This window comes from Danio aesculapii, chromosome 5, assembly GCF_903798145.1.
Source record: "Danio aesculapii chromosome 5, fDanAes4.1, whole genome shotgun sequence".
Classification (NCBI taxonomy): Eukaryota; Metazoa; Chordata; class Actinopteri; order Cypriniformes; family Danionidae; genus Danio; species Danio aesculapii.
In genome coordinates, this window is record NC_079439.1 from 36,141,146 (window position 1) to 36,429,503 (window position 288,358).

The 288,358-nt window shown below is 35.9% G+C and overlaps 4 protein-coding genes across 5 annotated transcripts; 2 read left to right on the plus strand and 2 right to left on the minus strand.

Annotated features, from left to right (window-relative positions):
* Nucleotides 1-50,435: 50,435 nt before the first annotated feature.
* On the minus strand, nt 50,436-174,916 carry arhgef28a (Rho guanine nucleotide exchange factor (GEF) 28a). Its single transcript, XM_056458065.1, has 36 exons — nt 174,724-174,916; nt 165,516-165,562; nt 138,656-138,806; nt 135,469-135,954; nt 128,343-128,526; nt 128,049-128,238; nt 123,388-123,448; nt 120,515-120,561; nt 120,226-120,292; nt 109,862-109,962; nt 107,564-107,853; nt 106,232-106,448; nt 104,785-104,899; nt 101,475-101,561; nt 100,574-100,616; nt 99,320-99,421; nt 96,990-97,113; nt 94,860-94,995; nt 94,604-94,659; nt 94,334-94,394; nt 94,080-94,212; nt 92,675-92,793; nt 90,698-90,838; nt 90,352-90,602; nt 88,314-88,439; nt 88,083-88,200; nt 87,747-87,998; nt 87,528-87,604; nt 85,636-85,814; nt 85,459-85,550; nt 82,403-82,585; nt 80,137-80,369; nt 76,504-76,551; nt 72,296-72,808; nt 58,924-59,206; nt 50,436-51,985 (listed from the first exon to the last, which is right to left on the minus strand). The coding sequence occupies exons 2-36, from the start codon at nt 165,546-165,548 to the stop codon at nt 51,828-51,830; spliced, it is 5,457 nt and encodes a 1,818-aa protein (XP_056314040.1). The 5' UTR covers nt 165,549-165,562; nt 174,724-174,916; the 3' UTR covers nt 50,436-51,827.
* Nucleotides 174,917-189,668: 14,752 nt separating this feature from the next.
* On the plus strand, nt 189,669-197,229 carry ankra2 (ankyrin repeat, family A (RFXANK-like), 2). Its single transcript, XM_056458066.1, has 9 exons — nt 189,669-189,745; nt 190,368-190,732; nt 190,821-190,979; nt 191,073-191,138; nt 192,619-192,716; nt 193,395-193,520; nt 195,917-195,983; nt 196,084-196,164; nt 196,635-197,229. Exons 2-9 carry the CDS (start codon nt 190,480-190,482, stop codon nt 196,688-196,690), a joined length of 906 nt encoding a protein of 301 aa, XP_056314041.1. The 5' UTR covers nt 189,669-189,745; nt 190,368-190,479; the 3' UTR covers nt 196,691-197,229.
* Nucleotides 197,230-197,381: 152 nt separating this feature from the next.
* btf3 (basic transcription factor 3) lies at nt 197,382-203,282 on the minus strand. 2 transcript variants are annotated; one of them, XM_056458068.1, is made up of 6 exons: nt 203,189-203,282; nt 201,280-201,348; nt 201,088-201,201; nt 200,800-201,001; nt 198,838-198,894; nt 197,382-197,765 (listed from the first exon to the last, which is right to left on the minus strand). In XM_056458068.1, exons 2-6 carry the CDS (start codon nt 201,346-201,348, stop codon nt 197,719-197,721), a joined length of 489 nt encoding a protein of 162 aa, XP_056314043.1. In that variant the 5' UTR covers nt 203,189-203,282; the 3' UTR covers nt 197,382-197,718. The 2 variants fall into 2 exon arrangements, with proteins under 2 accessions (XP_056314043.1, XP_056314042.1); XM_056458067.1 differs by having other exon boundaries at nt 203,126-203,215.
* Nucleotides 203,283-207,666: 4,384 nt separating this feature from the next.
* foxd1 (forkhead box D1) lies at nt 207,667-209,439 on the plus strand. The gene has a single exon (XM_056456958.1). The coding sequence runs from the start codon at nt 207,920-207,922 to the stop codon at nt 208,952-208,954; it is 1,035 nt and encodes a 344-aa protein (XP_056312933.1). The 5' UTR covers nt 207,667-207,919; the 3' UTR covers nt 208,955-209,439.
* Nucleotides 209,440-288,358: the final 78,919 nt, after the last annotated feature.

Genomic DNA, 288,358 nt, shown 5'->3' on the forward strand with positions numbered 1-288,358 from the left:
CGCTTCAATCTATCTCATAGGATCATTTCTCTTTCACCATCCAAAATAAATAAAGTAGTCCTACAAGTGCACCCAATAGCTCTACCCCTTCCGCTACTGTTGAGTGTGTGAAGTGTCCATCATTACACACTTCATTTTACCAGCTAAATGAGTGCATCATCCAGGTAATTAAAGTGCACTTATTCTTTTTAGAGTTTTCAGTGTGAACGCACTCTTTATACTACAAAATGGTGTAGAATAGTACATAAGTATGCGATTTGGGATGCACCTTAAGCATGTGGTTATGTGGTTTTATTGGTGAGGATGTTAACTAGCTTAAATGTATATACCGCCACCTACCGTGATGGAGGCGCACAGTAACTCACCAGAGAGAGTCGTTCATATGAAGAGCTTAAATATCATTGAATAAGCATGTTCTCGTCTAATTTATTTGATTATTTTTTCATTTAGTTCAAGCAACTAGAATGAATCATTTAATAACAGAACTAAACTCGTTTCATTCTTTTCCATAAGACATATTTGTATTTTGCAAATCGGGCAAGTGGCTTGTTGACTTTTTTGAGTGTGTAAGACAAACAGACTTTTTTATTAATTTTTTAAAACTGATTTTATATAATTTTTATTGAAGTTACTGTTTCTAAAGTGTAAAAATTGACTGATTAAAACACATGGGCTCAATCCTAATCTATAATGAAACACATGGAGAACGACCTCATGGCTATTTTTCTTTCTCTGTCTCGATGAAGTCATGTCTCCTTGACTACCAAAATAAAACACGGGTGACCTTTGTGACTTGGCTGAAATCACTGCTTTCAGAAAATGCTTGACTGCAGGTCAAAATGACACTTCTTGAACTCCTCCCTTCTTTTCATGGAAATTTTAGGACCCCGTCTGCCATGTCCTGTCATATGTTAACATACACTTAGTTGATATTGGAATTGACACTATTTGGTGTACCATCACAGCAACTGTGGCAGTCATCTGATTTGCCTGTGTGTGTATGCTTGTGTGTGTTTACACCTGCTTTTTTCCTTTAAGCTTCTTCTTTTGTCCCCTATATAAAAGCAGACATCTGACAGTGACAGCGTCAAATCCATGGCAGGTTGTAATAATAGAAGACTCACTTCAGCAAATGTGTTTTTTATTAAATAAAACTGTCATCAACTTGTTTTGACTGGCTTTAAGCCAAAAAAAGTGCTGAAGATCAAGCTAGACATAAAATATTTACAAGGCCGCTGACAGCTCATGTATGACAGAAAGCTGTTGATCTCAGCCGAATCCTCTTTACCTGTGGACTAGGTATTAAGATTTGAGCTAATCCTCTATTCTGCTGTCATGTTACATTATTCGCAGTGTTCTGACTCAGTATGAAAGGAATGTTTTTTTTTCAATATGCTATCAAACAATCATTATATCTGTCTCCTGGAGGTTAGTACATAATGCATAGAGGAAAGAATAGACTATAACTGTCTCCCACAGGCATCTTCTGTGTTTGTTTATTCTGTGTTATCTATGGAAAAAGAAATAAAAATGAAGGAAGGTGTTGTGCTGCACTGCTTTTTCAGCTTGATCACAAAGCACTGTGTTTTTTACATGCAGTGTCTAACAGTAGTTAACCCTTTAAAGTTTAATATGTCATTTAACATGCTCTCTAAATAATTAAGATAATACAAACTTTTTTTTACACAATCTATGCCTGTGCTTGCCTTCTGTCAATTGTTTAAGATTGTATCTTTTAAAAAGTAAAGTCATTTAAATGTAATTTTTAAAATGTTAGCCTTATAGGTTATGGTGCTTTTTTTCCAATTTCATGAAATAAGCATTAAAATAAATGTTGTTTTAGTAGTAATATTTCAAGATGAACTTTATTGTAAACAACTTGATTTTCTAAATGATTCTGAGTGATCATTTTTTTAGAGAAAATAATATAATACATTCCTCAGTCATTGTTGCATTGTATTTGTATTGCTTTATTTGGTAGAAAATGTCATGTTTCTAAGCTATATCACTGTGCTGTACAGGATGTACTGGCTACAAGGATATCCCCATGTATTTTATGAAAACTGCTCTATCACTGATTTGCAGTAGAAGCTATCAGGATTTCACCTATATAAATATCTGCAACTGCATCAAATTGCAGCTCTTTTTTATTTCGACCTATGTGAAGCTGCAAAATATAATGATTAAATTGGAAGTTAGATGATTGTGTGGATAAATCTGGCATCATATCAGAGCACTTCTGTCATTGTACATCAACATATTAAAATTGAATAATGTTACTCATATTTAGAGCTAACAATTGCTGAGTCAGATCATACCACAGCAGAAAACAGAAGCAATTTACCTTGATGACCAAAACAATGAATCAAGCATATATGATACATATTTGAGTTGTGCAATAAATGCACTAATGTAAACGTCAACCTAATAAGCCAACAAAAAAGTCTATCAAAAGTCATGCTGATTTTTGTTCTCACTTTAGCAGAGACTGACCCTTCTCTATAGGACTGCAGGTTACCCTGCAATTGTGGCCTATAGGATTTTCAAATTTTATAGAGGTCATATGATGTTGCTAAAAGGATATTATTTGGTGTATTAGATTTAATACAATGTCTTTACAAAGTAAATTTTTATTATTATTATGTCCACCATTGGAGAACAGCCAAGAGGACAATTTACAGAGCTCTTTAACATTATTATACTTCAAAAGCATACACTAGACGACTTTTCTAGACTGCGAGACCACACATTCCTACATTGATTTCACAGTGGCAGTTCTGTAGATACAGAAACTCATGTGATCAAACCTGACTTGATCGTGAAGATAAAATATGACTTTATTATGAAGATAATGAAGGATGACATATGTTGTTAACTGGCCATACTGTGAACATTCTTGCACTGAACATTATAAAGGTACTGTTGACATAGTCATTTATCATTGTCACTTTTGTTATCCACATTAGTTTTCACTTAATAGTGGAGACAGCCATTTAAAAGTAATGCATCTGGCTTTCTCTGCAATCCACTCCCACTTTTCCAGCTATGAAAAACATATTAGTTTTTGATGATGTTTGATATTTGTGATTTGGAACTGAAGAGGCTCCAACAACAGTAAAAAAAAATCGAAATGATAATGGCAGCAGTGTTTGCTGACAGAAAAAGAATAAGCTGCAAACCATCTCAGCACCATTGCATGGTATTCAAGCCAAGTCTATTTCTTCTGTTCAAAAAAAAATGACAAGTCCAGAGATGAATAGTGTTAAATTGATATTCTTCTTGATCTAATTCATTCATTTTCCGTCAGCCTAGTCCCTTATTTATCAGGGGTTGCCACAGCAGAATGAACCACCAATTATTCCAGCATATGTTTTAAGCAGTGGATGCCCTTCCAGCCACAACCCAGTACTGGGAAACACCCATACACTCTCACATTTACACACACACATACACTACAGCCAATTTTGTTTACTCAATTCACCTATAGCGCATGTCGTTAGACTGTGGGGGAAACCGGAGGACCCGGAGGAAACCAACGCGAATACTAGGAGAACATGCAAACTCCACACAGAAATGCCAACTGGCCCAGCCAGGACTCAAACCATTGACTTTCTTGCTGTGAGGTGCAGTCCTAACCACTGAGCCACCATGCTGCCCACCTCATAATGAAAAATAAGAAATTATAACTTTAAGCTTACCATTGTAAAACAGGTTAATGTAATGAGACAGTTTTGATGCTGATTTCTTGCTCAATAAATAATTTTTGATCATATTATCCAGTATTATTATATGGCCCATAAAACCCAGAGGGAAAGTCAATTTCCTCATGGAAAATACTGTTCCGTTAAAAAAGAAAAAAGGGAAAGGTTTACAGGATAACAAATGTGATAAAATACCCCGAATTCATTTACATTCTTTTGTGTTTATCTCATGTTTTAAGTCTTAAATGGTATTCTGTGTGACACAGCAGAAAGTCTGTAAGTGTGAAAGCCTGCTGTTGCCAATACTGCTTTGCTTACTGCTTACACAAGTACATTTGCACCGTACTATCTTAAGATAGCAGGAGAAGCATAATGGACATACCGCTGCACTCTCTGCTTTCTCTCTTCTTGGATGCCGTTTGCACGCAGTAGTGATAAAAGTTACAGTGTGATTTCCCCAAACCCATTACAGTCCTGCGCTGGCCATTTTCGGCAGCTTTTATGACTGTTGGTGAGAAATCAAATTTACAAGACAAGGCAAACAAACATACACCTGCAGTCAGCCTCATATCAGTCCTCCCATTGAAAAAAGAAAGTCTGAATCCCTGCGAAGACAAGCTTTTCTATTTCAGGTATCATGTGTTTCCTGTCATGTGTTGCTATAGCAACTTGGAACCTGGCAACATAAAATTGCTCCGCTTATGAAGCAGTTGACATTGAACAGCAGATGACAAAATGTGCCTGAAATCACACGATGGTAATACATGCCTATAATAGAGAAAGACATGATGAGAATGCTAGTCCGAGTATGAGCGTGAATCATTGCATGTGCTGTGCTGAATACAACAGCAACATTACTGAACAAACTGGTGGCGTTTTCAGAAAGCCTGAGACAGAGATCCAAGACTTGTTATTAAAATGCAGACATTTTTTAAGTACTGCATTAATAATTTGCATAAGAAAAAAACAAACGAACAAAAAAGAAACACCCTGTACGTGTGTGTGTGTGTGTGTGTGTGTGTGTGTGTGTGTGCGTGTGCGTGTGCGTGTGCGTGTGTGTGTGTGTGTGTGTGTGCGTGTGTGTGTGTGTGTGTGCGTGCGTGCTTGTGTGTGTGTGTGTGTGTGTGTGTGTGTGTGTGTGCGTGCTTGTGTGTGTGTGTGTGTGTAAAGTGTTCATTAATATTTCATATGAAGCCCATGTGCATGTACCTCTCGTAGAATAATGCATCAGACATTCACATCTCGTTTCCCTGAGCTGAACTCCCACACACGCACTGCATTGTTCTAACTTTGTTTAAAAGAGTGCGTTTGCGCGTGGGTGGTTTGATATGAGGCCGATCTCATTTGAATATACAGCACTGAGTGGGGACCTTTCGTCTTTTTAACATTCAGCAGCGTGGCTATTACAGACAAACAGTATAAACAGAGACTGAGGATAGGAAACCATGGCAACAGCAGCTGGCTGCAGTTTGACCCGTGTGTTTCACTAAACGCCATTAATGAAATCGTTCTGTAAAACTCAGATTGCGCATTGGTCAAAATTGGTCAGGCTTTACAGTGATTATGCTTTTGGTAAAGTCCTCAAGAAATCAAAACTAATCATATGAGTTTGTTAGCTCACATTGCTAGTTTTGTGGCGAACAATTCATTTGTGCCCTTTTAATCTTTAATTCAAATCTGAAAATTCACTTCCTGTTTTTTTTATTATTGTTTTTCAGTTAAATTGTCAGATTACGTATATCTTAGCAAATGGGGGTGGCTAACATATTTAATCCATAGACTGTAAAAGATATAGATGTAGTATCCGTGACGTCCCCCATAGGTTTCTATGCGCAAATGAAGCTACAAGTAGGCGTGGCCAATCGCCGCCATTTTGTTTGCGCGTCATCGCACCGACTGGGCGTGACCAAACAAACAATCAGTGGAGCTACAGAAGCCTGCTAGCATTTTGCTTAGATGGGCTTTTCTTTGGGAAAAACGCTTAATACTTCATTACCTGCGACTCATTTGTGTTCTGACCACATGTGCTTGGCTGTGAATCAATAAAGTGTTTAGTCTTTTAAAAACACTGTTGTAATACATTGAGCCGCTAAGCATTGTTCTTATGATGTTTTTCTACAGGAGGAAAACACAAATTACTTCCAAACACTTAAAATATAGTCTGTGTTAGTAAATGCAAGGCTATTTATGAAATCCAGGCATAACACTGTATGACATGTTGTTCTACAGCCTACAGCTAATCAATCTCTTAGATTCTGGTGTGCATTCAAGTTATAAAGAAAATTATAAATGATAAATTATCACCCCTAAAAAAACAAATACATTTATAGATATGGTATATAAGTGTGTAAGAATTGCACTCACCTGGGAAATAGAGGCAACTTGAATTGTTTGTGAGCACAATTATGCCCTATTATCTGATAATTGTAGGAAATAATTCCAAAAGGCAATTGACAGTGTAAAGCCACATAAAACAAAACAAAAAATACGATGTATATGCTGTTTATGTATATGCTAACGTTTTCATGTTAGTTGAGTAGCAGTATATAATCAAAGTAAGATATATGATATATAAGTTACATTGCATCTATATATAAGATATATAATGTAATATAATGTAATTTTCTACAGATGAAGCATGAGCACACATTGCTTTGCATCTTATAAACACAACCAAGCCTTAAAAATGCACTCTGGACTAGCCCTTTAATAAATTCTGTAAATGTATTGTTCATTGTTAGATAATGCATTGACTAATAGCACGTAGAATCTTATCGTTACAAAAAATTATCATTGAAAAAAATTAAATGTGGTAACACTTTATTTTGATGGTCCGTTTGAGTATTAGTAGACTGTCTGCTTAATATCTGTTGGTACTGCTCCTTCAACAGACATTTAACTGACTGTAAGAAACTTAGCAAGTACATGTCAACTTACACTAACCCTGACCACAGCCTCACAGTCTACTTATAATCTAATGAGAATTAGTTGGCATGTAGATGCAATGTAACTTAAATTCAACAAACGGACCATCAAAATAAAGTGTGACCTTAAATGTACCTCAATTTGAGAAAACAAATCAGAATAAAAATGAAATGATGCCGTTTTTTAGTTTACTTTTTTGTACTTTCAAAAGTACTTACAAAAAAAAGTCAAAATTTATGTGAGATAACACTATTTCCTAATTAACAAGAATGAGGAACTTTCAGTGTGGTTGCTTGTTTTCATGATGCAAGTGAAAGATATGCCAGTATGTCAGTTTGATTTTGTTTGTTTTTTATGGGAAAGTGAAAAAGGGCACTGTCTCTTTCAACTGTGGTGACAGGGTTTCTCATCCTGTCAGTAAATGATTGTAAAAATTATCATTATCAGACCTGTTATCAAAACTAAAATAGTGCAAATAGTAACCTGCATAGCACTTAGCATTCTTTAAAGTCTATCTAATGCTGGTCTACTAATGACTTCATAGCATGCATATTTGTATTTTGATTTTTTTGTCACAAACAAGGATGACTCTAGAGCGATTTAGTTACAGCTTGCTAGTGCATTCCGTCCCTGATAGCCTAAAGGCCACATACTTCATCTGTTAGCTAACCCTCGCCATGCTGGTGCTAACAGGTTTAATAATACAAGGCCATGCGATGAGGATTGAACCAGAACACTAATAATGTGTTTTCTTTTGTGCTCTCTGCTTTTTTTTTCACCCACAAAGGTGTAGTTTTGATTTCAAAGCAAGATATAAGCCTCCCCACAATTCCACAAAAGCTCAGTATTGTCAACTCATTATTTTCTGCTTGAGGTAAAAGAGAAAAACAAGCAGGGCCAGGAGCTATGAAGAGACGTTTTCATCACCTCTGGCTTCTAAACTTCAGATGTGTATAAAGCTCATGATTCAGAACAGGTCATTACATTTAGGAAAGTCTAGAATGTTTTTACTGCACCACAAGGGCACCATAGAAGAGCCCGAGACATTAAAGTTGTTGAGTGTGTATGTGTGTTTTATGAGGCCATTTTGGATCTTATTAGAGCCTTGGTTTTGTGTTTCTTCCCATGAGAACAAGGTCTTTCCCTTAAACGCTAATATGTTGCTGTGTAAACTGTGTCGTTGTCAGTTTGGATGAATGCCTAGCGTTCTAAACATGCTAATTGCTTGAATTTGAGATAAGTCACTGAAATATTTGTTAATAATCTGGCTATCAGCATATATACACATCCTTTCTTGACATTTACTCTAATTTGGCCTCTCACCCTTCCGTTTATTGAAGAAAACCAGGCTTACATATTAAAGCTGTGAGTGTGCGAGCTGTTGGAAATGGTGAAGATCAAGAGCAGATTTAATGTGTGTTTGTTAGCTGGTGCATGCCATTATCTTGACCTTCGACTTCTTTTTTGCTTTGTGTACCTGGTAATTAGCTTTTATACAAGAACACTGATTAAAACACACAACAAAACGCTAATGAGATGACACACTCATACCCCAGGTACACTCTGTATGTGTATGTGTGTGTGGCAGCTTAGATTGGTTGTAGGGAAACAAACTTGTTTGCTGTTGATTTGAGTTTGATAAAGCCTAGCATGCAAATGAAACTGCATATTCTTATAGGTGGAACACAATACATAATTGCACACTGTTAAAAAAAACTGGTTGTTTTAACATAAATTTGGGTTAAAGCTTATATGTTTGTCCATATGTAGCAGAGGTCAGCTAGCCTCCTTGTTAGAGCAACCGACTCCTATACAGAAGGTTGCCAGTTTCGAAGCCAGCTCAGAGTGGGTTGAGTGCAGTAGGACAGTTGGGTTACACATGGGGGCTCGTCTGGGATGGGAGTGAGGTTTAGGGGGGGGTAAGTGTAATGTAGGCTAGCTAGTAAGTGCTGTGCAGGTAAGCCTCACTCCTCTGACCTCTAAAAGGTGATCTAGTGACAGACGCTATAGACCATGGTCTTTAGCCTCCTTGTTAGAGCAACCGACTCCCATGCTGAAAGTCACCGGTTTGATCCCAGCCTACAGCTGCCGGTCCACATTGGTGCGATGACCCGGATGTGAGTGAGGTTTAGGGGGATGATTGTAGCAGAGGCCAGCTAGTGAAGTGTTGTGCTGGTAAGCCTCACTCCTCTTACTTCTAAAAGGTGCTCTACAGCAGACACTAGAGGCTATGGTCTTGTTAGAGCAACCAACTCCCAGGAAGGTTCTATCCCAGCTTGGAGTTGGGTTGGGTGGTGTAGGACCGGCAGGTTTACACATCATTAATCTAAATATGCAGTGCATTAAAGTTAAATACAACTATTTGAGCCTACTTAAGCTAGCTTATAAATCCCAAACATACCTGTGTGTAAAATACAATGTAAAACATTTAAAGGGCCATGAAACACCCCCGGTCTCAGCAGGTTGTTTTCACAGCTCTAGTTTAAAAAAAGTAAGGAAAGTGGGTGTGTCAAGCTTTGTTTAGGTGGGAGTGTCCAGCAGCGAAAGAGGGAAGGGTTTGTATGAAAAGGGGAGTTTCATTACATATACAACAGCTGATTTTCACACTGGCAACACAAACACAGGTGCAGGGGAGATAGACAGTGATTTGTAGAGCAGCATTTACAGCAAATCGGAGAGCTGTGTGGAAGTGGGGGATTTCTCTCCACCAGATTCCCCTCAGTCTCTTTATCTGGTTAATGACAGTGCAGGTCCTCTGCCTTATCAATTGATAATCTTTCAACACAAACATGCCTGTGAATGAAGGGGAAAGTGAAGATGCTCCTGACATGGCGAATATTGAAGTCTTGCAATGGCAGTTATTATTCCCAACTGTATCTGTTGAATTAAACAAATAACTAATAAATACACAATTTGGAAAGAGTATTGTTGACGATACAATCTAACTTTGCTATCTGAATATTGTTGTGATATTACTGTAAACTTAGTAACCGAATTCATTTTGACTAAGTATGTCTTCAAAAACTAAAAGAGGACTGTTGACGATACTTACTAACTTTGCCATCTGGAGAAACACGAACTAGAACCACTTTTTTTTTTTCAAGAAGATGAGGCAAATCCGGATTTCACCATTTCCAGATTTGAAAAGCTCTTGAGTAAAATCAAACATATTTTTGTTGAGTGTTAGCTCAACAAGTGCTTGGTCCACATGCCAGCTGCGCTTTCATCGCGGGGAAATGGAAACAAAACTTTTGTTGCGGCACTTTTGTTCCACTTCTTTTAATTGTGGTTGGCAACACAACGTGGCCTCTCTCGGAATACTGTATCAGGTAAAAGGAGTCTTTGAAGCTATATCATGCATATTAATGAAGTTGCATCTCATTCACAATAGATCACACTGATTGGTTCGAACCAAGTGTCCTAATAGTGTTTTTAGCAAAGTGGGACATACACTATATATGACTGTCAACATCTCAAAAATGTGTTTTGGTGTTTCGTGACCCTTTCAAACTAAATGGTTTGGTTTGTACATATTTGACCCAAATCTTAGTTACAGCAACCCAATATTTTTATAGTGTCACTAGTAAGATGAGATTGTTCTGGTTTATTAATAAATAGCACATTTAATAATGTTAGGCAGTCATTTAAAACATTATTTAATACAAAAAAAGCATAACAAAAAAATCTATGATGCAATTGCGTTAACATTCAAGCTACATATATAGAGGGGTGACTTGACATTTTAATTTGAGGTTATTACTCCTGTAATAATATCAGCAATGACAGATATGTGTATGGGCCTGTCAGTCATTATTATTATTAATAGAAAGTGTGCTGACAGGACGGTCTCTGCAGTAACCACTGCATTTGCAGGTGTTTTCATAAAGGCCAGGGCACTGACCTCAAGTAAAAGAATATTTAAATATTTAAAATAATCGGAAATTGAAAAATGTTTAATTTTTCAAAACACTTTTATTTATTTGGGTAGTTGTGGTCACAATGTAATCAACATGTTATTGACTGTAGACACTGTTTTTGATTCAATCATTTGATTTTATCTATTGTTGAAAGCAAGAGAGTAGTGGATTCTGTGCTGTAAACATGAAGCTTCTTTGTTTTCCTGGAAGGGAAAATAAGCTTTACTTATCTGATTTGCTCTTCGCAGATCAATCACAAGGTGTTTATTACGGGAAGAGTACATTTTGCTTGTGTGTGACCTTTCACTGAGACTAATACACTGCAGTGATTCTAGGTGAATAATGAAGAACAGAGCAAAACCACAGGGATATGTGCTGGGTTTTACAGAATGTAACATGAATCATGGTGTGATTTACAATCTAAATGAACTTATATAATGTAATTAACATAGAGCAAGCAAAACATGCAAATTCATTTATTTTGTCATGATGTTTAGAACCAGTGTTGACACTAATTTGTTTATACTCATGTTCATTTTTTTGCAGTGATATTTAAAGGGGAATTAACATACAGTTTTTTGATGTACATGTTTTATTTAGAGTTGCAAATAACTTTTTACACATGATTCGTAATTAAAATGAACAAATGTGGCTTATCATGAACACCAGTGCAACTTTTTTATAAAGAATAGTGGCGCAAGGATTCACTTAACTAGATAGCAAGATCTTAAAGTAGAACAAAAAAACAGAAGTGGCGATAAGCTTCACAATAAGACACACAAACACATGTAGCTGCTGGATGTCAAGGTTGACTAAGGACAGAAAAGCAGAATGCTATCTGATTTTACATTGATGTGTCTCGTCTTTTGATGTGCTTCCTCTGAAATGTGTGCAAATGCGAGCAACTGGAGAGGTGCGATAAAGTTGAAATGAAAATCAGAAATGGGTCCAGCAAATAAAACAGATTTATCTTGAAATCAGATGCATCACATCGCTCAAGTCCTCTCTCTATCTCTCTCACACACTCTTGAAGAATACTAAATGTCCTCAAATGCAGACAGGTAAAAGTGATTATGCTCTCGTTTAAAGAGTTTTAAATGCAGAGTGAGGGAGCAGTGGTGGAAAGAGTACTGAAAATCTCTTCTTTAGTACAAGTATTGCTAAGAATGAATTCACTTGAGTACAAGTAGAAGTACTGAAAAAAACATGACTCAAATAAGAGTAAATAGGTATTCTGTTGAAAAAAGTTCCTTATTTTTAAATAACTCAAGTACAATTCAATTCAATTTATCATTATTTCTATAGTGCTTTTACTGTGTAGACTGTGTCGAAGCAGCTTAGCATAGGAGATTGAAACAGTAGTAAATTGAAACAGCGTCAGTTCAGTTTTCAGAGTTGAAGTTCAGTTCAGTGTGGTTTAATTTTCACTGCTGGAAGTCCAAACAGTGAAGAGCAAATCTATCCATTCGCAGCTCCACAAGCCCCAAACCATGCAAGCCAGTTGCTACAAGTACCCTAATTTAAATATATATATATATAAATTTTTTTTTTAATTACTGTAACAAAAGGATTTGTATCTAGTTTCTTTCCAACACTGCTGGGCAGTAACAGATTATATGTTATCAGTAATCTACGAAATCAGGTTCCAAAAACCAAGTACTTCAAGAGTTCCCACTTAGTTATGCTTAGCGTTTATAGCAGGTTTGCCATGCTGTCCCGGGAGAGAACCCTGAGCTCGGAGATATTTGAGTCCAAGGCCCCCACCCGGTCAATAAGCATATAGGGAGATCCGAGATCAGGTAGGTCTCGAGAGCTCCCCCTTTGAAAAGGGAGGAAAAAGGAGGAGATGGGGTGGAAGGGGGATTCTTCCAAAACTAGGATAGAGCAATAGGAAGAAAACAATCCATTTATTGTAAACTAGGATCACTCTGATTGGATTATTACTGATTACAGATGACCAGCCAGTCGTGCTCAATCATATCACGTGCTCCTCTCGAAATTAGTTTATGAAAGTTCACTTATTAGGCATGTATCGATTCACCTGGCTCACAATTCGATATGATTCATGATACTAATTTCACGATTTATGATTTATTCAGGTTTTTTTAAACAAAATTATTTGAGACAAATTTATGGTGAACAAGAGCCCTTTCATTTTTCTCAAATGTTATTTGAATATATATTTTTTGCAATAACTAAATTGGAATTTTAAAACAAAATGCAAATAAAAGTGAATAATACAAACCAAATAAGACTATTTAATGTAAACAAACTAAAAATTTGACTGTGGAGCTACGTAAAAAATTTAAAACAAATTCCTAATCAAAAATGAACAATACAAATGAAAGAAGGCTCTTTAATACAAATACTTAAAACTGTGCTGGGATTTTACATTTTTTAAAAAGAAATATCAGTATAGAAATTTTTCTGGCATGAGCTCAGATTTTGCACATTTACAATGTTCCCATACAATGTTGCATACAGTTTGTGTTTGTTTGGCGCACCTCACTGCTGTCATTTTAGTCTGTAACCCTACCTCTTGCTCGCCGCTGATCTGCAGGTAAAGTGAGTTTGTGCATGTAAACACAGCTCCCCTTTTTTCAAAACATTTATCACGATTCATTCAACATTTCTACCTGTTTAAATCGTCATATATTTGAATGGATTTTCAACTGGCTCATGGTGAATCATTACATCCCTAGTAATTATAGTAAACTACTTTTTTAAAATACTCACAATCCGACTACATTTACATTTTTATGGATTACATTATTATATATTATTTACTTAACTGGTGATTTTTTTATAGTAAATATTTGATTGAACACTTATATTGCTGTGAATTTCATGTTTTTCCAATATTGGTTATTGTAATTTTGCTGTTTTATAAATGTACTTGGTTTTAATTGAATGTTTTATATCATAAGATGTGATTTGATTTATTCAGCGCTACTCTTAGCAAACACTAACATTAAGGTATATTGGGGTTAGTATCAGTAATCTGAAGTATTAACTGTCTGTATATAAATATTTTGTATCTGTTAATATAGTACAATACAATATAGTAGTACAATATAGTAGTAAAAAGTACTTCAATAACATCAAATAAGGGTTAGAACAAAAGTAATCTAAATGTAATCCAAAAATAGTCAATTACATTACCCTAAATGTTTAACTTAGGACATTATATTACTGACTATATTATCATGGAATTTGTAATCAATAACTGATTACAATTCACAAGTAATCTATGCCCAGCTCTGCTGATATGTACACAACAGAACAGTGATAAAGTATGAGATGGAGAGCAGCTGTGGAAATGTGATCTCATAAAGAGTGAATTTATGATTTTATCTATCTGGCCAGACAAGGCTAAAGGGGTGAGCTCACAGCAGCTTGGCTAGATTGAGATGATATTTGGAGCACCTATTTATGTTATGTTTTGTCTAATGTTTATGTTGTTGCACGTTTGATGATTGGTCATAATCATATATACATTTGTCTCCCTCTCAAAGTAGCTTATTCTCATGCATGGCATAATATCATTCTCCCTGCTGCAGCCATGGTACAACAGCAGAGTTTCTAGACTATTATGTTAGAATGAGAATATAGTTCCTAGTATTATTGACCTAGAAAATAATATATTTCATTTTCCATCAGTTTTATTACTCAAAGTAACTTCAGTACAGAAGACTGTATATATTTTTTAAACAAAATATTCATAGTCAAATCTGATTCAATTCATCATGCTAAGTTAAGATAAAAAAAAAATTACCCTGACAGAACAAGAAATCAGCTGAATAGATTAAAATTGATTAAAGTCAACTGTTTAATTCTAGGTGACTTGTAAAATGTACTGTCATACAGGGATTCCAATTATTAAGTAAAAGCATATATTACATAAATATGAGCAATATCACACGAGTAACAGTGCAATATGGCTGTTTATTGGCACTGATGAGAGGTGTGTGTGCGTCAGTGTCCCACCAGTGATGATATACAGCGATATCGCACTGCTACGAGCATGATATTGCGTTTATACAACAGTTTGACACCATAATCGTGTAACAAAATCAAACACAGAGAGTCTAAAAACCCTTTTGTATGAGGAACTACTTTCTTTTGCCATTCATTCACATCTGTAGCTGACATCCGAACAGCTCAAACAGTTGTTACTTCACAAACGTCACTTTAGAGCTAGTATTTGAATGATTCTCTAATGGAATGTCTAAAGTGATGACAAAACAGGTGATTTTACTCACATTTTAAGATTACAAGGCTGAACAGCATGAAATGTCATCAGTCTAGAGACATTTCCTAGTATTTCTCTGTTGCAGTCAGGATATCATGATTATTAACCCCCAAAAAAGCCAAAGCAAACACTACCAGAAACACCAGATTACCAGATTACTATGTTATAAATATAGCACTTCAACATGCAAAAGAAAGAGATCAACTTAGAATGTAACTTACTTGTTTAATAATGATTTCATCAGCTGTAGTTTAAAATTATGCCAAGTTTTTCTCCTCAAAGGGCTTATGGGGTCTCTGTCGCCATCTTGTGGCAAGGCGTCAACCATCTTTGCTCTGTTCAGGATGGCCGGCTGATTGATGCCAATGTGCTGTCTCTCAGAAATTATAAATATTTAAAATAGGCACTATCCTTATAAATAAACTGCGTAGTTGCAATTTTAACAACTACATGCACGCCTAAAAAGAACCTCAAAAGTATATAATGTTGTCCAACAGCTGCAATTTTTGTCAAGCAGTAGTATTTTTTGATCTGCTGTCACTCTATGTGGGCGGAGTAATACAGAATGGTGAGGAGGCTTTACGAGTGCTGGTATTACAGAATATCGCACAACTATATAGGGAGGTTTGCTGGACTGGCCCTCTTCTTTATTTATTCTCTGTGTTCTTTATGACTGCAGGCAAAACTTCAGAGAAATATACTGTTTGAAATTGTATTTGAGTTCAAATACAAAAGGAGGTGAGGAAACCTCAGAGGAAGAGAGAGAAAACGCCCTGCTTGAGTAATGGAACAGTCACTGGAGCATGAAGGTAAAGGCAGAGCGCATATTGTTGAAGACTGATAGAATTATCCTGCCACAACAAAACACAACGTGAGAACAAACTCATGAATTGGAGATTGTCATGAAAAAAACATGAAAGGAGGGGGAGATGGACAGAGTTTAAAAAAAAAGGAGAGGGTCATGATTTGCTTGAGCAGGAATGAGACAGATTATAGTTCTAGAGACATCTCAAACTATGTGTGAGTGTTGTTTCACAGGGTCATGAACAGATATTTCTGTAAAGATATACTTTTGCAGATGTCTTTTTTGACATATAAATCAAAAAAGGACAAGAATGAGTGATTGGTTGAAAGAGCTCAAAATTGCATGACTTTTTTTTTTTTTGCTGGCATCATACACAGTAAACCTTCATGTTGAAATACTATCAGAGAATAAAATGCACTTAGACCTCATAGTCCTCATAGATAGTGAAGCATTTGGGACTGTTGTTGTCATTCCATCATCCAGTGTGTCTAAAGCTAATAAAATTAAAATCCTTTATTTCTGGTTATTTCTAAGCCAGCATGTCATATTTTTTATAGCCTAACCTCCTTGTGCTATAAAAAATTTAAACCCGCTGAAATTGAAAACTTTATGTTAATTGCTGCCCTAAATTTTGAAGTAAAATGCACATTATATCCTGCAGTGAAAATTCATTGCAGTTTTATGACCACTTTGAATTTAATTACTGATTCATAAAATCCTGCTGAAACTTTCAAAACGGTTTTATTTTTTGACACATTAAATTGTCTTAGACTGTAATGGACAGGACAACAGATTATATATATATATATATATATATATATATATATATATATAGATATATAGATAGATAGATAGATAGATAGATAGATAGATAGATAGATAGATAGATAGATAGATAGATAGATAGATAGATAGATAGATAGACAGATAGACAGACAGACAGACAGACAGACAGACAGACAGACAGGTAGACAGACAGACAGACAGACAGACAGACAGACAGACAGACAGACAGACAGACAGACAGACAGACAGACAGACAGATAGATAGATAGATAGATAGATAGATAGATAGATAGATAGATAGATAGATAGATAGATAGATAGATAGATAGATAGATAGATAGATAGATAGATAGATAGATAGATAGATAGATATAGATACTGTATGTGTGTGTGTGTATTCACTGTATATATCTGTGTTCACAGTATACTCTATGAACTATGTAGGCCTATACAGTAAATATACACATGGTTTGTACTTGGTAAAAGCACTTTTTGATGTTCTTGGCCCCAGTATTGTATCTGCAATAAATAATAATCTCTTAATAACAGTTGTCCCAAATTATTTTATTTGGTAAGACTTTAGTTTGATGGTCCCTATTGCACATTCTGTTGACCAAAAGTTGCAACGACATGCCAATTACTTCTCATTTGAGTATTAGTAGACTGTCTGCTTAATATCTGTTGATACTGCTCAACAGACATTTAATTGACTACAAGGAACTTAACAAGTACATGTCAACTTCTACTAACCCTAACCCTAAAACCAACCTAACAGTCTACTTATAATCTAATGAGAATTAGTTGGCATGTATATGCAATGTAACATAAATTCAACAAAATGCATTAAAGGGACCATCAAAATAAAGTCATACCTTTTATTTTAAATGTACTTGCTGTCCTCTTTTGGGTGGGAAAAAAACCCTAACACATTTACATTGCTGTTGTATCACATTATTGGCTTTAAACTTTAAAGTTAGAGATGGTGGCTTTGAATCAAATACTTTGGTGGCTTTGATCTTTCTGCTTCAAAATTGAATTTCTGTCATTTTTTTCAGTCAGGTTTCCACAGATTACCACAGTACTTGGCTGGATTGATGAGGATTTTAAATGATTTATTGACAGCAGTCATCTCGGGGTCCTCAGCAGTTTTGTTTGTAGTTGAGCAAATCATTCATTACCATCGATCATGACATCTCACTCTTGTGACTTAAAAAAGTGGATGGTATAGTGCCTGCATGGTTTGTTCATTTATTCATTCCTTTTTCCTTCGACTTAGTCTCTTATTTATCAGGGGTTGCCACAGTGGAATGGACCGCCAATTATTCAGGCATATTTTTACTCAGCCGATGTCCTTCCAGCTGCAACTCAGTTCTGGGAATCACCCACACACTCTTTTTCACACACACACTCATACACTACGGCCAATTTAATTCTCCTACACTGCATTTCTTTGAACTGTGGGGAAAGCCGGAGCACCTGGAGGAAACCCACGCAAATATGGTGAGAACATACAAATTCCACACAAAAATGCCAACTGACCCAGCCGGGACTCAAACCAGCGACCTTCTTGCTGTGAGGCGACAGTGCTAACCACTGAGCCACCGAGCTGCCCATGGTTTATGTTGTTTCAAAAAGAAACATTTAAATTAATGTTGGTCAAGATTGTTCACAGTATTGGTCAAGATTGTGTCTCCTTTAATTTGTATATTTTCCATATTTTATACCTGTTTATCAACCTTCCCTCCACAAAACCATCAGTTATTCCATCCAAAAATATTCCACAACAGTGGTATCTGATGCAGTACAGTACTAGTTGTCACTCCTATTGAATTCAGGCTGTGTAGAATCTTGCTACACACATTGTGAATACTGCATACTGATCTCAGGTATGGATTATCATAATCTTCACCCACCATCCATTACCACTTACAGCCAGAGTGTCCAGCTAAATTCAACCTTCAGAGTCCTCACTTTGTGCAAGGCCTCGTAATTGTCCCCATCCCGTTTGTGTGCACATGTGTGTCTGATTGACAGTCCTCTGACAAAACGGCCCCGTGCCACCGTGTGCTCCTGAGGGCTGAGATTCGCTCATTAAGCGCGTGTGTGTGACAGGCTGCCGGTGATCTACCGCTCTGAGCTGCCTGGCCCACAGCGCCCAGTGATTTATAGAGTCATAAAAGGACTCTCAGCCCCCCTGCAAAATACCTGAGGAGAGAAACGGAGGAGACGCAGAGAGAAATGGGCTATGCCAATGACAAGAACTTCTAGCAAGGAAGTCAAGGAAATCTTCAAAAGTAACAAGTCTGGGCTTAAAATGTATAGTTAATGTTGGAGTTTGTGTGACATATCAGGATGACAGAAGTGAACTCAAAATGCCCTCAGGAAACAATACAGACGAGCACGACTTCATTAGAGATGTTGTGTGTGTGTTTGTGCACTGGTGTAGCTGACCGTAAGGCCACTCTAATTGCAGAGGACACTTTCTCCTTCTCTCTGTCTCTCTCGCTCTCGTGGTGTCTTTTCTTCATGAAAGCAAAGGTCTGAGATAGACAGACAGGTGTGATGGTGCATGCGGTGATTGATGGAGGAAGGAACATTGTTATAGTAGGAGAGAAGGAGAAGTGATCACACGCAAACCCGTCATGCTCTCTGCATCCGTGACTCATGATGACGAAACTTCAAAACAAAGGATGTAAGAAAGACAGTAGTGATTTTAATGCTACACTGGGTTTCGCCTGAGAACGATTAGTCAAATAGTTTTTATGCTCGCTCATCCATGGAATAATATCTTTGACGTTTAAAGGGTAAAAAGCTGTTTATACACATTTTGTTCATCTTGGAATACTGTATTGCATTACACACTAGTATATAAATGTGAACATATGCAGTTTGGGCAGCACGGTGGCTCAGGGGTTAGCACAATCGCCTCACAGCAAAAAGGTCGCTGGTTTGAGTCCAGACTGGGTCAGTTGGCATTTCTGTGTGGAGTTTGCATGTTCTCCCCATGTTTACGTGGGTTTCCTCCGGGAGCTTCGTTTTCCCCCACAGTCCAAAAACATGCACTAAAGGTGAATTGGGCAAAAACAAAATTGACGTAGTGTATGTGTGTGAATGTTAGTGTGGATGGGTGTTTTCTAGTACTGGGTTGCGGTTGGAAGGGCATTCGCTGACTGAAACATATGCTGGAATAGTTGGTGGTTCATTCCGCGGTGGCAACCCCTGATAAATAAGGGATTAGGCTGAATGAATAAACATATGCATATTATTGTAACATAACTAGTCTCAAAGCATCTTGTTTACTTGGTTTTAAATAAAATGTTCAAGATAAATAGTATCATATCTTATAAATCATATAATGAATTAGTATTTTATAAACATTCTGTTTAATAATCTTGTTTTTTTCTGATTTTGTTTCTCTCTCTGTTGGCATCTTGCCAACACTTTCCTATTCAGACAAAGGCCAAAAGGGCAAAATAATGAACATTTAATTATTTAGCAGCATAATTTATTTAATTAAAATAGCTGCATCACCATTTCAGTTTCTTTTTATTTAATGTATCCAGAGTTTCTTTTTTAATTAAAAAATGTAAAACATGCTGATTATAAAAATGTCACTGTATGCATAAATTGTAACATCTTTATGAATAAGCCAGTAGATTCATAATAAGAGGAATTTAGATGAAGCAATATAACAGCTGCTGCTTTTGGTTGTATTATTTACATGATTTTAATTTTAATTGAGCCTTAAATAATTAAGAGAAATAAATATTAATTGTACAATTAACAATTAAATAGGCGTCTCTAAACCTTATCTATGTCAGGACACTTATTATAGAGCCTATAAGACTATATCTGTAACCGATAAAGTGTAATCACACATTGTCAAATGTGATCAAACACATTTTTTTGTAGTTAGCAATGAAAAATTAGTTGGTTCATGAAAATAGTCTACTGAAAACTGTTATTAAAAAATTGTGAGCATGCAGAATTCAGTCTTTTTGAACTAACACTCAAAGCTAGCATTTTCAAAGGTGATTAATTTAACAACCTTGATTGGCTACTGCACTGATAAGCTCAACATAAATATCTGTGATTGGTTGTAATGCTCACTGCTGCACAGAAATGCACTAAATTAAATTTATGTCAATTTAAATCAGCATGCGCTGATCTAAATGTCTGCACATTTTCGCATTCATTACCTTCCATTTGGTTTCAGTCGTGGCATTAGTGACACTGTAGCTTGGTTTAAATGTGAAAAGTCATATATTTGGTCCCCCTTTTGTTGTTATGGGGCATTTTTATTCAGTTTGGTGACATTACCTCAAGCCTTGCTAATTTCTAAATATTAGTTCTTATGTTTTCGTTATCAAATTTAGTGACTACTGATTCAGTCATAGAATGTGGTCAGCCAATTGATCAGATCACCCTTAATTAAATATATATTAATTATTAAAATCAATCTCTGCATAAAAAGATGTGTTGTATTAAGTGTATTGCTGCTCTTTCACTCCAGAAAAATAACAATATGAGCTGAGTGATATGACACCATGCATAAATGTTAATTAAACACTTATATTCAGCAGTTTACATGTTTATTGCCTCATTACAAACTGCAACTGTGCAACACTGCAATTGTCACTATACTATAGCTACACCTTAAACTAACATTTAAACAAACCTCATGCCTACTTGAGTTGGTTTTGAATAAATGTAAAATCCGTATATCCTGCATTTTGTATATCCTGCATTCTGTAAACAGATGAGACTACATGGCTTCACGCTCACCTTAAAGCCTCTCCTGTTTAATAAATAAGAGTTATACATGCAAAGTAAATATAATACAAGCTTAGATGAACTTCAGTGAAAAATCATTGTTGAAATCTCCCTAGAAACACTGTGACCAATCAAATGCTGCATGGGGCTTTCATATTAAAAATCCCCTGAGGATTGTCACAGTCAGTGTTTTGTTCAGATTGTTCTGTTTTTCACCGGAAATTTGCACTTACTGGATTTACATGAGAACGAGTGAAAAAAAATATTTGAGGCTCACGGTAGATCCTTTGAATGTCTTGAACTTTTATATTCAGGTATACCTAGGTATATTCAGATTTATATACTAATCGCACCATCAAACAAAAAACAAGTTTAAGGTGAGGACATTTATTACTGGCAAACAGACATTTATTATTTTGATCTACACACTCATGCTCCTTAAGTCATGAAAGAATTATCAGTTTAAAAATCCAACCTTGCTGACCAACAAGCCAAAAACAAACTATTGATCACAGCAGCATTTCTCATTAGCATTTGAATCTGAATTGCAAACAGACTCTCAATAAGCGCACCATTTAAATCCCCAAGTTGAATGCTACGCATGGCTTATCGTGATGTAAAAACAACTCAGCGTTCATTGTCAGCATTTCCTACTAGAATTTTAATGATCTGTAACACCAGACGTATTGCCAAACGATTCGGCACCACGCTGGTGGAAAACTCCCTGCTAGCCAAATGTGTAGGAAACCCTCAAGAAACAAGGATAAAAAGTGTGTACACAGCAGATAAAAGTGTGTAGAGTCAGTGTTTTCCAAAGTTTCCCTCTTAAAGTGTTTTTTTTTTTTTTGCTTAACAAGCAATGACTAACGCAATAAAGAAATGTTATTGAGCTTCCAACACCTCTGAGCTCTTTCCACAGTAAAACACACACACATACATGACAGATGGCAGGCACTTGACAAAGGCTCCTGTTTTGTGGCCACTTGCTTTAATTAATACTTGCACTAGACTCTGAGTGTTGGCATTAGGCTTCAGAATTTGACACTCAGCATCACTGGTTCAGACAAGAAGAGAAGGGGGCAACAGCTAACAAAGTTCACGTTGACATTGCTTTTCTTTGTCCTCTGAAGGAGGTTGATAATAACTTTTTCTACAGATGAAATTCATTTTCTGTTCTCTCCCATTTTGATTTAAGTGGCTATGATCTGTCTTAGAATTATGCCTGAGAAGTCCCGTCCTGTGCTCCCTAGAGAGCCCACCATCACAAAGCCCACATATATATATTTCTAATTAAAAATAACATCTGTGAAAGTAATAACTGTACTTTACTGCATGCCAAGTCAGAGACAAATAAACATTTGGCTTGGTTGAGACTATATAAAGCTTTCATTTGACACTTTTACTTGACTGCGTATTTTCGCGAGTGTTAAAAGGCTTATCACGTAACTTCATATGAAACACACTTGAATTGTTCATTAATGATATTCATACATTCAGGGATAGGTCTTTGTTTATTTAAAGTTTGCACGGCTGACATTTACCAGAAGCTGTATTTGGATCTCTGTTACTATAACTTGTGTACAGTAATATAAAGTTTTGTTCTGACATGATTGCATGTAGGTAGCCGCAAGTGTTGAAACAATTTAATTCTTCATTAATGAACATGCTGGTATTAAAGTAGGCAATAATGTTATACATTATAGACAAACATTTGGTTATTTGAAGTTGGCACTACTAACATTGACCAGACACTGTTTTTGTATCAGCTTCAGGCCCGTAACCAGCCAGGTGAAAGGGGTGGTTCTTTTTTTATCTCAAAAAGTGGACATTTTTGCAGATATTCACCTCATTTTCTTTTCGATTGAGGTTTAAATACCGCATTTAGTGACATTTTAAGCACTATTTATTTTCCGTATTTGCTTGTTGGGTGGTTATCATAACCACAATTTGAATTTACCAAAAACATTTCCTAAAGATCTAGAATAAAGAAATATATTTATAAAATACTTATTTATACTTATTATTTTCAGAATACAAATCCATCACATATATCATTAGAAAAAAACAATCTGTTAAAGTTTTTAAAAATAAAAACTGTGGCCTGCTGTCATTTATTAGGCAAAAAACAAACTGGCCAGCACATTTAACTTTCTTAAGTGTAATTTTGGCCATTTTAATAATAAAAATGAACCCAAATAATAATAATAACATAGAGCTTCCCGATTTTTCTAGTCTTTCTTGTAAAATAGCACATTTGAAAATTCATATATAGCAACAATAGCTTAATTAGTATTAAAATGAACTTTAACATGCTTCAGAATTACCTTTTTATTAGTCAATATTCATTCAAGAATAAGGAAGATTTAAAATAAAAGTTTCTTGTAAACTTTAATCAGTAGTGAAAGTTGACTTTACTTAAGTCAGATTCCTCTTGGTCTTAAAGCCTTCGATTAGTTTTTTTCACAATTTATGATAGCATAGCAGTCAATATAGAACAAATGAGCTCACGTATGGGACAAATTCTGGACTTTTGTTGGTAGGGGGTGGGTCTATCTAACCAGCCAGGCCACGGGCCTGAACATGGCAGACTATTGTTGCATCCCAGATGACATACGCTACTTATACTCTCAATTGTGTAGTATATGAGTTCAGTGTCATCCCAAATGGAACACTAACTTTTAACTGAAGGAAAATTCAAACCATTTCCCAAGCGACATTTAACGTTTGCCAAATTCATTCATTCATTCATTTTCTTTTCGGCTTAGTCCATTTATTAATCAGGGGTTGCCACTTGGCAAAAGTAACTTGCACTTTTGTGATGGCACCATTAATGCTGACAAGTAAGTAGAGATTTTAGAGCACAGTGCGCTGCCTTTTTCAGGGATGCCCTTGCATATATCAACAAGACAATGTAAAACCACATTCTGCACACATTACAAAGTCCTGCCTGCGAAGGAATAGGATAGAGGTACTTGACTGGCCTGCCTGCAGTACTGAACTGTTTCCGATAGAGAATGTGGGGCAACAAAGACCCTGTACTGTTGCCCACCTTGAGACTTGTTTGCAGGAAGAATAGGACAAAATTACACCTGAAACACTTCACTTGGTGTCTTCAGTACCTAAACATCTTTTAAGTGTTGTGAAAAGGAATGGCAACATTAGAAAGTGGTAAATGCTTCACTGTTCCAACTTTTTTTGAAATGTGTTGCAAGAACCAAAATTGGAATAAGTGTTTATTTTGAAAAAAAAAATCATAAAGAACACATTAAATAATATGCTGTTGTATTGTCTTCAAAGAAATAATAGTCAGAGTAAATTTTGAAATTGCTGCTTTCTTTTTTTATTAGCATTTTACACAGTCATAGTTTTCTGATTTGGTGTAGAACAGTGCAAGTAGAAAATTTAGTTTGCGGTTTAGAAAAAGTGATGTGTTGCTTAATGTATGCACTATCAAATTAAAAAAAACATGTTATGGGCCAGATTAAATGTCCCTTATGCCATAAAAAAACTATTTATTGTACTCAAGATTTACTGAAGACAAGTCATTTTTTGTGGCTGACCTTTCTGAATATGTCTTTCAGAAGCTAAAGTATGGGAGAAAAGTATTTTAAATAAATCATGCATTCTGATTTATTAATAAATGCAGTTGTCAGTTTACTGGTAATTTGTGCTGCTATTTAATCCCAAAAAAAAGCATGTCTGACCCATTTTGCACTCAACATTCTGTGATAGTTGCTGTTGGGAAGAGAATTTTCTGAACTAGTGCTTATCTAGCTGTAATGTCAGAAAATATGTTATGCCAACAAATTGATTACTAAGCCTAATTATTTTTTTTGCCACTACTCTCAGTAGATTGTGTTTTTGTCAGTAGACATTAAAGTACAATATTTATATATTCAAGGAAAGACCTTTGTTTATTTAAAGTTTGCACTTCTAACATTGACCAGATGCTGTATTTGGATCGCTGTGTTTATTTTCAGTTGGTGCTGCACTAGTTCCGTCTATCATTCCTTAGGTGTTGTGCTCTCTGGCTGTTTGTGATCACTCTGTGTGACTCCTCGGGGATTTTTCAGAAGTTACTCACTTATCTCAGCAGTTTACCCAAATGTACAACTTCAGAATGCTACCGGGGAAGCCTGAGGCTAGTCTGCTCGATGTTCTCACTCTGTAGCGTAATGACGGCAAAAACCATGTATAACATTCAAAGCATCTCTCGATTTCTTGCACTCTTATTATGTTCTATAAATATACCAAACTTAAAACAACACACTGAGGTCAAAAGTCCAGTGAAACTAAGAAACTTAAGACATAAAACAATTGAGAAGCTACAACATTTCTAGGTCACAATTCTTTTTTTTAAACCACACTGTAAAAAATATCCGTAAATTAGCAGTTTTCCGTATTTTTTCTATTTTTCTCTGTTTATTTCTGCTTTTGAATTGCACTATGGGACCTTGATTTTTCTTCCCACAACTAGTAACCTTAAAAAGTTGGAAAAAGTGACTTTTATTAACATTTTTAATAGTTTAAAGTGATATATTGTCTAGGTTGGTGTATATTACGGTACTAAAACCTTGTAAAAACTGGCAGTACATTTTCTGTTGTTTTACTGATTTATTTCTCTGTATATTATTTCTTATACATTATATTATTATAAACTACTAAAATGTCAATAAAAGTCACTTTGTTGTACTATAGAATTGAATTCTCGATCGTGAGCAGATGCTGTAGTGGTCATGGAGGAGTGGAAAGCATGAGACTGATTATTAAAAGACACCAGTCTTTGCACAGATCCCGTAGGCCAACCTGAACACTCGCCAGTGACCTACTCACACCTGCAGCTTCTCCATAATGGACATCCAGCGTTCTCCAGCCTCCGGCACCTAGACTACACCTCTGCCCAGGAAGTTTGACCAGAGGAGAAATGGTCATGCCCAATTGAGCCTCGTTCGCTCAAGATGTTTTTCCTTCACTTTCATCAATTGGTGAAGTTTGCTCCTCACCACTGTCACCACTGGCTTGCTTGGTTTGGGACTTTCAGCAGTGAAAATTAAACCACACTGAACTGAACTAAACTGAACTTCAACTCTAAAAACTGGACTGAGAGTTTTAATCTACTACAAGTTCTGTGTTAAGCTGCTTTGACACAATCTACATTGTAAAAGCGCTATAGAATTAATTGAATAGAATTGAATTTCAACATCGAAAGTCAACAGGGCAGAGATAAAGCACCCATAATGCAATTAAATGCAACTGTAAATAAATGTTAAAAACTTAAAAAAATACAGGAATGGTCAATAAACTCGGCCCTTACCTATCATGGCCTCCCGATCATCCCCATCCTCCGAATTGGCTCCATCACTGTCTCTCCACTCCACCTATAGCTGGTGTGTGGTGCGCGCACTGGCACCGTTGTTCTGTGGCTGCCGTCGCATCATCCAAGTAGATGCTGCATACTGGTAATGGTGTGAAGAGATCCCCCCTCATGATTGTGAAGCGCTTTAAGTGTATGGCCATTCATGATAAAATACGCTATATAAATACACATTGCATCACATTACATACTACTTCCTTGTTAACAGATGGTTGTGTTGCTTAGTTATGAGCCCTGTCAATCATCCACATTTCTCTCATATTTATTTTCCTACCTTATTGGAGACGCAGCAGGTGAATCTCTCATTCACAAGTCTTTCACGCAGAGAAATCTTCTCAGGTCTTTGGATAATTCTGCATTCAGAAGTTAATGTCCAAACACGTCTTTAGATAAGTTCAGTATTGTTGTTGCAGATGAAAAATAACACAGAAAACGGGATTTAAATTTTACAGTGGGCTAGATATTGATTGACAGTCATACAAACATCTTTACAGAAGACTCTCTACTTTACAGTTGATCTCGCCTGTGCATCATGTTTGTAGTTTGTTTACACTTTTCAACCACGTTTGTAGTTCTAATCAAATTCACATCCAACGCACAATGTATTGTGGGCAATATCAGCGGTTAGAGTATGGACGGTTCTACACTTAAATTTTTTTTACCGGAAATAGTAAACCATCCGGGAACCTTTGGCATACTCTTTTTAACATACTACGTTTTGGGACACAGTTATTCTATTTTCAAATACTATTTAGGACAGATCGTTTGCGAATTGGGACGCAGCAGAAGTGTCTGCATAATACAGTTTTATGATTAAAAAAAATGACCAAAACCTAGGTTTCTAACAAATTAGTAAGTAGTTGTAGTTGAGGCCTGAAAAGTTTGGTTAAGGTTGTTGACATGAGGAAATATTTCTTCTCTGCGAAATGCAATTGTCCCTTGCGTACATTTCCTAAGGATGACGGTTCAAGCTGGAATTGTAGTAAAATCTACACTAAGCTTCTGGAGCTGAAATTCAGATATGGTTATGGACATTTAGTTTCTGACAGCGTTCAGAGAGAGACCAGATCCTTGAATAGATGCTGGGGGGAAAGGAGTGACGCTTCACTGCATGTTATAAGAAAATGAAGTGTTTTTTTGACCTTGAATAGGTCTACAAATATTGTTGGAGACCTTTGGAAAAAATATTATTTAAAAAAATGCACAATGGCTTTCTTTAATATATAAGCTACATTCATTGGTGCTTTCAGACAGAGCTAGGGAGTAATGAGTTACATTCCTGAATGACATTTCTCTCATTTTAATGCAATGTATGTTATGAACTGCATTCATTCCAAGTGCGCTGTTTTGTTTTTTTCTGAGGCATGAGCAATCATTCACTGAATGCAAAAGATTCTTTGAATGTCAAAGGTTCTTCATTGAACCATCACAGTCCAGTGGTTTGAAAACAGCTTCTGCAGAAAATTTTTTATTTTATATGTGAAGGCTGCAGATGTCCTTTGAGGTCACTGAGTTTAGTTTGTTTTATGTCAGTGCTTCTTTTCCTTTTACATTCATTTGAATGCAGAACTCTGCAGGTAATGTTTTCTAATAAGCAGGATGCAATTGCAGCTTGTGTCTTATGTATTTGATATGTACTGTAGGTATTTTAGTATCTAATAATGATAATAATATAATTGAATACCATGTTTATATTGCTACTTGAGATTTTCGTTTGGTAACACTTTATTTTAACGTCCTTGTTACACAAGTCCCATGCACTTACACTTTAAAAAAAATCACTCTGCCTTAAGTCATTTACTTACATCAATTAAAGTGACAACACATCAAGTAAAAATGTGCATAACTTTAAAAATAAAATTTAAACCTTAGTAATTTTAAAGTTAATAAGTAAATAAATAAATTACATAATAAGTAACATAAAAACTGAATAAAAATGACTAATGTTTCGAAGTTCACTAAAGTAGGTACAATTAGTTATGCATAATTACTGTACATGCAACTAACCCTACCCATATAAAAAGTAACAAGGACATCCTTTATTAAAGGTTGGTTTGCTGCCAAATGTGACGTGGCTGGGATGAAAATCAGCACCTCCAAGGCCAAGGCCATGGTGCTCCACCTGTAAAAGCTGGTTTGCCATCTCCAGGTTGGAGGAAAGTCCTTACCCCAGGTGGAGGAGTTCAAGTACATTGGGGTTTTGTTCACGAGTGAGGAAGGATGGAATGTGAGATTGACGTGCGGATTGGTGCAGCGGCAGCAGTAATGCCGTCGATGTACCCACTGGCGGTTCTAGCTTAAATGGCACCCTGGACAAACCACCGCATATATGTCCAACTTTGTGTAAAATATGGACAAAACCAGAATTGGGCTCATTAAAAAAAAAAAAAAAAAAAGTGTATATATATATATATATATATATATATATATATATATATATATATATATATATATATATATATATATATATATATATATATATATATATATATAAATTGTTGTTATAAATAAAATTATTATTCACGTTATTATTAGTATACAATTATTATTCTAAATAAATTACAGAAATCAATCCTAAATGTAACTGCAAATAAATTTAATTTGCTGAGGTTATTTTGCTTGTATACTAAGTATTTCTATAAAATATAGAATTATCTGTTCATCTTAGACCCGACTCAAGGCTGAGAATTAATATTATTAAGTCTTACCTCCCTGACTCATTATCTCTCCTTTCTGCTTCATAGGAAAAAGATCATCGTCATGTCATATTATATAAACTTCAGTTTTGTCAACTTGCAAAACTCGCTGTGTTTCGACACCTCGTGTCATAAAAGTAACATAAAAGGCTATTGCTCTTGTTTTACAGCGCATGAGTGGCGCGTATTTCATTGACAAATATATATAATTGAAATAATTTATTGACATGATTCACGCGGCATGTGGGTTGTTGCTAGATCAGATACGGTTGCGGCCTGAAGTTAATGATAATTATTTGTATTAATTATAAAATTTCCCATTTATTGTATTTTATTAAAGTCTACCCCCACTCCAACCCTAAACCCAACCGCCACTGTACTGTAAAAATATTAATTACTGTTATACAGTGTCATAAAAAAATTGCTGCTATATTGATGTGCGCAAGGCACGCTGGCAAGGTTTTTTGCGGTCATGCGTCAGTTTGCTTTTTACCAGTGTTGTTTCGCTTGCACATAGAGAATAACAAACTTGTTCATGCAAAAGATGCTGTGGAAATATAAATTTATATTATCTAATTTCAAATAAACCATAATCAAATGAACCATAATCTACGTTCCTACTCACATCTATAGTCATGAACTTTGGGTTATGACTAGAAGGACAAGATCTCGGATACAAGTGCCCAAAATGAGTTTCCTTCACAGGGTGGCAGGACTCACCCTTATAGATAGGGTGAGGAGCTCTGTCATCCAAGAGGAGCTCGGAGTAGAGCCGCTGCTCCTCCACATCGAGAGACGTCAGCTGAGGTGGCTCTGGCATCTGTTTCGGACGCCTCCTGGACACCCACCTATGGAGGTGTTACAGGCATGTCCCACCGGGAGGAAACCTCTGGGAAGACCCAGGACATGCTGGAGGGATTATGTCTCTCGGCTGGCCAGATAACATCTCGGGATCCCTCCAGAGGAGCTGGAGGAAGTGTCTGGGGAAAGGGAAATCCGGGGTTCCCCCAATTAGACTTCTGCCCCCAGCCCAGGAAAAGCAGATGAAAATAAATGAATAAATATGTACTATTAATTACAACTTTTGTATAGTCTACCCATCTCTGCTCTCAGCTCTTGGTATATACAGTATTTTTCAAGTTAATAAAGCAGCTGATGGCATTTTATTTTCATTGTTATTATGAAGAGACAAAACCAGCAGTGTTTACAAAAGCACTAGGGGGACAAAAACGTATTTTTAACTTGTGTGTCACTGGACTCATCTCTTGCTTGCACCTACCTGTGTGTAGGAGAAACAGGTAGAAGAAAAAAAAGACACAGTTCAGTATTGAGTACAGTAACTGCAGGAATACAAATGTACCATCATTCGCCGTGCCAATACATCATGCTGAACGTGTAAATAAGAGGAAGAGAAATGAATGTATTATAACATATTGATCTGCATAGCTGATTAATGGTACCTCATGGGTTGTTCATTAGTCAAGGCCTGATGTGAATTAATGTGAATTATGTTACATGCCCTTCATGCATCGATTTGGTATTAATCTATTAGCCTCAGAATACAGATCATGCCACACTGTTTGTGAGTGCGGATGTGCGAGCATCTATGTGCGAGACATTTTACAATTGAAATTTATACGTGAAGGCTGTTACTGGCTGCAAAACATTCAGATAGATGCTTCAGCATGCAAATCATTTTGTATGCATGTAATCTTAGATCACAGTGCTTTTGTATGTGTTCGGTGTCTTGCAAGGAGGCTTAATTTACCGCTTTCCATTAAGAAGCCTCCAGACTTGCTGTGCTCAGCATGATGTTGAATCGAGCCTGGCCTGCATATCTGATCATGTTGAGTTACTTATCTAAAGTACACTTCCCTTGTGGTGGTTTGTCTATGATTCTACCAGCCTTGACAAACGGTGGGCTTGAATTTAGTGCACAGAAAAATGTTTGAGTTGGCATGCACAACACCAGAAATTGTCCAATTTGAACAGATTCTGCTATGCCTTCATAGCCGCCAAAGGAGTAACAAAGGGTCTGTTTTTGTTTTATGCATATATTTTGCAGAGTGAAGGACTATTCGTAAAGCTTTGGAACAAAAATATGCATTAAAGGAAAATGAAAAAGGAATCTCTGAAAATCTCACACCCTTAATTTTTCAGATGCCAGGAAAAAAGGAATAATTTTATTAACTAAGTGTTGTTATATATTATTAAGCTTTTATTGTTAATATTTATTAGAGTACTGTTTGCATGTAAAAGTCCAAAAATGTAGACATAATTAGTTAAATATTTAAGAGATAGCAATTGACTGTAAATGGTGGAGTAAATGGTAAGTACTTTATTTTTGTGTGTGTAAATTATTCTTTTACTATCCTGTTTTCATAGACTATCCCATCAATATCACACAAGCAAGATGTTCATTCATTCATTCATTTTCTTTTCGGCTTAGTCCATTTATTAATCTAGGGTCGCCACAGCGGAAAGAACCGCCAATTTATCCAGCATATGTTTTACGCAGCGGATGCCCTTCCAGCTGCAACCCATCACTGGGAAACACCCATACACACCCATTCACACACATACACTACAGACAATTTAGCTCACCCAATTCACCTATACCGCATGTCTTTGTACTTGTGGGGGAAACCTGAGCACCTGGAGGAAACCTACGCAAACACTGGGAGAACGTTCAAACTCCACACAGAAATGCCAACTGACCCAGCTGAGGCTCAAACCAGCGATCTTCTTGCTGTGAGGCGATTGTGCTACCCACTGCACCACCGTGACACCTAAGCAAGATGTTGTTATATAAGATTAGACCAATCATTGATGTAAGATTTGTCAAATTATTGGATAAATGCAATATTTCAATATATAAGAAGCCCAAGCCATGTTTTCTGACGAATAGAACAAAAAAAAAGTGACAGGCCAAGGCTTAGGTTTCTTGTCTGGCACGATCAGTGTTAAAATAAGAAAAAAATGTTGAGTAATTTGCATTGCTGATTATTACCACACTCTAATGACTGGAACAGCATATATTGAACGACTTTAGGCTGTCCCAGACAAAAGACAACCAGCATTAAAGGTGTCACATTATGAGCGTATGGATATACTGTACCTAGGCATAGCTGAAAAAAATAAGAGCTCAGTAGCCTGCATGAAAATGAAATACCATAAGCCTCAAACACCAGTGTTTCCTCATTGTCATGTAAATTCCATGTTTGCAAAATCCCAGTGAAAAACAGACCTGTCTAAAAAAAAAAAAAAAAAAAAAAAAAAACCTGTGACATTTGTTGAAATGCAAATTATCAGATGCATTTGTTTATATGGCAAAACATGTCTTTTTCACCAAGAAGCTCCATACAGATTCCAAAGGCAGATACAGTAGTGACAAGATCAGGGGCTGGTTAAGATCTGTGTGGACTTTGAGAGTTTTATGATGCGGTCACATGTTGATTAGTCAGTTTGTATGTCTTAATATTTGGGTTTTGGTGGTTGAGAAAAATACAAAATAAGTGAACTTTGCTCTGTCTCTTTTTCTGCTCTGCTCCTCTTCTGCTCTGGTGTCTATCTTCTCTGACTCTACTGCTATCAGTTTCTTTTCGGGGCCTACTCTTTTTGTCTCTCTCTCAGGTAACTTATTTTACATTTAAACGGTACAACTGTTTACAGTTAATTTGTGACTAATTCAGTTGTAGCTGTAGCAAATTCATTCATTCATTCATGTTCTGCTTAGTCCCTTTATTAAAAATTATTGTCATTAAATCTTTTCATTTTCAGGTATTTGTGGATTCCTCTTGATTTAACGTCAACACTTAATTGCTCCATATTGAAATACAATACAATACAATCAAATAGCAGAAAGATGGGTACAGATTTTCACCATCATACAGATTACTTTGATTACTTTTTAGTCAATCGGCAAAACTACAGTTCGAACTGCTGTAGTTAAATTCTAACATATTGCATATGGGATCATTACTATACATGCCCCAGCCAGTGTTTAATTGGCCAAAATGTTTGATAGTGAGATTACAATTTTATAGACCAATTACCAACCTACGTCACACGAGTCCCCGGTTGCAAAAAAAAGATGTGTTGCGGTAGGATGCCAAATTCGAGTACAAAAATAGAAAACTTAACTTTTACCATACACCACACTGCTTTAATGCCAACTGCAGATGTCTTTGGCTAAAAGGGAGCTGAATGAAGTGACAACCTTATTAGAAATGCTGGACTCAGTTCTCATGTTATATCAGGCAAGCTCACGCTATGCTGAATCATACACATTACTCGTTTTTGATTGCAGCAATGATTTCAGCATAAACAGTTGAACATGGTTAATTAAACTGCGGACACTGAATGCTAAGAATCAAATGTGAAAGTGTAAGTTATTAAGGTTAAGTTGGTTTTATATTCACACATTCATTCAGTGACAACTTGTGACACACTCCCTATATTGTTTATCACGTCACTTTGAATATTCGATCTGAAATAACCTGCAAGTGTGACTTGAAAACAACATTGACCCTGTTTATTTGACTGTGAACAATGTTGTACTTTGATAGTCATTGGCTGCTAATATGATTTCGCTATTTAGAGTTTGCAAATAATACTTTTATGAAGTTATATTATTAAGGAGAAAGCCTGAATGTGCGAATATAAAACCAACTTTACCTTTATGTGTAAATTCACACACCCTGCCGTACAGGTGCAGTTCTCTGTCAGAATGCAGTCGTTTTGCGTGTTGGTGATTAATTACTCAGGCATTGTATAACGTTAACTCCGTCTTCTTTCCTTGTCTTTGGCTAGGCAGAACCTCGGTTTTTAGCTCTACATAGTGTTGAATCTGGTCATCCTGGAGCATTATTTATTGCACATGACCACACAGAACAACATTGTTGGCATCCAAAGACTTGTAGATCTTTAACTTCTCTCTTGTAAAATCACTTGGAGCTTCAATGAGATTGTATATTTGGGGCTGGATGCTTGGTCATTTCGTCTTATCCAATATACATTGGGTGCGTGCTATAGCAAGTGGACATGTCAGACGAACGCCGCTCACTTTAACGTTAATTTTGCAGAATCACTGTGCTTATCACTGGGTGACAAGCTGTTATAATATGCTGAAAGCATTATGTAAATAATATATATAATGTGTAATCAATATATCTTAATTCTAAGACAACAACAAACTCCAACAAACGCATCGGATGTCATTCCCTCGCTGTAAATGCTAGCGCTCCCAGTTTCTTTCTGCCACCTCCCTGCGTGCGCATCCTGAATGTTTACAAACATAGTAATTAGTCTATGGGTTCCACTTATTTTATAAGTTTAAAACAGCTTACTTTATTTTCTAGCAATGTAAGACTATCAGTTTGAAAATTGTGCAGGCTTTAAGGAACAGTAGCAGGCAGCAATGCATGGCTGGTTACAGCTTATAAGAACATAAAATTCAGGAAAGTCATATTACATGTTTAAACAGCATCCCCGGGAAGAGGCGTAAGGTCTGTTTAAATTAATCTTTTTTAAATTGTGAAATTTGCTTTGTACATTTGTAATGAGGCAAGAGGCGTGTATGTTCGTAATGAGGCAATAAACATGTACACTGCTGAATATAATTGATGCATGTTTTTGCTGTCCTCGACCAGGTTTGATTTCTGTTTTGAGTTTCCTTCTGTGTCCTGCTATCAGCTGTTAGTCCTTGCGATCAGCGCTCGTGCTGATTGCAGGACACCGATTATAGTTTTACTTTATTGATGTCCCTTTATCTCCCTCCCTTTTCCAGTCCTTTCTTGTCAGCTTATTGTTGTATGTTCCTTGATGCTAAGACATATTGCTCTGCTTCGACTCACCTTTTGGTCTTGTCCTGTCTCTTCCTGTATACCATGAGGAGTTTGATGTTTCTTTGTGAAGTGTTTCACCTATGCTCTGGCCAGACTGCCTGCTCTCAGAACTCTGGGGCTCTCCAAGGAACCCAAGCACCAGCCTGGTTTGCCACGGTGGTTTAATCCTCCAGTTACCAGCCCTCCCTTTCTATCTGGGCCAAGCAAAGACTGTATTGTTGCAGAAATGTCCAGTTCTGCATTCACCTTTTCTGTTTCATCCATATGAAAGGCATACTGCCTCATTTTGACTTAAAAAAAATAGAATAAACATTGTTTACCCACTACTTTTGTTGTCCCGCAATTCTATCTTGACATATGCATCCTGTCATATCACTCAGCTCTTACTGTGATTTTTCTGGAGCAAAAAGACAGTAATAGATTTTGCCCATATTTTATTCATAACACATATCTCTGGAGTAATGGAGCAACAGACTTAGTTGACTACAGATTTTCCTAACACAAACTTCTCTTCAGATGAAACAATTGTCATTTGACATAGGATTTTTTCAGTTTGCAGAGCTTAGATCAAGCTCAAAAAATTACACCCCACAGTACCCGAGCCTGTGCACCTTGTTTTTGAGCCTGACCTGGTCCGACACATAATAACTGTAATTATGAGTCCGGTTTAAACCCGACTATTTTTTAATATGGGGCAGTTATAACAGACATTCTCAACTACAATTCTGAGTTGTTTAAACTACAGAAAGTAGTTCAGATTTATCTTGCCTCGCTCTGAGGGGTATGCTTAAAGAAGTGACAAAAGAGGACATTGAAGACTGACGATCACCTTTCTGCATACCTGTCAATCCTCTGTTTTTGCTGGGATTCTCTTGTTTTTTACCACTCTATCCCGCTATCATCCTGTTTTAGCATTTTCCTGTATCTTTCTATAAAAACTGAAAGTAGCATCAAAAAGCGGATCTTAAATGTGATATAGTCTAATTGCAAGAGCTGTTCAAGAGCATTATGCTTTCGCTTTATTTTGGTTTGAAACCATGTTGAAATTAATATAAAAGCAGCCGCATTCACTCTGCAATCTCTGAATCAGTCAATTCATGTAATGGCTGTTTCACACCGCATGCGCAGGAAGATGTAGATAAAAAGTAAAAAGAATAGAAAGAACTAAATAGAATAGAGATAGATCGATTTGTACAGCAGCCTTCAATCATCTGCGCGCCGCTGCATGTACAACCGGTATAAAAGGCAAACGCCTGCGCACTGCTTCTGCTCTCCATTTGTTCTGCACACAGGTGGCTGATGGACGCGCTCTGTATAAAGACAATTTTCTCAGATCAGCTTCTGTACACACAATTTGAAGTAGAGCAAAAGGGACGCTTTGGGATTTGGGTGTGTTTTTAAACAGACAAATACACTTAATAATATGTAAACATGTCCATCCTGGCATCTTTTATTTTAAACACAATTAATTATGTCATAAATGAGCACAACAGTACGAAAGTAATTGAATGCTTTCATTATAGATTTGTGTATAGCTCTCCACGCAAATAGGCTAATTAAGTAATAAAAAAACACACAAATGCTTGCGGTCCTGCCCAAAAATGACAAAATATGGGCAGAAAAGGTGGCAGGAAATATCTGCAAATCTGGACTCGGGCTCAGGCAGAGAATCTGAATATGATGGTTTTTTTTAGATATTTTTGGCAAATCAAGTTTGATTCACATGTATTCCAGAATGCATTATGCTGTGTGAGCAGAAAGCAGCATGACTGCAGACCACATTATTCATGACCCTTCCAAATAAGGTCAAAACTGAGCTTTCATTCTAGGGCTAATTTCTAGGTTCTAAATAGGCTTGTAAAACCATTTTCTGGAGATTTTTCTCTTTGCACTTACCTACAGTATGTAACGTGCCTTCTATGTAGATATCAGAAAACAATTTAAACATACATGAGCGCATTCTATGGCACTACAGCAAGTTAGTATGTGCTGTATGAGATGTTGGAAGACAAGTGTGTTTTTCACACTCTCGTGACCAAAAATAGCCTGGAAATATGGAGAGAGATTAGACTCAATAATAATTCACGCAAAAGACACGATGTACACATGCGTAGCCAAATTCACGTACGTAAAATATTTATTTATACTTACAAAAACAATTCACATGCACAAAATAAAAATACATTTTCATAAAATACGTTTCACAAATGCAAAACACCATTTGCAAATATATGAGTGTACAAGAAGTTTTGAATGTTTAAAATTCACGAGTTCATCCTGAATGAGAATGTGCAAATCCTCTCTCACGTACGACTCACCCTGAATACAAGTGTGTGCACTTTTGAGACTTTCCTGTCAGCACACACCTCCCACGTGAGTCACTCGTGCCCTGTAGCCAATAAGATGCGAGCTTACTGTTCAACCAATCACAACTCCCTGAGAACTCCCGGGAATGAAGGAAGCGCTTCACTGTAAGCACCATTTGAGCAGTCTGACTGAATTAACGGAGATGATCCTCTAAGAAGAAGAATACTCCTCTATTTAGCATGGCAGGTGAAGAGCGGGATGCGCTCTAGCACAAGCACTTTTCTATTGAGTTACTGAAAATACACTCAGATTCTACTATAAAAAGCGTATACACAAACTAGTAGGAAACAGTATTGACTTACAGGAGTATCCGCCATGTTGGTTAGAGGAACAGACTGCGCAAAAGGAGCGCAGAGTGGTTGACATCGAGTACAGCTCTCATCTGATTGGCTGAGAGGTACGAGTTGCCTGTTTCTGGCAGGAAAGTCTCAAAAATGCACACACTCGTATTCAGGGTGAGTCGTACGTGAGAGAGGATTTGCACATTCTCATTCAGGATGAACTCGTGAATTTTAAACATTCAAAACTTTTTGTACACTCTTATATATTTGCAAATGGTGTTTTGCATTTGTGAAACGTATTTTATGAAAATGTATTTTTATTTTGTGCATGTGAATTGTTTTTGTAAGTATAAATAAATATTTTACGTACGTGAATTTGGCTACGCATGTGTACATCGTGTCTTTTGCGTGAACTATTATTGAGTCTAATCTCTCTCCATATGGAAACAGTAACAGTGTCAAATTTAGAAGAGCTTTCTCACAGTGTGCTTGGCTGTACAATCTACCATAATTAAAATGCAACATTATCTGATGTATTAATCAAAAATACACTCACTTTTCCCAAGCTATGACCAGGTTTATCTTTTCTTCCTCGACCTCACTACACATTAAAACCCAAGTTCATTGGCATGATTCATCTAGCTGTGTTTATTTACTGCTGATGATGGTTTTATCTGTCTATATTAACTTGTTTTATGGCTTATGATTCCATGTGTCACACATGTAAAGTATGTCGCATACAGTATGTAGAGTCTGTAAAAATGTAATAACTTTTCCAGACAGTATACACTATAACCCATTCACCACTATATGGATAGTTTGATTACTATTAGGATGAATCTGTTTTAGTGATTCAATCAGTCAGTATTAGTACAGTATATACATTATATAAAACATTTTAAATGCCAGTATCAGGAACAATTACAGCGTCACCATTAAGCATTCTCATCATCTAGTGAATTTATTAGCATCCATCTGCAGTTCCTGGATTACACACTGCTGTGATGTGGTGTGCGGGTTCGCTGAGGAGCTGTAATGTTTTATTACAGCTGCAATCTTTGTGGATCGCTGAGTTCATGAGATATTAAGCATTTGCTTGGAGGTCACACACAGCGGGGTGTTAATGACTGATGCTTAGTTTAAAAGCTGCTACTGTAGTCCCTGTGATTTATGATAATAATGATAAAATGTGTGTGTTCTAAAGCAACATGATGAGTTGGTTTAGCAAAACTCTAAAGGTTTAAAGGTGCCATTAGAATGTGTTGATACATTGTTTACACTGTTTTCTGATATCGACACAGAAGGTATGTGGCTAAGGTAAGAGCTAAAAATATATAAAACTTATTTAAAAAGCCCATTTACAACCCAGGGAACCCTAGCCTTAAAGGGAACCCTGGGTATCAAAACTATCCATGGGCACTGCCATTTTTTTGATTACATAATCTGGTTGTTCACCCTACTGGTCCTATTGTAAACGCAGCACAACTGAAGATACAAAATGCTGCTTTTGATTGTAATTTTCAGATGAACATTCAGATGAACAGTTTATTCAATTCACTTATAGCGCATGTCTTTGGACTGTAGGGAAAACACCCAGAGCAAACACAGGGAGAACATGCAAACTCCACACAGAAATGCCAACTGACCCAGCTGGGACCGAATCAGCGACCTTTTTGCTGTGAGGCAACAGTGCTAACCACTGAGCCACGCCAATGTGGATTTTGGATAAAGTAAAAATGTTGTTTTGTTTTTTCTTTATATTTCACAAAGAGGCATCATTTACATAATATTAAGCCATACAAGTCTTGATACTCAGGGTTCCCTTTAAGGAAACACATGCAAATACAAAGTCAGAAAAAATCCTCATTAATTTGACAACACACGCGCATGCAAATTCTCACAACATGCAAATAAAGAAATGTGCTGCAAACAGCACAGACCACAACACAATATGTTGGGGGACCCCCAAAAAACCTACCTGCTTCTTTTTTAGAGCCAGTGTTGTTGTCTGAGATCTGAGAGGTGGATTTTCGGTTTATTTGAATTTCCTGGTCGTACAGTTCTTTGTTGTTTCTATGTTTTTACTATATAATACAAAACTTTATTATCAGACTTGCATCTGAAATTTTACTTGCATAAAAGCACATTACAAAGAGAGAAAGACTAATACAAAAATAAAATCATCTTTTTTTCCACTGACATTATTCAGCTCCAAGACAGCCTAAAGTGCAAATGACTTTTTAAATTTCACGTTACTAAAACCTGGCACACTAAACCGACGGTTAGACTTCGTGATTCAACACATGACTAGAATTCAAAATGATGTTCCTTGCCAACCTTGTAAGGTTCTTGTAATACGAACGATCATGTAATTTCTCAAGAGGCTTTCCTACTATCTTTGAACAGATTTTAATCTGGTTCATCAACTTTGTTTTTAGACTCATAGATAGATTCATATACCATACAGAGTTACAATACTACAGAACACTCATAAGAACAAACATAATTTTAGCCATGACGTTTTGGATTTTTCAGTAGCTTTAGTTTTTATTTCGTTTTGACTTGTTTTCAAATTCAGTCAGTTTTAATTAGTTTTTATAGTTTAGTTTTTATAATTTAGTTTTTCAGATTTTCTTGTTTTTATTAGTTTCTATAATTTGAAATAGCTTAGTTTTAGTTTAGTTTTTATTAGTTTCAGTGCTAGCTTTAGTTTTTTTTTTTTTCTAAATAAGGATATTTGTTTGGTGCAAGATTGAAAATCATCCGATTAAATATTGTATAATAAAAACTCAACCAAAGATACATTTTTTGAAACATGTATTTAAAGGACACATGACAACTATCATCTACCCATCCTCATATTCAAATACAAAAGCCCACAAGATAGCAGCCCTAAGTACAATATGTGTGCAAGACTGCTTCTGAGGCTAGATACACAGTAGTGATGGTGATCTTTAATGCAAACCAGATCTTTCGTGACAATCCTCCCATGTTAGGACTCAAAATACCAAAAATATGTAGTCAGCAATCAGAATTTCAGTCAGTTAAAACATCACCAAGTTTTTTACAATTACATTTTACAACCCAACTGAAGCATGATTTACTTAATTAAATTCCATAACGATTTTCGGTGATGAAATAAACACCAGATCATCTCATTAATGCCCTCGGTTTACCCGGCTGCAGTTGTTTAAGTTTGGTTCAGTCACAGCAGGCTGTCATGTACTGTTTGTGTTCGGTTCACCTGCTGAATCGATGCTGCTAATCATTACTCCCCCTAATACCCTAAACCCCACAACCCCCCCTCCTCCAGCGCTAACTGCCTGGAGGAGAACAGGCTTGATCTGGCCAGTGGCATCTCTAACTCTGGAGTGCCGTATGGGTCAAATACCTGGCAGTGCAAGGTCAATTGATTTACTTCTAAAAGCCATCCAGTAGGCTTATTTACATTTAGAAAAACGAAAACGAAGGACATTTTTGCTATAATTTCAGTGAGTTTGAGTTAGTTTTGCTTGTACACAATATAGTTTCAGTTAGTTTTCTAAAAACAAATCTTTTTATTTTTATTTCAGTTGATGAAAATGATTTAAATTGTAATTTTAGGGTTTTTTTTGTTCAATTTCGTTAATTATAACCTTGGATTGAACTGACTTTAAAAAGGAAGCAGCTGGGTGTGCCACTTTTTGGGGTCCCTTGGTAACATTTCAGTTGTTTTCTGTGCTATTTGCTTTACTTTTTAGAGTATAAAGTGGAAATATTTTCATTGTGTAATACTGATTACCCTTGAGTACTTTTAAAAGAGTTACATTTTACTCTACATGCACTACATTTTTTGGGGGGCAGGTAATGGTATTTTTTTATTTGAGTATTCTTTTCAGTACTCTTTCCAGCACTGACAGTGTCACATTAATCTACTGCATGTACAAGAACACTATAGTGCAAACAGTGCAGAGCAAGGACACCGTGGTAAAGCATCATTACTTCTCTGGATGTATGAGGATCTCTTTATGAGGACACGGGGCCGAGAGGGCTGCTGGTCCTAATGAAGACAGATGGAGGTTTGCACTTTGTAATAATCTGGGATGGGTCCTGATGACAGGCCAATCAGGATAGCTATTAGCTGCTGCCCTTGTGACTGCCTGAACAAAATTAGAACCTTTCATTATGAGACAAAGCCCAAGTCACATGCACGTCCTTACAACACACTCGTCCACAATAGGCGTGATATAGGATGGGTGTCAACGCACAGACACACACAAACATACGCAGCGGGGTAATTTGAGGGAACAAAGCCACCTCCAGAAGCTCACCGCTGAGAGAGCAGGTGGGTCGACTGGGATGGTAATAACTGTAGTCAGCTGAACTGCAGAATGAAGCTTCATCTTCTATCATGCAGACTTCATAATGCTGCCCTGCTGCTCCCCACACACACACACACACACACAAGTTATTAAAACATCTTTTCAACACGGCTGTTTCAACCGCACACACATTCTGGAAAGGACCCCTACCCACACAGACACTCAATGTGCACGACTTTCCTGAGGTCACACTGCTTCTGTACATGAACACACACACACACACACACAGCCAATAACACTGCTCTGTGCTTTTTATCTCCCTGGGGAACAGCTGAGTCGAGCTGTAGTGAGTCATTGAAAAAGCATCATTATAACAAACACACACTCATTGACGACAGGTGTGTGTGTGTATGTGTGTGTGTTTGTTATTGTCCGCGGTGGTGACATGTTGAAAGGTTGAATATGTGTGAGTGGATTCACCCACACAAGCCGCAAAGGCCAAATGCTATCAATTACAGACACTGTGCGCAGCAGGTTTAGTGCAGGGCAGAATTAAACAGCAGAACAACAGCTGCTGTATTTCTGTTATCTATATATTTCTATCGCTCCGTCTATCTATTCAATCTTACAAAAGTGATATATTTCTAAAAAATGCTTTTGAACTTTCTACTTATCAAAAAAACAAACAGACACGTATTACACTTTTTTGGAAATGATAATTTAGCACATTGATTAAGAAGAATTTTTGAGCACCATTTCAGCCTGAATGTGAAACATGTGTAGACGGAAATGATGCTTAAATGTAATCATTGCCCTGACAGGAATATATGAGGTTTCTTTTACTGTTCTTACTGTGATTTTGGTCAAGTTTTTTGATAATACTTAAACTTTACATACATTTTATGTACACCATACACTACCTGACAAAAGTCTTGTTACCTATCTGGGTTTAAAGAACAAAAAATAATAAGTTGACTTCTAGTTGATCATTTGGTATCAGAAGCGGCTTATATGAAAGGCAAAGCCCTCTAGATTTAGCTTATTTTACCAAAATAAAATATGATCATGGCTTTTTAAAAATTATTTCATTAGGACAGTGCGGTCTGACTTTGTTAGACAAAAGTCTTGTCCCTTAACAAAAATAATGTCCAGTAGAGAATATAAAGTCATGGTGCAGTGGAAAAATAATTAATATTGTGTATGACTCTCATGAGCTTGGAGGGCTGGGTCCATACATCTCTGCAATGACTCAAATAACTTATTAATAAAGTCATCTGGAATAGCAAAGAAAGCGTTCTTGCAGGACTTTCAGAATTCATCAAGATTCCTTGGATTCATCTTCAATGCCTCCTCCATCTTACCCCAGACATGCTCAATAATGTTCATGTCTGGTGACTGGGCTGGCCAACCCTGGAGCACCTTGACCTTCTTTGCTTTCATGAACTTTGATGTGGAGGCTGAAGTATGAGAAGGAGAGCTATCCTGCTGAAGAATTTGCCCTCTCCTGTGGTTTGTAATGTAATAGGCAACACAAATGTCTTGATACCTCAGGCTGTTGATGTTGCCATCCACTCTGCAGATCTCTCGCACGCCCCCATACTGAATGTAACCCCAAACCACGATTTTTCCTCCACCAAACTTGACTGATTTCTGTGAAAATATTGGGTTCATGTGGGTTCAGCATTATCTGCATTATTTGTGATGATTGGGATGCAGTTCAACAGATGATTCATCTGAAAAATCTACCTTCTGCCACTTTTTCAAACAATCAACTAGATGTTATTATTTGTTGCTTTTACAACTGGGATCCATGACAAGATATTTCTCAGGTACACTAGTGTAGTTGCTTGCTACTTAGGTAAATCTGGGTTTTAAATAGGGCTGCATAATATTGGAAAAGTCTGACATTGCAATATTTTGTTTTGCTGCTATTTATATTGCTTTATGAATACAATTTCACCAGATAGCTAGTATAGCTCTATTTGGAAAAAAATTGAGATTATTCTGAAAGATTATGGGAATTATTCTGGATTATTGTTGGGAAGATAAAAGTGACATATTTCACATCACAGTATTCAGGCACAATTGAATAATCAGCTGGCAGCTAGCTCTCTGCAACTCTCACATGGTAGCCCACTGAAGCTAAGCAGGGCTGCACCTGGTCAGTTCCTGGATGGGAGACCACATGAGAAACTAGGTCGCTGCTGAAAGTGGTGTTAGTGAGGAGCACTCAACCTGTGGGCTGTGTGGGTCCTAACGCCCAAGTATATTGATGAGGACTCTATACTGCTCAGTGAGTGCCATCTTTTGAATAAGACGTTCAAAGGTCGTTAAAAATCCCAGGATATCCTTCGAAAAAGAGTAGGGGTTCCTCTGTCCATCATGGCCTCCTGCCCATCCCCATATCATAACCATATTTAATATCATAATCATTCTGTCTCCTCTCCACCAATTGGCTGGTGTGCAGTCTGGCGCAATATAGTTGCCGTCGTGTCATCCAGGTGGATGCTGCACACTGGCGATTCCCCCAATGTGTAAAGCACTTTGAGTGTCCAGAAAAGCGCTATATAAATGTAAGGAATTATTATAATCAAATGTAAAATAACACTATATTCTTCATTCATTGTATAAAGAATTAAATAAATACATCTTTATTAAAGTTACGATGTCTTGTGCCTGAACGCTTACATAGTCATTGTCTTTAAAAACACATGCAAATGACAAACTTTCACTCCATTATGATTAAACTCTTGAGGGAATTCTGGTTCTGAACTGTGGCTCTCTGGTAAATACAATGGTGAAAAGAGTACTGAAAATTCATACGAGTAAAAGGACCATTACTTGCCCAAAAATGTAGTGCAAGTAGAGTAAAAGTATGGGTTGTAAATATTACTCAAAGTATGAGTAAAAAGTAGCCCTTTTAAAAGTACTCAAGAGTAGTGAGTAGTGAGTATTACGCTGTAAAAAGTTGATGCATTTACATGCAATTTGTGCATCTGTGTGTGTAAACGTAACATTCTGTAGTGCAGTTAGTGATTGTTTAAGACCATTTCAGTCATCATACAGTAAACATCTGTCATCTCATTACTGACATGCATCTAAACAGTCTCTGGGTCATTGCGTGTAAAGATTTTGCACATCTTCTTGGACACTTTTAATACTTCCAAACAGTTTGCTGTTTTAGTAAATTACCCATGTCTTCAGGTAGGTTGTGTGATGCAATTTTGGATTGGACAGGAATCACAGGACTAATTTTTCTAATCCCCATAGACAGGAAAAAATAAAGTAGCAACTGCAGGTTGAATGGAAATATTGGAGTAAAAGTACAGATACAGCACTAAAAATGTAGTCAAGTGGAAGTAAAAGTACAGATTTTTAAAACTACTTACTGTAGTAAATTACAATTTGTGAGTTAAACTACTCAATCACAGTAATTTAAGTATTTGTAATTTGTTACTTTACACCATTGGTAAAACATAATCCCAACATATAAACTCAACATGATTGCACTTCCTACGATGTGACTATTGCAGATGTACACATTGTGATATCGATCAATTGTGCAGCTCTAGTTTTACATGCTATTTATTGTTCTTCAGTTGTACAGTAAAGGGGGCGACACAGTGGCTGTCGCCTCACAGCAAGAAGGTCGCTAGTTCGAGCCTCGGCTGGGTCCTCCAGGTGCTCCGGTTTCCCCCACAGTCCAAAGACATGCATTACAGGTGAATTGGGTAGGCTAAATTGTCCATAGTGTATGTGTTTCCCAGTGATAGGTTGCAGCTGGAAGGGAATCCGCGGCATAAAACAAATGCTGGATAAGTTGGTGGTTCATTCCGCTGTGGCGACCCCAGATTAATCAAGGGACTTAGCCGAAAAGAAAATGAATGAATGAATGTACAGTAAAGGTTGAGTAGATCTATTAAAGCAGCATTTTTTGGGAGAATCCCTTTGTTAAGCTGGCACAGAAAGGCTGTAATTCAGAGCCGCTTCAAAGTGCTGCACACACCCTTCAACACTAAAGACTCATTTAAAAGTTTTTATCTGACAGCTACACAGCCCCATTTCTCTCTCTAATCTTCTGACATTCCCTGGTTTTTCTATGACTGACACCCCCTCAGAATTATATTAATACAAGGAATGCTTTTGAAGAAAAGCTGTCACACCTCAATGTGTGTGTGTTTGTGCTGACAGCTTCAGAATAGAGGCTTCTCTTTGACCGAAGGCGATGTGTATTTGCGGACTGTCACTGTTACACTTTTGACGGATACAGGTTTTCAAATTGATACAGTGAATAAGTGTCTTGTTGACTCAGAGGCTTTAGGGATTGGCGGATTTAACGCAACTGACACTCTTCAATATACCTACTTCAGCATACCTGAAGTGCTCAGCAGTGACCCATGTGAAACCCACCCCTGAGAGCCTTTATTACTGCTCATAACACAAGACCTAATGACGGCTTTGACATCAGCAACAGAATTGCAGAGGCTCTTTATGGTTCAGGTGGGACAAAAGACTTCAAAATGTTGCTCTATCAGCCACACGCAGACTAAAGATACCGGCCTTCAGTCAAACCTGAATCCTCTAATTATCGTATGTGTGTGTGCACGCTCATGAGGGCTTAAAGAAGGACAAATTGGGAAGTGCTCGTCTTATTCTGTCAGGTGATGAAAGACTGGCGCTCCCTGAGGAAGAGTGGATGGAGAAATGAAGGGATTAGTGCGAAATGAAAGAGTGTGAGAGAACTGAACACTTGATTGTGCGTGATGACTGTGGCTCTCTGATGGCATCAAAGCTTGGTAATGTGTGTATGTAATTACTGTGTGTTTGGTAAACAGGAGCACGGCTTTCCTTTGTAACTGAAGGCAGCGGTGTGTGTACAGGTAGTAGATGTGTGTCAAAGTGTGATTCACCATTACCCACGCAGGTTACCCTAAAGTTACACAACCAAAGAAAATGTATAGTCTGTTTCAGGACTGCAAGTGGTGCATTGTATGTACTTTACTAAAAGGATAGGTTTTTGCTTTAGTTTTGAACTGAGAGAGTGTGTCTGAGCCTCAGATATTATCAGGAAGGTTATTCCAGAGTTTAGGAGCCATAAATGAGAAGGCTCGACCTCCTTTAGTAGACACTACTATTCTGGGTACTACCAAAAGCCCTGAGTTTTGAGATCTTAAAGAGTGGGTTGGATTGTAGCGAGACAGAAGGTTGGTTAGATAAACAGGAGCTAGATTATTTAAAGCTTTATAGGTAAGAAAGCCATATTTTATTATCAATACAAACTTAACAGGCAGCCAGTGCAAGGATGATAAAATTTATATGATATGATTATATTTTCTAGACCTGGTAAGAACTCTGGCAGCTGCATTTTGTACTAGCTGAAGTCTGTTAGTAGAGGATGCTGGGCAACCAGCGAACAGTGCATTACAGTAATCCAGTCTTGAAGTCATAAAAGCATGAACTAGCTTTTCTGCATCTGAGATGGATAGCATACTTTATAATCAGCACTATTTCTCAGATGAAAGAAGGCTGTTTTTGTGACATGGGAGATATGTTTTTTACCATTTAAGTTGCTATCTAATATAACACCCAGATCTTTTACAGTAGAGCTAATGCTAACTTTGTATCCCTCTAATTGCAGGTCGAGTTGTGAGATCTGCTGTGTACAGGATTTAGGCCCAATAAGTAATACTTCTGTTTTGTCTTAATTTTAGAGAATAAAATTGTTGTCATCCAGTCTTCAACATCTTTAACACACTCAGTTAGCTTAGACAGTTCAGATGTTTAGATCTTTTTTTCTATACTGTAGCACTTTTAGAATGCATATTGCACCAAAGCAGCTTAACATAGATAAAGAAAAGAATAAAAAGCCATAATTTTCAAATTGTGGAACATTCGGGCAACATAGGCAGGGAGGAGAGTAGAATGATGGTGTTATTCTAGGTAAATTAAACTGATTCAGTTTGGTTTAGTATAAATGTCACTGTTGAAGTTCAGTTCAATTTAATACAAATGTTACTATTAAAGAATTATCCATTGAAGCTCCGCCAGCCCCAACCAAGTAAGCTAGAGGCAACAGTAGCTATGTTTCCATCCAAAAATGCAAATGAAATTTATGCGCAAAACTGCAATATCACATAAAAGATGAATAAAGCAGCGTTTCCAACCAACAAGTCAAAGAGAACAAAATCGTCACTTCCTGATTAACTGGCACCTAATATCAACAATAAAAACAGAATTAGCTGTGGTAGGAGAAGCTGCGTGAATCTTTTTCTTATTTAATAAATGACTTACAGTACATCTCAGAAGATGATGCTGACACGCAATGAATGCGTGGTGGCATTTGAAGTCGCAGAGCACAGACACTCTTAACAGTTCTGGAGGTAATTAATAATATAATAACACGAATACTGAAATGGTTAAGGCATTTTAGAATGACCAAAACAACATTTGAGATGTTTTACAGTGTGCTCAGCCTGCTGGTTTGTCCATTCATACACATTTCCATTATCACATGATCTTTTATAACAAAATCACATGACCTTTTTTAATGCGCATACTGGAGTTTGTTCGGTAAAAGTGTTTCCGTCGTAGTTTATGCACATCTTTTCTTATTGAACAAAAAGTTAATCCTCCTCAGTTATGCGCAAATGTTTTATGCGCATTTTCAAAATTGATGCACATCTTGGTGTTTCCATCAACCGATTTTTTATATGCGCATGTCCAAAATGCGCATAAAAATAGGTTGATGGAAACATAGCTAAAGGCAAAGAACCAAGACAGAATGGTGACAGAAATAGAGAACAAACCTTAGTAGAAACCAGGGTCAGCTGGGACAACCAGTTCTCCTCTGGTAAAACATCTTTGGCAGAGCTGCGGTCCGGATGTCAGAAGCTTGAGAACGATGAGCGTCCATCATGGAGAAGGTGCAGGTCCAAGTCGGTCACCAGGCAGATACTCATCTGTCACTGGAGTCTTTGCAGGAATCAGTCTTGCACATTTGATTCAGTGATGACCAAGACAACCATCTGCTCTGGATATGGGCTGGATCAACAATTATGTAAACTTCTGAATAAGGAGATACAGACAAACATGAGCATAGATGCCATTCGAATGTGCAGGAGAATAAATAAAATGGCACTAAAGCCTTGTTATGTTGGTTTCTGGTTCTATATCTAGGCCTCCAAATTCCCCATGTAGCCATTTTTTGTTGTTGTTCATTACCTCTTTATCCTCCTGCGTCTCAAGATTAACAGACCCGTCACAGTAATATGTAGAATATGCACGGGAAAGGGGTTCTTCTGTAAAAGTGCTATAGGTGGGACGCTGGTTAATGGCTGTTATTTATTTGCTTGGGTGACAGGTTTACAGTGGAAGTCCTCCTAAAGTCATTACTGTGCCATGGGGAGGTGTTTTGTAAGGTTGGCTACTGTTCCCACCTACAGACACATTACTCAGCCCTGCTGTAGATTGACTTTGTTAGTTGCTAGCTGTGTGTGCAAATAACCTTTAGAGGTCCCTAAATAATAGGCAGGGAAAGAGAGCGGAGAAAACAAAATTGATGTTTTGCTCAAGTCAAAATATAAATAAATCAACCTTAGTCAGAGTATAAGTACAGTATCTACAGTAAAGCCATTTCCCCCCATTTTGTAGAGTCAATTGAATATTGAAATGCCCAAAACACATTTGCAGGACATTTTTTTTCCTCTGCCAAACAGCATGTGTGTCTTAATAATAAATGTTTTACAGGCTACTAAAAGACTGTACTCTGGATTATTAATCAGTTGGTTCTAACATTATGTAAATGTATATTTTTACAATTGTAATTACAGTCTGATATATTCCGTCTGGGTTTATTTTATTTATATGACATTAGCTGTTGCTGTGAAAAGGGAAACGTGACTATAACGATAAGCTCTAGTTAGATTAAGTCAACACAAAATCGGAATTTGTATAATTAAATGTACAGTGCTCAGCATATATAAGTACACCCCTCACAAATCTATCTTTTAAATTCATATTTTTATTATGAAGCTATACAATATTATATTTGTGCATATTCATTAGATTAGTCAGTACTGAAACCAAATCTGAAGCTTATCTAACAAAATAACCAAAAACTAGTTGTCCAATTCATATGTTATATAAAAATATTAAATACAAATTTAAAAGAGGACAAATCATAAGATTTAGTTAAAATTTTGTAGGTTGCAATATTTTTCTTGAATTTAATTGTACTATCTTTCAATTTCTAAATATGTTTGGTGACTAAAATATTATTTTAATAAATATATCTGTTTAATAAATTTGTTTTGTTTAAATGCACCAAAATACATGGCCTATATTCACTGAGAAATGGATACTTAATAATTAATTTTCAAAATGGGGTGCTCAATTGTGCTGAGCACTGTACTTCCAACAAGGAGAAAAACACAATAGCTGATGTATGAACATTTACTACATTTATAACATCTGATACACAGGTCTACATACAATTATACAAAACATGCTCTATGTACATACAAATTATTCCTTAAAAATATCAACAATAAATAAGGTCTATGCATAAGAAGAGACAAAACACACAATATGAGAAGCCATTACAAAAGAATGGAAACACGCATTAAATTCTTGTCAATTTAACTCAAGTAACATATTAACTCCTCGTACTGGTCCTTAGTCTTTTTTTATAACAATCATGGCTTGAATGTTCTTTAAAGTGTGACTGAAATGACAGCAGGCCTTAACTTATGCTTTTTTGCAACTGTATGTAAGAGCAAAGATTATAATGATGTTGATCTACATTTAACAAACGATGCATAATGCATAAAGACTTCAAGCTGATATGCCAACATACTGACCTGAAGTATCAAGATGTCAAGAATGACGAATTTAAAGGGATGGTTCACCCAAAACTGAAAATGTACTCGCTATTTACTCTCCTTCAAGTGAATTCCAAACCTTTAAATGAACACAAAATAGGATATTAAAGAAAAATGCTGAAAACATGTAACCATTTACTTCCATAGTAGGAAAAACAAACACAATGGAAGTCAATGGTTTCAGGTTTCCAGCATTCTTCAAAATACCTTCTTTTGTGTTAATCAGAAAAACAAAAGACAAACAGGTTTGGAAAAAGAGTGAGTAAATGATAATGTTTTAGTTTTAGGTGAACTGTCCCTTTAATTTGACCTTATAGACAAAAGCTCAAGTGCACCAAAGAACAAGGAACACTCTCAAAAGAGCAAGGCAGGACTCATTTTCCACATTCATTTCCTTACAGACATTTGAAAGCGGTTTTTAAATGTGAGAAACTGACTTTGAAAAAGGTGAAAATGTGCCTCGTTATACTAACACGCACATACACACATGCATACATAACCCTGACTCACACAGTAGGCGGCGAATGCTTCTTTAAACCAAGCCGTCGATTAGCTCCTGTAAGAAAGGGTCAGTAGTTTTATGTCCTGATGTAAAATGACATGAACAGTTGGAGGAAAATACACTCTGCGGAAATGTGGGTGGGGGATTTTTATTTTGTGTGCGTGTATGTGACTAAACGTGAGCTGAAACTGCCTGAACTGATTCGGTCACTGGAGGCTCCGGGCTATAAAACAAAACTCAAGCCCCATCTCAAACACGTACCAAAGAAAGTGCTATGTTGAAGTCTGGAGAATGTCACAGAAGGCCAAAAGTATGCTCGGATTGAAGACAAAAATCCAATGAAAAAAAAAAGTGGGATCAGATCCTCAAACTGCAGATCAAAGAGCTTTTGTTTGAACAGCGATGAAGCTTGTTTGTTGATTTCAAAGATACACGATGGTCTCCTCTCCATCAGTATCTCTGTTTTCTGTCTCCATGCTTAGGAAGGGCTGGCTGACGAGCAGGACGTCGGTTTGATGGAGGCCCGCTCCTGTTACACCTGCCGACCAAGACTCTTCAACATGGCTGATCTGACCCACATCTGTCAGGACAAGACAGTATGTTAGAATTCACAATGTCATCAATAGTCATTGTTTGTTCATGCTGCTCCAGGCTAATGGTATTTTTGGAGATCTGATGCAGAATGGTAGCATGAAACTAGATTTGGGATGGTGGAATTCATAATCAGGGACTAAATTTATTACTCGGCAAGTGGCAAATGTGAGGAAAATGGGTGAATATACATGTATTATTTGCTAACTGGCAGATAACAAGTGTAATGCTTGAGAATGGGTTATGGTTTAACATAATTATCATATTGTTTTATCAACAAGTGTAGCTATGTTAGTTCTAGGCTGTTTATTAAACACCACAAGCACAAAAAGTACCATCACATTCTCACAGAAGTAGCTTCATGTGCTAAATTCATCAAATCAAATTGTTATGATTCAACATTTGGAAATGCTTAGTGATCAAAATTAAAGGCTCAAACATGCATGAAAACAAATGCAATTAAAGAGATAGTTCCCCCTAAGATTAAAACGTACTCTTTATTTACTCACCCTCAAGTGCTCACAAATTTCATACGTTTCTTTAAAATAAGATAATTTTTAATAAAGTAGTCCATAGTAGGAAAAGGAAACACTATGGAAGTCAGTAGTTACAGGTTTCCAGCTTTCTTTAAAATATCTTTCTTTATGTTCAATATAATAAAGAATCTCAAACAGGTTTGAAAGCAGAAAAGCGTGAGTAAATGATGACAGAATTTTAAGTTTGGGGTTAACTATCCTTTTAACAAAAATAAATAAATCATCAAGTACAATTAGATATTAAGTATAATCTGTGCTATGTTGTTAACATCTAGTGCTTATTTTGTTTGATTTTAGTTATACAAATGTGCCAAACTGGTAAAAACCATATAAACACTGGTAATTTCATAGAGATAACCTTCCCCCTAGTGGTAAAATATAAACATTTTATATTTCAAAACTGAAAGATTTCAAACTGAAATCTTGTTACATTGTTTGATGCTTAAAATCACTCAACTAAAACAAAATAACTGGCAAAAATTTATAAACAGAAGAAAAAAAAAAAGTGGTGAGAGATGAACTGCCATGTCCACGTGTGATGTGGTGTAGTGAATGTAACTGATGTATGCCTCTCACATTTGATTACCTGCTTCTCAATATGACCAAGTTTCATTACCTTCATTCAGACTGAAGGCATATGCTTGTATATGTACGGTAATGTTGTTACCTGAGCACTGTTTAACCCTTAAAGACCTAGAGCTATTTGGTGGGCACCTAATGGGGCTATATCATTATTTTTAAAACAGCAGTTTTATTTTTATTTTATCAGTCAGACTTAAGTGTCATATATGATTTAAAACGGGAGAACCTGAAGCTTCAATCTGTATTGCTGGTTCAAGCCTCAGCTTGGGACAGTTGGCATTTCTGTGTGGAGTTTGCATGTTCTTCCCGTGTTGGCGTGGGTTTCCTCTGGGTGCTCCAGTTTCCCACACAGTCCAAAGACATGCGCTATAGGTGAATTGGGTAAGCTTAATTGTCCATAGTGTGTGTGTGTGTGTGTGTGAGAGAATGAGAGTGTATGGGTGTTTCCCAGTGATGGGTTGCAGCTGGAAGGGCATTCGCTGCAAAAAAACATATGCTGGATAAGTTGGCGGTTCATTCTGCTGTGGCGACCCCAGATTTACAAAGGGACTAACCCGAAAAGAAAATGAATGAATGTTTATTTAAATCGTCAGTGTCACATGACCCTTAAACAAATATTCTAATAAACTGCTATGGAACTCAGGAAACGTTTATTATTTTCACTCGTGCAAATAAATATGTTTCAGAAAACCCACTGAATAAATACACCAAATAAATAGTTACATTAAACTGACTTCATCCGTTCAATTAGAATCTTGTATAACTTAGTGTAAATTAAGTTTTATTTAAATCTTTAAATGAGGTCAATTTACATAAAGGCGACGCAGTGGCACAGTAGGTAGTGCTGTCACCTCACAGCAAGAAGGTCGCTGGTTCGAGCCTCGGCTGGGTCAGTTGGCGTTTCTGTGTGAAGTTTGCATGTTCTCCCTGCGTTCGCGTGGGTTTCCTCCGGGTGCTCCGGTTTCCCCCACAGTCCAAAGACATGCGGTACAGGTGAATTGGGTAAGCTAGATTGTCCGTAGTGTATGAGCGTGATTGAGAGTGTATGTATGTTTCCCAGAGATGGGCTGTAGCTGGAAGGGCATCCGCAGCGTAAAACGTGCTGGATAAGTTGGCGGTTCATTCCGCTGTGGCGACCCCGGATCAATAAAGGGACAAAGCCGAAAAGAAAATGAATGAATGAATGAAAATTTACATAAAAACTGATTTTGCCATGGCTTATTGATATTTTTACAGCACATTTTAGGATTCCTAAATGAAGAGAAAGTTTCAAACTTCCGATTGTATTAAAGATATTTCATGACATTACTTGCAAGCTTATCGAAGTTGATATTTAGCTGCACCATGTTAGTGTTTTGTAACATCTAGTTTTTATGAGGTGGGTCGTAAGCCCAATGCTCAACCCCTAACCTGGATGACCCGGACATACACACATACACACTACGGGCAATTTGACTCACCCAATTCCCCTATAGCGCATATCTTTGGACTGTGGGGGAAACCGGAGCACTCAGAGGAAACCCACGCCAACACGGGGAGAACATGCAAACTCTACACAGAAATGCCAACTGACCCAGCCGGGACTCGAACCAGCAACCTTTTTGCTGTGAGGCGTCAGTGCTAACCACTGTCATTTCATGACATTACACTCACTTTTAATCAATTTAATGTGAGTTTAACAGAAGAATATGTTACACAGTTGTGCATGTTGCTAGTATGTCCATAAATGGGGGAAAAACAGATAAAATGAGCCATGCTAACCAGCATAACCTTAAGTACAACATTCAACAAATAGCTGTAATATGCAATAGTAAAGAGTTTTCTGTTGGATTTTGAGTGGTAACATCCTGTTAAATAAGACCCTATGATAAGACTAGGAAGTGAATTTGTATTCTACACTGCAAAAAAATGCTTTTCCTACTTACACATTTTTGTCTTTTGACAAAAGATTATTTTGCTAACCCCACTGGCAGATAATTTTACCTATTCAAAGGAAAAACTCACTTAATTTTGAGATATTATTTCTTAAACCAATAATTTCTCAATTTCTTACATTTATATAGTGCTTTCTGAATGCTCAAAGGGCATTACACATTTTTTGGGGGGGAATCTTCTCATCCACCACCAGTGTGTAGCACCCACTTGGATGATGCAACGGCAGCCATATTGCGCCAGATTGCACACCACACACCAGCTGATTGGTGGAGAGGAGACCGTGATGAAGCCAATTATGATATGTGGATGGTTAGGAGGCCATGATGGACAGAGGCCAGAGGGCAAATTTGGCCACGATGCCGAGGTTAAATCCCTACGTTTTTTTCGAAGGACATCGTGGGATTTTTAATGACCACAGAGAGTCGGAACCATGGTTTAATGTCTCATACGAAAAATGACGCTCACTGAGTCCTCATCAATATACTGGGGCGTTAGGACTCACGCAGGTTGAGTGCCCCCTGCTGGTCTCACTAACACCACTTCCGGCAGCATCCTAGCTTTTCCAATGTGGTCTCCTATCCAGGTACTGACCGGGCACAGCCCTGCTTGGCTTCAGTGAGCGACCATGTGAGAGATGCAGAGAGCTAGCTGCCGATACCAAAACATATGTTTCGCTTGTCCAGAAAATGCTTTTGGATTTAAGAATTTTTAGATTTTGGACTTGAAACAAGACAAAAATAGATGTAAGAAAATCATTTTTGCAGTGTAGCTAAAAATGCACATTCTGTCAATAAGGAGAGATGGTTAATAAAGCCATCAATATACTGTACACAGAGGCCAAAACCTTTAAAGCAAGCAAATAATGTGCCATTTACTGTAAAATCCACCTTTAAAAACCTGCATTTCATCTTAGCATTCAACAAGTACCTCTGGACCATCTAGAGATGAAGTGTGTGTGTGAAATTGAGACGATTCATAATGTTACACAGACAACTGAGACAGCTCATGTGTAAAAATCAGATGAGTACGTTTCTGTCCCGCTCGCCCCTCTCTCTTGTAAGATGACGGGTCACTCTGTAATGAGTTGGCTAAAGATTTTTGAGATCAATGCTCAATCAGTCTGGCGTAGCTGCATGGCGGCCCTTGATTCACAGGCCGCTGTCAGCCTGCAGTGAATAGACAGAGGTGTCATTGATCGGCAGGACAGATGTGTATCTGTGTGTGATAGAGTGAGGACCAATCTCTTATTAAACACAGATTAACAACACAAAGAGAGCAGATCGACCTTCAATGCTGTCGCACAAGCTTTAATCACATTTCGCAAGCGGGTGTGGGTGTGATCATCAAATCAAATCTTTTGCTTCTACGGTTTAGTTAAAAAGGGCAAACTTGTTTTTCGTGGAAAGAGCTTGCTTGATTATAATGACTGATTTCGTGTTGATGGTGCTGTCATGCGTCTGGGTCTAGGGATGATGTTTTCTAGTTTGTTTGTGATTGCCAAGTAATTCTGCAACAGGTATTTCACATTTATAAAAAATAATAGGAATAATTGAGGACAAAAGAATAATTAGCTGATGAATTATTAGACGATTAATGCACATCTAAGTTATTGATGGAGATACAACGTGAACCAGTTACACTTGATTTGATACAGTTTGAATTATCAAATTATAAAGACTGTTGTCATCTTTACAATTTTTGATCGGTTGCTCTGTGTGCTTCAGTGAAATCATTTGAAACAGCATCATCCCAAACTAAAAAATGAGAATGGTCTATATCTGCTGTTAATAAAGGCATTCAAATTTCAGGATTTTTCCCTATAATTTTACACCAAAATTAATGTTTAAAGAAAAACAACAAACCGTAAAAGTTTTTTTTTTGTATTATTGTATTGGAGTTAGATCAACTAAGAATCATTATTATTATTATTATTAATATACTGCCTGTCCAAAAAAAGTCACCACCTGGATTTAACTAAGGAAATATTTAAGATATTTACTACCATCAGATAATATTGCATGGATTGTTATGTTCCAGCAGGTAACAAGTTATTTAACCCTAACTGATACAGGGAGTAGCTTTTCATTTCTTAAAGAAGCATGTCAGAAGATAAATCCTGTGGTCGTGTAAAATGATTCTGCTTCAGAATAGTCGAATTATTGGCATGTATCAAGCAAATAAAACATGTGTGCTGAAACTATTAAAATTGGATTAAGAACTGTCCCAACAAATTATTAAAAACTGAAATGATAGTGTCATCCACTGCGTAAAACATATGCCAGAATAGTTGGTGGTTCATTCCGCTGTAGCGACCCCTGATAAATAACAAACCAAACCAAATGAAGGAAAGAAATTATAGTGTGGGAACCATAATTTGAGTAAATAACTTTTTAAAACTGAAGAAAGGACATCGAGGATCGTTTATTAAATGCCTGATGAAATCAAATGGTAAAAAAAAGGATGAAGGAGACTGGCGATCATTTATCTTTATTTATATATATATATATATATATATATATATATATATATATATATATATATATATATATATATATTTTTTTTTTTTTTTTTTTCCCCAATTAGCCTCAGCGATAAGTGGTTTTCTTAAGGTTACACAGTTGTTTAGTCCGAATCCCCCAAGTTCTCTCCACATGCACAATGTAAAGGGAACTCAATGGACTTGGACTAAACACCTGTGTAGCCTTAAGAAAACCACTTTTCACTGAGACTAATTGGGGGGAAACTAAGCTAGGGAACATAAAGGTTTGAACATTTGCTAGGGAACATAAAGGTTTGACTCTTGAGCAAGGTCACATGGTCTGATGAGTTCAGATTTATCCTGTTCCAGAGTGATGGGGTCATCGGGGTAAGAAAAGAGGCAGATGAAGTAATGCACCCATCATGTTTAGTGCTTACCATACACGCCTGTGGGCACAGTGTTGTGATCTGGGGATGCTGCAGGTCTTGGTTCAGCAATGTATTGTGCCCAAAGAATAGTCAGCTGAATATATTGAATGACCAGGTTATTAAATGGCCTCAAACTGTGAAAGAGTGGCTCAGGAAGCACAAGACATGGATTGGTCACCACAAAGTCCAGACCTTAACCCTTTTAAGAGTCTTTCATAATGTTTCAACTATCCCATTACCAATACAAGGTCTTGGCAAAAAATGTATGGACTCTTAACGGGAATGAATATTGCGACAACGCTTAAGCATACTGAAACAATGATGCAGAAAATGCATGCCCTACCCAAAGCTAAAGGCAGTCCAAAAAATTTAGAAAATTAGACTCTGTGACATTTTTCTGGACATGCAGTGTATTACCATTATACTTATTATGCAAATAAAAATATTATTAAATACTTTACAGTTCAGTATAATTTTTATATAAATTTTTTAATGATTAATAATAATAGCATTTACATTATTTTAAGCTGTTATTATTAATATTGTTAGCTGTTTTTTCTAAGCATTTACGTTTAAACTATATAACCTTTAAAATATATTAGGTTTTGCCCCAAAAAAAAAAAATCAGAGCAATATAACACAAATAGCAGATGTGTCATGTGAACCGGATTAGCACATTTCTAATTTCTGAAGAATCATGTGACAGTCAAACCTGGAGTAAAGACTGCTGAAAATTGAGGAATTTAACAAAAAGAATGTAATTTATTTGAGAATTTTCAGCAGTCATCACCCCATGTTTAAATAATAATACAAAATGAAAACAGTTAAAATAGTACTGGTTTTAGTGTATATTATATAAATACAGATATTTTAGGGGTTGGAGAATGTCAGAAATCAGAAATAGTTTCTACAATTTCACACAGTTTGACATTAAGACTCATCATGTTTTCCTGCAGTCATTACTCACTGTTGTTTGCGCGCTCTGTCAGACTCCTCAGAGAGGTCCAGCTGTGGTCGGATGCTCCAGCAGAGCTGGGTCTGTGGTTGGATAGGGCAAGCAGTGAATTAAGACTGTTCTGAGCGCTGGGAGAATCTGAGTATCCTATAGATCCTGAGTGCACATGGACAGTCTGATGATGATGCTGTGGATGATGCTGAAGGTGGAGGTGCCTGTTATTTACAGAGGAAGATATGAACGCTGCCTCATTCACAAAAATAGAGCCATGCTCGTCCTGAATGCCCAGGTGATCCTGAAATGCAGAGATATACAACATTCACATATCATTAAACGATCTCAAATGTCCCTATGATATTAAAGCATTTTTCATTATTACATTATTATTATTATTATTTACATTAATAATGGATTATTTTCATCTAAATGATACATTTGTTGTGTGTCATCCATTTTTTTTTAATGCTAAAAATATACCCACAATTATATACATACAGTTCAAGTCAGAATTATTAGCCCCCCTGTTTAACGGAGAGAAGATTTTTTTTCAGCACATTTCTAAACATAATAGTTTAAATAACTCATTTCTAATAACTGATTTATTTTATCTTTGCCATGATGACAGTAAATAATATTTGACTAGATATTTTTCAAGACACTTCTATACAGCTTAAAGAGATATTTAAAGGCTTAACTAGGTTAATTAGGTTAACTAGGCAGGTTAGGGTAATTAGGCAAGTTATTGTATAACGATGGTTTTTTCTGTAGACTATCGAAAAAAAAATATATATATATATAGCTTAAAGGGGCTAAATATTCTGACCTTAAAATGTTTTTTTTTTTAATTAAATGCTTTTATTTTAGCCGAAATGAAACAAATAAGACTTTCTCCAGAAGACAAAATATCATTAGGCATACTGTGAAAATTTCCTTGTTTTGTTAAACATATTTTGGGAATTATTTAAAAAAGAAAAAAAATTCAAAGGGGGGGCTAATAATTCTGACTTCAACTGTACATGCATGTATACAGAAAACTCTCCAGCTCATTAAATGACATGATAAAACTAATGGTCAGATATAGAAGACTTCTGGCAATGTGTCTAGCACTTTCAGATTTTCAGATGTTTTGCAGGTTCAAATCACATGTAATGACACTCAGCTTCACTACATCTTTTTAAAACATACCATACAGCATAAACATACAAACAATCATAAACAGTTCAGTCCAACGAGTCAAATAATATAAGATAGATGATGAATTACATAGTTATGTCTAATATCCGGGTAAGTGTACTTTTTGGGGTCTTTATAAGTCGGTTCAGCAACAGTACAGAATAGACCTCTTAATTTAATTATGTTTTAATTATAACATAATAAGGGAAAATTAGTTTTGAGGGGTCAAAATATTGAGTTTTACTTTCCAACTTAACTCTGTTAGAATCAACAGTGTTATTTTTTTAATACTTCCACGTGACATCATCTGGTCATTCAAAGGACTTTTTCCAGCAGCTAGTTTCAATTGCCAACTGATTAAAATGGAAAGAATTGCTGTTCCAGAAAGTGCTCTTTGGGACAAAAACAGTAAAACAGTTCTCCTCCAAAAAAAGGAGGTCGCTGGTGATTCTCATGGCGTGTAAGATACAGCAACCACAAATCTGTATTTCTGTATATGAAATTTATGTTCTTGTAGCTGAATTTCTGTTGTTGTTACTGATACAGGAATCAGCAGCGGGCCAGATTGAATGTGGAGATGATTCAATAAGAACAGGATCTGTCAGCAGGTAAACGTTTAACCAAAATTATCACATATTAAGGAAGCAGGGCATTGGATCTCATTCACTAATCATGTGTACACTGTTTGTGAATTTCTAAATATTCCTAAATCAAGAAGCATTTTCTAGACAAGAAAAATGTATTGTCTCTATTTAAGAAATAATGTCAAAACTAAGCAGGTTTTTTCTTTAAACAAGCAAAATAATCTGCCAATGAGGTAAGCTAAATAACCTTATTTTAAATCGAAAACAAGATAATTTTTCTTACCCCATTCAGATCTTACCCCAATCAAATTGTTTTGCTTGTTTTAACAGGGTATATGCAGGAATCCTGAAGGTAATTTCAAAGACTTTTCAAAAACTTTCTCAGAATATTTTAAGACCTTACCGCAACTTCAAGTTCTAATCAGTATCAAACGGTTGTTAATAAACAGTTGTACTTAAATAAATCAATGGAGCACAACCATGCAACAGAACTCAGATAAGCTTGGAAAAAACAAAGCTTGAAGAAATAAACTATGTGGTTGTTTTCAGCGACAGGCTTCAGCCAATGTTTAAACTCGTCTTTCTCTAACCAGGAGTACAGTACGCAAATTTACATTTTCCCATTTTGCCATCTGTTTAGCTCTATGGTTTCACTACATGTGTAGCCAATATCACATCACCTTCACGCGTTTATCGCAAATTACGTGACATCGCCCGGACAGAGAAGCTTGGGCGTACGCGGAAAAGAAATAAATTCATGCTTTTTTGCAGTCATTTGGACACTTTCAAACACTTTGGACAACGCTTGAACGAAATTAAAGACCTCGTAAAAACGCAATAAAGACTCATAATTGATTTATCAACTTTTAATACTTTTCAAGATCCCGCGGACACACTGTTTGAGGAAAAACTCACACAAATTTTGACACATTATTTCTCAAAACAAGAAAATATATTTTACTTATCTAGAAAATGCTCCTTGATTTAAGAATTTGTAGATATTTGGACTAGTAACAAAACCTCTAGGTAAGAAAAGCATTTTTTGAAATGCATTTACAAATTAGCATGAAATAGACTCGCCGATTATGTGATACTGCTTAATTCCATCAAATGATACAAATATGGCACAAAAATTGTGATTATTGAAATATTGACCCAATATCTTGAATTTTAGGGCCCCTTAACTACATCATATACACAGGCTTCATCACACAGAGACTCTTATCTGAATCTTGTTTCAACTTTATTATGAAATATAAGATGATTTCAATTTTAGCATGTATTTTTTCTCCATAACTAATTAAATCAACAAAAAAATAAAAATAACAAATAAATAAAAATGTATAAGCTTCTTCTCAGTCATTGAGCTGGTTACATGTATGCATTAAAGGCCAGACTGAATCAGCCACCCACAAGCTAAAAATCATTGTTGTGTGGTAATCAGCCCCCACAACACAAATGCCACAGATAAAGCTGTCCTGAGGCCTGAAGCAGATGCATTGAGTGCGGTTCATGTGTGTGGGAGAGTCTTAAAGGCAGACAGAAAAACATATTCTACAAAAAGGTCAAAGCTTACATGGTGGATACACACGGATAAGCTATTTAAAGCAAGTCAAGATTTCATGAATGCCATTCTGAGGGAAATCCAGACAATTGTTATAACAATAAGAGCACTTGAGAAAGGATTTTACCTCTCAGATTGTGCCTGTATCTATGTGATATCTATAGAAGCACAGGTATTTATACAGCCTGACTCCAAACAGCACTGTTATCTGATAACATGAAGTTTAACTGAAAATTATTTAGAGGCTACTGGTTTCTCACATGTGATAAAAGGTTTGAGATTTAGTTTTATCTTTTCTTCTCACCAAGCTAACATTTACTGGAGTAAAAATATGGTAAAATTTTAATACACTGTAAAAAAATGCTGGGTTCAACACAATCGATTTGTAGAATTGGACATTCTACCAGAAACGTACATTATCTGGTCCTGAAATAAAAACATAAATACAGTACATAAAAAGTATTTCATCCCAAAAATTTGATTGATTTTGTGAGTTGTTCTGTAAAGGAGATGATTGATTTCTGTGAGTTGATTGATTCTGAGGATTGATTTCTGTGAGTTGTTCTGTAGAGTATGTCATTCATTTGGTTCTCAGATTTTTGTTCTTTATTAAAAACACTTTACAAATGAAGAGTTTAGATGGAAAAACCTTCAAATGCCAAATGCTGAAATTTTTATCTAAAATGAGCATTTTTCTCAGAGTGTTGTGTGTAGTTTCAGTCATTTTACTCTTCGTGCAAAGAATAGGTTATTGTCATTGCATTTAAAGTGAAATAACTGAACATAAACATAGGAGGCTGAGAAAAACGCAAATTGTAGAGTAAAATTTTAGATGGCACTTGCATCTAAACTGTTCAAATGTACAAACCCTGTCATTGTCCTTGTCAGCCCAATTGAACCTACAGCTTTAATAGTTTTGTTATGCTAAAAACTTCAGAAAAAAAAACTTCAGAAATAGCAAGTTTAAGTTATCATTCACATCAATTGATTAAAACAAGAAATAATGGATACATTCTACAAATAAATACTAAAAATATTTAATACAAATAAATGTACAATTGTCCCTATGTTTCTGTCAGTCCTCTCACATTTGCATTAAATTTAACATAAAATGTGTGCAATACACACTTAAGACTCAATGGAAGTGACTTCATTTGATTAAGAAGCTGACAGTGATCAAGGATGCGTTCTATCATTGAATTGTATGATTTGTTTCTGCTTGTTTTTGTATGAATTTTTGAGGATGACAAGCTTAAAGGCCAGGCCCTGTCACATTTTTTAAAAGTGAAAAAGAATGTTTCTGGTGGAATGTCCCTTATAGGTTTTTACAGATTTAAATGGATTAAACATAAATTAATTTGTCCCCCAAAAAGCTCAAGAGTTGTGTTGATTCAGCTCATTTTAAACAATAATAAGTAAAAAGTAAGTACAAATAAGTAAGCATGCATCCTTTTTTGGGAGTATTTGGGAGTAAACTCTCAATTTAAACACCAATTTCCTATCGTTTTAATATAATATAATTCCCATGAAGGCAAAGCTTATGTTTTACTCTATTTGTACTTACTAACCAAAGAAATTACTTGGCTATTTATGATAACTGCATTGGTTAAGGTGTAGTGACCACATATTAATGACCATGATGATTAAATATTGCATACAGTAAATAAGAAACGATTATAAAAGAAGTTATCTTTTTTGTTCTTTTAATAACAGTGCTGGTATATTTTAAATGTTTTTTTTAATCCTTAGCTTTTTTATTTTCACTTTTTATTCTTAAATTAATTTATTTGGATTATTTTACCCTTTACAGTATATGTCAAGTGTTTTCAATGATACAATAGTCTATATTAGGCATGGGACGATAACTGGTTTCAAGGTTTACTGCGGTTTGGAAAAGTCGAAAAAAAGTTTTAAAACCAGCAATGTTTTCTGTTATACTGTTCCTAAGGTATATGTAGGTTTTGTTTGATTGTTTTTACATATTTTTCACAACTATTTTATTTAATTTTTTAGGGTAACAGTATCTCCAATAGAAAAGGAAGCTCTACATCAAAAGCTACTGGTCCAAAATATTTTAAATGCATCTTAAAATAAAATAGATTTTGTTAAATAGGGGAAAAGTTGTTGTTTTTTACCCAGACATTAAAAAGAACTTATTTTTAAGCAGTAATCCCTTCATACCTTGAAACCGTGATATTTTTATCCAAGGTTATCATACCATCAGAATCTTATGCCGGCCCATGTCTATGCTATATAAATAAATTTGTCTTCTGTTGTGCGACACAGCTGCAGGTCTTGATGAAACTTTTCAAAACTACAGTGCTTTTACAATCTTTGAAGTCTTGTGTGTCTTTAATGAACAATGTACCCAAGTGGTGAAGATGCTACAAAGCTGTTAGCCATTGACCACCCTTTGCCCTTCTTTCACCCCTGCACTCTTGCACTTCCCGATCATTTTTAAACCACAAGCGCGAATGAAACATCGCTTCTCTGACCTGCAGAATTAAGTACACAGAGTTGTTTTTAATTATTTTGGCTTGGTTGGGGCTTTTCAATTATCATTAATCATTAGCTTGTTTATTAGCACAGAGTCGTGGCTGAAGTGGACACCGCCTCACACGACCTAAGACTGATGAGCCATGAATTGCTCTCATTATACCAGGTAATGAATCAGAGGGCGAGCTGTGTGAGGGAAACAGACGCTTGACCGTGACTGCTTCCTCCTTGTGTGCAAGAGGTCAAGGAGAGTAAGAGAGAGAGAGATGTTTTCCTCCTCAGTGGCCTGACACACCTGATTTGACTCTGCCTGGAAAAGCAACATTGGCTTTAGACCTTGTGCACTCCTCTGCATGTGTTTAGGTTTCTGCTGTAGTCTTATTTATTTGTCAAGGCGTGTTTAGGAGGACTAGAAAATGGCTTTAATCCAATCATGCAAAGTACAGTTAACTTCAAAGACAAGAAGAGAAGAATAGAGAGAAATATACACAAGATACAGACTATAAGAGCATTCTGTAAGAAACAGTAATGGGCATTGCTGTCAGTTTTAATTCAAAACCAGCCACCATGGATATCAATATTACCAATATTAATATCAATTTTGAAGCCTATGTTACATTCAGAGGATAAAAGCAATGATTATATGAATAGGAAACATTACGCTGTAAACACAAACATCACTGCTGAAATTTGAGTTAATTTGAAAAACGTTGTACTTTTATGAAGCAAACATGTTTTGCTGTTTCTTTTGTTTGATTGAAAGATCAAGCAAAGGAAATGTTACAAATGTTTCTAATGTTACAAAAATACAGGCATGGACAAAATTGTTGTTCAAATAACTTGAAACTGAAAAAAGTATAATGATTGATCAAAAGTTACAAAATAAACTAGAAAATAAACCAAAAATATAAGATATTGCTTTCGAAATTGTGGTCCAATCGAAGCATTAAAAAAAGTCAAACTAATAAAACAGGCCTGGAAAAAGTTTGTGTGTGTATAGAAGATATACAGTTTTACACGTTTAAACAGTTAGATATATACAGTGTTCAGCATAATTGAGTACACCCCATTTTGAAAATGAATAGTTTTACCCATTTCTCAGTGAATATAGGCAATGTATTTTGGTGCAAAACTGATTTATTAAAGATATATTTATTAAAAAAATATTTTTGTCACCAAATATATTTAGAAATTGACAGGTAATAGAACTAAATTCAAGCAGAATATTGCAAAAACAAATTAAAACCTACAAAATCTTAACTACATTTTTCAGTTTTTTGCTTCTCTTGATTTTTCCTCTTTTTAAATTTGTATTTAATATTTTTCTGTAACATATATTTGGGTTTAGGGTTTTTTTGGACTGTTATCGTTAGTTATTTTGTTAGATAAGCTCCAGATTTGGCTTCACTGCTGACTATTCTGATGTATATGAACCAATATAATATTGTATAGCTTCCTATTAAAAATATGAATTTAAAAGATAGATTTGTGAGAGGTGTTCTCTCAATAGAGAGATCAGGGACCTTTACAATAGTGCAGACATAATAAGTGAAAACAAGTGTAGAAGGATCTGATGGGCTGGACATGTACTGAGGAGAGGAGAAGAATGTCGATTGAAGAAGGTGATGAAATCTAATCCGGAAGGAAGACAACCCTGTGAAAGACCGAAAGAAAGATGGTGGAATGAAGTAAAGGTTGACATGGAGAGGATTGGGGCTACTGAAGAAGATGCGGAAAACCGATGGGACTGGAAGGGATTTGTTGGTGCGGCTAAATATCAACTTCAATATAAATGGCCCTGGGAGTAAGAGTAAGTATATTTTGTCCCTCATTTCTGTTTAATGGAAAGAAGAGGGTTTTTTTTTTTTCAAAACATTTCTAAATGTAATAGTTTTAATAACTAATTTCTTATAACTGATTAATTTAATCTTTGTCATGATGACAGTAAATAATATTTTACAAGATACTAGTATTCAGCTTAAAGTGCAAGTTAAAGGCTTAACTACTGTCGGTTAATTAGGCAAATCATTGTATAACACAGACAATTGAAACAAATATTGCTTAAGAGCTAATATTATTGACCTTAAATGGTTTAAAAAAAAAATCAAAACTGCTTGTATAGTAGCCAAAATAAAACATATAAAACTTTCTTCAGAAGAAAAAATATATAGAAATTACTGTGAAAATTTCCTTGTTTTGTTAATCATCGTTTGGGAAATATTTTAAAAATAAAAAAATTCACAGCAGGGCTAAATATTGTATATAATATATGCATTTTCATAAAAACATTAAGTTGTGCCTGCACAACTGTTTATAACAAAGATAATAGTAATATTTCTTTCTTAAACACAAAATCAGAATATAACTTTTGTATTTACAGACACTAGAGTACATTAAGATTTACTCGGCAAATCCCCAGTAAGATGTTCAGAACAGTAAAATTATAACGAGGGAAGAATGCAAAACATCTGAAAAACAAGGAACAGAAATAAAGAGAGCAAAATGAGACAGAAGGGGATTACAAGACAAAAATGAAAGCAAATGGGATCAAGAAAAACTGAAAATATATAGCGTCGCTGCTTTGAATTCGTAACTGACAGTTTTGTTCCATCTTCAAAGTCAGATGAGAGCAGAGTTTGGGAGAGCTTTCCTCTGACATCACTACCTGGCTGTTTTGGCAACAGAGTAAAGGAGGGATGAGGACGGAGCAGAGGAGCAAAGAAATATTTCAGCGTTCAGAAGACAGCTGTGTTTCCAGACTCACGCTGTGCACCAAGCCTTTTATGACATATACACAGCTCACAGCTACAGCTTTTGGGAATATTTCAAACATACACAAACAGATATGGAGAGCATGCATATACACGCATAGGAACAGGCAGAAACTACAAAGACCCCAGAGCTAAACAAAAGCACCCTTGGTGGTAAGTTATTCAAAATAAACAAACCAAAACTACTTTTAATCAGCCTCTAACTAACACGTACAACTCAAATCATTGCATGAAATCCAGAGAAAGGTGACAGCCAAAAATCTTCTAATGTTATTTTGGTAAAGTTTAATATAAACATGCAATGACTGCACATTTTTTTCTAAAAGACGTGGCTGAGAAGACAAAAGAAACATCAGAATTTAAAAGAGTTTAAAACATAAATGAATAATAACTATAAAAAAAAAAGCTGGAAGCAGCGATTAAATGGACCTCGCACCTGGGCTCACCACCACCCGGTGGCCTTAGGAACACAGAGAACAGTGGACAATAATACTTTGAGCTGATATAGATTAAAACACCTGAGAAAAATCACAGATTTATGCCAAACTTCCTTCTGTCAGCAGGTGGCGCTATGACTGTAATTTTCAGGCAGATCGGACATTGTTTGGCTGAGTTATAAGTACTTCCTCCTCCATGGCAAAGCACTGAACTTTGTCAATCTGCTACGGACATGCCCTTTGGCGAAATTTCTATATCTACACAATTTAACATTAGAAAGGTCTTTGGATTATTCTGGCAAAACTTGCATGCGATCTGATAAGATTTGTAAGAGGAGTTTGTTACACTGTAAAACATGTCACTTCCTGTTGCCAGCAGGTGGCGCTATAACTGTATTTGAATATTGGCAAGTAAACATGTTCAGGTCAGAACGGTTATCAAACATTTGGATTTAGAAGCAGATCAGACAATGTATGGCAGAGTTCTAACAACTTCCTGTTTTGTGGCCAAGCATCAAAGTTTGTGAGGCCGCCACGGACACGCCCTTTGACAAAAACTCTAGATCTTTGCAATTTAATGTCACCAAGGCCTTTAGATCACAATACCAATTTTGGTGTTGATTTGATAAAATCCCTAGGAGGAGTTTGTTAAAATACAACGCCTAGAAATGGCACAGGAAGTTAAACATATCTGACTTCCTGTTGGGTTTGAGATTTCGCTCCAAGAGACTTTTCTGTAGGTTTTGGCATGTTTGATGTCTGTGCCAATTTTTGTATGTGTGCATGAAACATAGCTTGGGGGCCACTCCATCAAATGTGTATGGGTGGCTCTGTCGAGCCATCCACTTCCCACTTCCGAAACCTTTAACATACATACATTTTCGCCACTTCTAGGGGGTGTGCAAAGTTTTGTTCATTTTTGGGCCTGTTTAAACCCTAAAAATCATGTTTCATTCTAGAAAAGAAGAATAATAAGAAACGAAGCAATTCCAATAGGTCCCTAATTATTGAATACAGTTTCCTAAACAAAACTAATGGCAATGCAAGGTCTGTTCCTATTAAGTGTATTTTGACTGTGATAATTGCTACAATGACACTATAAAAATACATTTCTGTATGTTAGAAATGAACAAAATACTTTTATTCAGCCAACAGACTGAAAAAGCTGTTCAAAAACATGTTGCCCTACCCTGAGTGACTACAGCATACAAAAATGACTGATATTCAGAGCTGTTGGTTTCAGGTAATGGGAAATCTCAAGTTTCTGTCAATCCACCTAGCATTTTTATAGGTGAACATCAAACAGTAAGATTAATTTGCTCAGAAGCTGTTTCAAAGCAGAGCTGATGTAAAAACGTTCTTCGGCATGAACATTTGGAACATGCAATTTTAGATTTTAACCGCAGGCTGACCATCTATGGAGGGGAAGATTTATTAACGGAAAAATAAACCTAGTACTTCATTGTCCCCATGGAAGGTGAGCAGGTTTGAGCCAAATTCAAGGGTGTATTTTTGTTGTTTACTTTTTGCTGCAATTGTTTCATATGAGTGAGAGTTAGCTGAAAAGAAATCACTGAAACTTATCATACATTTCACACGATGTCATTCCCTTACAGCCAGTGGTCGAATTGTAAAAAAAAAAATACTCAAGGGGGATGGTGCGGGGGGTGGGGGGTGTTGGGTGGCTACACACACACACAATGATAACAAAATAGGTCTAAATACATTTTTAATTTGAGAAAATGCTTTTTTAAATAACCACCAACCATCAACAATCTTAAGCATGCCATTTTTAAGAAAACCATGAATTAAAAGGGACAATTAATTAACTGACAATGTAACTCTTTGACTATTAGCAACTGTTTGATTGACTTAATAAAAATGTACCTTTTTATTTGCAATATCTGGAAGAAGCATACAGCATACATATATAATTTTAAACAACTAAATATCATACCTTATGTTATCTTCTTTTTAAATAATGCAAAAAGTTGTGTCTGAACTGCTCTCTTAGACATTTTAAAAATTGTACAGCACTGCCTACTGTACCTGGAGGGCCAGAAAAAAAAAATAATAATAAAAAAGAAAAAGAAACTTTCCTTCATTGATCATTATTCATTTTGATTGTGAAGTGTGTACCAAAAACCAATATCACAAAGCCAGTGATATTAAAAGACCAAATTCAGTATACACACACAACTGATGGTGTGAACTACTGTACAGAGACAAACAGATTCATCAAGAATATAATCAAAACATGCTAAACTGCATTTCGAGCATTTTCTATCAAAAACCAATATAAAGGAAATGCTTCACATGGCTTAATGCATTAAATATTACTAGGAGCTCATCTGCTTACCAGAATATGCATAAATAATACTATATATTGGATTATTACTTATAATATCAATGATGTAATAATAAGGGTAAAACATTTTAAAATATTCAGAGTCAGTGATTGAAAACTGCAACAAGAGCTGCATATAAATCACCATTGCCATTTTTTAACATATGTTTGTATACCTTTTCTTTTTTTTCTTTCAGAGGCAATCTATATATTCCTTGCTTGAAACAAATGGAAACTTAACAGCTCTGTACTGCAGTTCTATTGATGTTTTGACCTCCAGGTCTCCGCAAGAATCACTTAACTGAAATCTATGTTTACATATCATCAAAAAAGATATAATGTTGCACAGGGCATGAGTAAGATTATGAGGGCACTTTTACTTTTTTTTTTTAAACTTGCAGTCTGTAAGTTGTGTCTCTGAAATATAAATGGATCTGCAGGTTTCAAACAGAGATTATGACAGACACTTTTGTTCTGACAATCTAAACAAAATAATAACGTTACAATCGTGCTACCAATGGTGATTAAATCTAATGATTGCTTGACTCATGTCCCATCAAACCGTTATATGCTTTTCAGATTGTTGTCTTCAAACATCACCATTGTGACTACTATTATAAGTGTTACATGTACACTACCAGTCAAAAGTTTGAGGTCAGTTTTTTTTTTTTTTTTTCCTTTTTTTCCCTTTTTTTAAAGAAAATTATTTTGTTCATCAAGGCGGCATTTATAAAATGAAAAAAAAAATTGTTAAATTGTTAAATATTTATTACAGTTTTAAATAAATGCTTTCTTGTTGTATGTAGTTTCAAATGAAGGTCATTATTGCTTAGTTTACTATTACCATTAATAGTAATAATAGTAACAATCATAATAATAACATTAATAATAATAATAATAATAATTAATGTTAGAGAGATTTCTGAAGGATCATGTGACTCTGAAAAATCATCATTAAATCATTGGAATAAATGATTAACTTAAATAATAAACTACTTTTGAACAGTTCTTTTATAGTGCAATAACATTTCACAATTTTACAATTTGTAGTGTATTTTTGATGAAATAAATGCAGCCTTGGTGAGCAGGAGAAGCTTATTTTAAAACATTTAAAAATCCCACTGACCCCAAACTAATGTAGACGTACTGACCCCAAACAATAGTGTAGATTTTAATTTCTGTAAATTGTAATACTTAACTTTATTGCTATTCAGATTTCAGGTAAACTAAAATAAACACTACTACAATTAATTATTGCAGCCTTTTTTTTATGTATACAGATGGTGACCCAAGGGTGCAAAGACTGAAAAGCTTGGATTTCCAAAAAAAAAAACTACTAGTAGTAATAATAATAACAACAAAAAATAAAGCATTAAGCATTAGCATTAAAGTACAAAGCTATATTACAGGCTTACTATTTGTGAATCAGACTAAGGTAAGGAGATTAGTTTTGAACACTGGCTGGATATTTAATAACTAAATAAAGTTAGGTACAGCTGCTTTAAAGTCGCTACGAAATCATAATCTACTCTTCCTATTTGTAAATGTATGTAGTAGTTCTTGTTATAAACAATGTATCTGAGCACTTCATTATTTTGTAAAAGTTCATTTGCCCTCATCAACTTTAATCAAATAACATAACCTTCGCTCCCCCTTTGAAACGACTTTTCTTCACTTCCTGGTTACACAGAATTGCTTTAGGGCAGGCATACCAGTAGGTGTCTCGTTTCTGCTCTGAATTCATCCATTCATCAATCATCCTTCATTTTTGTTAGCAAGGCCTGTCTTTCAACAATACAATCGGTACCCAAAGAACGAAAATCACACACCACCCTACATTTTTTTCTATCATTTCATTTCAAGTGGATGTACATCACAATAGTGGAAAAAAGGTCAATCTTAACGTCTGTTTCACGCCAACTTTAAATAACAATTACCATAGATTAATCATTGGTAGTAAACCATATCTTAACATAAACATCAGACCAGACTCAGTCCCACTTATCACTCACCTGTGTCTGCTGTCCGTCCAGTGGTATGACCATAGCTGGCAGGTTCTGCTGGCACCCATGCTTCAAGCCCTCCAGCAGGATCTTCTGAGTCTCCAGTTTCTCCTTCTCCTTTTCCACGTTCCTCTGGCCTTCTCTGAGTCTCTCCAGACTCTGTTGGTACTCCTGTAACTGTTCTTGGAGCTCCTGCCGCTCGCTCTGCAGCCTCCGCTCCTCTAGGTGGCACAAAAGCTCCCTCTGCTCGAGTGTGGTCTCCAGTTCTGAGTGCTGAAGTTGCCGCGCCTGGCACTCCCTCTCCCACTGCTGGCGCTCTCGTACCAGGGTTCCCCGCAGACGGGCCACATCCGCTAGCTCCTCCCGACGGCGCTCGGCCTCCCGCTGGCGCTCCTGCTCCTGCAGAGCCTGCCCGCTGCGGGTGATGGACAGTGGGCGGGACTGTGGGTGAGGGGTGGGGCTTGACAACAGGAGGAGGAGCCTCTGCACTTCATAGCAACTGTCTTGGATGGTAACTGCAGCCTATTCACAAAAGCAAGGATGTAAGTCAAAGTCATTAAAAAGTGAGATGGGTTTAGTGGTTCTTATTCTCTAGAACAGGCGTCACCAAACTTGTTCCTGGAGGGCCGGTGTCCTGCAGATTTTAGCTCCAACCCTAATCAAACACACCTGAATGAGCTAATCAAGGTCTTACTAGGTATACTTGAAACACCCAGCCAGGTGTGTTAAGGCAAGTTGGAGCTAAACCCTGCAGGGACACCGGCCCTTGAGGATCGAGATTGGTGACCCCTGCTTTAGAACTAGCTAATGCTAGTGTCCCATTAAATTATTATAGGTCTAGCTCATTGTTTTCTTAATGCAAAAAGGGAAAAGGACAATTAACTCAATTAGGGCTAGGCGATATGGCAAAAATCTAATAAATAATAATAAAAGTTTAAAATATGATCAGGGATGTACTCATTCATACAGTATGTGATCATATTTCTCACTTTATTTAAAACTTCAGGGCAAATGTTTGATTAAAAATTAAAAAATATAAAATAATAAATATTGATAAAATATGATTTCCCAAAAACAAATGATTTTCACGTCTAACATAAAAATGAAAATTATAGCAAAATAAAATGGAAAATGTAAACATTTTCGAGATTGGAACTTTTGTTTGTGATATTAAACAGTTCTATTGATCTGATTCTTTAATGAGAAGGTGCGCTAATTTTTCGATTGTTTTAGAACTTCCGATTCAGTTGCCTATGGGAGAAATAACTAGGAATAATAAACGGCAGAAAACGGTCAAACTACTTGCTTTACAAACAAGTGTTTCCATGACTATGAGGAAAAGGCAGAATAATATAATCAGAAAAATATCAATTTGCAACATCAAGCAGCGTAATGAGCTGTTTTTAACGTCTAAAAATAAATGGAAGTGAATGAGACCGGAAGTCTCGAGCCAAAGAGATATAAATGGCTGTGCCTGCTCGTACGCAAACAATAAAATCAATACTCAATGTACCTCTCTCAAGCGTTTCTAAATCTTTATGAGTTCCTTTTTTCTGTTGAGCACAAAATAAGTTATTCTGAAAAAGGCTGGAAACCAGAAGGCATTGACAGTCTTTGTATGAAAAAATAAATAAAAGTGTACGCCAACAGGTTTCAATCATTGTTCATATCTTTTATGCTCAACAGAAGACATGAACTCACACAGTTTTGTAACAAGTTGAGTGTGAGCAAATGATGAATGATTTTCTAGGTAAACTATCACTTTAAGCAGCAAGTACATGCTTAAAACTTTAGGGTTAGTATGATTTGTTTTGGTATTATTCAGCTCATACATTTATTTGGCATAGATGAATTAAATTGATCAACTGAACTCAAATAAACTTTTTATTTGAACTAGTAGTCAAAAATATTGAAAAACGTATCCCACCTTCTTAAAATATATATATATATAAGCAGCACAACGATTTTCAAAATTGATAATAAAAACTAATCTCAATCATCAAATTAGAATGATTTCTGAAGGATCATTTGATACTGAACCATACTCCCTGGCCACTTTATTAGGTACATCTATCCAACTGCTCGTTAACACAAATTTCTAATCAGCCAATCACATGGCAGTAATTTAATGCATTTAGGCATGTAGACATGATCAAAACAATCAGCTGCAGTTCAAACTGAGCACCAGAATGGGGAAGAAAGGTGATTTAAGTGACTTTGAACGTGGCATGGTTGTTGGTGCCAGGTCTGAATATTTCAGAAACTGCTGATCTACTGGGATTTTCACACACAACAATCTCTAGGATTTACAGAAAATGGTCCAAAAAGAGTAAAATATCCATTGAGTGGCAGTCCTGAAGGCAAAAGAGGGTCCAACCTGGTACTAGTAAGGCACACCTAATAAAGTGGCGGTAAGTGTATATCACTGAAAAACAGCTTTTTCACAGAAAAAATAAATATTTAAAATGTACTAATATTTTTAATATCACTGTTACTGTATTTTTTTTTTAAATTACAGCCTTGGTGAGCTTTCTTTTAAAAAATATATGTCTTGACAACATTGGACCTATGAATGAGTGCACATTTCTCAACGCATACAAGCTATATACAAAAACTGCATCTGAGATGTGCGTTTCTGAGTGCTTCTCTAGTGCTGTCTCTAGTGACTTGTTAAACAGAGCTGTTTTTAGTCTTTAAAACATGAGAAACAATTTGCATTTTTGAAACACATCCTCCCTCTGGTATAGTTTCAGGGTTTTTAGCTCAGCAGTTTTCGATTCCTGAGTAAAATCAAGTCTCTGGTTAATGTTACTTGTAGACACTGAAAAATTCCTTTCACTTTCTTGTGCAACACATATTACTGTCATTACACAAGCGCATCTTTTTTTTTTAAATAAATATTTATTATAAATAAAAGTATTCTTGTTATTATACAATTATTATTCTAAATAATCTTAAATGTAACTGAAAAACAGTGTTTAGACACAACTGGAGTGATATGCTAAGATAATTTAAGAAATCTTTTGCAAAAATATTAATTTAATTTGAATGAAATTCTATAGAGACTTCAATAAAATACAAAAAAAGATGTTTTATAGAATTATCTGTTGTCTTAGACTTGACACATGGCAGAGGTTTATTAAGTCTTTACCTCCCTGACTCCTCATCCCTCCTTTTTGCTTCATAAAAAAAAATCTATCAGGAGGCATGCTTAGTAAGATCACCATCATATTGTTTAAACTTTAGTTTTGTCGACTAGCTAAACAAAAAAGTCTGTTATGCCGGTTTCACAACGCATGAGCGGCGCGTGACAAGCAAGTAGCCTACTTTTTTGGCGCGCATGTTAATTACCGGGACTCGCAACGGCAGAAGAGCTGCGTATGCTTCAGTTTGCTTTTTGATTAAACGCATTGCTTTCGCCAGCGTTGGTGCGGTTGCACATAGTGAATAACGTCTTTATTTCGGAATTACTACTCTTAATAAATACGGCACATGCCCCAGTAAATTGGGTCTAGCGACGCCCCTGTTCTGACCCGTGCTTCATTTGTAAAGAGGAACATTTGGCTGATTTGTCAAACATATACATTATAAACAAATTGTATACTACTGTTGGATTCAAAAGTTTTTAAAAGAAGTTTCTCATTCCCATCAGGGCAGTATTTATATGAATTCAGTTACATTGTGAAATAATAAAGATGTTTTAAATTGTTCTTTTTAAACTATTTACATATGTAACTTATTCCTGTGGCAAAGATTTGAGCTCAATTAACATTCAATATTAATACGGAAAACAATTGTGCAGCGCAATATTTTTGTGGAGAAACGATTATCAGAGTTATTTGACGAAAAATATGTATTACATGTCTCAATAAATAAACATATTAATACACAAAAGGGAAAACACCAATTTATTTTTTATAGAGTAATTCAAAAAGTTGTAAAGTAGAAAAAAGTAATCTCTTCTAAGTTATTCACAGGTGTGTGACTTAAATCTATAGTCTCCACATCAACTGCATTACAGCACCTTCTATTATACATCCAAACTACAGTGTGTTATAGAAGAGATAAAGTCACAGAAACACGTTTAGGCACTGAAATATAAGACAGACAGAGCTATTACAAGTGAGTCATGTTGCGTGTTTATGTGTGCCTGGTGCAAGGCTAGTCCACTATAATTATTTCTTGAGCTGGTATGTGGTTGTGTGACACTGGCTCACCTGTAGACTGTACAGCAGCTGAGTCAAGCTCTGCACACTCTGACTCACCTGCAAACAAACAAAAACACTGAGTGACAGATAGCAATGAAACACTGAACCAAAACTAAACAAAGCCTTGTTTTTGTTTTGTCAGATTAAATAAGAATCTACTCTGGTGACTGAAGAGTCATATGGTAACATTTGATGGTTAACTTAAGTACTGGTTCTGATGATAAGTAATTCTGTAACTAGCAGTCATTAGTTTGAGTATTAGTAGACCGTCTGATTAATCATCTTAAATGGTCCCTCAACAAATACTTTTGCAAGCACGTCAGCTTGTTTTTCAAACCTCAAAAATAACAGTCTATTAATACTCTAATGAAAGTTGGTTAACATGTCATTGCAAAGTTACCTGTCAACAAAATGTCAGAAGGTGATCTTTAAAATAAAGTGTAACCTTATGTTTGTGCTGTGCACCAATATGTTCCATTCTATTGCAAACAAAAGTGCAGTGTGTCATTTATATATATATTTTGGTAGGCATCTGCTTCATGTAGCACATTTTATGAAAGGTTGTGTTTACTTCAGCAGGTTCCTGAGGATGATTCAAAAACTTCAGCATCTGTTGCTTGAAACACCGTTTGGTTCTTTATCTATAGAGTCAACAGACGGCATAGGAAACAGACTGTGGTGACCTGGGTTCAAGAAAACAGCCTCACTGCCAAGTAGGTTTATAAAAGAACAAGGCAAAGCCTTCACTCAAGGATGCATGAGTAATGCAGGGGGATCGGTATAGATTATAGATTATCTCCCAAAAATGTCTGATAAGGGTTGTTTTGCTAGTTCAACTAATCTCAAGTATAGAGATAATATATAGAATAGAATATATATATATACTATATGACTAGGAATAATAAACTGCAGAAAATGGTCAAACTACTTGCTCTACAAACAAGTGTGTTCATGACTATACAGACAAAGCAGAAATAATATAATACGAAAATGTCAGTTTGCAACATCAAGCAGCGTAACCATCTGTTTATAACGTCTAAAACTGAAAGAAAGTCAATGAGACCGGAAGTCTTGAGCCAAAAAGATTCAATTGGCTGTACCCGCTCAGACACGAAGAATAAGGTGAATACAACAGTTCTATCTGGTTCTTAAATCTAATTGGCTTATAACGGCGCGACATTCTGCAAATAACAGCACTACTATAGTACTTCCCCTTTGTGTATTACTCCACTCAATTCAATTCAATTCACCTTTATTTGTATAGCGCTTATACAATGTAGATTGTGTCAAAGCAGCTTCACATAAAAGGTCATAGTAAATAGGAACAGTGTAGTTAAGTTTGTAGTGTTGAAGTTCAGTTCAGTTTAGCTCAGTTCAGTGTGGTTTAATATTCACTACTGAGAGTCCAAATACTGAAGAGCAAATCCAACGATGCGCAGCTCTACAGATCCCGAACCATGCAAGTCAGTGGCGACAGCGGAGAGGGAAAAAAACTTTACTAAAGGTGGAAGTGAAGAAAAAAAACCTTGAGAGAAACCAGGCTCAGTTTGTGCATGACCATTTTAATTTCTCCACTGGCCAAACGTCTTGTGCAGAGCTGCAGTCTCAGTGGCGGAGGCTGGAAGCTGGCCTCAGCGAAGACTCGTCTGTCTCTGGAGCGTCACAGGAATCAGTCTCATGTTCTCCACTCTTCCATGACCATCACAGATAGAGCGACAAGCAGAGGACACCCTGCAGTTTGACTAATATTGCTGCTGTTGGACAACATAACGTACTTTTGAGGCTTTTTAGGCAAGAATGTAGTTGCTTTGATTGCAACTATGCAGTTTTCTCCACGTTTCTCAATGTACGTTTTAAACTACAGCTGAACAAATCATTATAAATCAGGTAAGTGACATTCTAAGTCAATCTCTCTGTCTTGTATTTTGTAGGGCTGTATTAATACCACAGAAACTGGTAGTGTTTGCTTTGGCTTTTTCATGGTTAATTTTTGTGTTATTCTGATTGCAACAAATAATTACTGGGAAATCTCTGTAGACTGATGGCATTTTATGCCGTTCAGCCTTATAATCTTAAAATGTGAGCAAAAATCACCTGTTTTGTGATCACTTTAGACATTATGCAGGAGAATCATTCAAATACTAGCTCTAAAGTGATGTTTGTGAAGTAGCAACGGTTTCTGCTGTACTGACGTCAGCTGCAGATGTGAATGAATGGCGGAAAAAAGTAATTCCTCGTACAAAAGGGTTTTTGAGACTCTCTGTGTTTGAGTTTCTTTTTTATATAAACGATTATGCTGTCGAACTGTTGTATAAATGCAATATCACACTCATAGTATAAAGCCTGCAATAAAGCCTGTGGCCTCGAGCCAAAGCACGCCTTCCACCATTGATGAGGTCATAGGTTTTTGAAACGGAGATTTACACATCATCTGAAAGCTGAATAAATAAGCTTACCACTGATGTATGCTTTGTTCGAATACCATATTTTGCCGAGATATGGGTATTGAAAATTTGAAATCTGATGCAAAAAATCTAAATATTGAGAAAATTGCCTTTAAATATGTCTAAATTAAGAGATAAGCAATTACTTATCAAAAAATAAGTTTTGATATATTTACAGTAAGAAATATGTATTGATGGAACATGACCTTTACTTAATATTATTTTGCCATTAATGAAAAATCATTTTCACCTATTCATGTTTTTTTTTTTTTTTTTGCTATATACCCAAACAATATACCAAAAATATACCCAGACAATGTAAACGCCATATATGCATACAAAGAGAACCATTTTATCTCAAGATGTCAGTTGACTTTACTGTGGAAACATTAAAGGCAGGAGTAGTGCTTTAAGTCTCCTCTTTTGTTTTGAAACAAACACAAAACAAGTCTGCCCTAGGATTTAAGCCATCCTTATATATCAATAACAAGTTTATAGCACCACCTGGTGGACGCACCAGTATTTTTAATGAATTATCTTTCAATGAATTAATTTTATGCACCATAACAGCTTTTACCAAAAATCTAATAACTAAACTGAATATAAATTGTATGTTAATGCTTAAAATTAAATTGAAAAATGTCAAATAAAAATAAATAAACAAATAATATACAAAAAATCGAGTAAAAACCTTTTTTAACAATGTAATACCTTTTAAATTTTTAGAATCTGCTTTTATGAGCCTGTGCCCATGTCAGCAGCACAAAAGCCTTATCAGCGTGACATACTGTGCAGTGCACCACAAGACGGCAACGGCAGCAGAAAAGAGATCCAAGAAAATGAAAGCCTAATTCTTCGCTTTTATTTTTAATGAAACGGGGCCCTTGAGGCAGTGAAATGGACTCCTCTTATTTCAAGCTCATTAATACTTAGTACCATAAAGAATGAGATGTGATAGTGAAAGAAGAATGTAAATTATTAATGTGAGGAGACTGTACCTCTCGTGCTGAACACGGCCTTTTGGGTAAGACTGCCGTTTAAATCACTAATACTGGAAGATATTAAATACTGCTTACCCATAATAGTATATTTCTATTAGTAATCATTGTGTGACCTTATATTACCACAATTCATCTTCGAGTAGTCAAATAATGGCTATTTAAGTGCTGTTTATGGGCAGGATTTATAGCACATTTACCTTCAGCTGTAGGTTGTGGTCAGAGTCCGAGTTGTGATTAAAGGTCTGTGTTTCCGAGCCTTCCTCAGTTCTCCACTCCTCCTCCTCACTCGGGATGGGGTCTGTCAGTGGATTTTCAGGAGGCAGAGGGGATGGAGGAGTGCAGGGTTCAGGTTTGCTCAGATCTTCTGGACCAGACGGGACGGGAGGAGTGGAAGCACAATGAGAGGAGAGAGCAGCTCTTAGGCTCTCCGCTAACAGAGAGAGAGAGAGCAGGACGTTAATATACAGATATATGGTATGCATGTAGTTATGTGGATTGTGGTTCATTAACATGATAAAATGTGGTCTTCGAAAAAAAAAAACTCTTGAAGCATTTTGTATTAATAACTATGTGGTTATTTAATCCTCCTCAAGAATTTATTTGAAGAAATATTGTAAAACAAAGCAATATTTTGAAATATGCTCATTTAAAATATTAGTTTTTTAACATATTGTTTCTACACAATTATATGTATAGCATATTTATAATCCATTGATTATTTGTTAAGCACATTTTCATAGACCTGAAAATGAAAGTTCCAACTTATACTGTTTGGAATTTTCATCAAGTATAAACTTGGCAGGTGATTGCTGAAGTAGAAAGTGGTTTTAAAAACGTTATTAAACAAATTAATATACAAACAAACAAACAAACAAAAAATTGTCAAACTAAAACAAGTTCTGGAAATAAGTTTATTTTTATGAAAAAAGGACAAAATCTACTCCAAAACAGAAAGGAAATTAAAATCTATAATTCCAAGTTGTTTCAAATTTGAGGTTGATAAAAATAAAGTATTTTATCTATACATGTCTCATACAGTTGAAGTCAGAATCATTAGCCCCCCTTTTAATTTTTCTTCTTTTTTTAATATTTCCCAAATGATGTTTAACAGAGCAAGGACATTCACAGTATTTTCTATAAAATATTTTCACAGTATTTTCATTTGTTTTATTTTGTCTAGAATAAAAGCAGTTTTTAATTTTTTATAAACCATTTTAAGGTCAAAATTATTAGCCCCTTTAAGCTCATTTTTTCCCGATTGTCTGCAGAACAAACCATCGTTATACAATAACTTGCCTAATTACCCTAACCTGCCTAGTTAACCTAATTACCCCAGTTAAGCTTTTAAATGTCACTTTAAGCTGTATAGAAGTGTCTTGAAAATATATTTAGTAAAATATTATTTACTGTCATCATGGCAAAGATAAAATAAATCAGTTATTAGAAATGAGTTATTAAAACTATTATGTTTAGAAATGTGTTGAAAAAATCTTTTTTCTGTTAAACAGAAATTGGGGAAAAAATAAACACGGGAGCTAATACTTTTGACCAACTGTATATTATATTATATTATATTATATTATATTATATTATATTATATTATATTATATTATATTATATTATATTATATTATATTATATTATTACTAGTTTTCCATTTATTTTCAGTGCATTTATGACAATAAACAACACAAGTGTGATCACCTCACCATGACCATTTACCCTTTTCAAATCATGTCCATGATATACAATTAAAGTCAAAATTATTAGCCCCTCTTTGATTTTTTTTTTCTTTTTTAAATATTTCCCAAATGATGCTTAACAGAGCAAGGACATTTTCACATTATGTCTGATAATATTTTTTTCTTCTAGAGAAAGTCTTGTTTTATTTCTGCTAGAATAAAAGCAGTTTTTAATTCTTTTAAACACAATTTTAAGGTCAAAATTATTAGCCCCTTAAAGCAATTTTTTTTTCAATAGTCTACGGAACAAACCATCGTTATACAATAACTTGCCTAATTACCCTAACCTGCCTAGTTTACCTAATTAACCTAGTTTAGCCTTTAAATGTCACTGTAAGCTGTATGTATGCTGTCATCATGGCAAAGATCAAATAAATCAGTTATTAGAAATTAGTTATTAAAACTATTATGTTTAGAAATGTGTTGAAAATATCTTCTCTCCATTAAACAAGATGGAGAAAAAATAAATAAACAGGGGGGCTAATAATTCAGGGGGCTAATAATTCTGACTTCAACTGTTTATTATTTCCACAATGCCAAAGTGTCAAAAGCAATGTTTTGCATCACTCTGATCAAATAACAATATTCTAAAATGTTATTTTTTTCAGTCAAAAATAGACAACATCAGAAAATTAAAACAGTATAGTTTTGTAGCATTACAAATGTTTTACTGTTATGTTTGATCCATTATTGTACACCTGATGAAAAATGAGCAAACTCACCCTCTCTGAGTGCGGCGCTGAGCAGTACTCCAGCCTGGGGAACGTCTTCAGTGCTGGGTCGTACCAGCAGCCTGGGCTCTGGTCCTGCCTCTCGCTGGCCTGCCATCACTGACAGCTCGGCATAGATGTGCAGCTTCTCCTCCAGATTGGAACAGATGAGGTGATCATGGCCACATAGTGTCTCTATGAAAGAAAAATGATGGATGTCATGTTCAACTTGTTAAAAAATCTAAACAAAACAGAAGTAACTCTATTAGCTGTGTTTCTATCTAAAGAACAAAATTCAAATATCACATAAATCATTTATAAATAAAGCACAGTCCCATCTGTTTAGGAAAATATACGAATTAGGGCTGAACAATATAGCATTTGAGCACTGGTATCTCAATGTGTGTATCAGCAACAGTAACATAGCAGAATTATTAAAAGATTATTTATTAAAAATGTTATTAAAAAGGTGATGCCGTGGCGCAGTAGGTAGAGCTGTCGCCTCACAGCAAGAAGGTCACTGGTTCGAGCCTCATCTAGGTCAATTGGTGTTTCTGTGTGGAGTTTGCATGTTCTCCCCGCGTTTGCGTGGGTTTCCTCCAGGTGCTCCAGTTTCCCACACAGTCCAAAGACATGCAGTACAGGTGAATTGGGTAGGCTAAATTGTCCGTAGTGTATGAGTGTGTATGGATGTTTCCCAGAGATAGGTTGCAACTGGAAAGGCATCCGCTGCGTAAAACATATGCTTGTTAAGTTGGCGATTCATTCCGCTGTGGCGACCCCAGATTAATAAAGGGACTAAGCTGAAAATAAAATGAATGAATGAATGATTTTATTCAAGATTAAAAGATAAAGATGTTATTAAATGTCATTTTTTAACATTTTTATACAAAGATGACCATGTTATTTTACATTTGATTTTTGTACTTGAATACTGTTTGACTTTCCAGAAACCATAAAGCACTATTTATTCATTTTTATTTGCTTGTAATTTATCAGAATTTATGCAGATGCACATCATTGAAAAATACTTGACTATCTCAGTCAATCTAAATTATTGGAATCCTTACCAATAGAGCAATTTAACTCATCTGCTGAAATGATATTAAAATCATGAAAATAATAAATAATAAAAATGCACAAAGAGTGCTCGGGATAATTGAATACATCGCATTTTGAAAATTAACATTTGTCTCCATTTCTCAGTGAATATAGGCAATGTATTTTGGTGCATTTAAGCAAAACTGATTTATTAAACAGATATATTTATTTAAATATTATTTAAGTCACCAAACATATTTAAAATTGAAAGATAATACAATTAAATTCAAATATTGGAAAAAAAAATTAAAACCTACAAAATTTGAAAAAAAAAAAAAGAAATTTTTTTGCTCCTCTTGACTTTTCCTCTTTTTTTAAATTTGTATTTAATATTTTTCTATAACATATAAATTTGGGTGTAGTAGTTTTTGGACTGTTATTGTAAGTTATTTTGTTAGATTAGCTCCAGATTTGGCTTCAGTACTGACTAATCTAATGTATATGCACAAATATAATATTGTATAGCTTCCTATTAAAAATATTAATTTAAAAGTTAGATTTGTGAGGGGTGTACTTATATATGCTGAGCACTGTATTTATGCAAGTGGGAAACCCACTTCAGCTCCTTTTTCCCCCATAGCACTGTAAATAAGTTGTGCCTCAGTGCAGTAGAGAGCACAATAAACAGTGACTCATGTTATTTTGTATTTTTTGCTTGATGCTTGAGAAAAATGATTGTGTAAGAGTTCAAGGAAGTAACTACTGTATATAAAATCATTTTAATGGTCGGCTTTCATTAGGATGTTTGCAGAATTATTAAAACAGCATTTGAGATCAGTCCACTGGTTAGTAAAGTAATCCAAACAGATCTGTCTACGCTCTGCCTCAGGTCCTACGCTGTTTCAGCCTCATTGTAAACTCAGCACCACAGGAGGTAAGGCACTCTCTTACCGTGCACCCAAACTTTGAAATGCTCTTCCCACAAACATTAGGAATGCTGGTTCCGTTTTTCGGATGAGACTTTAAACCGAGGTCCTGACATTCTGTGGTCATTACAAATCCCTTGGCACTTCTCGTAAAAAGAGTAGGGGTGTAACCCCTGTGTCCTGGCCAAATTCCCTCCATTGGCCCTTACCGATCATGGCCTCCCAATCATCCCCATCCACCGAATCAGCTGTATCACTGTCTCACCACTCTACCAATAGCTGTTGTGGTGAGCGCACTGGCGCCATTGACCTGTGGCTGCCGTCGCACCATCCAAGTGGATGCTGCACACTGGTGGTGGTGTGGACAGACCCCCTCATGATTGTAAAGTGCTTTGGGTGTGTGACTATACACAATAAATGCGCTATATAAATACACATTAATTACTTACTTACTTACTTCCTTCCTTGGACAGATTTAAGAAGCTACCTAAAACTCATCTTTTTAGGACTGTTTTTAATTTGTGATATCTTTTCTATTCTTACTGTGTTTTTACTGTATTCTTTATTGTTTTATTGTGCTTTGTTGTTTTTTTTAATGTCTTGTAAGCACTTTGGCTTTTAGAAAAGTAAAAAAAGAAATAAAATGTATCATTATTATTATTATTAAATCATATCTTGAGACAAAAATCACAGACACAAGGATCATCAAGACATTTACTTATTAGCTAAAGTTAGTGTTTCCATCATAGTTTATGCACATTTTCTTTTCCATATCTATTTACTGGATAAATTATTAAAATGTTTTACCAGTAATAAATTATTTTAATAGCATGAAGTGGACTTATAAATGTATGAACCAACACTTTAAAGCAGTAGTATAGGGACTGTGTACATTCTTTATTAGCCAATCAGCTTTTGTCAGAACTTAATTTTCCTGCAAATCCAAAGTTTTGGCCTGTACTAGCTAAGTAATTTAACATAAACTGAGATTAATGGCAATGTTAATGTACCGATACCATAATAAGTTATGATAAGTTATACATTTCATCCATTATGAACCTCCCTGAATTCATCAGCACAGCTGGTAGGCTTTTTTTTTACCTTGCAGCCGGTGGATCTTTTGGACCTTTGCTTCTGTGACTCTCCTTTCCTCTTCTGACTCACTTGTAGTTTCATCCTCCTCTTCAGGGCAACTTCACGAAACAAACAGAGTTTAAAATTAGAACACACTTGGCTCTTCTCAGCTTCTGTGCAACAACATGCCTCATCATTACACACTTCTCCACGGCCTCTCTGATGAGTCTCATCCAGGCGTTGCGTTCATCTTTAGAGGCTGCGTGCACCTCGTACATCTCAGGCCCGGCTGAAGATGCGCTGATCAGAAACATGCCTCTCTCTTCATTGGCCACCTCACGCACAATTAGTTTCTGCAGAGAGATCACTGGAGGCTTCTGGTCCTGACAAATACAGCAAGACGAAAAATGTAATTCTGAACAAATGCATACAAATATTTACACTTTATATAGTTTCACAATATTTCGGGTCAAATGTTTTTGAGAAAATTAATCCTTTGATTCAGCATTAATGCATTAAATTGATCAAAAGTGACATGCTCTACACCATAATGTTACTTGATTTTTATCATTAAATGTTTATAAATGCTGGTCCTGAACATTTATCAAGAAAAACTGAAAACGTGTCTCATGGATAAAACTAAAGTATTTAGGCAGCACAACTGTGTTCTACATTTATAATAAGAAGAAATGTTTCTTGGGCATGAAATTATCATATTTGAATTATTTCTGATAGATCACATGACCCTGAAAACATGAGAAATTATGCTGAAAATGTTACTTAAATATAAACATTTGAAAATACTACTGTTTTTATTATATACTTGGTTAAGGTTAAGGCATGGTGAAAACAGAAAATTCAATTTGAATCCAACTTCTTAACATATCTTTTTTTACTGCATGTTTGATTAACAGGGTTTCTGCAGGTCTCACCAAGTTAAATGTAAGACTTTAAGCCATTTTTATTTTTAAAAAAAAATTTAAAAAATGATTATAATCGAATATATTTAATAATACATTAATAATAATTCAATAATAAGAAATATATAGGTCAGGTCAGTATCTTCAGCAGTAAATAAATAGAGAACTTTGAGCCAAATGTTACTGTAAGGAAAGTAACTAAATGCTGTTTGTAAATAAAAAGTTAAGTTTTATTGAGATGGATTGTTGGTGATTGTATGGGTGTTAATGGCCAGATTTGGGTAGCTATACATGAACAAAGGAACATTAAGACCCATCAAAAAAAAAAAAAAAAAGATTTAAGACCTACAACACAATATTTTTTGTAGAATTAAGACATTGTAAGGTCTGAAGGCATTGTAAGGCATTTTAAGACGAGCCATTACCCAGGTCCCTATGATGTTCTGATGTAGAGATATTGCTGTTTTTAAATGGTTGCTAGGTTAGCCAGTTTTAATGCTATGGGGACAATTGACAGCTTAATGATGATACATCAAAGCCTCTTGCCAATATTAGTGATATAAATCAACCCTGATGTCTTTATGACAGTCAAAAACTGGACTTGGAAATTATGTAAAATGTCTCGCCACATTTTATTGAAAATATAATGCTTAATAAGTGATACATGCAAAAATGGCTTGCCTTATCAGTAAAAAAATATGGAGTTTAAATCATGGAGTTTTATGGCTTACCATATTTTGAGAAAAATAATGCTTAACAACTATTTATTGGAAAACTATAAGTCTGATAAACCTGAAAAGATATAGCAATAAAATCTAATGCAGAACACAGCTTTTGGCCAAATTTTGGGCTTATAGAATTTTTTGATATGCCCGGATCATTAAAATGTAATATTTGTAATAAAATGTAATGTAATATAAATGTAATTTAACTTTTTTTATTCAAAAACGATAAATCTGAGATATAGCAGCAATCTTGAATGCAGAAGGCACATTTTGACCAAATTTGGGCCTTGCAGCATGAAAGGTCTAGGAGGAGATACATTTGTATTCAAGGACAGAGTAGTATTACAGTATGTTGGCTTTCTCAAGTCAACATAAATATCTTACAGACCCAAACATTTGAACTCTTATGTATGATTACATTGATAAAAACATAGTAAATCCAGAAACCAACCACAGTAGCAAAAATGTATTTCTGATCTTTCTCCTGAAGGAACACCAGTGAATCAGAGAGCAAAAACGCCAGAACATCTGTGGAAGATCAGAAATCATATAATGCAGTCAGATCTATCTCATTTGCTAGATCATTAATGGTGATCTATCCACAATAACTTTCATGTTAAATATTGTATTAAGTGTTGTGCATATTTCATCGGTCAATGAACTGTCTGACCTTTCAGCCTTCCTGTGGCCGTCTTCCAGAGCAGCGGGCCCTGGTGCAGCAGAGCCCTGCCGCTGGTGATGTCCTGCTTGCGGAAAGTGCAGCCGGTCTTCAGTTTGGTGGAGCATTTGTTCTCCATGCGGCCCAAGACTTCACTCAGCTTCTGGTTCTGCTCATACTGACTCACGTACTGGTCCACAGCGGAAATCAGCTCTCGAATCAGGACTAGAGCTCGAGAGAGGTCCGAGTGCTCTTCTGTGCCATCTGAAGAAAAGAAACTGTCTAATCTAATGTGTCCAGCATAGTTGTGATTTTATGTGTATGTATTGTACATTAAGGAAAAATTACCCTCGGTGTACTGCAGTATTCTCTCTAGGAGGACGGGGTATTTTGTAATTCGCTGCGTCACTAACAAAATACATGCTGGGATCTCTCGCCTCTTCACCAGCGAGTTGCTACTCTGTTGCTGTAAAGCCGAAAAGATGCGATTGGTTAAATGAATTTCAGTGCTGCCAAAAACATCTATTATACTGTACTTTAATCTTGGACTGATTAAGTAATGGTTGATCGGTCTCTCACTTTGATGAAGAGCTGAAATCTCTTGTTCTGCTGCTGAAGCTCTTTGAAGTAACTGACCGCTTCTGTGTGATGACTGCAAAACTCTCCATACACCTGCTTCATCTTCTCTGCATTCTCCTGGGAGAACTGAAATCAACACGAACACACATTGGAGATGTTTTTAACATCACATTGGTGATTTATTAGCATGGACAAACAAGCTAACAGGCAGATCTGTTACTGAACACAGTATAATTACATATAGAATCTTTTGTTTTTTACTTAGTCTCCATATAAGCCTTAAGGGTCGAAAATGAATGTGAAATGTAGAGCATGCCAATAACAAGTACACACAATACAAGCTATAGTGTTACCAGTTGGCAGGTATCTTGTTTTATTCTGAAAGTACCTCTGAACACAATATGGTTTATCGTGATGATCAAAAGGTACAGTAATGGCATTGTTATTATGCAAATTTGTAATCTGATGTGCATGTTTCACTGTGACCTTTCAAATCAGCAGCTTATGATAATAGGGCTATGTACCTGTAATAGGGTCATGATAACATTTTATTATTTTAGAGAGGCTCAGTTCACCACTATTGGTGAACTATTATAATCACCAACGCTCACTACAAGTGCTGCAAGCCACAATTAATATGCATTTGAAACTGCACGTTCACATGCTAAAAATGGTTTATAATAATTATTCATTCTTATCTAGACTTATTATTATTAAAAAAATAAAACTTTACTAAATTAAAAATGTTAATACACTGATGATAATAATAATAATTCATTCTTGTTCTTTTCGGCATTGTCTCTTTATTAATCAGGGGTCACCACAGCAGAATGAACCACCAACTTATCCAGCATATGTTACCCTTCCAGCCACAACCCATCACTGGGCAACACTCATACACTCTCATTCACACACGTACACTACGGACAATTTAGCCTGCCCAATTCACCTGTGCCCCATGTCTTTGGACTTCTGGGGAAAATCGGAGCACCCGGAGGAAACCCATGCGAACGCGGGGAGAACATGCAAACTTCACACAGAAATGCCAACTGACCCAGCCGAGGCTCGAACCAGCGACCTTCTTGCTGTGAGGCGACAGCACTACTTACTGCGCCACCGCGTCGCCCAATAATAATATTATTATTAAGTAGGTCGCTGGTTCGAGTCTCGGCTGGGTTAGTTGGCATTTCTATGTGTAGTTTGCATGTTCTTAATAAAGGGGCTAAGCCAAAAAGAAAATGAATGAATGAATGAATAAATGATAATAATAATAATAGGGCATCACAGTGGTGCAGTGGGTAACACAATCGCCTCACAGCAAGTAGGTCGCTGGTTCGAGTCTTGGCTGGGTTAGTTGGCACATGGGTTAGATGTGGAGGCTGAAGTATGAGAAGGAGTGCTATCCTGCTGAAGAACTTGCCCTCTACTGTGGTTTGTAATGTAATGTAATGGGCAGCACAAATGTCTTGATGTTGCCATGTCACCATCCCTGCAGATCTCTCGCACGCCCCCATACTGAATGTAACCCCAAACCATGATTTTTCCTTCAACAAACTTGACAGATTTCTGTGAGAATCTTGGGTCCATACAGGTTCCAATAGGTCTACTACAGTATTTGTGATGATTGGGATGCAGTTCAACAGATGATTCATCTGAAAAATCTACCTTCTGCCACTTTTCCAAATTATCTTCTCATAATTGGGATCGACAACAATAATTTTGTAATGTAGTGTATTTATGAATAGTATTTTTTGGCAACCAACAATAAAAATCTTAACCTTTGTTAATTTGATTATTTACTAACACATATGCATCTGTTAGAGTAATTATATTTAATAGACCTGAACAGAGAATGAACTGTTGAAATTTTTGTTAACCAACTTTACAATAATTTTAAAATACTGTAACGTGTGTATTATGCATTGTTGGTAAATGCTATTTAATACATTAACCAGTGTTAACTAATGAGATCCTGATATGATTGAATCTGAATCATGTACTCACACAGAAATATTTACAATTACTTAAACTGATGTACCTGTTGCAGAAAAATATCACCCACACGGTGGATGAGGAAGTTTTTGCTGCTGTTGTTCTGGACGCAGCTTTGCCGTCGTTCCCTCATCGCTGACAGGAAATCACGATGGAGGAGAAGCAGCTCATCTAAGCAAGGAAAAATCCGGCCAATGGTCTCTGCATCCAGACCCACTTCATCCCGCATTCCCCTCCTGAAGACCTCTGCCATCACCATGAGTGTCTGCACATGATGGAGCTCGGTCTGCATGAACTCTGCAGGAGCACAAAAGCACCGTCAGAAAAATGATGAAGACCAGCTATGAACAGGATGCAATTGCACAGAATGTTTTTTAATGAGAAACACTGACCGTAAATCACATCCTGTCTCTTGATGATGCGTTTTTCTTGCATCCTACAGAACTGGGCCTCCACAGCTAAACTCCATGACTCGGCCTCCAAATCAACAGCATTCATCAGCAGCTCAATCTGTAGAGGGGAATCCACCGAGTCTGTAGAGAAGGAACACGGACAAAAGTAAATAAAAATGTTTACCTTTGGCTATTGAGGCTAAATGCATATGTATTTTTCATAGGTATACAACTGTACAGATAACAAACCTATTTGAAAGTAATTTTGAAATGTTGTTAATCCAAATGAGCAAAACCCAACTAATTACAGCACATACATTGCAATGGAATTAAATTAGAGTAGAATAATATATAAATCTCAAAGACATTTTTTTTTAATTGTTGATTGTGAAATGTTCATATTTCGGTTTTTGGAGTCCCCAACAATAGTTGACATATGTGTTAATAAATTACTATATGCAACCATAATGTAGCTAGTGGATTAAAGAAGGCTTCAAAGGCTTGTTGGCATCTATTGTATTGTTCAGATGTCTTACATAATACCAGCAGAAGAATTAACAAACTTAAACCAGCAAAAGATAACAACCCACTAAAAAAAATCTGTGAAATACAATGTAGAAAATTGTGTATTGAACATTGTTATTATTTATTTATTTTTAATTATGTATTATTATTTTTGTCATTTGTTAATGTATTTATTTTCACATTTTATTAAATTATTTGTTTTATTCTTGATGTTTCAATATTTCAGTATTAGTTAGTAGTTAGTATTAGTATTTTCTCTATATTTTGTTCTGAACAAAACCCAATAAAATATTTTGGGGGAAAAAGTATAATATGCGTTTATTTTGACCTTATTAGCTCAATGAGTCGCTGAATAAAACATTGACCAAACCCCTCCTCTGCATGCCAGAAACTGAACACACATCACCATTACGGGATTATGGCTGATCAAGTTATGTAGATTTGATACAGCGTATGAACAGACACCATGGCTTTCTTTAATTTTACCTTATAAAGTCAAAATAGAAAGCATCCATGGTTGCTGATTAACCTTCCTCCAATAACAACCGGCCCTGACAGGAACACGGCACAAGGTTGGGGCTATAGTGTGGTATTGTTGTGAAAATGAACTTTAACCTTTAATTCATCGCAGCCTTGTCTTTTGGTGGTAATATTAATTAGTATTTTCCCCTCACAGTAGGGCTGCAAGATTAAGTAAAATAAAAATTGTGTCTGCGATTCAGGAAAAACTGCGATTGTCAAATGAAATGTAAACTGGAAACAAAAAGATGAGATGTTTTGTTTTCAGAGAAAATCACTAAAATTTAAATGTAAGGTTAAAACAAACACAAATATGTGCCAAGACAGTCAGATAAATCAACCTAATTCAGCTCAAAAACACATCATCATACCCCAACAGACAACTGTATCTCAGGTAAATACATCTTGATTTAAGAATGTGTAAATGTTTGTAACAAAAACACTAAGAAAGATTTTTATAACTGTAGATGGACTGTTTTAAAAGACCTTCAGAAACCTTGTTTATGTTCTGATAAGCTTTCACCAGTTCATTCATTCGTTCGTTTTCATTTCGGCATAGTCTCTTTGTTAATCTGGGGTCGCCACAGTGGAAAGAATCGCCAACTTATCCTGCATATGTTTTACGCAGCAGATATCCTTCCTGCTGCAACCCATCATTTGGAAACACCCATACACTCCCATTCACACACATACACCACAGTCAATTTAGCTTACCCAATTCACCTATAGCGCATGTCTTTGGACTTGTGGGGGAATCCGGAGCACCTGGAGGAAACCAACGCCAACACGGGGAGAACATGCAAACTCCACACAGAAATGCCAACTGACCCAACCCAGGCTGGAACCAGTGACCTTCTTGCTGTGAGGCGACAGCGCTACCCACTGCGGTACCCACTTTCACCAGTTATTACATCAAATATCCAGCTGTTTTACCTTCAATGATGGACGAGTCTGTGGATGTTGAGGACTCCATGGTTTGGAGGATCTCCTCTGATTGGATGTGGTTCCTCCAAAGAGGAGAATCACTATCAGCTTCTGGGCTCTCGCTAAGCCTAATAGAGAAGTATCAAGATTATTTATTAAAACATGACGGTACCTTTATGTCTTTTTTCAATAAGATCACAGGCAGACAAATGAAATGTATGTCCATTTACACCAGCTCTTTTAATTCACTTCTTTTGTCTACTTTCTTGATATTAAGTTGCTTGTGTGTGTTTTCTATGTGTTTTAATGTTGCTTTAATATTGCCAAATTAGCTTTTTTAGCACATATGAATGTGAAAGTGGACAACAACAAAAAAACAATAAGAGCAGAAGAACTGATTAGAGAAAATCTTTTTTTCTGCAGTTTGTTGACTTAAAAATCAACCTCACAAGTTCAAATCTCATCTGGCTATCTTATTTTTACATTTTACAATGTTTAGGAACAAAATGTCTAAAAATGAGGTCAAGAGGTGGACCATAGCTGCAAATGATCTAAAGCAAGAGTGCCCAAACTTTTTTCTTATAAAGGGCCAAAAACCAAACTTGATTGAGGGATGTGGGCCAAATATATACCAAACCGAACGTATAACATCGTACAACATTGAATTTGACATTGGTTATTTCCTAATTTATTCAATAATATTTAAAATTTTTAATTTAATTTTAATTTATTTAATTTAATGAATTTAAATTGTAATGTATTAACTAATGCAGTCATATTTAACATTTTATAATAAACTTATTATTACAGTAAAAACATAATCTCATTTATACCGCAATGGAGTTCTGCTAAAAACACTAGTCGACCTGCACCTACCTTTGTCTTGATTTTTTCTCTCTGATGTTCTTGTGCATCGTTTTTTGTCAAGTGATATTTCTTACATTTTAAGGTCTGCTTCATTTACAACATTTAATTGAAACATTTCATTTCAGTTGGCTTTTTTGCAACTCAGCAATAAAACAAAGAAACAAAGGGTTACATTCATATATAAATAACAATCTCTGTCAAAGGCATTCGCCCCAACCACATCCCTCTCTATTTAGATGGGATGGTGGGCCAAATCAAAGGTTACCATAGGCCAACTTTGGCCCGCAGACCATACTTTGGGCATCTGTGGTCTAAAGTGTACAAGTTCAAACCATTCAATCATTTACGCCTGCATTAGGTGTTGTCCACATGTGATCCAATCAGCAAAAACAAATCTAAAAATTCTGTGTGTATACAAAGTCTAATATGCAGATTTGCTTAGTAGTATATTTGAGATTGAGAACATCACAGCATTTGGATGATTAATGTGTATGATTCATGCATCTTTATTCTGGTTAAATGTTACCATGAAGTAAGCATTTCGGACCTTTCCGTGGTTATGGGCACACTTCTGGACAGAGGACAAGAAAGAGGAGCCGAGTCTCGTGATGTCATCACAGGAAGAGAAGCAGAGGTAGAGATCTGAGAGGACGATGAGGAATTCTCACGCACTGTAAAATCTAAATACAGCATGAAAAAAGACCAAAACAAAGAGATGAGTTTACATGTAAACAACCTTGGGAGGTAAAAAAAAACTGACTGATTACCTTCTATATATTATTTTATACATGAAATACTCACTTTGAGGGAGGGAGGCTGTCTTGCTTTTAACTGTCATCACAGAATATTTGTCTTGAGGTTTCTGCAAAGGAAAGTGTTGTTAATATACTGTTAATAGTTTATTAGACCGATTGCCAGCATTGTATATTGTAAAAATAGGGCTCATCTTAGATACTCTGCTCTTTGTGTCTGACCAAACATGGGCAAACGTGTATTTAGCAGTGTTTAAATATTAAACCCAGGCAATCTATCAGGCTTTAATGTTGTTTCAGAGGGAGAAAAAAAGTCTACCTTCAGGCATGGCGTAGATGAGTCCTTACAGCCCTTATGGACACTCACCGCACAGTCTAGGATGAAAGAAAAAAATAAACAAATTTCAAAAAAACAATATGAATAAAACATTTAAATTAATTAAACACATTCATATCTACCACTTTCAAAAAGGTTTTCAAAGTTTTACCACAAAATTTTAATAAATGAGTCCGCAAGACGGCCATAAACACATTACACCTTTTACAATTTTTTCAGAATTTTGTTGGTAACTTACACATGCAATGGAGAACCTCTTTCCCTGAAGCTGGCTTGGTGCAGATCTCACAGAGTGTTGACCCCAGGACAGATCCCGCTGTGAACTGGTGTCCGTTGACCTGCTTGTCTTTGGTCTCTCTCTCTTTTCCTTTCCCCTTGAAAAACCAGGGGAAAGCCATCAGATCACTGACAGTCCTCAACACCATCTGCCACGACTCCATGCTAAACCCCACATTTTCATCAATAATTTCTGCTTGTGACGTTAGTCTACAGTCGGCATGTTTGTGTAGCAAAAAAAAAGCCACGGGAGAGCTTTCTGTTAGTAAAAGAGTTACATCCGAAAGAAGGTTTAATGATTAATAGACTCCTCTGGCTGTTTTTGGTCTTTACCATTTCTTTTTCATCCTTCCTATTAAAGGAGGCATTGTGTGTGAAAAAAACTAAATTATTTTACAAAAATATTTTAAAAAATCTTTGGCTCTGCTGAGAATTTAAATTTTTTTTATTTGCAAGTGACATTTAACAAAGCAAGGACATTTTTGACAGTATTTACTTTTTTCTGGAGACTTTTATAGAAAAGATTAAACCGTTTTATTTATTTTAGGTTTGCTGGAATGAAAGTAGTTTAATTTAAATATATATATGACTTTAAGGTCAATATTAGTTTTTTTTTCATAATTAATCTAACTTGCCTAGGTATCCATATTAAACTAATTAAGCCTTTAAACTGCACTTTTAGTTGATTATTAGTATCTTCCAAAAAAAAAAAAAAAAAAAAGTTATGTACTGTCATTATGGCAAAAACAAAAGAAATTGGAAAAGAAATTCTAATTGTTATTAGAAATTAATTATTAAAAATATTACGTCTAAGCATGTGTTAAAAAAAGCTAAAAAAAAAAAAAGCTGAAAGTCGATGAAAAGCTTCACTTATTGATGATTGATTTGTCTTTCAAGGCAACAATATTTATATTGCTTACATTTACTTATTACAATGTCTTTAAACATTTTTAAACTGTGAATATTGTTAAAAGTAAGTACATAGGAATTAAATACAGTTAAAGTCAGAATTATTAGCCCCTTGTTTATTTTTTCCCCTATTTTCTGTTTAACGGAGAGAAGATTTTTAACACATTTCTAAACATAATAGCTTTATTAAATCATTTCTAATAACTGATTTATTTTATCTTTGCCATGGTGACAGTAAATAATATTGGACTAGATATTTTTCAAGACACTTCTATACAGCTTAAAGTGACATTTAAAGTAAAAATTGTAAAGATTAAAATGTGGCTGCTTTTTTCCTTTTTACAATTTTTACTTATATTTTTAGATTATATTTTATGTGTAATTGTATTTATTGTAATTTCTTTTTAAAACTCTACTTTTGTATTAGTATGTTAGGCACCTAAGGACTGAGAGTAACGCAATTTCAATTCTCTGTATGTCCTGTACATGTGGTTGAATTGACAATAAAGCTGACTTTGATGATGAAAACAGTTTAAAAATAAAACAGAAAACGTTTATACCATTAAAAACATTACTATAACATCCTTACATCTTAGACTACTCTAGACTACTCTCTGGCACCCACACGTATGAGTCGGTAACTCCAATCTTAGCTGCACTTCACTGGTTACCCATTAAATACAGAATTGAGTTTAAAATCTTATTCGTTTACAAAGCCGTCAATAATCTTGCTCCTCAGTACCTTACTGACTTGCTTTGTCCATATACCCCATCTCGATCATTGAGATCTTATGATCTCAAGTTACTTACCGTGCCCAGAACACGCCTTAAAAAACGAGGTGATCGAGCGTTTGCTGTTGCTGGTCCTAAACTCTGGAACACTCTACCAATTCATATTAGACTTTCCCCCTCCATTTCTGTGTTTAAGTCTGTTTCAAAGACCTATTTATTTCCTCTTGCTTTTAATACTCCTTGATCTCTGTTTTATTGCTTTTATTTGTTAAATGTTTCGTTTATAGTCTACTTCTCTGTCTTTAGCTCTCCTATGTACAGCACTTTGGTCAACCTTGGTTGTTTTTAAATGTGTTTTATAAATAAATATTGTATTGTATTGTACATCTTCTTCTATAATACTCATATTATATATATAATATATTACTCATGAACTGTATGCAATATTTACCTTGTTTTTGTTGCGAGTGCTATACATTCGGCTCTTTATGAAGCTGAACGTGCGGCTGACTTTGTACTTCTCTGACTCTGTTTTGGAAGGGATGATATATTTATCCCATTCCTCTTCCTCAATCCTGGAACACACAAGCCCACATCTAATAAATCACACTGTGCTCATCATCACCGCAAACACATGCCTGTCCAGTGAGTGTTAATGAAAACACAGCTTTCACTCAGACCACGATTCAGCGCCTGGGTGGTTTCATTAATGCATTTGTTTTAAGCCAAGTCATGCATTCTTTTCCAGGCTACAAGAAAATTAATAATTAGTCATCACCCTCTGTGCCACAACTAGGACATTCCACCTGATCGGTGCGGGCATTTTCTGCATTACACACATTCCTGATTGGACATTTCAGCTTGGTGGGGGGTGAGTTGTGAAAGACAAAAAGGTTATTACAAATTTTAGTGTCGAGAACTAGGGATGGGCGATACCTTGCAGTTGTGAAATACCAGTAAACATTCTTCCATTGATGATAACAATAAAAAAAAATATTCTGTATACACCAACTGTCATGGTTTCATATCACAAAATGAGAAAAAAAACATACTATTTGATAGTACTATACAGTGATAAAAGCTACGTTGATTAGCAATGCATATAGCTAATCAATAAATATACTTTAGCAATAAAAATATATACTTTATTCTTATAAAAAATACCCGGGACGACTGGAAGAGCACAGATAAACTATATATTCTAAAAAGCATGTGTTTTTGTGTCCATGTTTGATCAGTTTAATCTTTTCTATTATCTTTTCACTACAATGATAACTGGACGTCTTTACTTCTGTGATGCATATGTGGATAAGCAGATATTACATGTGTGTTGGCTTAAAACACTGAGGTTTTTTTTGTTGTTGTTGTTTGTTATTGTTTTTTTTGTTATTGTCGTCTCTCAATGAATATACAAAGCTCCCACTCTAAGCCCAATGTGACATTACCTGACCTTCACTAACTAAAAAGCTGAACTTCCATAATAAATAGTTAAACAAGATACTTTTGTGCCTTAACATGTGAAAAAATTTAATTTCTCATGAATTTAATAGCCATTATGAGAGCAACATTAGATAATTTACATCAGGTTTTGAAGAAATTCATTGAAACAAGAGCGTTCATTCTAAAACCCAGTCTCTGAAATGGTCATTTTGTAGCCGAAGCGCTTGACATTTTGTAGCATGTTTTCTTAGATAAAAGGTACAGCTTGGTGGGCGCATTTGACTTACATGGCTGCCAGTTGACGAGTAAAAAAAGAATAAAATGGCACTGAAATAAACAGCCAAACCATAAAATAAGAAAAGTGAGTGAAACTTAAATGGAACATAAGTTAACATGAATATATATATATATATAAATTAATAGGCACCTAACAAATATCACCAATATTGCTTGCTTTTGAATACTGAAGTCCCTAACTTTAAATTTCTGGAATAGATCTCTTTAAATTCAATAATATTTTAGAAATTCTATGACCATCCATCATATATAGAGTTGAAGTCAGAATTATTAGCTCCCCTGAATTATTAGCCCCCTTGTTTATTTTTTTCCCCAATTTCTGTTTAACGGAGAGAAGATTTCCTTAACACATTTCTAAACATAATAGTTTTAATAACTCATCTCTAATAACTGATTTATTTTATCTTTGACCATGATGACAGTAAATAATATTTGACTAGATATTTTGCAAGACACTTCTATACAGCTTAAAGTGACATTTAAAGGCTTAACTAGGTTAATTAGGTTAGCTAGGCAGATTAGGGTAATGTTATTGTATAATGATGGTTTGTTCTGAAGACTATCGAAAAAAATAGCTTAAAGGGGCTAATAATTTTGACCTTAAAATTGTGTTTAAAAAATTAAAAACTGCTTTTATTCTAGCCTAAATAAAACAAATAAGAGTTTCTCCAGAAGAAAAAATATTATCAGACATACTGTGAAAATTTCTATGCTCTGATAAACATCATTTGGGAAATATCAAAAAAAAGAAAAGAAAAAAAAGAAAAAAATCAAAGGGGGCCTAATAATTCTGACTTCAACTGTATATATAAATGACCATCACTGATTATAAAATTATCACAGTAAACATCACGCATAACATAGTTTTAAGTCTATATCGCCCATCCCTACAACAGTCACAGCATCATTGCGCAAACTTCATGAAGCATTAGATGTGATTTCATGCTAGAGGGTGACAGTGCGTTCTGGTTAGGTTATTAAGAGAGTCATGCCAAGGGTGCAGTGGGATGTTTTTGGGGTCTAGGGGTCTCTGCATTGACATACTCTTTGAGGAACTCGGAGAGCGTGAGATGTTGGAGCGAGTCGGCCAGCTCTGCACTGCTCTCATCATCAGCCGACTGAGCTCGCCTGCGAAACCTTATCTCCCTACAGAGGGACAGCACAACACTCTTCATGTAGTAGATACATGCATTTTCATGAAATGACACACATACACGGTCCCTGCTGGGGGCGCTATTGAGCTATGCTGTGCTGTAAACTGAATAGTGAGAACACAATCTGGGATAAAACAAAACACAACTGAAAATAAGAAGACAGATGAATAAGATAATATATAAGATATAAATGGGTTAAATACAAGGAATTATATATTGTCTGATTCAAAATAAATGTAGAAAAGTTATTTTATATATAAAACATAATACATTCGAGTCTACTTCCATGTTCAAGTATTTTCTGAACAAAAATATCAAAATATGGGTGATAATCAGAATAATATATATAAAATTTGTAATTATTTATAAAACATACAAAATATAAAAGTATAATATTTAAGTAAAAATGAAACCACATACATTTTCTATACATAGTTTTAAAATATATGTCAATTACATTTTCTTCTAATTTATTTGTATTTGCTAATAAAATAATTATGTTAAGTTACTACAAATGTGTTGCTTTAAACCAGGTTTAAATGATAGGAGTAAAGTACAAACATTAAAATTAGTATTCTTGGCTGAACTGTGCCCCTTAAATAGAGTTACTGTATTTAATATGTAAAATATGTTTAATATGTATAAAATTATTCTAAATATGACTGTAATTCAATGTAATGTGTATTTAAGTAGCACATTTATTGTGTATATTAACCATACACGCAAAGCGCTTCACAATCATGAAGGAGGACTCTCCACACGACCACCAGTGTGCAGCATCCACTTAGACTGACATGATTTTCGATATATAAACTATTGTTGTCATGAATGGTGCTTTGGTGGGTGCAGTCTATAAATCATGGTAAAAAAGCATTGTAATATTTATTTTTGCTTAATAAAAATGTAAAAGGCAGAATTTGTAAAATGGGGGTGTCTGTACTGGGGGCCAATTCATCAAACACCTGAAAAGGTGCCGTATTCTTTGATATAATACAATAAACTGTCAGTTAGCAACCTTGTTTTCAGAGACACTGGAGAGCTCAACTTCTCAGAGACACTGGAGAGCTAAAAAATATTTTATTCTGTAAAATAAAATCTAATGGAGAGATCAAAGCTGATGACAGATTGTTAAAAGTCTTCTTACCTTTTCTCTTGAGGCTGCTCTGATGTGCTGGAAGAGCGATGCTCTGTGGAAAAGAGATTATGGATGTTAATTTAGGGACTTTATATGTAGTTTTATTTTTACTCCTTCTGAAAGGCCCACATATTGATGGCTTTAAAAAAAGAAAGAAGAAAGCAAGAAAAGAACAGTAATTTAGAAAAATGGTTCCTCATTGACTCTAGAAAAACATTCATCTACTGATGACACCATCCTTCCTTTCCAGCAACATCTTATCAAATAATGATGAAACCACCCCAAGGGCAAAGGCAGATGCAATGCAATTAGGCTTCCACAACCAGCAAGCAAAGCCAAGGCATAGAGATCAGCAACCACATGCATACTGTACACACACCCATTAAGGTACAGTATGTAACAACAATTACTTATTTACTAAAATTATAAAACAATTTGGTCATTGAAACAAAATAAAATAAATACAAAAAATAAAATAAAATAAAACTAAATATTAGATATTAAAATGCAAATTAGAAAAGAAATTAAAGCATTAATAAATCAAACATTAAAAAATAAATATTAAATACTAAACAAAAATGACTGAAACTGAAGTTAAAAGTTTTAAAAAGTTCTGCTAAAGTGCTAAAATTACTGAAACAAAATGAAAGCAGCACAGAAATAAATAAAATTTAAGTACGTTAGTAGTACTAAAATAAAAAGTGAATAAATGCTCATTTAAAATATGAATAAATTAGGGTTAACAAAATATTTTACTAACACACAAGCTCATTCTTTTTCTAGTAACTCACTATCACCCACATAAACACAGAGACAACTTTCAGCAGCAGAAGTGTAATGCTGATGTATGTGGTTAGTGGTGTGCGGCGCAACAGGCGGGCAACGGGCATACATGCGTGAATTTACTTACTAACAGGGTTGAGCAGAGACAGAGATTTAGACAGAGACAGGGCGTGTAGAAGAGACCTGCTGCTACTGCTGCTGGAGAGAACGCCATCTACAGGACACAGCGGACATCACACTCACTACAGCCAGCACTAATCTACACATTCACACTGAGCTGCTTCTCAGTGGAACAACTTGCAGAAATTATCAAGTGTTATAGCTAAACAGACAAAAACAGGTGATCTGATCCTTTACCAGGGTTTTTAAATGTTTCATCAAGACAAATTAAAGACTTTTTAAGACTTTTTTAGACCATTATGAATGAAATTTCAAACTTACACAAGGCTAAACGCTAAGGATTTTTTTTCTAATGGCCCAGTTAAAAAATTACATTTTAAAAAAACATTAAAAACAAACATTATTTTAAGGAAGATAATTAAACCATATGTTTATAAATAGAAATATAAATAGAGTTGGTAAATAAAGTTAATAAATAAACTTTTGTCAAAACTCTTTTTGAGATGGAATATTAGTGATTTGATGGGTGTAGACCCCATTGGTTAGATTTAGATGGACATAGGAAAATTAAGACCTATATAAAATGATTTAAGACCTACAACACAATATTTCAGTCAATTTAAGACTTTAAGGCCTAAAATTTAGATTTTGAAATGTAAGCCATTTTAAGACCCCGAGGATACCATATTTACACTCTTAAAAGTCAAGACTCCAAAAGGGTTTTTTCGTAGTGATGCCAATGAAGAACAATTGTTAAAAAGATAACCATATGGGTTACCATTAGTTTCTTACGTGAAGAAAATAACGTATTTTCTTTAAGTATTTTCTTTTAATCATCTAAAAAATTATTTGTGCAAAAAAAAATAATAATAATAACATTTCAAGCAATGGAAAGTTTTGAAAATTGGATTTGGAAATTTTTCAATGAATGTTAAATGTTCTTCATGGAACCATCAACTCAAATAGAGAGTCTTTTACGATCCTTATTAGGTTCTTCGAATGATAGGTAAGACACTTCAAAAATGCCATTGATCAGATCACTTGGTTTTGAATATTTTTGTTAGTGTTGTGTTTCTATCATTACATATCTGTTAGTGAATATTAAACATGCTTCAAGCAATTAAATTGCAAACCTTGTTTTACATCATCTAGAACCAGAAGGGAATGGTTGCTTACAGAAACTTCCTAATGAACATTAATAATCTACTAAACTGGCTTAGATTAACAGAATAAAGGAGGCTTGACAATGCTTCCAAATGAAATTCAGGACATTAACTGCCACAGAAACTGGTCATTATTGTAAAATCTCTGATTCAGTGGATGATAATAAATCCAGATCATCTGAGGGCATTTATTCTGTAATTTGCACTGTACTGTACTGTAATTTGCATTTATTCTGTAAATTCTGTACTTGCAGCATTTGAAACGTTAAACAATTGACCCAAATTTATTGCAAGCTAAATATTGTTTATTTTAACCGAATTCCCATTATACCCAATATAAAAGTAGGCCTGTTTCACATCCCATATGTAAACAGTGCATAAGTGAAGCAGATGCATGATGAACAACACTGCATTGTGCTTTTACAGCATTTTTGCAGCATAACATTAGCCCACTAATGAAGTCCACTGAAAGGAATAAATTGAAATGAATGAATTCAAGAAGGGATGCTGTTTTGTTTTTGCTTTGTTGATTGATAAATTCCTCAGACAGATTAGATTTTCAACTTCTTGGTCAGACCCTGTGATATTTAAGTATTTTTAAGTATTAGGTATTATTAAGTATTTTAAATGTCAATTTAATAAGTTAATAATAACGTAGAAACATGTACACTTGTTATTGTGGGATTGACTACAATGGACACTACTACAAATGTCTGCTCCCTTGAATAGTGCACTAATTAAGGGTATAGGGGACGGTTTTTGATACAGCCTTACATTGTTGATTCAGTTTAATTAGCAATACCAAAGTCTAAGGAGGGGAAGCTTAAAAACTTAAGCCAAAAAAAGCATATTGGCTAACAATCCACTTTTTAGCATATGATTATGTTGAAAAGAGGCCTGTTTATGTCAATGAAATCTTCACCATTCAGATTAAGCTGCTTTGTCTGAAACAACTTATTTTAGGAATCAACTGTGTACTGGCTAATCTTAAACCTGATAATTTTGGATTGATATACTTTTAGAAAGTACAACAGAAATAAGTCATGTTTTATCAGAGATTTTACAGATGATTCTGCAACAGGATACAGTGTATCCTGTCCTTGAGTGGCCCGGCCAGAGCCCAGACCTAAATGCTATTGAACATTTCTGGAGAGATCTGAAAATGGCTGTACACTGTCGCTTCCCATCCAATCTGAGAGAGCTTAAGAGGTACTGCAAAGAGGAATGGGCAAAAATTCCCAAAGAAAAGTGTGCCAAGCTTGTGGCATCATATTCAAAAACACTTGAGGCTATAATTGCTGCCAAAGGTGCATCAAGTATGGAGCAAAGGCTGTGAATACCTATGTACATTAGATTTTTTTATTTTTAATAAACTTGCAACAATTTCAAAGAATATTTTCCACATTATCATTATGGGGTATTGTGTGCAGAATTAAATAAATGAAATAAATGAATTTAATCCATTTTGGAATAAGGCTGTAACATAAAAAATTTGGGAAAAGGTGAAGCGCTATGAATACTTTGCAGATGCACTGTATAATACTTCTCAATCACTTCTACGGTCTCTACATTTAACAAACCTGGCATTTGCAATGGTATAAAAAAATTAATCATCATGTAGAACAACTTAAAATTTAAATACAAATAATAATCAATCAATAATAATCAGAACTAAAACTATTCAAATAATCTAGGTTTAGATTTACTGCACGCATACTTTAATTTGTGGGCACCGACCTAAAAATATCAGATCTAATATCAGTAAATATTCTTATCATGCTACAAAAATAAACAAAAGAATCAAATAGTATTTTAAATAAGTTACAAATCCTATCCTCCCTTAAAAGCTCATCATGCTTAAGACAGACTAGACAGGAAATACAAAAGATGTTATGCTGTCTAAGCTCAATCATCCTCAGCACTGAGAAGAAACAGGCAACGCTTTCAGACACTTCATATGTGACAGGACTATCTCAGAATAACCAGCCATGTGTTCATGTGATTATTTAGTATTATTATAACCTGTAGGTTAAAATAATGACAATCACCCCAACCATCCTAATAATTCTTATCATATCTGACTTGCACTCCTGTCATTCGGGAACAAATGCGAGTGAAGTGAGAGGTGGAAGGTGAAAAGTTCAAGGATCTGACCCTGGCTGAGGTCGGCGGGTGGAGGATGGGCGTCTCGGCTGAAACGAGGAGGCAGAAGGCTGATTTTGGGGGAGGTGTAGGAATAGGAACGGAGTCGGACACCCTGCTCAACATCCTGGGTAAAGAAAACATGAACATTTTCACATAGTTTAAACTCGTACTGCTCAAAAAATATAGCTATGTTCATGTGTAGCAGCTGCAGTCAGATATATCTGCATAGTCTGTTTTACTGTAGGCAACAATGGAGTTGAGTGAAGCTGCACAATTTTGGATAAACTGAGAATCTTGATTTGTTGTTTGTTTTTTTGTTAAAAATAAAATTCACAGTTCTTCTTCTTCCATGATTCTGAATAGATAACTTAACAAAAAAAAAAAAGAATAGAAAATTGCTAGAGGCTTTGCCAAATTTTTATACGCTGCAACTTGACTATACTCTAAATCAGGGGTGCCCAAACTTTTTCATATGATAGGCTAAAAAACAAATATCATTGAGAGCCGTAAATATATTAAACTGTCCTACATTAAAGTTTCCATGGGTCATTTCCTAATTTTTTACATAATATTTCAAAATAAATAGAAAACATTACTTTAAATTGAGTTTTTAACTTTTTAAATGGTAACTTATTGTAATTAAAACATAAACAATCACATTTATACCACAGTGGAGTTAAATGCTGAATACTCTAGTAAAGCAGAATCTGCCTTAGGTTGATTTGCTCACCAAAGTCTCTGCATTGTTGAGTAACAGTATGTACATTTAAACAAAATCTGATTAATTTACATAATTTCATTGAAACATTTAAATGTTAATTAGCTTTTAACAATAAAACAAACAAAGGGTTCCATTAAATTTGAATTGACAATCTCAAAAACATCCTTATTATTCTCTCTCTTTTCTCAGATGAGATGGCAGGCCAAATTAAAGAATACCATGGGCCAACTTTGGGCTACGGGCCCTAGTTTGGCCATCACTACTCTAAATATTATACTATTATGTGAATTTAAATGTGTATAAATATTTTTTTAACTCTCAGTCTGAAAGAAAGTATCCATAAGTCACTCTTAAAAGACTTGACATTTCTAAATAAATGATTCAAATAAAATGTTGATAGCTTTTTTTTGCCACCTATTGATGTAATCAATTGCTACAACACTCATTTTATTTAAGTGTCAAGCTGCTTTCAAAGGAACACTTTGATTCAGACATCAATGTTTATATCCCAATTTTAAATTAATCCAGCATTTTTGCACAAATTGAATGCATGTAAAAGTTTGAGCTTTTTTAAACAGCTCTCTCAGTTTCAAATGCAGATTTGGAAATTATTTTGTGATCGTCAATGATTTAAAAAATATGCAAATTGCAATAATTATTGAAGGTTAAATTTGCATTGAGTGTTCAAATCCAATTAAATTATTAATTGCACATAGCTGTAGTATGAAAGTGTACCTTTGCAGGGGCGGGGTTACAGGCAGAGGAGGCGGAGTGAGAGCGAGTGCAAATGAGTTCAGGCGCGGGGCTGGACATAACCTGCTCATCTGTGCTGTCTTTGGGATCTGGTTGCAGTTGTGGGAGGGGTTTCTTCATTAAAAGGTCATCATCGTCATCCTCCTCGCTGTCCATTTCCAAGGCCACCAGACTCGGGCTTAGAGAGAGGATTGGACTTCTAAAAATTCTCAACATCCACTTCGAGTAAGATGAGCATCGCTTAAACATTGTAAAACATTCATGCATGCTATTTTAACGTACTGTGGCAAGACGGACTCTTTCAAATAATGGAAATATTTTTAAAAACAATTCTGGGGTAATGCATAACAACTGCATTCCTTTGCCATCACCACTATTGTTTAAAAGGCAATTGCACCAAACAGGGCCAGGTAATTTCATCAGTTTGCCCTGGGTTTGTTTTCCTGTTAGCATGTCTGATTTCACTGTTGGAGGTTTTGTTCCAGGAAGTAAGCGATAGAGCATAAAGCTATTGTAAACAAGTAAACAAAATGTGCTTAAAATGTTTTCCAGACATTGAAATCAATCAGGTTGATGGGTTCAAGTTCTCAGCAGCCAAGAATTCATTGTGCAAAGCCCATGTGGTCAGCACAAACCATTTGTATTCTCTCTGTAAGTAAACCTGCATTTAAAGTAGTCCAAGTTGTTTTCTTCTGTCACGAAACCTGTTCAAGCTGGCATCTGCCTAATAGTTTCTATGACGTATGAAGTGAGGATGAAAACAACTATTCAAGCATTTGGGGTTATTATGTTTTGTTCTTTCAATGTGGAATTTTCAATTAGTTTTTTTACAGCAAGGCATAAAATTTGATCAATATAATGTGTGTACAAAATCTGTTTTAAATAAAGCTCTTAAATATTTTATTTAGCAACAAAAATCTTTAAAAAGATGCATGTTAACACAAAAAAACTTAAGCAGCATAGGAGTTTTCAATATAAACAATAATAATAAATAATAATAAATAATAATAAATTAATAGATGCAATGATTCATCTTCAAAGTTACTTTAGTAATTTTAAGATTAAACTTCACCTTATATAAAAATAATACTTTGATCAAAGTAGAGTAAAACGTGGTGAATAACAAGCCTATACTGTTTGTGATTGTATCTTACCAAATTTCTTATTAGTAAAAAAGAATTACTTGCAAAGAGAACTCAAGAGGTTTGTTTGTTTCATGTAAACATCTTGCTGCGAATAAGCCCTTCCTTTGTTTATTATAAATAATCGCATCATTAGTGCACATGCAAACATAGTCAGTATTAGCATGCCTACCTGAGGTCACATGATTCTGTGGGTGAGCTTGAGCTGTTGTAGGTCAGTTCAGTGGTTCGCGTGGCCCGCATGAACCTATCCAGCATCAGTCCTGCTGGAGAGGTGGGAGAAAAAGACCGAGAAGCGAGATGTCGTCCTCTTTGCCCTTCATCATCTTTAACAGCTGGAGATATATCTATTGTCCCTGGTGACGAGACCCCCGTATCTGACATCCGCCACACGCCACTATCCGTCCCAGAGCTGTCCTCTGTGGCACCTGGAACAGCGTACTTCATATTCAGCTCACTGTCCTACAGGAAGAGAAGACATATGTTCTTGTATGAGAATGATTGAGGAGTGTTTTAAGAGGAGAGATCCCACAAAAATATAAATGAAAAATCTGTCAGTATTTACTCAACCTAATGCCATTGATTTTCAATTATTTGAATTGTGATTTACATGAATTCTATACATTGCTGTGAAATCCAGTGAGAAGTGTTTGAGTTCATTGAAGAGCTCTACGACAGAAATTAAGCAAGCACAAATTAAGCAAGTTTAATGGCAAAATGAACACCGCTGTGATTTTACACAACACAGATGCAGAAAACAGCTGAAATACAGTATTGTGCAACGATGATTTGGTTAAGAGGCTTCTCATTCTACAAATCACCAGCTATTACCATGGTTTTACTGTAGCACCACTAAATAGGGATGTCCAGATCCAATCACGTGATCAGAAATCGAGCCATGTTCATGCGGTTTCAGACGTTTAGAATCAGATGTTACCTTCCAATCAGGACTCGAATATATATATATATATATATATATATATATATATATATATATATATATATATATATATATATATATATATATATATATATATATATATATATATATATATATACAGTTGAAGCCAGAATTATTAGCCCCCCATTTATTTTTTCCCCAAATTTCTGTTAATAGAGAGAAGATTTTTTCAACACATTTCTAAACATAATAGTTTTAATAACTCATCTCTAATAACTGATTTATTTTATCTTTGACCATGATGACAGTAAATAATATTTGACTAGATATTTTCAAGACACTTCTATACAGTTTAAAGTGACATTTAAAGGCTTAACTAGGTTAATTAGGTTAACTAGGCAGGTTGATGGTTTGTTCTGTAGACCATCGAAAAAGTATAAAGCTTAAAGGGTCTAATAATATTGACCTTAAAATGTTTTTTTTTTTATTTAAAACTGCTTTTATTCTAGCCAAAATAAAACAAATAAGACTTTCTCCAGAAGTAAATATATTATCAGACATACTGTGAAAATTTCCTTGCTCTGTTAAACATCATATGGGACCAATTTAAAAAAGAAGAACACATTCAAAGGGGGGCTAATAATTCTGCCTTAAACTATGTATATGCACTCATTATTTTTTTAACACATCTATAGTTATGCGGTGGCACAAAGTTAGACCACTTGCTTGACTTCACACAAAAATCAGCAATGCATGCAGCATGACAACTTTTGTGCAAAGACACTATTGGTTAAATGCCGACAAAGAAGAAAACGGAAGCAGTTTGAAGTAAAAAGTGCGATGTCTGCGGTCTGGAGGTATTATAGAGTTGATGACAACATTGCCATAGCAAACCATGAGATATGTAAACTTGAGATTGCCTGCTGGGTACTGCCAGGATTCCAACTCGGGATGCCTGAAGCACAATGGCGATATACGACGGCAGACTGCCCACGAGGCTGTAGACGCCAACAGTTCATTCTGTTTTTGTTGATGCAAATCAATTTAAATTTAGATCCCATTTTACATTGCTGCTACTATAAACTCATACTTTTAAATGTTCATTTCTAAGAGACAAAACTTTGATATTATTATTACACATGCAGTGCCACCAATTCACCATTTCTGACATTTTTTATTTGCTTCTTTTAGAAGTAAAACCACATACAGGTTTGGAAAGACATAAGGTGATGACAATTTTAATTTTCAATACAGTCAAGCTTAATAAATTTCTTTTGGCACTGTGTCTAAGAGTTAGATACAAAGCCTAACGTCTCATAAACCATAGCGGCACATCTTTTATAATGTCAGACCGAAGACATTTTGTGGCAATAAAAGAGTTCAAACTATAATGTGCAAGATCAAATAAAGACTTTCTCTAAGACTTTCGCAGAGATCAATCAAAAGATAAAGGCACTAAATGAAAGGAGGGGATGGGATTTTGAAGAAAAATGTAACAGCTGAGTGTCTGTAGGTCTGGCACAGTGAGCGAGCTGATTTATAGGAGCTGCGATATGTGTGGCGCCTGACCTTAGTGGAGCCTTTGAGCATGGCAGTGAGCCTGACGGCTGCAGCGGCTGAGGAATGAAGGTGAAACGGAGTGCAGGAGCCCGGAGACGAACACTGCTTCTCTGTCAAAACAAAAGACATGAACAAACTGATGCATTATTGTGTTAATAGTGGGTGGAAATGCACTGACAATGATATTTTAAAGTTAAAGAGTCACATGCTGCGTTTCATTTTGTTCTATTCACTGTAAAAACTGTGCACAAATTTGTGTCTTAACTCATAAATGTTGGGTTGTAGTAACAGATCTCTTAATACCAAGATGGCAGAAGAAACCAATAAACTAGAAAATTGCAGAACAGCATGGTCTCTTTATGGCCGTAAAACTTTTTGTTTCACTTTTATTTAGGAAGGCTTTTGCTTTTCTTTCACACAGTTAACTCTATGCTTCCTTCTGCATTTATATACCTGTCAAATCCCTCCCAAAATGTCCACATTACAGCCCTAAACTACTGTTCAAAAGTTTTTATTTAGCAAATATGCACTTTTCTCATTTCTCATGCACATGTGTATTTACAGGGCAGACACTATTTCCCCCAAAGTGACTTACAACTGAGGAACACAACAAAGAGAGCAGTTATTTAAGCAAATCTATCAATGCTTTTTGCTTAAATAAACAACTGAGAACTCCATTAATGCATCCTAAACCTCTGTATAATAAATTATGTTCTGGGCACACACACACCAAATTTGTGGTCTCAGTGCAGACAATGCGGTGCAGTGTGTGAGGAAAATGGAAGAAACAGACAGAGACACACACACGTACACACTTAATGATCTTTACAGGTATGCACAGAATCCAACTCACACGTGTACTGTATCTATCCATTTACTTGACAAAATCTTCCACCCACATTATGTCAAACATACAAGATTTTAAAGGAAAGTTGTGTCTTGTATGTATATTATGAGTGTGCATGTTTAAAGGGTCATGACGTGAGAAATCCTCTTGATCTTTCTTGATCTTGATCATCTGAATGTAAACATGTTTCAGAACTAAAAGCATTATTATTGACCTAAAAACAACTTGTATTGATTTGGCAAATCAATCTGCCTAAACATCTGATTTTGGAAAGTGCTACTTTATTACGTAATATGATATCTCCGCCTCCACAGCAGATCAAAATTTGCTTCTACATCACTGTCTTCTACATCACTGTCTTCTACATCACTGTCTGTTCTACATCACTGTCTACATCCTCCCACTAATTGTTTTATTGTGCAACTTATTGGACCTAATTATTTAGCAACAACTTGTTAAAATATTGTAAATATGCAAAACTTCTAAATACACAACTAAGGCCCCCTTTACATTAACACGTTTTAGTTTTAAAAGAGCGTTTTACGATCACGTCCACACTGGCGTTTCATCTAGCATTTCTGAAAAGATCTCCGTCTACACTATACTGCTGAAAACGCAGATCACGTGGCCACACACACACACACACACACACACACACACACACACACACACACACACACACACACACACACACACACACACACACACACACACACACACACACACACACACACACACACACACACACACACACACACACACACACACACACTCTGAGCCCCAGACAGTCAGCGGGTGCTTTGAGCACACCTCCCCAGGTGAGAGTAGCACAAGTCGGACAGTTCATCAAGGATCTTCCGCTGGATCTCCTCTCACGATAGTTTAAATGTGATATTTAATTCATCTTATCCCTATCTAACGACTCTTTGGTCCTTTGAATCTATTACTTGTTCTCAGCTAACATGTTTTGGCTAACACAAAGATAAGTTCATATATTAATTTATGTAACCACGTACACTGATTTTGCACATTTGACTGATTGCTTGCCTTTATTTCCTATATTGTATAAACTTATTGTACATTATACTTTTATAATGGGCGTTATTGATTATTAAAACTGACATTCAGCAAAAGAGAGGGCATGTTTCATATTTTTCAATGAAAATGAAAGGAGGCAATTATAGGCTCTATTTTGTTATGAATATACATACAGTGAAGATGACTGTTATATAAATATGTAGCTACACGATACCTCAACATTTTTGGTGTCTGTTAAGTTGTTAATATCAAAATGAAAACAGCCAGTTCCTCATATCATGCTTTCATTTTATTGTTTAGATAGTGAAACAGCGTAGTCAGGGTGATGTGAATGACATTATAAAGTACACTGTTTCCTTTGAAGATTTACCCGACGTGTCCTCTGGAGTTTGTTTTCCATATCAAACTTGCGTAGTCTGAACTTACGAGGAAAGGATGCTATACTGAACGTTGTGTAGGCTACTTAATATCGAAAGAAAAAAACAATCAGAGAGGCGAATGTTTGCAGCTACACCTTAATTTTCAGATGTCTCCGTTTTCCCCATCCACACAAACATGGAGCAGCAGCATTTTAAAATGAAAATGGCATCTTTAGCGTTTCCAAAACAGACAGTTTTCGTGGCTCAAAAACTCTGGGGTAGTGTGGATGGAAGGCGTAGCCATAGCAAAACTTATGCTTTTTAAAACTAAAATGTATTAGTGTAAACGGGGCTTAACAAGTTTCAAAAACTTGTTGAAAGATTGTAAATATGCTAAACTTCTGAGTTGACAACTTAATTTAAATGTGCATTCTAAGGGTCAAAACAGAGCAAGAAAACAGCATATTGTGAAATTTGTCAGTGCATTGGGTTTTTCAAATAGCATTATAAGTGACCAGTAGAAAATTCCCACAGTACAATTTTTACAGGCAATTCGTGACTCTATTAACTAAAAGTGAGATTGCAATAACTTGCAGCAGCACTCGGTCATAAAGGATGCATGTGAAGGCTTTCCAACAACAACGGAAAAACCAGATACTGACGTCAACTCCACTTCTTTCCTCTCTGCACGTACACACAATGACTTTACTCATTCAGAATACTTGGTTAAATCACACATCTGCAGGAAACAGAGTTCATGTGTGCTCGATCTCCATCAACTCAAAACAAGTCTACTGCGTTTGGGATGCTGACACAAAAATAGCTTGAAAAAGCTGAATGGTGCAGTTGTGTTTTTAAGTGAATGCTCAAGACTCACTTAAAGGGATTATTCCCCCAAAAATAAAAAGTCTGTCATCATTTACTCTCCCTTCGCTTGTTCCAAACCTGTCTGTCTTTCTTTCTTTGGTTGAACAGAATAAGTGATACACTTTTTTTAAAAGATGGAAACCTGCAACCACTGACTTCGATTAGGGAAGCAATGATTATAGACATAGGTTGTACGATTATAGTCTGAGGAATAATCATGCTTTCACGGTTATCACTATTATGCATTCATTCATTTCTAAGCACTAGTAGTTTAGTAAATCACATGAAAACTCCTTACCGTTATTTACTTTTTGATGTTCAGTAATTAATACAGCACAAAATAATAATAAAAACAAACAATAGTCCATTTCTCTTTGGACTTAAACATAAGTGAAAAACGTTTGGCATTTAAACATAAGTAATAAATTTACACTGAAAATAAATGACAGAACAATGAAACAATAAATAAATAAAAATAAGAATAAGTAAAAAATGTATTTGTCTAATGTAAAGTATTTCCCTTTTAAAGAGAACAAATTTCGTCAAAGGCTGCTGAACCTCTGTCTGAAAGGCACTTTTTGATCAACTATGTTACAGAATTGGTATTTTCCTTTAGTATTTTTTTCTCTTTGGAGTAGAAATGTGTATATTCCATACAAAGTATGAAGCTGATTGGTCAGTTCTTGTCACGTGACTCATGGTGCACTCGCGGCATTCTTTTTACTGCATAGGTGGGCATGGAAAGTGTTAGCGTGGTGCACGCTGCCAATATGCACACGCAAGCCGCACGCCTCCATTAGAAATAACGAACTTGCGCACGCAAATGACGGGATATGCGAATGGCCCTTAGTTGATAGCCTCACCCATAGTTAAAATCAGCCTTTAATCCAGTGTGCGTGCATATTGTGCACAAGCTCGGAACTTCAAACTAGCGAACAGTTGGCATAACTTAGTTGCAGCAGTTTTGTTCTGTGCAGAAGCACGGTATTGAGAAGACTTTACGATAAATTAACCATGACAAATTAAAGCATGGTTAATAGTGAAATCGGTTAATCGTTTCATCCCTAACTTCAAAGTATTTGTTTTTTCCATTATGGATTTCAATGAGTTTAGGTTTTCAGCTTTCTTCAAGTATCATCTTTTGTGTTACTCAGAAATTCCCAAAAGTACACTCTAAAAATCCTGGTTGCCTTAAATTTTTAAGCTAAACCAACTTTATGAGTCCACTGAACTTATAATATGGTAAACTGACTTAAAACAGCTTGTGCAACTTATAAAATTAAGTTAGAGCATGATTAACTTGGCTTAGTAAATTACAATGACCTAAAACATGTGCTGTCAGGACTAATTGATCAAAGAATGTTTTTACAGTGTAAGTACATTTTAATTTTTGACTAAACTATCTCTTTTTATTTGACCTGTAACAAGAAAGGACATTTTTATTCTCATGTCCAAAAGTACCCCTGACTACACCATTTTTGGTAAAACACATTTTTAAGGAGTGAAATAAAATGCCAAGACCAGGAGAATGAGCACAGTGATGTTCTATTAAAAACATCTTACTGTAAGCCAGGCTCAAAACTCACATTGTTCAACATTAGCAGCTATTTGAGCTCTGACTCATTGCTGAATTAGCTGCACTGCACCGCAGACCAAAAACAATTGAATCTCTCAGACAAAAAAAACAAACTAAAGTCATGCAAAGACTTTCAGGCTCAGTATGTGTGCCTTCATCATACCCGGTGTGTGCATGTGTGTCTTCTGTTGCATGCATCATTCCCACAGACCACTTCTCTCTCTCTCTGTTACCTGCTTTTGATATCCGTCTCCGGATTCTCATCTTTGGAAAGGATGGCCATGAGTAGTTAAACGGAGAGTCTGAGTCAGAGTCCATGTTTTTAATTTTCCTCGACTGTTCCGTTCATGAACCACATAACAGTAAAAATCACCAAGGAGTTCCGCAGGAGTTTGAGAACACTTTTCCAAAAAATGCAGATTCCATAGATAAGCGCTGAGGAGATGAGTCTGCGTGTGTGTGTTTGTGAGTGTGTCAGAGAAGGTGGGCTCAGTCCTGACACTCTATACTCCCACTTTTTTTGTTGCCAGTGGAGTCAGGACTCAAACTGGACCGCGGAGAGCACGACAGAGGGATTTTCAAATGAAAGTGTCTGTAGGAATCTGAAAGGTCAGCCAAGGTTTAGCAATCATTAACCATACACGCTAATAAAACCCCATGAGGTCCTGGGATGACACACACACACCTCCCTCACTCTTTATAAACAAAATAACACAACAAACTGCAAATTCAGTGTGTAGAAAATTAAATAAATCCATAAAAATGACCAATATTGTAATACAACTTCTATCAGACAGGCATGATTCATGTATCGCCTCAAAATCAGTACATGAGCCTTGCAACACACATTCATTCATTTTAATAACAATCTCAAACCAATCCCAGAACAATAAACCACAATATAATCCAGAACATGCTCTTACATTTATGAACAGCTGTCAGAATCAAAGACTTGCTCAATTCTGGGTGTTCACCAGAACATCATCTGACATCTTGCGCTGTAATTTTATCTCAGATTCGCTTGATTTTACTGGAAAATCAGCCTGAATTCAAAACCAACTGATATTACTAACTAAACACTAACTAAAACTGAAAAACTCAACCTTACACAGACTCAAACCAACCTCAAATCCAATAAAACACAACTATATACAGAGACTCCTTTAATATCTGACAGCAGAACTCCAGCAGACACAGACCCAATTCAATTCAAGAAGTCATATCCATTAAAATTCTCAGTAACACATATTAATGCCAAAGTCTACTAGTTAGAAGACTATGTCACCACAAGCCAGGAAAAAAAGCCAGGTGAGTGTGTGTGTAGATTGATTACTCTCTGCATGTGGTGGACATTCAGACTCTGCTAGAAAAGCTCTCAGTGTGTGTGTGTGTGTGAGTGTGTCTGTCCTTCAGCAGGAACATGTGCTCCAGCAATCCAAACACCAGACTCATTCAGTCCACCAAACATCTCAAAAGCAAACCAAGTCTTACAGTTCTAAACAAAACTATGAGTTTGCTGCAGCCCAATAGCCATTCATGTCTGTGAAAAGAAAATAAATAGATGCCAAGAAAATCCTCCTTATGAAGACAAATCTCCTGATAGGTCACAATAATGTGAAATGAAATGTCTTTGTTCTTATATCCATGTTCGTTTCCTTCGCTTATGACATTGGTATTATCCATTCAGTTTAAAAAGAGTGCTTCAAAAGAGTTTGCTTCCAGCCGGCCTGCTCTTTTCTATGGAGTGTGACTCTTTTAGTCTTTCATGAAATCTGGGCTCCAACCCCAACTCTCTCCTCCCTCTGCCTCCAGAGAGTTTAGTGGCTAACCGTCTGCGTGTGAGTGACTGAGGTTGTGTTTAAAACAAGAAATGGGGGAATGATTGTTCAGAGAAAAGATGAGGAGAATAGGTTGCATATGTGAAAGTGAGCGCATTAAGTGATTGAATAATTATTGTTATTATCATGTGTACATCATTAATGTTAAAGAAAAACCAAATAAATGTGACTAAATTAAATTTTTAATCTTAGTTTAATTAATAATTTGTATATTTTCATTCATTCATTTTCTTTTCGGTTTATAGACCCTTTATTAACCTATACTGTAAATAATCTATAAATCCCTCTATAAATCTAGTCACCACAGCAGAATGAACCATCAACCACCAGCAACATATGTTTTACACAGTGGATTCCCTTCCAGCTGCAACCCATCACTGGGAAATTGTATGTTTTTGTCTTTGATATTTAATATTATTTAATTATTTCTAAAAGTAATCATTTTATCTAAGCTCAGAAAGTAGGAATTATCACTCACTGTTTGTTGAGCTTTCTTACAAACCAGCTGACAAGTTTTCCTTCTTTAAAAGAAATATACAGTACACAATAGAGAAGTTTATTTTTCCAAATAATTAACAAATCTGAGCAAAGATGCCCTGAACCTACTAAAGATCCTCTGAGGTACACATTGGTTTGTTTGGGAGAATTCAGTGAGATCATTAGGATGAGGAACACGTTCAGTGGGACGGGCTACACTTTAAAGCATCATCTTAAATGTCAGCTTTTGTGCAAGTTCAAAAATCGAAGCTTGTTAACATTCCTGCTTCCACTTTACAGTTGAAACTGTGAATGTGCGTGTGAGAGAGAGAGCCTGGATGGGTTGAGGGGGCTGGTGTCGTTTCAAAAGAAAAGAGCCCATCTTCTGTCCTCCTTCCTAAGCTATAAATTTCTCTCTTCTTCTCTAAAAGACTAAAAAACTTAACTACCTTTTGGGAACCAAAAACCAAGAACAACAGGAGCATCTGAAATCTAAAAGCACTTTTTTCTTCTTGAGTAACAATGACGAACACAGAGCAGAAGGTTGAAAAATGAGTGAGTTCAGATGACGGTGCCTGTTACTTTGTAATCATACTGTACTTGCATTATACTAAAAATAGCAGTACACTAAAAATACAAGCTGGCTGTTTTGAATGAACATCATTCTGCTTTAACCTCAAAGAATCCTTTCAAATGAAACACTTCCTTGCTCTGTTTTTCTGCCACTTCTTTGGCCAAACTGAATAACCTTAGGACCAATAAGAAAAATATAAAATATTTATATATTCAATATATATTTCTCAATAAAATGCTTCTATCATGCATCGATTTACACACACAAAACAGTAAAGAGAGACAGAGTTACACTAAAAAAAATGTTGGGTTGTTGTAACGAGCCATCAAATCAAATATTCAATAACAAATCCAATATTGGGTAAATTTTTTCAGTTAAAGTTAAATTACATTTTATGACCCAATGATTGGGTTTGTTCATACTTGACCCAATGCTTCTGAATGATGTTAAATTATGAAAAACCTCACATGGTTAAAGAGTATTTTCCTTCTCCAGTACACTATCAGTCAAACGTTTAGGGTCAGTTTCTTTTTTCATGTTTTTTTTTAAGAAACTTATTCTGTTCATCAAGGCAGCACTTAACAAAATGTAAAAAAAAATGTTAAATTGTTAAATACTTATTTATGAAATATTTATTTATTAATTATTGTATGTAGTTTCAAATGAAATGATTACTCCAGTCATTATTGCTTTTATTACCATTAATAATAATAATAATAACAACAACAACAACAACAACAACAACAACAATAATAAAAATATAACAATTAATATTAGAGTGATTTCTGAAGGATCAAGTGACTGAAGACTGGAGTAATGAAGCTGAAAAATCATCATTAAAATCAGTGAAATAAATGATTAACTTAAATGATAAACTACTTTTGAACAGTTATTTTATAGTGCAATAACATTTCACGATTTTATAATTTGTACTGTAGTATTGATGAACTAAATGCAGTCTTGGTGAGCAGGAGAAGCTTATTTTAAAACATTTAAAAATCCCACTGACCCTAAACTTTTGACTGGTAGTGTATTTAAAAATGTATATATTACATAATTTTTTTTTCTCAATAAAAATGCTTCTATCATCATTATTGATAGATTTACATATGCACAAAATACAGCAAAAAGAGGCAGAATCACACAAAAAATGTCAAATACGGACAAATCCAACATTGGGTTAATTTATTCAGTTAAAGTTCATTATATTTTATAACGGTTGAGTTTGTCCATTTTTAACCCAATGTTGGGTTAATACAAGCCAGAATAATAATTATGGGCAATGTCACATGGTTAAAAAACTAAACTAAAAAACAAAAACAAAGAGAATTTTCCTTTCACAGTCCATGACCTTTTCGAACATCATTGCATATCAATACCTAAATTTCAAAACACTTATCTTTTAAATTCCATGTTAAAGATCTAGCGAGCTTCTCACAAATACAAAATGAGGCATACGGCTGTTCCAAACAACCACATAACTGAATTACAATATGCTGCCTGCTATAATACCTTCTTTTAAAAAGCCTTTGGCAGATTTTAATGCACCACATTAGCTCAGAGAGATATCAAACCCAAGATGACACAACAGAACAGAATCACAGAAACTTTGATCAAAATGGAAAATTCAAATAATTATTTTACCTATTTTTAAAATTATTAACAGATCACATCATAAACCTTGCTACATGCTAACATCAAATTCCATAGCAATTAAGCTTTACTGTGAAACAACATTTAAGTACAATACAATCGTACTGTACAATGACTCAAATGCTGCTGTCATTGAAGTCAATCGTTCACTTATAAGGTTCCAAAACTAAATAAATACTATTTTCAGTTCAGCAAAACACTGGGCAACATAAGAACAACACTGTTCAAAAATGATGTTCATCAGAACAAAAATGTAGGTAGCATGATCGCCTCACAGCAAGAAGGTCGCTGGTTCGAGCCCCAACTGGGTCAATTGGCATTTCTGTGTGATGTTTGCATGTTCTCCTCCAGTGTTCCTGTTTCCCCCACAAGTCCAAAGACATGCGCTATAGGTGAATTGGGTAAGCTAAACTGTCCATAGTGTATGTGTGTGGGGGTGTTTCCCAGTGATGGGTTGCAGCTAGAAGAGCATCCACAGCTGGATAAGATGGTGGTTCATTCTGCTGTGGTGACCCCTGATTAAAAGGGACTAAGCCGATAAGAAAATGAATAAATGAATGAATGAATGAATGAATGAATGAATGAATGAATGAATGAATGAATGAATTAGTAGCTCTGTCAGCACCAATAGCCTAGTGGTTAAGTGCGCCAACATATAGCACCGTGGTGCTCACGGCGACCCAAGTTTGTTTCCCAGCTCGAGGTCCTTTGCCAACCCTTCCCCTCTCTCTGCTTCCAATACTTTCCTGCCTGTAACCTCCACTGTCCTATCAAAACTAAAGGTAAAAATCCCCTTAAAAAAATATTGCAATGCTCTACTCTAGTCTATGCTGTCACGCAATCCTTTAGAATTCCTTTTCATTTGTTGATTTCTGCTCATTTCTTACTATATAATTATCAATATTGCAAACAGACGTGCAGCTTGATATCCAAGTGTAAACAAACAGTGATTTTTTTTTTTATCTAGACCAAAATTTCAGCCTTTGACCTTTGAACGCAAAATAAAAGCATTAATATTTCCCCCAAAAAAAGAAATTAATAAATTAAAGGATGAATGCTCGGGAAAATATTAAATGAAAAGCAACCATGGCATAAAACAAACACTCACACCATTTGTAGAAATAAGCACAGCAGTAATGTGTACCTGAATTAAACATGCTTAGATCTTCATCCTCCTCATCCAGACAGAGCACAAGCTGTTCTTCAAAGACCTGAAAAGGCAGGCAACAAAAACATTCACACACCGCAACTGAAACACTTTCAAGAACAAAAACAAACCAAAACAAGGAGCACTGCTTTGAACATCTGTGCACTAGAAAAGAAGGCAAAACAAGAGCAGCAGATATAACAGCTCTGAAAAAAGATTAAGTGATCTATTAGTGTGGCTCTGATTCCAGGAATTGATTTAGACACACACAAATGACTCCACTCACACTATCAACCAATGTCTGGTCCTCGATTTTGAGAGAGTTGTTCAGGTCTAAGGGAGCAAAAACAACAAAAACAACATAAGAATCAATTTCCACTTGAACACAGTTGCAGCTTGAGTAGATCATAAACATTCTCAGCTAGAAAAACAAGCACACACACACGCATGTATGTTGGAAAACTGAGGCAGCAAACGCCACACTGTGGTGACAGGAAGTGTCTGTATCTTAAGGTCAAAGGGTCACAAGACCTGCTGAGTCTCCTTCCATCAACACAACAAGCAATCTTTTTATAGAATTTACATCATGGCATATCTTCTCAATTAGTCTATAACTGTAGGCAGAGTATTTATCTCGTGTTGTCCTCTCTAACCCCTCCCAAATATATAGTGTCTCTGTCTCGGCCCACCCAGGAGGAATGTGTCTCCTCATACTGGACATGTTTGGGAAACCAGCCGGAGGTCCCTCACAAAGACTGCTCTGTGTGTGTGTGTGTGTGTGTGTGTGTGTGTGTGTGTGTGTGTGTGTGTGTGTGTGTGTGTCTGTGTTAGTTTATGTGTACTTCTCATCCCACATTCTACCACAATGTCCTCCTGACTGAGCCAAATTCATCCAATGTACTCTAACAACCCTGCCAGACCTAACTCACAGTGACAGACAGAGAGAGAGACAGAGAAAGAGAGATAGTGAGTCTGAGTTCTTTCGGATCGCTGGGGTCATAAAGAGGGAAAGGATCTAGAGACAAACAGAAAAAGAAAAAGTGGAATAACAGAAGGACTGGGGTTAAGTGAGAGCCGGAGGGGAGGAAAATTGGTCACATCAGCAGGATGAAACGTGATCATATCTTGGCGAGCGCAAAATGTAGAAACAAGTCATAAAATAAACCCAAGACAGGAGTAAAACCAAGTGAAAAATAATAATATCAGCATTATTGCCAAAAGGAATCCTGTGGAGTTTAAATTCCCACCACGCGGCTTATGTCTGATTTCCAGAAATCCACAAATATCGGTTGAAATCTTAGACTGTAGCTGAAAATATTCGCTTAACAGTTGGATGCGGTTCATGACTGCTAACAAGGGCAAAAAATATGCTCTTCAGTGCATCCCAATTCACAGAGAATAAAAGAACCCATAAGGTGATGGTCGGATGTTGGGCAGCATTAGGCTGTCTTTAAATGTCTTTCATGGTAGTTTATTTGTTTCTGTCACCTCTGGTTTGTTGGGAATTTGCCCAATTCAGTATTTAGAATTGCATCAGCCATTAAGCCACAGAGCACTCTGGTTGGGTTTTTAGATATGAATCAGAGCACGAGAACCAAGACCAAACTGATGAAACCAAACAGATGATGCAATTCATGATGGAAAGAAGCCGACTGTCACTTTGTTGTATTTCTTAAATACTTGGTAATTATATGGATTGTCAGATTACGTCAGGATTGTCCGATTATCCATTAAAAGAATTGTTTGCATGAGCAAATGCCTGCCTGGTGAGCAAGAAGTACTGTGAAAATAATATGTAAACACTTCTTTGTTTATAGTATGTGTGCAGCACTAGTTCCAGCTTCCTTTTGTGGAATGACAATACAGATACTGCCACTTGTGGGTATAGAAAGATACATCCGCTCACACGAGTGCAGAAATCATCTGATTAGTGTGTTCAATAGCACAGTCAGTTTTCCTCATTTTTAGTTCTTTAAAGGGGACCTAATTTACCCCTTTTACGAGATGTAAGATAAGCCTTAAGTGTCTCCAGAATGTGTATGTAAAGTTTCAGCTCAAAATACCCATCAGATTATTTATTATAGCCTCCAGAATCTGCCCATTTTGGTGTCCGACTACATTGTAACTGTTTTTGTAGCCTGTGGCTTTAAATGCAAATGAGCTGCTTCTCCTTACCCACCGCTCCAACGTGTGTGTCTGCTTCTCAGCGTGCGTTACGTCAGATAAACAGCACAGTGACAGAGACGGACTCGGATGAAGCTGAAATTCAGTTCATTTGTCAAAAATACCAAGTAAGTTTATTTGATGTATTTGTGGTGGAGTTTATTCAAGCCTTTCTGAAATGATGAGTCTCACACAAATGCTGTTTGCAGTACACACACATGCACGTTTACTGACACCATGTCAGGAGGCTGTGGTGATTATAGCGGTTAAGAATTACATAATGATTTAACTGTCTTTGTTATCAACATGCTCTGCTTTAGAAATGTTTTGAACTTATAAAACTTATGAAAAAAGCTCAGAGAGTTGTAACAAATATTTTATTAAAAGTTTATTTGCAAAAGAATCAATTCGGTGGGGGGGGGGGTGAAACCACACTCCTACGTTACGTTGCGGTGGGCCTCAAATTTACTGGGATTTGAGTCCTATTTTAACATCAGGTACTTAAAAAAATTTTAATTTGGGGGGGGGGGGGATTTATATCACTCCAATATGACAGAGGGCACACAATACATGCACACAGACCTGTCCAAACAGCTTACAAACTTAAAGTGAAGAACTCCAGAAAACTTTTACACTTGTGTTTTCTGATAAAAGTACTGATGAAAAAAGTTAAAATACCCGGCCAAAAGGTTTAGTTTTATTTGGTCATGCTCATGATTACATCAAAACATTGTGCACGATCTTATGTGTTGGTCTTCTTTGCGAAATCTTATCTTGACACCTGCTGTCTGGATCCAAGCCCCATACAATCACAATTTTGCATAATTTTTTCCAAGCTCAAGTTCACCAAAGCTAATTTACTGACTACTGTATGGTTTGTTTAATAGCAATGAAAAACACAGAACGCCTGTATTACGACTAGTCAGACTACCTGTCAGTGCAAACTCCTGGCAAAGTGTCAATTGGTGTATAAATCAGTGAATGAGCTCTGCTTACCGGCATCACATTCATCAGATCTGTGCACGCTGCCCTCAGACAGCTCACTCAGTCGCCGCACCTGTAACACGTGTCAGACTGTCAGGACTGATACAGAATTACATTTGTGTTTGGCACTGGAGAGATGAAGATTTGAGCTGTGAACAATTTACAAAATGGTAAAGCAATCGCTGTAATACTTGTGTCATACATCGAGTCAGATGTCAGCCGAGAAGTTGGTGTTGCATTTGTGGTCAGTGATTTGAGTTTATACAAATGTGAAATATTTTTGTTACAAAAACACCTCAATAAACTTTACAAGACAACCATGGTGGTGTATGGGTTAGTTTTACGATGGATTTATGCGCTTTTGGAAGCATCAAAGAAGGGCCACTGAAAAACACCATTATACAGCAGGGAAGGACCAGGATAAAATAAATTTAAAAAAAACTCAGGCTGTGTTTGTCTAAAAGAAGAAAGTTATAAACGTCAAAAAAGGCTTGAGGGTGAGTCAATTATTGGGTAATTTTCATTTTTAGGTTAACCATTCCTGTAAGGTTCAACTATTTATGCTCACTTATCTGCTAATGCGCATAAACATTGGATAACCTGTTTGCAATCATAATTTAACTTCACAGTTAATATGAAAATTAGTGGTCCATAAGATTTTTTGTGAGACATTAAATACTTTACTCAAAAAAGTCATACACAACAGATTATTGAAGAATCTTGAAAAAAAAATAAATAAATAATAATAATAAAAAAAAAATAATAATAAAAGAAAAAAAAAAAAAGAAAAAAAAAAAAAATCACAATTTTCACAAAAATTTACATCAGCACACGGTAGAACTTTAGTTTAGGTCACCATTCATGCTATTACCTACTAGTTTATTACCTGCCTATTATTAAAATATTAACTGTTAGTAGTTATAAAGTACAGTATGTACAGTATCTACATTATTCTACATTATTCTAATCCCACCCAAAACCTAAACCCAACTTCTACCTTATTAACTATTAATAAACAGCTAATTCGTAGTTTATTAAGCTAGTAGTGTTAGTTAATGGTTTGTTAATACTGTTAATTGGGTCCTAAACTAAACTGTTACCCAAAAAAAAACCTGCAAATCAGCATATTATAATGATTCTGAATAAGGCTGTTCAATATTGGAGAAAGCCAACATTGAGATATTCTGTTTTTCTGCGAGATACACTGTTAGAAAATTAAACAACGCCACCAGTTAATAGAAATTAATTTATTAGCTCTATTTGGAAAAAAATCCTTATTTTGGAATTATGCAGGGGATGATTTTATATGTGACTGCATCTGCATAAAAGATAAACAAATTGCCTGTATGTAGAAATACAACTGAACAAAGATACACATAAAATAGATTTATGTTTTTCTGGGGAGTCTATTGCGGATATGCAAAAAAAATTGGTAACACTTTACAATAAGGTTGTATTAGTAAATATTTGTTAATGCATTTACTAACATGAACAAAACATTTGCTACAGTATTAATTCATGCTTGTTAATGTTAGTTTATGTAAATACAGTTGTTCATTGTTAGTTCATGTAAACTCACAGTAACTCATTAACTAATGTTAACAATGAATTAGTAATTTAATAACGCATTAGAAATTGTTGATTAATAACTTTGATTAATAAATGCTGTACAAGTATTGTTTATATTTAATTCATGTTAGTAAATACATTAAGTTACACATGATGAAACGTTGTTGTAAAGTGTGATCAGAAAATGCATATATTGTGGAGGCCTTTTTCTCAATGATCATGTGAATAACTAAGCATTACGAACACTGAAATAAACCGTAATTTTTAAATATATTAAAACAGAAACAGATCATTCAAATGTGTAAAAATTTAACAAAATTAGCATATTTTTTATACCATAATAAATGGTATCGTAAATAAGTGCAGCTTTGGTGAGCGTAAGAGACTTACAAAAACATTTGTAAAAATTCTAACAACTTCCGAATGGTAATAGATATACACTTATAATACTATGTATAATTAGAGCATAAACAGTTTTGAGAAACATCACCGGAGGATGATTTACAGCACTTGTAATCTCTGTGGTGATCTTGCACTGTCTGCCAGCAGTTGTTATATGAGAAATACCAGTCTGCCGCTCAAAGCAATACCAGTAAACGATACTGTTAACTGTAATAAAAGTTTCCAAAGTTATGACTCAAGTCATTTATAGGCTCATAAAACTCTGTTTCACACATCATTCTCCTGTAACTTACTCTTAGGGGGTTTATTTCTAGATGGCTGATGAAAAATGTGTGAGAACTTTTGGGTTTTTTTACCTGAGGGCATAAAATACTTTAAACTATCCAAGGCAAGCACATAAAATAATCATAATGAAAAATAAAAGAAATGTAGATGGAATACACAGCTGATTTTGAACTATTTTTAATAACTGTAAAAGAGAAAGTGGTATTAGTGTAGATAGTGTAGTGACACGAGTCGTTCACGAGTCTATGCTAATCAGGTCTACATCAACTAGGGACCGAGCACCAGTGGTATGTAGGCCCTATTGGAATTGCTCTGTTTTTTGTTTTTTTTATTATTATTATTTTTGTTTATTTATTTATTTTATATTGTTATTATTCTGCCCCTAATCGAGGGAATTTTGAGGGTCTGAACATGCTCGAAAACTCATGAAACTTTGCGCACACACCAGAAGTGGTGAAAATTATTGTTTGATATAGGTTTGAGAAGTGGGTGTGGAAATATGGCTCTACAGCGCCAGCTATAAACATTTGATGAAGTGGCCTTCCGGCTAAGTTTCTTGCACACATGTGAAAATTTGTCTACATATCAACCATTCCAAAACTACAACAAAAAAAAAGTTTCTTGGAGCGAAATCTGAAACCCAACAGGTAGGATATTATTAAGTTTTTGCCATTTCCAGGCATTGTATTTTAACGAACTCCTCCTAGGCATTTTATATTCACTATCTGAATGATGGACAGATTAAGAAAGTTTGAAAAACCAGTTCAAAAACATGAAAAAAAAAGAAAAAAGAAAAAAAAAATGGATTACAAAAACTTGAAAAATGAAATAAAATAAACTAGAAAAGTAAAGTTCGTAGACAAACTTTATGGTGGCTTGAGAAAGCCTAGTCTGAAAGTTTGAAGTAGTTTTGAAGAAGTTGAAACATCCGTACAACAGTTGTAACAGTTGGCTCAGATAGATAACTACATATGTTAGCATGTTTCTAGGATGGATTGGCTAGGGTGTTCTGAGTGGTTGCTAAGGTGTTGCTAGGGAGTTCTGAATGGTTGCTCGGAGGCATTGCTAGGGTGTTTTAAGTAGATGCTAAAGTGTTGCTAGGCAGTTGCAAAGTTGTTCTGAGTGGTTGCTAGGCAGTTGCTAAGGTGTTTTGACTGGCTGTTAAGGTGAATATAGGCGGTTGCTAAGTAGTTAATAGGTGGTTGCTAGGCGGTTGCTAGGGTGCTCCAGGTAGTTGTTAAGGTGTTGCTAGGTGGTTGCTAGTGAATTCTGAGGTTGCTAAGCGGTCACTAAGGCATTGCTATGCGGTTGCTATGGTATTTTGAGTAGTTGCTAAGGCATTGTTAGGATGTTTGATGTGGTTGCTAAGATGCTGCTAGGTGGTTGCTAGGGTGTTCTGAGTAGTTGCTAAGGCGTTGCTAGGTGGTTGCTAGGGTGTTCTATGTGGTTGCTAAGGTGTTGCTAGGGGGTTGCGAAGGTGTTCTAAGTGGGTTTAAACCAGGGGTGTACAAACTTGGTCATGGAGGGTTCTGCATAGTTTAGCTCTAATTCCCATCAACACACCTGCCTGGAAGTTTTTGTATACCTAGAAAGAGCTTGATTAGTGGGTTCAGGTATGTTTAATTGGGGTTGGAATTAAAATATGCAGGACACTGGCCCTCCAGGACTGAGGCACCCCTGGTTTTATCAAAATAAATAACAGATTTCATATAGGGGCCTTATATAAGTGACACTGAAATTATCAGCGTGCTGAAAGTGTGCTATACATAAACACTCCTTTATACACATCTACACACATTCGGCAGCAATATAAATACAGGCACTATGTGCATTTTGCTTGCTAAGCATCAAATGCATTATAAAAGTTGCTTTGGAATATAAACAGTAACAGCCACAATCAGTCTCAAAAAAGAGATTATTTAGGAACATTTTAGAAGGTTTTTTTGGTCTTTTTTACTAAAAAACTAAATCCAAATATTAGTTAAAGATCTAGTTCTCCAAAATTGAAAATTCTGCAATTATTTACTCATCCTCCACTTGTCTCAAACCTGTTTGTTTCCTCTGTTGAACATAAGATATACTGAAGACTTGACTTCCACAGTATATATTTTTGCTCCTACTATGGATGTCAATGGCTGCTATTTTTCAGCATTCATCAGATTACCTTCCTTTGTGTTTAACAGAAGAAAGAAAAGGTTAGAACCTCTTGAGTGAGATTAAATAGTGAGAAATTTTTCATTTTTGACTGAACTATCCCTTTATAACAGTCATTTGTTATTGTCTATTGTTTGTGTCTTTTTCCGCTCTGTTCTTTAACTAATAATAACCACGAGCTTTCAGTGTTCTTTAAATATCTGTAAAGACAGGAAACAAAGAAAGAGTTTCCTTGAAAAATGAGCATGTAAACACAGACTCACCCGTGTGAGTATATCCGGCTCTTTGCTCTTCTCTCTGTATAGCTGGATGCTGTTTTCTACATCTATCAGAGTCTGGTGTCTGACAGTCAGACTAATGGAGTCGGTGACGGGGCAGATTCTGAGCTGCTGAGAGCCGTCAGTCCATATCTGACACATCCACACTGGCCTCAGTGCACTGCCACTGGAGGAGCTGATCATAACACAATCATGAGACTCTGCTCTTACTGTACATCGAATCACTGATTAATGGATCTAATTATAGTGTATTGTGTTAGGCTGGAAGAAATGACTCACTGTGTTAAAGCAGTGATGAGCGTCGGGTCTCCGTGTTTCTCAGCCAGCACTACAGGAGTATGTCCTTCCTCATTGGCAATGGAAATCATCATCTGACCGTCAAACTCTTGGAGAAGGAAGTGAGTGAGGTGGGGGAAGCCCAAACGCATGGCCACATGTAGAGGAGTTTCCATGGGAAGAAGAACTGAAAGAGGCAGAGTAAATGATCAAGACCCAAGTATTGTTTTTCAAATAAGACATGCAGGATTTTTTTACTGATCTGATTTAACTCAAATTCAACTGAAAAGGGAGAGTTTTTGTTAAGTTGCTAAAACAAAATGCTATTTGAGGGCATAAACATCACAGGAGTATTAGTATGTGTCGATACTGCGATTTGTAATGATTGTGTGTCATGTCTTTTAGTGATGCATGACAATTGATGCAAGTTCTCTTTAATTACAGCCAGGAAATTAGTCAACTGTATGTCTTCTCTACTATATACAGTGGTTTGAGGTTCTCCCACTATACACTAATATATAACTATTTTAAAGTACTTTACACTATGCAGAAGACAGAATAATCTCTTATGTAAAAGAATATAAGAAAATAATTGTATTTTATACACATTTTTTGCACATTACATTTCTATTTACCTGTATACATAGAAAAGAGGAACTACTACACAAAGTTTAGTTCTTGTTCTTAAAAAATATTTTCAAGAGAGCCTTTAGCCATTTGCTAAAAATGAAAAATTCCAAGACAGTCCCTAGATTTAGGTCGTCAAATATAATAATACTAATAATTATTATTATTACTTCCTAATTATATTATTTACCTAGTTTGTACATTTATATTAATCATATACGCAATGCTCAGTTGATTGGATAACAAAAAGTTGTTTGTTTGTTTGTTTGTTTGTTTGTTTGTTTGTTTGTTTGTTTGTATGGATGCACTAAATATGGATGGATGGATGTATGCACTGAATATGGATGGATGGATGGATGGATGGACGGATGCACTGAATGTGGATGGATGGATGCACTGAATATGGATGGATGGATGGATGGATGGATGCACTGAATATGGATGGATGGATGTATGTATGCACTGAATTTGGATGGATGGATGGATGCACGCACTGAATATGGATGGATGGATGGATGGATGCACTGAACATGGATGGATGGATGCACTGAATATGGATGGATGGATGTATGCACTGAATATGGATGGATGGATGGATGGATGGATGGATGGATGGATGCACTGAATGTGGATGGATGGATGGATGGATGGATGGATGGATGCACTGAATATGGATGGATGGATGGATGGATGGATGGATGCACTGAATATGGATGGATGGATGTATGTATGCACTGAATTTGGATGGATGGATGGATGGATGGATGGATGCACGCACTGAATATGGATGGATGGATGGATGGATGCACTGAACATGGATGGATGGATGCACTGAATATGGATGGATGGATGGATGGATGGATGCACTGAATATGGATGGATGGATGGATGGATGAATGGATGCACTAAATATGGATGGATGAATACACTGAAGATGGATGGATGGATGGATGGACTGAATATGGATGGATGGATGCACTGAATATGGATGGATGGATGGATGCATGCACTGAATATGGATGGATGGATGAACTGAATATGGATGGATGGATGCATGCACTGAATATGGATGGATGGATGGATGGATGGATGCACTGAATATGGATGGATGAATGCACTGAATATGGATGGATGGATGCACTGAATATGGATAGATGGATGAACTGAATATGGATGGATGGATGCATTGAATATGGATGGATGGATGGCTGGATGCACTGAATATGGATGGATGGAAAGCCTTTAAATAAGCTCATCAAATGACTGAGACGGCCATTCATAAACATGGTAAAGTGACAAGTAAATATGGCATGCATTTTGCACATGGTCTCTGTAACATATAAAAGAAGGAATGAAATACTGAGAGAAAATAATGGGAATCAGCTTGTTGGATGATTTGAGAGAAAGAAAAATAAAAAGGTATTTAATACGAACTGTAATTAAATAACAATAAATGTGGTTGATGGTTTTAATAGTGTTTGTGCAAATGCACATTTGTGGACGTGAAACAAAACCTGCTTTTCTAGTTATCACAATTCTCAAACTCAAACACAAGTTCAAAAGGATCTCCATAAGCAATCAATTCATCTTCGCATGAATGAAGTTCAGGAGGTTCAGGATACAATGAATCTATTGCATAAAGCAGTAGGTGTAGGATTATTTTCTTTGTCTGCTTCAGTGGAACTGAGGACATATTATTTGGTGTTGACAAAAGTAAAGAGGGGACTCCAAAACCTGACTGGTGTGTTTGTGAAACCCAACACACAATACACAACACAACACAAAACAAACTGATTGAACAGATGTCTGTTTTGATTGAAATGTGTAGCGTCAGTGAGATGAAGCAACACTTTCAGAGCAAAATCGCCCTGCTCTTGGTTTACAATTTCTGCAAGTGCATCACTTACATATTTTGCAAGACGACACAGAAACTGGACCAGTTCTTTGTTTTTGAGATAAAGGCCTGCTGTTGCTTGATTTGCTTTTCTTGATTTGTTTTCATAGGAATGCAGTCACTTTAAAGGATTGGATAAACACATTTCTATCCAATATGAGTTGTTTTGATATGCACAGAACAGTAATAATGTTTGTGGGATAAGCTGCTGTTCAATCCCCTTTGAGGAGCACAAATGTTGTTAAAGAGTGTCGTTAATTGAGGCTGACATGCTGCTCCTCAGACAAAGCAATGAAATGAGCACTAATTCAGCTGTGCAATTTACTGCAAACAATCGCTAGTGTTATGTAAGAGGCCCCATGGGCACTAGAGACATTCTTTAAATCTTTTTCCCTTCTCACTGTTCAAGAAATTAGTTAATGTCCCATGATGGAATGGGCACAGTATCCATTCCCATGAGTTAGCACTCCTCACTGTAACTGTTCCTTTAAAAAAAAAAGTATTTGTATAAAACATCAATGTACAATCCAATAATTTATAACTAGAATTTACAAACAAACATGTGTCTAATATGTTTTAAATAGTCTATTCTATCAGCAGTATTTAGGTAATATAATTTAAATGGCTATGTAAAAATGAGCTCTAAAATGGGTCTAACAAGACTAGTAATTTCACTGCTCGGTACATTAGCCTAGATCACTGTTTGTTTATATTGTCTGTCAGTCACATGGAAAGCATACTCCTAATACTCATACTGATTATCTGATCTCATGCAAGAGAGCTTCCTTAAACTGGAAATCCTCAAATCACAAGGAAAAAAAATCTAATGTACTCAGAATGTTGACATTATATTATATTATATTATATTATATTATATTATATTATATTATATTATATTATATTATATTATATTATATTATATTATATTTTATTTAGGGCTTGACATTAGCATTATATTTTATTTTATTTTATTTTATTTTATTTTATTTTATTTTATTTTATTTTATTTTATTTTATTTTATTTTATTTTATTTTATTTTATTTTATTTTATTTAGGGCTTGACATTATATTATATTATATTATATTAAATTATATTAAATTATATTATATTATATTATATTAAATTAAATTAAATTAAATTAAATTAAATTAAATTAAATTAAATTAAATTAAATTAAATTAAATTAAATTAAATTAAATTATATTATATTATATTATATTATATTATATTATATTATATTATATTAAGGGCTTGACATTAGCCTGCTCCCGCTAGCCACTTTGGCTGGTTGAAAATATTTTTTAAATTGTAGTTTTCTTAAAAGCAGGGTTTGTCAATAAGGATGGACCACTTTTCGTGCAAATGTGATCTTAGAATCAAGAAGCAGTACGACTGTCAAAAATTGTGTTTGCGCAAGCAAAATTGAATAATCAAATGTAAAATAATACTGCATAGTCTCTGTTGTATAAATAATTTCAATAAAATTAACCATTATTGATTATAATTATATATATATTATAATTATAATTACGCAATTGGTAGTTTTTAATGCCTGAATGCTTTAGAAATCCTCATGCGGTCACAGGACTCAAAAATGGGTGCAAATGATGAATTATAATTCATCATTTCATTGATATTGCTCACATTGCGATATCGATGCTGAAACGATATATTGTGCAGCTCTACAACTGATGGTGGTACAATTGATTTTTTTTTAGCAAAATTGTGCTAATCCGAGATATATCCAGCTGCAGACCTGTTAGTGGGCAAACCATATATGGTAAATCACGGATCAGTCTTCTTCTATTTTTTCTTGTTTAACGATGACTAACTCCTTAGGAGCATTATCGCCACCTACTGAATTTCACAAATATGGTGATCGAGACCGCCCGTGCTACGATTATCATTCATTAGACTGTGAACAGTTTAGGGTTTCCCATTTCCATCATTATTTCATTATTATGTTGTAATGATCATTTTAACAACTGTGCAGTTTTGGTACTCAAATTAAGTAAATAAAAATAATTGGTTAAAAGACTTATGACTTTATTCACATATCCACATACACAAAGAAAACATAATCGACCATCTAATTGTAGGATTTAGTGTAATAAATTAATTCAGGATCTTAATGTTGTTATACTTAATTAAAATAGTCTTATTAACAGTTAATTTGTTTGTATTACTATATTTGTTGCAACTATAATTACCACAAATTACCAGTACTTCATAGTTTAAAAACAAAACGATATACTGCTTACTATAAATTAGTATAGTATTTAATGTGGGGAAACATGAATGAAAAAGTTATTAGAAAATGAAGCAAATAAATACTATTCAATCGCTGCAGTAAAATATAGTGTTATGCATTTATTAAATGTAAAAAGATTTGTATTACATATAAAGATGTATTATAGCCTATACATATTAACTTGCTATTTCCTTCATTACAATGAATCTGTTATAGAAACTTAAACGTTTACATATCTCTGAAAAACGCTTCAGCAAGGCCAGCAAATAAGTATCTGCTATATTGACTTTGTCATTCATAAATGATTGTGCACTAGTCTTACTTGCCTAAAATGTATGTTAATTAGACTGGTTTTATTTATTATTTTATTTACTTATTTTTTTCTGATCCTAATAATCCGATCCATGATTCAAAATTCATAATTTGACTGAACCACGAGTTTTGTAATCCATTGCATCTATTATATTATATTATATTAAATTATATTATATTATATTATATTATATTATATTATATTATATTATATTATATTATATTATATTATATTATATTATATTATATTATATTATATTATATTATGCACAAATTGAAGGTGGTGTAAATTGACCCAAATGTACTCAAAACCTCTAACCTTGATGAGGCTTATAGGTGAATACAAAACACTATTAGTTAGAGTTACTCAGTTGTAACTAAAGTGCTATGAATTTAACCCTGTGGTTCACTAATGAGCCATAACAAACACTCTGCTGAGCTTCATACATCTAAAACCATCCAAAATTAGAAAGCTGATCGCAAACCCAAATAGATAATGCGTTTAGCTCGTTGCTCATACAGCCCATTCAAACTATATTTTAAATAGCAATGGCATATTAGAAAAGATCAAAAAAAGGTCTAAAAACTTCAGAAAGGTGATCCATGTTTCCAAAACACAGATCACATGAATAAAACAGTTGAAGTCAGAATTATTAGACTTCAGTAATAATTAGCCTGTATATTTTTCCCCTAATTTTGCTTTAACGGAGAGAAGTTAACACATCTCTAAACATAGTAGCTTTAATAACTCATTTCCAATAACTGATTTCTTTTAGACTTCCGAAAGATCCCTTAGGTCCTCTGCTCAGCTCCTGTTCCTAAATCCCACTTGAAAACAAAAGGAGACAGAGCCTTCTCAATCTATGCTCCAAAATGTTGGAACACATTACCTTTAGAAACTAGAGCTTCTACTCTAGATTAAGTGTTTTTAAAAAAATCTGTCAAAACCTACATCTTCTCTCTGGCCTATTAATAGAAATTCATTTTTTAGACTATTTAGACTATTTTTTTTTCTTTTTTTTTTTCTTTTTTTTTATTTTATTGTAGCATTTATTGTCCTGTCTCTTAAATTGATTATTATTGTTGCCCTGTTTGTGAAGCACCTTGGTCAACATTCATGTTATTTTAAGGTGCTATATAAATAAAGTTGACCTTGACCTTATATCTTTACCAAGATCGCAGTACATGACACTTTATTAAATATTTACAAAATACTAGTATTATTCAGCCTTTCTGCAATTTAAAAGCTTAACTAGGTTGATTAAGTTAACTCTAGGTAAGTTAGTGTAATGTTGCATTTGCAGGTATGTGTGCGTCTCTCTCTCTCTCTCTCTCTCTCTCTCTCTCTTTCTTTTCTTCTGCACAGGCCCCGCCCTAATTACGCAGACAACATGCCCTGGGATTGGCTGGAGTGACCAAGGGCGTCTTTAAAAAAGGGAAAACGGGTGTGGGGCGCAAGAGTGAGTTGGTTGGCGTGGTGATTTTGCGTTTGGTGTGATAACAAATTATATAGTTGCTAAGTGTTTTTCCATTTTGATGTGTGTGTAAATTTAGACTTTTGTTTGTCGTTTCTCTATCCGTGTCCAGTGTTCTTTTATGTTACGTCCTTGACCCTAGACCAGGGTCGTAACAGTAATTATCAGTAGACAAATAATTGTATCACGGTGGTTTGTTCTGTAGACAAGGGGGTTTAATAATATTGACCTTAAAACAGTTTTAAAAATTAAAAACTGCTTTTATTCTAGATGAAATAAAACAAATCAGACTTTCTCCAGAAGAAAAAATATTATCAGACATACTGTGAAGAATTCCTTGCTCTGTTAATCATCATTTGGGAAATATTTGAAATTTACAGGAGGGCTAATAATTTTGACTTCAACTGGGGTTGTAGGGCTTTGAATTCCTCTTCTTGCCTGATATTACCCAAGTAGTTTGAAGACTTCTGACTAAATAGACCAAATCTTTTTTGTATATACATATCAGAGTCTTATGTAGACAGGTTAGAAGTAGTTTTATCAGTGTGTAACAGTGTAAATGACTGACCTTGCTTCTCCTGTTCAGCCTGGCTGTCCCATCCCAAAAAGTGCAAGTTAGCCAAGGCCTGTGTGACTTTTTCATCAACAGAACTGTGTTGCTCTGGATTAAACTCCTCCGTTCCTGAAACTTCCCTCTGGCTTAAATTCCCCTGTTCGCAAACATTGAGCCCTTGTTCTGTCTCTGCAAGGCTCTCTAACTGAAGCAATCCCCCTTGCGGATCACAAACACCATCTGTTCCATGCTGGCCAGTCTGTTCTATATGGTTTTTCTCAGAGAAAACCTTTTTCTTTGGGCATAATTTCTTTAGGATGTCCTGATGGCTGCTGGATGTCAAGGCTTCAAAGTTCATCAGCTGCTCCGCCACTTCTTGCACCTCATCCCGAACGTACTGCAAAGAGAGCTTTCCTGAATGGCAGAAAGGGCTGATGGGACTTTTGCTATCCCTTGTGCAGTGGTAGACCTCCACGGATAATTTTTCTGGAAAAATGTGACCTTGATGGAGAAAAAGTGAGCGGTTAGTTAAGACAGCTGTGTGATCTGAATAAACTGCTGATGACATGATCATTTTTTTTCCATTGACAAGCAAATAAAGTTTATATAATTATTATATAAGTTTATATAATTATAATTATATACAGTGCTCAGCATTTATGAGTACAACCTATTTTGAAAAGGAACATTTTTATTCATTTCTCAGTGAATATGGTTAATATATATTGGTGCTTTTGAACAAAACAGGTTTATTAAACAGATATATTTATTAAAATTATATTTTAGTCACAGAACATCTTTAGAAATGAAAAGATAATACATTAAATTCATGCAAAACATTGCCAAAAAAAAATACAAACTAGAACATTTCAACAAAAATGTACATATTTTTTGTTTCTCTTGATTTTTGCTCTTTTTAAAATGTTATTTAATATTTTCCCTAACATATAAACTTGGGCTACTAATTTTTGAACCATTATTGTAAGTTATTTTATTAGATAAGCTTCAGATTTGGCTTCAGTACTGACTAATCTAATGTATATGCTCAAATTTAATATGGTAAAGCTTTCTATAGAAAATATTAATTTAAATTAGAGATTTGTGGGGGGTGTACTCATATATGCTGAGCACTGTACATGTATATATTTTGCCATATATACACAAATATTAGCTACTGTGGCTATACTAAATTTACTAGGTATGTCTGAGTAAAATCTGAATATGGGTTTTATTTTAACTGTCAGAACATTTTCCCCAATTTAAAATGAAAAATAATATATTAAAATAACAATAAATAATCAGTGTTTTTTTCAGTGTAAATTCTTTAAATAATTTGTTGTGACTGAAAATGAACTCAAAAATGAGTTTCAAATATTGCATTCTTACCTCTTTTGTAGATAAAAGAAAATGTTTTGTGTTTTCTAAAAAGGAATAAATACATGTCTAAAAACATGGCATCTCTTTTGATATGTTGACCAATTGTAATGTTATGTTCTAAATGACAACATTTTATTTTACTATAAATAGTAAATTCAGAGAAACTGCATAGTTATGCGAAGTGGTCTAGGCTTCTGCAGGTCTCAAATTTTCTTGTTGCAATTAATTGCATACATTTTTATCACAGCATATGGTATTATCACAATATTGACATAATACTTCAAAATACTCAGTGTATTGCTTTCCAAATGCATTTTAGTAAAGTAAAAAGGATGATAAAGTACAATATGTTACAATAAAGTCTCATTAGTAAATGTTAGTTAATGCATTCAAATCAACAATGAGAAATTTTGAGGCATATAAAAAAAAATTAAAAAAATATGAATTTTATTAGTTTATTAGTAACTGCACCTTAGTGCTAAGCATCTATGCTCTAACCACTAGGCTATTGGCGTCAATAGTTATTTACTCAATTTAATAAAATTACACTTTTGATTTTAATGTGTTCTCAGGCATTAACTAAAAAATTAACATCGCCAGATTATTAAAATGCTTTTATAGTTGTCATTACATTTGCAATGTGGTAGGCCAGGTTAATATGAAAATGATAATGTTTGAAAATAAAGAGCATATTATTCTTCAAGCATTTAGTTCTGAGATAAACAACGACTACTAATACAACAATCTGAATATTCCTAAAATGTTCAAGTTCCTGTATAATAGGAAATACGGCATCACAAGATAAAAGCCATGTTCCTCAAACTATTCTAGGAGATTTTAAATAGCTTTAACCACTGAAGACTAAAGTAATATCTGCACTTTAAAGTACTGTCTTATGTTACAGTCGCGATGCAGGTCAAATGACAAAATACAAAAACAAGATTTTATCAACACTTCAACTTTAAATTAAAGAAAGAATCAGCAACTAAAGTCTCACATATTCACACTGAGACATGCTTTTAAGCCCGTTCACACATGGCAAATTTTGAGAAAAAAATGTATAACTTATCCTACTTTTTTTAACATTCTCTCTAACACACACACACACACAAACAAACAAACACACATAAAATCAAACTTAGGTATAAGCCATAATCAAACTAAATGTGAAAGCACTCTAAACACCATCAGATACATAAACTTATAGCTCTATTTAAGGACTTTATAGCTCTATTTGAGGACTTTTCAAGGCTCAACTGCTTTTTTTAAGATGTCTGTTGTCTAACTATTCATTTCCATAGAAATAAAAACATAAATCCTTACACCTTGTCATATACAAAAAACAGGTCAGTGATATTCAGGCCACATATTATCTTCAAATGACCCCAAATATCCAGTGTTTCCTTGTCATCAGGAAATAAGTTCACACCAAGGATAACTATTATAATAACTATGAAGTTTTAATGATCACACCATAACTCTATATAGTTAATGGCACTGAGAAAAGATATCACTGGAATCTGAAAACATGACTAGCCAATGAATAATACTATCCTGACAGCTAATAAGAATTTTTCTATAAAGTGGAAGATGATAAAACTGTGGCAGACTTTTATAATAAACAAGATGTTATCATGGTGGTTCATTCCGCTGTGGCGACCCCTGATTAATAAATGGACAAAGCTGAAAATTAATGAATGAATGAATATGTTATCATGCATTGGTTTGGAAGCACTAGTTCTGTTAGAGCTATCGTCAAAGTTATCATTTACATATGACCTATATGCATGCACTGGGACACCCTGTGATTTATTCAGTGTCTCACCAGGCACAGTGAACCTAATGGACTTGTGATCCTCAGTCCTGTGAGCTGCGGTAACATGGTGAAGGGTTGAGCCCACAAGCACCACATAGTAGTCCGTTTCCTCCTGAACAAACTCAGACACCGGCAGTTTCACACAGACCTCCACCTGACCCTGAGAGAGAGAGAGACACACACAAACAATTGCAGTCATTAGATTCATTGGAAATTCACTTTAAAATCCTAGACAAATATCTGGAAATGGAGCCCATTATTAAAATGAGCAAAGTTCAGTCAAATGTTATGTTAGTCAAAATGAAACTACGCAGATAGAAACAACAGGGAAAAGGCTGAAAGTGAGCCAGCAGTAAGCCAGAAAACAAAAAGATATTCTTGATGTTTTTAAATGTCTGGAGGTGCAGTGGTGGAGTATACTGTTGATGGAGACTATGTGAGACTCGGATTAGTCAACCTTAGGAGAAAAAGGAGGATTGGAAGTGTTCTCCTTTATCGCCAGCCATTTTCATCTGCATGCTGAACACTGAGCTTCTCATGAGTCGTTTGCATAGAAATTTGGTTATTCCGCAGTCAGCAGCAATTGACATAGCTAAATCATGATGTAAATTTTAGGTGAAACACACACACTTTCAAATCTATCCTAAGTCCTTAAAACTGTCCTGAGTGCAGAAAAGTGATGATTCTTCATCAGCACTACATACTGTACATATATACATCTATAGTAAACTGGGAACGTAAATAAATAAATAAATAAATAAATAAATAAATAAATAAATTGTATTAATTAATTAATAATAATACTAATAAATAAATATATATATACACATAAACATACACACACACACACACACACACACACACATACATACATACATACATAGCCCTTTTAAAAAAATTATAAATAATAATGTAGACTATGCGTTCGTGCTTTTGTAAGCTTTTATCTGTTATTTCGTGATGTCTGGTAGATATCTGTATTGGGGAAATACTATAATAATTTATAATAAACATGTTTTTGAACCACATAATAAAGTGTGTAATGTGTACAACTCTTTGTTAATGAATGCTACAGTATACTGCAGCATAGTAAAATGATAAACTGTAATAAATATTGTAATGTTAGTGTAAACTGTAGTGCGTCGGGATGGTGTTTAATTATAGCATAGAAAACTGAAGCCTATTGAATAATTTGTTAATTACTACAGTTGTGTTGAACTACAGCTGCAATGGACCCATTAAACAAACCTTTTATGACGTGTTTAATGGTCATCAGCATCTTAAATCCTTGAAAGCTTTTAATATATAGATTTTTTTTTGAATATTTGAACATTTATATGTATTTAGGTATGCATTATATCATCTTTGCTTCAATTTACAAAAAGCAAATTACCACTGCGTGAGGTGTTTCTAATGCAGCGTCTATGGCACAGGACAGTAAATCTGACATTATTCTCTTCTCTGGCTGCCACACAATTTTTTCCTTTTTCTGAAAGTCTTTATAACATCTTCGTGAAGTTTTTCTTTTATCATTTGAGAAAATAAAAATGTAAAAAAAAGTTTTTCCAGCTATGACGACTTCAGCTACTGAGCTGATAACCGCAATAACACGCAAATATATTTTAGTTCAGTAGAAAACTCTGCCCTCTTCATGATATAAGGATCATGCCCAATATACAGTTGAAGTCAGAATTATTAGCCCCCCTTTGAATTTCTTTTTCTTTGTTAAATATTTCCCAAATAATGTTTAACAGAGCAAGGAAATTTTCACAGTATGTCTGATAATATTTTTTCTTCTGGAGAAAGTCTCATTTGTTTTATTTCTGCTGGAATAAAAGCAGTTTTTAATTTTTTAAAAACATTTTAAGGTCAAAATTATTAGCACCTTTCAGCTATATATATATATATATATATATATATATATATATATATGTATATATATATATATATATATATATATATATATATATATATTACATTTTCATCATGGCAAAGATAAAATAAATCAGTTATTAGAAATGAGTTATTAAAACTATTATACGTTTATAAATGTGTTAAAAAAAATCTTCTCCCCGTTAAACAGAAATTGGAGAAAAAAAATAAACAGGGGGCTAATAATTCTGACTTCAACTGTACGTGGTTATTTTCCATTTATATCTCCTTTGAAATATGGTATAATATCTCCCATTCAGTTTTTTACTTCCTGTTCTCCATCTGAATTTTGTGCATCACCTGAACCACGTGATTGCAAACAACCTTTTAGGAGACTCAGAAGTGTAGGAGCGAAGACAGGCGGGAGCGGAGACAAGAATTGTAGGATAAAAACAATGAACAAGTGTGCTAAATACATCAGAAATAAAGAGCTACAATGAAAAAGAGTCACATATAATTCAGCCAGAATCACAGAGAGGAATACAGAGCCACTGTGTACATCCACGCAACCACAGTAAAAATAACAAATCCATCCATCATGAAATCAAACACCTACCAACACACGTCCCACAGACATTTCACCATAATCCCACGCTTTGATTTCATTAAACAGACGCTGGATCAAAGAAACACCCCATAAAAGAGGGAGGTGTGTAGTAAATGGAGTCTTGCTGAGGGCGTGTGTGACTCTTTCTCCCTCCATTCAACATAAAGGCTGCGTTTGATTGTTTGCCTTCCTTCACCAGACGTCTCCCTCACTTCCTGTCATTTAAGAGGCCCTGCAGAAAGCCTGATGGAGGGATACAGAGCAGGTCTGCTGTGGGAATGAGGGAAAGGTAAAGTCTCTCCTCTTTTCTCAGGTTCTGCACTTCACATGAGATGAATGATGAGCATGAAATTCTCCCTTCTGTCTTTCTGCTCCTTCTCTCTTTTCTCTCCTCGGTCTGCTTCATTACAGTACCGTTCCTCTCTTTCTCTCCTCCATCAAACTGACTGTCTTTTCATCCCAGTAAAGCTGAAAAATCCTTAATACAACAAGAATCCTTGGGCTGGGCAATTTGGCCTAAAGTCAAAATCTCGATTAATTGAACATTTTAGCTCGATTACGACAAAGACTATAGAATACACAATGTCACTCGTATAGTTTTGAATGGGGAAAAGTGTAACGGTCGATATGGCGAATTAAGCCCTGCCTACTAGTACAGGAGCCAATCATCGATCGCTTTAGACTGACATTTCTCCAGGGGGAAGCTCAGGCCAGTCATGTGCTTTTACGACACTTTATGTGGTCAACACACTGGAATCTCAGCGACTACTTGCTTCACAGACATAAGAAATACTTCCACACAAAGTTTGAAATCTCTACTTTCAAATCAGAGATGCCCAAACTAGGGCCCGCTGGCCAAAGTTGGCCCATAGTTACCTTTGATTTGGCCCGCCAACCAATCAGAGAAGAAATGGACAAATGATGGGGAAGGTTGGCACGAAAGCCTCAAACTGAGATGGTCAATTCTAATTTTACATAACCTTCTGTTAGTTTTTTTAATTGTTGAGCTACAAAAAAAAAGCAAAACTGAAAATAAATGCTTCAATTAAATGTGAATTCTTTATGACGTTGACCGATCTATACATTATTTTTTTTTTGAAGGAGATTGTTTATGGTTTTATAGTATGAAGTACATTATAAAATGTAAAACTGTAAAATATATACAATTATTGATATGATCAAAGTATTTTTTTCAATTTATTTAATATTATTAAATTAACACAGTTTGGTATATTTGGCTTCGGCTCACCTCCCTCAATCAAGTTTGGATTTTAGCCCTTCATGAGAAAAAGTTTGGGCACCCCTGTTTTAAATTAACCAAGTGCACTTGACAGCAAAAGTTTTCTGGTTATGTTATCTGTATGAAACGAACTCGAGGTACAGTCAGTCAAACTTTAAACTTTAACACACCAACTTGTAAACAATAAGTTGCTGTCATTTCTGGAGGAGATTCGCCAAGTTGTGGATTACTTCAGAAGAGCACTGCAATCAGGCAAATCATTATCCAGAGGATGATAGTATGTAGAACTGGCATATATAAGGTTGGTGTCGTGATCTCGTTCTTTTCGAGCATAAGCTTGGGCAACCTGAAAATATGCAGATTTTGTTTGATTTAAACATTTAGAAACAAAACTTATGAGATGGTTGTGGTTTAATTTTATTGGTGATTCCAAATATGTAATGTAATCTAAGCTTGGCTAGCAGTTTTAGAGAATGTTTGCCCATTCAAACAGAATGCCTGAGCATACTCCCACAAGAGGCGTTTCAAAGATGGCCACCGAGTGAAATTACTTTCCTTAAAGGGACTTTCATTATGATTATTGAAAGATTTTATTTATTTATTTCATATTTTTTGCCCTCATAGTTCACTGACAGCTTTTGTACAGTAAATATGCTTAAATATTACAAGTGAAAAATTTTAAATGAAGAGTGCAATACTTGATTTTAAAATAATAGAAGGAAACACACACTGTCTATGATTATCTATTGAACAACTGTAATTAACACACACATTGCCTAAAACCAACAGTCACTTTTTTTTATAAAAGAGTAAAAATAAATAACTTTTGGAAACAAAACAAATTGTTTTCAATGTTTCTCATATTAAAAGTAGAAAATCAGCAGTATCTCTTCTAAACGTAGTGCAAAGTAAGTTCTACTTGACCAGAGATCAGATGTGGCTGCAAAGTGGCCACAGAAGTATAAAACAGCCTCAGCCTTTAACAGTTACGTGACTCCACGCGTGGTAGGGAAAGTAATTGAAAAAAATCGTCCTGTAAAAATTAGATCGATTGTCAATTCTGAATGTCCATTTTGATTACTTTTTAACTCTTTGCCCAGCCCCACAGAATCCCCCCTTTTTTAGCTCTAACTGCAAACATACAGTCTTGGAAACGTGTCCAAAATCTTTCAGCACAAGGAGTTGTTATTTTTAAACAATTATTTCCGCTTTAATCATCATGTGGCAATTCCTTTTTCATATTCTCATGTTTATAGAAAATAAACTGTTCAAAGCAAGAGAAATTATTTATCAGAAATGGAAAAAGGTCTGGCATAAGCACATGAACAGTTGCTTCACATTTCTTATGAACAATCTCTTGGCTGCATTCAGTCGGTTTTCAAATAACAGAAGATAATAATAAAGGAATTACCATGGAATGATGATTAAAACAGAAACCATAAAAAAACACTACTTTCAATAAACAAAACGGGGTCAAATATAAGGGAAAAAAAATCGAATGAATAAAATATTGCTACTAATAATAGATCCATGTGCACAATAATCCATGCATCCATCCATGTATTAATATTACATCTCCGTGTGTGTTTGCTGCAATAAAATGTTTACATTATAGTGGTTTAGTTTTTGTTTTTAAATGGAAACTGAGATGGTAAAAAAGCGAAACTAATGCTCAGTTTACAAAATGATGAACATCAGCAATATTTACTCAACCTGATGATACTTTTTTTAAATACTGTGTGCTACAGATGGACTGCAGGTGCACATTTTGTTCTGTGTTTAGTCTTGTTGTCCTGCTGGTTTATAAATGAGAAGTTGAATGAAATGCAGTTACTCCTTGGACTGATGAGAGGCTGTTATTGTCTCTAGCACTTGTTTACAGACTAGTCCCTGCAGAAAAAAAACACCTCACTAACACTACTGGTCCCCAAGGACGGCATGTGTGTGTGTGTGTTTCCATGTAAATGGCATTACCGCTGTCATCTGAGAAGGGTGTGTGTGGGCTCTCATGTTCAAACAGGACTCATATCCAGTACAGGTTTCGGTGAGCATTGCTAATCTGCAGTGGTTTTCTTTAGAGTTGCGTTCATCTGACATAACAGATCGCACTATTTTGTCTTTCTTTTCTTTTTCATTCTTTTATAACCCGTTTTAACACATTTTAATCTGTTTGGATCTGTTTTTATATTATTTGTTATTATTTTCTTATACGTGTCTCTTTTATTCCTGTTTATGTAAAGAACTTTGAATTGCCACCATGTATGAAACGTGCTATATAAATAAACTTGCCTTGCCTTCATCATCTTGTCTGACTCTTAATACACAAGATTTAAATAAATGATCAATCAGAGAAGATTAAACAGTTTTCAAAAAGTTTTAAAACAATTAAACTAAGATGTTCGCTAAGACGTTCATTAATAAGCATACGATAAATGGCAGAGCAATTTCATTTGAATTATTTCCATTTCAATCCAGCAGAGTCCGTTTCACAACCATGTCCAAACTCTTTAAAACTATAAACATTGACATGCCAAACAATTCTCATTTACTGGCAGTTCAGACAATTACATGACTCATCTAGGGATTGGTGATACTATCAAATAAAATAAACTTGCATTCGTGTCACATATTTTGCCGTAATAAATTTAGCATTTAAGTTCTGAAACCTTATAATAAATATAAAAGCAAAGACATTAATTAATACTTTAATACCATACACAGCAACATTTCCAAATCAGCATTGTCCCTGACATCAGCCCCGACAAGGAACTTCAGCTATTAAATATGAAGTCTGTGCAAAGCATAATCTTCTTAGGGAGCTAAAATAGAATTTCTAGTAATGTCCTCTTTATTAGCGATAATCACCTGCTGAATTTTCTTTGATCATTGTGTTCTTGTCTAAATAAAACAGGGAAAGAATCCCAAGGAATGTGATATCTTAAAATATCTTTGTGGGAGTGAATATGATGAGACACGTCCGAGAATAACGGCTCCAAATATAGGAAAAAATTATTTCACCAATTTAATACTATGAAACTGCATCATCTGATAAGGTAAGCCCAAATAATACTAGGAAAAATATTTCTGATATGCCTTTGTCACGGCTGGATGCAGGCGAGGATCTAATTTGCAATGCGGTACTTATTAAATGAAAACAAACACTCTAGAGCACTTGGAAAGTGCATGAGAAACACAACCCAGCACGTATATGTAGATGAGAGAAGAACTGATCAAGAACTGAACCAAACAAAGATAAACGCACCGCTAACTGAGGGAGAAAACAAAGAACAGTTGGAACTAATCAATAACCAAATGAGTAACTATAGCAACAAACTAGTGGTTTAACAGATCACAAATCTTTGAATCACACTACGGTTTTTGAGTCACGGATTGGACCATTTTTCAATCATTTCATTTATCCATCATATACACCGTTTAAAATCACATCAGAAGTCATCTGAGATTTTTTGCTCACTCTTTTATGAGCACTGCAAATTTAGACATAATAGGGTATATGCAGAGTGTTTCTTCCCATACTGAAAAACTTCCAGTGAACGGTTAATGTGGCTTTTTTCAATTTTATATGGTTCCCTTTACAGCATCGATGCTGTAATGCAATTAAAATACAATTAGTTAAATAGACTTCAGCGTTCAATTAAGTTGGTCAAGTGTAAAACTAGATGAAAAGCCTTTTACATGCACGTGCCCATCAGGATTAGCAGGCTAGCGCAGAAAGCCCATTGAAAATTCATTCATTCATTTTCTTTTCGGTTTAGTCCCTTTATTAATCTGGGGTCACCACAGTGGAATGAACCGCCAACTCATCCAGCATATGTTTTACACAGTGGATGCCCTTTCAGCTCAACTCATCACTGGGAATCATTGACAATACTGAAGTAAAAAAAAAGTTCATATTTTAAAGACATGACGTGAAAAAAAAAAAAAGCTATTTAATGCAGTGCTTCTTGTACATTCGGAGACCCACTTTATATCGTTTATCAATCAGGCAGTGAAGATGGTTGATTTTTAAAGAAAACACATCTTAATCATGCCGATTTTGTAACAGCACACAGTTGACCGGAATCGTTTGACCCAGGTTACTGAAAAACAAAGTCCTTTCACATACTTCTGCATATACCCTATTGTTTTGTCACATACCATTTTTGACCTATAGTGGGCAAGTATGAACTTTGAATACAGCTAAATGACCAGAAAAACACAGATATGAAAATAAGCGATAAAAGGGATACATTTCAGATGTTTTGCTGACTGTTTATGGAGTTTTGGAGTTTTGGAGGCATACAATACTCCAAACTGACTTAGTGGCCCTCACATTAAAATATAAACCTAAATATAGTCAGTACAAAACTTTCAATGAAGACGGCAAGTTTCTATCTGTATCAAGTCATGAATTCTTGGATAATTGCTTAATAGAAGAACTAAGAAATTTGAACAAAGCATTTGCAATCCATAAACGACCCCTACTGCATTATTTAGGTCACTTAAAATATTGCAACCTTTTAAAATGCTGAACATGAAAAACACAATGCGGCTCACTATATTAGGAGGACAGTGACATTGCAAGATGAAATGCAGTATAAACTTACTGATAACACATACTATATGCAAACAAAAATATGAACTCATGTTATTAAATGTACCAATGTCTTAAAGACCTAGTTTAGCCAAAAATTGAAATTTACTCACTATTTATTCACCCTTAACTGGTTCCAAACCAACCTTGAAGTTTATTTTTCTGTTGAATGCTAAAGAAATTAGTTTGAAGAAAGCTGAAAACCTGTAATCACTGATGTCAGAAAACAAATATGAAAGTCAATACACACTTTCAGCTTTCTTCAAGAAGAAGAAGAATTTAATAAACTGAAAAAAGAAACTCCTAAATGCTTGAAGGTGAGTAAATGATGATTAATAATCTTATTTGGGTGAACAATCTCTTTAATATAGTCATTTAAACCACATTGATCTTTGATCTTAGTATAGTTAGTTGGATTCATCCACTGTGCATCATCTGTGAGTATGATGTTTAACCAAGTTGCTGAATTTCACAAACATAGTTGTACCAGTAGGTGAGTGTTTAACCAGCACACACTATCATTTGTCCACTGAGGAAATGCCTTCCAAGCGATTCCAACTGATATCCAAAGCAGTACACAAAAATAGGAAGAACACAGTGAGCAGGAATCTTTCCGAGCTCATATAGTGCCACGTGAGAGGATTGTCCAAATAGTCCCCCAAGGACTCCACGAGTCACAAGATTCCATCTTTCCAAAGACAAGTCCTGCCAGCAGCAAACACAGTCATCATGATCCACAACACGCATTACAGAAATCAAAATTTTCCAGTGCACAGAAATAGTAATATGTATTCATGTTAAACTATGCCACTGAAAGATTTGTTGCTATCAAAGGACAATTCATACAGAATTATAATTTGCTGTTAATTTACTCACCCTGCAAGTCATAGGTAACCTCCATTACCTTTAGTTTACAACCTTTGACATTAAGTCTTGAGTGTTTTTAAGCTTCTGCTCCCATTATGTAAATCAAACATTTGGAATCTGTGAAAAGGCAATCTTCATGATTGAGGAGGTAATCCAACTTTATATCAGCTGCAGTATCAAGCACAAAAACCATTATGATGAACAATTCAACAATTGAGTCTTCTCTCTCTGTAGCAAACACATAATATCAGCTCTTGTGTGAGCTCTGGGTATCATTATGTGACAGGATATTGTAAATGTTTTCCATTCAGGATGCACAATATTGGATTTTTGCAGGCATATATATTTTGCTTATTTCCCAGAAATTTTGGTCAATCTCATACACTTTTTTAAAAATCACTGCAATTATAGTGGTCCTTCGCAGAAGTTACGCTCTAAAAATAACCCACAATATAGGCAAAGTCCGCAAAGTAATTTGTATAGATGTTTAAGACTGTTTAAGAATTTTCACACGTTTCTCTCTTTAAACACTCTCAGTTCAAACCTTCATAGAAAAATAAGTCCAGTATTATAGAATGAAACCAAAGATCAAAAACTGTTTTCAGGCCCAAACATTTGTTTGAGGAGATTTATTTATTCAGTAATGGCACACTACAGCCACGTAACTTCTTCCTTTAGCATGTCCAGAAGTCCAACTTTATGTGCGATGGTTAGCATCTTCCTCTTACACTTCCAGCAGCTGACAAATGTACATTCTTGACAACTTCTTGGCTGAATCGATGACTGATGCATGACGTAAGACACATTTGCAGCAGAAGCTCTATTGAGAGTTAACCAACAAGAAAAACTAAAAGCTTGAAAATAACAACAATAAAAAATTTTGCACAGCCGAATAGGTTTCAACATGAAGTACATCAACATCATCGGCGACATGTGAATACTGAGTCAGGGGGTAAAAGAAAAAAAAATGACTCAGTCGATATTAAGCTGATATATTTTGCCCGACAAGTCGATCACCTTCTCTCACAGACGAACATAACACAGCGTACAAGAAATGAGAAATGTGCCTCAGTAACATATTTAAGATCGTTACAAATAAACAGCCTCTAGTGGATTTGTGAAAACAAAAACTGCACACAGGGTACATATTTCTCAGTTCCCCTTCGGATGGGGAACTCCAATGCTATGTGGAAACTTCCACTATGGGGATTTCGTCAGAATCCAATCATCTGAAAGAGTATAAAAACGGGCCAATGAAATGCCAATGAGTTGGCAGCGTCAGCGTGCACAGCTGGCGTCAATGACAATCAGTCATGCTATAAAGACGCAGCCAGTGCCATGCTCGACATCCTTTCGCTTTCAGAGCCTTTCACGAAGCTTCTGAGAGAGTCTTTGAGGGTATCTCCAACCTGTGTCTACAGAGAGAGATCGAGAAGCAGCTTCTCCCGGTCCAGAGCGCGTATACGCAGTGGCAGATGGTCGAGCTGGGTATTTCTCCCTTGCCTGGCGTCCTTTGGGTCCGGTCCTCCAAGAGCGGTTTGTATATAGGAAAAAAGCTTTCCTAAAAGAGCAACACGGTCGTGCAGCGCGTCTTTTTCAAGACGTCACTCCGACCGTGCGTTTCTGGATGCGGTGGTTTCCTATCCCCGGATGATGGGCACGAGCACAGCGTTTCATGTCTGGGGGTCCAGCATGTTAATGCGGTGCTCGCGGGCAGTGCATGCCATCACTGATGTCATGTCTGTTGCGCAGTTAAGATCGCGGCTCGCTCTTGCAAAAGAGCCACCCACCCCAGTTGTCCCCCGCACTGCGGTTGGCACTCGGGCAGATCTGAGGGTTTCAGTGAGAGTAAATCCGCCGCCCCCGGGCCGTGGACCTCTCGCTCCTCCACGCGCTCCATCCAAGCTTCAGGTGAAGAGAAGCGCTCCGTCCTTGGATGGTCGCTCTCTCACCTGATGACACCGGGGGTCAGATGTCCATCGCTGCATCGGAGGATGGGCTGTCATTGTCTGATGAGGATGCGAGCCCGCTCGCTCCCTCCCTCCGGGGAGGAGAGCGCGGCGTTAGCATCTAAAAAGCAGACGTGATGGCCGTGCTTTCTCGGGCTGCTTCGGCCGTGGGTCTGGTGATGGTTTATCCCCCAGCCCCGCGGCCGGACCGACTAGATGGGTGTATGTGGAGGATATAAGGAGGCAAGACCTTCAAAGCCTCCCGTCCCCTTCTTCCCGGAAGTGCACAGTAAGCTCACGCTGTCCTGAGGGCACTTTTTTCTGCCCGATCTGCGTGCGCTTCCATCCTCACCATCCTTGGAGGTTGGGCTGTCAAGGTCTGACGAGGATTCGAACCCGCTCGCTCCCTCCGGGACTTTGAGCGCGGCGTCGAATCCAGAAGCAGACTTTGCGGCTGTGCTTCCCCAGGCTGCTTCGGCCGTGGCTCTGGAGATGGTTTATCCCCCAGCTCCGCGGCCGGACCGATTAGAGGGGTGTGATGTGGAGGATGAAGGCGAGACCTTCTAAGCCTCCCCATCCCCTTCTTCCTGGATGGGCACAGTAGGCTCACGCAGTGTGCTGCGTGCGCCTTCCCCCTCACCATGCACGCTATGGCCACCTACCAGCGCTACCAAGCGCAGGCGCTGGCCCGGCTGCGCGAGGATGGTTCTGACCCAGGACTGAGCATGCGCTCCGCACCGCAACCGACTATGCTCTTACAAAAAAAAAAAAAAAAAAAGTCGGCTGTGTGTGCCCTGGGAAGGACGATGATCACATCCGTGATCCAGGAATGCCACCTCAGGCTAAACCTGGTGATGTGCGTGACGTTGACAAAGTTCGCTTTCTTAACTCACCCATATCCCAGGCTGGCCTGTTCGGCGACACTGGCGGTGAATTCGCCCAGGAATTCACGCCGGTGATAGAGCAGTCGGAGGCGATGGGCGAGGTCTCTATCGGCGGGATTGTATGACCGCTCCCCCCCGCCGAGCCATCCACATCCACTGCTTTTTCGCCGAGGACGCCCGCCCGCAGCTTTGCTTCGCCGCCCCCGCCTGCGCCTCCGGCCACGCGGCTGCGCCGAGCATCGCGCCGGCAACCAGCGTCCCCCGCCCAGGGCGCCGCTAAGTTCGGTAAAACGGACCGCGAAGCGTCCCTGAGGCGGGCCATCTGGGGAGGAGGGAATTTGCTCTTTCCCCGCTGGAGGGCGGGGCACGTTATTTAAAGGCGTAAAAAAAAAAAAAAAAAAAACGCCATCAAAATCCTCAGTGAAAGAGCACTTTTCCCCTCCTCCGGATGTGACAGCCCGAACACTGCCAGTCTGGGACGCTATGCCTTCCAGCTCGCAGGAGCGGTGCATTTCGCCAATGGCTCATGGAGCACGAGAGAACGGTCTCCTTTCTCTCCACTCCCAGCCCCTCTCCTGGAGTTTGAGTGCGAGACGAGAACATCTCCTCTCCTGCTCTCCTGTGGGACCCCAGCGCTCCCCGGATGAGCCCACTCACTCCACGCTGCCCCGCCGCTGGCACGTCAGCGATCGTGCGGGTGGGACCATTTGCGGGGGCTCTGCCTGCCTGGTTAGCGCGGGCCAGCCCATCGCAATGGCTCATCCATACGACCAGACTCGGCTATGCGATTCAGTTCGCTAAACGGCCTCCCAGGTTTACGGGCGACCAGGGTCAGTCCTGCGTCCGCCCCTGTCTTGCGAGAGGAGATTGCTGTCCTCCTGGCGAAGGATGCAATCGAGCCGGCCCTCCAGCCGAGATGGAGCGCGGGTTTTACAGCCCGCACTTCATCGTGCCCCAAAAAAAAAGAAAAAGCGGTGGGCTATGGCTAATCCTATATCTGCACATTTTGAACCGCTGCCTTCACAGGCTGCGCTTCGGAATGCTTACGCAGATGCGCATCACGCGATGCGTTCGTCCTCAGGATTGGTTTGCAGCAATAGATCTGAAGGACGCGTATTTTCATATCTCCACACTTCCACGCCACCGGCAGTTTCTGCGGTTTGCGTTTGAAGGTCGAGCGTGGCAATACACGGTCCTCCCCTTCGGGCTCTCTCTGTCTCCGCGAGTTTTCACCAAGCTCGCGGGGGGTGCCCTCGCGCCCCTTCGGCTCGCCGGCATCCGCACGCTCAATTATTTCGATGACTGGCTGATTTTTAGCCCACTCTCGGGAGCAATTGATTATGCACAGAGACAAGGTGCTCCGGCACCTCCGCCCGTTGGGGTTTCAGGTCAACCGAGAAAAGAGCAAGCTCGCCCCCGTGCAGAGCATCTCCTTTCTCGGGTTGGAGCTGGACTCGATCACTATGGAGGCGCGCCTCTCACGAGAGCGCGCCGAGGTAATGCTGAACTGTCTGAGAGAGTTCGACAGGAAAAAAAGTGGTCCCCCTGAAATTATTTCAGAGGCTCCTGGGGCATATGGCATCCGTAGCCGCGGCCACGCCGCTCGGATTGCTCCATATGAGACCACTACAGCATTGGCTTCACGATCGGGTCCCCAGACGCGCATGGCACGCGGGCCCACACCGAGTGACTGTCACTGCGCTGTGTCACCGCACCCGCACCCCCTGGAAAGGACCCCTCCTTCCTACGGGCCAGTGTGCCCCTAGGTCAGGCGTCCAGGCAGGCTGTCGTTTCGGCAGATGCCTCCAGTATGGGGTGGGGGGGCCGTGTGTAGCGGGCATGCTGCTGCGGACCTGTGGAGGGGAACCCAGCTGCATTGGCATATCAACTGCCTAGAGCTGTTGGCAGTGTTTCTCGCTCTGCGCCGCTTTTTACCGGTGCTGAGGGGGCAACACGTGCTGGTCAGGACGGACAGCATGGCCGCGGTAGCGTATTCCATCCGGATGGGGGGTATACGCTCCCGCTGCATGTCTCAGCTCGCTCGCCGTCTGCTCCTCTGGAGTCATACGCGGCTGAAGTCGCTGCTTGCTATTCACACCCCGGATGGGCTCAACCGTGCGGCCAACTGGCTCTCACGGCAGCTCCTTCCCCGGGAGAATGGTGACTCCACCCCGAGTCATGCGTAAGTATGCACTCCCCCCAGTGAGCCTACTCGCGCAGTTTCTGTGCAAGGTCAGGGAGGACGAGGGGCAGGTCTTGCTAGTTGCGCCCCTGGCCCAACCGGACCTGGATATCAGAACTCTCCCTCCTCGCGACGCCCCCCCCTGGCGAGTCCCTTTGAGAGAGGACCTACTCTCTCAGGGACAGGGCACCATCTGGCACCCTCGCTTAGTTCTGTGGAACCTCCACGTGGGGTCCATAAGACGCGACGAGGAAGACTTAGGTAACCTACCGGTGGCGGTGGTTAATACCATCACTCAGGCTAGTGCACCCTCTACGAGGCATGCCTACGCCCTGGAGTGGAGTCTATTCACTGAGTGGTGCGCTTCTCGCCGAGAAGACCCCCGATCTTGCCAGATCAGTGTTGTGCTTTCTTTCCTTCAGGACAGGTGGAGCGAAGGCTGTCGCGCTCCACACTGAGGGTTTACGTGGCCACCATCTCCGCTCATCATGATGCGTGGATGGCGGCACCGTGGGGAGGCATAACCTCATCATCCAGTTCCTCAGAGGTGCGAGGCGGATGTTTTCCCCCGCCCCCCTCTCATACCCTCTTGAGATCTCGCGGTAGTGCTACGAGCCTACGTGGGGATCCCTTCGAACCACTCGACTCAGTATCCTTGAGATTTCTGTCCTTGAAGACAGCTCTGCTGGTCGTGTTGGCATCGGTTAAGAGGGTTAGGTACCTGGAGGCATTTTCGGTCAGTGACTCGTGCCTAGAATTCGGGCCGGCCTACTCTCACGTTGTCCTGAGACCCCGGCCCGGCTATGTGCCCAAGGTTCCTACCACGCCGTTTAACAATCAGGTAGTGAGCCTGCAAGCGCTGCCCGCGGAGGAGGCAGACCCAGCCCTTTCATTGTTGTGTCCTGTTCGCGCTTTGCGAATATATGTGGACCACACTCAGAGCCTTAGATCCTCTGACCAGCTCTTTGTCCATTACAGTGGTCGGCAGATGGGAAGTGCCGTATCTAAACAGAGGTTGGCCCACTGGGTAGTGGATGCCATCTCCCTCGCCTTTGGGCCAGGGTGAGCCGTGTCCCCCGGGGGTGAGAGCGCACTCCATTACGGAGCATCGCATCCTCCTGGGCGTTAGCACGCGGCGCCTCTCTGACAGACATTTGTAGAGCTACGGGTTGGGTGACACCCAATACATTTGCAAGGTTACAATCTGCGAGTGGAGCCGGTTTCCTCAAGGGTATTAGGCAACCCTTGGTGATTGAGGAAACGATTCGGTTGAGGTGTCGAAACACGCTTGCTGCGCCACTCTCCCTAACCCGGAGATACGTGCGCTTTTTCAGCTTTGTCAGTTTAGTTCCCCATTTCTTTGGCGAACCCTGCAGAGTTCCTCCGAGGCCCCCAGCACCTGACTCAGCGGAGGAGTCAGGTGTTGGCCCGTTACGTTGTCGGCATGCCCGCTGGTCAGCCCGCGTTCTGGGTATAGGTGCCTGCTATGTGTGATCCCCGCTGGCGATCCCATACGTTCACACAGCCACGGTATAGTCCCCCCTTTTTAGGGCAGGCTCGTGTCTTCCCTCCCCGCTAACCATCCTTATGCTAGGACCCCCCCATCTCTGGGCTGGTCCATAGATTGTCACCAGGTCTCCCCTCTGGGTAGCAGGTGAGCTCCGCAGCGTCCTCCCTATCGGGACTGAACGCTTTCCCAACGTACTGTCGTATCAAAACCTTTTTACAGGGTTATTGCGACTCCCCGAAAAATATAACCGTTTCTGAACAGGTAAGTGAGGGCCAGGGGACACGTTGGAAGACTGTGTCTCGGGGCGTTGTAGGTGCGCTTGCTCTACTGCGTGGCACACCCTTCGCCAGGGGCGCAGTAAGGTTCTTTCGTTGTGGCGTTTTCCATAGATTTCCCCATAGTGGAAGTTTCCACATAGCATTGGAGTTCCCCATCCGAAGGGGAACGCTACGGTTACTAAAGTAACCCTTCGTTCCCCGAGGGGGGGAACGGAAATGCTATGTTCCTTCGCCACAACGATTGTCCCTTAGCTGTTGAGCGTGAAAGTCTCTTCAGCTAGAAAAGGATGTCGAGCATGGCACTGGCTGCGTCTTTATAGCATGACTGATTGTCATTGACGCCAGCTGTGCACGCTGACGCTGCCAACTCATTGGCATTTCATTGGCCCGTTTTTATACTCTTTCAGATGATTGGATTCTGACGAAATCCCCATAGTGGAAGTTTCCACATAGCATTTCCGTTCCCCCCCTCGGGGAACGAAGGGTTACTTTAGTAACCGTAGCGTTCTCAAAACTGTAGCCCAGGGCACATATCTTCAATGACCCTGGACTGGTCTTTTTGCACCTTCATCAGCAAATTATCCAAGTTCACACTACAGGATATTAAGCCTAATTTAAACCTTTTTTGAAAATTAAAGAGCTCGCCAACAGGTTGGGTTGGGGATCTGGGGGATATCAGCAGATGATTGGTGCTTCAGATGATTGCTGAAGTGAAAAACAAACATCTACCACAAAACTGGGCACTAAGCTGCCAGTACTAATGTTGTTATATTATATATGCATTACAGTATATTTTTTACAGTATATATTTATTACGAGTTATTTTCCAACTTTAAAAGTCTCGTAATATCATTCAAAATTTTCAATTAAAAATAAAATAAATAAAAAAAAATAAATAAATAAATATTATATATATATATATATATATATATATATATATATATATATATATATATATATATATATATATATATATATATATATATATATATATTTATATATATATATATATATATATATATATATATATATATATATATATATATATATATTTATTATTATTTTTTTTTTTTTTTAGATTATTTATTTATTTATTTTTAAATCACACAATCTGAGAAAACCTGAGAAGGGTGTTTTGGTAAGGGTCACTTTTGGTTAAAAAAAAATACGACAACTGAACACTACAAAAGAAGGAGTAACTCTGTAGGCCACTCACATTTTCATATTAAAGGCCAAAGTCTCAGAATTCTATGACTTTTTATGTGAAGCTGCTTTGACACAATCTACATTGTATAAGCGCTATACAAATAAAGGTGAATTGAATTGAATTGAATTGAATTGAATTAAACTTTAATTATCATTCAAGAAAAAAAGTTCACTGGCTGATGTGATCTTATTCCTAGCACTCCACATAATCAACACATCAACTTCTCCTAAAAAGCCTATTAGACCATATACTTTTAAAACAATTGATGCAATTCCCTGCATGCCATTAATAGAGTTTTCAGATTCCATGAGCGCCATGTTCATTTAACAAAGTGTGTCCGTTACAAAGTTATCATTAAAAGAATGACGCAAGGAAAACTCCTCCACTAAATACTAATCAACTCAAACTGCCTCTATTTTATCATCCTCTCAGCACTCAGCTTCAGTTTATTCAGTGTTATCAGGCAAAATGCTGACAGAAAAACACAGAGGCCTTTTCCTTCGTGCTGTTTGTTCCAGTCAAACATCAGCACAGCTCTACTCACTTCACAGAAGAAACTGGACACAAAGCCAGATCTCACTATCTCTGTAATGATGTTTGGCAAACAAAACAAGTCAGACACATCTCCATATCACTGCTGTGCGCAGCATGAGCACTTTTATCATTCATTACTAATCAAGAAGACATGTTTACATAACCCCTGCGTTCAGTTTGGCACAACCAAAAGTGTTAGTTGGACAGGATATGGAATTCACTGTTTAAACAAGAGAAGACAAAAAAGCTTTAAATTATTTTAAACGAATTATATTTATTCAAAAGATCTCTGTAGACATTGCAATGAACATTATATTCATGTAGTGCAAGTAAAAAAAAAAGTCCTGATAAAAAAAAAAGTTATCAGGGCTCTAAATAGGTTGTTTAAAGTTCTTAAAGTTCCCCTGTTTGGCATATTTAATATACTCTATGTATGTATTATAAGTACACTGTAAAACCCAAAAGGTTAAGGTATCTCAAACCATTTGAGGAAACCGATTGCAACAAACCATTTAAGTTCAAAAAATAATCCTAATGAGTACTGTGAGCTTAATACATTTAAGTAAAAGAAGCAATTTGAGCACAGTAAAACCAAATAAATGAAAAGAACTCAAACCAACTGAGTACTGTAAAACCCAATAAGTTAAGGCAACTCAAACCATTTGAGGAAACCGATTGCTACAAACCATTTGGGTTAAAAAACTAATCTATGAGTACTGTGAACTAAGTTGAAGTAATGAGGTATTTAATCAACTCCTTACCTTCAACACCGAGTTCAAAACTCTTTTTAAATGAGTAGAATTAACTTTCAGTCAATTTTGAGTTAACTATATTAATTTCATTTGATAAAGTTGGCTGTTGGGTTTTAGGGCTGGCAATATATAAAAATTTTGAAAATAAATGGCAAAATACACATCACAATGGTCTGTGCAATCCACAGCTATGATCAATAGCTCTTTCCAGCATTTTGGACATGCGCATGAAAAAATAAATAAATTAAAAAAAAAGATTGGTTGATGGAAACGCTAAGATGTGCATCAATTTTAAAAATGCACATAAAAAACACATACAATTTTTATTCAATTTGAAAAGATGCACAAAAACTAAGATGGAAAACTTACTGAACAAATTCCAGTATGCACATTAAAAAAAAAGGTCATGTGATTTTGTTATAAGAGATCATGTGATGAAAAAATGTGCATGAATGGATAAACCAGCAGGCTGAGCACATTGTAAAACATCTAAAATGTTATTTTGTCCATTATAATATGTCTTAACCATTTCAGTATTATTGTTATTAGTGACCTTTTTGTTCCCGTTGACTCATTGGATGGAAATGCTGCTTTATTCGCATGTTTTTTTATGCGATATTCCAGTTTTGAGCAAAAATTCAATTCACATCTTTGAATGGAAACATAGCTATTGACTGATTTAATACAATGGATGCTGAAAAGTGACCAAGCATTCAGGATGTTCACCCAAAAATTACAATTTACACTTGAGCGGTCCACAACTTTTATGGATTTCTATTTTCTGTTGAAAACAAAATAACATATTTTGAAAAATGTTGGGGAAAAGTAGCCATTGACATCCGTACAAAAATACTTCCCATCATTCTTCTGTATATTGTGTTCAAAAGAAAAAAGAAGCTTTAACAGGTTTAGAATAAGTAAATAATGGATATTATAAAAGAGTTTTAATTTTGTTACTCCACTCTGTTTTTTTTTTTTTGTTTCTTTTTTTGTTACTTTGTTAAAATTGATTTGGAATTGAATATGAACACTGTTTTATGCAGTAAAACACAGCTGTACAAATTTCAGAAATAGTGGAGTTTTTGTTTCCCCAAAATAATATAAAACATGTTGGTTATTTTTTTATTTATTGGTTATTTTAATATATATTTTAAATATTATATCCAGTATGGAATATGACTGAATTTAGCATGCTAACACAGTCCAAATTTTAATCTCTCTGATTTAATTAAAAAATATTTGCATTTCAAAGATGAACAATAGTTTTGGAATGAGGAAAAGACGACAACATTCTAATTTTTGCATGTACTTACTAACTGTTAATGTATGTTTGTTTAAACAAACAATGAATGTTAGGAACACCATTTCAACTCAAAATCTTAATGAAAAGTTTCTAGGGCTTGTAATATGTTCAGACAAAAATGTTCTGGCATGTTTTCATAGTGACATTAAGGGTTTTGCCAGGTGATTTGTTTGAAACTTGCTCTCCTTTACAGTGACTCATTAAACATTCCTCTCATGTATCCGCACACCAGGTGAGACTCGGGTCTGGCCGACAATATCCAGACACACCCTGGCACACAGGGCCATGCTAACACACACACAGACAGACTCAGTACTGAAGGCACAGGCTTGAACTGAACCCACTCAGAACTGAACCCACTCAGATCTACTGAAGGTACACACAAACATGCATACACACACACACACACACACAGACAAACGATTACTGCGGTTAATAGCGTCCACACCCACTCGCTTAATTTCAAATGCCATGGCAACAGTGCAACAACTGCAACGATCTGGTATGTGTGTCTGTGTTCCCAAGCATAGACTCACATCCTTGCAGTGATGTTAACCACAGATGTTATATCAGAAACCAATTGCTTGAAAATGCATCTTTTCAGGTTGTGTAGGGACATATTTCTTTATGAACATTTACTCGCTGTCAAGTGGTTGTAAATCATTATGGGTTCTCTTGAACACAAAATAAGTCATTTTGAAAAGTTAGAAACCAGTAGGCATGAAATCCACAGCAGAGAAAAATATAATGGAAGTCAATAGCCACAAGCTTGCAATGTTCTTCAAAACAACATTTGTGTTCAACAGAAGAAATGAACTCAAACAAACTTAGAAAGTAGTGCAGGGTGACTAAATAAGGACAGATTTATTTATGTATTCATTAATGGGGAAGGGGTTGCTTTATCCCTTTAAGGACTACATACTTTGACTACAGACATTTTTATTACACGATAAACTATTTAAAAATTAAGCAATATAAATAATCTCAATGTCAATTGGCTCTATCATACCCCTGGTGCAATTAGGGGCAAGACGTGTTTGATGCCATTTGTTGCTATTTTCAGACCAGCACAACCCTTATTTTCACATTTTGCGCCACGTTGTTTAAATAAATCCATTTGCACATCCTATGTGGACTCATGTGTGCGGTGGTCTATAAAGGAGGTGTGTTAAGGCGCAATGTTGGCACATAGCTATTTCGAAGAACTGAAATAGACCACACCATTGACCATCTAAAACCTGCTCTAAAGTCCAGCGCAGAGCACGTTAGTTATGTGCCTATGTAGGTTCAAGCGCTTATACATTGTTTAATACAAACAGGATTTACAGCAATACACAAATATCTTTACATATGAAAAAAAGAAAAGGATTTAAAAAAAAATTAAAATTAAAGGATTAAAATGTTACAAAAAATATTATTTTCTACATAAAAATATAAAAACCACTACCCCCATACCTTCTTCACCTTGGGGGGGCTTTTTCAATTTATTCATGACATTTGCATTTGTATAATGTTATTATTAGTAGTAGTAGTATTTATTATATGCATATTTATATTTGTTTTATTAAAAACAAGCTGTCCGCTTGTCAGGTTTTAAAGTAGTATGCGTCACTATATGGGGCATAGGAATAGGGCGTGTGTTTGGCTATAACTCTATAACTATAAATGGTTTTTTGACCACACTTCGTTATTATTGTTCATTTATTCATTTGCTGGAAATTTTGAAACAAATCTTTGCGCTTAACAAACAAAATTAAATATGTAGGCTAATGGACTTTTCCTGACTCCACCAAAGTAAAGGAGTAAAGAATTAAAGTAAAGAGAAAAAGAAAGTAAAGAGGCCGAATGGAGGACGCTGGTTCTTTATTCTCGTGCTGCAGATGGTCTGTTTAACTGTTTGCTGGCTCGTGAAGCGTTCAGTCTGTCCACTAACAAAGTCAGTCATGTAAATAGCAAATGTGCCATGGTGAGACGCAACTGATGCACATTATTCTCAAAACATACCTGTAACTCATTAAGAGAATAAGCACAACCCTGTTAGACCATGCGTCAGGGCGCAGAGCGTATTTTTCCATCCTTAAAATAGCCAAAGTGGATTTGAACACACCCTTAATGCTTTTGCGCCATGTGCTTTGGACTTTGTGCCTAGATTGTTAAAACAGAGCCCATTGTCTCAAAGTATTAAAATAATAGACCGACGTAATTAAAGCGCACATAAGTTACCCCTCTTTTCATATTTAATAGAAGTCTTTTGAGTCCCCAGAATGTGTCTGTAAAGTTTCAGCTCAAAACACCCATCAGATTATTTATTATAGCTGTTTGAAGTGTCTATATTATAGCTGAAAATAAATTATTGCTGTTTTTTTTGTACTGGCCCTTTAAGGCTAGTCCTCCCCGCCCACCGTTCCCATGTGCCTGTCAGCAAATCGCCGCCCTCGGCTGCCTCAGGAAGCACATCTCACGTAACGTGTGTGAGAAATACTACAGTAAGAACTTTAACAATCAGTATTTGATGCATTTTTTTGTGGAGTTGCAACAATGAGTCACACACAATGTCATTACAAAGTTCACGCACACACACAGCGAGGACACACACACATAGCGCAGACACACACACAGAGATAGAGACTGCGCATTAAGCTTTGCACTTGTTTTGCACGCATTTGTGACATAATACTGATAATCTCCACTGCTGTATGAATATCTGTTATGTTAATGTACAAATTAAACCCGATTTAACGTCCACAAACCGCGATTGAAGCGTCTTCTTTTATAATTGTTCTGACACGCGCCTGTGCTGATTAGGTAAATCTGAAGTGAATCGCTGTAATTCATTACACACATGCTCTGTTTTAAAACATTTTAAACATGTAAAACTCACTCTTGATCACATTTGATGAGGATTGATGATCCTAGCGAACTGAACAGACCTTTTATTCCCGATTGCTTTTCGCTCGTCCTCTCTTGTTGATATGATTATACACGTGACTACCGGACATGTTAATGCGCGCAGCTGTCAATCAATATTGGTGGGCGGGGGGACCGCACTCCTACGTAAAGTTGCGGTCGATCTGAAAACCGCTCCAATTGGTCCACCGTTTTTATGTTGTTAAATTTGGAAAAAAAAAGGACTGGGTGTGTTTATATCACCCCAATATGACGGTCTATACACTATACTTACACACATTTCTGTCCAAACAGCTTGTAAAGTAGATTTTTCACCCTAGGTGCCCTTTAAAGTAATACAACAACATTGCAAAATGTTACACACTACACTTTTCATTTGCAACATTATTACCCTTAATACACATGCTCACCAAACAGCACTCTGTGTGTTAATGACAGTTTGAAACACTTCTGCTTTTATATAAATTTCTTGATTTAGTTTAATTATCAAAAAATTTTTGCACCCTTAAAGAAATCTTTAGTTTTCACAAGGCTTGGTGCAGCTTTTGGTTAAAGGTATTCAGCTACTAATGACAAAGAATAACTAATTTTGATATACAAATGTTTGACCTTTGTTACCATATCAGGATCGAAACTGGGAATAAATAAGCCAAATCTGAATCAATACAATTAAAACAATGAAGCTCAGTCTGTGTCCATGTACACATGCGACAGGAAGCTTGTGTTCTGGACAGTGAATGCACTCGGGATATTTATTGTGTGACCACACACAGCAATCAAAAGATGCATTGAGCAACTACAGGACAGTCAATACATTGAGCAACTTCTCCTTGAAGTCAATCCTGCTCATCTGAAATAAGCTAGAACGAATTTGTCCGCATTGTTGGAACTGTTCAGCTGATCAAGGATCACATCATTGAAAGTGTAAAACCACACTAGATACTACTTACCTACAGGGGGGCCAGGAACACCTGAAAGCATTTAACACACACACACACACATACATTCACAGAACACTAATTGCTTTTAGCTCTGAGTGAATGAGACTGTTTGTCTGCGATGGCGTACTGGGAGTTGAGAGTTGACACTATGCAAGTCTGCTATAAACTCTCAACATATCCTCTTACAATAACACATTATCTGCATCGCAGTCACACACACCTTAAAAAGCTTACACAACTAACACATAGTGGCCCTCTTTCATAATGAGGTCACAGAGAAGGATTGTGCGACTCTCTCGTTCACCCCACACACACACTGTGATTATACAGCTGAGCCAGCAAATGATGAAGAGCTGCAGAACTCACAACGGCCCCCTGTCCCGGGATCAACACCTTTCAAACATCTACTCCTGCAGCCCTGAGGTAAAAGATGTTGGCTGGTAATAATAATAATAAAAAAAAAACGAGGTTGCAAGTTTGATACAGGTTTATCTAGCAATAAGCATAGCTCAAGTCTGTTTGGATAAATGTGTCAGCTAAAATAACTTGTAGATAAGAAACTGAACTGTGGTTTCATGGGTTTGAAAATGGCATGGTTATTAACCCAGATCATGCACAAATTGAGAATGTAGAGCTTGAATGCACTATAAGGGACTGCGTAAAATAGTGTGGCATATGTAAATGTTACTCTAAAAGTACACTGACTGGAAATTCAGGCCGAGGGAGCTGTAAATAATTAAACAAGATGGAAAAAAATACTTGCAGTAGTGTAATGTTTTCTTAGGAATAAACCAAGGAAGTTAATGAAGGGGATAAACCTTAACAGCCAGGTAAGGTGCTATTCCATTACAAATCTTTAAGCTTAGAGTACAGAAAGAGCTTTATTCTTACAATGACTAGAAATGATAACCATAATACTGCACACCCAGAAATTGTAATCAGGGGAAAGCTTGCAACTGGGAGTGTTTACTTATAATGGACAATAGATCCTTTCAAAAAACAGGCTTCCGCATTTAAATGATACATTTTATTCTAATATGTATCCTTTAGGTACAATAGGATACATAGTAACACTTATGTGGATACAATATTAATGTGCACCTTTTGTACATATTAGTCAGACCCCCAAATTTTTCGTGATTTATTATTATTTTTTTCTTGTGATTTTTTTGCCATAAAAATTATTGCTTTTGTGGTGATAATTTCCAGACATTTGCGGACAATTTTGCAATTAAAAAAATTGTTTTACTTCAGCTAGAATAAAAGCAGTTTTAAATTTTTTATTAACCATTTTAAGGTCAAAATTATTAGCCCCTTTATGCAAAACTTTTTTCGACTGTCTACAGAACAAACCATCGTTATACAAGAACTTGCCTAATTACCCTAACCTGCCTAGCTAACCTAATTACCCTAGTTTAGCCTTTAAATGTCACTATAAGCTGTATAGAAGTGTCTTGTAAAATATCTAGTCAAATATTATTTACTATCATCATGGAAAAGATAAAACAATCAGTTATTAGAAAGGAGCGATTAAAACTACTATGTTTCGAAATTTGTTGACTAATAATTCAGGGCGGCTAATAATTTTGACTTCAACTATATATATATATATATATATATATATATATATATATATATATATATATATATATATATATATATATATATATATATATATATATATATATATATATATATATATACACACACATCTTTGTCTTATTTTCCATATAGGTAGCCTACTGTCTTAGATGTGCAATCTGACACAACGACAATGACACAAATCATAAATATAAAGCTTCATCTTTATTTTGGTCTCTTGTCCAGACAAGATCTAAAACGGTAGGGATTTAGCCAAAGGAAGATTGTATAACTCTTATTTTTATCCACGATCTTACTTTTTCTGACATCATGTACCTTACTCTTGACATGCGTTGTGGCTTCCCCTACTGTAATACACCTAAAACACGAACTGCCGTAAAACTTGTCAATGGCATGGAAGAGTTTTCTCTCATTAACTGCAGGAAATGAGTTAAATGAAATCATGTATCGATTTGACGAACATCGTAATATCAGGCTTACACGTAAAGCACAAATAATGTCCTTCAATTTGGTCACGTCCAGTGGCTGTCATCCTTGAACCAATCTTTATCATTGTAAGCTGCTTGCTTTTCTGTTTGTTCCATTGCTCCGTTTATTATATGTTTGCCCCATTTTCTTTTGCAGCCCAACATACAAAATGCCCAATTTGCGCCACAGGATGTCTAATGCCATCTTTGCTTTGACTTCACATGTAAACCCTTCCATGTAATGTCATTTTTCGAGAGACACTCAAATACATCATGTGCACTGCATATGCAACGTCTAGAAACAATTGTCATGTAAAGCAATTCATTGCAAACTGAAATAAATATAATTTTATTATATGGTTTGGAATTGGATCTTTATGAGATTATTTACATTTTTTGCGATTGTTTTGCATTTAATTGAGAATTTTGCAGGATCTCAAAAATGTGCAACTTTTTGTTGATTTTGCGTTGGATTCAGCAATCGCGGAACTGCAAAAAACTAGGGGGTCTGATTAGTACCTAAAGGGTTAATATTTCATCTTAAAAGGTTCAAAGTAGTACCTAAAAGGTACAATAATATACATTTTGAAACACTATAACCTTAGTGACAGCTTTTGAATTTTGATTTGGATCCCACTGATTTTCACTGCAAAAAACAACAGATCAAACACTTATTTTATGTTACACAGAAGAAAATAAAGTCAGGTTTGGAATGATGTGAGTGTGAGAAAATGATTACAGGATAATCCTTTTTTCAGGTGAGCAATTCCTCTAACACACAACAGCTGAACCTATTTCCAGAGAGATCAGAGAATTTCACAAGACTGCAAGATAATGAACAACTGAAAGAACAACTGAAAGTATACAGTTACTAAATCATTTTTACAAGTTATCCTTTTCTAAACTTTCTGTTCCTATTCTTTTTAAAATTATAAACAGAATGCAGTTGAAGCTGGATGACCAAAATAGTTTCTCAGAGTATTACGCACAGCCATAAGCAAAGGTAAAAGTCTTTGATAAATGCATTTTGCCATCTACTCCATAAGTCAGAATAAAAGAACAGAAGAAAAAACAAGCAAACAGGAAATAATGGGGTAGACCTTAAAAAGAGAGATAACATCAGAAAAACAATGATAAGAGAAAAGAGAAAAAAATGTGGAATAAAAGACTCACGTAAAGTGGCACCTCTCCCCTGCTGAGCTCCATTACAGCAGCAGCACCTGAAAGGAGAAAAAAAACACATGTATAATACATGGAAAAAAGACACACGCCCACAAATAAACCAAACACATCTGCAGAAATGAGCAGAACAGACCCTCACATGAACAATATAAAAGGCCAGTTGCAAAACCCTGAGAGAACAAATGCCTATTCACTACAAAATCAAATCATGACATTTAGCTAAACACTGACACAGAGGGAGAAATACAGTACACAAGGAACAGAAAGGCCACCAAAGACAGAGTATTTAACATCGCTGACACCACTGGCTCATAAACAATCAAACAAATATAAAACAGAAGGACAGTCACAATGAAACTGTACTGTCTGTTTGTCCGTCCTTTCATTTTGCTGACTCATGGAGTCACCTGACTTCTCTTTTAATTAGGGCAAATCCTCAGAGAGGGATGGGAACAAAAACCTTGCCTTTAAATTGGGACATGTTCACATGGCTGTGCGGACAACAGAGAGCTTAATCTTTTGATCCTCCAAATGTCAGAACACAGCGGCCATCAAAACGCAGCTCTCTCTCTCTCTCTCTGTCCGAACACAACTGCCTCTCTCACAGTCAACAGGTGGGACAGCCGCCCCGACAGATGATACATGTGAACATTGTTTTACTATAATTGGTGAAACTATGCTTTTATCTCGAGTAAGCTGAACCTGTAAAAGTTTTTCTTAAATGATTAAAACTTTAAAAAATGGGTTTCAAACTAAATAAAATGGGTTTCAAATTATTTTTTAGGGCATTCTTGACGAAAGAGAAAAAAAAGAGTCATGCATGTTTGAAATAACATGAGGATAAATCAACAGTATGGTTTTTTGGAGTGAACTGAATCTCTTTAATTAAAATTTTGAAAGCTGGCAGGACAATCTAATATTATACGCTAGCTTGAAAGCAAAAGTTATCTTATGAACAAACTATACACATACTGTGTAATACACTACTGACCTGATTCTTCACGTACAAGCGGGCGCAACTATTGGAATCTTTTTGGCTCGAGACTTATGGTCTCATTCACTTCAGTTGATTTCTAGACGGTAAAAACAGCTCGTTATGCTGCTTGACGTTGCAAACTGATATTTTCTTATTGTGTTATTCTACTTTTTATGTAGAATCATGAACACACTTGTTTGACCGTTTATCATTCTTAATCATTTCTACATATACGCAAATGAATTGTAAGTTCTAAAACAATCACAAAAACGAGTGCACTTCCACATCGCAAAATAAGGTCAATACACGTTTAATAAAAGAGTTTGAGATTAATTGAGCGTGTGATATTGTCCTGTTGGAAGTAGCCACTACATGATGAGTAAACGGTGTCATAAAGAGATGGTCAAGGTCAATAACAACATCAAGGCATGTTGATCAAATGATTCTCATTTTAAACAACATCAATTGCAATTAAACCTTTGATACCATGAAGGATAAATCCATGCTTGTAATGTAATGCATGTAATTTACATCAAATTCTAGCCCTCCCATCCAAAATATCACACCAGAAATAAAGAATCGTCAGACCAGGCAATGTTTTTCCAATTGTCTATCTTCCAATTTTGGAGTGTCTGTACAAACTGTAGCCTTAGTTCTCTGTTCTTAACTGACAGGAGTGTCACTGATGTGATCTTCTGCAGTGGTAGCTCTACTGTTTCAAGGTTTGACCTGTTGTGCTTTCAGAGATTTTAACTTATTCTGCAGATCTTGATTGCAAAGAGTGGCTGCTTTAGTTACTGTTCCCTTTCTATCAGCCCAAACTAGACTAGTCATTCTCCACTCACCACTTGTATTACCTTTTTTCAGATAATTCATTGTAAACCCTAATGATGGAGGTGTGTGAAAACCTTTGAAATGCTCAGACCAGCTATCTGAAACCAACAACCATACCACAATCATTTGTTTAATTATTGTCATATCGGCAACTTAAGGCCAATTCATAACAAATGAAACACATCTTGCAGTTTTTACATGATGGTTTTTATTATTAAGATATAACGAAATACAAAACTACATAACACTGTGTGAAAAAGTGTATTCCCCCTAAACCCAATAACTGATTGGGGCACCCTCAGCAGCAATAACTGCTATCAAGTGTTTTCAATAATTGCAATGAGTCTGTTTAAGCACTGTGGACGAATTTTGGCCCACTCGTCATTGCAGACTGGTTGTAATTCAGTCACATTAGGGTGTATGTGTGTGACCATGAACCACCTTTTTAAGGTCATACCACAGCATCTCAATTGGATTTAGGTCAGGACTTTGACTAGGCCACTAAGTTCATTTTGTTTTTCTTCAGCCATTTAGAAACTGATTGCTGGTGTGCTTTGGAGTTCAATTCAGTTTGAATTCACACTTTTTCCACACAGGCCTATGTTTTGAATTTTGGTTTCCCTTAATAATAAAACCCTTCATTTCAAAACTGCATGATGTGTTCACTTGTGTTATCTTTGACTAAAACTGAATATGATGATCTGAAACATTCAAGTGTGCCAAACATACAAAATAAAAATCAGTTAGGGGCAAACACTTTTTCACACCACTGTATATAAATAAAATGTAAAACATCTTAACAAACAACATCTATTTCAGCCATTTAATTAAAAAACTAGTTAAATGACTTGGGACAATGGAATCAGAAGCTCAAAAATAAGTTAAAAAAACTAATAACATAAATCTGTAAATCTATTTTAGGTTCTAGATGCGGTCTTCACATATACATTAGGATGTTCGGTCAAGGTCACAACGTTGAGTAAAAAATGTGTTCTTTCTACAGATAAGTTGCATAGGTGTGTGAGTTACAAAGCAAGGTTTAATTTTTGTGCAAGACATCGAAACAATAGTGTCGTTTGTTGTTTTCACACAAATGTTAGCATAGTGGATGACATTTCAAGGGATGATGACGTCTCAGGTAACTCAATACAGCCTCAAGATCCAATAACACAGACACACACACACACGCAAGACAGAAACAATGAATATTACATAATTACACCAACACTGAACATATCCCGATATACATATTGCATATAAATGTATACTCATGCAACAATGAATGAGTAAATAAGGAAATTGTGAACCCAAGAGAGAAACAGAGATGAATTTTCGATGGCTTCGCCTGAAGCTCACAGACTTATCAGCTCTGATCAACCTTTAGATAGAGACTGAGCCCTGTTACACAATCCCAACCAGTCAGGGGTGGGAAGGAACATCTCTCCTCTCTCTATAGCCCAACATAATAATCCAACAGGTGCTTTGGAGCCCAGGATATTAGAATAAACTTTACGAGATCTTCGAGGCTTTCTAGTTATTCATGCATTTCTTATTATTATTAGGAGGAATAATGAGATCACACTTATATTCCTCTCACTCTCACTCACGTGCACATCTGGAAATTGAATCCTACCTGGGATGCATTAAAGGAGGTGTTATAGATTTTATGGTGTGATTAGCAAACCATGGTGTTTCAAAATCTAATAAGAACAACTAAAAAGTGGACTTTATTATACCAGCTGAGCAGCAGTAACAAAGGTCATTAAAATAAACTCATACGCAGTGCGCGCACACACACACACACACACACACACACACACACACACACACACACACACACACACACACACACACAAGATGGAGATTTAGTAAAACTATTGCAAAAACAGAATAAACAAGGCAGAGACAAGAGACAGCAAAAGGACAAAACACAAACAGAGTCAGTGAGCACTGGGGAGAGAGAGAGCAAGTGAGAGGTGCACTGAGTGACCCGTGACTGCTTTAGTTTCTCTGGGTGAAATCAAGCTGACTTCAGCCTGACACGCTCAGATTCCACCTGCAGTCTACTGACACATGCCAGATGTCTTCTGTATCACTCTGCCTAATGAAGAATCACCACAATTATTATTATGTCCAAAAAGGTAGCAAAGAAAAATATTACGATTTTGAAACTGAATGAAATGGTGACTGGGTGAAATAAAGGTTTGGATCCCACAGCACCCAGAGTTAGTTTGTTCATATGACTTCTGAGAGGTAATGGCTAAAATGGTTGTAAAACAGAAGTAAATCTCAGATTATATGCAAATATTAGAGGAATAAAAAACAACAGAAGTTGCTTTAAAAATGACTAAATATTCAAATATTAAATAACAGATTTAACAAAACGCACATCAAAATTAATATAATGTAAAAAGCTAAAGAACACAAATATAAAGAAGTTATCTTAAAAAAAATAACTAGTGTAATGTAAATAATAGTCAAATAACACTGCAGGATAACAATGGCTAAATGGCAGATTCTTAAAGAGCACATATTTTACCCCTTAAACAAGATATAACAAACCTTTGGTGTCTCCAGAATGTGTATGTAAAGTTTAAGGTCAAAAAACACATCAGATTATTTATTATAGCCTCCAGAATCTGCCCATTTTGGTGTCCGACTACATTGTAACTGTTTTTGTAGCCTGTGGCTTTAAATGCAAATGGGCTGCTTTTCCCCACCCACTGCTCCCACATGCGTGTCTGCGTCTCATCATGGTTTACGTCAGATAAACAGCACAGTGACAGAGACAGACTCGGATGAAGCTGAAATTTAGTTCCAAGTATAAAATACCAAGTAAGTTTATTTGATGTATTTGTGGTGGAGTTTATTCAAGCCTTTCTGAAATGATGAGTCTCACACAAATGCCGTTTGCAGTACACACACAGAGAGACATATTAGCGTTTACTGACACCATGCGGCCGTGGTAATTATAGCAAGTAAGAACTAAATATCGATTTTACTGTCTTTATTACAAACATGCTCTGTTTTTAAAACGTTTTAAACTTAATAAACTTTTAAAAATCTCAGAGAGTTGTAACAATTATGTTAATCCCAGTTTATTTCCCAAAAATTTTTTTGTGGACATGTGTGTACATGTTATTATAGAAACATGACGCCTGTCAATCAATTCAGTGGTTGTGGAAAACAGCACCCCTAAGTCACAATGTAGTGGGCCTTAAAATCACTGGGATTTGGGTCCTATTTTAACATCAGGAAAAATTAAAAAAAGAAACTTGTTGTGTTCATATTACTCCAATATGACAGTGGACACACTATACCTACACACAGATCTATCCAAACTGCTTACAAAAGTTGATTTTCCTCATAGGTGCCCTTTAAAATGATTATAAAACAGTAAATGTAATAGTTTGGGTTTGGTTAGTATTTCAAAACTATGGAAATGAATGGTGAATGGGGCCAATAAATAAAACTATTATTGATATCTCAGTAATATAGTCAAATTTGTAGTAATATTTATAATGGCAGGTTTCATATTTCTTAGTTTTTATACACCTCAAATATTGGCACCCCACTAGAACAGTTTTTTTTTAACTCTCACTTGAGCTCAACTTGATCTGAACCTGGAAATTTCATGTAAAACAACATTTTTCCCTGTTAAACAGCATGAATGTGACTAGACTAACATTGGTCTTCTGTGATATTCACTAGCTACCCTGTAGGCCTATGAAGCATTCTTTTGTTGCCTCTGTTTGTTCAGTATTCAACAGAGCAAAGAAGAGAGACAAAGACTGATGAGGAGCGCACTTCAAAGTGCCTTTCATGCCAGACCCTCCTATTTCTCTTTCTCTAAAAGTAAGGGCTGGGACTCTCTCTCAGGCCACGCCATTCATGCAGGATACAACAGGGGAAAGAGGAAGTCAAAAATCGCTCCAGATTACCAGGACACAATGCCATCGCCCCTTCTTCGCTCTACGTCCTCCAGTTTGGCTCTGGAACATCAACTGGCCTCAAGCGTGTATCCAGATTGCTTTAAACATAATCATGGCTGCAACCCCAACATTGTACAATCAAGTGCTTAAAACACTTCCGATGACAGCTCTGCTCGCTATATGAACACAATCAGAAAGATTTAATCAAATGGACTAAAGTGATTTCATTTTGATTAAGCAGGAGAGAGCCTTGCAGGTACATCTACAAGACACACGCTACAAGGTTTTTTTCCTTTGTTTTGTTTTTAGGCTTTGCATACAGAGATGACAATGTTTTGATATGGTCCAATTAACCAATACATCACCTTTGCCAATACATCAGACTTTATTGAAATTATTCTTTAAATATAACCATTAGTAAGCTTATATGAGACTTTCCTTGTGGTCAATGCTTCCATTAAAAAAACAAGCCACACATGTGAATCCAGTACCTGACAGTGAGCAAAATGACCAATTGTGGTTTGTTATTTCTAAACAAGCCATGTTTCCCCTTGGACACAAAAGCTGGTGTACTTTAGAATTAAAGCTAGGTCGACACAAGAGCTCTTTGGCAACCAATAACAATACGTTTGAACTCCTTCATATGTTTATACAGGAATATGCACTGTTTTTGATTGACCATGATTGCTGTAATATAGCATCTAACAAACCTTTTCATGCAGGATGTTCCAGTCATATTTAATGCAATTTTTATGCTAGTAACCAAGCATGTTGTTTTATGCTAACATGCTTATAAGCAATTCCAGCGTTACGGATGTGACATTTGCAGGAAAATCTCAAAGCATCAATTCACAGAAAAAGTATGTTAACATTATATAGTAACATCTGTTTATATATTCCAAAACAACTAACCACAGAGTTACGGGATCAGAAAAATATTAAACTGTACATGCGATTAAACAAGTCTGCGGGTTTACAGTATACAAAATACTTGTAGAAATTCTGTGAATTTAACTGCACAACCCAAAATAAATAATGCTAATCAAAAAGATAAGAGTTGGATCACTACAGAAAAAAAATGGTCGATTTTATTTTATTTGAATTTTTTTTCATTTATGAGGAAAAATCTCCGTTATGGATGTGACATCTGTCTGTTATGGATTTGACAGATGTGAAATTGCCACTTGTGTGATTTTGGTAAATCAAATATAATAGTTTGAAACATTGACAGAAACATTTTTGAGCATTTCTAAAGTATTGTAAAATACTTGCTTACACAAAAAATGTAGAAGCGGTTTCGATATTTTTGCGAAAACTGATTTTTTTATGGCAAGCTTAACATTTGCATGGAATTGCTCTTATATTGTTTTTACAATGAAACCAACAAGCAAAAAAAAAACAACGACATAAATGTTTATTATTAACAAGCAATCCCATCGCATATTTAAAATAACCTGTTGCTCTGTAAACTATATATGTATTGTACTTAAAATAAATGGAATCACACATACTATTTTTTCCACATTATTTTATTAATATTAATTTAATTAATTATGATTGTTGGCAGTTCATTCCGCTGTGGCAACCCCAGATTAAAAAAGGGATTAAGCCAAAATAAAAATGAATGAATTATGATTGTTATTTTTTACCTCAAGCAAGCTCCTTTAAGTCATTGGGATTGAAATATCAAATGAAACACAAAAGTTAACTAAAACGCATGTCATCTTCTGCTTTAATAAATATTTTTGGATAGTAAAATGTTCAAAATTAGTTTGATCAATTTTCTGTATGTCTCTCATTTACTGTACATGCAATATATGAGTCTGATATCAGCAATAGGCAAGACTGATTTCTTAACATCAGCAATGGCAATGGCTATTAAAAAAAACATATGTTTTGGCCCAAACAACCAAAGGCACTGCATTACACATGCCAGACTAAAAGCTTACAATGTCACTTTTTAAAAAAAAAAAAACCATGTGCTTCTTTCATATGTAAACAAACAGTCCTGTGCTTTATCCAAAATCATTTACTGTTCAGTACATACTGCGTTTACCTTTTAAACTTCATGACCATTAAAATGACTTTCTATACTGTACCTGACAAAAGTTGTTGCCTATCCATGTTTTAGAAACAGGAAATAATAACTTGACTTCTAGTTGATCATTTGGTATCAAAAGTGGCTTATATGAAAAGCAAAGGCCTCTAGATTACGCGTTGATTTTTAATTATTTAATTAGGACTGTAACGTCTGACTTTGTTCAGATAGAAGTATTGTCACTTAACAGGAATAATGAACAGTATAGAACATAAACTGAAAGTACAAAGTAACCCAGGTGCATCTCATGTGCAATTTTATTTGAATTTGGACATGAACATCTGTTTGTCTCATCCTGTTCCTCTCCCATATTAGTATGCACGTAGGCTTATTCAGATACATGATTGTGGTCAGCAATTGTTTGCCTTATCACATACTCACTCATGCCTATAGATTAAATCTGTTAAATCCAAGCAGGGGTTTCACATATGTGCATTTCTATGGTTTACACAGAGATGATAAATGCATCATTTTCAAAGTTAGCATTTTCAGGCCACCAAAACACTACAGTAAATGTCGGCTTGATAGCGCATATTTTTATATATGTTTGTAGAAATAGTTGTAAATAAGACATTTTAAATATGACTTTTGACAACAGCTTTTAAAAGTTAGTTAGCGAAGAAAATAGTTTACAGAGGCTCAATGAAATGTGTTCACTGAACCTTTCACAGACATCTTTGTGGACTTGCAGAACAGATAAATGAATGTTCCATTGTTTGTTTACAAGATGCGAAATGAATACAGACAGACATAGACCAGTTATCTAATTCAGATGTCTAAATCAGAATATTGGATAAACGTGGACGTTGCAAGCAAGTGAGTGTGTTTACATGACTCTTCAACATAACAGCAGAATATACTGTACATGTAAACACACGGTCGTGATTATTGCTGCTGCAGTTGTCATTAATTGCTGTGATGTGTCATATGAATACCAAAGACACTGCACTTTAACTACACCATTAAACTACACTGCAAAATTACTCAAATGTGCAAAAGTGGTTAATTTAATATTTTTGCTAGTTGTTAGTTAAAATAGTTGCAAAAATAGTGATAAATTCACCTTCTCACTATTTTGACATTTTAAATGGGCGTAAACTAAGATGCTTTATTGATCAAAACATTTGTACAGTGGGCTTCAGTTCCCATAGCTGCGACTATCAACTGACTACAAACAATGACAGCTTTCACTGGCGCTGTCTTTTCCCATGAACAACTTTACAGAAACTCCAAAACATATGCAACATTGCTCGAAGGCAAACACAAGGAGAACTTCAGAAGCCGCGGGAAAACTACTTTCCAGCACTTTAATACAAGTAAAGTACGCCGCACCTGTACTAGACATATGAGAACACCTACCTCACTCCATAGGAAGGTATTTTCTTCAACTTCTCAATGTAAAGCGTTCAGGTTGTTTGTACAAAGTATCCTGACTGATTGAACGTCCGTACATCCGTGTGCGTGACTTGCACTTGTACAAAGCCGAGTTTTTTGAATGGTCACAGGGGGTTGTGGATGCGCCACCGGAGTTCACTCTCTTCTGCGCCGTGTGCGTGTGATGATGGCCCTGCCCCTAGTGAGCCTATTAACCAATCCTACTACGGCGAGGGCTTGGCTCATTAATATTAAATAGGCTGCTTGACTGGATCCTGTAGAAAGGTAACCAAGCTACGTCACTATGAGCGAATTAATTTTCAGGAGAGAAACCCTTAGTTCATAAGCAGAAATTACTTAAATCTCCTTTGTTTTTTCCCCATTTTCTAACCCTAACTTGCTAAATTTGAATCTCGTTTCCTCTATTAAACGTACTAGAAAACTAGAAAAGATAACACGACAACCTTTTTAAGGACACATAAACACTTGTCGATTAGATATTTTTCTCTATTATGTAATATAATTCATGTAAACCCATTAATGCAAACCCACGTATTTTGGTTAATTTTTCTGTTATTGTTATTAATATTTTTTCTCTTTATGTGAAATTTACAATTAAGAGATATAATTGTCATATTTCCCTGTTATTTACAAGTTTGACAATGAACAAGAGAGAACCCCTCAGCATAGTAGGACTCATTCGTTTCAACAGGAGAGCGAGAGAACTACCTACAACAGCACAGTCACGTGTTTGGGGACCGTACATTGTTTCAGGCTGGTTTTCCTAGAGGGGTTGATAATCCATTCTTATTTTTGTCATGTTCAGACATGTTACAATAATATTTTGTCAAATTGTTCCGCGCTATAACAGGTCTAATGCAACAGGCACATTATGTCATTATTATGCATGATCAGATAAACAGAAATAAGGGTGATAAAAGCAGCAATCTCTTGTAAAACTATGATCCTTTACATGATTACATGATTAAAATGTATATTTTAATGTTCAGTGCTGCTTTTAAACAGTGTTTTGTATTATCTTTTTAAATGTATTAGTATTTGTAATTAGATTGTAGCCTATTACTTTTCAAATGCTCAGAGAACTACAGGGATAATAGGCCATTACAATGTGGTGATACCATTGGCCCATGAACGTTTCCTGCTTGTTATCGAATTATTTAATAAACATTGAAAATGAGAGAATTAAATCATAACTTAACGTTAAAACAGCTATCATGTCATCATTTATCAATATGTGGACATTTTTTAATTCTCTGAAGCTATGGAAATTAAAAAAGAAAAACAGGAAATACTTTAGGAACATTGTTATTGTTTATAATACCTCAAAATTGTCTATATGACTTAAATTATTATTATTATATAGAATTTTTTATGCAATTTTTCATGATTTTTTAAATATTTATATTTATTATATATTAAGGCGCTAAATAAATAAGGGGGCTAATTACATCGTCATTAAAATTGTTTTTAAAAAAATGAAAAACTGTTTTATTCCAGCTGAACTAAAAGAAATAAGACTTAAGAAATAAGATTTCCTTCCTTGGTCTATTAAACATCAATTGGGAAATATTTTTTTAAAAATACAAATTTCATAGGAGGGTTAATCATTTTGACTTCAACTCTACATAGGTACATGCATGTTAAATAAGACACATTCCAGCAATTAAATAATTAAAGCTGTATCACTTTTTTTTATTAATTGTTACATTTATTTATAACATTTTATCAATCCAACTTTAGATAATGAACAAGTCAGAAGTCAGCTTGAGTTAAGTTGAATTCTAGCGATGCTTGTTAAAAATCACTGATGTCATATAATAAGTGGTCATGAATATGAAAACTGAGGTGCAAGCAGCTGAAAGAACTTATGTGATGTGGAGGGGGGGGTGGCCATGTTTTGATCGGTGATATGATTTTGGGGTCACATACAAATGAATGGACCTGGACAGTCTATAGAAAGGAAACAATTAATAGAACATCTGGGAATTTATATAATCCCTGTAGTTCTTATATATAAATCTGTTCTAACTCCTAAAAATTAGCAATCAGAACCTTCATAATCAGGCTCGAACCAGCTACTTTCTTGCTGTAAGGGGATCATGCTAACCACTGCGACACCGCATAACCTCTTTAAAATATTTCCTTTCTTAAAACAAATACTTTATTTTGGGTCTCATCATTAGTTTAAAATATTTACAGTATAGAATAGCTGTGTGAATGTCATGTGTAAACTTATAAGCAAGTTTGTCCGTTATAGAAGCTGTTGATATATTTAAAGAGATAGTTAACCCAAAACTAAAGATTCTGTAATCGTTTACTCACCCTTTACTTGTTCCAAACCTGTTTGACTTTTTTTCTTCTGTTGAACACAAAAGAAAATATTTTTCAGATGGAAGTCTAAAACATCTTCTTTTGTGTTCAACAGAAACAAGAAATTTATAAAGGTTTCGACACACTGGAGAGTTAGTAAATAGTGAGTAAATTTTCTTTTTGGGGTGAACTATATCTCTAAGCAAGTTAGATAAAGGTAATTTAATCAAAATGTCATAATACATTACCCAAACCACAATTTTCCTATGTAATTTGCAATCGTTAACATGAAGTATTCTACCCAGCACTGCAAACATTGTCAGATGTAAAATATTGATTTAAAAACAGAAGGTTCTCTTCTTTTTTAAACTCAAGTCAGCATTGAATACTCAGTTGGAAGAAACCTTTCTGTTTAAGCTTGTCATGATTCGTGCTAAATAACAAAAGTCCTGCTAGCATGCTTGTTAAACAGGATATACAACCAGATCACTCTTAAATCCTAAAACATCCAACACCTACACTGCCTGCTTGGTATAGCTTTAAAAAGCTATGTTAAGCGTCACTCCTATTGTCATAGGATTGGTTTACCCAAATTGCCCCTGGCAATTGAACAGGAAATGGAGGGGGAGTCAATCAGTGTGTCCACCCTTCCTGTCTGTTCTTCAACAGGCTGGACTGATGCCAACCATCACAGACAGAACTTTACCCAAAAACCCACCAGAGTTAAGAGTGTTTTGGGAAAATATAAGGTACAAGCAGAGTGACATCTAGTGGTGGATAAGAGTGAAGCAGTGGCCCTCCAGAAACAGGTCTGGACCAAACCTGGTCTAGAAAATCATGCCAATTTAGCAGTACAAATGTCAAATCAACCATTGTTCTTGTGATTCATGAGAAAGATTATTACACGGAATAAAACTGAAACTGTACAACTGTGGTGCTTCCTAATTTCTGTAATAAAAGGTTTTCAATGTTTATGCATGCCTATACATACATTATTATTATTTATATTATTATTATTATTATTATTATTATTATTATTATTGATGTTGTTGTTGTTGTTGTTATTATTATTATTATTATTATATGCATAAAGCACATCTTTGTTGAGATAACCACTGACTGATCTAAAGAACAGAAAATGAGTTTCAGTAATATGAGTTTACACTGCCATCTTCTGAATATCACCGTACACTGCATCCAGGCCGTGAGAAAAACAGAAGCATTTAGCCCAAAACAGGTTCCAAAAGTGTATAAAATTTTCATACAATTTTATTTACATTTCATTTATAAAAATATATATATAATGATGAAGCAACGAAAATTTCTGTGAAGGGAAATATAAATAGAAGTAACAGGTTGAACTTTTACCCTTAAAGACTTAAAGAGAGAAAGATATTCAATTATTATTTTGGTGCTGTACTGTGATCCTTAAATAACATATTTTAATTAAATGATTTTTAATTGTAATTAAATGATTTAAATGTCTGACAGGATTTTTGGTAGGTTGTAATACTGCCATTTTAGTGGGTATCTTCTGTAAATTGTTGTATAAATGTATGATAATAATTATTATTTTGTGAAGATAAATATAATCATTATTTTAATGATGATTATTTAAAATAAACAATTCATTCATAAATATATACAGACAGTACATACAGTTGGAGTCAAAATGATTAGCCCACCTGTGAAATATTAATTATTTTAAACATATTTCCCAAGTGCTGTTTGACAGAGAGATAATAGTTTTGATAACTAATTTCTAATGACTAATTTATTTTATATTTTCCATAATGACAGTACGTAACATTTTACTAGTTATTTTGCAAGGTACCAATATTTAGCTTAAAGTGCAATTTAAAAACATATTTATTTATTTATTTATTTATTTATTTATTTATTTATTTATTTATTATGTTAACTAGACAAGTCATTAGATAATTAGGCAAGTTATTTGATAACACTGGCTTATTCTTTAGAAGAAAAAAAAGAAAAAAAGGGAAAAAAATTATATATATATATATAAATGGGGCTAATTGTATTGTCGGTAATACTGAAACTGCTTTTATTCCAGCTGAACTAAAAGAAATAAGACTTTCCCAGAAAAATTTTATATTACAGGAACTACTGTGGAAATTTCTTTGACATTATTTGGGAAATATTTAAAAATATACACCAAAGGAGGGCTGATCTTTTTTACTTTATCTCATACTGTTATAACAAGACACATTTCAATGTACAGAAAAATAAGTAAAGCTGTATCACATTATTGTTTTTAATGATTGTTCCATATTAATCCAAGTTTAGATAATGAACAATAGAACTATAGTCAGTCAGAAGTCAGTTCGATTTAAACTGAAGTCCAGAGGTGCTTGTTAAAAATCACTGATGTCTTATAAAAAGTGGTCACGAATGCGAAAGCAGAGGTGAAAGCAGCTGACAGATCTTATGTTTAGACTGCCATACGCAATGGGGGAAAACATGTTCTGGTCGACGATATGATTTTGGGGTCATATAAAAATTAATAGAACTGGACAGTCGCCGCATGAGGTGGAAGAGAGGAAGTCTCCCACCGAGCAAAACCACCATCCTTCCTGTGGACTGAAGCTGGGACGTGACCCAAAAAACTGCCTTTAACCCTCGGATCTCTCATTAGCAAAAGCACAAGCAACACTAACAAACAAACAAAACAGCAACAGCCATTGCCCCCTCCATCCCAATATCCTTCTGTCTGACTCCCTCTCTCCGTGCGAGAGGTGGACTCACGTCATGGTCCACATCCGTGCTGTGAAGAACAGCGGGGGACCAGCCAAAAAGACCGGCCACAAAAGCTCCAGCACGAACTCGAAATAAATCCCATTGACCGGAAGAACATGCAAGGATGTCCAGTCGGGTCTCACGTTATCGGTCTATTCATCAGGCAAACTCTCCCAGTGCTGCCCACTTTGGCTCCTGTGTCACACTAGCAGGCTTGGACGACAGATCTCCAATCCTCCATCAGATCCAGTACTTTCTCACATCTCAGAGCACTCAGAGGCCAGTAAGAGAATAGAGCTTCATCTAAAAGTTGATCAATCAATAGTGCATCAAGTCTCTCTCAGTCTGTCATCTCTCAGACATCACTTACAATTAACAATATGGAATAAACTGAGAACTGAAATATGGGTAGTTCTCAGTGGGTGGTGGTGGTATGGGTGGTGAGATATGGGTGGTTGCGTAGCTAGGGAAGCAGACACACACTCTGTCAGTTTAAAACTAGATTAAAGGCACATCTCTTTGCATTAGCACACACATAAAACACAAATGCTTTTGAAATCCAAATCCTCTAAAGGATTGTTAGTCTGCATTATTTATGGCAACCAGAGCCGGTAACACTTGCCAAAAGACATTATAATTTGAACGGCAGCTTCTCTTATGTTAGTCTGTTTTTATTATTCCTGAGGTTTCCATAATCCTGGACTAGGCCGTATCCTGAGCAGCTGATGTGGTGGTCATAGAGGAGTGGAGTACATGAGACTGATTCCTGAAGACCCCAGTGACAGACGAGTCTTTGCATTGATCCTAAAGGGCCAGCCTGTACACTAGCTGGTGACCTCTCCCACCTGCAGCTTCACCTCGATGGACATCCAGTGTTCTCCATAGGCAAAGGCAAAAGGCTTTCTCTCATTGAACGTGGCAGGATTGTTGAGCTGCATAAACAAGGGTTCTCACAGCACATCATTGCTGCCGAGGTTGGATGCAGTAAGACAGTCGTTTTAAATTTCTTAAAAGATCCTAAGCATTATGGGACAAAAAAAGTCAAGAGGTAGACCCAAAAACATTTCATCTGCATTGAGCTGGAGGATCCGATGGACTGTTCGTAAAGACACAGGCAGATCCTCAACCCAAATTAAGGCTCTTAGTGATGCTGACTGCAGCCCAATAACCACAAGACGACATCTTTGAGAGAAGGGCTTAAAGAATAAAACACATCTTTAAAGGCCACGTTTTCTCCCACACCACAAACTTGCCCATTTGGAATTCACAAGGGAGCACCAAACAAGTGACATCAGGATCTAAAATTGATAAAATTGGTAAAAGTGAGCTTCAGGTTGTGCAGGGCAGTCAAACAGCTGTTGGTTATATGGACATGTTGCAGCGGGCATGCCTCTTGACTGAGGGCCCTCGGATTTTTCAACAGGACAATGCTGCAATTTACAATGCCCCCTGACAAAACACTTCTTCTGGGAGAATAACATTGCTCCTTTGAACCATCCTGTATGTCCCCCTCATTTAAATCCCATTGAGAACATTTGGGGTTGGGTGGCAAGAGATGTTTACAAAAATGCATCTCAGTTCCAGAACGTGAGTGACCTTCAGCCACCACATAGAGCAACTTTACCACCAGCCTCCTGGAAATACTTGTCGCTATCAAGAAGCTATGTAGAAGTGAGTGAGTCTTTGAAGTGATCAACAAGAATGGAGGCACTACTCACTACCGAGTCATTTTTGAACCTTACAGTATTTTCAGTATTTTTGTCGTGGTTTTTTTTTTGTGATTAGCTGATGAACAGCCTGTTTGAGTTTAAATGCTTCTTCAATAAACTACATACTCTCTGTTTTTTGGCTTTAGCATCTGTGTCTTTGGGTATTTTAAAGCAGTACTTACAATTGGATTATGATCTACCAGTGCAGAATGTGAACACCTGTAATGTTTCCCCCAGTCATAAGATTTTGATCAGGAGTGTATATTCAAAACCTGGAAACCAATAAGAATTAGTTTTTATTAATAATGCTGTCTTAATTTTCTTCTAATGCTCTCTTGAAGAATGGATTCTAATTGGATATTGATTATTAATCAGCTTGGATCAAATTGTTTTGCATGTGTTCATCTGCAAATTATCTGTTAGACATCACATTTCTGACATTTAGAATATCTTTCTTTAAGACGTTTAAAATTTAGAATGTTTAATCAGCAGAATTTTTAGTCATTCCTTTGAAAACAGATGGTTTCCAGACTAAACAATCTTTAACATACATAACGCAGACGTATGTGTGCTACCTGGGGGCCTGCTCTCTTATTAATTCACATTTTGAATGATTTTCAGAAGCATATATTTATCATTTTATTATTCATTTTAGTAGTGAACGGGAACCATTTGGTGTTATTTCATTGAAATAAAATGCAACAGGGTCCTCTGTGTATATTTTATATTTCTGCCGTTAACTTGGACACAAAAAGAGCATTTTGTACATTAACATTAACAAGGACTACTAAACACTGACACATTACAAATGTACCTTGCTGCTCAGTGTTCATTAATATGCTTATTGTAATATTGTGCGCAACATTTGTATATGAAAATACACCATTTTGAAGTAGAAAAACTAAATTAGTGTTTCTTTCATAACAATCTGTTTTATTTAAAATAGAAAAAAATTATTTCAGGCCGAACTCACAACGTGCATAACAAAATGCATGAGTGCGTTCCATTATGTGTGCTAAAATAAACGAACAATCTCTGTTGTGGCATGCATTTTTAGATGTTGTAGTTTACTGTAGATATGTATATGATAGTTTTCTGAATGTGTTCAATATCCAAGTTTAGACCTTAGTTCAAATTTGACCCAGGTGTCCATTATTGCAAAAACAGCATGTCTGGGAGCACAAGAGCCCTCTCATTTCATGCAAGCACAATTGCACTCTCAGTGGCCTTCAGGCAGGCATCGATCTCTCACTCCGGCTGGTATGAGGGCTCCACTGGCACAGCAGTGGGCACATTTACAAAACTACACTTCAAAAAACTTTCCTCAAACTTAACAAACACTGAAGTCAGACATCAGTCAACTGATGAGTGATTAAAGAAGAAATCTGTAGATCAGCGATAATAAAAAGGTTATGTTCCATCACGACACTTTATATGTCATATTTGAAGAAATCGGTTCTTTTGCTTGTGGAACACTTTCTCTTTACATGCATTTGAACATGCGTTGTATAATTATTTTTTATGATTATCATATTTTACAGTGATGTCAACATGTGATACATTTTTGTCCTAATAATATAAAACAATTTGCATAGATACATACGGTCAGAATTTCTAAATTTTTACTTATTGAAAAGCCATTTATGCCGCCTTTACCAGTTGTGCACTGTGACATTAATTTCATAATTTCATTGTATATCATTTCAATCTATATATACATTTATTCTTTATACGTGTGTGTGCAACTATAATTTTATAACTATATACAATTTCTTATATACAATTCAAAGTGCTTTACATAGACAGGAATAAAAGAGACATGTATAAGAAAAACAGATAAAAACAGGTTAAAATGTGTTAAAAACTGGTTATAAAAAAATGAAAAGAAAAACATAATAGTGCGATCTGTCGGACATAGCACAGTGCTCTTTCAGGAAAGACACAGCTAAACAGATGTGTTTTCAGTCTTGGTTTAAACGTACCTAATGTTGGAGCACATCTGATCATTTCTGGAAGCTGATTCCAGCAGCGGGGGGCGTAGTAGCTGAAGGCCGATTCACCCTGCTTTGACTGAACTCTTGGAATTTCTAGTTTATATGATCCTTCATTGAGCATATCTGTAATGTATTGAGGTACTGGGCCATTTAGTGATTTATAGACAAGTAATAGTACTTCAAAATCTATTCTGAATGTAACTGGGAGCCAGTGTAAAGACCTGAGGACAGGTGTGATGTGCTCTGATTTTCTGGTTCTGGTTCAGCTGCAACTGTCTGGCTGTGTTTTTGGGAAGGCCAGTGAGGAGGCCATTACAGTAATCCACCCTGCTGCTGATAAAAGCATGAACAAGTTTCTCTAAGTCTTTACTGGGGACAAAGCATCTAATTCTTGCAATGTTTTTTAGATGATAGTATGCTAATTTACTAACTGCGTTGGCATGACTACTGAAACTCAGATCTGACTCCAGAGTCACACCAAGATGCTTGACCTTATTTTTTGTTGTTTGACCCTTTGAGCCAAGGTAATCATTCACCTTGAGAACTTCATCTCTGTTCCCAAACGCAATGACTTCAGTCTATTTATATCACAATCTCAAGTCAATCAAGTCAAGCTTTATTGTCATTTCGCTACATGTGTGGACATACAGAGGAACGAAATGTCATGTCTTGCAGGACAGGGTGCTACATAAATTAATCATAAATACAAACACAACACTTAACACAAGAGCTATTTTAATAAACCTACGCAACTAACATATACAATAAGATACTATACACTTAAGACAAGATATACAAGTTGTTTTACATGAGACTGAACAAAGTTGTGCAGGATATTGGTTTTTTAGGTTTAATATTGTGCAAGAGTTATTTTAGTTTGATGCAAGCGGTGACATGATTGTGGTACATTTATAGGAAACATCGTTTTCATTATTGTGCTCCAGATGAAGTTTAGATAAAGTGTCAGGTGCCTAAGAGAGAAGACTTTCTACAGGTGGTTTGTCTAACTGTTTGTCATAGACATGATACATTATATAATAATATTTGTTCTGATTATTGAGACATTTATTTAAGTTTTTATTGCAATTGCAATCTTGTAAGTCTGAGTTCACTTTCAGTTGCTCGTATATTAGTGTACTGTGATGTTGTAAACAAACACCCAGGTAGCAAAGAATTTTGGCCCAGATTTGGCATAAAGCTGGCACAGCAGGCATTTATTCGGCACTGGCATACAGCATGTGGGCCAAACATGGAAAAGGTTTGGCAGAGGGGGCACACATGATATGGGCCAGATGTCAAATGTATTTGGCCCAGATGTTAAAAATTGATATGTGGGCCACGTAAGTCATTTCCATCTTCCTTTGTGTATTTTATGCCTTCATAATCCAGGAAAATGACAATTTAATCCAGGAAACAATCAAGATTTAATTATTTGAATTAATTAAGCTATTTTTCCTATAGGTTGCAAAAGAACTGAATTTAACCTACAATACATATATTTTATAAACCAAATGATCATTTTACAAATTATACTAACTATACTAATCATTACCATTATTATTGCACCTAAAAGCATAATGCTTTATGGGTTTATCAATTTCACTGCAGTCGTGACACACCAAGTCTGGCTTCCAGACAATGAGCAAATACGGGGTATATCTGGCCCAGTTAAGGGCCAGTTATTGACTTGGCCCAGATATGGTCCATGCTTGGACTTTGTCTGGAAGCCAGATCTGGTCCAGTCATGTACCGTAATTCACTGCGGCATGTGGGCCAAGCAAAATCTGATTGTGTGGGCCAAAGCTGGGCCAGAAAGAATTTGCTATGTGGGCAGTTTTTAAAAATGTCACATGCTGATATTTAGAGTGATTTATTTCTTTAAATAAAATACAAAAATCATCAAAAGCTTAGTCACAGTCAAAAGCTTTTTATATATATTATACAGTAATAAAATCTGAAAAATATTCAAATAAAGTGTCATATTACTACTACTTTTGCTACTTTACTAGAAGAAATAACGTATATAATGGTCTACAACACTAAGCGGCTCAGTGCTTGTATCCTAATTATTAAACTATCAATCTTCTCAAAGGTTCAGAAATTTTTTTACAACAACTACAGTATTATGTGTGTTTGCTTTGGAACAGATTATAAAGGTGTTTTTTTTTATTTGGATTAATCTATTTCTTGAATAAATTACAGTACACAAAGCATGGTCTGATTATTCTTTTAAGTGCTAATCCAAGTTCACCCTTTGTATTTAGGCATGCAAGGTCATTAATACCTAAGATTCTGTAATCCATTGGCTCAGTCAACACAATTATTTTGTTCTCGGTAATTACAGAAACAGGTCAAATGTGTATAATTATGCTCTGCAATCACTTCAAGCGTCTATCAGTATATATCCTCCTTGCCAATATATGGAGAATACATCTCTGGGGTCTCTTAAAAAAACAAGCAATAAAAAATGAATAAAAAATAAAAAGTTGTCAAAATTGTAAGGCAACTTGCTTCAGAGCCTTTTTGTTCATCCCAAGTACTGCAATTAGAAAGCTGCCTGAAGCTGAATACCTTAAAATTTTAAGCTGAGTCAACTTTTTTTTTTACAGTGTATAAGCTCAATGTGATTCAACAGAGTGTTGGGTTCAGTAATTAAAAATGAACTTGCATATCAGTTGGTATCATCACAACTCAATAAATGTTAGCATCGGGAAGAATCAGTTTTGATTGAAGCAGGCAAGAAAAAAAGATTAGTGAAGCAAAACCTGCTAAATCCTAAACAAGAGCTTAACATGCTGCATCATCCAGCAGGTCTCTAATCACAGAGTTAGGAAATCTCTACTTTGGAGCTCTGGAGGCGTGCGCCCGAATTAGTCTCAGTCAACTCAAAACAAACAAAGAGTTAAAGCCATGAAACACAAGGGGTCAGAGTAAAAGAGGCGAGCAGCTGGATTTGATCCCTTTAGATTAGCCTCTCTATAAAAGCTCCGCACATAGTTCAAACCAAGCTGATGAATTGTTTTGCTTGGTTTGTCTATCATGGTGTAAAGGTCACTATGATCTGGGTGTGACCGTGCTATACCGTCGTCTGCCAAAGAGGGGCGCTAATCTTTTAAATGCCATCCCAACTTTTCTGTCCCTGCTTTGACAAAGTACACAGTGATTATTACCAGGTCTGACATAAAAACATTTTTATTTGTTGTATGCACTTCAGGATTTAGATTCGAAGGGTAGTAATACCAGTGTTTCTTAATATTTAGGCAGTTTGCTTTGCTTAAAGGATTACTAGAAAACAAGCGGAGGCACAAAAGAGAACGGACATGGAGTTAATAATATGCCAAAACAATCTGAATTTGAATTGTGTTCATTTGAATTATTGACAATTGTAATTAAAAAATCTGAATTTTTATATACCTTACAATCAATCTAAACGTGTTAAAAGTGTTAACTGTAAAACAGTTAAAACACATAAATATGGTATAAATATATCTATAGAAAAAGCCAGATCCAATTAGTTAAATTCTATGAGATTGGTTTCTTTATATTCAGGGGGAAAAATTGACGCAGCTCCATACTCAGTCGCAACAAATCACATTGGATGTTTTGATATTATTACATAAATCGTGTTCTTATTTGTTTCTTTTATGTTTAACTAACAAATATCAACCACATAAAGTTTATCAGTTTAATTATGTTAGAAAGTAATCCAAATAGGTGGAAGTTTCATATGCAATCAGGATACATAAATCTTATATAAATATTTTTTGAGTGTAACTTTGGAGCAAGATTTAAAGGATGACAGAATTTTCAGTTTTGGGTGAACTATCCCTTTAAAGCCTAAGCAGAACTCTGACAGTTTATATAGAAATATGGAATAAATCTCATGAAATCTGATTAGTGTTGTGCAAGCAGGGGTAAAACCTATTAGCGAAGTTAGTTAGCGAAATGGGAAGCTGCAATTAACCTGAAAAAATGCCATATCTGGATAGTGAGGATAAACACAATGAAGATTCCTGATCCACAATGGTTAAATAAAAATGCTAACTATTAAAAACTAGCATTATAGATGAACAAACTTGCAAACAGTTTTCCAAATAATAATTTGTCTGTTGCAATTTCATTCAAGCAGCAAAAATGTTTTAGTCTGTTCAAACTGAACTCAATCATTTCAGCTGCTTGTGCCCAAGCAGAGAATGGAATGGAAATGTTATTATCTGGGTATTTTTGCAGTGGTTTGCAGTGAGCCAGACTCCAGTCTACTTTGTTTCCTTTGCACTCGATTGTTTGGACCAGATTTCTACATAAATATTTAGGCATTGCTCCACTTAGTTCTGAGAATGGCTTTGATAGAGGATTACAGTGACCACTAATTCCAAAATCACACAAATATTTTGAAATAAACAAATGTCAAGAGCTCACGAGCACAAGTAGGCAACTCAAAAACATCGCCAAAAAAGACATGCAAGACTGGCTCCAGACTCCAAACTCAACACTCATGTTAAAATGAATGATTAGCCTAAATGAATCATCCTATTTTTTTTCTAAAGCTTTTGCAAGTTGTACTCCACCATCTTATATTCTTGCATTGTCTTGTCTTTGGGAAAAAAATGTTAAAGCATGTTAAAACAAAAGCAATTCTTTTCATGTAATTACAAATTTTCATATAAATAATCATCATCAACATGTACAGCTAGTGTTTTTCAGCCACCAATAAAGTTCCTGAGAAAGGTTTATGTGACTGTTGCAAGATAATTAAAGTATAATCAGTTAAATAGACTTTCATTTAGTTGTTCAGGCGTAAAACGAGATGAAAGACAAGCGTCATCAGTAGCAACAGATGAGCATAGAGACTCCATTGAAACTACTGTGGTAAAATAAATGTCCATATTTTAAAGACATTGCGGCGCCCATAGATTAATAAAAGGACTAAGCCGAAAAGAAAATGTGAATGAAGAAAGAGTGAGTGAATGAATGAATGAATAAAGACATTGCATGGAATTTAATTCAGTGCTTCTTGTCTGGTTTAGTGTAGATCACTAATTTTTATAGAAACCAGATCTTAAATGTAGCGATTTTGTAATGGCATGACAGTTTAGGCTACCGGAAGCACTTGAGCTAGCTCACTGACAACTAAAAGTCTGTGCGCGCATACTCCTTTCATAAACCAGTTATTATCATTTAATATTATAAGTATTACTATTGATGTTGATGTTTTTGTTGTTATTATCAACTAAGAAATGTTATATTGGCATTTTTGTTGATATATATTCATTCATTCATTTTCTTTTCGGCTTAGTCCCTATATTATCTGGGGTCGCCACAGCGGAATGAACCACCAACTTATCCAGCATATGTTTTACGCAGCGGATGCCCTTCCAGCTGCAACCCATCACTAGGAAACACCCATACACTCTCAATTGCACTCATACACTATAGACAATTTAGTTTACCCAATTCACCTTTACCGCATGTCTTTGGACTTGTGGGGGAAACCGGAGCACCCAGAGGAAACCCATGCAAAACCAATCCATACAGAAATACCAATTGACCCAGCCGAGGCTCAAACCAGCAACCTTCTTGCTGTGAGGCGATCATGCTACCCACTGCACCACTGTGACGCCCTGTTGTTATTTAGTCATTTAGAAATGGTTTGATGGTATTTTTGTAGCTATTTAGTAATTTAGAAATTGTAGAATTTTATTCATTTTCTAAGAAAGACATGATCTCAGCATGGATTTATTTGACTTTATTTTATGAAGATGGAAACTTATAAAGTTCATCAGTTCACACACAATGTACTATAGGCGTACTATATGTGTGTGTGCATATATATATATATATATATATATATATATATATATATATATATATATATATATATATATATATAAACACACAGAGGGAGAGACATGCGCAAATATATAAAAATTTTACAATCAAAACTATGGTTATCATGAGCGCAATATAATTACAAATTACACCATATATATTGTGTTACAGTTTATGGTGTTTACATAATAATGAGTATAAAAATTCCAAATACTTCTCTGTCTTCCACAATCACATCAGAGCTAATAAAACCTCTTGATTCTGCTCTTTGACCACATGCAGAGAATGAACCCGCTTGACTCCGCCCTCTCAGCGTTCGAAAAAGCTTTATTTACAATCTACTTCAAGAACAACCCGTCGTTTCAAAACAAACGATATTATTAAACGGTAGGTATTTATGATTGCACTATTAATATAGACGACGCTTTACAGTTGAGCTAAATGTTTCACAACATGTACAGTTGTTGATGTTTATGCTGGAGTCATTAGATAGTATCCTTAGCCCTTTAATTCTGCATTAGAAACCAAGCTATGCTGACAAATGAATTAGCCCGGTGTGCTCTCTCGAATTCAGTGTATGGTTTATCTGAAAAGGGCTGGAACTGAGAAATATCACTAGCCTACAGTAAATGTTTCATTTCCAGCGCAATATACCTGTTAGCGCTCGTTAGCTGGTTGGCTAACCAGGCTCGTTTTGGTCATTGACATTAGCGTGTTCAGCTGTGTACTGGTATGTGAGGTTATGTGTATGCTATTCTCCAGGATTAAAGAGCTTATATTTCCAAACGAGCATAGTTAAAAATAAAGTTCTATAATATTATTCAGTATTAAACCATGAGAATAATTGTTATACCATCACTGTATTATTGCTCTTTGTGATTACGTTGTGTTTAAACACCCAACATGTGAAATCACCAATGATGAACTGTTGTAAACTGAGCTACAGTTTTTGTGAAATTAATCTGATTATTCACCATTTTCCACTTTCTAAATTGCTCTAAATACCCAGGAAGAAAAGCTTCATTCTGCATGGGACCAAACATCAAGTTACCATAAGGGGTTTATTATATCTACGGAACCAGCTTAAGAACTGTTAGCTTCATTGAAATACTGCAAATCCTATGGCATCAGAGGAGATGGAGGGTTTGTGCCCTTTACCTGAGGTAACGGGCATCAAGGTGGAGCCATCAGTCAGCATTGGCTCAACAGAGGATGCCAGCTCACAGAACACCATGGGCATAAAGTTTATATTACCCAATCGATTTGACATGAATGTGTGCTCACGCTTTGTGAAGTCGCTGAACGAGGAAGACAGTAAAAACATCCAGGACCAGGTGAACTCTGATCTGGAGGTGGCTTCTGTTTTATTTAAAGGTAAAGCAAATGAATGGAGCCAAATGACCAACATTTACTGTCAGGAGTGTGATTCATATGCCTTGTTTCTGTCTTTTTCTTTCTACAGCGGAGTGTAATATTCAAACCTCTCCGTCACCTGGTATTCAGGTTAGGCATGTGTACACGCCATCGACCACCAAACACTTCTCTCCGATCAAGCAGTCTACCACTCTCACTAACAAACACCGCGGGAATGAAGTCTCATCCACTCCCTTGCTTGTTCACTGTAAGTCATTACATCGTATTCGTTAACCTCCTTTTAAACTAAATTATGAGCATAACTTAATTTAGACCATTGCTTTTTAAAAATCTGTTCTAGCACTGTCGATACATCAGTTGGCAGCACAAGGAGAGATGGTGTTTTTAGCAAGTCGAATAGAACAAGGCAAGTTTATTTTATTGTTGTTTATTTATTTATTTTGTAAAACAGGGTTCCCGAAAATAATAGAATATCATTGAATTTTGAAAGCCAATTTATCCAAGTCATGATGTTTTTCATATGGATTAAATATTAGATTTTCCTTTTATTCGAATGACATTTTTCTATTCTGTGCACTTAAAAATTACTTTTGCTGCTTGTTCAAACTACTTATTTTATATGAGTTGAACCAACACAATTCTTAAGTTATTTGGGGGGGGCAATTTAATTGTTTATGTTCAATCCACTTAAATTTGTAAAAACAATTGAGTTAACCGAATTGCGTTGGGACAACATGAAGGAATTGTGTAGTACCCAACATTTTTTACAGTGTGTTTTTTATCTTGTGTTGTTTTGCCTGTGGCTGTTTGGTTATTTTTCAGTGACAGTTTATTAATTTCCTGCTTGTCAACTAGATGTCACTTAAAGGAATAGTTACCTCAAAAATGAAAACTTCCAACATTTACTTGTTACTCTTTGTCTTCTGTTAAACACAAAAGAAGATATTTTGTACAAAGCCTAAAGATGTATTTGCTTTGCATCTTTTAAACACAACCAAGCCTTAAAAATACACTCTGGACCACCCCTTTAAACAATTATTTCAATTTTCCTAAATTTTTACTGAACTGTACATTAAATACATCTTATAGTGCGACAAAGCAAACAGTTAGATAACTAGTAACAAATAGCGTAAGAGCAATTCATTTATCTCCATTGTTGGACACTTATTTTCAAATGACTCCGCTTTCAACCACTTGACTCGATTTGAGTAAACTCAGAAATGTCCTGAAGTTGGTTGCCTTTTTTTTTTTACAGTGCACTTAAAGGTCAGTAAATTTTCACTTTTGGGTGAACCATCCCTTTAAGGTCTGTTAAAATACTGTACGAGGGTGTTGTTGTTTTTTTTGTCTATTAAGTGCAGCTGTCTGTTTTGGGTTTATTATAGGTCATGGAAATTCAGCTTTTTAGTAAATCTAAATGAGTGGAATAGAGTGGGAACCCTGTTTAAACTGTTGTGACACAATTTCAGTTTGGCCATAAACACACTACTATATAGATGTTTGATCTTATAAGTGTTTTTGAACTAAACCAAGTCTGTTTCTGATTAAAAAGTACAAGATTGTTGTTACTAATGTAATCTAGATTACTTGTTTTTGATAATGTTATCAGATTAGTTTTAGGATACTTTTGACTTAACTGGTTTATAGCACATCTCAAATTGCTGGGGAATTCAAGTAAAAGCCATAGGAGATTAATTGACAAATGGTTGGGAATTCCTGAACTAGCATTAAAAATATTGTCTGAAATATTAATGGAATCCTTTAATTTCATAAGCCTGAACATTACACCGATTATTTACATACTATTGACTTAGCCATGGTAAATGATCAAAGCTCCGACACATACAACAGTATGATTTTGATAATCTTTTCCTTTTGTTATTCAGAGTCTGTGATAAACCTGCAGGATGAGGAGGGATTCACTCCACTCATGTGGGCAGCAGCTCATGGACAGATCGCTGTGGTGGAGTTCCTGTTACAGAGTGTGAGCACAAAATACACATTCACCACATGTGTTTCCCACAAAATGCTATATGCCGAGCTAGTGTTTCTTCCCATACTGATAAACTTCTGATGAACGGTCAATGTGACTTTTTTTTTTTTCCATTTTCCTTTTACAGCATCAATGTTGTAATGTAATTAAAACATAATCAGTTTAACAGACTTCAGCATTCATTTAGATGCTCAAGCGTAACACGAGATGTAAAGCCGTTTACACGCACATGCCCATGAGGATTAGCAGAATTTAGCAGAAGCTCCATTGAATATACTGGGGACATGGTGCAGAGAAATGTAAATGAATGCAATGCTTCTTGTACAATCTGAGATCCACTTTATATCAGATATAACTCGGGCAGTGATGTTTAAAGAAAACAGTCCTTATTTTGACAACGATTTTGTAATGGCATACAGTTCACCGGAAGCGCTTGACCCAGGTTACAGACGAATTAAAAGTCCTTCCGCATACTTCTGCATGTACCCTATACTATTGTTTAACAAGTTTAAATAGTCTAAATATACCTCCATATTTAGCATGTCAGTGGGAAATACATGGTTGATGCGTGCTGTCATCTTTGCTTCATTTCATGCTTTGTACATTTATGCAAATCAAAAAGCCAGCTGGCTAAAATACCCAGATACTCACAGTCATTTGTTTTTTCAGGGCGCAGATCCACATCTCTTGGCCAAGGGGAGAGAGAGTGCACTGTCACTGGCCTGCAGTAAAGGGTACACTGATATTGTCAGAATGCTGATCGACTGTGGAGTTGACGTCAATGAGTATGACTGGGTAAGCAATCAGACACTGTTGATTCCTGAACACATCTGAATATAATGCATGTCCAAATCACAATTAACCTGCTAGTTTAATGCTCTACCAAATGATTGACCATATATTGACTGTTAAAGTGATTTAAAGAGTGACTGTTTTAAATAATTGTTTACACACACAGCTTTGTTGGTTCACAAGAAAAAAAAATCCAACAAACATAATCCTGTTGCACTAATACACTTGATTTTGGTTTAAGAAAACATTAAAATGACAAACTGAAATATTTTATGGCATACTTCAAAAAATAAAGATTTTGTATTCAAAAATGTTTTTTTAAATGATGTTTTTTAATAAATTGGTCCCTTAGTTCATATTTTGAGATTTTTTTTCATCATAGTGTATCTTTCTCTTTCTATATATATATATATATATATATATATATATATATATATATATATATATATATATATATATATATATATATATATATATATATAAATATATATATATATAAATATATATAAATATTAATTCCAGTACTTTTACTTAAACCGACATATCAACCTCTACCAAATGGTTGATATTTTAGAAATTATGGGATGTTAAAAGAATGCATTCAGTGTGTTAACTAGCGACATTAGGAGTTTTTGTTGGTGGGCAGTTAAAGAGTTAATAGCAGAGCAAATGGGTGTGACAAGTTTGAGCAACAGTCGTAGATGAGCACATCATCGAGTTCTAAAATGTCATTCTGTAAGTTAAACGACAGCGGAGATCAGCTTTCTTTCTCAGCTTATAAATGACAGCCAGTCAGAATTCAAATATAAATAGTTCACACAATATAAAGCTACAGACAACATTGTGAAGAAGCTCTGCTTAATGTTAAGTCCTCTTTTCAAAGATTATTTAAAGATAAAGACCAATGGGAAAGAATGATAAAAATACATAGAAGTTGTGCGAGCCAAGCCGGCAAATTAAAGTATGAAACTAAAATTACCTCGATTCTGCGACTTTGTATTTTCTCCTTTGAAACTGCTGAGGAAATTAGTTTGGTGTTTTCATTCCACTACACTGACTTCGGTCGCTAGATTAGTTTGAATAGATTAACACATTTTAAAATAAAGATTCACTGGTCAGGTGTGCTAGTAGCACACTGAGGACATCTGCTGGGGGTAATGCCGAATGAAAAGCATAAACTAAAAATAAACCAATTTTAGCATTGGTTAGTGTGGATGCTAATATAATAATCATTGTATTTATATTTATAGTTGTCATACTTGGTGTAAATTTTCCTTAAGAACAAGAAAAAGAGACTACAATAGACTTGGTCAGCATAACCGGGAAGGTCCACAAAAATGTCACAAGCACTTTTACCATGGGGTTAAACAACCCATTAGAATAATTCTACATTGTTAGGTGCATGAACTTTTAGTTTTTTGGAAAAAACTATTTGGTTTTGCTTGATTTAATATTGAATTGAGTTGAAATGTGGAGCAGGTGTTTTCCTGAACTTAAATTACATGTTAGATAAAGAGATTGTTACAATGCGTTTTAATTGGGTTTTTTGGGAGCCCCAGAAAAAAATATATGATCTGACAGGCTGAATACAAAAGTTTCTCTAGTTAGACACAGTTCCAGGTTGTTTTAGTTTTGGTAAAATCCCACATGTCTCACACAAAATTAGTAACTGTCCCACATTTAGTGTGTGGTGATGATCATGCTAGAAGTCAGTGTACTGCTGAATGTCAAATTATACCTCAACCCATTTGCCAGTATAAGGATTAATAGACAGATTATTGAGTGGGTTCTCATTTTTGTGTTATTTGATGATTAAAAGCAAAAATTTCGAGAGGGGTCTGGATGCAGATCTGGTGCAGTGCAATCTGAGCTGCATCTAATGCTTTTTAATGCACTCACCTAACCCTACCCGTCACAGTGACGTCACTCACTTCATTGAGTGCATTGTGTCTGACATTGCATTGCTGAGTGATGCAATCTCAGCTTTCATCATAAAGGCTGCATCCAGATACTATTAAAAATTTCGCAATACCTCCAGTTTACTGCTATTTCCAATGGAGGGGTGAGAATTTTCCACTCGCCGATGCTGCTCCAGGATTGTGTGCCATGTCACAAAGCATGACATATCTCAAACTACCCTCTTGAACATGACCATGCTCTTTTCTTCAGATTTGTCTAGTAGAGCACCTTTGGGAGATTTGGATCATGGATGTGCAGTTGACAAATCTGTAGCAACTGTGATGCTCTCATGATTCTAACTAAATTCTCTGAGGGATGTTTCCAGTACATTGTATAATCTGTGCCTCAAAGAATTAAGGTAGTTCTGGAGGAAAATGTGGAAAATCCAGAAACCACGTTTGTTTTAGCAGAAAACTGATTAGTGCAATGTGTGTTTCCAGAATGGTGGAGCTCCTCTACTGTACGCGGTGCATGGTAATCATGTTCGCTGTGTGGAAATCCTCTTAGGTAAAGACTTAATTTGACTTCAATTCTTTTTACTGTAAAGTATTTCAGTGTTGGGTTCTTCAGGCTGGTAGTGTGAGGAATTGTACATTTTGCTTTACAGAAAGTGGATCTGACCCAACCATGGAATCTGACTCTGGGTTCAACGCTATGGACATGGCTGTGGCAATGGGTCATAGAAATGGTAACTATAACATGATTCCTATTGGTTTTAAACGAATAATGCTATCAAACTTTGCTTTCTCAGAGCTGATATCATGCAGAGTTTAGCTCCAACTTGCTTTAACACGCCTAATAGGAAGTTTCTAGTATACCTAGAAAGAGCTTGATTAGCTGGTTCAGGAATGTTTAATTGGGGTTGAAGCTAAACTCTGCAGGACATCAGCCCCCAGGGGCAAGTTTGGGCACCCCTGAGCAAGACTATTCCATACAAAATACTTTTTTTTTTTTTTAAATACAATGGTTATCACCAAGACTGGTTTGTTACGACAGTCCTAATTAAAGTGCGAGTTACAATCAATACTGTTATACCACAATGCCTTGACTTAACATTTGACTGTTTAATATAGCAGCGATCATTCATCTTTAAATGTCCCCGTTTCATGTTGGCCTTAAATTTGCATCTAACAGTAATTTCTTCACATCGTTTTCCAGTCCAACAGGTCTTGGAGGCTCATCTTCTGAAGCTGCTGCAAGGCATCAAAGAATAATCATGGCATGTACAGGAATAAAAGTGACTTCTTGAGAGTTTACTGTGTGTCAGTTGATGAAGTGGACTACAGCACTTCATGTGGTCGAAACAGACTTTATATTAACATTTGAGGCCAACATTGAATGGAGAGCCCAACGCACAGATCAACAAACATGGGAATTGCTGACATGAGTGTTTTGAATCTACTGATATATACGTGGTTTTGTTTAGTCCGTGTGATGTTTGTTTAGGTTACTGAACTTTACATAGTTTGAATGTGTACTTGAAAATGTACTTAACTTGCCATTCAAAGCAAAATTAAGCTGCTTCACATTAAACTTGACTGGTATTATGAATGGTCCATCCATAAAACAAGACAGGCACTTTATAAATCAACCAAGTGGAAAAGAACATGCTAAAAAAATACTTCATTCACAACAAGAGATGTCAAAGTACTAACTCAACTGTCACATTTGTTATTACCGTTGCACCAGCAAGAGTTCCTCCTTGGATTCTCTTGTCCTACAACCCTGTAAATAAACCTTTATTTATACTGAAGGATGTGTGATTTTGTCTGACTCTGAAAAACAACTCTGGACTTTACAAAGTGCCTCCACACTGAATCTCTTTTAAATCATTCTACCAACAGGTTTCACGTCAACAGCATGGAGAGCTCATGCCAAACTTAAACAAAAAGACAAAACAGACTATTTAATAAGGTTTTTGTCAATAGCAAATGTTTATTTCCAGATGTTGATTCAGACAGGCTCCAAACAAATGAGCCTCAGTAACAGGGAAGGTGGAGGCAAAGATGCCTCGTGGACCGCACAAGCAAACACACACACTCATTAAACTGTGTATAAACCTGTGTGGTGCAATCAATCTCACACTCTCAGCTTGGACACGAGGACCGCAGCAGTGCACGAAAAAGATATAGGAGATTCAGGGATGCAATATATTTATAAAAGAAATGAAAAAAAAAAAAAAAAGTCCCGCAAGTCTTCACTGAGACCAGAGATTTTCAAACGCCTTTTCCTTCCCATGATGTTAATTTGCCTCATTCTTTGAAGCCTCATCGAAATTCTCCACCAGATCTGCAAAAAGTAGTATTCAGTATTATATACAACAGTATTAGATCTACTGCTAATTTATGTAAAACCGCTGTGAAACTTGACTGTGAAGGATTGAATTTATTCATTTGTAATGCCATGACAGCATCAAGACTCATGGATAACCCATTTCTCCCCACCATCCTCTACAGCTGCTGGAGTTTAGTTATTATTCAAGTCTAAATGTTTATCATGTTTTGAAATGACAATATACATGAATACATGGACAATAAAGGGACATCCAACATCTAATTAATGTAATGAACTAAACATCTTTATGAAACGATCTTGAGGTTTATAGAAACATGATCTGTGTCCACGCGTGTGTAAGTGATTTCCACAGAGAACATAATCGAGCACTGGGGGGACCAGTGAAAAGTCCACAGCTGTAAAAATGAACCACGGAGGATCAAAAGCAGGTTGCCTTTTGAGAGATGAAATCTGATAAATGGAACATCAACTTTTGTGCTGCGGGGCGTCGGAGTGGAAATCACTAACAGAAGGCCAGACTGATTGTTTTCAGAGGGAACAGAAAAGGGTTGAATCTCGGCACAATGGCACAAGCTGTTAACCCTTTTTGTCATAGCACCGGTGAGCTAATTTCAGCGTTGGAGATGTAATCATACTGTACATGTGCAAGACTTGGGTTACTAACTGGAGTTTGCTCAGGGACGAGAACTGGGGAATTGTAATGGCAACCGCATGTGTCTGAGCCCCTCTCTTTAAAAAGAAAAGCAAACCGAGCTTTCAGTGCTCATAAACAATAGAAGAGATTTTAAACACTTGTATATGATGACACGGCAAGAGCCAAGACAACCTGCTGAAACCCTCCTTTTTTGGACATTTGCTCACCACGAGCAAGCGTGCTATGCTTATATTAGCACACGCACAGAAAGCCATATGGTAATAATTGTAGAGCTCAAGCTAGAAGGCATATAAAATACACAAGGAATAATGAAAAATGCGAGCAAATCATCTTATGCTAAATCTGTATTATGAGTTTAGATACAGTTCAGGATGATTAGAGGAAAAACGACCAAAAAAAAAAACAGCTTACCTGGAACTTCGTCATCATCTTCCTCTCCACCAGCTACCGGTGCCTTTCCATCACCAGCTGAAACAAAAGGAGGGAGAAATTTCAGACTTTCACTTAAAAGAATAGGTGATAAGCATTTGCAGTTATCAATAACAACAAAACATCTATAGTAATCAAAAAAAAAAGTACTAAACTACTTTCCATAAATAAAGAGAAACATGTATACACAATTGTGAAATTAACCATAATCCTCAACAGGAGCAAAAGACATACTACTACTACTACCAACAATAACAGGTAGGAGTAAGGCCTCAGATGTAGACTTTCCCACCGATAAAAAATAAAATGAATTTTTCCAAAGTGAATGAAACGCAAATAAGTCCTGATAAAAGAAAAATAAACAAACATAAAAACCCTTACTCTAACCATTGTTATACCTATGGTCACTATCAATTGCAAAACTACATTATTGAAACATTCAACTGAAATCTCTCAAGCCAATTAAAGAAGAGTAATCTAATAATCCTTATGTTTACATTTAAGATTTACTGTTACAAACTGCACTTGCTAAATTTGGTATAGACTAGGCTCACGGACATGGAACTTGATGCTAGACTTAAACAGAAATTCAAATATTCACGATTCTTCTTAAAAATACACAAGTTCAACACGTGCTAGCACTATCACTGACTACTTGTAATCAGGCTTTTTATTACGGAGAAGACATACGCAATAGACTGCATGAATATCCATACACCGCATCTTTTACAGCAGTGGTCCCCAACCTTTTTATCACCACAGACGCATGACAACTTTACCGCTGAACAGGAGTGGGGCTAAGGAAAGCAAACAAACTTTCCGAGACTTCTGTTTCTTACTCATTTTGCTGCTTGTGGGATATATTTGGGCACCCAAGTGACTGAAATGTAGCGGGAGAATACGGTCATTTTCCAAAATAAAAGTTGAGATAATAAATAAAACATAAATAATTAATGATTTCTTGTGTGGCCTGGGACCAATTAATCCATTGACTGGAATCGGATCGCAGCCCGATGGTTGAGAACCACTGTTTTGCAGAAAAGCTGTATGCATACAGAGTCTCTCAGTACTTGGATGTACTTTCTCTCCCATTAGCAAAGGGATTAGCCATGTGCCGGTAAATGATTCTGAGAGTATGATAACTTTGGATAAAAATATCAGGGTTTATTGGTATTGAGATTACTGCTCTAAATTAGATTCTTATTAAATGTCTGGGTAAAAAAAACAACTTTTTCCCCTTTGAACACAATGTTTTATTTTAGAAAGAATATTTTGGAGCAGCTAAATAATTCAAATGGATCATTGACTTCCTCTGTCTTCATTAGTTTCAAAAACAGATTTCTTTACAATCTAAAACAGAATCTTTGGAGATCTATTCAGCTGAAGATACTGTTGACCTAAAAAACTAAATAAACAATTTTGGTGGTTCTAAAACCTTGACTTTTCTAAAACGTGCTATACCTTGAAAATGGTTATCCTCCCATGCCTAAAAGGGAAATTTCACTCAAAACTGTCACCATGTAGGTGTTGAAAACCAGTTTGAGGTTTTTTTGTTGTACTATTGAGCAAAAAAAGACACATTGAGGAATTTTGGAAACCTGAAAAATTGACTGTCATAGTAGTAAAAACAAGCACCATGAAAATCAATGGCTACATGTTTCCAACATTCTTCAATCCTTCAACTTTTTTTTTGATTCAAAAAAATAAAAAATAAAAGGAATTCCTGCTTTGGACTAAACAGCCTAGTAAAATGTCTATTTAAGTTTACCCTCTAAAAACAGACCAACAGCAATGATACACCCCCTCCCCCAAAACAAGCTTCCACCTGTTAGCAACACACCCACACGGCTCTTTTTGTGGCCCACTACATTGCTCTCTCTGTAAAATGAATTGAAACAATGGGAGAGTCGTGCGGTCTGACCCAGTTTGGAGAAGTGAACACACCTTGTTTGGGCAGGGCCTCTGCAAGTCTGCGCAGACTGGTCAGGCTGTCAGCACCCAACTGGTTAAGGATTGAAGGCAGCATCTCTGTCAGCTGCTTGGTCTCGGCGTGGCCTGTGATGGTGAAGGTGTTGGCTGCCAGCGAGGCCTGCACTTTGGGGTTGTTGAAGTGGATCACCGTGCCCTGGTTTGTGAACATGTTCACCTGCAAAGCAACAGTGTGATGGTTGAATGCACAAAAAAAAAGTGTGAAAAAAAAATTGTAGCGTACTCGGCTGAACGGAAGCTCACCTCCTCAATGCCAGAGATGTTATTTACTCCCAATTTCTTGAGGGAGAACTGAAGTTTTTTGTCATCAGCAGTGGCCGTTCTGTGGACCACCTTCTTCTTTCTGCGAGCGGTGCCCTGTGAAAACAGCATGACTGTGAAAAACTACTCTTATTTGACATCACGTATATAAAACGGACATTTGTCAAGTTTTACCTTTCCACCAATGCGGACTTGAGCCTGCAACTTGGCTAATTTCTCCTGGTTCATTATAGTTTCTTTCATCTGTAAAACACAGAAGGATGTCAGTGATAGTGTGGGGTGAATGGTGCTTTATTGAGTTTCAGGGGTGTGGTCTGAATGAGACACACGTATGGCAAGACATCGCAAGCAAAAAAGGTTTCATACATCTGTCAATTTTAACATCAAGTCTAATGTGAAGAAAACATCCACACTACACTGTTGCATTATCAATGCGATCTGTAGATTTTAATTAGTTTTTAATGGTGGTTGAGAAAAAAATAGTTTCTCCTGCACAGAGCAACAAATCGCCACTTTAACAACACTTACAATACACCAAATATCAGTCAACATTTTTTATTTTATTTTTCTTTTACAAGAGAATGCGTTAACAAAAATCATCTGATTGTATACATTTTATTTTACCCCGCTAAAAATCTGACCTTAAGATATTAAGAATTTTGAACCTGGCTTCACCTGATACTTGTGCTAGAAATGTCTAGAAATTACTATTTACCCTTTAAAAAAAGCTATAGAAAATCTATTTCTTTATAGAAAATCTACACAGGTTTAGTATAAATGTGTGTGTGTGTGTGTATATATATATATATATATATATATATATATATATATATATATATATATATATATATATATATATATATATATATATAGTGCTCAGCATAATTGAGTACACCACATTATGAAAGTGAATATTTGTATCCATTTCGCAGTGTATCTAGGCAATGTATTTTGATGCATTTAAACAAAACAGATTTATTAAACAGATATATTTATTTAAACAATATTTTAGTCACTAAACATATTTAGAAATTAAAAGATACAATTAAATGCAAGAAAAATATTGCAAAAAAAATTACAACCTACAAAATTTCAACAATTTTTCCTTTTTGCTTCTCTTGATTTGTCCTCATTTTAAAATTTGTATTTAATATTTTTATATAACATGCATTTGGCTGTACTAGTTTTTGGACTGTTATCGTAAGTTATTTTGTTAGATGAGCTCCAGATTTGGCTTCAGAACTGACTAATCTAATGTATATGCACAAATATTGTATAGCTTCCTATTAAAAATATGAATTTAAAACAGATTTGTGAGGGGTGTACTTATATATGCTGAGCACTGTAAATATATATATTTTTCCCTATACACCTGCAATGTATTGCCTTACGAGACAAACTTCTCTTTAAGCCACACAACACACACATGCACAGCTAACGTACAACACACGTCCAACAAGTTCAGGCGTTTATACACCTCCTGCGTTTTTGAACACTAACGTTACCATTTTGAGAAGTCTCGGCTAGATAGGAGCAGAAGATCGCAGACGGTTGTCAGGCCTGTATAACAAGAGCGACCAAATGATTAAAGTAGCAGTTAAAGTCGTGTAGTTGTTACTCTCTCAGGCTGATACTACTATAACGCCGATTTGTGTTAACTAACGTTTCCGAACTCGAATGATTTTCTTTTCTGTGAATAAACATGGCATGATGGTCCACAAAGCAAACCGCTTATCTAGCGTTAACTTACAAGCTAACTTATCGCTAAAGGACAGCCGCAACATGAGTAAAACCCACTATTGGCGTTTGCTCTATATATACTAGAAATAATCGATAAATCATTCACGTTTTTGAAGATTCGTTGAGTTTGTTTGCAGTTAGCAGCAATGCTAATCTCACGCGCTCTCAGGCCTGAGTCTCTCCCGGCAGGGCCGAGTCTTACTGGACCGATTCAGGCATCTTACCGCAAACCCTTCCTACAAAACAGCAGCCGCTTTTGGTAAATAAGATACTTATTTACCTTGAGCCTCGGAACCAGGAGTGGTTGTGCAGGAAATAGAGTATTTTAGAGCTCCTCACTGACCTGCACGCTAGCAGCAAACACACGCGGAGAGCAAGATGGAAGCGAGAGAGGGGGACGGAAGTGACGACAGGCCTGAAATGAGACGCAGTGGGCTGGATCCAAAAAACCATGCCTACCCACCCTACCCGAACACTGGGCCAAGAATAGACTTCTTCCAGCATCGTAAGCCGTGTTGTAGTAAGAGTACACTTTAAAAGTGAGTTTATGCTACACAGCATTGTCTGTAATGTCGTCTCGATATGTTGACAATGTAAACAATGAACAATTGTTATTGAAATCTTGCCATCCTTTGTGGTTTTACAAGTTTTGTTCACATGTTGACTTTGCAATAGATCTTTATGGGCGAACTGTGTAATCTCAATTCAACACGCACTTTTATAAGCATTAATAGCATTTGTTGGTGGTCTAGTCTATTTTAAATAGGAAGATGTACTGCTTTGTGGCTAGTTATATGTATACACTCATTTGCACATTAATATTAATACAATTGTGCTTCAAATGGCAATAGCGGCCATAACTGCTGAACGCCATTGTTCTTAAAGACTTTTAGAGTATGCTAATATTATCAATTTAGCCCCACAGATTTTATTTCAATAAACGTATGATCTATAGGCAAATACCAAAGTTTTGTAGCCTATGTAGCTTACTAAAAAACGGATAGCAAGTCAAATTAAACTAAATAAACTGTTCTCCAAGATACAAAATCAGATTATTTTATGATAAAGTCTGCATTTGAAAATAGTCTGCCATATAAATCATGAATAGCCTAATTTATGAATATAAAGTCTGGATTTGGAATTTTGAAGTTTGCATTCGAGGTGTAACTTTTTCCATGTGGATGGAAATCAATACATAATTTAAGTTTGTAAATGTAATATCAGAAAATGAATATAAATTCATTTTCCATTGATAAGCTAAACAAACATAGACCTATTTCGTCATACCATTTCAATCCCAGTTGGAGAACGTTTTCTTATAGAACTTTACGAACACACTCATAACTTAGGCTACACATAAACGAGTTTCATGTGGTGCATGTGAAATTAATTTTCGAGCACGTGCGAATGCCTGCAGAGTTTATACATTACGGATTATATTCGTGGGACTTGTCACCCAGAGCAGCCGTAGCAAGGAAGTGTTTTCATGGTGGCACGGAAAGCTCCTGCTTGCCCCTCCGGGACATTAGAAACACTTTAGATGTGGTTTAACCACACATACAAGCCCTGACCCGGCTCTCAAACCCGCATTTCATTCAGTCGCACGCGCAGAATAATTAAGCCATAGTACCATCACTGCCAGTTATTGTGATGCCCTGATCATGACTGTAAATAATGTTCTTCCCAATAAATCCCACGTACAATGCTCCGCCGATGATAAGGGCTTATTTTTGTTGATGAAAAATAGCCATTCCTGGCTAAATCTGGCACATTTTACAGTAATGTTTATTAATGTACGTTGGCCCTGTAAACAAATAAACTACACTAAAATTATCTGATCAGTTTCCTGTATACATGCTGTAGGAATCCGGTTTAAGCTTACTTTGTCACACAGAATGTTTAATAATCTTTTAAAAAAATAGGCTACCGAAAACGAAGCAAAAAAAATACCGAAATATGAAGCAAAGCTGAAACGCCCAAAGCGGTGCTCACAATTAATTACCAATTTACTATTGTCACAAAACAGATTGTTGTATCAGAGAGACCGTCTGTTTTGCACTCTATACTTTCACTAAAAATTTAAGCTGACATGCCTTTTGACATCACACAAAGAAAGTAGCCTATAACATATGCATTTTATGCAATTAATCCTGAAGCACATTTAAAAACAGATTTAGATTAACAATTATAACCGCTTAGTCCCAGTAATTTTACGTTATACAATCTTTTTCCCAAGCACCCCAAACATACTGCAGAAATGGACATCATGCTTATCAAAGAACATGTTATGTTCGAGAAACTCTAGCTAATTATGAAAACAAAATTATGAATATTCATTTCATTATAAACAAACAATTGTTAAAAAAAAACAGATAGGCCTATATTGGTGACTTACGAATTGACAAACATTAAGAATTTTTAAATTAATTACAAACATTAAAAAATAATAGTAATAGCATTTACTTTCATTGAAGCTTTCAGTTTTTTAAAGGTTCTCTGCTGTGCAAAAGGGTTCTTTATTTTTAATAATTCATCTGATTATCTGCATTTTATTGTACGAAAACACATTGAAATATAGCATAAATTTAAAGATAAAACGATTATTTGCAATACTTAACATTTTTTTCTATAAATAAATTTCAATAGAACCATTCCATTTCCAAAAGTTAGATTAAAAAAAATATATATTCCTTACACCAACGACAAATATACGTTTATTTATTTATTATTATATTGTTGATTAGTAAAAGGTCCTACAATGAAGCACGGTTGTTCTTTTGGCATCACTGAATGTCAAAAAAATTAACATATGCCTCTGGAACCTTTATGCAAGATAATGGATTTCTTTAAATTGTAAAATAATTTCGTGAAGTTATAATATATAATATAAAATAAATAAAATAATCACGTGGAAATAAATAAACGTATAGCTAGATAATTTTTTTATGAAAATGGTGATCGGATAAAAGGATTCAGAGCTGCTTCAGCAGGCAGCCCATCTGAACTGCCGCAAGATGGCACTCTCACAGGCTTTAATAACTGCTGGATGAAGTAAATATATGTTAAATACACAAGCCTGACCACATGAGTTACCATAAAACGGCCATCAAACCGGACCAGATGTTTTTGCAATCATACAAAAATACCCCTTATGCCCGCTGCATCCTCCAGAACCAACATAAGACTGCAATAAAGAAGGAAGAGATAATTCATTTTGAGAAGTTTGAAAAGACCTGTATTTTATGTCGGGTGCACGAGTTTCTATGGGTCAGCGTTATGTGTCTTTTGGACAAGTATGTTTTCATCACTCCTACCACAAGTTGTTTTAGTAGCCAACTTTATATGCAATTTCTCTGTGTTTTTGTTTTTCTTTTAATTGGCAGAGCACGCTTTAAGCTATTGTAACAATACTACTCAACAATAGCATACTATTGTTTTTTTTTTTAGTTTAGTTAATGTAGTCTAAAATAATTATTTTTACAATTATAATTAAATGTTGGCTAATAAATAACATAACGTTCATTTTATTTTAATAATATTTTTTTGGTTTTAATAAAACATAACAAGAAATGTCCAAAACAGTAGGCCTAAGCCTTTTAAATATTGCAGTGTTTGTAAGTGCTTTGTTAATCTATCTGTTAATATCACACTTGATAAACCTTATATTTTAATACTCTGTTGTAGATATTATGTTAGCATTCGATTTAGGCTTTTATGCAAAAGGAAATGTAGAAAAAAAATAAAAGAAAAATATTGAAACTCAACCCAAAAGGAATAGAAGAATCTAAATAAGCTCTGCAACTGTTTGTGTAGCTATACAAAAACAACAACAAAGAGATTTTCGATCTTACGCGTGCTAAATTTAATTCCTGCTTATTATAAGAATGTAGGGCCAAGCTTCACTTAGAATTAAGCAGCATTATTCTTTTTAATGAATTGCTCTTTAATTATGTATTGACCTCCTGTTTAATTAAGCCCTATTTGCAAGTTGGATGTATAGCCAATCGTTATAAAAGTGTGTCAGTTCAATCAACGACACACCCAGCCTATTTTTTTTTTAGAATTGAAACATTATTTTTCAGAAGCGTCTAGGCCCTGTGCTTTCTCACAAGTATCGCATTTTTAACCTTTTAAAAAAGGAAAAAAACAAGAAGAACACAAATACCCTTGCCCGACAATTTCTAATATAAATTATGAATCTAACAATGCTGGCCTACTGAAATTGGGCACATGCGCACGTGCCCTGCTTTTTCACGAGCTAGTATGCACTTTCGTGATCCGCGTGACTGATGTGAGTTAACAGCTGACTTTTTTTCCATTACCAATGGCTCGCGGATGATCTAGTGCACTCCCGTGTCACGCAAACTGCGATTCGGTGTATGAGGCAGACGTGGAACCGAGTGCAGGTTTTTGAAGCATTTGTGAAATCATCTACAGTAGCTTATCCAGAATTAACGTGATATTCAGCACCCGAACACACTAGAGCAAAAGCATTTATTATGGATTTCATCTTGTTATGATAAATAACAATAGCAGGGAGTGTCCTACCATAACGGCTTGCTTAGATCGCTGAGCTTCTCACATCTTCGAGTCTGATGAATGACAGTGGCATTTTACGCAGCAGATGAAAAATCCCACCAAACCTGTGGAATAAGCGGTGGTGACCGCTAAAGATAGAGGTGAACCTCACAGTTCTTTAGAATAATTTTAAAGACTGTTATTTTTTATCTATTCAATAACAGTGGTGACGCTTTGTTGTCATGTGATCAGCGAGCTGGTATAAAGCGCAAGGAAAGGTCCGCCCTCTTTGGAATCCTGGTCTGGCCTTTAGGAGGGTCTCCCCAGATAGAATAAGCGTGTGGATGTGGGGATCTGGGCGACCTTTTGATTCCGTGCCGACAGTAATCCATTAAAAACCTATGGCACTGGTGACATACTGGCACGTCCTCTCAGCCTCTCCCGCATCTGCTCGGCGCGTCCTATGAGTTCTTTCGAACCGAGAGCGCAGGTAACACGCAGGCTCAGCACACCCGGCGCTTTTCCACCGTAGTCCATCGGGAAACCCGAGAGAGCCATGACTCTGAGCTCCGAGATGTCGGATGCGTCTGTGCTCTCGGAGGAGACTGACATTGACGTGGTTGGGGAGGGAGATGATGGTGACGGCCACACGCGCTCCTACGTGGACGAGGTGGCTCAGATGCACGACGAGATCCTGCTCAACGGTTCGCCGCCTGGTGTGGATGCCTCCCCCGCACGGGACCCCTACAAGCCAGCGAGTAAAAACACCCTGGTGAAGCCCCCATACTCCTACATCGCACTCATCACCATGGCAATCCTCCAGAGTCCCAAGAAGCGCCTGACGCTCAGCGAGATTTGTGACTTCATCAGTAACAGATTTCCGTACTACCGGGAAAAGTTCCCAGCTTGGCAGAACTCTATCCGGCACAACCTGTCCTTAAATGACTGTTTTGTCAAGATACCACGAGAGCCCGGGAATCCCGGCAAAGGCAACTACTGGACGCTAGACCCAGAGTCCGCCGATATGTTTGATAACGGGAGCTTTCTACGCCGCCGGAAACGCTTTAAGCGCCAGCAAGCGCCTGAACTTCTCCGCGAGCACGGAGGTTTTCTTCCCGCGGCCGCTGCGTACGGCTACGGACCCTACGGTTGTGGATACGGTCTGCAGCTTCAGTCTTATCACGCACATTCCGCGCTCCTCGCCTTCCAGCAGCAGCAACAGCAGCAGCAGCCGCCCCCGTCCCGAAACACCGGAACTCTCATCCCAGCGCCTTCCCTCATGCCAACCACAACGGAGCTCACCCGTTCCCGCTTCTATCCCCCTCTAAGTCCCGGGCTTTCGTCCTCCTTACAGACTGCAGCTAAGTCTCCGGTTCACCGTTCGCCCTTCTCCATAGACAGCATTATCGGGAGCTCTTTAAGCCCTACGCACTCGCATTGTGCCTCACGGACTTCCCCGGTGGTCCCGGTGCTGCCGCCGGCCCTCGCGGCTCAGCACTCCCCAAACCCACTGCTGGGAGTCCTGCACGGACCGACGTCTTTACATGAAACCTACTCAAATCGGATTGTCAGTGGCACTAGCGGCTGCTAATTTTTTAATCTAAACGTCACGTTTTAAAGCGATACACTCCTGTGTTTAAGGTAGGATTATTTTTGTATTGTTTTTTCACGCAGCTGAATGGTGAACATTACCACGTTCGTGCCTATATTCAAGCTGTGAAATATAAGAAAATATATTTATGTTAACATTTTAGTTCAATCTAATTTTCGCCCCCACGAACTTTTCGTTGTCAGTGTGATTGTGGTAATCACTGCATAGGGCGTCTCAGGACAACACATTTTTTAAACAGGCTATAAAATAAATTGTCAGATGTCTACAATGATATATTTTGTGTGAAAACACAGATGGTTTCTAGTTTGGCTAATTGATTTTATTATCTGTACTTTGTAATGAAAATTCACAAGGGTGAAAATCGAGCATTTTTATACAACGTTGTACTTCTCAGTAGCCTAATAAACTGTACATTCTTTGGTATTGTATACTCGGAGTGTGATATTTTTACACGGTCTGTTTTTCATTAAAAATAAATATTGTTTTGCAAAATAAGTTGGAGTGGAAATTACCTCATTGATAGCCTCAATAGCTTGTGCTTAGATAATATCACTCTCATCCTTTCTCTGAAGTGAAGTGTTCACTTAGTATTGTTTCTTTTAAGTAGCCTATCTTGAAAATTAATGCCATTACAGAATTAAATTGCAAAAATGTAGCCACTTCTGAAGGGACAAAAATGTAAATAAAACAAAAATATGTCCTTAATATCAACAAGATAATACTAATAACAATAATGTTTATTGGTTCAAATATTTATTCATGGGTCAATAACTTTAGTTTGTGTTTTGTTTTCTTTTTTGCTATAGTGCAACATTTGATGCCGTCGTGAGGAAAATTTTAAAATAAATAAAAAAGGAGACAGTAGAGTTTGAACCAGTTGAACTATAAAATAAAGGTTATCAAACGAGTCGTTTTGAAATGTCAGGCCGCAACATGAGTGTTTTTTCTCAGCCATATGAAAAGATAAACTTTGTCAGTATAAGAGTTGTACTCAAGATTTCCCGGATGCTTTGTAAAATTTTAGTAACCCACCTTTTCATGGCCGTCCATTCCCACTGAGGCCTCTGACAGGATGGTTTTGGTCACTTTTTATTTTTGAAGAAAAATTGACACATTTCCGTTGTCCTAACTTAAATGCATCGCTACCCCATTTATATGTGGAAATTAAACAACGTTTGTTGCCATCCGAACGCTTTATTTGTGCGTTTTGAAGTTCATGAGGGGAATGTGCTTGATAAAACGATGGCACGTATTCCCTTTTTCTTTAGTGAACGCATAGTAGGCCTATTTTAGAAATCACATTTTCAAGAAAGTAATTAGAAAGCTCTCAAAAGAAACCAAATAGCAGCTCAGCAATACAAACAGTCAGTATGTATAGCCTATGTTCACACAAAACGAAATATTTCATGACGTTCTTTTAAAGTCAAAGTAAATAATTGTAGATTTTCGCCATTGTCATTCAAACCGAGCCTCTTGACAACATGCAAGTCCATTTCTTCCAATATTCATATTAAACAGCTGTATTTGGATTGTCTGGTTCATCAATGCAATATATTCCAAAGCAGGACAATGTATTTTAAAAGCATACTATAGTTTTCCACCTCAATGACAGACAACAGACGCGATGATGTTGGTTCTTCATCAGGGCTTCCATATATGCCGTTTCCCACATTTATCTCGCTAATAGCTACTCAGCGACAGCACAGTGTCACTGGGGTGAGAAACGTGGTGTTTCTCTGCCCTTAGGTCGATGATAATCGGCCTGATCTGATCCAGCTGGCCCTGTCCATGGGAGTACACTGATTTAGCACAATTATTTTTGTCATCTCCTGTCATTTGTAAAGACCAAGATTCACTTTATACTGTAAGATAAAAGATATCGGAGTGTGTGGAAACGCCGAGGCCAAGTTGCTTGAACTTCAGCAAATGCCATATAGTCCTCATAATTAACTCATGTTAGGATGCGTACTACGGGATAATGGTCTATAATTACAGATAAACTTCTTCAAAGGGACGACAATTAAGACCACAATAGAAAAAAATATTTTGAGACTAACCCAGCTGAAAAATATTTTAGGCAATTAAAGAGCACCACAGGACGAACGCGGTTTAAAGCGAGGCATGGGTCATCCCGATGAAAAAAATAAAACCAAATGACTGATTTCTAAAACTGTAGTTCTCTGTGCCTTTTTGTGAGTCTAATTGGAGTAGCCTATCTGGAGAGCGCGTAGAGGAAATAGAGGCATAGTTCAGTAGGCCAATGGAGCAGGAAACGCTCGCGTGCTTACATGCACACAAATAGAGTACTAGTGCCACTATGATGTAACCACGGTTGGAGATAAACGTAATGTGGATTAATATTCTCTTTTCTCCTTTAAAACCCTTGTTTATTTAAATGTGCAAACGTGTGTTATAGCCTAAAATATAGGCCAATTCATTATTTAATCAGAGTTTAGTATTTCATAATAATAACATGACTGCATAAAAAGATACAGTAGTATGAACTAAACCTGTAGCCTATATTCAATTTTATTAGGGTTGCCTTGGAGAGGTCCATTTTGCGCATCCATTTAGCTCGTTGGAAGTAAAGGACTGTTCGCGTGCAAAACCATAGTGTTTAAATCTTGCATGTTTATACATTATTGATTGTTACAAGGGGAGCGTCCTGGTGTGGACAGAATGTCAGCGGACAAGATAAAGAAGTCGCTATTCAGAACGCAATTCAAGCCCGGTAAAAAAAAATAAAATAAAATCCACGCACACCAGTTCAGATTAATTATTTCCATGACTCGGCAGCTACTGTTTTATGTATTTTTATAATCATGCATCTTAAAATCTTAGCAAGGCGCCTTTTGCGCGCGCGCGCGCGCGCACACACACAACCCAGCATTAGAGACAGAGGGCGAGACAGATTCACATCATCTCTTAATTCCACCTGTCCTTATTTCCCCTTGACGATACAAAGAGAGATCACACGCATGCGCATAGCACACAAACAAGTTCACTTAGAAATAAAGATAGGCCGGGGTTTAGGTATGAGTGACCGCATTAAACGACCACTGCACATAAAGTCAGAGGGGTATTATTTAGTCAGAAATATGATCTTTTGTATGATCAAAAGTAGGCCAACTCACGCGCGCGCACGCTTATTCTACATTACCGTGGCCGTGTTCAAATTAAAAGCATAGCCGCCTAACAGTTTTTATAAGCTGCTTTAAAATTAGCCCACAAATCTATATTTATATTGTTGTAACCTTTTGGTTTTGTTAAACCTTTAATATCAACAATTTGCAGGCAGAAGATGATAATGTAGCATACTGTGTAAAGACATGTTTTAAATCAACTCGTGTAACCCTGATAATTAAAATATATATTCGTGCAAAAAGTGTTTGCTGACCTACAGTCAGCAATTTAAAGTGTCACAATAATAGACTAATGATGCATGCACCTCAACCTGGCGTTTCTCCCCCTATTAAATTCAAGTAGGTTAGTATTATTGTCGTAATCTAATAATTGCATTGATTTCAGTATATGCGCCTTTTTGATGGCTCGATCTTCACGAAAAGCACAGCAATTTCCGTGGATTCAAACAAATCATCTGGTTAAAATAAGTATAGAATAGAAGATACATTATCCATTGGCTAAATAGGCTACTAATTACAGTAAAAGAAGAACCACTCGGCCACTATACTGTTGGTAATTTAGGTATAATATAATAATTACAAGAATAATAATGATGATTATTATTATTAGGCTATCAACATATAATAATATTTGTTTGTTCGCTCACAAAATAATGAAAAGCAGTGTGTTTTGCCAGTGTACTCTAAATGAACAGAATCATTGTTTCACTATAAGCAAAACATAAATTCAGGAAAATGCGCGACTTGCCGAGAAGCGGGTCTGGTAAAGTAACGTTTCTCAAGCGAGTAAAAATATTAATAATTTTTATAAACAAAATATGCAAATCATTGTCAAAAAAGATCTGATAGATTTAAATAATTCCACTAGCAACAAACTACAACAAAAGTAGCAGCAGCAGTAGTAACAACAACAATACTACTACTACTAATAATAATAATAATTATTATTATTATTATTATTGTAGAAAAAAAGTATAAAATTGTGAATTCTTTACGAAATTATGTAGCAAAGGAAAGTTTGTATAACTTTCATCAACAAAAACGTTTACTTTTGTCAACAGACAATCTAACAAGGGTAAAAAGGGAGGAAGTTGAAGATTGAGTGGACTACACAGTGAGTGAATGTCTTTGTGGCCAGCATCAGACCAGAGAACAATACACAAACACTGCTCGCCATAATTTATGTTGTTACATCCACAGTTCTAAACCAATTTAAATATAAAGAAGAGAAAATTGGGTGAGCAGGACCAGTAAACCACACCAAGAGGCTGGAGTTCACAAAATCTAAACAAACTGCAGTTTGCAAAAACAGTCTAAGTGCTGTACTTTTTTGTCAAGAATAATAAAAGATTTCTTTAGTTGAAAGAAAGGTTTGAAGGTCATGTATCAGGACCATAACTGAAAGCTATGTCACCAAGAAATACACAGTCTGCAATGATGCTGACACATCTCAATTATAATAATTACAGAATTCATAAATTGTATTATGGAAGCTTTTCAATTGCGTAAACAATCTCAAAACTAATTTAGGACTTAGTAAAATTGTGTACTTATGTACACTATTTCTAACTGATTTGGGCATCAATAATGACTTTTGACATAAAAATGCAGTTATAAAATTGACTTCATGTCTTTTTCTTAAATTTAGATGTTAATACAATGACTTTTGGTTTAAAATGGAGTTTTGTCTTTATCTTTAATTTAATTGTTACTACATAAAGCAGGTTTACAGTTTTTCCCTGGTGATCTGATTTAGTTTAGAATTACTAAGTCATTTAGTAAACGATAAAATTGTTAATTTTCAGAATCAAAGACAACCTTAAAAATATGGTACTATTAAAAATATGAAAATAAATTTAGCAAATGAGATTTACAAGTTTGTTTCTACGTTAAAAGAAACATCCTGTATGTACACTGTAAAATACTATGTTCCACATAATTCTTTTATGTTTCCCTATAGATTAAGTTAACTTAATTGTTTTTACAAATTTAAGTGGATTGAACATAAAACAATTAAGTTGTCTTACAAAACTCCCAACAATTGTGTTGAATTTAAATAAGTAGCAAAAAAAATGTTTTACTGCACACACACACACACACACACATACACACACACTTATGTAGTATTGGTGGTTTACGAGGACTCTGCATAGGCATAATGTATTTTATACTGTAAAAATTATATGTCCTACCCCTATATTACTAAACCCAACCACCACAGGAAACTTTTGAATGCAAAATTAGAATGTCCTAATGGCGTCTTTTGCCATTAAGTATGTTTTTAAAAAACATTTTAAATGACAAGAACACAAGGCATGTCCTAATAAACCACCTCAATGTTGTAATACCTACACTGAAAAAACTATTTATTGGATTTACTAAAAAAAAAAATTTAAGGTAAGTGTTTTTAAACAATATGGGCTGAATTTAAACCAAATTAATATAGTAATGAGGGTAAAATGAATCAATTTAATTTGTTTAAATTCAGCCCATAAAAATTGTTTGCAACCACTTACGTTTTTTTAGTAAACCCAATAAATAGTTTTTTAGTGTCATATCCATGTCATTTATACAAATCTCCGTTCATGTAAACCACCAAAACCAGCACTCACACACACAAAATATTGGGTTCCCATAAAACATGGAAACCCATTGTGTGTGAGAGAGAGTATAATTGTAAAAATCACACTAAATGGCGGGATTTTGTTTACACTGTATAAACAAAACCCCACCATTTAGTGTGAGTTCTACATTTCATCACGAGGATAAACAAATACCACAGTGAGATCAAAAAAGTTGGCTATTACTTTTATTCTGGGGTAATTTTTGTCCCCACAGCGCAATGAATACCTGAACCAAACACACTTTGCTCTCCCCATGTCCCACTCTGATTACATCCTCTACTAATGTAACTTTTCAGAAACCATTTTGTGTGTGTGTGTGAATAAGCAAGAGAGGTATTATGAGGAGAGATGTAATAAGGCAGTGAATGCCCTCCATGGGAGGTGTTGAATCCCGTTCTGATCTATTCACATTGTAGCCCAGCAACACTTATCCTCTGTGGCTGTATAGAGACCAACAGTGTGCTTGTGTGGATGTGTGTGTGTGTTTTACGCTCCATTAGCAAGTTTGAGAACTAAAGGCAGGTCTGAATACAGCTCCAATTAGAGAGAGTTAGAGAGCCCGCGAACACACTAGTCCTCCCTGCCACCCAACTTCAGTCAATTACTTCTCTCTTCCTTTCATGCTTTCTCTTTTCTTCTACTCATTCTTTCTGTCTTTTGTCAATTCTGCTTTATCTTTTTATCCCTTTTCTGCTTTCAGCATTGTCTCCCTTCTCTATTTTGTCTACTTGCTTTAAAAACTTGTCCATTGCGATATTTTCACCATCCCGTCTTCCTATCTGTCCTGCTGCCTGTGGTGTCATTGCATTGAAGGGATTCCTGTGGAGAGGTTATGAAAATAAATCTAGCTTTACTCAACACTGCTTTTATGAGCACATGGTTTTTTTTGAAAGTTATGATGTTTACCAAATATCAAATCTCCACCTTGACCTAAACTCCACACAGGAGCTTTTCATGTGAAATATACATGTCTTATTTCAAGTGTTTATAAACTTGCACAGTCATTCTTACACATACACAATAAAGAAATGCAGCGGTAGCACATGCAGGAAATGGCTGCTTCTGTTGGAGATGGTTTAAAGCGCAATCAATTCCTTTACACCGGCTTGATTAAAAATAAAAACAAAAAACTCAAATGAAACACAAAACGTTGCTTTAAATACTTAAAATAATGTACAAAATAGAGCAGAACTCATCTGCTGGGTTAGTTTTTGTGTTTGTCCATATTTTAGCCAGTATTTTTAGAGCATACATTGCAAAAGCACACCTATTAAGTAATCAGCTCTGGAAGATTATCTTATTAAGATTACCTTATCTTCTTAAACAAATGACAACATTCCAGTATTGTTTGTTAACCTTAATATTTAAATGACACACTTAGTAAATACACATATAGTAGTGGCCAAATAGTTAAGAAAAGAATTTGCAAAGACCTTTGAAAAAGCCCAGAAATGTTTTTTATAATTATAATAATAATAATAATAATAATTATTATTATTATTATTATTAAATGTTTTGTCTATATAGAGGACACACACAAAATTAGGTTTTAAGTACCCTACAATAGCATTAAATCATGAAAATCTTAGGAAAATGTTATATTTCACACTGTAAAAAATGCAGGGTTCAACACAATTCATTCACGTTGTCCCAACAAAAATCAATAAAGTTAACTTAACACTTTTAACAAAGTTATAAGGATTGAAAATTAAAAAATTAAGTTGTCCCAATGAAACCTCAAGAATTGTGTTGTCTCAGCTCCTTTTGAATAAGTAATTTAAATGAGCAATAAAATATCTTTTTTGAGTGCATGAGGAACACGTTCAACTTGATTAGGCTATTTAATTAAGAATTATTCTAAAAATTAAACTTTTTATTTTAATTAGCAAATGCTAGAAAAACAAAAAAGACAACAAATTAAGTAATTAACTATTAGAATTAACTGAATAAGTTATTAACTGATTATTAACTGATAGAGAAATTAACTGATTCTGCAAGTAATTTCTTGATATCTCACTGGTTGTCCCTTGTATTTGATTAGCATCCTTTCTCCTGCACAATAAGCAGCTGTTCTTCTTCTCAATAAGCATATTTCATTGCATTATAACAAGTGAAACAATGAAATCAGTGCACATTTCAAAGTTTTACAGTCGTCAAACACAACTGCACTTACAAAAATGTCCCAAGATAGAGTTTTTGCAGTGATGTCATAGAAGAAGAAAAAAGGCTTTCAGTGAAAAGTTCCAAAAAGAACCATTTGTTTCTATAGTGTGAAGGTCATATAATAATCTAAATAATTTTTTTTAACTGCAATGCAAAAGGTTGTTTGGATGTAAAAAAGTAAAATGGCAGTAAATAAAAGTGTATATATGCCATTTTTTTTTCCAAAAATGAAAATATAATTTTTTTGCAACCAGAGAGAAAAATACTTTTAACAGCTAGTACCTCGTATATATCCAGCATCCCCCACCCCATTATATGCGCATCAGGAAACACAGGATACCTGTATTTTAGACCAAGCAAGTAAATAAGTTACATTAAATTTGACTTTCATATTATCATATGAGGGTTAAGTGTCTAAGATTTCTTTGATGTCACATATATAGATTTTTCACAGAGTCAGAATGTCCAGTTTAGCATGGTTGATCTGTGCTGATGACAGTTTTAGCTACAGTAATTCCAATAGTGAATGCAACCAGTGCTTAACAGAGAGATCATGAGGGAGTTTCCACCCCTGTTCAGTTCGGTAAATTCACCATTTTCTTTGTAGCAGTGGAAACAAATAACCAAATTGCATTTAAGGGAAATTAAGAGTTATCATTCAACAATAACAATACAGGATCTTTGGGGAAACAATTTTTTAAAACTTTAAATAAATTGTCCTGCACAGAATCCTAAAGTTTTTGCACCTCCAGACATTCATACATCATGTGTAAAAAGGTATCTGAACACTCTGGTTCACAGAATTTACAATAAGAATGTTGAGATAAACCTATGATACACTTGAAGTCAGAATTATTAGCCCCCCTTTCAATTTTCTTTTCTTTTTTTTTATATATCCTAAATGATGTTTAACAGCGCAAAGAAATTTTCACAGTATGTCTAATAATATTATTTCTTCTGGAAAAAGTCTTATTTGTTTTATTTCGGCTAGAATAAAAGCAGTTTACATTTTTTTAAAAACCATTTTAAGGTCAAAATTATTAGCCCCTTTAAGCTATATATATATATTTCCGATAGTCTACAGAACAAACCATGGTTATACAATAACTTGCCTAATCACCCTAACCCAATTAACCTAGTTAAACCTTTAAATGTCTCTTAAAGCTGTATAGAAGTGTCTTGAAAAATATCTAGTCAAATATTATTTACTGTCATCATGGCAAAGATAAAATAAATCAGTTATTAGAGATGAGTTATTAAAACTATTATGTTTAGAAATGTGTTGAAAAAAATCAACAATCTCTCCGTTAAACAGAAATTGGGGAAAAAAAATAAACAGAGGGGCTAATAATTCAGGGGGGCTAATAATTCTGAATTTAACTGTATGTCATATATGTGTAGTTAAATATGTCCTGTGAATAGTTTGAAGTGAATAAACTAGTGGTTAGGGTTGAGTGTATATATGCTTAACAAATCATGAACTTAACATATATGTTTGAATAAAGAGCAAATTATAGGCCTGAGATGTTTTGGAAGAGAATGTGCCAATAAAACATTCATTCTAAATAAAAGAGCAAATGCTGAAGGCCACTTTCTGAAAGTTTTTATATATGCTACTGTTTTCAGCTCATGTGGAAAACCTGGTCAACACAGGCACACTTCCTTACCTTTCATGTCTTCTATAATGACTGACTCAATCGTATTTCCCCAAACAGCCTGATTGTGGACGCCAGTTACACGCAATAACGCCACTTGAGCATAAACATTTTAGCACGATACGCCGAGCCATTCATCACAGTGACACCCATAGGTAATGTACACCGCGGGCCACACTGGATGTTAACCAGAGGCTCACAACCTCTCTCCCTCTCTCTTTGCCCTTTAATATGCTAAACATTGAGTCATTTCTATGACAAAGTCACTGTAAAAACTGAACACGAGCATTTGTTAGCTTAATGAGCTAATCCTAGCAAATCAATTTCTGTTGGTGTAACCTATAATGTATTTTTTACTTAGAAAAAAAGAAAGATGTTACCACATGAAGTGTATTTTTAGGTTAACTGACAAAACATTTGCACAATCTTTGTTAGCCAAGCTAAAGTTGTCCGATATCCGTTTCACAGGCTATCCATCATCTTTGTATTTTTTTAAGAAGAAAGAAACCCAACAATCGTAGACACTGTTGGTAAAATAAGCATTGTGAGGACGGCTGTCAAAAATGCGCATGTGTGAGAGAAGGCGCATGTGTGTGGCCAGTGAAAGCAGACGTTTAGAGTTCCTGTCTACTCTTGCTCTCTGAACTTCGCATTTGCATGACGTCCTTGTCAGTCATTCAGCTAAACCAAAGACAACAGAGGGAACCACCCATGAAGACTTGTTCTTTCAGCCTGCCTCTCACTGGCTTTCCTCCCTTCTCCACTTCCCTCTTCTGGAAGGAGCATGACGCTGTCATTTCATCAGTCATTGACGGTTTTCTCCAGGCAGTGGCCAAAGTTACGGCGTAACACAAGGAGCACATGCAAACTCTTCTTCTACTCAGAGCATCACTGTATGACCCAACGCCAGTTTTTTCAGTGCCACGCTTTCTTCCATTTAGCTATAAAAAAGGAAACCTCTTTTGAACAGCAGTAAGAACATGCCAGCAAGCCCTGAAACAGATTTGAAGCCTACTGGGCTTTGATAATATGCTAGATAGTGATCAAAAACTACACAGCGAGTATAAGGGCATCATAAGGTTTGAGGTAAAGCCCTGCACCGCCGTGTCAAAGTGGCTTATGCAGTAAGATGGAGCATGAGATAGGAAAGAAGTGTGCAAAGCCTTGTTGAAACACTTCCAAGGTTATATGGTCTACTGAAACGTGTTCAGCATTAGCCAAATGCCAAAGCACACAGAGATGATGAAAAAAAACTCTACTGCGTTATTGAATCTGCGTTTGCAGGGTTTAAAAACATGTATGTTTCAAACCCTGTAAACACTGATTCAGTAACGCAATTCTGGGTGACACGGTGGCTCAGTGCTTAGCACTGTCGCCTCACAGCAAGAAGGTCACTGGTTCGAGTCTTGACTAGGTCAGTTGGCATTTCTGTGTGGAGTTTGCATGTTTTCCCCATGTTGGCATGGGTTTCCCCCACAGTCCAAAGGCATGAGCGATGGGTGAATTGAGTAAACTAAATTGCCTGTAGTGTGTGTGTATGGTTTGCAGCTGGAAGTGCATCCACTGTGTAAAACATATGCTGTAGAAGTTGGTGGTTCATTCCGAATAAAGGGACTAAGCTGAAGGACAGTGAATGCATGAATAAATAGCAATTGTTTGTCTGTCATCCTTTACTCACTCTAACACACTCCAAACTTGTATTAATACAATGTATTAATGATTGATTAATCAGTTGATCATATTGAGGAAAAGGCAGCTTTTCATGCGTCAGACATGTTTATGTCTGCACCAAATTAAATGTACAAGTGATTTCAAGTCTGCTTCAAATCTAAAAAATTGGGAAATATAGGTGAAACCATTATGGATGAGTGTGTAAATGGTAAAAACTCCAAAATTAAACATAATTTTGTAAAATTAAACACCTAGTCTAACCTATACTTATTAAAATTATTAAAAGAATAGGCAATTATTCTAAATGATCATTTATTTCATGTTGGTAAAAACTTCTTGCTGACATGGACAAAACTAAGGCTGCTATGAATTTTAAAACGACAGTTAAGTATTCTGCAGCTGTACTAAGATAATTAAATATTTTACCTCAAGCCGGGAATTGAACTCAGGCCGCCGTGAGCACTTTGGTGTGATATGTCAATACACTAACTGCTAGGCTTTGGCACAAACTTGACGGAAGTTTTTTTTTTAAATATATAAACTATTGTTACACTGAATTACATTTGAGTTAGCATCTTTTGTATGGTCACGGTAGTATGGGAAAAGTATGGTAAAATTATGGTCATTATGCACTTATATATTACATACAAGTCAAAGAATTTTTGCCCCAATGTCATTCAATGCGTAGACAAAGTCAATACTTGTTTTTTTGTCTATGGAAAAACACACCAGTTCAATAAATCCATACATGGGTAAATCCGTTTGCACACTGTTCATTAAAGAGCACCTATTTTACCCCCTTTTCAAGATTTAAGGTAAGTCTTTTGTGTCTCCAGTATGTGTTTGTAAAGTTTCATCTTAAAACATCCATCAGATTATTTATTATACCTTTTAGTATGTTGGAAGTTTTTGCTCTGAACACAATGTAGCTGTTTTTTGTTGCCTGTGCCTTTAATGCTGGTTCTCCCCACCCATCGTGAGGCCATCAGAGTGTGCCTCAATCTCCGCCTCGGCTGCGTCAGATAAACAGCACAGTGACAGACATGAAGGAAGCAGATCTCACGTAACATTTGTGGGAAATACTACAGTAAGAACTTTTCTAATGATTATTTGATGTTAATACGCATGTCAAGACATGTTAATACGCGGATGTCTATTAAATTGGTGGGTGGGGAAACCGCACTCCTACGTCACGTTGCTGTGGGCCTAAAACAGGAGGGATGTGGATCCTTTTTTAACATCAGGAAATAAAAAAAGAGACTTATTGTCTTTATATCCCCCCAATATGACTGTGGGCACACTATACCTACACACAGTTCTGTCTAAACAGCTTCAAAAAGATGATTTTCATCAAAGGGGCCCTTTAAATAACTTTTTTTTTTTCAACAATCTGAAAAAGTGAGTGGCTTCCTTGTTACTTTGCACAGAATCTTACCTAAATATCATGCTAGAAGTGTTGGCAAACAAATTCTTGACTTTCTTGGTTTGTGACTTAGAAGTCCCAGCTCTGCTGAAAGCATCTGTCTTTAGCTTTTTAGGTTAAAAAATGACCCTAAATAAATAACTGATATAAATTTGTGCTTTTGTGCTCTTTCTTAATCTGTAACTACGACCCAACAATCTCTCTCTCTTCTTTCTATTCCTCTCCTTCTCTCTCTCGCGCTCTGTCCCTCAGGTAAAAAGTGAGCCTGTGCAATAACATTATGTTTCCCGATGTGGGCCAGATGAATGCAGGCTTTTGTTTTTTCCTTATCCCCTCTTCCAACGGGCCCGTTTTAAACGTCAGCGCAAAGCACCTCTGACCGGAGCGGAATCTCTTCCTAAAGTAGAAAAAGATGCCATTTGATTTGATACTTCCTCCCAAGGCAGCAAACGCTTCCTGTGTCCTGTCACAACAGGCTGGAAGTGAGTCTGTAGTCGTGGTCTCCGGGACGAGTGAAGGCTGGCGCTTTCGGGGTGGTCGGAGGGTCCGTGGATGTGTGTGTGAGGAGTGTAGATTGTGAATGGATCGCAGGAGGAGGTTGGAGAGGAGTCTGTGGGGGGGAAACTGGATATATATGCGGGATGCTGTGTGGCTGAAGGCCTGTAGATTTCCCTCTCAGCGTCCTGTAAATCTATTTCTCTTCCCCAAACAAACCAGCTGCCAGATCTACACTTCAGCTCTTAAATTATTTCTGGGGTGCAGTAGAGCCCTTCTTCTCTCATCCGTCTGGCTCACTAACATGTTAGTAATCAATCTTCATTCGCACGTCGCTCTATCACACTTAAAAATGAAATAATAATATAATAATGTAAATGAAAAATAAAAGAATAGGGATTAAATGTGTTCTTGAGCACTAAATAAGCACATTTCTGAAGGATCATGTGACAATACTGAATTATAATCATTTAAATTAAAAAACATGACCAGGAAATAGAAAATTACAATAGAAAATTAAATTTACATTTAAAAATAGAAAAAAGTTGATTATTTTCATAATTACAGTATAAATTCATTTCTTCGGTAAAATACTAAAAGCAGTTTAAATTTACAGTGAAACAGATAATTACATTTACATTTCAAATGAAAACTTACTAACAACTACATCTTAAAACTTCACTGAAAAAAGCTGAAACCACATCTTAAGACTCTTGGGAATTTACCATTTTAAGTTTGTAAATCTTCATCTTTATTTTTAACCTATATATTCATGACACTGGCTTTGCAAAAATGTGAGTATTGTCATCTCTTGTTTATATGTTTATGCTACATATGTGTTGGTATTTGGTAACAGAGACGAATCCTATTTCGTTTCTCTTTTTTTTTTGTGGAGGAGGGGAGGGGATTTTTGTCAGTCAATTTGTACTATTTTTTCTTCTTTTTATTGGTATTGTTTTGTTAAATATGTTAGAACAGAGTATATACAGGAATCAGAGATTGAAATTCAATACCTTTTTTAAGACTCTTTCCATTTATTTTAAGACCTTATAACCACTAATCAACCGGAAACACTGGCGAGATTTTAACGTGCAGTATATTTACTAAATATTAATGTAGGAAACTAATATAAAACTAAAACACTATTCATATACTGAATACAAATCGACTAGCTAATCCAGTAGGTTGGTGCATATAGAACTGATGAACAGAAATAATGGTGTTGCCTTGGTTACTGCAGTAAACAAAGCAGCATGGTGTTTATTGATTGTATAAACTACAGAGCATCATGATATATGCAGATTTAATTCAGGCAAACTTTAGCATACAACAAGCTTTAGCATACAACATAAAATTTACACCTTGTAAAATAGCATTTAAGACTTTTTAATTTTTTTTAAGGGCCTTACATTTCTCTACATTGATTTATCAACTTTTAATACTTTTTTAAGCCTTGCAGACACCCTGTATAAATGTGAAATAAAACAAAATATTACCGAAAAAAAACATGAAAACATGTTCAAACTTAATTTCAGAATTACAGTATTTTTACAGTATATTTACAGATTTCATTTATTTTTCCCAAACAATTGTAAAGCAGTTTAGCAGTCACCACATATTTAACAATAAACACTATTATACATATATAACAGATTTATACACATCTGTATAGATTTCTGTTTAATTTCACACACTCTGAGTGCATCATTTTTATCATGAATGAATTTATACCACTTATAGAAATTATTTTATATACATTTTTATATAGAAAATAAATCTTGTCATACATATTTAGAACAAGTATCATTTTATATGACATTACATTTTGAAATATTTTACTTAAGGATCACAGTGCAGCACTGCAATACTAACTAACTTTTGTTTTAAATCTTTAGACTTTGCCACAACCCTTAAAGCTGCTAGGTTTTACTCATTTGCCAGCAAAAAGTTTCTAATAATGTAAATAATAGAATTTAGTATGCTATATTATAGTATGTTTTACACTACCAGTCAAAAGTTTGCGGTCAATAGAATTTTTAAATGTTTTAAAATAAGCTTCTCCTGCTCACCAAGGCTGCATTTATTTAATCAAATATACAGTACAAAATCTAAAATCGTGAAATGTTATTACACTATAAAAGAACTGTTCAAAAGTAGTTTATCATTTAAGTTAATCATTTATTCCAGTGATTTTAATGATGAATTTTCAACTTCATTACTCCAGTCTTCAGAGTCACATGATCCTTCAGAAATCTCTCTAATATTAATTGTTATTATTATTATTATTATTATTATTATTAATGGTATTATTATCATTATTATTATTATTATTATTATTATTATTATTATTATTATTAATGATAATATTATTATTATAATAATAATAATAATTATTATTATTATTATCATTATTATTATTATTATTATTATTATTATCATTATTATTATTATTATCATTATTATTATTATTATTATTATCATTATTAATAATAATAATAATAATAATATTATTATTATTATTATTATTATTATCATTATTATTATCATTATTAATAATATTATTATTATTATTATTATTATTATTATCATTATTATTATTATTATTATTAATATTATTATTATTATCATTATTATTATTATTATTATTATCATTATTATTATTATTATTAATGGTATTACTAATAAAAGCAATAATGACTGGAGTAATAATTCCACTTAAAAATACATACAATAAATAATAAATATTTAATAAACAAGTATTTAACAATTTAACAATTTTGCTTACATTTAATAAATGCCGCCTTGATGAACAGAATAATTTTATTAAAAAAACCCCGGACCCCAAACTTTTGACCGGTGGTGTATTTTTATACATTTAAAAAAGTATTATTAGGTTATTTTTGCATTTTTACATTTTTACGCATTTTATTTCCACAAATTATTTACTTACATTTATCAATCTTTTTATATAAAATCTTTGCATATAAAATAACTTGACGCTGACACCAAAATCAGACTTCAAGTAGTTTTAGCACACCTCTGTAGTCTGTTACTCAAATGTGAGAATACAAGAACGAACAGGTAAAGCAACTGCCACTTCAATGGGAAAAAATATATGCATCCAGACACACACATATAAGTAAAATCCCACAGAAACACACGGTTGTGATTTAGTCCACTCTGTGCAGCTTTTTGGCTAGAGGGCTATATGGGTGGGTGGTGAGCATTAATTACACCGACTGCCCAGTGTAATGCACTGCTCTTTAACCCACAGCTCTCTTTGAAACCTCTACACTCGCATTTTTAATCCATTTCTGTTCCTCTATTCTATTCCTCCCCCAATCCATGAAACACCCAGAGTAAGCCATCCAGGATCTACAACATCTGTAACCCCATTTGTTCGAATGACAAATATTTATTTGGTCACATGTTCATTCCTAAATCACTTAGTTTCTGAAGACTGTAAAAACACGGGGGACCCATTAATAAATTAAAACATGCTCTCTAAACTATGAAAGACAATAGAAAAGCCTAGCCAAAGCCAGTTTTCTTGGAAATGCTTCAAAATGTGTGTCTTCTTTTAGTTTTTGAAGAATTTCTCAAGCAAAAATTACACTTTGGTAGCGTATTAGCTTTCAAAATAAAAGCAACTCATTTTTTTACCCGACTAAAGCTTATTGAAATAGGCTATATGGTCAGATCTGGTAGAAATATCTCCTGTAAGTAAGTACTGTACACTTTCACTTTTTACAGTGTGTGAAGAGATTTCAGAAGACTTCATATAAAAACAAAATAGCTGTGCTTGCTTTAACTACCTGAATTAACTTGCACAGCCCAATAAAATGAGTGTTTATTGGCTATATGTTGGGCTGTATATGAGCTTGACCTGGTTTGCTTTTCATTTAACTTTAATAGCAAAAGTCACTTGTCAAAGGTCAGTATACTTTGGTTTGTAATTATAAATAATGACAGCAAAATAAAACCAAGCTAACTAATAGAAACTATTTTTCATTTGAGTTCAATGAACTTCCTTTTCGACAGTTTGATTCTTGGCTACCATGTAAAATAACCTGTCTTTTATTTGAATGCAGATTAAATCCGCTACCCTGTGTTTGTTTTTGATAATTCATCTATAATTCTTTATTAGGGGGTTCAGACCGCTTTTTGCCAGCGCGCATGCCTCTATTCATCTTCGCATTGAAATAATATTTGCACAGCGTTTCTGACAGGTTCCACAAAACATATGCTTGTCCCTAATAGTTCAGTACACCAGAGCCTAAGACAACATTCTCGGCTTTGTTTTTCCACAGTGTTTGTTGTTTTATCCGAGAAATCATCTAGGCTGAGAAAGCGCAAGAAAAACCCATGACATAGAGCTCTGCATGCAGACGCATGTACTGTCCATGCACATTTACACACAAAACACACGCTCGCACATAAACTCTGCCGCTGTGCCAAAGGAAACATGCAGATTTTGAAGCCATTAAACTGCAGTTTGAGCGACTTTCACCTTTACTTCCCTGTTATTGATGTATGAATGATCTATTTATGCTGGATAAATGGCCTAAAACAAAATGTGCACACAAGCATGTAACATGAGCACAAAAACATCTCCAACACACACACCGAGAGAGAGAGAGAGAGAGAGAGAGAGAGAGAGAGAGAGAGAGAGAGAGAGAGAGAATCAGGTCAAAAGTTTATTACTGCCTGGGTTATTGTGTATAGTGCCTATTTTTAGAAATTACTACAAAAACTTGTGTATACAGTTTACTAGAAAAGACGTTTCTAAATGTTTGACCTCAAAGCAAGACCATTTCTGGTTAAAAAAAAAGGATAAGAAAATAAAAATAATAACTGTGAATTTTTTAAAAACCTAAAAATAAAAACTGGTAACATCATATTAACTATACTCTATAAATCATTTATTAAGCATTAGCAAATATTAAATTCATTTTTTGTTAATCATTAACTCTACATTAATTGACGTTAGTGAGTTTATAAATACAGCTTCACATGCTGTATTCTTGACTTAGAAGCACATGTATAATGTGCTTAATGATTGTGTTTTCATACATTATTAATAGTTAATTTTTCATAACTAAATTAAGTAATGCATTGTTTACAAATCAGGGATTGAAGTATAGTTGGTGGTTTTCTAAGATCATTCAGAATGCATGAGTAAATGATTAATAAACTACTCAAATTAGCGTTATTATTCAGACATATTTTAATAGGTAATTTGTATGTTAATAAATGCTAAACTCAACTTCATGTAGTTTTGTGACTTAATCTAAAATGAGGGCTATTTGTGCTTTGTAAACCGCTTATAAATGACAATTAAATGATGATTTCTAATGCTTAATCAATGATTCATAGTGTGTAGTTATTATAAAGTGTTACCATTTTGATATATAATAAGTTTGTATATACCAATTTTAACTTTTGTTCTCATGATTTGCAGTATGATTTGACTATATCTGGCAATTTAGAGTTTACTTTTCACAATTCTTTAATAAAATAAAATGCAAGGTAAAACTTGTAAGGCTTTGTGTTTCACAATTATCACTTTTTTCTCAGAATTTCGAGTTAACTTCTTGTAGTTCTGATCTTTTCTCAAAATGTTACATTTATATCTATTGTGAATGTATTTCTAGACTTTGGATTCTGCCTTTTTTAACCTAATTAACCTAGTTAAGCCTTTAAAAATCACTTTAAGTTGTATAAGCGACTTAAAAAATATCTCATGAAATATTATTTACTGTTATCATGACAAAGATAAAATAAATCAGTTATTAGAAATTAGTTATTTAAACTATTACGTTTAAAAATGTGTTGAAAAAAAATCTCTCCGTTAAACAGAAATTGGGGGGAAAAAAATAAACAGGGGGGCTAATAATTCTGACTTCAACTGTGTGTGTAAATCTATATATATACATATACATATATATATATATATATATATATATATATATATATATATATATATATATATATATATATATATATATATATTATTTTTTTTCAATTGTGAGAATAAGAGTAAAGGTAAAAAAAAAAAGAGAAATAATGAGAAAAATTGTCTATGGCAGAAACAAGCTTCCATACCAGTGTATATTACTATATAAATATTTTGAAAAATTACTTTTTATTGATCAAATTAACCTAATTAATCTTTATGGGCTGCAATTTTGTCCAACATGTAACATTTTGAGTGAATCTGCCTTTATCTTTAGTGTTTTTATGTGGTTAGAATACACACACACGCAAGTAGGCATAGGATGATAACCAGTTTCAAGGTTTACCGTGGTTTGGAAAAGTCAAGAATTTAAAACTGCTAAAATGTTCTGTTACACTGTTTCTAAGATATATGAATTTTAAATGTTTTTTATGTGTTGTAAAGAAATCTGTGTTTTTGAAACTAATGAAGACAGCAGAAGTCAATGATTGATTTTAACTATATAGCCTGACATGTTTACTGCTCCAAAATATTATAAATGTTTCCTAAAATAAAATATATTGTGTTCAGTAGGGAAAAGGTTTTTGTTGAACTTATTTTAGAGCATACCGTCAGAAACTTATACTAGCCCATGCCTACACACAAGTAAGAAATAAACTGCTGAGAGTCAATTCTGGTGTATGAGGCCACAAACAGTAAAGCTGTATGATTGTTTAAGATAATTTAATTTCAGTAATTTCATTTACTGGGAAAAGATGAGCACTACAGCTATAAAAAAGCTACACTACAGCTATAAAAAAAACTATAACATGCAATCATGAGATCCAGTCAATAAAAAATCCTACAACCACATCTGATTCAAACACCACAAATGTGTGAATCTCCAAATCCACAAAAAAGAGACCTGTGTTCCCACAGTGCGGTGATATCATTTGATTATCTTTCCATATGGCATCCCATCAAGTTTTGCTGCAAGTTATTTCAATAAAACCTGTTGTTTTCCTTTTTCACTTACTGAAAGTTTTATTAGCTGAACGTCAAATAGTTTCTATAGTGTCCGTACTGATTTGATGATATATTGCCAATATGACTTAACAGACTATCGGTATCTGGCAGAAGAACACACACGCGCATGCATTCCTGACTCAAATCAATGTGAGACATTCATACTTTGTTTTTCCAAGGCGTTCTCTACTGGGACGAATTACAACCCACCGCAGCTTTATGGACCAGCAGAAAGAAGGACGAGCGAGGGAGGGTGTGTGCTGGAGAGAGAGAGCGTGTCTGACTGATTTCCACAGTGGCAGATTACATGCACATTCTCCACAGTCATGAGCAGATCATTCGCTTTCTGTGACCCTCGAAGTCTTCCATCTTCTCCTCGGGAAGAAAAAGCGCCGTCTTGGGTCATGACCCGTTTACGCTCTCCCTCGCACACGCTCATAAAACTTTAGAGTGGACGTAGTGAAACTGAGCTCGGAGAGACTCACTCTGCGCAACCACAGTTTGCCCGAAAAGATTCAAAGTAAACGGCCACATGTATCATAAATCTCACACTGCGAAACGAAGGGCTTCGCTTGCTCGGGTTGCTCACACACACACACACACACAGACGATGTGTTAGTTTTTCCAAAGGTGCTGCTGTGCGTCCTGTGACATTTAACCTGTTGAGCCAGAAGGGTGTATGACTTCCTTAAAACTTCCACAAACATCTGGATGAGTTACACCTCTGATATCCCCTCAAGATCTTACGCACACACAGATGGAGGAAGAAAAAAAGATTTCAGCTCTCCTGCTAATTTTCTACAGCGAGACTCGGAAACAAGCAGAGAGGGATTGTGCAGCTTTTAATAAAATGCTGCAGGAGAAAAAGGTAAACACTTTCTGCTAACAACTCTCTGATGTGGGTTTGCCTGCACTCAGTGACTTGCACAATTTCTGCCCCAAGATTGGAAACAAAATGCTGGTGTATGACAATGACTCAACAGCTCTGGACCTGGTCAACAGCAGATCTATCCTGAAGTCAAACAGGAAATTGGATTTCTAATACTACTTCAAATGTAAAATTTTCGTATCTCACTGACATCTTGCAGACATGAATCTGCTCTCTTCGACTGACTGAGGGGTTTAATTAATGATTGGCTATTGTGAGTGTGTGTAGTCTTTTTCACATCTGTTTAGCCGAATGGGAGGACAGACAGCTCAATATCTGACTATACTCCCACTTTCTGAAAGTTGCATGTGTGTGTGAGTGTATTTGTCATTTCTGACGGCTGCAACAACACTCTTGGAGGCTGAACTAACAATTTCTCTAAATATATCACACATATATCAACATGCACAGGTATGTTTAAAAAAAGAGTGTTCTTTGAAAAGTATACAATTTAGATACAGACAGACAGAAAGGAGGAATATGTATTCAGTACACATGCTCACCGGCCACTTTATTAGGTACACCTGTCCAACTGCTTATTAACGCAAGTTTCTAATTAGCCAATCACATGGCAGCAACTCAATGCATTTAGGCATGTAGACGTGGTCAAGACGATCTGCTGCAGTTCAAAACCGAGCATCTGAATGAGGAAGAAAGGTGATTTAAGTGACTCTGAACGTGTCATGGTTGTTGGTGCCAGACGGGCTGGTCTGAGTATTTCAGAAACTGCTGATCTACTGGGATTTTCACGCACAACCATCTCTAGTGTTTACAGAAAATGGAATGAAAAAAAAGAGAAAATATCCAGTGAGCGGCAGTTCTGTGGGCGCAAATGCCTTGTTGATGCCAGAGGTCAGAGGAGAATGGCCAGACTGGTTCAAGCTGATAGAAAGGCAACAGTAACTCAAATAGCCACTCGCAAGCGAGGTATACAGAAGAGCATTTCTGAACTTACAACACGTCCAACCTTGAGGCGGATGGGCTACAGCAGCAGAAGAACACACAGGTTGCCACTCCTGTCAGCTAAGAACAGGAAACTGAGGGTACAATTCACACAGGTTCACCAAAATTGGACAATAGAAGATTGGAAAAACTTTGCCTGATCAGATGAGTCTCAATTTCTGCTGCGACATTCAGATGGTTGGGTCAGAATTTGGCGTCAACAACATGAAAGCATGGATCCATCCTGCCTTGTATCAACGATTCAGGCTGGTGGTGGTGTAATTGTGGTGGGGGATATTTTCCTGGTACATTTTTGGCCCATTTGTACCAATTGAGCATTGTGTCAACACCTCAGCCTACCTGAGTATTTTTGCTGACCATGTCCATCCCTTCATGACCACAGTGTACCCATCTTCTGATGGCTTCTACCAGCAGGATAACATCCATATAATGAAAACTAATGGATCCTTTGGGATGTGGTGGAACAGAAGATTTGCATCATGGATGTGCAGCTGACAAATCTGCAGCAACTGCGTGATGCTATCAAGTCAATATGGACCAAAATCTCTGAGAAATATTTCCAGTACCTTGTTGAATCTATGCCATGAAGGATTAAGGCAGTTCTGAAGGCAAAAGGGGTACTAGTATGGTGTACCTAATAAAGTGGCCGGTTATTGTATACATAGATGCATAAATTAAAGTGTATATGAATGTATGTATGTATAGATAGACAGACAGACAGACAGACAGACAGACAGATAGATAGACAGATAGACAGATAGATAGATAGATAGATAGATAGATAGATAGATAGATAGATAGATAGATAGATAGATAGATAGATAGATAGATAGATAGATAGATAGATAGATGGTTTTGTGTGTGTGTGTGTGTGTGTGTGTGTGTGTCATTGGATGTATTTGTCCAATATTGGAATTATTACTTTTTCAAATACATGCTTTACAAGAACTTACAATCACACAAACTCAAACTGTTAGTAGTGTTGAAAATCGGGAGTGCGTTTGCTGTTAGAATTTCCGCCAGCCGGCAATGAGATCACATCCAGAATCAGCATTTCTTGGGGTCAAGCCCAGATAAGCATGGTGATCGAATGCAATAAAAACACACAGAAGACATAGAAAGTGCAGGCTGAGGTGCAAGAGCCCACATTAATACACACACACATACACAGAGCTTGCGTGACAATAGCTGAGATCCACAGCCACACTGGAAACACTGCTGTCCAGGCAACTCTGCCAATCACAAGCATCAAATGTTATTAGACTGCACTCGCCAAATCAGTCAAGGCCAAACAGACAACTGGAAAAGGATACTTGCGAAAAGTCCTAACGAAACGCTACAGGACACTTTCCAAATCTCCTCATTTTCCTCAAAAGAGAAACACACACTCATACAGACACACAAGGCTCATGTGAGGGTTTATTGGAGCGAGAGGAACACCACCTCTTCCCCCGTAGGATTTCCTTGACAAGAAACCTCCAGTGGCGGTTTCAGAGCATCTCTCTCTCTCTCTCTCTCTCTCTGCTCTCATTTGCTTTCAGTGATGGAATATGAATTGAAATTTCAAAGCATTGTAAATCATTTAATCAGCACAACCATTTTTCAATGCTACTGGTTATGATAAGATTTGAAGGCGTAAACAAACCAAAGAAAACAACATAATCATTCAAACAGCAAACATTTCAGATGTCTACAGAAAACTCCAGCACAAACATCAGCACATCATGATTTTGCCAAGTACGATGAGATCCTGGATTAACATCTATGTTGATCCTGGAACACCATTTTTGTTTGAAAATGTAATCTATAACTATTCCCTACCCTTAAACCCAACCATAACTGTAAATTATTTCCAAAATCAGAGCGGAATAAAAGTTGGATAAAAAAATATATATATAAGTGTATAATCCTAACTGTAAGCCTAAACTTAAAGGGCACCTATGATGAAAATCATCTTTTGTAAGCTGTTTGGATGGGACTGTGTGTAGGTTTAGTGCGGCCACAGTCATATTGGGCTGATATAAAGACAAGTCTCTTTTTTTTTATTTCCTGACAAAAAAAAATAGGATCTATAGGATCTCTCCCTCCCATTTTGAGGCCCACCGCAACGTGATGATGTCCCCGCCCACCAAATTGATTAACAGCCGAGTATTAACATGTCTCCGAAGTAACGCGTATAATCATATCAAAAGGACAGGACGTGTGCAAAGCAACTGGAATTAAAAGATCTGTTCAGCTCTCTGTGATCATCAATCATCATCAGATGTGATCAAGAGTGAGTTTTACAAGTTTAAAACGTTTTTAAAACAGTGCATGTTCTTAATGAATTACAGCGATTTCACCGTCTTTACTTTATCACCAAAGCCGCATATCCGTACAATTATAAAAGAAGACACTTCCGTCCCGGTTTGTGGACGTTAAATCAGGTTTATTTTGTACATTAACATAATATATTCATACAGAAGTGGATATTAACGTGTATTCTGTCACATTTGCTGTGCAGAAAAAGTGCAAAGTTAAATGAACGTCTTGTGTGTGTGTGTCCCTTGTGTGTCTGTGTGCCTGAAGTTTGTAACAACATTGTGTGTGACTCGTCGTTGCAGAAACAATGAACTCCACAACAAATACATCAAGTAATCATTGGTAAAGTTCTTACTGTAGTATTTCTCACAAACGTTATGTGAGATCTGCTTCCTTCATGTCTGTCACTGTGCTGTTTATCTGACGCAGCTGAGGTGGAGACTGAGGCACACTCTGACAGGCTCGTGGGAACAGTGGGCGTGGAGAACTAGCATTAAAGGCACAGGCAACAAAAACAGCGACATTGTGTTCAGAACAGAAAATTCCAATGTTCTGAAAGGTATAATAAATAATCTGATGAGTGTTTTGAGCTGAAACTTTACAGATACATTCTGGAAACACAAAATACTTATATTAAATCTTGAAAAATGGGTAAAATAGATGCCCTTTAACATAAAAAATAAACATAGCTCTAAATCCTGATTGGCTGTTTTGAATGTTGTTTCAGGATCAACATAGATGTTAATCCAAGAACATGTCCTACTTGTAAACTGCAGTTTATCCGTATGAATACTTAAAAAAATCATTATCAAGGGTAGAGCAACAAGTTTCACTGACAAAAATAATTTTTAAAAATAATTCAAAACGTACATTTTCTTTTATGATTAATCTGCATGGATGCATTTAATAGGAGTAATATAAATAAGTAAATAAATACCAAGATCAGATTGCTCAGCACTTTAGGCTTTGAATGTGGAATTTAGACTGTGTGCTAGAATGTTGTTTTAAGGGATGATCTACAATCATCTTGTCATGTTTCATTTATGAGAGTCTCTCTGTCTGTATGTGAGTGTGTGTGTTCCAATAAATGCCTGAAAGCAAAAAAGGATCTGACTGAAACCATTTGTGGAGCCTTCGAAATGTCAAAAAATGTTAACAAGCTGATTTAGGAAAGAAGTGCAGGCATTGTTTGGAACTATTTAATAAAAGAAAGCTAAACAAGCCCATCATTTGTAAACACCCACCAAAATGGATGGCCACCGGGCTTCAGTCACACACACAGACAAGACTGCAGAAGGCCTGATGACAGACTCGCTGTGAACTGTCTCTTTAATGACGGATCCACAAGGGAGGGTGAACACTCATTATATCAAAAAAGATTGAGTTGGGTGTTCTTTAATCTGATAATTGGCCAAATATAAAAGAGAGCGAGAGAATGCGGCGGGTAGAATGCGATCATGAGCAAGAGAGAGAGAGGGAGAAGCAGAAAAAAGGCCTCGATAGGCTGAGTAGATAGAGATGAAAATGAATAGGACACCATAGAGAGATCAGAGAGTGGGAAAAGAGAGAGTGAGCTGCTGAAGTGATGGACTGAAAGAAAAGCCCTTGTGGGGATTGTGCGCTCCCCTTCTTTGAAAGTTTGCGTGAGGCAGTCCGGGGCCGTTTTTCCACTTGACCGCTTTCGGCCTGAACTGTAAAACCGAGACGACATTCCCTCATTAGTCCTGCCGCCCTGCCAACCACATGGCCATTTAGTGTACCCAGAATCCCATTGTTTGAATTGTAGAGGTTATGTCAAAGGTCGCCCAAAATATTGATGAACTTTTCTATGGAGCACTAAGATTGTGAGTGGCAGGGAAATGAGGAGGGGGCGACAACACAGCTGTATATGGGCAAACACTGGAGACCTTCTGTGCGGCACCCATTATTATACACTCCGCTACAAAACAACACATGTATAAAAATATCACACATTCAGTCAGAGGCTTACTTCACTCTCCGTCATTCAGAATAATTCTCTCTCTCTTTCTAGCTGCAAACACACACACACTAGGGTCTGTTAATTCAAAGCTGTTTGAAGTGAGATAGTCTTGTGCATGGTGATTGACTTGGACAGAGATTGTGCTTAAAAAGCAGACTCTCTGGCAAAAGATCTGCTCATGTGTGCACATCGAAGCTGGCGTGAGTCACACAACATTACATCTGACCAGCAGTCTCTTGGAGGACTCGCAACTTGGCACAGAAAGGTGAGCGGATGTCTTAATGCGGAGAGAGAAACAACACACTGCGTTCATTAACTAAATGGCTGAGCAGAAAAGAACGGAACCCCCCTGGCAGAGTTCAGTTAACCTCAGGCGAATTGTTTCAATGGCATGATGGCTGAACAGCCTGATACACGGCTATCTTAAATCTTAACAGCTGTTGTTGTGTTGTTGTTTTTTTGAGTCACAATTAAGTCCTACGACATTTTTTGGCCAAAGAATATGTTTTAAAATTAACATTTCAATCTCAACAAGATAAACACACACAAATGTCTTTATTATAATGTTTCTTTGAGTATTTGAGTACACTGAAAAAATAGTGTCTGCAAAACTGTTGTAAACAATTTATTTGTGTTGAATTTAAACAAACAAATTCAATTTAAGAAAATTCAACTTAATTTGTTTGTTTAAATTCAACCCAAATAAATTGTTTACAACCACTTAACGTAAAAAAAAATTAGTAAATCCAAGGAATCATCTTTGAATAATTTATTTCAGTGTAGGTGTATTTTAGATTTTTCCAGAAGTAAATTAGAGTTTGGAACTAATAGTTTAGAACTGATTCTTGTTATGAATTTTCTATTGGATAAATAATATATTGAATTTTAATGTCATACAAGAACAACTTGTTGCATTTAATTTCAAATGCAATTAAGAAAAACATGCTGAAATCAGTGGAAAGTCAATTAAAAAAACTCCTATGACATTCAATTCAATTCATGTTTATTTATATACACTCAAAAAAATATTTTTTTGCTCGTTCAAACTACTTACTAATACGACACAATTCTTGAGATTTCATTGGGTCAACTTAATTATTTTATGTTCAAACCACATAAATTTGTTAAAAGTGTTCAATTTGTGTTGGGACAAAATGAATGAATTGTGTGGAACCCTGCATTTTGTACAGTGTAGTGCTTTTACAATGTAGATTGTGTCAAAGCAGCTTAAGTAGATACAGGTTCTAGTAGATTGAAACAGTGTCAGTCCAGTTTTCAGAGTTGAAGTTCAGTTTAGTTCAGTTGAGTGTGGTTTATTTTTCACTGCTGCAAATCCATCGATGCAGTGCCAAGAAACAAAACTTCACCAGTTGACGAAACTGAAGGAAAAAACCTCAAGAGAATCCAGGCTTAGTTGGACACGACCATTTCTCCTCTGGCCAACTTCGTGTGCAGAGCATCAGGACATCAGAGTGAAACTACGTTCCAAATGGGACTTTTATATTTTAGAATGTAAAACAGGTTATAATAAACACTGTAAAATGTAATAAGTTGACCTAACTTAGAAAAATTGAGGAAACTGATTGCCTTAAAATTTCTAATTAAAGTAGTGTATTAATTTTAAGTGAGCATAACTTAAAACAGTATTTACAAATTCTTAATAAAGTAACCTTCAGTACTGTTGACTCAAAATAATTAGTTGTGTTAGCTTCTTATTAGTGTTCACATTATTAGGAAACTGATTGCCTAAAAATTATCAAGATGAACTAAAACATTTAAACCAATACCTAAAACACTTTATTGTCTAAATATTGTACAGTACTGTAAACCTAAATTAGTAAGCAGAACTCAAAAAATGTATGTAACTAGATACAAAAACAACTTTAACAGTTTAATTAACAGTGTGCTGAATTCTTGCCCTTTGCTATTTATTTATTCCCATTCATTAAAGGCATTGTGTTCATGTGTGATTGTAATTATCAAACAGCTTTTCACTGCATTAGTGACCACACAGTTACCTTTAGATAAAAGAAGATACAGATAACATCAGATACTCTCAGGACACAGATGCTACTATCCTGCCCATGGGTGACACAAAGCGTTTACAATATTTTGCTGTTGTCTTCTTGATTTTACAAACAAATACAGCTGTGGTTGTCAGTAATCTACTGTTTTTAACATTTTACATTCGTAAATTGATTTACAGAATATTCCAATTAAAAATGCACAGTGAAGGGATGTGGGGTTTTGCATGAGGACTGGGTAATTCTTACAATACGCTGTGTTTTAATTGTTGTGAAGCTATAAACAGACAAGAGCCTTTCATCAGTCTTCACTTATGGTAAAAAGTGGGAATGATATTCTCAGGATTCACGCACGTGTTGCAACCACTGGCCCGGAACGGCTGAATTTCTCAAATGTTTTTCTTTCTTGCACTAAACAGATGCACCACAGTTTCCTTACTGCTACTCTTTAAATTGTTATAGTGAAGGGTGAGAGAAAGAGAGAGAGAGAGAGAGAGAGAGAGAGAGAGAGAGAGAGAGAGAGAGAGAGAGAGAGAGAGAGAGAGAGAGAGAGAGAGAGACATTCATTTAATAATATTACTAGTTGCAAACTGTTTTGCCATCCCATCTGGTTAATGCTGCACTTTCTCACGGATTCACTCACAGCCAAGCAGTTAAAATGGGGCTACATAAGTAGATCGATAAATGCACATAAACAAACTTAAATAACAATTAAAGTCAAAATAAATAAACCGTGACATGGCGTTAAATTGCCAGGAATGTCTCCAGATGTTCCAATATGTGTTTTAAATTGTGCACAAATGCACAAGTTCAAAGTGCAGAGCAAAGACTGAGAGATAAGGTCAGGGAAACGCCGGTTACCATTTGTGTAGCAATGGCATCTTCTTAAAATAAAAATGATTCATAAAAAATACATATTCCATCATCATTATATGACATCAGGTGATTTTCTTTTCTTTCTTTTTTTGCGATTAATAAACTGATCATTTCACAAAATCTAGAAGTTTACGTCCAATGGAAATAATCGCAAGTAGATTTGTTATAACATATCATTTTGTGATTTTAAAACATATGCATTTGTCCATAATTAAAAATTGGTAAAAATGTATTTGAAACAATAATTAACCTGCATTAATGCTTATATTTATATTTAAGGTTTTTGTCTGTCCTGTTAATTTTTAGCCAAACAAATTAGCTAGCAATTAGGTTCAAATATTCAATAATGTTATTGTCAGCCCTCTTATCTTACCAGAGATTTTGGTTTTGATATGCAAATAACAAGGATTACATAACATATTTCATGTAAATATCATCCATGCTGTTCTGGTTTTTGTGACTTCAGTCACTATTGTTATTTATATTTTATATATATATATATATATATATATATATATATATATATATATATATATATATATATATATATATATATATATATATATATATGTGTGTGTGTGTGTAATTTATGTGGCCTTTATACATTGTAACTTTAATTGTATTGCAATTTTAGACAAAGCCATTATTTGAATATTTCTGCCGTTAAAATTGAGATCCTCCAAAACTGATCTTATACAATTTCATGACATTTTATGCTTTATTTATTTCATAGATATTGAGAGAAATATTAATGCTAAAATAAATCCCCCAAAACGCTAAATTAATGCCTTAATAAGAACTCATATGTATTAAACCCGTTCAAAGCAAATGTGGTGAATACGTAGGCTACTAAAAATTCAAGCCTTGTTTTTATGGGAACTTCTGTGAGACGCTTACACTCATAGACTCAAAGAAAAAAAAGGCTTTTGCCCCGGGAACTTTTCTGTGACATTTTGCAGCGTGGAGAGCTATTTCCTCCACCATGCAAAGCAAAATGCCCCTAATTGGTCTGGAAGTCTGCAGCAGTTTGGGAAAATGTTTGTGATATACCATGCGCACTCCTCCTATTGATGCTGCCGCCCTGCCTGGCTGGTAAGTAGTGTTTACAGTCCGGCAGAAAAAAATCGTTTATTTGCCCAGGAATTGCAACGTGACAGCAAAGTATTCTCTTGAACTATTGCGCTCCATTGAAAAAGCTTTGTGCTCTATGATGGCTATTCATTACATGTGTCACGATAAGTTTATGATGTCATTAAAACCGATTGTACACAGAAGCAAACATTTCACCAACTGGGACTTATCTTTTGGCAAAGCGTAAAGATACACCATTACTAAGCTTTATCTGATATCTGGACTGCCAAAGCAGCATAGCGACGTATTTTGATGATTAAGATCTAGAAAATTTTCCCCCTTTGTATACTAAAAAGGCGAATTACTCTTGGAGCTCACCCGAGGGGATCCCGGAGGACTGGTGTGGAATTTCCTCTCGGTTTATCAGGCCTTGCTGTGGGTTGGTCAAGGGCGCGTGCAATATATCCAGTGGAGACGCGGGAACTCCGTTTGAAGACGCGCGCAGATGTTACAACTCCGGTAGAATGAATTAGTGTAAAGAAGTAGGGTGAAGTCAGCTAAATTTTAGCACTTTTTAGTTAAGCTGTGTGTTAAATAGCCTACCAGTTTACCATTTAAAGAAATGTCGTTGTATCATCAACTGAAGGCATTATAGATGGTTATTTAAAACGTACCCAAGTATAAGAAACAATTTTAGTCATTGGGACAGTATACTGGTGAAGTGAGAAACAGATTTTACCTCGCATGCGAAGGAAAAATATAATAGTTTACGCTAACATTATTTTGTCCTCAGCTCATTGTCTCTATTATGGTTTTCACTGTTATTTTCTCTCACTGTCGTCGTGCCCATTGGCATAATAGGAAAAAAATAACAATAAACTAATAAAACGAGAGGAAAAATGAAAATCTCACCTGTCTGTTAAGTAGGCTATCTTTTATGATGTCCTCTTTTAGCTAAATGCAATGTCCCAATGCCTAAAGGTAAATTGGGACAATAACAAAACTTAAAACTGGCTTAAATTTGACAAATCAAATGTTGATATCTCTCAAATAAAGTATAGTTATTAAAACATTTCAATGCCATTTTTCTTGACTAAACCACTAACCGAAAACGTACCCCATTTTAGATGTTTTCCATTTTTCTTACTTGATTTTGCACAAATACTGCGAAGTATCAGCAAAAAAAAAAAAAAAAGTGAAATAGATGAATAGACAGTAAGAGAAAGTTTATTCCACAGACTACTCGTGAGGTAACAATTGGAGGACGTGTGAAAGAGAGCGCATGGGGTCACTGGAATCAGCATCCGCTGGGAAGAGAACCTGGAGGGGCATAGGAAACAAGGAAGATTGTTCGCGCAAGGAGACGAATTGAGAGGCAAGCATGTGGCGCTCACATGTTAGTGACAGGTAGCCAGGGGTAAGAGAGCAAAGACATCATGGTAAACCATGGTAAAAATAAATGAAATTCTTCCTCAGGAACATTCATGTGTCAAGATGCGCTTAAAATGCGCCTAGGAAAAAATAAATAAATACACAATTAAGCATCTCAGCCTGCATCAGGGCGGTTGAATAGCGGTAAATCAATTACTCGGTCTTCACATCTGGTCACGATTAAGGGGAAGGGGGTGCAATGTATTTTGGTTGTCTTGGGCAGATGTATTCTGTAAACTATGATTTGGAGTATATGGTGTGTAATTATTAACAACGATATCTAAATTTGGAGCACAGTTTGCGATTTATTTGAGCTATTATTAAATTTGACTAGAAAGTTTTACAGCGAAAAGTAAAATAAAAAAATGTTCGATGGCTTTATTTGCCATTGTATGGGGAAGTGTGTCGGTATAAAACGTCATAATATGTCATGAGTATAAAAGGTGGAAATTTGCAGACCAAATGCTATTTTGCCTGTAGCAGAAAATTATATCTTTCTACCACCCCTCTATACGTTTAAGTGTAAATAAAGCCATTTCAGGATGCTGCTGCATCTCAAGATACGCGCTCAAGCTTTTCACCAAACCGAAACATTTTAACTTTTTAGAAACAAGTAAAATAAAACAAATTTCTACCTCCAGACGAATAATAACTGTTAGATGAATATATATATATATATATATATATATATATATATAATATCTAAAATAAGATCTAATATTGCTAAATTGGTTAAAGAAATTCTTAAAAAAGAAAGGTTATTATTGGCATTGATAGCCTATTGTTTTTTCGTCCCATCAAGATTATTTATATTAGAAAAACGTTCTTGAGATTATAAAATAAACCTGACTCTTTGAAATTCACTATAAAGGATTCTTTAGGTTTCTTCTGGAATCACTATAAAACTGTTTTTGTTCTTCTCGGCAGTGTATGATTTAAAAAAAAAAAACATATCCATATTGTTTTATAAAGTGCACAATGAACTAGGCACGCTAGATTGTGAATGTATTAATTGTACGCAAGTAGCCGATTATTTTTAGTTTTTAATTTTTCAGAATAATTTCAGATTATTTGCAACTTTGATTGGAATTTTTAATTATTCGAAATTATTACACAAGTCGCTGAAATGGCATCTCTAATGCATTTTGTAACAAGTCTGCATGTCAGCAACGATCAGACCTTGTGACAAGACTTAGGATTATGGAGTCGTGACCACTAACCTAACCAGACGCTTGTGAAAAGAAGTTCGAGAGCGACCTTTAACTCCACAACGCTCACACAGCATAGACGGGTCCCTGTCACTAAAACACACACACACACACACACACACACACGCACACACACACCATCATCATCATCATCATCCTCCTCCTCCTCCTCTCTGTCTGCACATGTGTTCAGTCAGATTTTCGAATCTCTCACAGACTCGGCTGTGATTATAACACTTTGCGTGAGAGTTAGATCATATAATCGATATCATAATAAGCGTCTCTGTTCTGTGAGCTGAAATATGAGAAGAATACCCAAGTCACAACATTCTATCCAATCATTCGAACCCTGAGCATCAAAAAGAGACACAATTTAACATCTGGTTTCGGACTCGCACTATCCCGAGACCAGAGCAGCTCCACATAGCAAATTTGAACCGGTTACAAAGAGAAATTATAGGCTAAGTTTAATAAGAAGATATCGCTTCTGCCACCTGCCCTTTTTACTTTACTTTTTTTTTTTAGTTTAGAGTAAAAATATATTAAAAAAAAACGCGCATTCGTGTAAGGACAGACGAAATCTATTATCTATTATATCCCATCAATATATAAAAATACAGACCTATTTATACTAAATTATATATATTTAAAATATATATAGATACACTAAAAAAACACTGGATTTACAATTTTAAGGTAAGTGGTTGCAAACAATTTATTTGGGCCGAATTTAAACAAACAAATTAAGTCGACAATTACTAAACTTTATTTGTTTGTATAAGTTCTGCCCATATAAATGTTTGAAACCACTTACCTTAAAAATTTTTTTTAAATCTAATGAGTCATTATTTACAGTGTACAAGTTCATATTGCTTAATTTTAGTTCAAACTGTAAGGGTTTTCAGTGTTTTTTTTTTTTGTTTGTTTTGTTTTGATGAAATTCTTTTGTGTTGGCATTTTAATCATAACTACATGAAGCACGGAAATCATTGTCTTTTATTTATTCTATAAATGTAGGCTACTTAACATTTATATATATATATATATATATATATATATATATATATATATATATATATATATATATATATATATATATAAAGAGGGAGAGAGAGAGAGAGAGAGAGAGAGAGAGAGAGAGAGAGAGAGAGAGAGAGAGAGAGAGAGAGAGAGAGAGAGAGAGAGAGTTTATTCCGTTTAAAATCATTCAGATGTAATCAGTATTTTGCAATATTTTGTTAAATAGCAAATGCACATAATGATGAATGACGATACTATTATTTAGCAAGCAGGCACGAATGTTTTCAATTCATTCTCATTAGTCGAATACGTTTCACTGTGTTCTTAATTGTTATTTTGCATAAAAAAGGTTGCGTAAAATTATTAATTCAGTCATTTTTTTTCGGTCGCTATCTGTCAATAGAAATTGAACAGAATTACTGCAGCTATTTTCATTCAGACTTCCTGACACCAGAGTTTCTGTGTGTGGAGCTGTGTCAAAATGTGTGTGTAAAATGTAAATGAAACGACAGGTTTGCGAGGAAATCCACCTGTCGCTGATCTTTCTGAATGAAAAAAAAATCTGGCTCACCGGTGTACGATCTTGTGAACCGTTCAACACAGTCTAAATATACCGAAAAGTTGGCAAAAATCCCCAACAACATGAAAGGCGCGAGTGATTTAGTTATGCCAACCACTTACGCCTCAGGGGCCCAACGCCGTAAAGCTGCGGATGCCTGTAACATCCGAACCAGGCCCAAAACCTTACATCATTTCCAGCTCTTCTCATTAACAATAGGCTAAAACCTAAATAACTCCCGTTTTCAATTCCACAAACCCTTTTCTGTTATAATTACCTCACTCTGTCATCCAAGTGAAATTGCAAGTCTGAAAAGTTTGATTAACCCTTCCTTTTCATTTTTCACTTTTTGCTCAGCAGATGTTTCGGTGTAAATGTGATCTGCACATGGCAAATAAGTTCCTGAAACCAATTATATCCAACGACATAAATAACTCCCATAAAGTCTTAGGTCGTCTAATTGTAGTTGTAAACTGTAACTAGATAATGTTAATAGCAGATGCCAACATACCATATATTAACTATATTTCACAGCGCGTATTCATTGAAACTTCTGGCGTGGAAAACCGAACAATGATGGGGGACCGCCGTGCAACCGAAATCTTTAGCGGGGAAAAGAAAAGGTAAAACTGTGTGTGGTCCAAGTGTAACCATTATGATTTAGATTTAAGCTGGTTAAAATAGAGGAGCAGAGATGGAAATGGCAGCTGTGATCTAGAGCAAGCAATAGTTAACTTAATAAAGTCATGATTATCCTATAAGTCATTTTAAATCACATATTGACTTTGATACATTTTGCAGACTTCCGTTATAATATAATATAATAAATATAATATAATATAATATAATATAATATAATAATATGGCGGTTCAATCCGCTGTGGCGATCCCCAGATTAATAAAGGGACTAAGCCGAAAAGAAAATGATTGAATGAATGAATGAATAATATAATATGGTGACACGGTGGTTCAGTGATATAATATAATATAATATAATATAATATAATATAATATAATATAATATAATATAATATAATATAATAATAACAGTTACTAACAAAAACAGCATTGTATTTTTTTTTTATATCAGAAGATCACTCAAGGACAAATAAAGCATTTAAAGTTAATCCCCTTTTTGCTTCCTTAACATGTGAATCTTTGTTCTTCTGATTTTAGGATCATTTAAATGCCATTACAGCCTACCGCCAGTCCCCTTAAAATACCATAGTCATCTCTCCTACGGGGGCATGTTTTCTGAGCAAACAAGGTCTCTGTATTATTTATGTACTATTGAGGATTAAGTCGAAGGATAAAGCGCAGGAGTTTGACCCAAGGGCCGGTCGACCCTGCCAGAGGAAAAATTCTTCAAACGTCCACCGAAAGCAGGTCCCCTCTTAACGATATTTCTCACAATGGAGTTATGATAATATTTTTCTTCCACGTTTCCAGGCGTTTTCGCTGCATACAGATCGAAACTATTTGCGTGGCAAAATCCCAGAGTGCTGCTTTGAATGATGAGTGTTTTTCGAGCGCGATTGCCGTGCTGAAAGTCGACACTGTTGTCCTACAAATCAATTAAAATCACTTATTTGAATGATCTATTCCAAACATACGTGTTTAAACGTATCTGTATGAAAACAGTTGTGTCCATAACTGCTGAATACTTGGAAGGATTTTATTACATTTTGGTGGTACGACCCGCACACAAATTTTCATACAAATAACCAATAACTCATTTAGGCTATTATCACACACAGCCACACACAGATATGCTACAAGCATGCATAAGCTATATGTGCAGCCCTCAAGTGGCTAACTGAAGCAAAGGAAATGCAGCTACTTGAACTCCTAGTCGGCGAATAAGCTTTCGGAAAGGTGATGTCAGACTTTCTCCACATGCGTAATTAACCCCTCGCGCTCTCAAAAGGCGGGCTCCGGACTTTGATTAGCTAACCATCATCAGATCACCTCCACCTCCTTCGCTTTCTCCTTCTCAAATAAGCACTTATGTCCACGTACTCATTCATTCAGTCCAACCCATCGCCAATTAACACCTAGGCCACCGTTAATGAGACAGAGGAACCTTCCACTCCAAAACTTTTCAGGCGTCCGGACATTCAAGAGGCCGCCCTCAAACCGACGTTCTTTGCCGTATGGGTTCTATTGACGCGACTTCAACCAAAACACTTCAACCGAGACCCTGAGAGGATGCTTGAGGGGTAAAAGGAGCAGATTTGAGGCTTCATTTCACCGCCGCTACAGTCCACATGCATTAGGTATTTCTATAGCCCTGTCAGGGTTTTTAGATAACGTTGCAAATCAAGCTACTAAATCGTGCTGACAAACGTCTTGCTTTATTTTGCGTTAGTGCATGTTTCCAATATCACCACATAAATCGTTCATTGGTAGAACAGTGCATCTTTGCGGGAGCTGTCAGGACCAAAGGTGCTGAACTAAACATTCGCCTGTGTATTTAAATCAAAAGCAACTATATTTTAAGTCAACTGAAATTTGATATCTCATCTTAGATATGAAGTCCAAAGGTCTGAGACCACAAGTAAAAAACCTTTATTATTATTATTATTAAAAATGGCAGATTTCCCAGAAAATCTCAGATTTGTAGTGTGGTCAACAGAGTTTTAATTTGTGATGCAGGCAGCTTGTGACAACCACAAATATGCACTCTAAAATGCAGTTGTTAGCTTACAATCTAAATTTGGGTAAGATATGGATAGACCGAACACTGATTAATAACAATAATTTATTTAACCAAGTCAATTGAGAACCAGTTCTTATTTACAATGACGACCTGGCCAAGAGGCAGCATAAAAAGCAGAAACGAAGTAGCAGGGACACAATACAATAACAATTTCACAAATGCAGATGATAACATATAAAATCAAGGAAAAACTCAAAACAAGCAGTGATCTTGTACTATTAACTGGATTGAATTTTTAAAGGATGATAGTGGAATAAAAGTGCTGAGCTTTAAGGTCTCCAGCAGACGATTCTAAGCATAAGCAGCGGAAAACTAAAAAGAGCAGTGACCAAATGAAGTGCGAACTTTGGGTATGCAAAGGTTAATAAAACTACTAGAGCGCAGATTTCGACATGTTTTCTGAATGTTAAGAAGTCACTGTAAATATAGTGAAGTTTTCCCAATAAGAGTTTTGTAAATGCACAGAAACCAATGATTATGTCAACGTGATTGAAGAGAAGGCCAATTTAATCAAGAATACAGTTGACAGTGATGAGGATTAAATGGTGCACCAGTAACTAAACGAATTGCTGCATGCAACATCCAGTTTATGAAGGAGAGTTCTTGAAGCTGATCTGTAAATTAAATCCCCATAATCCAAAATTGGTAATGCTGTTAATTTGACCAAATGCTGCTTTGAAGAGTGTGTAAAAGAAGATTTGTTTCTGTAAAGAAAACCTTTTTGAGCAATTCATTTATGTAAGTTTCAAATGACAGTTTTACCATCTAACCAGATTCCAAGATTTTCTAGCAGTCAACATAATCAATCTCAGTAACGTCCAATGAAGAAACTTTAGGAGGAAACTCAACATGTTTATTAGTATTTAAAACTAAATAAAGATTGGTAAAAGCATGTTGGATGTTTAAAAAACTGGCTTGCAGTGAAGAAAGTGCTGTAGTCAGAGAAGAACTAGATGTATAAAGGATGGTATCTTCAGCATATACTGTAGATGTATGTAAGAATCACCTGCAGCAGAAGCAATATCATTAACCTGAATGTTAAAAAGTGTTGGCCCCAATATGCTACCCTGTGGGACCCCTTTCTGAAGTGGCAGGGGATCGACAGAAGCACCTCCACCCTTACTGATTGTAGATGGCCAGAACAGAAGTTCTGACCCAGACTTCAGATAGTCCAATATATCTTAGTCCAATATATCTTAGCCTCTCCAGTAGAATTTCATGGTCCAGAGTCAACAGCTTTAGCCAGATCAGATCAACAAATGCAGTTACACAATACTCCTTATTATAATGGCACATATAATATAATTGAGAACCTAATTTGTAGTGGTTACACAACTATAATTATAATTTGTGAATGTAATTTTTAACCCAATGGCTGGGCTTGCACAAATTTTACCCAGATCTGGCTTGATTTAAACCAGCATTTTTATATACAACTGAGGGACAGTTTCTATGTAAAAAGAGCATGAGATATGTAAACGATTATGGCTGCATGTGTTTTACATTATGGTCTCGATTTCCCTGCAGACTAATAGACCACACCTGTGCTTAAACGCGCATATGCTTTTGCATTTCTTAGATTTTTAGCAATGACACCATTTCTGCAACAACATACACTATTCCTCTTTTGTTCATACAATAAAGAAAAACCTAAACCAATTGATCTTGATCTATTAGATTTTGTAAAGAAGCTTCCCAGCAAGCAGTTTTTGTTTTAAAAGATGTCTAATAGATGTCTAATAGATGTCTAAACATAGTCGTCTTACTCACTTTCTGATCTTAAAGAAAAATGTATGTTGTCATCAAATGATTTCTTTGGTTACTTACAATTAAGAAGCTATATTACAAATCATAAAGAAAAGGAAATATTTTAAAAAGTCCCAATTAATTTGGAACAGTATTTTATTGATATTAAAAAACAAAAAGGACTACATAAAAAATATGTGTCACACATATATAATAGACTAACTCTGGATTCAACAGATATTAACACTCTCAATATTATGGCAAAGTGGGAATCCGAACTGAATAAGAATCAAAAAAATTGAGGATTTGATTTGGGAAAACATCTGTTCAGAATCTCATAAGGAAATCAACAGCCATAACTGGAAAGAGTTTGACTGGAAAACAAAAATATGGCTTTTTAGAACACCACTAGGGTGACACGGTGGTGCAGTGGGTAGCACAATTGCCTCACAGGAAGAAAGTCGCTGGTTCAAGCCTCAGCTAGGTAAGTTGGCATTTTCTGTGTGGAGTTTGCATGTTCTCCCTGTGTTGGCGTGGGTTTCCTCTGGGTGCTCTGGCATTTGGCATAGGTGAATTGGGTAAGCTAATTTGGCCATAGTGTATGTGTGTGATTGAGTGTGAGTGTGAACTAAGCTGAAAAGAATATAAATGAATGAATGAAAGAACACCACTGATGGTGTCAAAATATGTTAACAGTCCACAGTCAGAGGAATGCTGGAGGGGTTGCGGGAATGTAGGTAATCACACAGATATATTTTGGGAATGTCCGAAGTAACTGGCATTTTGACAAGGGGTAAAGATTGAGATAATGAAAATTATGTAGTTGGATCTATCTTTTACTCCCCTGTTTTTCTTGCTTGAAGGGATACCCCAGAAGGTATATAAAAAAACAGAGATATTTACATCTATTTTTACTAGATGCAAGAGAGACTATAACAATAAACTGAATGAGGCCACTCCCTCCAACAATAGCTCAGTGGATAGAAAAACTTGAATCAATATATAGAATGGAATATATGACTGCTCAACTTCAATTGAAATTGGATGTTTATAAACAAAGATGGGCACCTGTTACTTACTATGTATCTGAACATGGCAACAGGACATTGTGTTCCCAGCTGTATCCTTTGAAATTTGAAAATGATGTATGTGTCTTTTTGTAATTTCTTTTTATTTACTGGTAGTGTTACTGGTTATTATTTATTTATTTATTTATTTATTTATTTATTTATTTATTTATTTATTTATTTATTTATTTATTTATTTTAATAACTGCTGCTGTCACTGACTGTTTAGTTCTGTAAAATGTTTTAATGTATAAAAAAATTATAATAAAAAAAAATAATAATAAACAGTCGTCTTGGCTAAAACAAGGCTAAATTTGGGCTGTCAGTGAAAGTCTAATAGACATCTAAGAATAGGTCAAACTAGACAAGTCATCAAATAAACAGAAATGAATGACTACACATATAATGTCTGTCTAATCTGTCTATTGGACGACCAGTCTAGTTTGGGCTATTCTTAGATGTAAATTAGATTTTCACTGACTATCTTGTCTGACAGCGATCGATGACTGCAGAGATCGCTGGTGAACTACAAATCAGTCATAAACTACAAATCCCTTCATGCCGCTACACACACCAGGTTCCACTTCCACTGATTACAAACATGCAGCTGAAACCTGTCACTATGAATTGTTTGGAATATTTATACACCCTCCACTTGTTTGTTTGTTACTGAATCCTTGTTTATGGTATGTTGTGTCATGTTTTGTATACCCGAACCTTGCCTTAGTTGCTTGTTTTGTTCATGATTGTTCTTTTGATACTTTATTTTTGGATGTTCCATTTTTCACCTGTTATCTGCACGACAGTTTCTACATTGAAATGCACTTGGATCCTACCTTTTGTATACGTCTCATCAACGTACCATGACACTGACAGCCCAAGATTAGCCTGGTTTTAGCCAAGCTGTATACATTTTAGACGTCTATTAGACATCTATTAAACACGAAATTGTTTGCTGGGTTCACACTAAACACCAAAAATGACAGCTTTTTTAATTTATTAAATAAATGTATCCAAGGGTAAATATGTTTCGGGAACAAAAAAGTGCTCAGCTATCACAAAACTAAAGCAGATATGATAATCCTGCACACGCACACACAAACTAAGACAGCTGGTACCACAACAGAAAAAAGAGAGAGCAGTAAAAAATATGTTTCTTGTTTTCAGTGAAGATTTCTAAAGTGATACAATTTTGTAAAAATCTCTGCTGCTGCAGTAAATCAGTTTCACTGCCTATGTTGTGTGTTACTGGAAAACCGCAGTGATTAAAATTATTATACAGAAACTGGAAAGAATTCTGGATACAGTGGTCTAATGTGTGTTCGTGTGCGTCTGTTTACATCACAGCAAACACATACAGCACAAAGGCAGATAAACAACAACATCAGGCTCTTCCCTTCTCACGCGAGACCTCAAGTGATTCAGGACAATCTGTGAATAATCTGCCCTGTAATGGAGGGGAAGATACCGATGCGGTGCTTCAGAGATTGAGTTTCTGCAACAAGTTTCAAGCAAAAAAAACACTGACAGAGGGATCCCAACACACTGGACAAAACAACATACGTATAATGCTTTATTCATTTAAATGTCTCTTGTCTCTGCCTCAAACACACACTTACACACTTGGAAAGAGATGAAACACCCCCACGCCATTAGTGTTCATGTGGATGTGACTCAACAAGAGAAGACTCACACAAAGGCTCACACTCGAGTGCTCACTAGAAGAGAACCTGAAAGCTCTTGGCATATAAGGACGAATGAGCTATGTGTGAGTGAGCAAACCTATGGCTGAAGTAAAATTATTTGGCTAATTTTCAATGCATAACCTTAAAAAAGGATGATGACCAGAGTAAAATAACATGTATAGCTAAATGAGAATGGAGGGGTTGTGGGATTAAATTATTACTAAGCTAATTAAGCATATGCCATAAAATCAGAAAGCCTACATATAGGAAATCTCTATTTAGAAAAAGCTCACATTCTAAAATGACAATCAATCAAGTTTGGGTATATTTGAATAGATTTTAGCATAATCCTAAACAAAATCAATACTGTACATCACAGCTTAAAACCTGAAAATACTTTTGAATAAACATAAAACTAAAATTAAATTAAATTAAAATTAGTTTCTGAAAAAGGTAACTATTTAAAGAGGATATTAAAGGAAAGTCCTAATCACAGCAGTGTCCACATTTTAGACTAGCAGTTGTTTAGGTAGCTTTCAGTAAATGTGGATTAAAAAATAATAATAAGTCTAATAAACAAACTGTAAAAACAAACAGATTTATTTTGTAACCATGAAGTCTGAATGTCAAAATGCAACAATTTCCATGTCATCATAGCTGTTTGAACAATTTTCAGACTTCTTTGTTATCATTAGCATCCAAATTTTGTTTAATGAACCAATATGTAGGGTTTTTCCTCCGAAAGAATTTTAGTCAACAGTTACCAGCACTTTGAGAGTAAAAAACATACAGTCAAAACAAAATACATGTGAATAAGGACATTGAGAGGTGAGGTGAGGTGAAACAACTGGTCAGTGCAACAAACTGCATTATTTTTTAACATTAAATTGAATCCACAAACTTGGCAAACAGAAATGAGTGTTAACAGCAGTCTGAAGGGTGAGCTTTATGTTTCATGTCTGTCTTGCCACAAAAACTTGCACTTCCTACTGCTGTGATCACATTGAGAACAGTTGTAGGATAATAATAATGATGTAGGGTAGGGCGATTTGGCATAAAAATGAACTCGATTATGGTTAATGAACGATTATTTTATTTATTTATTTATTGCCCTCATAGTTCACTGATAAGTTTTGTACAGTAAATATACTCACATTTTACAAGTGAGAGATTTCTGAATGAAGGGTGCATTATTGGTTTTAAAATAATAAAAGGAAACACACACTATCTACTATCTATGATTATTTACTGAACATCAATGTTGAACAACTAAAATTAAAATACATGTTGCCTGAAACCAACAGTCACTTTTTTCTTATAAAAAATGAAAATAAATAACTTGCACTTTTGGTAATAAAATAAATAATTTTCAATGTTTTTCATATTAAAAGTAAAATAAGCAGTTCTAAATGAAATAACTCTTGTATATCCTGTAAAAATATTTTAAACAGTGCATTTCTTGAATATTCTATAAACAAATATTTTAATGTAAATAATCATCTTATTGTAATGAAAAATATGCCATCTCAATGCATCTCTGGTGCAGCTTCCAATCATCTTCAGTGTAGTGTGGCGTGTAGCTACATTTTTTGAAAGGTGCACGGGTTTGTGACCACGCAAAGGTTCATTCAACGCAGAAGTTTAAATCAGCAGTCCACAGAGTGTTGTTACATGACTCCACATGTGGTAGGAAAAGTTCTTGAAAAAATTGACCTGAAAAAATTAGATTGATTATAGGTTCTGGATGTCGATTTCGATTACTTTTCGATTAATCGCCCAGCCCTATAATGATGTACTGTAAATGATGCTCAGTTTCTTGCACAGATTAAATCAGGAGCCACATTTAGTTTTGCCTGCATATCTTTTTTTAAGATAAACTTTTAAAAAAACTTAGGATAATCTTTTATAAACTTTCAAAGTGCCATTGACTTGAATTTGATGAATTCCCCAGGACCACAGTTTCAGCAAAAATCAAAAAAATAAAATAATGTTTTGCTAACTTACTAATTAAGGGTTCCATTTCTATTATTTATAATGTGATAATAAATCAGACATCTTCCCCCATAGATAACATTAGAAGGACCTTGGTAGTCCAATGTCAAATGATATGTGGAATGGTGTTCTCAGTCAGATTCATTCATCATCCATTTGTGCTCGACATTCTCTTCTTCAGTTTAAAATAGTACATAGAGCTCATATATTTAAAGTTAAATTAGCTCAAATGTTTCCTGGTGTTAGCTCTTTGTGTAATACTGTTGATGCCAGGCCGTTGAGGACACTTTAATGCACACGTTCTGGATTTACCCTAAATTAGGAAACATTTGGAGATCAATATTCTATACCCTTTCTGTTGTGCTTCAATATAAATTAGAGCCGGAACCACTTGTGGCATTATTTGGAATCTGCGTCAACGATTCTTGTCTTTTCTTTATTAGCATGCAGAAAGGCACCACCTTTCTTCAATGGACCAGAGAGATGATGTCTTGTCTTTACCTTGAAAAAATTAGATACTCTTTAAGAGGATAGAGTAAACAATTCTATAAGATGTGGCACCACTTTATTATGCTGACCATATTAAGTAATACCCTACAAGTATTCACGTATATATAATGAAATTTAAAAAATATTATTTATTTATTTATTATTTATGTATATTTTTAGGATTTATTTGTTGTTATTATTATTATTATTATTATTATTATTATTATTATTATTATTATTATTAACATTGCTATGTTTCTCCAAATACTTGTAATTTTAGACTGAAGTGATCGATAGCTACGTTTTGTTCTATACTAAGTTTTATATAGGGTTTGTGAATGGATATATTTAAAAATTAATAAAAATATTAAAACAGAAAATAATGTTTTGCTAAAGAAAACAGTCATCTACTTTTAGCCTAAGAGTAAGTAAACAAAAAATAGATATACATTCTTTTTTGTTGATTTAAGTAGATCAATAATTTTCCTCTAAAAAAATCAGAGCCTCAATATTTATATTCTATACTCAAATTGCAGCCCCTTCAGAACATATGATTCTATTTAATATGTAATTTTGTGAAATGGTTCGCCACACGCATTCAAAACACTCTCAGAATGTCTTGAAAACATTTCCCCACTCTGTGGTCTATTTCTCTCTGAGTTTAATGTGTTTTTATCTATTTGAAAACATTTTTGAGTGTCTTTTTCCTAGCATAGTTGATAAATGTCTTGTTTCTTAAACATGCATTATTGTTCCTAGTTACACCATGAAGGAGAAAACTGCTCTTGGAAATTGGTTTATGTTACGGTCGGAGGACTAACGCGGCTCTCTAGTGTGGGCTTCCCCCAACCACACACACACTTAAGAGATCTGGGATGGGATCATAAGTGCTGAACACTTTGCAGACCTCTCCAATTTTCTCGGTGATTTGCTAACTTGAGAAAGCCTAAGCTGGGTGAATGATGGTGGCCAGCTTCACGCTGCAGCGATAATCATGTTTTTGTAGAGGGGTGAATGTGTAGCAAATTTGGGGGTGAAAAGGTTCTTCAAGAGTAAAAGAGTTGGAACACCATCACAAAGCCCACATAAGCAGGTTAATGTATATCACGGATGTACCATGCTTTAGAAAATGAGATTGTATAGGGTTCAGGGAGATTTCTGCAAAGCATTCACTCTCAATAAACTTAAAAAAAGCTTAGTAGACTTGTAGAAGAAGAGTCATAACATAGTCTCTCTCTTTCAGCTGAAAGGAATGACCACATTAGCATCTACTGCCTCCATTCTTACCAGATCTTCCATTGCTTTTTTAATGAACTCGATGAACATTAAAGGCCATGTTTAGAGACAGAACACAGAAACCAATGTATGTACCAAAAACTGTCAGAAGGTCTTTTTAACATGGTGCTTATCCCAATCATTTTTCTAAACTCCACTTTTATCCCTGAGTTAAGCCCCCTTTTACATGTCTGATTTAGAAGCAGAGTTAACTTTATTTTTATGCAGGTAAACTCTCTATGTTGTTAACCCTGCATAAAACTAATATTACCTCTGCTTCTAAACCAGATATGAAAAGGGGCTGCTGTGTGAAACAATAAAACGTTAGAAATAAAGGTTTACAAGCTGTCACTGGGGTGGTATCTTTTCAAAAGTACACATTTGTACCTAAAATGTCCACATTGTACTGTTTAGCTACTAATAGAAACTTTTAAGATTTCAGTGTGCACCGTTTAGGTATAAATTTGTACCATTCGAAAAGGTACCACCCCAGCTTGTGTACCTTTATTACATAGAATGTAAATGCAACCGATACGTATATTTTGTGCTTCATATTTATGTAACTTGTACTAACTAAAACTCAGTGAACTCAATTAACAAAATATATTTAATAATCAAATGCACGATGAATCTGTCTTCCTAAACATGTTGTCTTCCTAAATATGTTATTCTGAATCACTAAAGTAAGTCTAATAAGTGTTTATATTTGAACAATTTTAGATCTGTCCATTAGAGATGTCCAGCCTCATCTCACACAAAACATAAACTATTTTATGTAGTATTAAAATTTGCTTTGTCAAAAAGTGCCCCAAAACTTCCCAAACCATATTGAAAAGTGAATGAGATATGATTTCATATGATTTCATAGCCATTAAACTTAGTAGTTATGAAATTGCCAGGAAATTAGATAAACACACAAGCATGTAGTTTTCTAAAATAACCATATGAGTGCCAAAAGTTACATACCACAGCTTAAAATTAATTTAAAGGGATAGTTCACCTAAAAATGACAATTTACTCATCTTTAAGTGATTCCAATCCTAATTGAGTAAAACAGAAAAAGAAGATAGTTTGAAAAATGTTTGAAATCTGCAACATTTTTAAAATAACTAAAAAAAAAGAAACAAGTTTATGACAAGTGAAGTGTGAATAAATGAAAATGACAATTTACTCATCCTTAAGTGATTCCAAACCTAATATGCACAGCTAGTGCTTCTTCCCATACCAATAAGCTTCCGGTAAATTGGTTAATGTCACTTTTTCCAGTTTTATACGGTTCCTTTTACAGCATCAATGTTTTAATATAATTAAAATACAATCAGTTAAACAGACTTCAGCATTGATGTTGTTGTTCAAGCGTAAAATGAGATGAAAAGCCGTTTACCCACACACGCCCGTCAGGATCAGCAGGCAAGCGCAGAAAATCCATTGAAAATACTGAAGTAAAATAAATGTTCATATTTTAAAGACATGGCTTGGAAAAATGTCATTTAATGCAGTGCTTCTTGTACATTCGGAGACCCACTTCATATCGGATATCAATTAGGCAGTGAAGGCGTTAATTTTTAGTTAATACACACCTTAAATGCACCAATTTTGTGCACCAATTTTGAGCGCTTGACCCAGGTTATTGAAAAATTAAAAGTCCTTTCACATACTTCTGCATATACCGTTAACAAAAAAAGAAGATATTTATATTTAAAAAAATGTTTGAAATCTGCAACATTTCAAAATAACTAATTTAGTTAAAATAAAAAAACAAGTTCGAGTAAATTAGTAAATCAGTTTTGGATGAACTATGCTTTAATTAGTTGTCAAACTTATTATTGCTATTCATAACTTTGCCAGAAAACACTGAAGACCCTCACTATAAAGAAGAGGTTGAATTTCTGAAACATAAAAAAAATCTTTTCCTCTTAACCCTCTTTTCGACCTCAAAGTACAGGCAACATGTTTATTAACAAACAAAACAATCATGACAGCTGGCTCTTGTCAAATTGAAAGTACATCAAAGCATCTCAGTAATGGCCGCTTAAAATGTTTTACATTTTTCATCCGCAGCACATGGCAGGCATGACATAGCTTGTGCCTGGGGCTGCTCTAAAGGTACGCTCTGCTTCGCTCCAACACTTTCTCTCACACACACGATTGATGACCACGACTGTGTCTCGTTGAACTCTGTGTCCCGAGAAACACTGGCTTTATAATGATCTTGGTAATGGGCTCCCTTGTCTCTGATTTCACACAGGCGCAACTGCTCCCTTTTTTGTGCAGAGAGCCATAAAGGGTTAATGCTCTCAACGAAAAACAGTCTAAATATCTTTCCTCTGTTCCTCAGAAGGTTAAACCTTTTGTAATCAAAGCCAATAGCGCTGAGTACCACCCTCACCTAAAACAATAAACACACACATGCGCATGCACACACATTCACACACACACACAGGCAGGATCAAAGAAGGCAGGGCCACGCTGCACCTTAAGCTACAATAATAAAGCAAGCTGCCTTTGAGTCAGGACCTGGGTTACTCATATTTTCCTATTTGATTAAGCCAATATATCATCCCCTTTACAGAGAGAGAGACACACAGATGGGCTATGGTTGGAATTTCTCAAATAAATTACATCAAGACAGGAAGCTCTTTCTGCTTCTGCTCAACAACATACACACATAAACCCTTTGTTTTACACATACAAACAACATATACACACAAGACACTCCAACTTCATGAAGTAAATGAGGCTGCTCCATCCTCTGCTGAGCAGTAACAGACCAGTATTCAAATTCTGGGAGGTACAGATAAAACTATAGGCCTGTCACAATATTCAATATATCAACTTATCACACAACACATGGAAATGACCTCATTTTTGGTGATGCAATATATATCAGCCATAAATAAAAGCCAATTCTAGCAACATTTTAGCTGATTGCACAACTTTATGTCTATTAGAGGTATCTATTAGTGTCTTTCAGGGTATCTATCAGTGTTAATAAACTCTCAGAAATAAAGGTACGCGAGCTGTCACTGGGGTGGTACCTTTTCAAAAAGTACACATTTGTACTTGAAGGGTCCATATTGGTACCTTAAACGTATATATTAGTACCTAAAAATTTTAGGGGGAACACTTTTTTACTTTTTAGGTACTAATATGTACCCTTGAGGTATTAATATAAACCTTTAAGGTACAAATTTGTACCTTTCGAAAAGGTACCACCCCAGTGACAGATCACGAACCTTTATTTCTGAGATTGTATGGTTAAAAATCACTGTAGTGTTCACTATAAATTACTATAGCATATTTCATCATGTGGATGTCTGACAACAGAAAATAGCCACTGTGACTTTTTACCTTGCATTTTTTGTCAACATTTATTTTTATTTATTTGTTTAGGATATACGTTTTCACTTTCTGATTCCAAAGCCTAATTATTAAATTGTTGAAATGACTATAATTAAATGAAATATTGTTAAGAGTTAAATATTATGTGTTCTTTGGAACAGTGTACTTACATTGTGATGATATTATATTGTCATTCTGCCATTAAATAATGAGTGGCATAAAATGGTTTTAAATTAACAATAATATCATTTATTGCAATATATTTTGGTGCAATATATCGTACAATAAAAAATAGATATCGTGTCAGGCCTAGATAAAACAATCAGTACTTTATTATTGTAACTGATAAGAAATGAATGATGTTGAAATAGTATAGCGCAAATTCATTTAACAGAGCTATTAGAGGGAGTTCCTCAGTTACTCCACTTTATTTACTCACCCTGCACTTGTTCCAAACCAAGTTCTTTTATGGAAGTCAATGGCTACTGGTTTACAACATTCCTTATAAACATTTTCTTTTGTGTTCAACAACAAAAGAGGCTAGTAAAGGTTTGGTACCACTTGAGGGTGAGTAAATTGTGTTTTTTTTCGGGGGCAGTTTGTGGCTTGAAGATGCTGAACAACATAGAAAAAATATATCGATCAAATGTATTGGAGGTTATAAAGTAAAGGGTTCTCTAAAATTTTAATTTTGAGGGTTGAATTAATTTATACATGATATTTAGAGCCAGTTTGAGATTCATTTAAGAAATAAAGGCACAAAATCTGTCACATGGGGCAGTAGAGTTTAAAAACTTTTTAGCTGCTTTTAAAATGTTGACCCTTTAGGTGCAAACATGTACATTTTAAAAAGTATTTATAAGGGTAGAAGGTATTTGGTACCAAGACATTATCACCATTTCGCATGTCCTCTCGGTTATGTGGTGAAACTGCTGTGGATCCAATTGTTGGTTCTGGAATTGCATTGAGATCTGGAGAAGGCAACAGTTTCAAATCATCATATTTTTCATTTAATTCCTTTACCATGTTTGCAGCGTGGCACAGTGCTTTATTAGGAAAGCACAACAATTTAGCCGATACCACTAATCACTATCTATTTGCATTTAAAGTCAATAACCAATATTTACAGTATAGACTGATTAATACAAATCTTGATACTAATTGTTTTAGCCTAATTACAAAAACTAAAGGAAGAAAAAATAAAGTAGCTGATTGATTTTATTTAAAAAGCTTTTCTGTATAAAATAATAAAAATGCAAGGAAACATCTAGGTCTTTCTTTGTTGCTAAAAATCAATTAATTGCAATTCTGAAGTCTTAATTTTTAGTCTTAAACACACACTAACCATTAAATTTTTGTTGACATTCTGTTGGTGCGGACCAGACCGTATAGTCCTCATTGCACTTGTGCATTAATGAGCTTTAGACACCCAACGATCTGTCCCATGGTTTCTCCCTCAATAGAACATTGTTGATTAATTCTCAATACTGAAGCAACCCACAAGGAAAGTTACTTAAAAACAGTAATTAATAACTATTTACTTATTACATAATTCAAATTGTATTTAAATGACTTTGTTGTATTTTAATTGCTTTGTCTGAAAAGTAATTTATTTACCCAATAAGTAATTAATTACTAGACTCCATATAATGTGTACACTACTTGTTGTTGATCCCAGTTGTAAGAGCAACAAATAATAACTTGACTTCTAGTTGGTCATTTGGAAAAGTGGGAGATTCACTACTTTCAATAAATCATCTGTTGAACTGCATCCCAATCATCACAAAAACTGCAGAAGACCTACTGGAACCTGCATGCATGCAAGATTCTCATAGAAATCAATCAAGTTTGGTGAAGGAAAAATCATGGTTTGGGGTTACATTCAGTATGGGGCGTGCGGAAGATCGGCAGAGATGGTGACATGGCAACATCAACAGCCTGAGATATCAAGACATTTGTGCTGCCTATTACATTACAAACCACAGGAGAGGGCAAATTCTTCAGCAGGATATCGCTCCTCATACTTCAGCCTCCACATCAGCAAAAAAGGTAAAGGTGCTCCAGGATTGGCCAGCCCAGTCACCAGACATGAACATTATTGAGCATGTCTGGAGTAAGATGGAGGAGACATTGAAGATGAATCCAAAGAATCTTGCTGAACTCATTCCAGACGACTTTATTAATATGTTATTTGAGTCATTGCAGAGATGTATGGATGCAGTCCTTCAAGCTCATGAGAGTCATACACAATATTCATACTTTTTCCACTGCACCATGACTTTATATGCGTTACTGGTCATTACTTCTGTTAAATGACAAGACTAAGCAAAGTCTGACCTTACCGACCTAATTAAATAATTAAAAATCAAGGCATGATTATATTTTATTTTGGTAAAATAAGCGTAATCTAGAGGCCTTTGCCTTTCATATAAGCCACTTCTGATACCAAATGATCAACTAGAAGTCAAGTTATTATTTGCTGTTCCTAAAACTTGGATAGGTGTCAAGACTTTTATTAACTTCTTTAATATAAAAATCCAATAATTGTAAAATATATAGTAGAGCAGAAAAATACAATTATTTTGTTTCTTTTAATTGATTTATATAGAACGGTTGAGTTGATTTACAGTGTTTGAGGCAAGTATAAGTAACTGTATAATGAAAAGTAATCCGTATTTGACTTTTTCAGCTAATAAGTAAGTTAATTACTAGTAACTTTTGTAAGTAATTACACCCTACACTGCCCTCAAACATTGCCATATACATGCTCCACACACTGCACACATACAGTACAATATTGCAAAGGACTAAACGAAAAACCACTCACAATTAAGTATTCAATATTTCAATACATCATCTAGTCATCATCTATCCAGCAATGAGCTCCATTAAGTGAATGTGGTGAACACTGGCAAAGCCTATCTTAACAAAAAGAAAACCTAATTACACATGAATGACAACAATCTGACATTCAGAACACTTACATTATATAAAAGCTATATATCATCCCCTACTGCTATTCATTTTCAGCTCCATGTTTTTGCAGAGAGAAGCCTGCTCTATGTCAGGACAGAGGTGATGCAACAGTTTATTACTGCTGAAGCATATCCATCAAATACTCATCATCAACCTTCACCAGACATCAGCATCACTATAAATCTCAGTGATTCATGGTGAGGAAACAGGCTTCTATTGATAATTAAGACGTGTATGTGTGTGTGTGTGTATGTGTGTGTGTGTGTGTGTGTGTGTGTGTGTTAAGGCTGCAGGTGTCGGTGTGGGTGGGCTGCTGTGTGGTGAGCAGTGGCCTCTTTGAGAGCCGTCTCTGGCGAGGTTAATATCTCTTTCCCATCTTTCCCTCGGGCCCCTCTAAATATCGCGGCTTTCCCTGGTCTAAGCCCTACGCGGAGCTGGAGACCCTCACTTATGAAATTACAAGCACTTGAAAAGATCTAATGTGCTTTTAATTGTGTCTCTCCATTCAGAGGAGAAGAAGGAAAAGGAGCGAGGGAGGGGACGGGTCTGGAGTGTTTCATATTACAATAGAGAACGAATGCATTGGTCTCACAAAACAAGCGTATGCGCCGTAACCTTCCTGACACAAGGGAAGTGAGGAGGGAGTCTGCTGAATTGCACACACACATACACACCAAAACCAGAACTTCAAACGGACCCCTGCTTCTGTGACCGGAGTGATGTAGTCTCCAAACTGTTGTGTTTTCATTTTCTTTCACGTTTTCCGCTTCTGCCTCTTTTCAAACGGGTTAAAGGATTCTCTGGATAGCATCAAATGGAGAGTCATCATCGCTGGCTGTACAAACAAAACATAGCGTTACGGCTACAATCAAACACAGGCCATGCTACAGCTATAAGCTCATGACGGAAATATTCCGAGCACAGTCTTTCCATTCAGTAGGAAGCCAGGATTAACCTGCAGACAGTATTGCTACAGCACGAGGGCACACTGAGTAATTGGAGACCAATCATCCAATCACAGGCTCCCGGTTGGTCCTGCAGCAACAATGCAGTGTATTTTTTAACCTGTCAACCCATAACTCATAAACGTGTGTGATTACCACTCAAAAACACTTGGTGGGTCCAAAGGTTAAAGACATAAATCTCTGTTTACTTTGCTATGGCCCCACCGTGCCAGAGGGATTTGTGCCGAAGCCCCTTTGTGGGAAAACATGAACAAAAAGGCCCAATGAATCCCCGCTGAGGAGGGCATGTAGAGTCGGTCCAGAACACCAGATACCTGCTAACACCGTAACAATACACAGACACCCACAAGAGCACTTAGGGAAGTATAGTTAATAGAGGTGTACTTATAATATTTGTGTTATACTTTTATTTTCAATTTTTTAATTTTTACTTATATTTTTAGATTATATTATATGTGTAATTTTATTTATTGTACTTTCTTTCTTAAAATTCTACTTTTTGTAATAATATTATATGTTAGGCACCCAGGGTCTGAGAGTAACGCAATCCGATTCTCTGTATGTCCTGTACATGTGGTTGAATTGACAATAAAGCTGACTTTGACTTTAAGCTTGCTGTGAACAGGGGTGAAAACCTCTATAAACTGTTACAATTTTACAAAACTGAAACAAATGATACAAAACCTGTAGAACATGTTGTCTTTCAATTGACAAGAAAAATATTTGACTAGTCACTTGAAAGTTAGACAACATGTTACATAAAGTGACTCTGTTTCAAACACACTCACACACACACACACACATTGTTACAATTTTACTTATTTCTAGGGGTATATGTATCATTGGTTTCAGTTTTGTAAAATTGTAACAGTTTATGGAGGTTTTCACCCATTATCATCTGTATGTCCGTCCGTCCGTCCGTCCGTCTGTCTGTCTATCTATCTATCTATCTATCTATCTATCTCTCTATCTGTCTGTCTGTCAGTCTGTCAGTCAGTCAGTCTGTGTGTCCGTCTGTCTGTCTGTCAGTCTGTCTGTCTGTCTGTCCGTCCATCTATCTATCTATCTTAACATTTTATCTATCTTAAAATATTAAATAACTGCTTTCTTATGTAATTTCAATTGAAATTAGTTCTCCTGTTATTATTAGTATTACCATTAATAATCATAATATTATTAATAATAATTGATATTAGAGTGATTTCTGAAGGATCATGTGACTCTGAAGACTGGAGTAATGAAGCTGGAAATTCATCTTTAATAAATTATTAAATTAATAAATTATTAAATTAAATTATAAACTACATTTGAACAGTTATGTTATAGTACAAAAACATTTCACAATTTTACAATTTAAACTTTTATTTTAAAACATTTAAAAATCCTACATACATATATATATATATATATATATATATATATATATATATATATATATATATATATATATATATATATATATATATATATATATATATATGAATGTAGGATTTTTAAATGTTTTAAAATAAAAGTTTAAATTGTACACATATACATAGTAATACATATATATATATATATATATATATATATGTATTACTTTAACCTGAATACATGTGCACATACTTTCATTTTTAATTTAGTTGTAGCAAATGTTAATGTAATGACTCACATTTTAATGATTTTCATTGTTATATAATTAATAAATGTAAATTAATTTTTTATTTGTAAATGTTTTTTATTTTTATATTTACATTTTTTCTCAGTCGCTTTGGTGCATTTCTCACAACACTATTTACATTTGCACAACAGTTAATGCATTTCTCAAAACAATTAGTCATTTGTGCACATCTAGCAGTTTCTCTTTCCTTCCAACAAATTGCAAATGCTTTTGGACATGTATCAACTGCTTTCATACAACTCTCTGCAGTTTTATAACATTATCGTTTGCTTCATGTCAGTCAAAATTAACAAAACTTGTAAATGCTGAATAGTCATCCCTTATAAAACTAATAGTCCTCATTTCATTACTTGAGTCATTACATACAAAAATGTTGAACTAGTTGTCAAAATTTGTCAATCAAATTTTATCAAATTTATACCTTTTTTCCTGAAAATGTCTAAATTGAACAAGTTCATAAATAATTTAGAGACCTATGCATGTTGTAGGTTCAGTTCCAATATGTACTGCAATATTGTTAACAGTTGTGCACAGCTCTACCCAAAGGAAGTTTATGTGTGTTGTAAATAAGGGTGTATTTCTTCTTTTGCACAATGCTGTGAATAAATTAGAATTGTGAAGAGCCTACTCAGTAAAAATGCAAATAGTATATAGTGCTGTCTTGAGCATTTTCAGGTAGTGTCACCAAAATCTGACTTTATTACATTGTAAAAATGTACAGAGTAAACTGTCATAATGAAAACATGATAAAGTCATATGACTATCTTGTTCATAAACAATGGTGTCAGGACTTTTCTTCTTGATGACACTGACACTTTCATTGACATGAATTCTTGCTTTTTGAGGAATTAGCTATCTATTTGGAGCAAGTGACACATTTTGCAGGTTATCAACTACATGTAGGTTTTGCAGTTTGTACTAATTGTTTTGAGAAATGCATTAACTGTTGTGCAAATGTAAATAGTGTTGTGAGATATGCACCAAAGCCACTGAGAAAAACTGTAATTGTGTGCAGTATTTAATGTTGTGCAGGATGGGATGGCATTTATTGCTAAGCAAGTAGTTAATAATTCAACTTTTGCTGAATTTTTTTATTAAAGTGTATTGAAGTGACCATATTTTTAAGAGAGAGGCAATATTTTATTTTGTTTAATTGTTTGTTTTAAACAAAAATCATGATTAATTTAGACATTTCCTTTGGGTAAAGTTGCATGCTGTTTTACAAACATGAACAATTAGATTTTGATTTAGAAAATGTAAACAGATGCTAATAAAATACATGTATAATTCGTCACCTCAGAATTGTAAGGTTCTGACATTTTTGTCAAAATTGAGTTATTGACATATTCTTATTAAATGACAACTTATTTACATTATGGGATGTTTTTTATAAGTTGTTTACATTTTAAGACTTTTTATTTTAAAAAACAAATGTAACACACATACTGTTTTCTATGGAATGCAAAAACTTTGAAGCTCCATATCTCAAAATCATTCCGAACGCAGATAGAACCTTATAATTCCAAGGTGACGAATTGGTGATATTCAATGTTTACATACAAAATATGACATAACGGATCTGTATTAATGTACATATCTACTTTTATTAAGAAGTTTTTCATTCATTCATTTTTTTCCACCTTTATAAGTCGCCACAGCAGAATGAACCACCAACTTATCCAGCATATGTTACGCAGTGGATGCCCTTCCAGCCTCCCAACACTGGGAAACACCCATAAACACTCTTGCACACACATACACTACAATTTATCTTATTCAATTCACCTATAGCGCATGTCTTTGGACTGTGGGGGACACCGGAGCATCAGGAGAAAACCCATGCGAACACGAGGAGAACATGCAAACTCCACACAGAAATGCCCCAGAAAACTGACCCAGCCAGGATTCAATCCAGCGACCTTCTTGCTGTGAAGCAATTGTGCTACTCACTGCGCCATCGTGACGCCCTAAGAAGTTTTTTTGTAAAACACAATTAATCACTATTTATAAGTATATGCACTGAAGTTGTCAATCACTGCCCACCCATTGTGTTCACCAGCACTGCTAACAGATTACAACGGCTCGAGCTAATTAGCCTTTTCAGAAATTTTATGAATTAATAAAAAAATGAGTTTTAAACCTGCCTGCACATGTTTTGTGGTATACACACCCCAGAACACACAGACGCACTCCACATTTCAGCAGCTGCATGCCCTCTGAAGTTGGCCTGCAAACAATAGGCTCTTCAATTGTGTGTTTGGGTGGTGCTCACCACGCAACGCCAACATGTGTGCGACAAGATGCCACGACTCATGTCAGAAGATGAGAACACACAGGAACAGGAGAGCGGCTGCCACCCAAATGTGCGCATGGGAAAGCAGAACAGACTTTTTTGGCAAGGATTTCAAACTTCAGCCACATTTTTCCTCCCCCTAATAAATCGGGGAAAAATATCTGATTGCTAAAAATTGGATAAACGCCTCAATTATGTGTGTGACTGACTCTAACTGTAATCTCTGGGTGAGCTTTATCTTTTGAATATGAACCCTCAGAGCAAGGTTAATCCTTTAATCGAGGAGTATAACCTGATGGATGAATAAGTGTTGACAAGAGATGTGAATGTTTTACCACAAACCCTTTGTCAACCACTTTAAAAAGCAATGAGATAATCCTGCTATTCAGACAGTCAGTGCCTTTCAGTGTTTTGAGGTTTTACCCCCCACACACAAACCCACACACACTCATTCCCTCTCATGCAGACTCGCTTTCTCGATTTCCTCATTAACACTTGCGCTCGCGGAGACAGAAGCTGGTCAGTCTTTGTGGCAGGTGCAGTGACCATGCTGAATCTGTGCAGAGATCAGGCCTTGCACCCTGACACCATTATCTGCGCTCACAAAGGAGTGCTTAAATCTGTTCTGGGACCAGTGACCCTGAACCCGTTCGAATCAGCTTCTGATAAACGATGCATTTTCACTGCCCTGAGATCTGCGGTCTGAGGCTTCGTCTAATTTATCTGACAACAGACCAGCGTGATCAGACAAGGACAGACCACCAACTCACTGTTAGTCTGGAGCCACTGAACCGGAGTGTGTCTTCTCAGATGCTCAATGAACCCTCGCCGTATACAAACAGATAGGGACACTGAGGCGGGCGCATGTCTCTGTGTTAAATATAGCATCTGAGAATCTGAGTGTCTTTCATCTGGAGACATTGCATGCAAATGATTGGGTTTTGGAGATAATCGTTATGCATTTCGCTTGTGATCACTTTGCATGGGAATCTTCCATGTGAAATCCCGAATGCGTGTCTTTGGTTGCATTTACACAAGCCACACGTATTATGTGAAGAACAATTAAGGAAAAGTTGTGCACCACTAATAGTAGGGCTTGGGCTTCACATTTTCCCTCATGTGAGCATACATATGCATATTTCTTGTGAAGATTGAGGTTGGTAGGACTGGAGATTGGACTCCCACAAAGGTGGATTTATTTCATAAACCACTGCCTACACGGTAAACCCTAATGTTGTCTCTACTTAAACAATTAAGTAAAGTTGACTGAACATAACTTAAAATTTAGCATTTTGGTCCTATGACTTAAAAATATGAGTTAATTTAACTTATGTATGAAAATGCATAAACTTAAGATTTCAAGTGTAGTGAGCTCAAAATCATAACTAATCCTTTGAAAAAAATAGCTAATTATCACAAATGTAGTCTTGACTGTAAAATTCTAATATGTGCAACCTTTTACGTGCAAGGTCTTTTTGTAAATCAGAAAACAAATGGCTTCAGGTATAATTATTCATCATAATGTGAATAAATGGCTTCTTATTTTTTGTTTAAAATTTATTTAAACACTTTTTCGTAGTATATTATTACACACACACACGCATGCACACACATGTATATATATATATATATATATATATATATATATATATATATATATATATATATATATATATATATATATATATATATATATATATATATATAAAACCCTAATAAGTTGACTGAACTACATTAATTGAGTAACTTCGTTGCCTCAATTTAATTGAGTAATGGAGTCTGCCAAAACTTGCATATTTAAGTTTATTTAACTTGTCAGTTTTGTAGACTATCCTTAAATAGTTCAGTTCACCAAACTTAAATTTAAAAGCGTAAAAAGCGTTATAGAAATAAATGTGAATTGAATAGAACTTTTGTGTGCACATAAACAAAAATGTTATAGTTTATAACAGCTTTATTCAACAGTGTTAGTATAGGGCACACGTTCATGTCGCACTTCTGAAGTTTTACCTTTAATGCGCCTATGCTTAGTTTCAAACAGAGGAATTTTTATTCTTTTTTTGCATGTGAACCTCCTGTAGATATATGTCCCTGCACAGTGCTCATCAATGCTCAGGTCTCAGGGTTTGGAACAACATGAGGGTGAGCAATTTATAGGGCTCATTTAATCCTTTGAATATTAGCTACGTAAAAGTAATATTTAATTAGTATAATTTTTTAACACTTGATTTCGGTGATAGGAAAGGGTTATTAAGAACCAAATTATGAGATGGTGTCTGCACTGTTGTCATTACTAAAGAAATTAAGTTAATATAACTTGACATTACTTACAGTTTTTCTCAGTGGCTTTGGTGTATTTCTCACAACACTATTTACATTTGCACAACAGTTAACGCATTTCTCAACACAATTAGTCCAAACTGCAAAACCTACCTTTAACTTACTCTTTAGGCAGCAAAAAACTTTTAACTAATATTTTAAGTTCTTTTGTGCCCTGACAACCATACTGATTGGTCGATATATGTTATATGACACAAGCTGGTTTGCATTTTGCTTGTTGATTTTTTCTGAAGTGCAGCAGGACAGAGGCACTACCTGAACCCCTCTGACGAAACAAAGAGAAAAATTTCATTAGTAAGTAGATATTTAAATGCTTGTATACCTTTTTCTTCATTGATATACACGCATGGGGGAGCAGTGGGTAGTGCTTTCGCCTCACAACAAGAAGGTTGCTGGTTCGAGTCAGTTGACATTTCTGTGTGGAGTTTGCATGTTCTTCCCGTGTTGGCGTGGGTTTCCTATGGGTGCTCTGGTTTCCCTCACAGTCCAAACACATGCGCTATAGTTGAATTGAGTAAACTAAACTGTCTGTAGCATATGTGTGTTTGTCCTGGTCCTCCAGGTTGGGGGTTAAGTGTTGGACTAACGACCCCCTTTGTAAAAATTAAATGTTACGAAACATTAATTACTTCGATAAACGGCCTTGGGAGTAAGTAAAGAATATAAAAAAGCTGTTACCCATTTTAAGTTATCTGCACTTAAGCATTTAAGTTAACTGTACTTAAACATTTACGTTATCTGTAATTAAACATTTAAGTTAATTCAATGAAGAGACCTCATTTGGTAAACTAATTGAGTTGTTGATTTCCCATTACTCAAACGAACTGAGGAAATCACTTTCCTCAAAACATTTGAGTAGTCTCAACTTATTAGGGTTAACAGTGTGAAGGATTGTGTGATACTGAAGTGTGTGACTGAGAAAGGATATATATTTACCATCACATAAATTTACATGCATAAAATTTCTTTCGAAATCGAAAGTGGGTAGTTACAGTAATAAGGGTGACATGGTGGCTCAGTGGTTAGCACTGAGCCACAAAGCCATAACAGAACCTGAACATAAAGTCCTGAGCTCTTGTTGAAGCAGATACTAAAATGTTGTTTAGTACATTATAAGGCTAGAAAGTCTTCATAAAGCACTTTTAAAAAAATAGTGCTGATAAAGATTTCAAAATCTTTATATTTCTGTAAAAATTTACATAAACATCAATCTACAAAAAATCTATCCTGGACTATATTAAAGATATAAATGACTCCATACCAAAATGACTCCAATGTGTTGTCTTGTAAAGATTTTTTTAAATGACATTTATAGAATTAATGGGTAGTAAAATAGTTGGTTATGCTGGTTGAGGTTCAATGAGTGAAGAATATGCAACACACAAGTGTGATTTATGATTAGAGGAGTTACAAAAAGGACACTAAGGCACACACAAAAATAACTAGTTCATTTAAAGTTAATGGTTGTTCAAACTAAAATGTGTTTTTGTCAAGACAATAAATCATATCGCCTATGTAGTGCAAAGTTTCAAACAATGACTATTCACACATATCATCTGATCAAGTCCTACAAAACCATCTGGAAAGCAGAAGTAGAGTTTTTTGAATAGAATAGAATAGAATAGAATAGAATAGAATAGAATAGAATAGAATAGAATAGAATAGAACAGAACAGAACAGAACAGAACAGCACAGCACAGAACAGAACAGCACAGCACAGCACAGCACAGCACAGAACAGAACAGAACAGAACAGCACAGCACAGAACAGAACAGAACAGAACAGCACAGCACAGAACAGAACAGAACAGAACAGAACAGAATAGAATAGAATAGAACAGAATAGAAAAGAATAGAATAGAATAGAAATGGAATAGAATAGAATAGAATAGAATAGAATAGAACAGAATAGAATAGAAATGGAATAGAATAGAATAGAACAGAACAGAATAGAATAGAATAGAATAGAATAGAATAGAATAGAATAGAATAGAATAGAATAGAATAGAATAGAATAGAATGGAATAGAATAGAATAGAATAGAATAGAAATGGAATAGAATAGAATAGAATAGAACAGAACAGAACAGAATAGAATGGAATGGAATGGAATGGAATAGAATAGAATAGAATAGAATAGAATAGAATAGAATAGAATAGAATATGGAATAGAATAGAATAGAATAGAACAGAACAGAATAGAATAGAATAGAATAGAATAGAATAGAATAGAATGGAATGGAATAGAATAGAATAGAATAGAATAGAATAGAATAGAATAGAATATGGAATAAGCATTTATGTAGCACAAGCATATCATTAGGAAATAATGAGGCAGAATGTTCTGTACAAATGTGCATTATGTGGTCCTTATTTGGCTTTAATGTGTATGAATGCCACACAGAGATTTGGCCAAGGGAAATAGAAATGAGTTCAGTTCCTATCCCCAAAAATTCTCATGGCTGCCACACATGCAGTAAAATGCCATAAAAACGATCAAGTTAATCGTCCCCAGACATAAAGCACACACTTGCCAAACAGAGTATGCCTAGTTTAGCAGGAAGGAGATATGAGGACAGTGCGTTCGTTTCAGAAGAAACTTGCCAGCATACAAAACAGTCCACCCCACAAATTGGACAACAAAAGCAACCAACTGATCACTTCAAATCCTTGGATATACAGAGTTTTAAAAATAATTTTAAAACCTCAAAATGATTTAGGTCACAATTTATTTATATATTTTAACTTACAAGTCTCGCTAATAATAATAATTAATGAACTATGGCTTATGTCTGTATGAACTCCTATTTTTCTGCTAATTAATAGTTATTAAGGTAGTACTTGGGTTTATGTATTGGTTATGATTAGGAATGTAGAATAAGATCATGCAACACATGTAGTATAGAAGTATAAATAAACAGCCAATATCTTAAAGAAAGAGCTCACCCTAAAAATTAAGATCATGTACAACAATATGAGTTTCTTGTTTCTGTTGACCACAAAATAATATACTTTGAAGAATGTTGGAAACCTAATCCCCTTATCCTTCACGTACGAGCAGGTGCAGCCATTTGAATCTTTTTGGCTCGAGACTTATGGTCTCATTACCTTCCATTTATTTTTAGACCTTAAAAACATGCTACTTGATGTTTTCGTTATGCTACTCGATGTTGCAAACCTATATTTTCTTATTATATTATTCTACTTGGTCTGTATAGACATGCAAACACTTGTTTGTAGGGCAAGTAGTTTGACCGTTTTCTGACGTTAATTATTCCTAGTCATTTCTCCCATCGGCGACTAAATCGGAAGTTCTAAAACAATCGCGAAAAGGAGCACACTTCCGCATTGAAGAATAAGGTCAATAACCATTGACTTCCACAGTAAAAAAAAACAAATACTATGGAAGTCAGTGGTTACAGGTTTCCAACATTTTTCAAAATATCTTATTTTGTGTTCAACAGAAAAAAAAGAAACTCAAACAGGCTTGTGACAAGTAAAGGATGAGTAAATGATAATAGAACATGTGGGTGAGCTATCCCTTTAATAATATGCAAGTACAAATAGCCAAATAGTGACAATCAGGACATAAAATAAAGTGTTGCCATTATTTAAAACTACCCCAAACCAAACAATCGGAATCGGCAGATCAGCAATAACCCTAACATCCTTTAAAAATAGGGACATGGGAGTAACTTCACAGATGTTGTAATGTAAGACTACCAGGAGAAAATGACAGGTGGGTGGGTCTGGGTGTTTCCAGCTCTCTCCGTGTTGGTGGTAAAGTGGAACCTCCCAAATAGCTCAAAAGACTGGTGCGACACTCTCTCTGTGGGAATGAAACGATCCATATCTTTCAAATGTGAAATGTATGTGTGCTCATGGCCATGTGCATATATTTATCACAACTCCAGTAACTGATGGGGTGTTATGATTAATGATGTGGTGGATGAAACGCATCCTGCAACTATAATCACCAAGCATGTACACAAACACACACAGTTATGAAACAGTGAGCGTTGGTGGTCCTTCGGTGACACAGTAATAGCTGAAAGAGAGCGTGTTGCATGTTGGGGTGGAGTGGCTACCACTGACGGAGGGCCCTTGTTACACATCCTTTATGGCGCACGTCATGAGATGTCTATGAGAAACACATGTGGTCTGGTCAATGGGAGGAAAAATATGACAGCTCAAATCACTTGTGGCAATTTTCAGTTAAGTGCAACCCAGCCAAGCATACACACACACACACACACACAGAAAATGATTGGATCTTTTTCGGTCTCACACAGACATCTGTTCATCTGCACATCAGATAAAGACATATCTTAGGTCAATAACAGAAGAGACTGTGCTGCAAAAGTCAAATATACAGCACACATGCAAGCACATGCTCTAAATTAAAGCCTATTATCTATCAAATGAGTGTGTTGCGCAAATAAATTAAAGATGTACCATAAAGATATCTAAAGAGAACTGCTCTTTAAACCATAAAGCACATCACTGGAATCTGTGTTTGTTGTGATGTTGCTTATACGGATGTCTATTGAACTACACTGCATGGGGACCACACACACACTGTCACCACAGAGATGACAAACTGCCACACTGACCACTCTTGGAGTCCTATAATCATGCAGCACACAGTGTGATTTACGAGAGAGATTCTCCCACACCCTCACTTTCACTAATGCCACAGACAGAGTGAGAGAGAGAAAGACACACACGCTCAGGACACACACAAACAAAAACACAGCTTTTTCTCATGACACGCAAAGATAATCTAAAACAAATATAAGAGAACATATACAGCATATAAAACTTTTACTGCCTTGTCAGAGACCGAGCAAACAAATGTAATAGCTAAAAAAAAAATTGATAGTTAACCTGAGATCACCGAAGGTTTTTTATGAAACAATGTAAAATGGAATGACAAGTATTGTTTTATTTAAAAAGGAGAAACAATAAATTGCTCAACCTTAAAAAAATGACAATGAATGACACTCAGATAATGTGAACGAATCTGCTCTGGTTAATGTAATATGAGCAAAAGAACGTCTACTTTTGAATCGCATTAAAGCGGTGGCCAACTGAGGTTTATTTTGATAGTCACATACAGGAGAGCAAACTATGTTATTCACCACAAATCTCAAAATATTGACTTGAAAATCTGATGTCAAATTTATTCAAGCCCTTGACTTCAGCCCTTGAGTCAGAGATAGCACATACAAAGGTTTCAAAAAGAGTGTGTTTGCAGAGATGCCATATAAGAACCAATTTTGTTCTCCCTAAAAATTGGGCTAATCCCTTAAAATATTAGTTTTTCTTTGTGAGACCAATATTTAAATAACCTAAAAATATTTGCAAAATGAAATGTTCCATAGAAATGTTCTTCATGGAACTATCTATGGCAAAAAAAAACAAACATATTTTTAAAAGTATAGCCTAGGGCGTCATGGTGGCACAGTGGGTAGCACGATCGCCTCACAGCAAGAAGGTCATTGGTTCAAGCCCCAGCTGGGACATGTGGCATTTCTCTGTGGAGTTTGCTTGTTCGTGTGGGTTTCCTCCAGGTGCTCCGGCTTCCCCCACAGTCCAAAGACATGGGCAATAGGTGAATTGAATAAGCTAAATTGGCTGTAGTGTATGAATGCAAGAGTGTGTAGGTGTTTCCCAGTGTTGGGTTGTGCCTCGAAGGGCATCCACTGCGTAAAACATATGCTGGATAAGTTGGCGGTTCATTCCGCTGTGGTGACCCCTGATTAATAAAGGGACTGAGTACATGAATGAGTACAGCCTACATCAGTAAGATCTGTATTATCTCTAGGAATCTGTCCCTAGCATTCCCATCGATGTAATTGTTTCTGCGCTACTGTAATAATTACTATATGCAAAAAAAATCGCAACCTATACAACCTGACAAAAGCCTATCCAAGTTTTAAGAACAGAAAATAATAACTTGACTTCTAGTTGATCATTTGGTATCAGAAGTGGCTTATATGAAAAGCAAAGGCCTCTAGATTACGCTTATTTTACCAAAATAAAATATGATCATGCCTTGATTTTTAATTATTTAAATAGGATTGTAAGGTCTGACTTTGCTGAGACAAAAGTCTTGTCACTTAACAAAAATAATGCATACAGTATAAAATATAAAGTCATGGTGCAGTGGAAAAATAATTAATATTGTGTATGACTCCCATGAGCTTGAAGGATTGCATGCATACTGCAATGACTCAAATAACTTATTAATAAAGTCATCTGCAATGGCAAAGAAAGCATTCTTGCAGGACTCCCAGAGTTTATCAAGATTATTTGGATTCATCTTCAATGCCTCTTCCTTCATTTTACCCCAGACATGCTCAATAATGTTCATATCTGGTGGCTGGGATGGCCAACCCTGGAGCACCTTGACCTTCTTTGCTTTCAGGAACTTTGATGTGGAGGCTGAAGTATGAGAAGGAGTGCTATCCTGCTGAAGAATTTGCCCTCTCCTGTGGTTTATAATGTAATGGGCAGCACAAATGTCTTGATACCTCAGGCTGTTGATGTTGCCGTCCACTCTGCAGATCTCTCGCATGATTTTTCCCACACCAAACTTGACAGATTTCTGTTTTTGTGAGAACCTTGCAGGCTCCTATAGGTTTTTTGAAGTATTTGTGATGATTATGATGCAGTTCATCAGATAATTCATCTGAAAAATCTACCTTCTGCCACTTTTCCAGCCAATCAACTAGAAGTCAAGTTATTATTTGCTGCTCGTACAACTGGGATCCATGACAAGACTTTTTTCAGGTAGTGTATTGGTTATAATTGCATCTAATATTTATAACGTATAGTATAATATTGTACTGCTAACATTTTATGTTCCCAAAACATTATGGGAACATTAGTGTGCCTGATTCCCCAAATCATCTTTGTTTTCTTTTTGGATGTTTTTCTTTTTCATAAATAGAACATTCCCTCTAGGAGAAGGTTCCAAAAATAGGTTCTCTTTAAGCTGTTATGAAAAACATTTCATTTTTAGCTAAAAGATAACCTAATGTTTCAAGAACATTTTACTTGATGCCCAAATAATAACTGAATGAGAACTAATTGTGAATCATCTAGGAAAGATTTAGGAAATGATAGTGGAACATTCTGTGTTTGCTGTGTATTTTTTCTATGAGTAAGCTACATATTTTTGAGGTGGAGGTCTAAATTACATCTAAATTTTTCAAAAATATCTGGCTGTAGACAAACATGCACTCTCAGACATGCAGTCTCAGACACAAGCCCTCAATAGAGCTAGTGACGTCTCTGTGAGGAGTAGGGCTAGGGGCGAGGACTCGGTCTGTAATTCTCACTGTAAACAGATTTGTGGCATTACATGTTTAGTTAGATCTCAGTTTGTCTTTTGGAGTGCATGTTTGCCCGCTTGTCCAAAAGCAAATAAATCAGCCTACCTATATCTCACAGTAACATTTGGAGTGAATGAGTTGACGTGGAAAAAGGCAGCCTGGGTTTACTGGAAATATATGAATCTGCCAACAAACTTCTAAGGGCAGACCAAGAGAAATGTTTTCACTCTCGTTGAGCTCATAGGATTTGGTTTGTGTTCGCGCGGAGGCGACGGAGTTCACAGAGCGCTAATTAGTGCAGGAGAGCCACGCCGTCATTTATCATGCGACCATTCAGGGGCCAACACTAACGAGCTCTGCCAAAAAAAGAGAAAGAGAAATACCGTCAGATTAATTATTCATTTTGAGGTATGTGTTGCATCTGCATAACCCCCCGCAATCACGTCATCTCTCTCTCCTCTCCTCTCTGCTTTGCTCTAGCAGTTTGTTTGCAGGGGTATGGTCCATTTTCCAGGGCTTATAGTTCCTAGCTTAATCCACATCGTTTATTGTGCGAATACAATTTTAAAGTTATTATGTAATTAAAATCATGTTTCACGGCTGGAAACTTCAAAGTATAGGCCATTTCCGTGGACATAGTTTGCAACTGATGTAATAATTTCCCTGGGATATTTAAAATAAACACATTAGGCTCCAGGAATTCAAAACTTGTCTCTGGGTATAAGGCACGAGCTCCTTGATTGGCGTGAGTTACTGACGCCACGAAGCGGCTGAAGGAGTCTGCGCACGCACTGTCCGAATGATCTGAAACAGAGAAAGAGGCGTCCGCGGTTGCGCACAGTGTGAATTATACCTAATGAAGTCAAAGCGATGATTGCATGCGTTTATTAGGACAATTTCTTCACACCAGTAGTTTCTCTTCTTCGAGGTCTTCATCTTCTTTCTCTTTTCTGTTCTTTTTCTCTCCATCTCTGCACTGCTTGGTGGTCCTGCGATCCGACTGACCTCAGCCATGTGTTTTCACTTTCTCCTCTGATCTCGCCTCCGTGACCAGCGGGGAACGAAATACAAATTGAATAGTAACCATTCACAGACCCGTTCCATCACGACGGCGTTCAGGTCACTTTGTCTTTTCCTTTGAGGAGAGACTCCAATAAAAGATAGGCCTAGATGTTGTTTAATTCCTCCTGCTACTCCCGCGCTTATTTATTTTACCCTGTCTTGCGCATAAAAAAGTTTTGACCCTGCTTTATCTTTAAAGGCGTTTAATAGCTTGACATGGTTGCAGGGTAATTCCACTGATAAAAATCACTTGGGCTGTTTTTCTATTCTCTCAGTAGGCTTATATACGGAGGACCAATGAGCTTGTTAAATTACCATCACCTAAAACGAATCACGCCGCTCGGTCTCTTTTATTTTTGCTATTCTGTGGTGTGTGCTTTTTTCTTTTTCTTTTAGTGTCTAGATCTCCCCCATCCCCATGTGATCTGTTATGGTGCCGCGCGCTGGACACCGCGCGCTCGCCGGTGGCAGGTTGTGTTTGTTCAGCTTTTATTGAGATGTGGTCTGAAGAAGTTAAAAAGAGCCCCGTTGTTGTTTTTAGGCTGGGTGTTTTCTCTGGAGCGTGTCCACGAGCGGTGTGTTAGCTCTTCACGTTGAAAGGCTTTGCTCGAAGGGAAAAGCCACGGCACTTTGACTTAATAAAAGAGGAATAACCGCCTCCCCTGGGATAACTGATAATAGTGTAGCTATGCAATGTGCAACATAGAGGCTTGTTTGTTAAATTTGGTCAAAGGACCAAAGCTTATAATCAGGCTGATTTTTTAAATGACTAGGATTTTTTTATTAGACATAATGAGGGTTGGATTAGAAGTCTGCTCAACAACATCTACAAATTATATATATATATATATATATATATATATATATATATATATATATATATATATATATATATATATATATATATATATATATATATATATATATATATATATATATATATATATTAGAATTCAAAAGTTCACATTTTCATATAGACTACAGTAAATTAGCATTTTACCTCCTAGGCTACTTCAAGTAATCACATGCAGTTCATTAAAGTTTTACGTAATTTTTCCGTCTCACATATTTATTTAAGATAGCCTAAAATATTCTTGTAAACCGCGATTCGTTTACTTTGTCTGGATTTCATTGCGGCCGTTTGCCACGGTTTACCTCTATTTGGTTTATTAGCCCTAGAGGTTACCGTGGCAAAACACTCAGACCTGAATAGACTATTGGCTTTAAGTTTTATGGATCTTCACTCGACTCCTTGAATCTTTCTAAGAGGAGTGGGTTTATAATATGCATTTAAACATAGCCTCACGACTGTCAAATAGAAAATTTGTATTAGAACAAGATAGATGTTAATCGACAAAATAATACAGCCTTGTGTCGCTGATAAACTGATAAATTATTATTTATTGTTAATTATCGTGGAGCCATTCAGAGTTCTTCATATATGTTCTGTTCCATCAGCAAAGCACTTCAAAACATTCGTGTACTCATTCATATACTCAAAACATTCGTTATAATGTAAAAAAATATATATACAAATTTTGTAGTTAAGAGCTGAGTGGACACGTTTTCTAAAATAAAAAGTAATTTTCATATTTTTATTTTTAGTCGTTTAAGGGGTTGAATAGCTACACCCCCCGTAACATTATATCTAATTTTAAATAATTAAATGTGACAAAATGTAAATAGCCTACATTCGACATGCAATGCGAATTTGTATTACTTAACAATAACATAATTAAGATGAGTGTCGTTATAATATCCATGCCTTTATTGGCTTTATTTTTCAAGGTTTGGAAACCTTGCTTGGGAATCAAAGCTTTGGTACTTAATTGTCTTACCACAGAGCAATGCAAATCTACCGAGATAATGTAGTCATATAAAAGAGCAGAAGCGAAAATGGTGATTGACACCCGTAAACTTTTAAAAATAATTTTATAATCCTCGGTTTCTCCTGAACCAGCTATAATAAATGCCAGATGTTTATGAAAAAAATAAAAATAAAAAAAATGTGTTATAAGTCAGATTTTGGCTCGATGAGAACTCGAGTATTTTGTAAATATAAACTTCATATATCGTTTTTGAAAGTCTTCCTGTTTTGAAACATTGCTCGTTTAAGCACTTTAGTCCACAAGATCCACTTTAGATCACTGTAGATAAAATTTTACACTTACTTTTTCTATCTTTTTCTGTAGTCTATCAGCTGAAGAATTATTAGATTAATTACCAACTGGAAAATCTGTAAAAAAAAAATTACATCTAAATCTTATTTTATTCAGCGCAGCCTAATAACAAAGCATTTTGATTTAAACAAAGGCTGATCGTTACCTATGAAACAAAGGTCTTATTTAGTGACCTTGCCTTGGTAATGACAGTTCTTCGCTCAGCGATTTACCAAGATGACAATCAGTCTTTCTTTGATATAATGTATAAGGAGAATCCGTTTAATATCAAAGTAAATGGCCATTGGGTGTGGTCCAACAGCTGGAAGATGTTGAATGAGAGAGTGGGGGTCTCCCTCATTTCCAACACGCATTCATAATGAGCTGTAGCAGAAATTACCCCATTTGCCTTCGACCCTGAAGTACAAATGCCGTGGTCATCACAGGTGTCAGAGAAAATTAAACCTTCAGTCAGTCAGAAGAAAACCTTCATTCTCCTCTTGTAAAATCTCCTGTTAGAATGAAAGGATGTTGTTATATGGATTGTTTTTGAGAGCTTAAATCTTGGTGCTTTCCAAAAATAATGGGTAATCAGTTCAAATGGTTAATGACAAAAAAAAAGTAGCAGCTATAGTAAAAAATAAAACACTTACTAGGCAAATTGTCTAATTACCAAAATGACTTAAGTTAACCTTCAGCTTAAACACACTTATCTAATGAGGAATATGTTCAGGAGGAGGGTAAAATCACTTTCCAGTTATAATTAAAAGCAAAGACTATAAGTGTTGACAGGTTAAAGAACGGACATCTGGTTAGGGATGGGAAAAATGTGTGAGACACATGCTGATTTGCTGCTGTGTTTCAGCAAAGATGAGCCTTTCATCAATTTACGAGGTGCTGAGCATCGGTTCAGCGCTGCTGGTCATTCGGACCCCACAACTCAAACCATGCTTTGTCTGATTTATAGTGTGAAACAGCGAAGCATTTTCACTGTCATATTCCACATATGTTACATTATAAAGAGTATAATAATTTATCTTTGATTCTCACTGCATTGGTCAGATATACAGTAGCAAACAATATCATTTGCATGCTTTCATTAATAATTCCCTGAAGAATTCAGCACTAAAGACATGCTGCTGCTGCTGTCATCACATCATGTCAGATAAATTGTATGTGAATATAACTATTCTCTAGTCTTCAAAATATCCACTCTTTTATTATATTACAGCATCCATAAATATGCTTTCAGTTTACAAGTATGTACAGTATACTGACCAGCCGAACAAACTGCTCTGCTCTCTTCATTAAAACCTCTAAAATTGCCATGCGGCAGCCATTTGAAGAGACTTTTTGTTGTTTCTGTGTATGTTTGTGAAGCAATTATTTATATTCGTATGCAGTTTAAACTGGTCATTTTGAAACAACTTTATGATGTGCACTGAGCTGCTTTTTTACCTGAGGAAATGCTTTCAGCGACCACATCTCCAGTGTTTAGAGTGAAGCCAAGACCATCAAAGACCAACTTCTCCCATTACGGAAACCAGCAGGGTTTCTTTATATGAACAACTGGAAATCCCCAGAGAAGTAAAAAGACAGAGATTGGGTGGGATGGAGGAGAGAGAGAGTCAGACTCTAAAATAACGTATCAGCCTAGTTACGTAGACTAAAATAATTGGTTGTCGAAGTGGGATGTTTCAAATGTTTGTGATCAATCTGTCTACTGTGAGTGACTTGGTTCCAGATTTTTGTTCATATGTATTACATGTGCTCTTGTGTCTTCAGAAACTTGTAAACTACAAATGTGTCAAACTGGTCAGGTATTGTGTTATTTCCATTATATTACATTCACTGTAAAAATGCTGGGTTTCGCAAAATTCCTTCATGTTGCCCCAATACAAATAGATTAAATCAACACTGAATTTACTAATTAAAGTGGATTAAACATAAAAAGTTCTCCCAAAAAAAATCTCAAGAACTGTGTCGTTTCAGCTCATTTTAACCAAGTAGTTTCAACAAGCAGCAGAAATCATTTTTGAGTGTTGTTTAATGTTAAACTTTTCTACATAACAGAGAAACACAAAGCATAACAGAAAGATTCACATATCACCTGTTATCCATGTGAGATTCCCTCTGGTTTAATGCAGCCTTTGTGTGTGACCACCATTACAGCCTGACGTCCACTTATTCCTGATGAGTTCAAATAATCTCTTGCCTAATTTAATTAAATAAAATGCACAAGCTAATAAGACTTTAAATATGGTTATGATGATATCACCCCGATCTTCATTACTTCACCCTCTGCGCATGTCTTAATATACACGTGCAGTTCTAGTCAACAGTGATTTGTGATCAACAGGATGGAACATTAAAGGCGAGTGTGCACTAAAGTACATAAAGTTGTCTTTATTCTCTTTTTCTAATATCACACAGACAGTTACTGAAGTGAGCCACCTGGCTATCCACAAACTCTTTGTGTGCGCTCAACAACCTCATCAGTGTTTTATTTGATCTTGCTCAAATTAAAGCTCAGTAACTCCCTTACAACTGACTTAATGACTCTAGTCCAGAATCAGTGGAAATCATCAAAATGTCAGATTACAAACCCACACATAAAACACACAGTTCAGTAAAAAATAAAAAATGAAGAGGAACAAAAATCTGATATGCTGGAACATCTGCCGTGCTGAACAAAAGGCATGAAGCTATTAAACTGGTTTGATTTATTTTCCTGCTTGTAATGACAAATCCTCACAGCGACAGTATCTGTTCTTTCCTTCCTGCCAAACATACATTCTCAAAAATAAAGATAAGATAGCTGACACTGGGGCAGTAGTATTCCTTTTAAAATATTACCTGTTTGTACTTTTTAAGTACTGATATACCTTTAAGAACTGCCTAAACACAAAAATACACCCCTAGTGACAGCTTTTTCTAAAATGACCCCAACATTACAAAAATGTAACCATTTGCTATTTTCATGAAGGCTTTACACAACTAGGGTACAACGATTGTCTTGGGCTCCAGCTATAAAAACTAAAATCTGTTGCTTTAACTTTTATGGATATTATCTAGCTAAAACTTTTTTACACCTATGCGGGTACCTTTAACATAAGAAAATACTTTATTAGATACACCTTACTAGTACTGGGTTGGACCCATTTTTGCCTTCAGAACTGCCTTAATCCTTCGTGGCATAAATTCAACAAGCTACTGGAACTATTTCTCAGAGATTTTGGTCCATATTGACATGATAGCATCACACAGTTGCTGCAGATTTGTCGGCTGCACATCCATGATGCGAAGGGCACTGTGGAGGGCACTTGAGTACAGTGAACTCATTGTCATGTTTAAGACACCAGTCTGAGATGATTTGCGCTTAATCACAGGGGTACACTGTGGTCATAAAGGGATGGAGATGGTCAGCAACAATACTAGGCTGTGTCATTGACACAGTGTTTGGTTGGTACAAATGGGCCCAAAGTGTGCCATGGAAATATCCCCCACACCATTACACCACCAACAACCTGAACCATTGATACAAGCCAGGATGGATCCATGCTTTCACGTAGTTGACACCAAACACTGACCCTACCATTTTCCCAATCTTCTATTGTCCATTTTTGGTGAGCCCGTGTGAATTGTAGCCTCAGTTTCCTGTTCTTAGCTGACAGATGTTCTGCTGTAGCCCATCCACCTCAAGGTTGGATGTGTTGTGCATTAAGAAATGCTCTTCTGCATACCTCGGTTGTAACGTTATTTGAGTTACTGTTGCCTTTCTATCATCCTGAACCAGTCTGGCCATTCTCTTCTGATCTCTAGCATCAACAAGGCATTTGCTGTCACGACACCAGACAGAGAGGATCCAATTGCAAGTATTTAATGAAAATAGAAAAATATGTATCAAAGGATACAACTGGCTGTTCTGGAGACAATGAAATGTTCAAAAACAAAAGAGAGCCCACTGGCCCAAACGAAGACGTCAACCGACGAGCAGACTGCGAAGAATCCTGAGAGACAACAGACAGGAACAAGGACAAACAACGGACTGATAACCAGCAGTTGCCACAGGCTGAAATAAATAGCCAGTGAAACAGGGATCAGCTGGAGGATGATTAAGTCAGCTGATAAAGTCAGCTGATTCGATAGCACGCCGTCAACACAAAAAGGTGTAACGACAAGCACATGCCCTCACACACGACAACACACAAGGCATGACACATAACATACAGAAGGAACACACAGATCCATAAACCATGACATTTGCGCCCACAGAACTGCCGCTCACTGGGTATTTTCTCTTTTTCTGACCATTCTCTGTAAACCCTAGAGATGGTTGTGCGTGAAAATCTCAGTAGATCAGCAGTTTATGAAATACTCAGACCAGCCCGTCTAGCACCAACAATCATCTCATGTTCAAAGTCACTTAAATCGCCTTTCTTCCCCATTCTGATGCTCGGTTTGAACTGCAGCAGATCGTCTTGACCATGTTGCTGCCATGTAAATGGCTGATAAGAAATTTGCCTTACAGATACAGCCAAGAAGTAAGACAGATGTACGTAATAAAGTGGCCAGTGAGTGTATGACTCTTTACTTCAGTAAAACTGGTTCCCACTGATTAAATATTGATAAAATACTCCACGCTGACGAGGGAGAACTGAAAAGATGAAGTTGTTTCCTCAAGCAAAATAATTTTGAGTAATGAAATACATTTTTGCTGCTTTATTTAGGAGGTTTAGCGAAGGCAGGTTATTTTTGACATTTATATTTTGTATAAACAAAATATACAGAAACTTAAGAACACAAAACGGTTAACAAATGGTGTCACTGTGGCGCAGTGGGTAGTACGATCGGGTCAGTTGGCATTTCTGTGTGGAGTTTGCATGTTCTCCCCATGTTGGCATGGGTTTCCTCCGGGTGCTCTGGTTTCCCCCACAGTCCAAAGACATGTGCTATAGGTGAATTGAATAAGCTAAATTGCCCGTAGTGTATGAGAGTAAAAGTGCGTCTATGGGTGTTTCCCAGTGTTTGATTACGGCTGAAAGGGCATCCACTGCATAAAACATGTGCTGGATAAGTTGGCAGTTCATTCCACTGTGGCGACCCCTGATTAATAAAGGGACTAAGCTGAAAAGAAAATGAATGAATAAATGAAAGGTTAACAAATCTGCATAATAAATAACATTTCCTTCCTTCATTCTCTTCATCCCATCTCAAATGCACCACTATACACACTGGACAATCTGTGTACAAGTTTTCATTCAAATCGGAGTCGGAGAAAGTGTGCATGTGTGAGAGAGAACAGGGGCGCTCTTTCAAAGCAATGTAAATGTAACCTAAGCCGCCGTGTAGGCTGACTAAACACTCGGAGCCCAGGTGGCTAATACGAGACCAGGATGACCAAATGACCACCACCATAGTGGATCCATTCTGATGTCTCTGTCTCTCTCACTTCTGCTCACTCTCTCTCTCTCTCTCCCTCCATCTCTCCTCATCTCTCCATCTGCTACGTATTACACCCGTCAGCTCTTCTGTTTGTCCAGGAAAGACTCGGATGGGTGGTCTTCAGATAACAGAACGCCAGGGGCCTCCTGTGTCACCAAATTACCCAGACCTCTCTGTTTTTCCTTCACTCCTTTCAAAAACACGGAGGGCTTTGCTGCGAGGGCCGCAGTGGACAGCGGACACACACTCGTCACTGTCTCAGACCTCACAATGAATATCAAACAGTAGAAAACAGAAGACAGCGAGAGGAAAAGACTCCATGTCTAATCTTTGAATGCTTTCAGCTAATCTTGACAAATGTAGTAGACTGATAAACAAACATCCCAAGGGAACTTTTGGGTTGCATTTTATTACAGATGGCATATGTACTTTACCTAGTGTCATCATTTCCTCAGAAAGTAGATAGCCACGTGGGTTAGGGTTGTTTTTAAAGGTAGGTTCAAGATTAATGGCAAAGTATGTGTTCCATTGCATGTATGTGATATAGTTATTATAAGAATTATAATAACTGGGTACCTAATATTAACCCATGTATTATGCTGTACTTTTTAAGGTAATTACACTTTGAGTACATATACTGTAATTATTGTGTAATTAAATGAGGGCTACCAAGATTTTTAGTCTGCAAACCCACCAAGCGCATTGTGTTCCATACCTGATAAAAAGTGTTCATTCATAAATTTTCTTTTCGGCTTAGTCCCTTTATTAATCTGGGCTCACAGTGGAATGAACCGCCAACTTATCCAGCATATGTTTACGCAGCGGATGCCCTTCCAGCTGCAACCCATCACTGGGAAACATCCATACATACTCATTTACACACATACTGTACACCACGGACAATTTCATTTACCCAATTTACCTTTACCACATGTTTTTGAACTTGTGGGGGACATCGGAGCGCCCGGAGTCAACCCACGCAAACACGGGGAGAAAATTCAAACTCCACACAGAAATGCCAACTGACCTAGCCGGGGCTCGAACCAGCGTCCTTCTTGCTGTGAGGCCATTGTACTACCCACTGCACCACCGTGCTGCCCATAAAAAGTGTTTGTAATGCTAAAAAACATATATTCCAGTTTATTCCAGTACTTAACACACTCAAAAATGTTTTTTTTTTCTTGTTCAAACTACTTAATTAGAATGAGCTGAAACAACACAATTGTTGAGATTTCATTGGGACAACTTAATTTTTTTATGTTCAATCCACATAAATTTGTTAAAAGTGTTAAGTTCCTAATCAATTTGTGTTGGGACAACATGAATTAATTGTGTAGAACCCTGCATTTTTTACAGGGTAACTTGAAAATGAAACTTTTTAGAATTATGATTGTTGTTTTTTTTAGAAAGAGCTATGTTCTGGAGGACTGTACGCAATAATTACTGGTAGTCAATCAAGTGATGTAACAGTAAAAAAATACATAAGAAAAAATAGAAATAGTATTTTGAATGAATGAATTAAAATGTATTTAAAATAAACTTTTTTTTCCCCCAAAAGATGTGTTAGTGGGATTCTGCTATCCTCAATGCAATGCAAAAGATACATTCAGGAAGTGCACAACAACTTACATACATTTCCTGACATTTCCTTTTATAGGTAGCTAATATTAAAAGGTGGAGTTTAGTGAAATTCGTCACTTGTCAATCATTCTCCAGTCCTCCATTGGCCGCACACAGACATACATCCTCTTTTTGAATTCTCTGCACAACATTAAAAGCATAAGACTTTCTTAACTGCACATATTCTGTGTTCAGTTTCAACCCATCTCTGCTAACAGGAAGTTTAGCTGCAGAGCTCAAGTTAGTTTTAGATAATCAGGCCTTTGCATTTCTATCAGCTTCATTCTGCAAAAATGCTTTATTAGTATGCAAGGCCTATTACACTCAAGAGAAGAAGTTTAGTTAATATATCACCTTTAAGCAATACAAATACAATTGTTTAATGAAAAGAAAAAACTGACAAAAATAATCAAAAACATATTCCTTTTTCACAACAAAGCTTAAAAAAATGAAGCCATACAGGAGATGTGACAGTGAGCAATGCTGACATTTAGTAGATTGATAAACAAACAACACAAGGAAACCTTTATTTTATGGCATATGTAATTTACCAGAAAGTAGATAACCATGTGGGTTATAGTTATTTTTAAAGGCAGTTTCAAGGTTAATGGCAAGTTATTTGTTATTGACTAATAATTAAATGTTCCGTTGCATGTACATAATATAGTTATCATAATAATTATAATAACTGGGTAATAACCTAACCTTAACCCATGTAGTTACTTTATATTATGCAGTACATTTTTAAGGTGAGTACACTTTGAGTACATACACTGTAAATTGTGTAATTCAATGAGGATATATATGAAGATCCAGTTTATTCCAGTACTTAATAACTTGAAAGTGATAGTTTTTACAATTATGATTGTTTGTTTTTTAAAAAGAGCAATTTTCTGGAGGACTGTATGCAATGCTAACTGGAAGTCAATCAAGTGATGTAATAGTAAGAAAAAATTTAACATTGTACAAAATTTGCATATTTGAAACAAATGACAAATGTTAAACCCCCACAAAAAACTTAAATAATACATAAAATATATAAATATTATTATTTTTACCCCCCCCCCCCTACCCGCTTCAAAAAGATGTATTGGTGGGATTGAATAAATATGAAGCTTTAAAAAAATGAAGCCATGCAGGAGTTGACAGTGTAGTAGTTTGCTCACGGTCAGCAGGGGGCAAGAACAGACATAGAGAAACACTTATTATAAGGTGGTTCTAAACTATGCATATCAGAGCTCATTTGCATGTCATTCCGTGCACAAGTCCTGTTTACTTTGGAAACAATAAAAAAATATGAAGGTATTTTAAAAGTATGCAATAGAATTCTAAGAATGATTTGAAAGAAATTTTAAAAAACAAAATAGCCTAATTTAATGTTATTTTATCATTTACGAATGCATTATTTAAATGAAAAGTTGTAAATGTTGATATTATTTCACAAACCTGAGCTAACATAAAGAATTAATTTTTTTTAACTAAAGGCACCTATTTTACCCCTTTTTTTAAGATTTAATATAAGTGTTTTGTGTCTCCAGAATGTATCTGTAAAGTTTCAGCTCAAAACACCCATCAGATTATTTATTATACCTTTCAGAACATTATAATTTTCTGTTCTGAACACAATGTACATTTTTTGTTGCCTGTGCCTTTAATGCTAGTTGTCCCCACCCACCGTTCCCACCTGCCTGTCAGAGTGTGCCTCAATCTCCACCTTGGCTGCGTCAGATAAACAGCACAGTGACAGACATGAAGAAAGCAGATCTTATGTAACATTTGTGAGAAATACTATTGTAATAACTTTCCCAATGATTATTTGATGTATTTGTTGTGGAGTTAATTCAAGCCTTTGTACGATAATGAGTCACACACAATGTCATTACAAAGTTTACACACAAACACAGCAGAAACACACACACAGTGTGCGCATTTAACTTTGCACAGTTTTTGCACGCAAATGTGACAGGATACACATTAATATCCACTGCTGTATGGATTTCCGTTATGTGAATGTACAAAATAAACCTGATTTAACGTCCACAAACCAGGATCGAAGCTTCTTCTTTTATAATTGCACTGACATGCGGCTGTGGTGATGAAGTAAAGACAGTAAAATTGCTGTAATTCATTCAATTTAAACTTGTAAAACTAATTTTTGATCACATTTGATGTTGATTGATGATCACAGAGAGCTGAACAGATCTTTTAATGCTGGTTGCTTTGTGCACCTCCTGTCATGTTGATATGATTATACGCGTTACTACAGAGACGAGTTAATACACGGCTGTCAATCAATTTGGTGGTCAGGGAAACCGCACTCCTACGTCACGTTGCGGTGGGCCTCAAAATGGGAGGGATCTGGATCCTATTTTAATGTTAGGAAATTTTTAAAAATAGGTTTATTTTGTTATTTTGTTATTACTCCAATATGACAGAGGACACACTATACTTACACACAGATCCGTCCAAACAGCTTCAGAAAGATGATTTTCATCATAGGTGCGCTTTTAAGGATTTTTATGAACAGTACTTGTACTATGAGATGTTAAAAATAGAAAAATACATACTGTAATTAGATCAAGTTAATTAGTTTGAGCACAATACTAAATGGGACTTTATTTTAGTGTTAGTAAACTTTCCATTTATCAAAGAACACACAAAAAAATAAGTATTACGGTTTCCAAAAAAGTTTTTCTTCAACATTAAATATATA

What these genes read in the sequence shown, in the direction of transcription:
- ankra2 (XM_056458066.1), top strand. Translation starts at nt 190,480, where the DNA reads ATGGCATCAGAGGAGATGGAGGGTTTGTGCCCTTTACCTGAGGTAACG. An exon ending in ACGTCAATGAGTATGACTGG is followed by an intron (nt 193,521 to 195,916) that starts GTAAGCAATCAG and finishes GTGTGTTTCCAG; the next exon opens with AATGGTGGAGCTCCTCTACT. An exon ending in CTGTGTGGAAATCCTCTTAG is followed by an intron (nt 195,984 to 196,083) that starts GTAAAGACTTAA and finishes TTTGCTTTACAG; the next exon opens with AAAGTGGATCTGACCCAACC.
- arhgef28a (XM_056458065.1), bottom strand. Translation starts at nt 165,548, where the DNA reads ATGGAGCTCAGCAGGGGAGAGGTGCCACTTTAC. An exon ending in GTGCCCATAACCACGGAAAG is followed by an intron (nt 92,794 to 94,079) that starts GTCCGAAATGCT and finishes CTTCTCTATTAG; the next exon opens with GCTTAGCGAGAGCCCAGAAG. An exon ending in GACAGAGCGCGCAAACAACA is followed by an intron (nt 51,986 to 58,923) that starts GTGAGTAATGAC and finishes TTGTCCTGACAG; the next exon opens with ATGTGGGTCAGATCAGCCAT.
- foxd1 (XM_056456958.1), top strand. Translation starts at nt 207,920, where the DNA reads ATGACTCTGAGCTCCGAGATGTCGGATGCGTCTGTGCTCTCGGAGGAG.
- btf3 (XM_056458068.1), bottom strand. Translation starts at nt 201,348, where the DNA reads ATGAAAGAAACTATAATGAACCAGGAGAAATTAGCCAAGTTGCAGGCT. An exon ending in AAGTCCGCATTGGTGGAAAG is followed by an intron (nt 201,202 to 201,279) that starts GTAAAACTTGAC and finishes CTGTTTTCACAG; the next exon opens with GGCACCGCTCGCAGAAAGAA. An exon ending in ACATCTCTGGCATTGAGGAG is followed by an intron (nt 201,002 to 201,087) that starts GTGAGCTTCCGT and finishes GTTGCTTTGCAG; the next exon opens with GTGAACATGTTCACAAACCA.